We start from the raw sequence: 288,358 nt of genomic DNA, 5'->3' as shown, positions 1-288,358 counted from the left end.
TTTCATTTTTTGTAGATTACAGTGTGTCAATGTGTGTAGATGATTATGACAATGTTTCATGTTTTGTAGATTACAGTGTGTCGATGTGTGTAGATGATTATGACAATGTTTCATGTTTTGTAGATTACAGTGTGTCAATGTGTGTAGATGATTATGACAATGTTTCATGTTTTGTAGATTACAGTGTGTCGATGTGTGTAGATGATTATGACAATGTTTCATGTTTTGTAGATTACAGTGTGTCCATGTGTGTAGATGATTATGACAATGTTTCATGTTTTGTAGATTACAGTGTGTCCATGTGTGTAGATGATTATGACAATGTTTCATGTTTTTTAGATTACAGTGTGTTGATGTGTGTAGATGATTATGACAATGTTTCATGTTTTGTAGATTACAGTGTGTCCATGTGTGTAGATGATTATGACAATGTTTCATGTTTTGTAGATTACAGTGTGTCGATGTGTGTAGATGATTATGACAATGTTTCATGTTTTGTAGATTACAGAGTGTCGATGTGTGTAGATGATTATGACAATGTTTCATGTTTTTAGATTACAGTGTGTCGATGTGTGTAGATGTTATGACAGAAGTTTCATGTTTTTGTAGATTACAGTGTGTTGATGTGTGTTAGATGATTGAATGACAATGTTTCATGTTTTGTAGATTACAGTGTGTCGATGTGTGTAGGTGGCTTTTTGTTAGACCTACAACATCGAGACAATCACTCGATGCGTTGTTACCGACATGCTCAAAAATGCACAAACAAAGAACAGATATAGGTTATTCAAAGCTGTTTCATGTTTTGGTAGGTATTGCAGTGTGTTTGATGTGTGTAGAAATGATTATGACAATGTTTCATTGTTTGTAGAACTGACAAGGATATTACCTGTGTCGATGAATAGAAAACAAAGGTGATAGATAATTGTTATTACTAGTGACAATGTTTTGTTTTGTAGATTACAGTTTCTCTCATGTGTGTAGATATTACTATTATGTCAACCCAAGTGTTACTGTGAATCTGATATACCGTATTTACAGATGTTATTAAAGAATGATACCAATGATATATGACATTCTTGTTTGCCAAAAAGAAAAAAGAGAAAAAGAAAGACATTTCTTCATCATTGAATATTAAAACAGACAGTTTTACAATGATTTACCATTTTATTCCTGCGTCTATCACAGAAATTCCTGTAATAGATCGATGTAATGTAAGACAGATATTGAGGGTGTAATGATTAGATTGAATCATTTTAATTATTGCTATCATGAATAGAAGACCTGTGAAGTATCTCATATCTGTATACTGCTCATTTGGGCTATAACATTGCTACATGTACACAACAGTCAGATTTTAAAGGGACCTGAACCTAAATAAACATGTAAATTTGAGTAAAATACATATTTACAATGTGTCAGATGTGTCAAATAAAATAATTATAATGGAAATTCCATCTTTCTGTATTTTGAACCGGCCCTGTCGAATTTTGTAGCGATAGTATAGTAGTGTTGAACTTTTGTGACCTCCCTCAATGCACTCCACAAATGTAAAGCGTGATGTACATATATGTGCAATAAGTCCTCCCTTTGTGGTGCCCTGTCGAATGAAAAGTCTCGTTTGACTTTTGACTTATCATTCTTACGCTATAAATACAAATAATTTTATAACATATGGCTTATAAACTTCATTTTTCAACCATCGTAAATTAGAAAATAATCTAAAAATGTGGTGGAAAACTAATATTCCTTGTCATGTCAGCAAGTTTGTTGTTCAGTATAACCTCGCTTTCGGCCAGCTTTCGTTTTGTGTTCCAAATATAGAATATGACGGTCTATTTTTATCATTTTTGAGGTAGGTATTCCCCACGTTTTCCTGTCGTTTTAGATAACCGCAATCATTGTAATAAAATATTCAATAAACATCTGAAAGCCATATCTAAGCATTCAGAACAAATTATTTAAGGTTCATGTCCCTTTAACTTGACTGCTCATAGAATCGTAAACCTAACCAGCAGGCTTTCAAAACCAAGTGATTTATTTATGTACTTGCAGACATTACAAAAGTATCGCCAGTCAAGTCAACAGTGCTGAACCCTCACGCCTGTCCCATGTGGTGTCAATGTGACCTAAACTTTGGTTACTGTGGCACCGATCCATGTGGCTGTACAAAGATGAAATGTAGCTTTGGTTCAGTTCTACAACAGGATTGTGGTTGTCAACCTATCACACCCAGGTAAAAACAATTGGGTACAAGGTGCTCTGTGTAATTGGGTACAAGGTGCTCTGTGTATATCTATAGGGTACAAGGTTCTGTGTGTATATCTATAGGGTACAAGGTTCTGTGTGTATATCTATAGGGTACAAGGTTCTGTGTGTATATCTATTGGGTACAAGGTTCTCTGTGTATATCTATATTGTATTCTATGTACAAGTTCTTGTGTATTCTATTGGGTACAAGGTTCTCTGTGTATATCTATAGGGTACAAGGTTCTGTGTGTATATCTATAGGGTACAAGGTTCTGTGTGTATATCTATAGGGTACAAGGTTCTGTGTGTATATCTATAGGGTACAAGGTTCTCTGTGTATATCTATAGGGTACAAGGTTCTCTGTGTATATCTATAGGGTACAAGGTTCTGTGTGTATATCTATAGGGTACAAGGTTCTCTGTGTATATCTATAGGGTACAAGGTTCTCTGTGTATATCTATAGGGTACAAGGTTCTGTGTGTATATCTATAGGGTACAAGGTTCTATGTGTATATCTATTGGGTACAAGGTTCTGTGTGTATATCTATTGGGTAGAAGGTTCTATGTGTATATCTATTGGGTAGAAGGTTCTATGTGTATATCTATTGGGTACAAGGTTCTATGTGTATATCTATTGGGTACAAGGTTCTGTGTGTATATCTATTGGGTACAAGGTTCTATGTGTATATCTATTGGGTAGAAGGTTCTCTGTGTATATCTATGTTAAACAAACAATTGGGTACAAGGTTCTATGTGTATATCTATAGTGTACAAGGTTCTGTGTGTATATCTATTGGGTAGAAGGTTCTCTGTGTATATCTATGTTAAACAAACAATTGGGTACAAGGTTCTCTGTGTATATCTATGTTAAACAAACAATTGGGTACAAGGTTCTCTGTGTATATCTATGTTAAACAAACAATTGGGTACAAGGTTCTCTGTGTATATCTATAGGGTACAAGGTTCTGTGTGTATATCTATTGGGTACAAGGTTCTCTGTGTATATCTATGTTAAACAAACAATTGGGTACAAGGTTCTCTGTGTATATCTATAGGGTACAAGGTTCTGTGTGTATATCTATTGGGTACAAGGTTCTCTGTGTATATCTATAGGGTACAAGGTTCTGTGTGTATATCTATTGGGTACAAGGTTCTATGTGTATATCTATTGGGTACAAGGTTCTCTGTGTATATCTATAGGGTACAAGGTTCTGTGTGTATATCTATTGGGTACAAGGTTCTGTGTGTATATCTATTGGGTACAAGGTTCTATGTGTATATCTATAGGGTACAAGGTTCTGTGTGTATATCTATTGGGTACAAGGTTCTGTGTGTATATCTATAGGGTACAAGGTTCTATGTGTATGTCTATTGGGTACAAGGTTCTGTGTGTATATCTATTGGGTACAAGGTTCTGTGTGTATATCTATTGGGTACAAGGTTCTGTGTGTATATCTATTGGGTACAAGGTTCTCTGTGTATATCTATTGGGTACAAGGTTCTCTGTGTATATCTATTGGGTACAAGGTTCTATGTGTATATCTATTGGGTACAAGGTTCTGTGTGTATATCTATTGGGTACAAGGTTCTCTGTGTATATCTATTGGGTACAAGGTTCTGTGTGTATATCTATTGGGTAGAAGGTTCTCTGTGTATATCTATGTTAAACAAACAATTGGGTACAAGGTTCTATGTGTATATCTATTGGGTACAAGGTTCTCTGTGTATATCTATTGGGTACAAGGTTCTGTGTGTATATCTATTGGGTACAAGGTTCTCTGTGTATATCTATGTTAAACAAACAATTGGGTACAAGGTTCTCTGTGTATATCTATGTTAAACAAACAATTGGGTACAAGGTTCTCTGTGTATATCTATAGGGTACAAGGTTCTCTGTGTATATCTATTGGGTACAAGGTTCTCTGTGTATATCTATAGGGTACAAGGTTCTGTGTGTATATCTATTGGGTACAAGGTTCTCTGTGTATATCTATAGGGTACAAGGTTCTGTGTGTATATCTATTGGGTACAAGGTTCTCTGTGTATATCTATGTTAAACAAACAATTGGGTACAAGGTTCTCTGTGTATATCTATAGGGTACAAGGTTCTGTGTGTATATCTATTGGGTAGAAGGTTCTCTGTGTATATCTATGTTAAACAAACAATTGGGTACAAGGTTCTCTGTGTATATCTATAGGGTACAAGGTTCTGTGTGTATATCTATTGGGTAGAAGGTTCTCTGTGTATATCTATAGTTACAAGGTTCTCTGTGTATATCTATTGGGTACAAGGTTCTCTGTGTATATCTATAGGGTACAAGGTTCTGTGTGTATATCTATTGGGTACAAGGTTCTGTGTGTATATCTATTGGGTACAAGGTTCTGTGTGTATATCTATTGGGTACAAGGTTCTGTGTGTATATCTATTGGGTATAAGGTTCTCTGTGTATAAACAATAGGGTACAAGGTTCTCTGTGTATATCTATAGGGTACAAGGTTCTATGTGTATATCTATTGGGTACAAGGTTCTCTGTGTATATCTATAGGGTACAAGGTTCTCTGTGTATATCTATAGGGTACAAGGTTCTCTGTGTATATCTATAGGGTACAAGGTTCTGTGTGTATATCTATAGGGTACAAGGTTCTGTGTGTATATCTATTGGGTACAAGGTTCTCTGTGTATATCTATTGGGTACAAGGTTCTGTGTGTATATCTATTGGGTACAAGGTTCTCTGTGTATATCTATAGGGTACAAGGTTCTCTGTGTATATCTATAGGGTACAAGGTTCTCTGTGTATATCTATTGGGTACAAGGTTCTCTGTGTGTATATCTATTAGGTACAAGGTTCTATGTGTATATCTATTGGGTACAAGGTTCTCTGTGTATATCTATTGGGTACAAGGTTCTCTGTGTATATCTATAGTGTTAAAAAACAAGGTTCTTCTGTGTATATCTATTGGGTAGAAGGTTCTCTGTGTATATCTATGTTAAACAAAATTAGGTTCAAGGTTCTTGTGTATATCTATTGGGTACAAGGTTCTCTGTGTATATCTATTTAAACAAACAATAGGTGCAAGGTTCTATGTGTATATCTATTGGGTACAAGGTTCTATGTGTATATCTATTGGGTAAAGGTTCTAATATCTGGTACAAGGTTCTATGTGTATATCTATTGGGTACAAGGTTCTATGTGTATATCTATTGGGTAGAAGGTTCTATGTGTATATCTATTGGGTACAAGGTTCTCTGTGTATATCTATTGGGTACAAGGTTCTCTGTGTATATCTATTGGGTACAAGGTTCTCTGTGTATGTCTATTGGGTACAAGGTTCTCTGTGTATATCTATGTTAAACAAACAATTGGGTACAAGGTTCTCTGTGTATATCTATATGGTACAAGGTTCTCTGTGTATATCTATTGGGTACAAGGTTCTGTGTGTATATCTATTGGGTAGAAGGTTCTCTGTGTATATCTATGTTAAACAAACAATTGGGTACAAGGTTCTATGTGTATATCTATAGGGTACAAGGTTCTGTGTGTATATCTATTGGGTACAAGGTTCTCTGTGTATATCTATTGGGTACAAGGTTCTCTGTGTATATCTATTGGGTACAAGGTTCTCTGTGTATATCTATGTTAAACAAACAATTGGGTACAAGGTTCTCTGTGTATATCTATTGGGTACAAGGTTCTCTGTGTATATCTATTGGGTACAAGGTTCTCTGTGTATATCTATTGGGTACAAGGTTCTCTGTGTATATCTATGTTAAACAAACAATTGGGTACAAGGTTCTCTGTGTATATCTATGTTAAACAAACAATTGGGTACAAGGTTCTCTGTGTATATCTATAGGGTACAAGGTTCTCTGTGTATATCTATTGGGTACAAGGTTCTCTGTGTATATCTATGTTAAACAAACAATTGGGTACAAGGTTCTCTGTGTATATCTATGTTAAACAAACAATTGGGTACAAGGTTCTCTGTGTATATCTATGTTAAACAATGTGTATATCTATTGGGTACAAGGTTCTCTGTGTATATCTATTGGGTACAAGGTTCTCTGTGTATATCTATTGGGTACAAGGTTCATCTGTGTATATCTATGTTAAACAAACACAAGGTTCTCTGTGTATATCTATGTTAAACAAACAATTGGGTACAAGGTTCTCTGTGTATATCTATGTTAAACAAACAATGGGTACAAGGTTCTCTGTGTATATCTATGTTACAACAATGGAGTACGAGGTTCTCTGTGTATATCTATGTTAAACAAACAATGGAGTACAAGGTTCTCTGTGTATATCTATGTTAAACAAACAATGGGTACGAGGTTCTCTGTGTATATCTATAGGGTACAAGGTTCTCTGTGTATATCTGTGTATATCTAATGTTAAACAAACAATGGAGTACAAGGTTCTCTGTGTATATCTATGTTAAACAAACAATGGAGTACAAGGTTCTCTGTGTATATCTATGTTAAACAAACAATGGAGTACAAGGTTCTCTGTGTATATCTATATGGGTACAAGGTTCTCTGTGTATATCTATTGGGTACAAGGTTCTCTGTGTATATCTATGTGTACAAAACTGTGTGGTTATTGGGTACGAGGTTCTCTGTGTATATCTATGTTAAACAAACAATTGGGTACAAGGTTCTCTGTGTATATCTATGTTAAACAAACAATTGGGTACAAGGTTCTCTGTGTATATCTATTGGGTACAAAAATGTGTGTATATTATCTGGGTACAAGGTTAAACAAACAATGTGTACGAGGTTCTCTGTGTATATCTATAGGGTACAAGGTTCTCTGTGTATATCTATGTTAAACAAACAATTGGGTACAAGGTTCTCTGTGTATATCTATGTTAAACAAAACAATGGGTACAAGGTTCTCTGTGTATATCTATGTTAAACAAACAATGGGTACAAGGTTCTCTGTGTATATCTATTGGGTACAAGGTTCTCTGTGTATATCTATTGGGTACAAGGTTCTCTGTGTATATCTATTGGGTACAAGGTTCTGTGTGTATTTTGTTATCTATTGGGTACAAGGTTCTCTGTGTATATCTATGTTAAACAAACAATTGGGTACAAGGTTCTCTGTGTATATCTATGTTAAAAAACAATTGGGTACAAGGTTCTCTGTGTATATCTTATTGGGTACAAGGTTCTCTGTGTATATCTATAGGGTACAAGGTTCTCTGTGTATATCTATTGGGTACAAGGTTCTCTGTGTATATCTATAGGGTACAAGGTTCTGTGTGTATATCTATGTTAAACAAACAATGGGTACAAGGTTCTCTGTGTATATCTATGTTAAACAAACAATGGGTACAAGGTTCTCTGTGTATATCTATGTTAAACAAACAATTGGGTACAAGGTTCTCTGTGTATATCTATTGGGTACAAGGTTCTCTGTGTATATCTATAGGGTACAAGGTTCTCTGTGTATATCTATTGGGTACAAGGTTCTCTGTGTATATCTATTGGGTACAAGGTTCTGTGTGTATGTCTATTGGGTACAAGGTTCTCTGTGTATATCTATGTTAAACAAACAATTGGGTACAAGGTTCTCTGTGTATATTCTATAGGGTACAAGGTTTCTGTGTGTATATCTATTGGGTAATCTATTGGGTACAAGGTTCTCTGTGTATATCTATGTTAAACAAACAATTGGGTACAAGGTTCTCTGTGTATATCTATAGGGTTACAAGGTTCTATGTGTATATCTATAGGGTACAAGGTTCTCTGTGTATTGGTACTAGGTTCTGTGTGTATATCTATTGGGTACAAGGTTCTATGTGTATATCTATTGGGTACAAGGTTCTCTGTGTATATCTATAGGGTACAAGGTTCTGTGTGTATATCTATAGGGTACAAGGTTCTGTGTGTATATCTATAGGGTACAAGGTTCTGTGTGTATATCTATTGGGTATAAGGTTCTGTTTGTATGTCTATTGGGTACAAGGTTCTGTGTGTATATCTATTGGGTACAAGGTTCTATGTGTATATCTATTGGGTACAAGGTTCTGTGTGTATATCTATTGGGTACAAGGTTCTGTGTGTATATCTATAGGGTACAAGGTTCTGTGTGTATATCTATTGGGTACAAGGTTCTGTGTGTATGTCTATTGGGTACAAGGTGCTCTGTGTATATCTATTGGGTACAAGGTTCTCTGTGTATATCTATAGGGTACAAGGTTCTGTGTGTATATCTATTGGGTACAAGGTTCTGTGTGTATATCTATTGGGTACAAGGTTCTCTGTGTATATCTATTGGGTACAAGGTTCTCTGTGTATATCTATTGGGTACAAGGTTCTCTGTGTATATCTATTGGGTACAAGGTTCTGTGTGTATGTCTATAGGGTACAAGGTTCTGTGTGTATATCTATTGGGTACAAGGTTCTCTGTGTGTATATCTATTGGGTACAAGGTTCTGTGTGTATATCTATTGGGTATAAGGTTCTGTGTGTATATCTATTGGGTACAAGGTTCTATGTGTATATCTATAGGGTACAAGGTTCTCTGTGTATATCTATAGGGTACAAGGTTCTGTGTGTATATCTATAGGGTACAAGGTTCTGTGTGTATGTCTATTGGGTACAAGGTTCTATGTGTATGTCTATTGGGTACAAGGTTCTCTGTGTATATCTATAGGGTACAAGGTTCTCTGTGTATATCTATTGGGTACAAGGTTCTCTGTGTATATCTATTGGGTACAAGGTTCTCTGTGTATATCTATTGGGTACAAGGTTCTGTGTGTATATCTATTGGGTACAAGGTTCTGTGTGTATATCTATTGGGTACAAGGTTCTATGTGTGTATATCTATTGGGTAGAAGGTTCTCTGTGTATATCTATTGGGTACAAGGTTCTCTGTGTATATCTATTGGGTACAAGGTTCTGTGTGTATATCTATTGGGTACAAGGTTCTGTGTGTATATCTATTGGGTACAAGGTTCTGTGTGTATATCTATAGGGTACAAGGTTCTCTGTGTATATCTATTGGGTACAAGGTTCTGTGTGTATGTCTATAGGGTACAAGGTTCTCTGTGTATATCTATTGGGTACAAGGTTCTGTGTGTATATCTATTGGGTACAAGGTTCTGTGTGTATATCTATTGGGTACAAGGTTCTGTGTGTATATCTATTGGGTACAAGGTTCTCTGTGTATATCTATTGGGTACAAGGTTCTATGTGTATATCTATTGGGTACAAGGTTCTGTGTGTATATCTATTGGGTACAAGGTTCTATGTGTATATCTATTGGGTACAAGGTTCTATGTGTATATCTATTGGGTACAAGGTTCTATGTGTATATCTATTGGGTACAAGGTTCTCTGTGTATATCTATTGGGTACAAGGTTCTATGTGTATATCTATTGGGTACAAGGTTCTCTGTGTATATCTATTGGGTACAAGGTTCTGTGTGTATATCTATTGGGTACAAGGTTCTGTGTGTATGTCTATTGGGTACAAGGTTCTATGTGTATATCTATTGGGTACAAGGTTCTGTGTGTATATCTATTGGGTACAAGGTTCTCTGTGTATATCTATTGGGTACAAGGTTCTGTGTGTATATCAACAAGGTTCTGTGTGTATATCTATTGGGTACAAGGTTCTGTGTGTATGTCTATTGGGTACAAGGTTCTGTGTGTATGTCTATTGGGTACAAGGTTCTCTGTGTATATCTATTGGGTACAAGGTTCTCTGTGTATATCTATAGGGTACAAGGTTCTGTGTGTATATCTATTGGGTACAAGGTTCTGTGTGTATATCTATTGGGTACAAGGTTCTGTGTGTATGTCTATTGGGTACAAGGTTCTCTGTGTATATCTATTGGGTACTAGGTTCTCTGGTATATCTATAGGGTACAAGGTATATCTATAGGGTACAAGGTTCTGTGTGTATGTCTATTGGGTACAAGGTTCTGTGTGTATGTCTATTGGGTACAAGGTTCTGTGTGGGTATTATCTATAGGGTACAAGGTTCTGTGTGTATGTCTATTCGGGTACAAGGTTCTATGTGTATATCTATTGGTTACAATGGTTCTCTGTGTATATCTATTGGGTACAAGGTTCTATGTGTATAGTCTATTGGGTACAAGGTTCTGTGTGTATGTCTATTGGGTACACAGGTTCTATGTGTATATCTATTGGGTACAAGGTTCTGTGTGTATGTCTATTGGGTACAAGGTTCTATGTGTTATCTATTGGGTACAAGGTTCTCTGTGTATATCTATAGGGTACAAGGTTCTGTGTGTATGTCTATGGGTACAAGGTTCTATGTGTATATCTATTGGGTACAGGTTCTTCTGTGTATGTCTATTGGGTACAAGGTTCTATGTGTATATCTAAAACAAACAATTGGGTACAAGGTTCTATGTGTATATATCTTATAAACAAATTGGGTACAAGGTTCTGTGTGTATATCTATTGGTACAATGGTTCTGGTATGATATGTCTATTGGGTTACAAGGTTCTCTGTGTGTATATCTATTGGGTACAAGGTTCTATGTGTATATCTATTGGGTACAAGGTTCTGTGTGTATATCTATTGGGTACAAGGTTCTCTGTGTATATCTATTGGGTACAAGGTTCTGTGTGTATGTCTATTGGGTACAAGGTTCTCTGTGTATATCTATAGGGTACAAGGTTCTGTGTGTATATCTATTGGGTAGAAGGTTCTCTGTGTATATCTATTGGGTACAAGGTTCTCTGTGTATATCTATAGGGTACAAGGTTCTGTGTGTATATCTATTGGGTACAAGGTTCTATGTGTATATCTATTGGGTACAAGGTTCTGTGTGTATATCTATTGGGTACAAGGTTCTCTGTGTATATCTATAGGGTAGAAGGTTCTGTGTGTATATCTATTGGGTACAAGGTTCTCTGTGTAAATCTATAGGGTACAAGGTTCTCTGTGTATATCTATTGGGTACAAGGTTCTCTGTGTATATCTATAGGGTACAAGGTTCTCTGTGTATATCTATTGGGTACAAGGTTCTGTGTGTATATCTATAGGGTACAAGGTTCTATGTGTATATCTATAGGGTACAAGGTTCTCTGTGTATATCTATAGGGTACAAGGTTCTGTGTGTATGTCTATTGGGTACAAGGTTCTGTGTGTATATCTATTGGGTACAAGGTTCTGTGTGTATGTCTATTGGGTACAAGGTTCTCTGTGTATATCTATTGGGTACAAGGTTCTGTGTGTATATCTATTGGGTACAAGGTTCTGTGTGTATATCTATTGGGTACAAGGTGCTCTGTGTATATCTATAGGGTACAAGGTTCTGTGTGTATATCTATTGGGTACAAGGTTCTCTGTGTATATCTATAGGGTACAAGGTTCTGTGTGTATGTCTATTGGGTACAAGGTTCTCTGTGTATATCTATAGGGTACAAGGTTCTGTGTGTATATCTATTGGGTACAAGGTTCTATGTGTATATCTATAGGGTACAAGGTTCTGTGTGTATATCTATTGGGTACAAGGTTCTGTGTGTATATCTATTGGGTACAAGGTTCTGTGTGTATATCTATTGGGTACAAGGTTCTGTGTGTATATCTATTGGGTACAAGGTTCTGTGTGTATATCTATTGGGTACAAGGTTCTGTGTGTATATCTATTGGGTACAAGGTTCTGTGTGTATATCTATTGGGTACAAGGTTCTATGTGTATATCTATAGGGTACAAGGTTCTCTGTGTATATCTATTGGGTACAAGGTTCTCTGTGTATATCTATTGGGTACAAGGTTCTGTGTGTATATCTATTGGGTACAAGGTTCTGTGTGTATGTCTATTGGGTACAAGGTTCTGTGTGTATATCTATTGGGTACAAGGTTCTCTGTGTATATCTATAGGGTACAAGGTTCTGTGTGTATATCTATTGGGTACAAGGTTCTGTGTGTATATCTATAGGGTACAAGGTTCTGTGTGTATATCTATTGGGTACAAGGTTCTGTGTGTATATCTATTGGGTACAAGGTTCTATGTGTATATCTATCAAGGTTCTGTGTGTATGTCTATTGGGTAGGGTTCTCTGTGTATATCTATAGGGTACAAGGTTCTGTGTGTATATCTATTGGGTACAAGGTTCTCTGTGTATATCTATAGGGTACAAGGTTCTGTGTGTATGTCTATTGGGTACAAGGTTCTCTGTGTATATCTATTGGGTACAAGGTTCTGTGTGTATATCTATTGGGTACAAGGTTTCTGTGTGTATATCTATTGGGTACAAGGTTCTCTGTGTATATCTATTGGGTACAAGGTTCTCTGTGTATATCTATTGGGTACAAGGTTCTGTGTGTATATCTATTGGGTACAAGGTTCTCTGTGTATATCTATAGGGTACAAGGTTCTCTGTGTATATCTATAGGGTACAAGGTTCTGTGTGTATATCTATGGGTACAAGGGTGTGTATATCTATTGGGTAATGTTCTGTGTGTATTTATTCCTTAAAACTCCTCCTTAAACTTGGGGACACGATCTATATAAACTTGGGTACCATATGTAATTTTGGTTGCCATGGCAACCAGGTCACTATACACAAGTAGAGAAAAACTTTAGTCCGAAAAACTCCTCCTAAACTACTGGAACGATTTCAATTAAAATTGGCAGTATTGTTTGGGACCATGTGTAGCTGTGCATGCAGGAATTTGTTCATCGAAATTTTGGTTGCCATGGCAACCAGGTCACTATACACAAGTAGAAAACTTTAGTCCAAAACAACTCCTCCTAAACTACTGGAACGATTCCAATGTAACTTGGCAGTATTGTTGGGAACCATGTGTAGATGTGCATGCAGGATTTTGTTCATTGGAAATTTTGGTTGCCATGGCAACCAGGTCACTATACACAAGTAGAAAACTTTAGTCCGAAAAACTCCTCCTAAACTACTGGAACGATTTCAATGAAACTTGGCAGTATTGTTGGGGATCATGTGTAGATGTGCATGCAGGAAGTTGTTCTTTGAAATTTTGGTTACCATGGCAACCAGGTCACTATACACAATTAGAAAACTTTAGTCCGAACAACTCCTCCTAAACTACTGGAACGATTTCAATGAAACTTGGTAGTATTGTTGTGGACCATATGTAGATGTGCATGCAGGAATTTGTTCATCGAAATTTTGGTTGCCATGGCAACCAGGTCACTATACACAAGTAGAAAACTTTAGTCCGAAAAACTCCTCCTAAACTACTGGAACGATTTCAATTAAACTTGGCAGTATTGTTGGGGATCATGTGTAGATGTGCATGCAGGAAGTTGTTCTTTGAAATTTTGGTTACCATGGCAACCAGGTCACAATACACAAGTAGAAAACTTTAGTCCGAACAACTCCTCCTAAACTACTGGAACGATTTCAATGAAACTTGGTAGTATTGTTGGGGAACATGTGTAGATGTGCATGTAGGATTTTGTTCATCGAAATTTTGGTTGCCATGGCAACCAGGTCACTATACACAAGTAGAAAACTTTAGTCCGAAAAACTCCTCCTAAACTACTGGAACGATTTCAATGAAACTTGGCAGTATTGTTGGGGACCATGTGTAGATGTGCATGCAGGAATTTGTTCATCGAAATTTTTGGTTGCAAATACAATGTCACTTTACATAGTCTTATCTAGAACGATTTCAATGAACGTGGCATCTGTTGACAACTCCATGTAGGTACTTGTTCACAACTTGTTGTCCATAGCATCATATTCAATGAAACTTGTGTAGTATTGTTACTAAAATGGACCATGTGTAATGGAAATTGCATGCCATTGTCTTAGATATGTTTTTGCAGGTTCTAGTTTTTGTCGAAAGAGTTATGGTAACTAATGAAGCTTAACTCTGGGACAACTCATCTTACAGAATCACATTTTCACGGATAGCCTGCTATTGTTTTCTTCGTCCATAAAACCATTGTTTAGTGAAGAAAATGTTTTCAATATAGCTTAATTATCATGCAGTAATGAAATTGCTTCAATTTTTAGCTCAAATATAATTAATATATGAAAATTTTCCTTACATCAAGTGTTGATTAGATGGATCCTATGCTTATAGCACTTAATGTAAAACGACTTTCCATCATTAGAATTCTTCCTATGTTTTCAGTCCCCTAAAAACATACCACACTCACCAAAAGCTATAGTACAGTCCACAGAAACTAGTAAACACACATATCATATCTCCTTCCGGAAATACAAACAACAGAGGCTGTTCTAACAAACTCACCATACTAAAGCTCCTGATTCTCAATCCATCAATACAGTGTAACCCATCCACCCACCAAGAGTAACTACAGCTGACACAGGATTGTAAGTATTAACCACCAAGTCTACAGCTGACACAGGATTGTAAGTATTAATCACCAAGTCTACAGCTGACACAGGATTGTAAGTATTAATCACCAAGTCTACAGCTGACACAGGATTGTAAGTATTAATCACCAAGTCTACAGCTGACACAGGATTGTAAGTATGAACTACCAAGTCTACAGCTGACACAGATTGACCTGTACAGTATTAATCACGCAAGTACTACAGCTGACACGAGGATTGTAAGTATTAATCACCAAGTCTACAGCTGACACAGGATTGTAAAGTATTAATCACCAAGTCTCCCACGCTGTACACAGGCTTGTAAGTATTAACCACACATAGTCTCAACAGCTGACACACGGATTGTTAAGTATTAAATCCCCACCAAGTCTACAGCTGACACAGGATTGTAAGTATTAACCACAAAGTCTACAGCTGACACAGGATTGTAATAAGTATTAACCACCAAGCTCTACAAGCTGACACAGGATTGTACGTATTAACCCACCAAGTCTACAGCTGACACAGGATTGTAAAGTATGAACTAATCCCAAGTTATACAGCTGACACAGGATTGTAAGTATTAACCACCAAGTCTACAGCTGACACAGGATTGTAAGTATTAACCACCAAGTCTAACAGCTGACACAGGATTGTAAGTATTAACCACCAAGTCACCAAGGATCTACAGCTGACACAGGATTGTAAGTATTAACCACCAAGTCTACAGCTGACACAGGATTGTAAGTATTAACCACCAAGTCTACAGCTGACACAGGATTGTAGTATTAATCACCAAGTCTACAGCTGACACAGGATTGTAAGTATTAATCACCAAGTCTACAGCTGACACAGGATTGTAAGTATTAATCACCAAGTCTACAGCTGACACAGGATTGTAGGTATTAACCACCAAGTCTACAGCTGACACAGGATTGTAAGTATTAATCACCAAGTCTACAGCTGACACAGGATTGTAAGTATTAATCACCAAGTCTACAGCTGACACAGGATTGTAAGTATTAACCACCAAGTCTCCATCTGACACAGGATTGTAAGTATTAATCACCAAGTCTACAGCTGACACAGGATTGTAAGTATTAACCACCAAGTCTACAGCTGACACAGGATTGTAAGTATTAATCACCAAGTCTACAGCTGACACAGGATTGTAAGTATTAACCACCAAGTCTACAGCTGACACAGGATTGTAAGTATTAACCACCAAGTCTACAGCTGACACAGGATTGTAAGTATTAACCACCAAGTCTACAGCTGACACAGGATTGTAAGTATTAACCACCAAGTCTACAGCTGACACAGGATTGTAAGTATTAACCACCAAGTCTACAGCTGACACAGGATTGTAAGTATTAATCACCAAGTCTACAGCTGACACAGGATTGTAAGTATTAATCACCAAGTCTACAGCTGACACAGGATTGTAAGTATTAATCACCAAGTCTACAGCTGACACAGGATTGTAAGTATTAATCACCAAGTCTACAGCTGACACAGGATTGTAAGTATTAATCACCAAGTCTACAGCTGACACAGGATTGTAAGTATTAATCACCAAGTCTACAGCTGACACAGGATTGTAAGTAATAAGTCATTGTTCATTATAAAGAATTTGTCAGCATCCAAGAATATAAAACATGTAAAAACCAAAGGTGATTTATGCCTTTTAAAAGGCTTCTTTCTCATACAATTACATTGTAGTCAATTCTTAAGTTTTTTTAGCCCACCATCATCAGATGGTGGGCTATTCAAATCGCCTTTCGTCCGTGGTCCGTCGTCCGTCCGTCCTTCCGTCCGTCCGTCCTTCCGTCCGGCCTTCCGTCCGTCCTTCCGTCCGTCAGTCCGTTAACAATTCTTGTTACCGCTATTTCTCAGAAAGTACTGAAGGGATCTTTCTCAAATTTCATATGTAGGTTCCCCTAGGGCCCTAGTTGTGCATATTGCATTTTGGGACCGATCGGTCAACAAGATGGCCGACAGGCGGCCATCTTGGATTTTGATAGTTAAAGTTTGTTACCTCTATTTCTCAAAAAGTGCTGAAGGGATCTTTCTCAAATTTCATATGTAGTTCCCCTAGGACCCTAGTTGTGCATATTGCATTTCGGGACCAATCGGTCAACAAGATGGCCGACAGGCGGCCATCTTGGATTTTGTTAGTTAAAGGTTGTTACCGCTATTTCTCAAAAAGTGCTGAAGGGATCTTTCTCAAATTTCATATACAGGTTCCCCCAGGACCCTAGTTGTGCATATTGCATTTTGGGACCGATCAGTCAACAAGATGGCCGACAGGCGGCCATCTTGGATTTTGATAGTTAAAAGTTTGTTACCGCTATTTCTCAAAAAGAACTGAAGGGATCTTTCTCAAATTTCATATGTAGGTTCACCTAGGACCCTAGTTGTGCATATTGCATTTTGGGACCGATCAGTCAACAAGATGGCCGACAGGCGGCCATCTTGGATTTTGATAGTTAAAGTTTGTTACAGCTATTTCTCAAAAAGAACTGAAGGGATCTTTCTCAAATTTCATATGTAGGTTCACCTAGGACTCTAGTTGTGCATATTGCATTTTGGGACCGATCGGTGAACAAGATGGCCGACAGGCGGCCATCTTGGATTTTGATAGTTTAAGTTTGTTACTGCTATTTCTCAAAAAGTACTGAAGAGATCTTTCTCAAATTTCATATATAGGTTCCCTAGGGCCCTAGTTGTGTATGTTGCATTTTGGGACCGATCGGTGAACAAAATGGCCGACAGGCGGCCATCTTGGATTTTGATAGTTTAAGTTTGTTACCGCTATTTCTCAAAAAGTACTGAAGGGATCTTTCTCAAATTTCATATGTAGGTTCCCCTAGAACCCTAGTTGTGCATATTGCATTTAAGGACTGCTCCATAATGCTTTTTGGGACTGATCAGTAAAAAAGATGGCCAACCGGCCGCCATCTTAGATTTCATTGTTGAAGTTTGTTACCACTTTTTCTTAGAAAGTACTATAGCGATCTGTCTCAAATTTTATATGTAGTGTGTTTTGAAAAAGTTTGAAAAGCAGGGAAAAGATCCTCTTTCCATTGTCAGACATAAATCATTCTTTGGTGGGCGCCAAGATCCCTCTGGGATCTCTTGTTTTCTTTTTTTTTCCCCGTTATGATTGAAATTTAACAGTTTCTCGCATACTCGACAGTGCTATCCCATGTTTGCTGGAGAAAAGATTGATAGAATCTTTCATCCCTCGAGGGACAGAGAGGAGAATCTCAAAAACTCTTAAGCTGTCAAACAACCTTTCCAAAGGTTGAAATTTACCTTGTTTGGCTTTGAAAGGTTTAAAACCCTGTTTAAACTTGTGATTGTTTTGTATGCCCATATATATCACTTCTTGGGTGCACTTGAACATAACTAGTTACAAAAAAGTGTCTATACATCCGTCCTAACCTTAGATATTACTGTTGACTCGTAGATTAATATGTTGTTCGTTAATTTTGGCAAAATATGAAAAAAAAATATACATTTTTTGTCACCAAATAACCATGCCATTATGTTAACAAGTGATTTAATGTTTATTTGCATAGAAATGTTTTACAACTTCTGGTTTATCATGCGAATATGTTCTATGTGTGCAAATATAGACAGAGAAATCTTATCCTACCAGAAGTGCAGATGTCTGTCTGATGAGGTAGATTTTTCTTTTCTACTCTCAAGGTAGGGAAATATCCTACATGTCATTTAATAGGGTAAGAAAAAGACAGGGCACACGTGTTAGATAATGATGTGATGTCATCAATACATGATGTGATGTCATTAATATATGCGCGCTCATTGTCAACAATATCGTCAATTTTGTGGTAGAAAGACAAATATTTGTCTGATCTTGACCCTGGGTGATGAAGTGTACGCTCATCCTGTAGGAGTGTTATCTACATTGTACTATCATGGTACTATTATGTTGCAGGTCCGGCGAAGCTATTGCTGGTATTACTGTAGCTGCAGTTGTCTTCATTGTCATAATCATAGGAATAGCTGTTTGGCAGTGTAGAAAGAACAGAGAGAAGACTAAGAACGTAGGAAACAGAAAGGACACAGGTTGGTATAATCTTGTTTCAGATAGTTAGTCTGGTTTTAACATTTGCTCTGTGCAGAAGTATTATTTTTGTTACACTCTTTTATGTCATAAGGGACAATTCAGTGAGACTAGTAAAATAACCACCAAGCAAGATATAACTTTATTGTTCTACAATCATTAAGAAAACAAAAAGTATTTGATTGACTAAATTTACAGTATTTTCGACTACTGTATTTTTAGCCCACTATCATTAGATGGTGGGCTATTCCATTCACTTTTCGTCCATGGTCTGTGGTCCGTCCGTTCGTCCTTCCTTCCTTCCATCTTTCCATCCTTCTGTCCGTTGACAATTCTTGTTACCGCGATTTCTCAGAAAGTACTGAAGGGTTCTGTCTCAAATTTCACCTGCAGGTTCCCCTAGGGGTCTAGTTGTGCATATTGCATTTTGGGACTGATTGGTCAACAAGATGGCCGACTGGCCGCCATCTTGGATTTTGACAGTTGAAGTTTGTTACCGCTATTTCTTAGAAAGTACTGAAGGGATCTTTCTCAAACTTGATTTGTAGGTTCCCCTAGGGGTCTAGTTGTGCATGTTGCATTTTAGGAGCGATTGGTCAACAAGATAACCAAAACAGCCGCCATCTTGGATTTTGATAGTTGAAGTTTTGTACAGCTATTTCTCAGAAAGTCAAATTTCACATGCAGGTTCCCCTAGGTCCCTAGTTGTGCATATTGCATTTTCAGACCGATCAGTGAACAAAATCGCCGACAGGACGCCAACTTGGATTTTGACAATTGAAGTTTGTAACCACTACTTCTCAGAAAGTGCTAAAGGGATCTGTCTGAAATTTCTAATGCTGTTCCCCTAGGTCCCTAGTTGTGTATATTGAATTTTTGGACCGATCGGTGAACAAAATGGCCGACAGAACGCCATCTTGGATTTTGACAGTTGAAGTTTGTTACTGCTTTTTCCCAGAAAGTACTTAAGGGATATGTCTCAAATTTCATGTGCAGGTTCCCCTAGTACTATTGATGTGCATATTGCTTTTTGGGACTGATAGGTCAACAAGATGGCCGACCAGCCGCCATCTTGGATTTTCATAGTTAAAGTTTGTTACCGCTATTTCTCAGAAAGTACTGAATGGATCTGTCTCAAATTTCACATGTAGGTTCCCCTAGTACTATAGATATGCATATAGCATTTGGGACTGATCAGTTGATAAGATGGCTGACTGGTCGCCATCTTGGATTTTGATAGTTTAAAGTTTGTTACTGCTATTTCTCAGAAAGTACAGAAGGGATCTTTCTCAAATTCCGTCTGTAGGTTCCTCTAGGACCTTAGTTGTGCATATTGCATTTTTGGACTGATTGGTCAACAAGATTGTCGACCAGCCGTCATCTTGGATTTTGATAGTTAAAGTTTGAAAAGCAGAGAAAAGATCCTCTGTCATATGTCAGACATAGATCATTCTTTGAATGGCACCAAGTTCCTTCTGGTATCTCTTGTTAGTTAAATATTTTAATTAATATTTAAAGTATTATTGTATGTATCATTTCAGATAATACCCACAATGGACATGTGGTCAACAATATTCACTTACACATGAAAAGAGTAAATAATCTTCATGTTGGAGAAAGTTCAGACTTTCACTTAACAGATGACCCCACATTTCAGCCATTATTAGCCCCTACAAACAATACAACAGAGGCTGTAATTGAGGGATCTCTATCATCTAATTGCATTTCTTCTGAATCAGTGGCCATGGACTGTGCAAGTGATACTGAGGAAACTGCTAATACTTCAGACAGAAAGCCAGGAAGCTCAGGAGCAGAAATTAAAACTGATGGATCGGGAGATGAAACACATGTTAAAAGTGCTGTGACTGGCGATGAAACACAAGTGAAAAGTGTTGTGACTGGTGATGAAACACAAGTGAAAAGTGCTGTGACTGGCGATGAAACACAAGTGAAAAGTGCTGTGACTGGCGATGAAACACAAGTGAAAAGTGTTGTGACTGGTGATGAAACACAAGTGAAAAGTTCTAGGGAGAAGAAAATGAAAGGGTCAAAAGGTGAAAAACAAGCTAAAATTGCAAATGGTTGGCCAAGAAATGAAACCCATGAACAAGCAAAACAAAATGGATTAGTACAGCCTATCTTTAAAGGGTTCATCAAAGATTCGTCACAGGAAGATTGAAATATGTTTTGTGTTGTGCTTTGTCCGTTACCATGCACCTCTCTCTCTGGCTAGTGTCAGGACGCTGCTACACTTTATCATCTCCTGTTACACTGACATTTAGGCTATTTGAAATTACCTATAAAGTACTGAATGTCCTTGTTACATTTCTTCCAAATGTGTGCATTCCTAGAGAATCAGGTGACAAATGATAAACATTTCACTTAACTCTATATGTTAAGAGTGATATGTTGATGTGGTGACTTTCTTTTTAAACCATTATGGAAAGGTTTAAGGAGAATTTTTGGTAATATAATAATGTTTGCTGATCTAGAGTTGTCTAGTTATGTTTAAAATCATGTTTGTATTCTACGATATCTAAGTTTAATTTTATAACCTGAGGAGGCATTTCATGTTTGTGAAAGTTACGGTACATTTATTGATCAATGAATGTGATATGTTTTCTGAAAGGGTTGTTATGTATTACTCACACAATTAGTTGGCCCTTATACGATGAAGCCATCAAAATCATTTGACAATCAGGAGAATTTTACAGCTATATCTTAGTTAAGCTAGAATTAGCATTATTAATTAGAACTAATGTTTAGAAACAAAGAATGCTTCCAAATAAATAAAACTCATGCCAAACATAGGTATATTCAATAATGCCTGAATGTGGTATACACAATTAATGTACCATATAAGTAAAACCACAGGGCCATGTATAGTCTCTACATGAAAAAATAGGCAGAAATACATATAAGTGTTTATTTATATGTATTTCTGGCTATTTTTTCATATAGAGACTATACATGGTAAAACCTTTAACTCAAACTGCAAGGGTCCTCGTTTATAGTTTGAGGAATGTGAGCTATTCGATTCATCAGAGGTTGGTCATTATAAGGAATTATTAGTGTATGAAACATATGCTTCTGTCAGGCTTATGACACCCATACATCTAGCAGTTTAATCTACAGTGGAGATAAGATAAATCGAGGTCCAGCATAGAGGGTTAAAGGTATAAATAACAGTAAGAGTTGTTCCCCCTTGAACATAAAATTATCCATGGTCACACTTGGTACTACATGTAGTAATCCATGACTACATGTATGTAAACTGCCTGCCTGGCCAAATGAACAGCCACCTGCAGTTTACTTTGTGCTTTGATTTTGTTTAAGTTCTATTTTTTACACACCTCCTAAATTTCTCAATGTTCAAATAACCTTGGTGCTTATTAGATAAATTATGGTCAGATAGATTTATCTTGCATCGCTCTCGTACATTTGTATGGCGAACTCCGCCGTAGTCAGTCCCAAGCCTGTATTGAGAAAGGAGGAGGGAATGAAACCTAGGCCCGGTTGTTTAAAGGATTATTAGATTAATAACATGATTAGTGAAATGAAAATTGGTGATTAAATCTTCACTAAAATCAGCAAGTAAGTAAAGAATGAAGTTCTTTTGTCAAAGTTGTATTACCAGAAATTATTTTATCTTGAATTGACATTTGCCGTTAAACTGTGATAAGCTTAATCACATTTTGAACAACTGGGTCCTGGTAACTTACAAGTCTCACGTAGAGGTTACAACTTAAATTTTGTCTTTTAACAACCATATCCAACCAAACATATCTGTTTAGGCCCAGCTAGAGGTTTCTTATCATTGATTTGATAACCTTGATAATCATTGTAGAAATGTGAGTTTGTTGTTACGTATATCTAGCCCATAAGGGTCTTGAGATTTAGAATATGAGATTGATGCTATATATAACATTGTGTAAGGACTATATGGTTTTGCCCCCAAATCCATCAAGTTTTATTTAAAATTATAATTAAGAACTAAAATGGTTGCATTTGACATAGTTAGTACACCCCTTATTTAATTGTAATAATATATGATATAATTTTGTAGTTTTAAGTTGCCATGGTAACCATTCGGTATGCATAAATTCACTGAATTTGAAAATTTTGTCATTATTTGCATATTTTTTGATAGTTTTTGTCTGAGAAACAATAGAGCTCTGATCAATCTTGAACAAACTTAACATTTATTCTGAATATGTAGGTACCTAAGATACATCTTTAGGAGAAATATAAAGTTTGTTCAAGGATGCGCTTTATGCTTTCTAGACGAAAAATGGTCAGAATTGACTGAATTTCATTTTCATAATGTTTGCATATTTAGGATGGTTACCATAGCAACTACAATTGCAATGATGTTTAAGTTTCATACCTATTACATCAAAGATGTACTCAATATATGATATTCAACGATTTAATCACTAAATAACAGGGTTGAAAATTTGATGGATTTTGTGGCCAAAAAGCGGCAAAACCATACAAAGTCCTCTGTATATTCAGTATATTATTTATATAGAATGTTTAATGAAACCCACAGGGAGCTTAGAATGAATTGCCGCCCTATGGTCTGTATATAATAAGAACTCGCCGTGAATTAGAGCCCCTGTGATACAAAATGTGATAAAAGAGATCAATGTATGTGAACAGTTGACTTACTAACTAGTTGTACTTATAAATAACTCGCCATGGAGTAATTGTAGTGCTATACATGTATATGTACTTGCTTAATATAATAGTTGCTTTATTAAAATAACTATTTTTTATTCAGTTGTAACATATTTCACAAGGTTTACTTCTGTTTTATTCAGATTCTTATTTTTGTGTCGCCTGCAACACAATGGCAACACTTATAATAGGTATCACTATGTCGGTGTCGACATCTGTGGTGTGGGTGTCCGGGAAACGGTTTCTGTGCGATAACTTAAGTATTTATTGTACGATTTCAACCAAAGTTGGTATAATGCTTTATATCAATGAGATCTCGAATGAGTTTGATAATGGTCAAAATCCGTCAATATTTGCAAGAGTTTTGGGCTTTAAAATCTTCAAAACAGATAAATCCATTTTTTCCACTGAATAACTTTATTATTTATTGCCCGATTTCAACCAAATTTGGTATATTGCTGAGATCTTAGATGGGTTAACCGTTAATATATGCAAGAGTTACAGGACTTGATAACTTCACCTAATTAATAACAATATTTTCAACTGTAAATAACTATTTTTTGTGATGCTGTGCAGGCGACACATCGACTTCCGTGGAATTCTTGTTTAACTGATCATTACAGCCAAATGCACAGTTTATATTATAAGCTGAGAAATCTATTTTTTAGCTCGCCTTTTCGAAGAATAGGGGGAGCTAATGTTGTCACCCCGGCGTCGGTGTCTGCGTCAGCGTGTATCCCATTTCACGTTAAAGTTTTTGAGCAAGTTTCTGTTTCGTCAATTGTTTAAGCGTAAGTCATCATAAATGTTTATGATTTTATTTTCCTAATACAACCAATTTGGGGCCCATTAGGTTTTTTTTTGAGTCTGTTAATTTGTCATATTTCCATGCTAAAGTTTTTGAGCAAGTTTCTATTTTGTCTATTGTTTAAGCTTAAGTCATCATAAATGTTTATGATTTTATTTTCCTAATGTGTATGGATGCTGAACGTGATAATACAACCAATTTGGGGCCCTTTAGGGGGTTTTTGAGTCTGTTAATTTGTCATATTTTCATGTTTAAATAGTAAATACTTGAACATCAACTTCTTCTGAATAGGTGAGCTTTGCTGTTCTCCAACAGCTCTTGTTTCAATTAGATATTGATGTCACTATTCTTTTTAATTTCATATGGTATAAAAATTATTTTGTTTTTAAACTGTGAATCTGATTCTCACAAAAGTCTGCAATTTTCTTGTCGCAAAATTCTGATTTATGCTCGCCAAAAATTTTCTTTTCTGACAAGTTTTCAAAGACCTTAGGGTATCTGAAAAACTTTATGAAGCATGTCAAATTTAGTGACTGAATTGGAGTTCTTTCCTTTGTCAAAAACATACCATTGGCATTCAGCCTCGTTCTCAGATATTTGATTACGTGTCTTTGTAAGTTTGCGGCATGTGATGCACATCAGATCTCTACTGATTGTTTTCCATAATATCCAGTCTTCTATAGCTTTTGTTGACACTCTATGAAAATATCATATCAGCGAGTTTTGAAAGTGTATTTCGTTAAAAGTAACATCAGCCCACCACTTTTCTCGCATCAAACTGTTATCGCTTCATGTCATGTTGGTGTAGATGAATGTTTTATACCATGTCATTGTATAATTGTGCATCACGTTTTCTATTGGGCATAGTTTTCTGGTTCTATGTGAAATGGTGCATATCAGTCAGAATAGCCCTCAACTCAATATTGTTGTATTTGACTGTCTCACCGCCCTTTGTTGTTACCTGGGGATGAGTTGTCTGTGTGTAATTGAACTTATATTTGATAACACATCCATTTATAATATATTTCAATTTTAGGATTGTCCATTTGCAACGACAGTGTAACTGCACATGGTTGGATATTTTGCATTTTCATAGTCAGTGTAACTGACAATATGGTTTCTTTTTCATAGACAATTATTAACTGATAGTATATGTTTCATATCTTTTTTGTTATTGCTAATGAATGCAGCACCATACATGTACATCATCATACAGTGAGTGCCGTAGGAAGACGGGGGGGGGGGGGGGCAAATGTCATATATGTACATCATACATGTACATCATCAATACATACATATACATCATATGTATTTGGTTATATGGCAGTACAACTGCAGAAGCAGTACTCTGTGCACTAATTTGTGAAAGAGTTGACCATATTTGGTTCTATTGTTAAGCACCACTCGTTTGTTTCAATTTTTTATATTTTACACGTAGTAAGCTTAAGGTTCCTATTGGGTCAAAGATGTTATTCTGAACAATAACACTACATGTTAATTCAAATACATGTAGTAACTGGAGTATGTGATGAAACCATTTAGAGATATATTGATACATGTATACTAATATTTTATATTTTGAATTATCAGTCACTTAGTGAATAAGATTAAGTAGCTTGTTTGTTAAGCATTGATGTCACTATTTTCTAGCTTCATCGGGGTATGAAAGAAATTTTGTTTGCAAACTGTGAATCCGCTATGTGGATTCTCACCAAAGTTTGCAAACAAAACAGAAAATAAACTATATGATAAGTTACATATTCATTTAATGAAAAGTATGTACATATAATGTAAAAGTGTGGAAGTGTAAAAACGCGGTATGTATGCAAGTACCAGTGATGTTATACAAAGTATATAAACTAAATCATTGCAAGATGTATTGATACGAAAACTGAAATAAATCTAAAATTTCTTAAAGGTGAAATATTTCTTACTTTGTTTTATTAACAAAAGGCATCACTAGTGACTTATTCCACAGAGAGGCTCTTATACAACAGGTATTCAGATTCATCATTTGCTTAAGTTTTCAACTTATTGCAATACATGAACACATGCATATATTATATAACATCTGTTATATATACAATATACTTTGTTTTGTCGAAATACAAGCTCGACCGAGCTTATGTTACCATGTTTTTATATATTTGACACTAAATAAAGTTTCTTGTATCTTGTATCTTGTAACATAACCAGACATAAAGACAATGTTTACATTGCAGAAGTTTAACAACATACTTTAATTCACACCCATTATGCTTTCACACCCATTCACACAAGTTTCATGTATATATCTAATACAGTCATGTACTTATATTGTTGATATAACATGACTATTAAATTCGCCATTGTAACATTAAAAATGAGAGGGAGAGAGAATACAAGGTTTGGTATTGATCTGACAGCAATTGTCTTCTTTTTTAAGCTCAAGATATATATTTAGCTAACTTGTTTAATTTTTTTATATTTTGTATATCATATAATTGAACTTACTTATACATGCTAGGATATCTGACAAAATACGGTTTTATAAACTTTATAATCTTAGAAACATACCATATTGGACCCAATAAGTGCCCAGGGCATTTGAAAATTGAAAAAAAAAAATGAAAAAGTTCTTAATAAGACAAAATTATTAAAAACCTATACAGTTTTTGTCTTTATTTATTCCCGGGCAATTGAAACTGAGGCAACCAAAGTGAGAGGGGCACTTACAAGGACATTGGGTAGAATACGATAATCTCCGATTTGTAGGGGTATTCAAATCAAGGGCAGATAACTGAAATTTAAATATATATTTTTATGTACTTTTATGTCTAAAGCTTTACTTAAATATGGTTGACAAAAATAGGTAGTAATTTGTTGTTTATATAAATAACCTCTAGATGAGTTATTTATCAATCTAATACATTCCTGTCTGAAAAGGCCTTCTAATTCGAGTTTAAATAGCCCAGAATCTGATTTAAGAAACATTTCCAGATCATACATGCAGCCCAACTTACAATTATTTAATTCACGTTTCAACTGTACAATTCCCTTATGGTTATTTTCTTCCACTCCTTAAAGATACAATTGTTGGTATTTATTAGTGTCATCCAGTAATTAGATACTCCAATTTTCCTGATAGTAGATGAAGAATCTCTCTCAAGTTCAATATGAACTAATTCTCCTGATAGAAGATAAAGAAACTCTTTTAAGTTCAATATACTGTATACCATAGCATTAGTGGTGTTTTTCTTCACACCAAGTATTCTTTACAAGAAACTGATATGTAATATTTCAATGTCAGGAGCTTTATGAAATCCCCATACATATGTATCTCACAACCATAATTCAAATCACTACTCACGTAAGAACCAAAAATTGCCAAGCTAGTTTCAGTTTTAAAGACTTGTTCTTGCATATGTTCAAAACAGCGAACAGAGCTTTTTTTATCTTGTTCTGAGATATGCTTTTGAATCTTAAAGAATTTACCATTATAATTTAACATCAGCCCCAGATAATTGAATTCATTTACTCAATTGGTTCATTATTGTAATACCATTTTTCATTATTTCTAATAGTTCCACCATTTCTAAAAACAATTATTTTCGTTTTCTGTACATTAACATTTACATTTTTTAGTTTAATCCTGCAAGGAATTCAACATGACATGGAGATCTTCTGGCGACCAGGCTAGCAACACCATATCATCTGCATACATGAGTAAAATATATCAATGGTTAGAATCATTGATAAAAAGCAATTATCATTAATGAAATTAATTTCTAAGTCATTGACAAACAATGTAAATAGTATCAGGGACAATATTTCTCCTTGAAACGCTCTACTATTGACCTTATAGAAATCAGAATTACCATTGCATTTTATACATTGTCTTACATCATCATAAAAACTTCTTATAATTCTAAACATTTTGAGTCTCCATGAAAGCTGGGTCCACGTCCCGAGACTCAGGGTACACTGGTCTCTTGCGGATGCAAACCACTTTTTGGGGTGTGGTGTGCATGATATCAGTGTAGCTGAAGGCTTTCACAGTAACTCCAAGTTGAGCCAACCTGTTTGCCGTGGGTTTTGCACCTCGTATCCGAGGGAAGAAGGTCCTGGTGGTTGAATAGGTTTTGCTCTTTTTTCTTCCTTTTTTTTTACTGCTACACACTACTTTGGCTTCAGACTCCGGTTAGACGAGAGGTAATATGGGCCCTATATTATCAATCGGCTAGTCATTCCGAGCCCCTGATTCCTAGATTTCCAAGAAGGCGGTGGTTTAGGGTCAATCGCGAGTTCAATTTAGATTGTCTTGATTCTGATCGATCTTGCGGGTGTACTTACACCAGACTAATATTTATTATTAATCTCGCGAGCGTGCTGTCGCAAGCTTGATTTGAATTTTGTTAGTTCGAAATATTCTTCCGAGTATACTATCGTGTATATCCCTGGCACTTTGGGACTGGATATCCGTGTGATCATGAGTGTCTCCCTGTTGGACACCATGGTGGGTGGGGCACTGATAGTAAATAGAAATAATCTCTGAAAGATATCTTCCAAAAACAAAATTAATGAACCACAATCAAATCTTCCCAAAAGGAACCAAACACTACCACAAATCAACAAACAAAAAACGGAACAACAAACACATTCCCACAGTTTCTGGTCATGTCCTCTACACAGAACGGCAGGACCACTGCAGGTTTATCACCTCTATTATTACGGAAGGGCATCAAAGGCATTACTGGCGATGTCAAATCTGTCAAGCGTTTGGGATCAGGTGATCTCGGAGAGATTTTCCGCAGGCAACAAGCGGAGAACCTCCTTGGAACCACCAATTTTGTCGGCCTAGGAGTGTGCGTAAAACCACACTTATCATGGAATTGCAGCACGGGGGTAATCAGGTTCCCATCCTTGCACAATGACAATGAGACCATACTTCCAAGAGGAGAGCATTCCGGTCTCTAATGTAAAACGTGTAATGACCAGAAAAAGTGGGAACTTGGTCCAAACACACACCTTCATATTGACGTTCGCTACACCAACGTTACAACACATCGTAACTGTTGGTTACCAGCGTTATACTGTAAACTTCTACATCCCGAATTCATGTACATGTATGTCAGTACTGCGGCCGTGAAGGTCACGATGCTAGAGATGACATTGTCGACTTTCACCGTGTCAATTGCAACGGTGATCATGCTGCATCGGTTCGAGCCTGTCCTTCCTGGACACGGGATAGGGAGATATTGCGGGTCAAATACACCCGTGATGTCTCTTTCCCTGAGACTAGGAGGATAGTTGAGAGCTCAGACATTAATGTGTCTACATATGCGCAGATCACTCGTGCAAAGACACTGGTTGACAATGTCACTGTAAAGCATTGTCAATCCAGGCCGTAGTGGATAATCCTGCGTTGGGCAATATTGTCTCAGACATAGCTGGTACTTAGGCCTGCAAACTCACCATGGGGGACCCGAAAAGGTTCAAGTCGGGTCCATCTAAACCACAGTACAAACCAAAATCAAAAGCACCTGCTGGGCCACCTGGAGCTAAAACGCCAATCCCAACGGCGTCTCCAGGATTTGCACAACCTAACAATCACGCAACACCCATTACGCAAACAAAAGTTACCGCTGCCCGTCACAGACGAAATCTATCTCAACCGCCTATTGACGTTAAAAAGCATGCTGGTAATGCAAAGCGACCAGCAAATACACCATCGCAGGAGCAACAGCAGTTCAAAGCCACCAAGGTAAGGAGGCCGAGGCTCTCATCAATAAACAGTAATCCCAGTAAGGGATCAAACGACCCGGTCCGTAGTCGGAACCTCTAAGATGCTCTCTCGGACGACAGTGAGTTTGGCGACTACTTCAAGTAGTCCTGTCAGTCCGACAAATTAAGATAAGATAGAATAAGGCGGACTGGGTTCAATTTAAAACCTTATGCGCCGAGGAGCTCATTGAGGACATTTTTTTTAATCTCGATGACCCATTAAAATTTTACTGAAGAGCTCAATCTATCGCAACAAAAACTATACCGAAATCCGTGCCAAAACGTACAAAAGTCCTTCTCTCAAATGATTCATTTATCAATAGATCTGGTACAAATGCACCTCTGAGGCGGCAACCGTCTCATACTATAACAATTTTAAAATTTGGAGAGCATAAGCTCGAAGGTCCATCAAATCCGGATAAGAAAAGTACTGGAAAGAGTACGTCCCAAAATTTAATTTCAATACATCCTCAAAGAAAGTTTGGGAAATGATTGGTAAAATCAGCGGGAAAAAAGTGAAATGTTTTTTTTTGAGAAATCAAAGGACTCGGCAGCTGGACCAGACGAAATTCCATATATGTTTTTAAATCAATGACCAGAGTCTTCACTAAAATCATGTCTTGTAAATATATTTAACCAAGTCTATTCTTCTGGCAAAATTCCCGAGTCTTGGAAGGAATCTGCTATTATACCCCTTCCGAAGCCCGGGAAGGATGCTACTGACGCTAATTACTATTGTCCTATTTCCCTGACGAGCTGCATTTGTCAAGCTATAGTACGTATGATAAATACGATACGAGATTAGTTTGGTTACAGGAATCAAACAATATTTTAATTATATTTAAGTCCTCTGCAAAGCGGCTTTAGAAATCGCAGGGGAACGGTTAGACCACTTAGTTAGGCTAGAAACATTTATACGAGCAACCTATGCCAAGAAAGAACATCTTGTGGTGGTATTCTTTGACCTATGCAACTTATTCAAAAACACAATAACAGGAGATGGGTGTCCCTCAGGGTAGTATCCTGTCTGTCGCACATTTTGGCTTAAAATTATCAGCATAACCAAATGTCTAGGCCAATCTACAGAAGAGTCTTTATTTATGGATGATTTCGTGATCTGTTACGGATCAAAAACATGCACACTATAGAACGACAACTAAAACAATGTTTTGGCAAATTACAAAATTGGGCTGAGGAAAATGGCTTCAGATTTTCAAGATTAAAAACCGTCTGCATGCATTTCTGCCAAAATCAAGAAACGATCCAGACCACACACTCAATGGAATTAATATTCCAGTAGTTGAACAAACTAAATTTCTTGATTCGAAACTGTCCTTTGTTCCACATATCAAACATCTGAAGGATAAGTGCTCGAAGGCGCTGAACATTCTACGTGTTCTTTTCTATTCTGATTGGGGTGTAAATCTTGAAATGCTCCTGCGTATCTACTGGGCACTTATTAGATCAAAACTTGACTACGGCTCGATTGTCTATGGATCGGCTCACAGCTCCTATCTACAGATGCTTAACCCAATCCAGAATCAGGGACTGCTTCTCGCACTTGGAGCTTTTCGAACAAAACCTGTGCAGAGTTTCCATGTGGAAGCTAATAAGCCATCTCTAGACGATCGACGAAAGAAATTATCCTTACAGTATGCTGCTCAACTGAAATCCAATCCGAAAAAAAAACGAATTTAATCTTGTATTTAATCCACAACACCAAGATATATTTGCTCAAAACCAAAAGCTCATACCAACATTTGGCATCAGAATTTAATTTTTTTGCAGGAACTAAATATAAATTTAGACACCATTGACGAGTACACCGTATCGGATGTACCACCATGGCTCATTCAAACACCTGCCAATTTATCTCATCATGAGAGGGCAAGGTCAAGTACATTAACCGAAGTACATAAATCCTCCTTTCGGGAGTGGATTAGGGCTTCTTCTTATCGTGTTCAGATCTACACTGACGGCACAAAAGATGGTGATAGAGCTGCGGCAGCATGCTGTACTTCTAATCACTGTTCCTCTATCCGACTCCCGGATGTTGCCTCCATTTGGATTTTGGCTGTTGATGTTTGTTCGGCTATTTCTCAGAAAGCACTGAAGGCATCTGTCTCAAATTTCATATGTAGGTTTCCCTAGGGCCCTAGGAGTGTCATGCTGATTGTGGGATAGATAGGTAAACAAGATGGCCGCCAGGCAGACATCTTGGATTTTGATAGTTGAGGTTTGTTGCCGCTATTTCTCAGAAAGTGCTGAAGGGATCATACTTAAATTTCATATGTAGGTTCCCAGCGGGGCCCCAATTTCGCATATTGCATTTTGAAACTAATCGGTAAACAAGATGGCCGCCAGGCAGACATCTTGGATTTTGATAGTTAAGGATCGTTCTCAAATTTTCATGTAGGTTCTTCTAGGGTCTTAGTTCTGCCTATTGACCGATCGGTCAACAAGATGGTCGACCACCATCTTGGATTTTGATAGTTTTAAGTATATTAAGCAGAGAAAAGAAGTTTTAGTTTGAAAGGCAAAAAAAAAGAAGTTTAAGATTGAAAAGCAGAAAAAAGAGTTAAGTTTGAAATGCAGAAAAAAAAGTTTAAGTTTGAAAAGTAGAGAAAAGATCCCTCTTTTATTTTTCAGACAAATATCAAATCCCTCTTGGATCTCTTGCTTTAAACTAATACCGATAATTTCTTTTGCGTTTATAAATACAAAAAAGTCAGCAGTGGGAGTTTTTGTCTTTGCTCATAATTACATATTTAAAGATAAGTTACCAGTACAGTCAAGGAAAGATAAGAAAATTAAGAAAATAGAAACACAGATAGTGCACACATACATCGGTCGGGAGTGTCCGAAGCGGTGATCGTTGGAAAAAAAACGATCATCCTAATCCATGAATGTTTTGAACGTTGGGAAAAGACCAAGTGGTTATCTAGTAACTATTGTCGTCAACGCAGACACACGAACTTCATTCATGTATTGTGAGGGCTAGTAGGGAGTACATACCAACATGATAGGAGGTATCTTCATTGTCTCACTTCTAAGTTTGGCCGCTGTTCAGGTATGTTTTGTGCAGGGTATCTTACCAATGATAATTTATACACCTTTTGGAGACAGAGAACCAAGATTGACAAAGATACGAACTGTCTCGAAAATGTGGTATTGAAATATGAAAACAACGAAATGTAGACAATCTGACAAAATGACGTCTAGTTTGCTAAACTTGCCTATATCAAAAGGCCAAAAAACTGAGAGAAAAAAACTACATAGTAATATAGGCAGGTTTAACCGACTAATTGACGTCACGTTTACGTCATAGAACGCTGAGTTATGCTGCTAATATCTAAATGTAGTTTACATGTAAATTGTTGAATAAGACTAGATACAGAATTATTTATCCTTAACATGGTGTTTGACTTGATTATTTCCAGGCACAGCATCACGGTCACCATTTATCACACGAACACTCTGAACATGGCAGCGTGTCATTTGTATACGACCCAATATCTGTAAGTGAACATTTCTTTCACTTTTGGTTCAAGTTTAGCATATATTGGATAATTAAACGTTGTGATAACTTGCTTATGCAAAATTCTGCTTAATCTTTCCGGGTGGCACAAAGTTTAATGTAGGGAAATAAACCAGTTAGTATAAACCATCACAAAACTATCTTTTATAATACTCCAACAATGACTGAGTTCAGACGTGGATCGTTATCGTCATCGTCCGGAGAGCCACAGTTACAACTAGATACGCTGACGTCATCAACCCTGGGTCTACAACGAGGCCGTGTGATTATCAGAAGTCAGCTTCATTAAAAAAAAATCTAGGTAGGGTTTTGCTTATACGTTCCCTATAATTTCCAATTAATAGTATTAATACAGTGTTGATATCGGGTCTATCTTCTAATCAATATTCGAACTTTTATGGAGGCTATCTTTAAACTCTAGCATTTGTCTACAGTAATCCCAGTAAGGGATCAAACGTTTCTTTTAACAGCACTACCTTGTGGCTAAGACACACTCTTCCTGTTACTACATGGCTCTAGACAATCACCAGGTACATCAAATTCATCAAGTGAACGGCTTGGATCAACTAGAGGTAAGTTTATCGAGATAGGAATGTCAGCGGGTGAGGTAATGATATAACAACCATTTCTTCTTTGTTCCAATATCATGTTATTTAAGAAGGATCATTTCAAGTTTTACAATTAGAAGTGTTCGATTCGAGATCAAGAAGTCGTATAGGTTCAGTTTCAACGTCACTTAATCAAAGCTTAGGATGGTTATATAACCGAAACTACTTTTAATCTGTTAAATGTACACGTAAAACAATAATTTTGTAGAATCCCACAAGTAAATAGCTTACTTTTTATATTACAATATAGATCCTTGGACGTTAAAATTGCTATTAACAATCAAATCCTTTACCTGTCAAATGGCCTTCTTCGTGAATCAAGGCGAGCTTACGAATCACGCGAAATACAATTGAATTTTGTATGTTGAAAGCCGTATAGTCGGTTATTATCGGGAGGAACATATTGTCCCGATTTCGCAGGACATTGCTATGATTGCGAATATATTCAGAAATTCATGTAGTTGAATATACTATATCATGAGGTCACTCGAAAGTTTTAAAACAGCATGATTTGCTCTTCTCGTTCCCAGGTAAAACCGCCAAAATCTTGTTTTGTCTCGCGTAAATACCAACTAGACGGCATTGTTTCATTTTATCTTTTAGTTGCATATGATGGCATCTATCAATGGACAAGAAAATGAACTCAGTACAGACGTTCAAGCACAGCTATACCAGATTATGGAGCATATGTGTAAACACCACAGAAACCTTCTTGTTAGCACAGCCTCGACGTCAGCCCCATCTCGTTAGGCTGTCTAGAAATCAACAAAAAGCCTCTAAAACTCAATAAATACCTTTGTAAAGGGCTATGATATTTATTGTGTTTCATCATACATTGAACTGTCTAGTTCTAATAGTGCCAGAGTGATTTGTTAATTAACAACTTTAAATTACCAGTAAAACTTAAGAATATATCTCCAAGATATTTATTCAAATGCTCAAATCTAGGATAGCTGCCAATCAATCACTGTCGGACTTCACAAGCAGATTTCATTGTCAATGGCCATGTAGAAATGACAGGTTTTGTTAATCACCAATGATGAAATATGTGGATGTAATCGTCAGGTTGGAGTCAGTCTTTCCAGAAGTGCTCCCTTATTGGTCGAAACAGAGAATCTGGTCGTCAATCACAACACAGCCTTCCCCAACTGAAAACAAAATTAGAACAAAATCTTACAAAAATTAGAACAAAATCTTACAACTTATCCAAAAGGAACCACATAATTCTTTTTACCATATTCTAGACTTTTTTTTGTTAAAGATGCTACACCACCGAAGAATGATATTTTTCTCGATCAAAAATAGGGGCAGACGATTTAGTATTACCGCCATTATAAAAGTTTGAGCTTCTTATTTCACTTCGGGATAAAATTAAATAAAAAAATCAATTGTGTCCGAAAATAATCCATGACACTATGTCTATGTTCTATATGGAATGCAGTACTAAATGCGCATACACTAAAAGCAAAACAAATATTTAACATCCATTTTTCTGTTCATTAGACACAATCATGTACACTTTTTAACATCACGTATTGTTCAAATCATGAGTATTATTTATGTTCTGTCGGCGATGGAGCATCTTTAACATTATTGTAAAATGAATCCTACATTATGTGTCAGAAACAATTTGGCCAAAGGAAATTGGACCTAGGTAACATTTAATCCATTACACGATCAGTTTCGAACAAAATCGTTAAATTACTATCCTTGAACATAAATGTACATCTGATATCTATCTAAAAGTACTAGAACACTATTTATGAAAGCTGCTCACTTCTGCAGAGTTGCAACACATTTTATTTTTAGCATTCGAGATATTGCAGTTGACAATCTTATCTTTGTGTGACCTAACAAGTTAGTTGTAAGTCAAGGTGTAGAGATGATAAATATACTGGGTGATAGTTCATATTCACGGGCATTATTTTTATAGATTCGTGATCAGAATTACACCGCGGAAATTAAGTTACGGAGACATTGATAATACAGGAGAAAATAAAAAGCTGAAGTTATTGTTTGTTTTGTAATATTCCGCGTTCAATATGGTAATAGTTTTCAGTTTTTAGCATTTGTATTTGTTTGAATATTGAATAATGAATTATCTTGTAGAATGAAAAATTGTTTGCCGGATAACTTTAAGCGTAATGATATGAACTGAAAAGTTAAAATTAAAACACATGTACCGCTAAGATAAGTACACGTACATGTTTTATTTTTTGTTCTTTTTAAAACATTTTCAGGCGTTCCTTACCTTTTTTCGTATCACCTATTCATCTTTCGTTTATATATGCTCTAGACATAATATTTGGTATGTTTGTTCGATACTATCGTTGACAATATATAGTAACCCTTCAATGAGCTTGAATGATAAAAGACCAATGAAAGGTTTAGAAAATAAAATACTCTCGTAAATACAGAATTTATGCCTTATAAAATAAATGTGTATTTTTGTTTTTGTGGATACTTACTGCGGTCCTGTATGTAGAGGTAAATAAGGATCGGTATCTATGTATAGTGTACACCTTACCTGGCGTTGGAACAAGCCAAAGTCCATAGGAACCCTCTTCATCACTCAACAACTGTGATACGACAGGCTGTAGCATCATCAGAACCATCACACCTAAACATAAGAAATAGACTGTACAGTCCATAGTGGCGGCACATGAAGTGACAGGGACGATTTTTAAACGGACCGGTTTATATATCATCGTGTTGTAATTTACTCATGACTAAAACTATTTTTGTCTGCTGTCTATTTTCAACATATAGTTTGCGGTTGAAATTTCTTTTTATCCTATGGTTTTACTAGATCGATGTTAATAAGTTAGTCACCTTACACACTCAGGATGTCACGACAGGGTGACCGCGCATTAACTGGGGGTCATAACCTGACGATCAGTTCCGGTTAGGACTGTAACGGCACAAGGAAATAACACCGTGTTAATAATTATGTAACTTGTATTAATGTCATTGTGAAATGTATGCCTTAAGATGTCTTACATCAAAGAGATTGCCCTTCCGAACACTTCATGGCAAATTTCATTTTCGGTACTTCGACTTTTAGATTAAAACACAGAGTAGAGAAAAATATGTCCTTTGTCGTCTAAGATCAAAACAAAATGCGACGATTGTTTGAAATCCTCGTGTCCAGGGGTTACGGCCACTTGGATGAGTGCATAATGACGATGTTTGTTTGTATAACAATAACATTCGCTTTAGGTTTAAGACCCTGTTAAACTATTCATTATTCTATATGCCTATTTATATTGTTTCTATGTGTTCTTGTACATACAAATCAAATGTAACTTAAATATAATTAGTTGACAAAACGTGTCTGTCCATCTGCTTAATCTAAAGTGTTATTGTTGACTCGTTGATTATTGTGTTGTTTGTAAATTTTAGCAAACCCTGCAAAAGTTGTACCAAATAACCATGCCATATTGTTTACTAAAGTCTTTAGCATGTACAAGGAGCGCTTATTTGATCGGATTCGACTTTACAAAGGATAAACATGGAGCCCATTTTGACACTATACATGTACATACTTGATTATATGGTATCTTATACAACATTTTGTTAAAACGATAAATTATTGTGTATAGTATGTAAGGAGATTCATATATTAAAAGCTATTATTTGGTTGGAATGGTGTAGAGGAATGTCACGGAAAGTGATAAACTGTTCGATTCGTTGTGTTATATCATGCACTACAAAGGTCGTACATTAAATGAGATGTTTGTTTGATTATTTTAACGTCCTATTAACAACTATGGTCATGTAAGGACGGCCTCCCATGTATGCGGTGTGTTGCGTGTATGTTGTGCGAGGTGCGTGTTTTGGGAGACTGCGGTATATTCATGTTGTGTCTTCTTGTATAGTGGAACAATCTTAAACGTATGTAATACATTATATCATATACAATGTATATTACATGCTATGTTATATTAATACATCTTATGTTATATAAGATATCTCGTATATTTGACCTGAATTTTACCTAAAAATGACATGCTTTCCTAATCTGACCTCATTTTCATATCATTTTTGGGCTTTACACTGAATTTCTGGTAAAGTTCTTTCTTGCACGAAATTGCTTTGTGTTTGCACTTTCTCACTGAATCATACACCAATACGACACAATTTACGGGTGAACAGTTATCTACACTAACCCAGAGAAAGCAAAACGCTTAGTAAGAGCATGAACTACATGTATGTAACTGTATATACGATAAACAGGGACACGGAAGAGCTCTTGAAATCAAAGAACAACGTAATCGTGAAATAATCAGCTACACTCATACACAAGTTTATCGTGTTTTTAAGTGCAACATGAAACAAACTAGTAATTAGAGAGGTTAATAATCTTATATATAATGCTTCAGTTAAAGAGGATTTTACAAAGGAGAATTTTCCGGACCATTCGATACATTTTAAAGGTTTCCTTCTAGACATTTAACCATTTATAATTCATATATGGGAGACGTATTTTATCGATTAAATTAAAGCTTACTTTAAGATCAATATATATATATATGTACAGTGGCACGAAACCTATATGTCTTTATACCGCCGACATCACGACAAAGACCCAATCAAGACGTGATTGCAAAAAATAATTCTGAAGTAAAATAAAACTCCAAACATTTCAATTTTTGCATACTTTTGTCATTAAAGAAAGCTATTCATTCATCTGCTCCTATTTTGATTGATAAAAATTGCTATTTGTCGCCAATATATTCGTTTACAAATCAGAAGCTACTAGGCCATACATTTGACCAAGGTGATATTGAGATTGAGAAAATGACTTGTTTAACCTATCATCATAATCTGGCAAGAGTCTACATTAGATAACCACAATCACTTATTGTCCTTCACTTGATGTTATTGATGGCATGTCGAGCTGTACCATCATCTACATAACAGCACAGTGAATGTTAGTGTTAATCACAGCAAGAGGTGGGTATTTAATTTACAGGATCCGCACAAACGAAAAACAATGCCCATTGTGTTTATTATAATGTGCAAAGTATATAATGTGCAAAGTATAAAGGTATGTTTACGATTAGCATTAATACCGGTAACATTGTATGGCCTCCTGTCTTCTTCAAATATATTTTCATTATTAATTGGGAGCAAAACTTTTAGTGTACCTTCCAATATGTTTATCTTTAAATGCCAACTTTCTGGTTTGAGATTTTTCTCTACTTTGCATGATCTTCTTTTAAAAGAATATTCAAAATAATTGCAATATATGTTTGGTGTACAAGAGCCAAAAGTGAATGTATCTGTTCCTTAAAAGATATATTGCTGTAAGTAAGCCTCCAAATTGGCCGGGTTTTGGTTTGAAGACTCTAAAATCAAATCATAAATTCAAAGTTAAACATTTCCAGTTAAAATGCAGTAAAGTATTATTTTGAAAGTAATAGACCGTTTTACAACATAGAACATTAATTTGACTTAGTTTTTTCTTTCGTACCCCATATTGAATAATCAACTGCACAGGCCCTTGGAGCCTTTTTGGGTTCTTGCTAGAGTATCGTACAGAATCCGGGTTATACTGTACCATACAAAATCACCTTAGTTTTATAAAAAAATTGGTTCATGGGCAAAGTCGAATTGCCGTTACAGGTCCTTTATTGTATTTTAAATGAAATTGGGTCCATTAACCGATATCATGTATCAACAGATCATGTGTCAAGAACCTTTTTAACTTGCATTGCTTTCAATATTGGCGAAACTATCAATTATTCATAGAGAATAATATCAGCTTTTGGCTGGTGATAGCAAAAAGTCACGCAATAGTTGTGATGCTTAGATTGGAATTAACGCTATCGTTTTTATCACGTTAACGACAAGAGCAATATATATATATATAGTCAAAGATTTAACATGACAATGCGTTGTTTACTAGACTCGATAATCGATTACAGTCGTAGTTCTCTACATAGCAATATTTTTAAAGCTAGGTCTATTATCTTCCAAAACGTGCAACTGACTATGCTGTGTGATATCTGAAAGTAATTTGAATCTGCAACTCCTACAGCTTTCTTTATGATCTGATCAGATTTTTTCCTTACAAGATCAAACTTCAGGATCAGTCTTCCTTTTCGTCTATCTCTTTGTTCCATAAGTAATCTCTCAAGTCTGTTCATGGCTTTTATAAGTTTAACGTTCTATCAAAAGCCAGGGTCATGTAAGGACATGCCAGGTTTGTTGGTGGAGGAAAGACGGAGTACCCGGAGAAAAAACCACCAACTAACGGTCAGTACATGACAACTTCCCCACATATTCAATGAAAGTTATCGACTTGCATCTAAGCTTTTTAAAGCGATTTTTTTTATGTTTAAAGCAGGTTTTTAAGTTATATTTTGTATTTATGATTGTTTAATTAGTGAATCCCAAACAACAACCTACATTGAATGTAGGATGTTAGGATAGTAAAAGGCGACTAAATTTGGAACCTTTCTCATGCCACACAAGCATTATATAGATATGGAAATAGTTTCCTGTCACTGCGAACCAGTTGATTTCAAAGAAATACACATTCACACTGTACACAGAATTCTAATTGAATAATATTCGAAGCCACGAGATAAAGATCCCAGATTTAGTCGCCTTTTCTGATATCATGCAGTGGAACAGAAGACACAATTCTTACATCTTACTTGTTCTGTAAGTGCTTCCTAAGATTCTCTCATATAAAATAAACCTGAGTAAAACTCAAACAATATCAAGATAAACCTGCCTTAAGCATGTCAAACCAAGAAGATGCTTAATTAACGCTATTAAAATCAATTTTCAAAGCAGTGATGTAGCCTAGCTACGTTACCAACCTAAAGTAATTTTTATTTAAAGGGTTGATAAAATATTTATTCCTGTAAGCTGGTTGAAAAAAACAACTAAATGTTTTCTTTAAAACAAGTCAATATTTACTGTAGTAACGCCACAACTTGGTGGATATTCCAGTGCCCAAACGTCGAGTTCATCACGGTATCCTGTGCACATCGTCTTTAGCCTGCACAACAAAGAACCAGATTGATCTTAAAAACTCGAAATCGAATTCAAAATGAAGAACCTTTGACTCGGCCGATAGGGTGCAAAACTACATAACGAACCTGATGTAAATTCACCGGATGATAACACAACATTGACTTAAACAAATGACCATAATGTGATATATATAACCCACATTTGTGTGCGTTATGACTAGAAAATAAAGCTTGCTTAATTTTCAATATTAAAACTATTTTCTGTTGATATCACAAATATATATTTTTTTAAATCATATTACCACAAAAAGTGCTATAAAGTATGACGAACATTGTATTCATCTAAACAAATATCATTTATGCAACGCGGCAAACCACTAATTTTATGTCACTTTCGAACTTTAATGTACAAACAATCAAAGAAATTACTAGTATATATTTTATTTAATTATAAACACACATTGTATAATAATTTAATTTCAAACTTTTACCCTTATTTTAATCCGATAACACTGAAGATTGTTTAACATAGTCTGAAAGAATTTTGACGTCATTCACGAAGAACATTTTTGAGGGAATTTTAAAAATCGGTACAGTCGATCACCAAACTAAACTATAGACCCAGATGTTAATGCAGTGAATGTACCACAACTGAATGTGTTTACTATAAAAACAAACAAGTACACGTGCATTAATGCCTAATTAGTATAAAGACGTAAATGAAATGAATTTTATTTGTGTTAGCGTTTCTTTTTTCCCCCAAAGCCTTACTGCATTTAGCGGGTTTTTTTTTGACAGTATCGCTGTCAATCTGGTATGAATGGACTGCCAATGTGTAGAAAATGCATCATCCTTTCTGAAAATCAACGTCACAAACAATATTTCAAAGGCTTCAGCTTTCAAATACATGATTTATATTCATTATGCCGGTATTCCCTTTTGCATACAGTTTTTAACTGCATTCAAAACTTTTATTCCGTGGAAATGATAGTCAACAACAATAATTATATTACATTGTATTACCTCAAACAATATGTCAGAATCAGACGTAGTATTGATTTACTGTAAGGGTGTAGATAATGCAGTATCTTTTTTGAACATCAACATTACAAATTGTATTGCTTTAATTCTCAAATGAATGTCTATTTAAAGTCAATGTCCCTTATTTACCTTTAGGAAAACTGTTTGCATACAGAAATTAACAACTGCATTCAAAATGTTCATTTCGTGATATATATTAAGGTAGAAAAACTTGTGTGTATGTACAGATAGAAATAACAAGTGTAGAACAATTGTGTAGTATGTGATTTATCTAAAAACATTATTATTTTTTTATTCTTTTGATGATGAATAATTAGACATTATGAAATAATAAGTGAAAGTTGTGTGGAAAAGGTTTAGCGGATTGAATAAAGTTTATTTCAGTAATGCGTTGAGACATTGTTTATATTCATCAGTGGTGTGATGAGTGAGAGCCCTCCTGTGCGGGGCGAACGCTCAAAGGCTCTGTGTTATGTCCCCTGGCCGAGACACGTCAAAGTCTATAAAAGTGGTAGTTTCTGCTCCTGCTTAGCGCTCAGCATACAGGGAGTGGGACAACTGGTTCGCCCGTTGTCAATGTAATGTGACCGGGTGGGGTGTGTTGCTTGGTGTCTTCGGCGGCATGCTTCAGTGATATAGCACTATAAAAAGGGCAACAGTTTCACTATACAAGAAGACACAACACGTACATAACGCAGTCTCCCAAAACAAGCACTTCGCTCTTCACACACGCTACACACCGCATACATGGGAGGCCGTCCTTACATGACCCTGGTTGTTAATAGGACAATAAAATAATCAAACAAACAAACCTGTGCGGGGACATTGTTTGTATTCGTAAGAGGTGTGATTAGTAAGAGCCCCCTGTGTCGGCATTGCCAATATTGACATGTACATCATCATGGGTAATTAATGCGGGTTTTTTTTGTTTTTTTTTTGTTATTATTTTACAAAATACTTTTACTATTAATGTCAGTGCTTCTTATGTCATTTACCGTTATTTAGGGGTTTTCACAATATCGCTATCAACCCGGTACCGACGGCTGTCAAGTCATAGAGAATGCATTATACAAAACATCAACGTAACAAATATTGACCAAAGCGATAAGGTTTATTTTTGAAAGGCTTTAGATCTCATATAAATGACCATTACTGATATTCCCTATTTCCCTTGTGACAACTCTTTGCATACAGTAATCAGCTGCATTCAAAACTTTTATGTCGTGGAGATATGGATTGTTGCAAAATTCTCCCTTAGCAATATGTTGTATTTGAAAACCAAGCCCTGTAATATTTAACCACACTGCTGTCAATCAGTACATAAATGATTACAGATTATAATCTATATATATTGTTTCCACCCGATATAGTCTCTAAACAAGCCGCAAATACTCATCCATTAATGGATTGATTTATAAACTGGACCTTTACACGGGATCATCTCTCGAGAGTTACAGGATAGGTATAAAATAGTGAAGGCACCGTGAGTTAATTAATATTAATACGCTTCTCAGTTATAACTACCGTGCGCTGAAGTGTTGAGATAGTCATTAACTCAGAAGTCAATCGTCGTGATTGCCAATAACGTTTTACCGGGAGATGAAGTGTTCGGGCACTAAATTTAAGTCCGGAGAAATGACACAATTATGTTTGCTGATTACTTAATGCGATGTGTATAGAGTACATTTGGTAGTTATACCAGGACCATTTTACTTTAACGTTATAACTGGAAGACATTGTTTGAAGTGTTCTGGCTGAAGAGATATATCTATGATTGTGACAATAAGTGCTAAACTAGCATTGTCCATCATGTTAAAACTGTGTACACCTGTGGCAGACGACTTTGTATATGCTCCAGAAATGATATCATTGTCCGTCATGTAAACGTTGTATCAATGGCGCCTTCTTGTTAAGGTAGTTCCAAGCAAATCTGATAGAAATCGAGCATTGGATTGGATATTATACCAGTCTATTTACGGAGTTATATGAGTGAGGAAAAGGGGGAAATCTTGGATTGTATGATGTATGTAACATTCATGTAAAAATACCTGAACCAACTGACCATTTGCAATAAGTCGCCACACAAATAAAAGGAATAATCAAATATGGATTTTTAGTATTGTTTGGAAATATTCAATATATAACATTACTATTCAGGTGAATGCCTCATTACACATGATCTTGTCAATTTTCGATGACGATTTCTGAAGCAATTATGGATATACGGATTTGTGTATTGATTTTAATATTTGGTTATGTTTTTAAAACCAGTCATACAGTATCTACCGAGTGCTCTTCGAAAACGATCCATTTGTCCAGTTTTTCACAGGGAAACAATATACTGGATGGTTATACATATCGTACGATTAACCAAGTACCGAACATCCAGCTCTGTGCCGAGCAGTGTCTTCTTCATCGAATGTGCCGCTCATTTAACTACAACCGTGAAAATGACCAATGTGATTTGAACTCTGAAAACCATATCAGGAAACCGGAGGCGCTGTCATCATCTGTGACGTCAAAGTACTACATCATCGATGGATGGCCAGAAGTAGGTGTAATTCAATCGTTTCCCTTTATAGGCTACGATCAAGTTCATTTTTCCAAAGTTGTCCCACTTACTTAAAACAATCTCTTGGGCTTCCATTTCTCAAAACGCCATCCGATTTACGATACAATTTTGTGATTCAGTTAATTTGAACCAGCAAAGCATCCTGAATGTTCAATAATATTCAAGTGGGTACCGACACAATTCACAGTATATCATTCAATATGAGAAAGATTTTTTAATATGAATTATATTTGTTTGTATAATCCAGTGCTTTTGAAGAGTTCATGCCTCACATCTACAGTTATAAAAGCATCCTACATATATATCAGTAAGATAAAGCATAGTTTTGATATTCATTAATGTTCATGTTGTTAGATTTTGTGGAGATTATAATGTTTTCCCTTTCTTTGTTAGTGTCTTATGACTTACGATGTTAACTACATGTATTTTAACGCAATTTTCAATCAAATAATAATTTGTCTTCTGTCTTCCAACAACACTTAATTATGTTTTCTTGTCAAATAAATAGAAGTTTAACATGCAATAAGATGTTTATTTTTTTTTTTTTTTTTTGTAAAGCAGGATTTAATTATTTTATTTCAGCTACACTTTACTATTTTAATTTCAGTTTTTCCTGAGCGGCTGTGAATACCACACGTGCCCTGAAACACACGTTTGTGTAGTAAACTTCCAGGGACTAACCCCGTCATATACATGTGTGGAGTATAGCCAACCAACCTACACGATCGGTTGTACCAATTTATTCACGCAAGAATCAGGTATATCGTAAGGAGAATCCGTGGTATATGATTCTAAACCACCGGTTGTATTTTGGTACAAAAACGACATATATTTTAAACACCATTAATTATAATATTGTATTTTTATGCAGCTATGGTGGTATTTCATTACAAAAGTGTTTTTGTCATGAAAAAGCAACAAATGGGAATGTGTCTTTCAAAGAATGTAAAACGCAGAAATAAGTTTACCGACTAGGTGTAGTACCGAATACAGCTTAAAGGGTAGTAATATTCCGACAATACCAAGCAGATAGTAGAACAAGTAATTCTTATATATCTTGCCAACATGATTGGCGAAATAATTACAACTTTTTGACAACAAAATGGTCTATGATTGATCAATTATTGCACGAGAGCGCGATAAGCTATTTCAACAAAATATTAACATAATGTTTGTATCCATCTATAAGATTTATGATATATCTCAGGTAAACCAGTACCATCTTGACTGGCCTCAGACTGTTATTTGTTAAATCAAATACTTTAATCAATATTTCATGCTTCAGAGCTGTATAATGAATATATAAAAATCTTAAAATAGACATGCACGTGGGTAGTCATACAACCACCTTCGCTAGCCACGGGTATTCAGTACAATATTCTCCTTGAAATCCTTAGCGGATCTCACGTCAGAAGTGAAGTTCTGATTTCAAATTCTGATTGGATACGGCAGCTAGGTTCAGCCGACCAATGAAAATGCGTTTTCTATATGTCAACAACACAGTGGTGATGGCAGTGCACCATCAACAACAGCTTCCAGCGAAATCCTTTTTACTATTTCGTTAATTATGAGATGCTTTAGAATAGCTAAATGAAGTAATTGGATACGTTTCTATCCAAACGTTTCTGTTTCACAAAATTAAATACAGTATGCAATGATAGACTTCTTCGATCACGTGACAAAATTGCCTTTGAAGCATGAAATACAAAAATTGGTGTCTGAAAAAATAACACAAAAGTATGCCAATCTTTGTGATTTTGAATCAGTCACATACATATTTTTTTCAAATGGCGCTGCCATTTTCTCAAACCATAGAACCCTGGTACAAGCTTTTTCATTGGTTGCTTATTACGTAAATGGAAGGGTCCTAACAGCGGTAATCCAGCAGTGCTGGAACTTCAATGTTGACGCGAGATCTGCCAAAAGTTTCAGGGAGAGTATCGTACTGAATACCCTTGGCTAGCGAAGTTGCCATGTAACATACAATTACCAACTAAATTTATTTACAAATTGGTTTTAGTAAGACTTTTATCATGTAGTCAATTCAGCTTCGCCGGATACCCATGGCTAATTGCACTACGCTACGTCGCTGCACTTATATAACGTAGTGTACTAAACCATGGGTCTTCGACAATGGCCATTGGATTTATTGCATTTACAACATTTTGTCATCTGATAAATTTATAACAGTTTTTTCGATGAATGGTGCTTCAGGATAATGATCCTCGCCAAGAAACCAAGACCATGTATAAAATTAGTGATGCGCGTTTGCTTACAAGAATATACAAAATACATTTTATATTGCAGTGGTGACGATCAATTCCTCTACTGTGAGGTTTTCACCGGTGACATGTGTGGACTCAGTCGGAGATACATTTGGAACATTCATCCATAACTATAGAGATGGCACCTTCGATTGGTTTAATATGAGACCGATAATAGAAGGATGTGCAGGTCTAGCGCAAGCGCAGTCGTTACGATATTTTGGAATAGAGTTTTTTGGGGAGTGTTGGGTGGCTGGTACCTTTGTGGAATCATCCCATACTAAAATACCAGCAAATGATTGTAACACAAAGACGTATTTGGGAGTCGGAGGCGCCAATGTTGTGTGTGTGTATGAAATTATATAAATCTAAATGTTTCACGGGACATTTAGATAGACAAAAATACCTTTTATGTCGTAAAACGTGTAGAACTTTTAAGTGATCTGAATGCGTACATTCCATATAAACCTTGATGTATCTGAAAACAATTTATTTCTATTTGTTTTCATACTTAATCCAATTCTCCGATTTGCATATTCTTTTTCTTCATATATTATGAAGAAATATTTAGAGATTGCCGCGAAAATCCGACGCGACGTCGATGTTGCGTATTGATTGAGAAAAAAAATCCATTGGAAAATAAAAACAATCATACGTTTAAACGTACTTTATGTAATCAAATTGTCTGAAAAATTAATTATAAGCATTCATATAATTATCTTTTAACTCCATAGGGTTATGAAATAAATCTTATTTGCAAACTTTTGTACATAATTATCAAAACAATATCATTTTTTATACAAATATCACATATCTAACGAAGCAAACCACCAATTTATATCACTTTTAACTTTCAACTTCTACAAACAATCTTTTAATATCATACAAGAAATTACGAATGTCTTATTTTTCAGAATTTCAATCTTGGTAGCCTTCGAATACTTACATGATCTGCCGGTAATGCTTTTTGATTAAAACATGACATGTAATTGTTGTCATTGTTATTTTCTTACGTCATTTTGTGGAATCATTGTCAATATATCGCTGTTACTCCGGTATGGACTAAGTGTTAGAGAATACAACATTTGTAAACATCAATGTTATAAATATTTTCCATTTCGATAAGGTTTATTTCTGAAAGGATTCGGTTCTCAAAAAAATGTAATAAAAAAAAATAATTTAAAAAAATCAAACCATGATTCTTTTATCCCTTATCACAACTGTTGGCATACAGGAATGAACTGCATTAAAATCTTTTATTTCGTAAAAGCAAATAACAATGTCGGAATCAAATGTGATTATTGCAACAGTGTATTGTCAGTCGGAAATATCGAGCTTGTATTTGAAAACAAAGCACAGAAACATAACAACAAATAGCATTCCAATAGACAATGTTTATTTTTGTAATGCATCTCAAATAAATGTCCATTCAAAGTCATTATTTACTATTTCCTTTATGACGAATGTTTGCATACAGCAATTAACTGCATTCAAAACTTTTTATTTCGTGGAAATGATATCCAATAACAATTACACCAAACAATATGTCAGAATTAAAATCTGAAACGGTTATTGCAAAAATGTCCATAAAAGATTAACGAATTTATACATTTGTGTATTGGCAAACCAAGCACCGTGACATTCAAACACACATTGGCAATCTCTCATCAATACCTCAAAACAATAGGGTAATCCATTGGGACACCAGTACGAGATACCATAGATAAAACCCATTCCACCTACCCATCCATTGGTGAATTGATTTATAAACCTCTTGAGGATTACAGAATATTGTATAGACTAGTGTTGGCACCATGAGTTAATTAATATTAATACGTTTTCTTAAGGAATGATTTTTATTGTCTGGATGGAAAGTTATATATTAACTCTACTCACTGTTAAGTTCGTCCCCTTTCCATAGGCATACTAATTATCATCTCTACGCCCTTTTTTCAATTTCAATTTATTTATTTCCGTAAGCCTTGAGGCTTATAAGACACAAAGTACAATTTTAATACATATTGAACAATTTAAACATGTACAGGAGAGTGATTGTATACAATAAAACACAAACATTAGTACACAATTATCATACATCAGATACTATACAGTCACTGTGTATTAAGAGACTGAGAACGTTTCTGGAATGCAAGTTTTAAGAATTTTCCGAGATTATTTAAAACTTTAACATTATTTACACTGAGTAATTGAACAAGTTTGAACACACTTGGATGATAAAAATAATAAGGTTTCAGATATCTAACTCGTAGTTGGGTATAAAGAGGACATTACATTCATACATGCAGTATATTGAAGATTTTTCATACAGATACAATAGGGCCTAAATCGGATGCGCATTCACACTACTTGCGGAAGTCAGAGTTCAGGTGTTTGTATTTTTGCGCGACAACCACTGCGTTTACGCAAGTGTAAACGATTTCGCAGTTGGTAAGGTTATATAGCAAAGAGAAAACGGAAATGTAAATATTCAATAATAACTACCGTGCGCTGAAGTGTTGATAGTCATAAACTCAATAGTCGATCGTCGTGATTGACAATATTGTTTTATTAGGAGATAAGTGTTCGGGGAATAAGTCCTGTGAAATGACACGACTGTGTTTGCTGATCCATTATTTGTTGATTTGTGTATCAAGTCTTTCCGTCGAGTACATTGCGAGGACCATTCTCCTTTATAAGTTGATATTAAACTTGCCACCAAATAATACTATGGAATTCAAATGGATGCCCAATGTTTAAATAATATTTTTGAAGAAACTGGTTTTAATTATATATGGGACTACCAGAATGTATGTGCATATAGTAGAGAATATTTAAAATGTATCGTAAAACAAAGATTACAAGATCAATTTGTACAAAAATAGTTTATATATAGAGAGAATTCAACAAGAGGTCGTACTTATTCTATTTTTAAAAGAAATTTTGAATATGGAAAATATCTTGTGAAATTAAAGCCAATAGATAGGCAAATCATCATAAAATTCAGAACCTCGAACATGCACTTAACTACAGAAACTGGAAGATTGACTGGGACCCCTGAAGTAAATAGAACTTGTAATCCATGTTTTACTGATATTGGAAACGAATATCATTATTTGCTTCAATGCAGTAATGAAATGGTGAAACGTTTACGAGAAATGTATATACCAAGTTACAATTATAGAAATCATAGTGTTATCAAAATGAAAGGCCTATTTACTCAATGTAACATAACTGTTCTGACAAATATATGTAAGTTTTTGAAAAAAAATATGAAAAACCATTGATTGAGCATGTACATCACTAATACATATTGTAATGCACTGTCACGCTATGTGACCAATAAACCTGCATGTCTGTATTATGTATAGTGAGTCGTGACCTGTTACATACTTGTATGAATGATAGTGGAATAAAATCTGAAATCTGAAATCTTTAAAGTGGTCACTACGAGATGTTCCATCGTAAATTTGGTTAAAATGTTCTTTCTGGTGGATGTAAAAGTATATGTGAGCATTGAGCTGAAAAAAGGAAAAATATCTGTGGATAGCAAGTTTGATATGGACTACCTAACTAACTATTTGAAATAAGACGCCACTGAGACAAACAAATGAAAGAAATAAGTTGAATATGAATGTTGTGTATTGTTTGGAACTATTTGATATGAAATAACTGATTGGCTCATTCAGCACACATAGCTTAATTTGTCAATTTATGTTAAAATATTCTGACGCAATAATGGAGATGAGCAGTTTTAAATGACAACGATCCCTTTGTCCAGTTTTCCACAGGGAAACATTATACTGGATGGTTATACCTACCGTACGATCAACCAAGTACCGAACATCCAGCTCTGTGCCGAGCAGTGTCTTCTTCATCGAATGTACCGCTCATTTAACTACAACCGTGAAAATGACCAATGTGATTTGAACTCTGAAGACTTTACTCCATTGTATCTCTCCAATATTCTACATCCATATTTAAATGTAAACAATATATACAATTTTAGAAATAACAGGGTATTTAATATACCACTGTCACGTACTAATAGCTACATGAAAAGTTTTTTTTCCTTCAACTATGGCTATGTGGAACTCACTTGATATTTCTCTTAGAGGCTCTATTTCAATTTCTTCTTTTAAATGTAAACTGAAAACTACTAATGATACAACTATTTCTGAAAAGTTCATTAATTCTGCTCCCAGACAACTTAATATAATTCTATGCCAGCTTAGAAATTTTAAAAGTGACCTTATTTATGATAAATATTTTTCATCACCTTATTGAAAACCCATCTTGTGAATGTGGTCTCCAAGTGAAGATTTAATGCATTTTTTCTTCCAATGCCCCATGCATTCCAATTCTAGACACCATATTCTATATATATATAATTTGTTAGGTTATATAAATCTTCATTGCTTAGTGTGTGGCATCCTTAATGCTCCTGATCATTTAAATAATTCAATTCTATATCATGTAAACTTATATATTAAATCCTCTAAACGCTTTTCTATGTACAAATAAGACATTACATGTAATACTGTCTTTAGTAGTAATACTTTTAATTCAATCTACTTATTACCTACTATTATAGCAAGGCAAGTTTGTTATGTTAAATACACCTTAAAACATTCTAGTTTGAAAGTGCGAATGAATGTGTGTGAGTGTGTTATTACTGTTTATTATATATATAAATTACATATAACTTTTCATTTTAGACTTGGTGGAAATATGTTGTGTCTACACTTTATCAAATAATATTTTTGTTTTCTTTTTTTCAAAGTAATTTTGAATAGTAGTTATCTCTAAAATTATATCACCTATTCTATTTAATTTCATGATGAATATATAATACTCCTTAATCCATAATAAATTAGATGTACTTTACATATTATGATATACAATTTCTGTAGAAATAATCAATGGATACATAATATATTTCTACCAAGCCTAACCGGAAGTAATAGAAGAAGACTGATATAGGCATTGCGCCTGTTGTCTAATTCTTTTAACAATACCTTGTAATTTTCTTTATATCTGTATTGTTAATAAAATATTTCTGAAATGAAAAAAACTCTGAAAACTATATCAGGAAACTGGAGGCGCTGTCATCATCTGTGACGTCAAAGTACTATACCATCGATATGGCCAGAAGTACGTGTACTTATTTTTTATGCTGAAAATACGATCAGAAAGCTTGCATTAAAAAAAATAATAAAGTACCACATTTCAAATCCCATTAATGAGACATTTCCGTGTGGTAATCAAGGAAAGGGCAATCATTTCATTTCTCTCTCTACCTGAATTCCAACGTGTTGCCTTTACCTAAACCACAACAACAGGAGAATGTCATTCCTTGTACGAGACGTGAATGGGCGTGGTAAAAGTATGTGCGTTTTGGGAGACTGTTGTATGTTTTGTTTCCTTGCGCATTTTGATATGATGTCTTTTAGAAGCTAATGATAACACTATGGCTATGTGAACGTGTATTTACTTAAATACATTCCTATGTAATTGAACCATGCATCATATGTTGTATGAAATGACTAAACGTCATTTTGTTTATTAATCATTTCTTGATATTGTTGCCGCGTATGTACAAATTCCTAAAACAAAAGAAAACAAACAAAAAACAAAACAAAAATAACTCCTTTACATTTTTTTCACTCTTAACAACTCAATTAACTTAAATATCGTTTTTCCAGTGGTTATTCCTAGCATATATTATTATAGTTATAACATTGACGAATAGCATGCTTAATATGTAAATTCTTTAATTATTAACACATGCTGGATCAATACTTTAATATGTCCGCTTCTTGTAGAATGGGTTGAGATGTCTCGACATATTACCACCAGCCCTCCACCTCTGGGTCGCGAGTTCGAATCCCATGTGGGGCAGTTGCCAGGTACTCACCGCTGGTCAGTGGTTTTACTCCGGGTACTCCGGCTTTCCTCCACCAACAAACTTGGTACGTCCTTACATGACCCTGGCTGTTAATAGGGCGTTAAACTAATAAAACCACTTGTAAAATGTACCACACCACCTTTTCCTTATCAAAAGTCAGTTTCCATTTATAACAACACCTTTCTATGTTATCAAGTAGATCTTGTAGAACATGGACAGTCTCCGAAAATAACACTCTGTCGAAACTATAAAAAGTAAACTAAGTTGCGAATTACAATGAGAAATTAAAAATGATCCAAAATCATTAACATATAAAAAATCTATTGGACGAGAATCGTTTGAGCTATAGTTGCTGTTTTGATCGTGTTTATATGTGTCTTATTAACACACAAAAAAACATATAAAATAATTCATTTTGCTTTTGGTGCGTGCGCAATCAGTACTTCATTCCATGTATGGCATAGTGACATGGAATTTTTCGGGACGCAATCAATTATATTTTTATATTTTTGTCTTGAAATAAAATAAGAGCCTAAAACTTTTCAATAATGGAAATAAATACCATTCGTCAGCGGTGTGGTATCTTTAAATTAGACCGATCTTGCTACCCTTAAGACTCAAACATATTCATATCGGATTTGAACTCGAAACCCAGAGGTTTGGGCATGAGGTATGTGGTAATACTAGTATGTCATATTACATTTGATATGTGGTATATGATTCAGGTGGTTGTTTGAAGAATAATAGCTGTAGTGAATTGTTATATCAAACCAAGCGTTGTGTTTTTGTGCCACCGATGACACCATATCAAGCTAGTATAATTTTAGCCACAATGACGAGTCAGGTTAGTGAACCCAACTTTCAATAAGTCATATCGTATCTATTGATTATAATACAGTACTAAATATCAATAGTTAATGGAATGATACACCGAAATAGATTTAACGATCAATCGCCATCATAGCTTGGAAATATTAATAAATAAACACTAGATATGTCATCGTATATTTTTTGCAGGCTTTTCACAAACAAGAAAGTCATTCATATTAACAAACTTGGTAGCCCTATATCTTAGCATGTTACAGGTCCAATATCAGGTCTCTAGGCCATTCAGAACTTCAAGGTCAAGTTCATTCATATTAATTAACTTAGTAGCCTTTTATATCTGTATGCTCATGCCCAATAATAGGTATCTAGGCCTTCAATAAAATAATGATTTTTTTCGACAAATTGTAATTTTGCACTTTGACCCTTATCCCCATGTGGAAGTGAAATGTCCTAATAACTCTTATAACTGATAACATAAATTGCGTTAAAAATGTACATCAACAATATTAATAAATAAAATATGTAAACATGTATAAGTTTATGAAGGGAGCTCGGAAGGAAGGGAGAAAGCCGGTGTAACGTTGAAAATGGACCTCCGTCGAAAATTGACCTCGGGTCAGTTTTCAACGTTGAAAACGGACCCCGAATGCCGTTGAAAATTGAACATGCCGTTGAAGATTGACAGTGTCTAGGGTCAATTCTCAACGGCAGGTCTGTTGAAAAATGACTGTTGAAAAATGACCTTGGCAAACCAACAACGGATGTGAAATATGACCCTAGTACATTCACATATATAACTGTTGCACAAACATAATTCTCGAATTCTGTTATCGCCATTCCTAATATAAGCGACCCTTCTGTGCTGGTATTTAAATTACGTAATCACCTCGATTTGAATCGAAATTTGGTATTGTTATCTTCGTAACAAATACCTAATTTAGATATTTTAGGTGCTTGTATGTTTATAATGGAGAAAACGGCACTACAAAACTTTCATTTTTTCTATAGTCATTTTGTTCGTCCGTGTAGATAATGTTAATTTAATTGTTCTCAGACTGAGGAATTGCTATATAACACTGAGGTTACGTAGTAAATAAAAAGGAATTGTTGTTATCAACTGCATGCAAAGTTTGTACTATGTGGTGTTCACTTCCGAGTAACAGTGGATAGTGTTACAAAACTATAATTATGGGATATTATTAATTTGTTTCTTAATGATTTTTTATGATTAAATTTTCGGCGATTTTACGTTTGTCAGATATTCAGTAATTGTTAATATATATTTATTCCATGCAATACAAGAATGCATGTATTATATATTTGAGTATGAATAAGTTATGTTGTGTTCTGCGTATGGTTGTGTTGTGTTGTGATGTTGTGTTGTTATGTTGTGTGGTGTTGTGTGTTGTGTTGTGTTGTTATGTGTGGTTGTGTCATGTTATTGTGTTGTGTGTCATTGGTGTGTTGTGTGTTGTTGTGTGCTGTTTGGCTGTGTTTTGTGTTGTGTTGTGATGTTGTGTGTTGTGTTGTTGTTCCGTGTTTTTGTAATGTGTTGTTACGTGATGTTTTTGTGATGTGATGTTAGGTGTTGTTGTGTTGTGTTGTTTGTTGTGTTGTTGTGTTGTGTTTTGTTGTGTGATTTTGTGTTGTGTTATGTTGTGTGATATTGTGTTGTGTGATGTTGTCGTGTGTTGTGTTGTTGTGTGTTACTGTGTTGTTTTGGGGTGGTGTTATATTGTTGTTGCGTGGTTGTGTGTTGTGGTTATGTTGTGTTATGTGTTGTTTGATGTGTTGTCGCTATGTTGTTTTGTGTTGTGTTGTGAGGTGTGTTGTGTTTTTGTGGTGTTGTGTGTTGTTGTTGGGTGGTGTTGTGTTGTTGTTGCGTGTTTGTGTGATGTGTATTTGTGTTATGTTGTGTGACGTTGTGTTGTGTGATGTTGTGTTGTGTAGTGTTATTGAGTGTTGTTGTGTTGTTGTTGGATGTTGTTGTATTGTTGTTGCGTGGTTGTGTGTTGTGGTGTGGTTGTGATATGTGTTGTTGTGTTGTGTGATGTTTTGTTGTGATGTTGTGTCGTGTTGTTGTGTAATGTTGTCTTGTGTTGTGTGGTTGTGTGTATGTTGTGTTTTAGTGTGATGCGTTGTTGTGTTGTGTGATGTTATGTTGTGTGATGTTATGTTGTGTGATGTTGTGTTGTGTGATGTTGTGTTATTTTGTTGTGTTTTGTTGTGTGGTATGTTTTGTTGTATGGTGTTGTGTTGTGTAGTGTGGCTGGTATGTTGTTTGTGTGTCGCTGTGCTCTGTGATGCTGTGTGGTTTCGTGGTGTTGTGGTGTCGTGTTGTGTTGTTGTGTAAAAACGAGTTCTTATGGGATCACTTTTCAACGGGGTCTATTTTCAACGGGTCGGTCTAAAAAGTGCTGGGTCTCCGACGTACGTACTGGACGTAAAATAGTGTTTAAAGGCCCAGTACCTTTCCGGAGGTTTCTTAAAAACATTAATAACATCAGAATATATATATATCGTTGGCCTAGGATGAGGTACAACACCAAACATATGCAAGATTTCCTGATAACAGTCACAGTATATTAATAAATTTTGCGACTCTTCAAAACTATCGGTTTCATTTTTACATTCCCATTTTAAAGGCCCTCTACCTTTCCAAAACGGATTCTAATTTTTAATCATATCATACAATGTAGAACCTGTTGATAATTATACCATATGATGTAGAACCTGTGAATAAGTATACCATACAATGTAGAACATTTGAATAATTATAGCATACAATGTAGAACATTTGAATAATTATAGCATACAATGTAGAACATTTGAATAATTATACCATACAATGTAGAACCTTTGAATAATTATACCATACAATGTAGAACATTTGAATAATTATAGCATACAATGTAGAACATTTGAATAATTATACCATACAATGTAGAACATTTGAATAATTATACCATACAATGTAGAACATTTGAATAATTATAGTATAAAATGTAGAACCTGTGAATGAGTATACCATACAATACAGAAGATTTGAATAATTATACCATACAATGTAGAACATTTGAATAATTATACCATACAATGTAGAACATTTGAATAATTATACCATACAATGTAGAACATTGATATTCATACTAAATTATACATACAATGTAGAACATATTAATATATGATACCATACAATGTAGAACATTTGAATATTTATAAAATGTGAACGAATGAGATATACCATACAATATAGAAGATTTGAATAATTATACCATACAATGTAGAACATTTGAATAATTATACCATACAATGTAGAACATTTGAATAATTATACCATACAATGTAGAACACTTGAATAAGTATACGATACTATGTAGAATATTTGAATAATTATACCATACAATGTAGAACACTTGAATAATTATACGATACAATTTAGAACCTGTATATAATTATACCATACAATGTAGAACATTTGAATAACTATACCATACAATGTAGAACATTTTAATAATTATACCATAAAATGTAAAACCTGTGAATGATTATACCACACAATGTATTAAAAATATCATGTTTAAAAGAATACACTTAAATGTAGTTAGCCAAGGAAAATGCCTATACACCGGATAATGCCTAAAACCATGTTGGATATGGGTAACTGCAGTTACCCTAATCCGCCCCCTCCCACCTCCATGAAATATGTTGAAATTGGGGCACGTTCCCTTGGCCCACTTGTTTGATACTTGTTTCCACGAGATTTATCCATACTTTAACAACTTAGTTAATTCGTCTAGTGTACATTGTTTTGATAGTATGACTATTATGGTAAACTGAAAATCGGTAACCATTCATCCCGTCATGCTTAATAATTCATGTATAATATTTACACCTCTTGTTACACCAGTCAGAGCGTAAATAAAAATCTTAATCTTTGTGCTGCGTGTATATGTTTTGTGTCTTATCCTTGTGATAGTAGAACCTTTGTCTTTTTACAGTGACATATCTACACCAAGTACCAGGTCTAGCGGAGTTACGTGCCTTTATATAATCAAGTGACGAAAAATTACTATCATGCAAAGATATTAAAAAGTGGTTCTGAATTTTCAATACGTTTGTTTTCTGTGGTTTTAGTTTCTGGACATTCCTGGTTTAAAAGCGGGCGTATAAAACGCAGCAGAAACAAAAATAAAAAAAATAAAAACAATATCGCCACAGCCAGTAAATCGTCTGATGAGAGTCACCCTCGGATAAACTCCACTACGTATACCGTAGGCATTAACTTCTATATAGTTGGTTTCACTGGGCCAGACGGCAAAACTTCACTGTTTACATAGTTCACGCAGGGAATCTTCCATTTGTTCGGTGTTATAACATACACTTAGGCCATGGATACACAGTTTCGTATATTATTATTGCTTTTAAGAAACTTTTAATTTTTGTTTAGCAAATGCAGTGGGCCTTTCACAGACGAAATTGGATGTGTGAAATAGCCTACATACCCTAAACGTCTATAGTTATACAGGTGTAATTGGCTGCCGGTGACATCGCAAATGAGACAATATTCACCTGTAACGTTAGTGTAAAATGAACGGCAGTGATAGTAAACCCTGGAGTTCTTTATCACAAAAACTGATTGCTCACATAGGGAGCATAATGATTATCATTCTCATATTGGTAAAAGGGGTATAACTCTGCTTGCTCTGTAAATTATTCTATTAGTAAGGGTTATCTTTCTTGAAAAGCTTTGCGCATCTGGACTGAGTTTCACTAAAGGTATCTTTTCTGAATAGTTGATGACGCCACTAAATAAAAACATTTATGTTTCAAACGCGAAGATTAAAAAAAAAAAAAAAAAAAAAAAATGAGAGGTCAGAAAATGGTCTTTACCTCTTCTTTATTGCATTGTACATCCTCGATATTCCAGATGTTACTATCTGTTGATGTACGTTTCTGGTTGTATCCATCCCTGGAAAGGAGAAAAAACCTTACCTGTAACATGACTTTACAGAGATTTATTTCGAAGATCACAGAGAGTGACGCTCAACTTCAAACCCATACAATGAACAGTTATTACAATACTATAATATAATCTATTAAAGTGCTACGTGTCAATTAACATAAAACAACAGTGTAACTGTACAAAATGTTCAAATTTAAAATTGACGCCCAACCTACGTGTGAAGTAAACTTTTTTTGTCGTAATTACGACTAAGTATCTCGTAATTACGACTTAGTTGTCTCGTAATTATGACTTACGACATAAAATAAAGTTTATTTCACGTGGCACTAACAGGCTTCCGTATCTAATATACATTTTTGTATGTTACTCCTACATATAGAATTTGGGTAACGAAATTCGCCATTTTTTCGGTGTTGGAGCACGAGCATTTGCAGACTAAAAAAATGTATATCACTTCAGACAATACTACCAAGACATTTATAATAAAATCTTTATAAAAACAAAAATGCGTGCGCCTGTGGTTTAATCAGATATATATTTTGACGGAAAGAGTTATTAATCACTAATGGTCACGCTATGTACGTCGTAATATTTCGGGTCACTCCATCCATCAGATAAAACGACTACAAGACGTTGGTAGTTTCTGTCGTCGTCGTCGTGGCACAAGGGCAGGCTGCTTTTCCCTCTCCATAATCCAAGGAATAACAGTCTCCTAGAATGGAATTCGGTCCGTTCACAGAGTTTCCAATTTTTGACACAGGAGGGCCAACTCAATGAAAATGAATATTGTCATACATTTTTTTTGTATTTGGTGGATGGACTGATGGATATACTGTGATGGCAACATCCATTTTCATTGAGTTGGCCCCTGTGATTTTTTGACAATCACAGTTCAGTATACACACAGTGTTTTCAAAAAGTTGTGTTGTGGGGATTTTGTCTTTGTCAAATGTCAAATATTTTTATAATGCAAGGCGTCCGTATCTCAGTCGACTGCCAGTAATGGCTGCACATGCAGTGTAGTAAGAAGTCGCAGAGGATATATCTCTATAGAAACAGAAGCATTTATATAGATTGGAGACTTCTTCATTAATTGTCTTTACTGAAGGCAGAGGGGCTATCGGTTTATAAAATACGCATTTTCTTGGCAATTAATTATTTTAAAGATGCTCCACCGCTGACAAATGGTGTTTTTTCACTATCTAAAACAGGAGCAGACGATTTAGTATTTTTCTTCGGTTACAAAAAATACTTACTTTACACCATTATCTCCATTGAAAAGGTCGAGCTCCTAATTTTACTTCAAGTTAAACATTAGAAATCCGTGGCACTATATCCTATATGGAATGAAGTACTGATTGCGCATGCACCAAAGGCAAAATAAATTATTTCATATTATTTTCTGTGTTAATTAGACATATATATACACGATTAAACACCAATTATTGTTAAAATGATGAATATCATTTATGCTCTGTCGGCGGTGGAGCATCTTTAAAGTATATTAGTTGACAAGTTGACAATGGTGATAAAAATATTCAAAGTTGAACGTTATGATATTTGCAATATGAATATAAAAAATAGATGATAATATAGTACATGTGCCCTCTAAATATCATTATGATTGTGGTTTGTTATGGCCAGTACTTTCCTATAATTTTGTAATTTTGTAACCAGTCGGTCGACCAGGTCACTGACAGGCAGGTATATTTGATTTTGACAATTGAAGTTTGTTAGGGGTTTTTTTCCAGAACGTATGGAAGTGATTTTTTTTTCAAATTTGATATATAGTGTAATTCTCCCTAGAGCTTGTAATTAGGAAGTCCGTTAAACCTGCCTATATCATTAGGTTTTTTTTACCTTTTATAATTATACTAGACAATTAAAAAAAAAAAAAAAAAAAAAAAAAACCCACTAAAAATATAGGCAAGTTTAGCGGACTAATAGTTAGCTTATGCAAGTTGCATTTTGATTCGATCAGAAAACAATTTTAACATGGCGGATAGGTAGCTGTACCTGATGTTGATAATCAAAGTGATTTGTTGCTCTATAGGTATATGGGTATCAAATAATTCAAAGGATGAGGATAAAATGAAATTAAAAGAGAGGAAGAGAAAATTTCCCTTTTTTCCCCTTTGACTGACATAGATCAATTCTATGAATGGGCACCAAGATCTCTTTGGAATCTCTTGTATTTTATCTTTCAAAATTGTGCCCACACCATCTGAAAATTACTTCATTTTATGGAGTATATTGGGGATGGGGGCATCTAGGCACATGCAGGGGTATATCTGTCTGTCGTAAAAATAGCGGAGTTGCCAATGTCTTTGAAGAATATTTATGTTTCTGGTAGAAAAATATATATACAGTATATTTGCGGGTACTTACCAAAGGGAAACTTAGTTGCTATTTTTACCACGGACATCTTGGTCACATGCTCCGACAGCATGTCTTTTTAATAAAATCAATGTAGGTGCCAGCCTTGACTTCAGAGGATATTAGTAAAACATTTATTATAAAATCTTAATTAAAACAAAAATGCGTGCCCCTGTGATTTTTGCAACAGTGATAAACTGGGATTCGCATATATAGGGAAAAAGACAAATCTCGGGAAACCAGAAACTTGCAATTACCTAGGCCAAAGCTTCCATATGACATATATTACACATTAAAGACATGCTAATTGGGCAAAAAAAACATGTCTGTTTATGGTTACATTGGCAAAAAAATAGGGTCGGGTTTCTTTCACACTAAAATAATGGCCGGAACCGAAGTCTGAGATAGAAATCCCAACTTTTAAAAGAAAGGCAGATCTAGAAAAGTGGAAAAAAATTAGGGTCGGGGGTAAAAAATTAGGGTCGGTCGGGTAACCCTAAACATAAAAGAGTAGAGTGGCAATAAGGGAGATAACTCATTGTAAGCATCAAGTTACTTTCTCACCTGCAAATCTTACTCTTACAAACGCTTAACAATAGCTCAAGGGGTCGTTGTAGTTCAACTTACGAAATTGATTTTAAACGTGTAGCCCTTTTCGTAAAAATAGTGAAAATAGATAATTGAACGTCTCCATTGATCTTAAACGAAAGTGGAACAACCAATTCCCTATTTCACCCTGGTAAATACTTCCCAATATCGGGAAACACAATACCGGAAGTACTCATGACGTCATTGTTCCCAAACATTATCATAACACAAAATCGATTGCCAGCCATATTGGTGGTTTTAAGAGATTAGCAGGACAAACAAGAGACGTTTTTGTTGTAAATAACCCCTTTTCGCCACACATGAAGGGGCAGTAAGATGGAGAAGATACATTTAGTGTTATTTCTCGTGCTGTTCGTTGGACATGTGTATTCTATGTCAGGTAAGTTGGCCGTCGTTGTCGAGACAGGTGCGTCCATTATTTTTCCATATAATATGTGAGGGGATGGACCTATTTTCGGTGTCATACATTTGTCGTGTTCTATCTCAATGACGTAAACAAAATTACCATGTGTTTGACGTATATCAAACTTACTATATAAACAATTAACATGTGGTATTTTATGTATTTGATTACCTCTAAATTATATTAAAATTTCGTGATCAATAATATATATGTATAAGCAGAATCAGAAGAACTCTTTTGAGTTGGACATAGATTCCCACTTCTAGACGCAAAGATGAATCCCCTCAGATGATCCCATGTCTATTTAGATTAAATATCACAATTTCATTAACTTTATATAGCCCTTAAAAGAGGTTTTCAACATTTCAAGATAATTTTCTTATTATTCACCTAAAAGGATGTTCTTACAAACTCATGTAGTAAACAGAAATATACTGATATTATGTGGTGTTTTAATAAATAGGAATTGAGTTGTGTCTAGATATCTTTTAACATAATAAAGATATTTGCTGGGTTTTATATTTGATATTAAATACATACTGTATATTATTTATATGTGTGGTGTTTTAATAAACAAGAATTACTAATTTACCATTGACAATTTTTGTTAATTTGATTTAAAACTTGTGGAGTAAATGTATCCAAACAAAAGAGCTATAGCCTTTGTTGTGTTTCTGTCCTTATTTGTCATATATAACATGATACTAAGGCCAAAGGAATTCTAGAGAATCACTATAAAACAGTTCCTTATTTTGATTCTGAAGTTATTCAGCATATCAATAAACTATGATTATTCGTTCTAGAGTAAATTATGTTTCAGAGGAAAAGGTTACTATAATATCTAATTATAACAATTTATTTTCAATGTTTATTGGCTCAGCCTCTGTCTCTCTATCCGGTGTTTTTCCTGGGTATTTTGGGAAATTGCCACCTGGTGAAAATTGGGATTTTTTTTGCGATAAAAGTAGGAAATGAAAAATTAAAACGGTGTTTATGGAAATTTTGGAAAAGGTAGAAATAGAAAATTATGCTTCTCTAAGAATCAAGTGTAAGAATAGATAATAAAATACGACATTCAGACTTGGGATTTCCGTAATTTTTTAGTATCGTCGCACAAAATAGGCGTCAACTCACTGATTTGGGAAATTTAGACACAGATTTGGGAAAAAATAGCAAGAAATACAATTGGGAATGGGGCCTTATTTCGGCCCCAAATATATAGGCAGGAAAAACACTGCTATCTATATATATATATTCTTGTGTCTTGTATTAACACAATCTTAATGTATACACGTCGAATATTAAAATAAACAAATATTTTTCTTCAAAAATATATATCTGTCATCAACATTGTAGTTGTTTAAAATTAAAATTTGAATGAATCTTTAAATACCTAAATGATAAAATGGAACTGAAATGGTGTACGCATGGATGATGGTCTTGAATTACTCTTATAAATTAATAGCCAACCCAATATAATTGTATAGCAGTATATAAGTCTTTGTCAGAAATTGAGACACATTTGTAACACAAACAGTACCATGACCATTGTGATTTGACCTTTATTGTGAATCTCTACAGATGATAATTATCCTGTCAAATGTTACAAGAAAAAACCTATACAAAATGGATTTTGCCAGTACGCTTATTGTTGTTCTATGTGGCCTGGAATAGAGTTTCAAAGAAGACCAAAGGCTCAATCAATACTTCCAATTAGTTATGATGGGCTTCTGAAATTGGTTACAGTCATGCAATGGAATGAAAACACTCGGTTATCTAAAAGTAATATCCGGCAGTTCTATACATGTACTTGTATATATGATAACCGATAGCTGGTTATATCAATAATAGATGACCTTGTTTTATTTTGACTTACGTTTTCATTGATATTTAGTTTATTTACTAGTATATATTGATATTTAGTAGAATATATAAACATAAGATTGCTGCAGACTTTCTTGGCAGGTCTTTTTTTTTTTTTTTTTTTTCAAAGGTCATTATCAATGTAATCATTATTGAAGGTTAATCTATGAGGGATATATTATATTAACTTGGATTCACCTTGGGATTCAGTTTTGGTTTCCATGAAAACTAGGAAATAATATTTCTTTGGTTGATTTAATGCAAGGATTATTATATAAATGGTGCAAATCTTGATCTAATAGTATATTAATTAATTTATTTATATTTAATTCCTATAACAGCTTTACAAAGTTATAGTGTGCTTGTGGTGAAACACAGGACAATACAGATCCACACCTTAGTTATAAATGATGATGACACATCTTGCCCATCTGTATATATTTTACAATTGTCTTGACATTTACCTGTACAGGTGCAAATTACATATGCTTCAAATTTATACCTTCTATCCTGTTGTCGTCTAATGTTGTTGTCATTAGTTGAGAAGTTGAAGACAATATATGTATATATCTAAAAACAAGTTGTACGTGTTCTTCCTTTTTCCTTCATTGCAGTCAACAGGATTTAAAGCTCCTATTGATTAACCTCTCTAGATCTGGCTAGATCTGTTGTACTAGACTAAGTCTGCAGATAGCCATGCATTTTGACCTACTTTTATGTAACAAATAACATTAACATTTTGATCTTTAATTTGCTAGAAACAATTAATACCTGGTGGCTATCTAGTGAAGATTTCTAAATGATAACGAAAAAGACAAACAAAAAGTGAGCAACTTAAATTCACACAAACAAATTAAATATGAAAACCATATTCTAAAGTGGATCATTTTTTTTATTCAGATCTAGATTAATATTGTTTCCAAATTTTCACTGTCAATCTGCAAGGGCCCTTTCAAACCATTTTTCGAATTCTTAAGAATTTTCTTGGAATAAACTTTCTCTTTGCAACAACACCAGGCATTACATACCTTAATTGCTGTCAATTAAACACCAGCTGCTATAGACCATTTATTTTTGTTGATGTATATAGTGAGTTTTTTTTTTAGAAAGTTGCAGAATTAGTTGGTTAATTTATCACACCTGTATGTCAAGTGTAATTTTACACCTGATTTTTAGAACAGGTATAGGATCCCTGGGGTGGAGACAGCAGTCTTTGACACCTATATACTTGTATATTAGTTACATTTCCTGGTCATTACAGGTATAGTTACATTTCCTGGTCATTACAGGTATCACTGCATGCTGTAGGGCTTTTAGGGGTCTCCAACCCACGGTGCCAAACCCACCTACCCATAAATTCACACCCAGTTAGCTAGTACAGGTGTTTCTGTATAGTGACCCCCCTGGGGGTCAGACAAATCCAGGTACATGATAACTCACATCCAGTTATTTAGCTAATTCATGTTTCTTTATATATAAGCAACCCCTGGCCATGGGGTCAAAGCAATTCATTAATTTACACCATTAATATTTAGCTGCACACACAATTTACCTATACAGGTTTTGTCTGTGTATGTATTCTTGACAATCACATGGGGTCAGGAATTTCATACAGCAGCTTAATCCCACACCTGTATCTACAGTGATACACATCAGTGATAAATCCCCGGGGGTACAGACAAGCTAGGTTGTGTTAACCTGTAAGTAACATCTGCCGGAGCATTAAAATTTTACTGAGTACCTGTCTGGGCCATTGATCATGTGACATATATCTTTTGTTATTAACATATATCCCTAAGCTTATATTATAATGCCAAGTTTTAGGTTCACATGCATATCATACAGAGCAGTTGCATTGCTATAGATACGAAATGTAGATTGATGATTTTTTTTGCACACTAGTACTATGTATGTTCTTGGACAGGTCAAATTAAGGGTTTTATATCCAGTGGTAGAATATAAATTTAATGTTTAATATTTCAACATACAGTAACCAATTATAATTGGTTATTTGAGGTCTCTACATGTGTATGATGAACAAAGTATAAAATCTTATGGTATACATTCAGATGTTTATATGTCTAAGATCACTTGATCTAGCTATATAGTAGATGTTTAGGTATTTTACCAATTTGCTCTCAGCAGGGCCCTACTATAGATGGTACAGTTGCTGGCCTCCCTATTTCTGACACCAGCACATAACCAGCTGGGTTACCTGGGGTCAACCCAGCACAATCTGTACATGACTAGTAAGGTGTGAACTGGTATAACAATGCTTCCACAATTACTCCATCACTTAATGTAGTGTTGATTACCTGGGTGTTTACTACGGGAGCTCACACCTAATCGTAGTCAATACTGATAACATATGTTGTTAATTAACAGTCAGGTGATGACCAGTTTCACAGAGGTCAGAGAATGACCAATCCATGGGAATTAAGGTCATTTAAGGTCATTTAAGACTGCATGCACCACCATGATGACCCCAAGTTTTTTATAAAAAAATTAAGTTGAACTTAATTCTGGATGATCTCCTCTTGTAGTTGGAAACTTTAGCTAAAATCCCAAAATGTCATATAGAAGTTGGAAAAATTATCAAAAAATCAGAAAAAAAAGATGATTTTTAATTCTAATATTCTAGAAACTGGCGACCAATATCTAGGTCTATATAAGTCAGTCTAGGTTGTATTATATATATGTAGCCAATTAAGGGTTATGTAATTGTAAAGGTATATATATGTATAAGATATAATATATCTAAGATGAATGATAGTACGTATTCCACTAACCAGCCTCTCAAACTCCTGACATAAAAGATGATAAAGTACTCTGAATTAATCCAGTCCAGCCACCTCCCCCTCAAATTTAATTATGCAGCCTTATTGGTATAACCACATCCTCATCTGGGGTGTTTGTAGACCACACCTTAACTCATCTATACAGTTGTCTTTATTATTAGTGTTAGTTATAATACCAGATAGCCATGGTCAATATCTGATCTTGTCTAAGGTTTTCATGTCCACAGTACAGCTGTTGTACGTACGTATACTGTACTAATGATTTTTATATTATTTTTGCCCTTGAATGTTTTGCAAGTACATATTTTAGGCCGTGAAATTCTAAGTAATGTTCTTTTTAAAGAATCTTCTTGTTAAAGTTTTGAAGTATTAAAATATCAATTCTTCAAGCACAATTGATGAATGTAGAAATATAGTTAATTGACAAATTCTTGAAATAAATTATCAAGATTTGAAAATTATTTGAAGGCTTTAAAATTCCTGGCATTGATTGATAGTTAATGATATAAGTTAGATTGGCTACAGGTTTCTATAAACAAATTCTGCAATAAAATTGGTTTGTAGAATTTAGATAACTGTTTTAAACAAGGAGGAGATCATTTACCTATATATAGCTATAGTACATCAGTATTTTTCGACCTTATAATTATAAGCATTCAGGGCAATTAAAATTGTAAACGTGAAAGCGCATTTAATAGGACGAAATTTGAACTAAACTTTGACAAAATTATAGTAAAATTAATTTGCAAAGTGAAATTGAGTTCTCAAAAAGGAAGAAGGGCGTTTATAGGTATGTTAAAATTGCTTGTAAACGTGAAAGCGCATTTAATAGGACGAAATTTGAACTAAACTTTGACAAAATTATTGTAAAATTAATTTGCAAAGGGAAATTGAGTTCTCAAAAAGGAAGAAGGGCGTTTATAGGTATGGGTGGTGGCTTATTGGGTCGAAAATGGTACCAGTAACTCACAGCTGAGAATTCTTATAGAAGTAGCAGGGTGGTGTTGTGGCCAGTTTTGTGTGTTAGAGGTGAGGCTTCATCCTCAGTACCTGTAGTGCCCTCTAGGCTGCAGACACAGTCAGTATTACTAGATGGAAGATGTCATTTATACCAGAGAAATAATGTTGGTCTGTCAGGTTCAGCCCTAACTCCAGGCTAGCTATATACTAACCTCATTAATAGTTCTTGTCACTGGGATGAGGGGAGATAGGATTGGTACATGTAGGTGTACATTACTAACACACTACACTCACCAAGTGTCTTTCAGGCATTAAATATATCTTTCAGTATTAAAAACTTTGAATAAAATGCAGATTTGAGCTCTACACGAAATACTGAATTTTCCCATTGAATCGTACATTAAAAATCATACGCAGGCGCTGTTTGAATAATAAGTATTAGAACATGACACAAGAAAGGGGTGAGTCATCTTATATTAAGATTAATGTGAGGGGAATACCCACATGTACAAAACTAAAGAAATTAAAAATTTTATTAAAAAAATTTAGATCTCTATTTTTTTCATATTTAGAGTTACTGTATTCAACCTAATTATAAGCGCCCTCATCCCCAAGAGAGCTCCTCTCCCTTTTTGATGCCTCATTTTCACTTACCTCAAATTAAACCAATTGTTTCTTTGATTTCTTCTGCAAATTGATTTATGGCTAACTTTGTGCAATAATTTCATGAAAGATTTATCCTTCGTTTATTAAGAACCCTATTATTTTAATTTCCAATTTTAAATTTTTTGATGTGATGTATACATATATATCTATTATAAAAGAGACAGTACATTGCATTACATATTTCATACTGCTTCAAACTTATAATTATTTGGACAGTGATTCATTGATGAGCATGCATGGGGTAAGGTTAATTTTACAATAAAACAGAGAAAGTCTGTTAAGTTGGGTAACTGCTGGGGTACAATTTCTTATTCTGTGTGGTATTACTGTTTAATGCATGTAGGCCAGTAGTAAAAAATAATGAGATGAGTTTCCTCCTATAACAATGTGTCTATATGGACATTAGGTAAGGGGATACCATAAAACAGTTTTCTCTTTACCTGCTTTGTGTTAGTGTTTACACTTGTGATGTCTTTTTTGAAATCTTGAACGGCAAGTATGGTATTGGTGACTCTTGTTCATATATGGAGCTATAGATGACTAATTTCTTGTGTATGTACAGTACAGTATATTGCCATTGGTGGTATATCTGAAGTGACCGAGTGGTTAAGGTGCTCTGTAGCATTCTGTCACAACTAAAATAAGGGAATAAGTAGCCTTTTTGATCCATATCTTGACCATATGTAAAATTTTCTGTCAAAATTTCCACATTTTCATAATTTATGAATATTTTGGATGGTTACCATGGCAACTTTTTGAACTACAGCTGAAAAATTAGAAAACAGTCATTGTAGTAGAGTCAAGAATGTTCTAAATATTTAAAAGACAACAAATTAATCTCTAAATAACAGTTTTTAATAATTCATTGATTTAGGGGCCAAAAAGGGCCCAAACCATATACTATAGTACTTTGAGCTGTTCTCACCAGTACCATTTCTATAAACATTTAATTGGCAATCAATTGTAAGTCCAAAGTTCTACAAGGTAAATTTCAGGAACTTTATGGCATGACAATGACTTTGTTGTAATTACAATGACTTTGTTGTAATTACAATGACTTTGTTGTAATTACAAAGACATATTTTGTCGCACCCCATTGAATATATTCTTAGAGGAATTGCTCCATACAAGCATGGTTATCATAAAAGCGCAATCCAATCCCTATATATATATTTACACTCATACGACTTTTTTTATTTATATTTCATGCAATAAAATCATCATTTGAATGTGACGTAATTATTCAATAAAGGCGGTCAAAAGTGGGAGGAGCTTACTCAATTGAACAGCGAATGATGACTCTTTACGTAAGTTAGAATTATTCATCCGCGACGACAAAAAAGTTCAATATTTTATTGTAAAATAAACATGACAAACAAAGTAAATTCCAGAGAATTTTTTTTTTCATCAGATCAGAACTTTAAATATATATTCAATTTTGCTAAAAGTTAATATAAAGCATATTAACATAAAGAATTTGTACTCGGTCACATGTGTGAACTTGATGACCGTTTTTGTGCAGCGAGGCGAAGCTGATGCACGCTTACATTCGGAGTTTGCCGAAGTTGTCAAAACACTGGTGTTCAAGTAGGCCTATATATATATATATATAGCTAGCTCAACGTGTTTGAGATTGTCGTCTGACTTAATATTATATCCTTGGGAGCCATGTGATTATATAATCTACGCTTAGATCCGTTGCCATCTACAGATGGAACAAAGTCACTTGTGTTCGATTGGTACAATGTATTTGTGGTGATGTGTAACTGTCAACATGTGGATTACTAGCAGTGCATGTTTTATAATACACATGATTAAATTCTCAAAGACAAGAGGGTATGTTTATAACTGACCTCTGTCAGAGGGTCTCACGCCCGTCCACCCCAAAGACTTGATCGTAGGACGAACACAGACACAGAGGTAATGTTTATATTTGACGGCACTGCACATCGCCCCGGTCGGGATTTTTTTCCTGTTTCTTTATACAATTGTTAATCAAAAAATGTTGGTATCATATATGAATATAAAACATATATGTATTGTTTATATGTTTCCGAAATGCTATGGAAAACAACAATATACACGTAATGTTGCGTCAAAATGTAAACAAAGCCATGTGTTTCTTTATAAAAAAAGTAGTCCCTTTAAGTTGTATAGAACATTTTCATACGCAAGTTCAAAGTTCAATGTTACCATGCAGTTATGGTAAACAAAATCGGCTAGTATTTGCGTATAGTGAACAAGCCTAGCAAGTGTAAATACATATATAACAGGCATTTTAGGGGGACTGTTTGGTTTCCTTGGATACTAAAATTGTTGTTGGACTACCACTGTCATGATGGCCATATACTGTCACCTTCAGACCATATCATGCATCCTCTTCGACTGTTTATTGACCCTTTGTGTAGTTTTCACCACGCAAGTAAAAACCCTCTTTTGTGAGTATAAGGTAACTATAAAAATATAGCTGAGTGATTAATACTAGGGTACGTATATAGATACCGGAAAGACAATATTGCCCCCCTCTTCCTGCCTCCCTGGAAACTTTGTTTTATCCATAGAGGCAGAGTTTCAGGAGTAAACTGTTGTCTGAACAACTCTATCTGGTATAATGAATTATCATCCTGAGACATATTTCAAGAACTGTTCAAGGTCATTTGATGTGTGACAAATCATTCTGAAAAGAGACAGAAATACCAATGAATATCTCATAGGAGATGGCAGCATTCTTAAAGGTGTAGAAACTAAAATTGAAGTATATCACAGAAGGGAAAGTCTAAGTGAAAATCACACCCTCTCACCAAGTGCCAAGGCGATTATATATAATTACTGAACTGTTCTTTTTATGTTCAGTCCTGATCATGATCTGGGAATTACAACGGTGTTTCTTGGCCTTGTTAAATGACAACGTTTCACTGCAGATGACTGTTTTATATACACAGTCACAAGTAATCAATAGTAAAATGAGATGTAGGTTATCATTGAAGAACTAGAAGGTCGATAGTCACATAAATTATTAACTATACCAGGGATGTGATGTAAGATCAATGATGAACATTGTAGATGTGTAATCTATTACATGAGTCTGACTCAGGAAACCTTAAATTTATTACTGTTATTATTCTATACAGTTTGTAATTCACAGAGGTTTTAATTTCAAAATTCATGCAAATTCGTGAAAGTAATTGTACATGCACTATGTGAAATATTTCAAAAATCATATTACAACCTGTCACATGAAATGATGTTTTCAATGTTACTATGATGATTCGTGAAAATAAACCACAACAAATGAGCTCCAAACAGCCAATAAATTTAACATCTAAACAGTTTATATGTTAATTTGCTCTAAACTTTTTGCCTTTGTATATTAGTATAACCGTAGGGTTTAGAGTCGGTAGGGGTACCCCGGTGACCTCCCCATCCTTCATCCCCTTTTGATTGAAATAATAACTTTAAAAGGCAAGCAAATTTGTTTGCAATCATATTTGCGAAGCAAGTTTGATTGAAGATTAAACGTTCATTTCTGGCTAAGCATTTTTTTTATGCTTATTGTTAATGGTTGTTAAAACACTTTATTTCTATTACATTGAAACATCTGAATCAATCAAATATGTGAAAGTCTTGTATTGTTATCAACAGAAGTCTATATAAAAAAATTGGTACATATTCCAAATCAAGGCAAATCTAATAAAACTCCAAAAAATGTATTTCAAGGCATCCAATATTTAAAATATCAAATAGTATAAATATCCCTTCCGAAAATATTATACTTGAAATATTTGAAGTTCAGAGCTCGAGGATTTCTTTGAAACTTTAATTATCAATAGATTCAATATCTAAAGCCCAATTGTCTCTCTTAATACTCCAAGCATTTGTATACCATTATAGGGGCTTTCTTGAAGTCTGTTACCATTAAATTAGGTTTTCTTTTGGAAATATATATATACATTGAAAAGAAAAATCTTATATTCCTGGAAGTGTTTCATGCCAGTTTATATGCAGGGACAAAGCTTAAGGGTATAGGTGTATAAAAGTATGTAAATTTTCAGTGTCGGCCGAGACAGAAATCTCTGCTGCCATTCAAATTTGAGATAAAAGTGAAATTTAAATTCTTGGAATATGTCGGATGGGTTTCTTGGTGCCGTACAGAGTTTGCCCATCTGACTTTTTATGAGTTGTGACGCACAAAACCTATATACATATATTTTCACATCATCATCAAATAATGTGATTATCAACCAGCCGACACGTTACAAATTGTGATATGCATAAAATTTACACATGTCTTAGAGTGTGATATTCAGAGCTTATATAATGACCAGATCTTATATACATTATACAAAATAAGGATGATCAAGGGATCGTCTTTTGGTTCAATTTGGTAGTTTACTTACTGCTAAAAATTAATTGATGTGTTTTGATTTTTGCAGATTTTTTGTATTATAAGCGTGCATGCTGCTGTGACAATATGGCTCAAAAGATTTCACTCTTTTAACTTTAATCATTATGAAATCATGTTTTGTTCAGATACTATCCACCGCATGTGGGCAATGAACTCGTGTCTTTAAACATGGTTAGGAATTGTAAAGCACAAACCACACACCTAAATATATCTTTATTTGTCATCATCAAAGTTTTCACTTTTTCTTTTTAATTTTTTTTTAAATTTTAAATTTTTTTATTTTCAACAACTCATTAATTACTATGGCATTTTAGAAATTCACAATTGCTTTTGAGAGCATTAATTATTGTTTTGCTGAGTTCAGAAGTGCGTATACTCACAGCTTCAATATGAGGTTGAGGACTTGGGTCACCACCAGTCATCAATATCACCACCCAATGATATATTTTGTGATTCTTTCTGCTATTGATAAATACATATTTATATTTTATATTTTTTTTTTTGAAATTCACATTTGCTTTGATTTTTAGAGGTGACTTTATAGCTAGATCTTCCAGGTTACATAGTACATACATCTATTTATGGTTTTGTGGGAGTGGTGTAGCGCTTTACTTTCTGGATAATTTATTTGTTGCTGTCTATATAATTGTCTAGATGTACATATGTGGCTTATAATTATTATCCTTCCTGTTTCCGTGGTGAACATATACTATTACTGTGATGTGTCCGAACTGTCTAGACTGATAAAGTACACTGCATTTCATGTAAAGTGTATACCGGGTATTATATTGACTTCTTATTTTCATTTCAAAATATTTTAATGTCCGATGTATTAAAGATTTTGCAAAGGGATTTGGGCAACAGGTAATATGAATACCCTTTCCCAGGTAGTGAGTATATTGGCATTGAGGAGACTAACAAAATTGTTATTCTAGATTGTTATGTATACACTTGTTTACCATGTTTTTGTCTTGAATATACTATGGAGCAAAATCAAACTCCTGTTTATTGCACCTACGTCCTTATATAATTTGTCATCACATAAATATGGTGGCTGTACTGTTTGAAATGTATAATTGCTATATTCTAAAGATAAGGAAGATGGAACATTCCATAAAAACATAAAGTTGTCTATTGCAATTAAAGTCATATTTTTAATCTTTTCAATTAAAACAAGTGATAAACATTTATATTTCCAATAAATTATGAAATTCATTAATTCTAGGAGAATGTCATAACATAACAAAGAATTTAAAAGGGATCCAACATAGCTCCTTCCTTTTCAAAAACATAATTTTTCAAGAGAAGCTTTAGCAGATTAAATTTAATCTAATCAAAGTTTGATGGCTGCACTAGTGCATTTCTACTCTCCCATAACAGACTCCCATAACAGACTTTATTGGTTTTAATTAGCCATGATACCAAATTCCATCACATCAATGTTATTCTTAAACTCCTACGCAAGTTTTAATATGAACCCTTGAGAATTTTCATTGATTACCCTGTATCCTAAAATAAACTTGTTCATGGTCCTATAGCTATATATATAGCTTTAGATGGAATTTAGTGCAAAAATAAAAAAAAAAAAAGGAAAAAAAATAAATATTAGGGAAATAAAATGTTGGTTTTTTTCTGTAACTGAAATACTAATGTATTAATTGTTGAAAGATATTTGGACATTTGACCTAGTCAAGGTGGATTTTCAAATACTGCATTGCATATATCAAATTTTTGAATAAAGACTAATAATGTTTTAAATATAAGAATGGACATAGAAAGCATAGAAAGCATTTTTGACAAATATTTTCCAAAGTTTCTATGAAAGCTGAAAAAGAAATAAATGTTTAAGAAAATGTTCGTACTCAAACCAATACTGCTTATTTTTTTTTACTTTATTAAGATTAAGACAATGGCACCAAACCATTGTTGTTTTCCCTGAATGATTGCACATCAGATACTGTCCAGAACAAATGTACGGTACCACTGGGGAAGATGGTATCGATTCCACTGTAAAAACATGATAATATATTCCTTTAGAAACTGAATCTGTTGTTGATGTGCTTTACAAAAAGATTCCATTTCCCAACTGTGATTCAAGGCCTGCAGCTGGTATTTGAAAGGAAAAACACATTTTAAAGTCCACAGATAAATTTAACAAGAAATCTTAGGTATTGATGTACGAAGACTGATGTTTTTAAAGAGGTAGTGTAATGTGGAAGCAAACCTTAAATAAAATCATTGATTAACCATAAAAAATACTATAACACGAAGCAAAAAATTTTCCGGTGCGTCATTTCACATATAAAAGGCGTAAAAGTAATCTCCGTTCAAAAACATACCTTTAGAATTTTCAACTTTAGGGAATTCCCCTTTTTACCGGAAGTGACGTACTGTGAGCAACAGATTACGTCTGTGTTGTGACAACACGATGGCTTCGTGCTCGATGCGTATCCATTTGAAAACATTGTATTATAACTCATCGCCTTTTTATATTTGAATTTATCTTTTTACGTACGTATACAGTTTTTTGTATTCCTAAGCTGAAGTTTTTTTCATGTAAATGTGATAAAAATGGCAAGTTTTCGGCACAAAGGATGACGGTGCATTGTTGCAGCAGGCTGCAGCGGTATCAGGACATCTCGCACTTGGAGACCTCGGTACTTGGGTTTTTTTCACCTCGACATTTTCCCGATATCTCGGAACTTGTCGGTATCTTTGTCGGTATAATGATATAAAGATACATCATTGGCCTAATATTTAATGCCTCAACTATAAATCCTTGTTATATGAAATACTGCAGTAGATTCTACCCCTTTTATAATTTACAGAATACGAACATAAATTGTAAAAATTAAGATTGATTATAATTTTCGACACTTGTTTATACATGTACAAGAATAGTTCTCTTTTCTTTTAAAACTCTAACCAACGACGAAGATCTAAATCTTATGTCATAAACACACGTGTTTCATGGTACAATAATAATGTACATTGTAGTTCAGATTCCGAATGTGTCAATTTACGATATATTTATACATATAAATATTCATTAACAACCTTAATGCATGTTATCATTTTTCTTTCAAGTCGGTTAATTATAAGCTCTGCAGTTATCTTTCATATCATACAATAATTAGTTTACGGCAAATTAAATCCTTAAAAGTATCTGTCAGTGATTAATGGTAAAAGATACATGGAATGTAAATTATGCTGTCGACAGACTTTTGAAGCGTGTAGTAACTTACAAAATATCGACTTAATCCCGATCTTAAGTACTAGTTAATCGGTAAGAGAATGAAATATGCTTCAATTTCTTGATTTCAGCATTTTTGAAGATGACCTCTGACAAGTGGTATTTTTTTCTCTATCAAAAACAAGAGAAGACGACTTTACACTTAGTATTACAAAAGTTACTTGCTTTACATCATTACCACCATTGAAAAGTTTGAGCTTCTAATTATACTTCAAGATAAAGATATAAAAAAAAATAATTGCATCCCGAAAAAATCTGTGGCACTATGTCCTATATGCAATGAAGTACTGAATAAGTATGCACCAAATCAAATTAATTTATCATTTGTGTTAATTAGATACATGTATATACATACGCGATTAAACACCAATTATAGTTCAAATGGTGAGTATCGTTTATACTCTGTCGGCGGTGGAGCATCTTGAATAAATTGGCTGTAATTTATTTTTCTGATATTCACAACTGGAATATTTGCAATATATTGATCATCGTATCGCTATAAGTCTATACAATGTAACAACCTGTCATTTGACACGAACACATGCATTTTTATGTAATAAATCTTGTACCGAAGTACATGTATATGTTGGGTATTTTTTTTTTTTTTGCGGGAGGTCGCCGTAGATCTAGAGGTCCCGCCCCCGCCATAGCATTGGCTACAAGCCTCGATGTTCACGTGTCAGTCAATTATAATTACCAACTGATTGACGAGGTGTGTTCCATTGGTTACTGAATCATTTATTTCTGCAACCAAACCGAAGCATATGATATGAAATGTGTCGCTATACAGAAATCTTCAAGTATATGTTGCAAAAAACTTTAATTTACGTTCCGGGACTTGTATTTTGCATAACCAGAATAAAATACCTATCACTGTAAAATCTACTAAATTTGATGTATACGCCGTAAACTCCCTATGAACGGAGTAAATAGTGAACAGCTAACTTTAATTTGATTGCTGTAAAATCTTGCGATATTGGAAATTAAAGCTCAGATATGTCAATGTCTGAGGCACGTTCATGTCTTCTCAGTAACAACTTACAAATGTACCTAGCTTCAGTTAACATTTTATGCAGAGAGAACGTGGTAAACTTTCTTGTACATATATGTTTGTGGTTAAAAAAAACTGAAAAGTTACGTGTATTTGGCCTATGACATTGTCGAAATCAATTCTTTACGTTTGCAAATTGCAATTAATTGTAAAATCAGATTTCCTGGTATTGTATAATTTTTTTTAATATATTTCATGCCTTTTGACATATTTTTAGTTGATTGTCACAGTTTCGTTATTTAACCAAATTTAATTAAATTCCGTATGATCGTAGATAAAAATTTGCAGATTCCATAATAATGGTATGATTTTCCGTGGTCTATTTAATTTATATTTTAATGTTACATGCATTTTTATCGCCAGCGGAACATGATATTGACGTCAATTTTTTGTTAAGCACTAACACAGAATTTATGGAAAATTCGTTGAAAAACGAACGTGAAATTCGACTGAAAATTAGTCAAAATGCATTAAATATCATATATAAGAAAAGTATCAATAATATACTAAAACGAACATTCTTAAAAGTGTGCAATATAGCGATTCCCCCTAATAAAAAGCTATTCCTTCGTTCGCGGTACCGCCAGGTGGTCGCTCTCACTGCCTTGAATGTTGCTCATATGACGTCACAATGCTTCGAAGCCAAACCGGAAGTTGCGTTGATTGTTTTTCAAACAGGTGCAAATGGGCAAATTTCGATCTTAAATATCTCGGAGATTTCTGGATCGTTTTTCATAATTATTTTTTTGTTTTTGTTGGATTAAAATTTTCTTTCTGAATAAAGGAAGGAACATTTCCATTACACTACCTCTTTAAGATTACTATCAGTTGATAGATACATTACCAGGTGCTACCATATGTTTGGGAGAAGTCTGTTAATGTCACATTGTGTTTGTGGGCCTAACAAAAATAGAAATTTTCATACGACTTTTTCTAAGATTTTAGAAATTGATAGGTAGTTAGGAAATCTTTTAAGATTTCAAATAGGTTTAGTAATGTAGCTAGACTGAAAACTTTGCCTTAATTTTGTCAGTATAGTGTTGAGTGGGGTGTGCTATTTGCTATCTGCTTCAGTGAGATAGCACTATAGAATGTAGGGAATTGACAGGAACCATATCTTGTAAAACACAAAGACTCCCTGGAAGTAACATACAAAAGAGGCCATACATTAAGTACCATTCTTACTTGCATGTTGATATCAAGTTTGGATTCTAATCCTAATTAAGAGCCAGGGTCATTTAAGGATGTACCAGTAGGTGGACCACCGACCATGCCAGCAGTCAGTACCTGGCAAAACCTCTACATGGGACTCATATTCCGTCTTTGCATATTATAGAGTAAGCTCCCTTGCTGGTAGGTATCAATATTGTTACGTCATTATTTTGTGAGCGCAATTCATGTTGTTTTCTCCCAAATGTATGACGTTACGCTCGCAAACACATGACGTCACAACCAATACCTACCCACAACGACAGATAACTCTGTAATAAGCAAATGCAGAATATAGGGGAATTGGAAGATTGAGGGTTATGTTAGGACAACTAAAACAACACAGAACCTGATAGGAAATTTATTGATGATAATGAGTATCTATTGTACAAATAATTACTATAACTTTATAATCTAGTGTTTATAAACTGATTTGTCTAATGATTTGTGAAAATAGGATCTGTTTGTTTTGAGATTGTTAACCACATAGACAGCTCCTGACAAGTGTATGAATGATTGAAAGCGTAATTAATAATGATTTGGTAGGCGTTTTATAAACATTTTACCTATAAACTTGTCGTGTATTGGCCCTTCTTACTGTTTCTAGTTTACAGAAATAGACATTGTATCAACATTTTATTGTCACTTTATAGACATTTATTTGATTTCCTCCGTCAACATGTGGGAGCTGATTATTATTACCAGTTATTCTAATTAGAAGGATTTCATGAATTGATGTTTTTTGGTTATCAACTTCTGAGATATGAACTTTCGTAATAGATTGCTCCTACATACCTCTAGTGGCTCTAAATTTGTCTTTCATAATCAACTAGCATTGTAACCATGTATTAAAAGCTAAGGTATGAGGGCGGGTCTTGTAAGGTTCGTGTAGTGTATTTATCTAGCTCATCAGACAATTTATGTTGCTCCTGTATGAGGTTCAGCAGTCATTTTGGTATGAAAGGAATTTAATATTGTTAAGGTTTTTTTAGAAAATTTTTACCTGGCAGATAACATGTAGCCAACTTTATACATCTGTGTCTGAACTAAGCAATTTAAACTGTCTTACAAGAAAATCTGTTGTTATCCAGAGAGAGATATTTAAACCGTCCTACCAGAGAACCTGTTGTATAACATCTATATTGCCATTCAGGTGCATTGATCCAAGTCTAAATTTGTCTGTTTACATGGGCTAGGGTCATTACACACAAATCAAAAGTTTCCACAGAACATTGGATCATATTTCTGTTTGACAGTTACAAGGACATATACCCATGTATTTATTCTTTATATAATGTTGACAGAATGACATGACTGTGTATCATTAGAGCCCAGGGATCCCCATTTATATAGCTTTATAGTAGACTTAATATAATGAAGACCAGCCTATTCTTAGTTATATACATACTGAATGATACTTTACTTTTCAGTGTCATTATAGTAATTATATAGAATTCAATCAGTTAATGAGCTTAAATCTAAACAATAGGTTAATTCTTTTAGTAAAAAGATTCCTAAAGTACTGTATACTGCAATAAAATGTCATAAATTTTAATTGAATTTATATTCAATCAAGTGATGTTTTTCAATTTTAAATATTGCACGAGATTGTTTTCAAGTTTAGATGCATGTTCTTTGTTGTCTCATCCAATTTTACCATTACTTGGCTGACAATAAAACCATGGTATTCTATTTGATGTAAAGTTATATTTCATAGAAATGAACACATTTCAGACCAATTTTGTAAGTCATAACAAAAACCAAAACATGCACTAAACAGACTCGAGTCAAGTTTGGATTAAGGTAGACAGTTTAGTCTGTTATTTTCAATTTCACATTGACATCACATTATTTTCATATTAGAAATAACACCGTGAATATATATTTTCTAAGCAGAATTTATTACACGGGCAAGTCAATGAATATCCTAGCATTTACAATTAAAAAAATATTTGATCAAAGTATATTTATTGTGAAAGATTATTGTCACAAATGGTCTTTCTTGTTTATATTGAAGGGTGTTTCTTTTCAGTTTCTGAATTTACCAAAATTTATCTGTGTCATGAAAGTAAGCAGTCATAGTAAAAGGTAATAGTTTGCTCATACGATAAATAACCAAAAGTCCATAACTAACATGTACTTGTTGTATATATGTTACAGAGCCCAACATGTATGACCCGGTGATTGTTTCCCAGCGGACAAACAGACGAGGTGTACCAGTATTTAAGGGGACGATCGGGGAGGACCAAACGACCGTGAAACTTGATTCCGTACTCAGGGCTTACGACAACGACTCCACAGGCGGTGCCAGTAAGTTCTTTATTAATTCTAAAACCTGTAATTCTGTATTTCTTATGATTTATTTTTCATAGAATTTTACGTCTTATTCAAAGGCATGCTTGGAAAGAGAAACTGAAATAGAAAAATGGTCACAGATCTTAATATTTTATCTTGTTATCATTGGTCAATCAGAGATCCAATGACAAGCTACTTATCATACCAAAAATCTACAAATTGAACACCAACCCCATGATGGCCATAGAGTGCCAGTGAAGGTGTCTGACATTCTACCAATTGAACGCCACCCCCATGGTGGCCAAAGAGTGCCATTGAAGGTGTCTGACATTCTACCAATTGAACACCACCCCTATGGTGGCCAAAGAGTGCAGGTGAAGGTGTCTGCCATTCTACCAATTGATCACCACTCCCATAGTGGCCAAAGAGTGCCAGTGAAGGTGTCTGACATTCTACAAATGGAACACCACCCCATGGTGGCCAAAGAGTGCAGGTGAAGGTGTCTGGTATTCTACCAATTGAACACCACCCCATGGTGGCCAAAAAGTACAGGTAAACGTGTCTGACATTCTACCAATTGAACACCACCCCTATGGTGGCCAAAGAGTGTAGGTGAAGATGTCTGGCGTTCTACCAATTGAACACCCTCCCTATGGTGGCCAAAGAGTGCAGGTGAAGGTGTCTGACATTCTACAAATGGAACACCACCTCGGGCTACATGGTGGCCAAATAGTGCAGGTGAAGGTGTCTGACATTCTACCAATTTGAAACACCCTATCATGGCTAAAGAGTTCAGACATAGGTGAAGTTGTCTGACATTCTACCAATTGCAGAACACCACCCCCCATGGTGGCCAAATTAAAGAGTGCAGGTGAAGCTGTCTGGCATTCTACCAATTAAACACCACCCCCATGGTGACCAAAGAGTGCAGGTGAAGATGTCTGACATTCTACCAATTTGAACACACCCTATCATGGCTAAAGAGTTCAGACATAGGTGAAGTTGTCTGACATTCTACCAATTGCAGAACACCACCCCCCATGGTGGCCAAATTAAAGAGTGCAAGTGAAGCTGTCTGGCATTCTACCAATTAAACACCACCCCCATGGTGGCCAAAGAGTGCAGGTGAAGATGTCTGACATTCTACCAATTGAACACCTCCCCCATGGTGGCCAAAGAGTGCAGGTGAAAATGTCTGACATTCTACCAATTAAACACCAACCCCATGGTGTCCAAAAATTGCAGGTTAAGGTGTCTGACATTCTACCAATTGAACACCACCCCATTGTGGCCAAAGAATGCTTGTGAATTAAGTAGGCATTATTACCGTAACTCACCTGGCTCACTTTAATTAGACATTATTATGGGGTATATTTTGAACAACCTAAACCTTTAAAGTAAACCTTAAGTTCATGACTTGATGCTGTGGTCCTGGAATGGATAAAAACATGCCTGACATGGTCAGTGATTTTGATAAGCAATATATGACAAGTGCAGAATGTGTTAGTAGCAGTAGAAAAGCTAGTCGGGCGCCGTTCTGCTGTAATGTTAAGACGGCCTGTCTAATGCTGTGAGAGACTGCCATTGATGTAAGTAGAAAGGTTGTAGGATAATAATCAGGTTCGTGTGGGGACAGAATGTCCTGTATAATTATGTATTACTTAAGGGAATAGATTGGGGAAGTAGCTGGTAATGAAGAGAGAGTGTTTTCTTATATAACCTATATTACAGGATGTAGATGTACTTTACTGAACACACGCTACATGCATGTGAATTATGTTCTATTTTAGAGCTTGAATAAATCACTAACTTTGAATTATTACATTTTACGTCATGCAGTATTATAAAGAAGATGCTGCAATTTCATGTTTACTAGACTACGTATGGAATGTACTGAGAGTCTTGTAAAAAAAACAATACTCAGATAGCTAGGTTCTACTAGCTCCATCTTCAAATGCAATAATTTGTTAACTGTGAAAAAAGCTGGTATAAAGTGGAAATGTTGTTCAATAATAAAGAATTCCCTAATCAATTAAGGATTGCAGTTGTGAATTCCCTTAGTTACGTAAACCTGACCAAAAAAAATAGATCCAAGAAAGCTTAAGCAATTCAATCGGAAATTAATTTGAGGTTAAAAGACAGGCAAGTGATTAGAGTTGGAGCATCGGTACTTCTGTCCTAAAGGACAATTTGGTATAAAAGTGAAATTCAGATAGATTTTTTTTGCTGCTTCATTACAGTTTAGTCATTTTGGAATATCCTCATGTATTACTTCTTTTTATGTTCAGTCCCTCTCTGGTATGTTTGTATGTTCAGTTCTTTTCTTGTATTTTCTATCATTCTCTTGTATTTTCTATCATTCTCTTGTATTTTCTATTATTCTCTTGTATTTTCTGTCATTCTCTTGTATTTTCAGTTCATCTCTTATATGTTCTATCATTCTCTTGTATTTTCAGTTCATCTCTTATATGTTCTATCATTCTCTTGTATTTTCAGTTTATCTCTTGTATTTTCTATCATTCTCTTGTATTTTCTATCATTCTCTTGTATTTTCTATTATTCTCTTGTATTTTCTGTCATTCTCTTGTATTTTCAGTTCATCACTTATATGTTCTATCATTCTCTTGTATTTTCAGTTCATCTCTTATATGTTCTATCATTCTCTTGTATTTTCAGTTCATCTCTTATATGTTCTATCATTCTCTTGTATTTTCAGTTTATCTCTTGTATTTTCTATCATTCTCTGGAATGTTTGCATGCATGTTCACTTCTTTTGTATGTTTGTATGCTGTTCAGCTCTCTCCTGGTATGTTTGTATATATCCTTATAGTGATAACATGGTCTACTGTTGACCACAAGGTTCACAGGTCTTCAGTCTCTCATTAAATCAACAAAAGATACAGAAATGTGAACCAGTGTTTTTGACACTTGCCTAACAATCTAACAAATTCATATCATGATTAGGCCTATCTGCACTATTGACAGGTGACTTTGATTTGACATCATAAAACTAACCTGTCTTTGATGGCTTGGACATAGTTGTGGTGTTGTACCCACATCTAATTACCACGGAAACAGATGGAGACACTAGACTGGTATGTAGACCGTGGTAATGAGATGGTTTGTGTTAGACTCTCCCGAGAATTGCTGTAGGGGTCTATAAACTTCTAATCAATGTCCTCCACATCGTGACAGACCTCACTAATTTGATATCGGGCTCTGGATCATTGATCAGTGGTCAGTGGATAAAGCATTGAATAAAACATCTTGTTATGAACTGCTCACGTAAGCTACTGTAGCCAACCCTCCGAGACAGCTTCAAAAACATTGGAGCTCTATATATCAAGTCTCTGGTCACCCAACGACTGGACAGTTGTGTGACATTGGAGCTCTTTGTCATATATGAATTCTCTGGTCACACAACTACCGGTCAGTTCTGACTGGTCATCTATGAACATTCCAGTCACTGTACTGTCTGAGTCAAGCTAAGCTTGCTAATGCTCTCCTAAATGAATGTCTTAAATAACTGTTTATAGATGCGTACATTTTATGATTGTATAACATGATCTCTACCACCGGTGAATGGTTGTAAAGCTATTTTGATTTGTTGGAATTTTAACATGATTGCACAGGATTTCAAAACATACATTACTTACAATTGGATATGTCTGGGTGGTGGGTTTGTAATTGTACATCCTATTAACAGAATGCTTATCTTTCCAAGGTCGTTTACTGATAATCTGGCTCATTTTCAGAATCATTTGATCAAAGTGCACATTTTGAAATTGCACTTATTTACAAAAATGATATATTAGAACACAAACCTGACATCCCTGTGTTTTTCATGAAGACCTCAGGTCAGTCATCTCTGTTTGTAAATTTAGGAAACAGTCTACGTCTTCTTTAAAAAAGCTTATTGTCTGGATGGTGTGTTTGTCACACAATTACGGTAATAATAACTCTTAAACAATACCAAAGACGGTGATAGAATGCTCTCATGAATATTCATGGAGCACATCTGCGTGAGGAAGCTACCGATCATACCCTGATGCATACAGGATAATCATTATCATCATACATCACACTGGCCTAGATTGTCCATAACTACCAAGTAAATCTTAAGCTGAAGGTTTGCTTTTCAGCTGATATTTTACCATGATGTTTATGCTGTATGTGCTTTATGGTTTAGCTGATGTCTGATAGGTGCATGCATGACCATAAACTATTTCAAGGTGAATGATGATATTCACTTTTTCTGTGTATCACTATATCGCCTGGTCAAATTCAAATCATACCAAATTTAACTGCAATAGCAATGTTCTCATGAACTGTGAAAAAAATAGAAATGGAAAAATAAAAAAAAGGAACAATTAATTTTGAAATAGGCCTACGTATTGCTAACTTTTTCAATTTCTGTGGGTTTTCAATTTTGTAGTTCAGTTAGGTGTTATTGATTTATTATAACTGAATTTAAAAAATGAGTAAAATGGCATAAATAGAGGATCTTACATACTAGGTGGTTACCCTGGTATGTTATATGAAATATGTCACATATCCATCTACATAGACAGGCGTATATGTTATATTTTGATTATGATGTTATTATTACCTGTCATATCACATCAGTGTTATTATATTTATTACACATACATGATATTTATGACATGGCCCTAGGACATGACTGAACGATCCAACGATGTGATAAATGTGAATGTATTGCTCTGTTACATAAGATCTCTCTTCTTGAAATGTTTTCGTTTGTTACTTTTACTAATATTTCCATTTCTGACAATTCTTCCTGGATTCCAAGAAATCAATTTGGCATCCATCCCGTTCCATCCTAATTGATTAGAAGCTGAAATCTTACTTCCGACACACAGATAACTCAAACTCTCCAGTACATTAATTGATATAGATGAATGTTTCAGGGGGAGATAATCCAATAAAGAATACAATCTAGTTCTACAAGGGAATGATTTCATCTTCAGTGATGGGCTTAGCAATGTAATGATGGTCTTGAATTGTTTTTATTCTGAAGAATTGTGTAGTGAGGTATTACTAATACATCCAGAAAATTATCCAAGCAAATCAATGATCAGTCGTCTGGAGAGGTTTTGGAAGTAAAGCTTTCTTTGAGCCATGGTTTTTTATTGGAAGAGTTTTGATAATAGAACTTAATAATAGCATGAGCTACTTTTTCAGAATCTTTGTCGTAGAATTAGTAACTTGCATAACTTGGTTATTTATTAAGCATGTAATTCAAACTTTTATGTGTTTGTATATTATAACTTATGGAAGATTACAAATACAGCATGTGTAACTTGTCTAAATCGGATGTGATCACCAGGACCAGCATATTTGGCCGTATAACTATAAGTTTCCAGATTATACAGGCTTTAATTACTATGAATTAAAAAAAAATGTCATACAATTAAGCTGGAATACAAATTGATCTGCATTAGACAAGGACTCGCTCAGACAAGGTATACTGTACAAATATACTTCTTACATCAAGTATGGTTACTTAATTTTTACATGAAACATATAAGTAGATCCGTTACAGGATAAATATGGTGTTCACTGTGTCTTAACAACTTCTGCTGTAGACAGCTTTAATTCTCTTAGGAAGGATGGGCCTGGGTTTGTCGAAATGGCCCCAGAACATGTCTGATTTACATTTCACATCGTGTAAATGTTTATAGCGGCTGTATTAACGTAATCTTCTTTGCATGTGAAATAGAGTTTATAAAATTTTGATTCCTAGATGTTGAAGCTCAGTGCTGGGTGGAGAGTTCTCCTCCTGCATTAATGGAATCTGTACTTGTTAAGCAGACTTGATTCTCCCCAGGGAAATTTATGTTCTTTCCGCTCTATTTTAATTTCTCTAAGCTTGGCAGATTTGAAACAGAAATTTTGATTAACGATGATGTTACAGGAAGTAACAGCTCCACCATTAGATCAGCTGCTCTGTTGATCTCTCCTCTTAGTTATGTACATGGTATGAGACGTTACATGTCTCAGAGAATTGCATGTACATTTGCATCTTTAGCACATTTCCTATTCGATGTAATATATAATCCAGTTATTTGATGACCAAATATTCAGTAAGGGTGGTATATGTTTGAGATTATTCCACAAATCTTGATGCATTATGATAGGATTTTGATACTAACAGTTTTTGAAAATGTTTTAAAATTCAGTAGGTTTAGTAATATTATTTGCACATCCTGAGCTCTAGATCTATATTATGATCTTTTTTGGCTTACTTTGTTATTGTGTCTGTGATCACTAATAAGGACAACGTTTTGAAATCTAGTCTAGACACGCTGGATGTTAAAATGAAATATTTTAGACTTGCCTATAAAGGAGACACAATCGATGTGTTTGTACAAAACTGTTTATTACTAGATCCATATCAGGTCTATGTGATTATGTTTGATGTTGACAACAGATGTTCAAATTTATTGGCCTAGACACAATTGTGGTGCGATATGTAGTTTCAGAAATATATATATAGAGAAAGGATGATGATCATGATGATACTGATGAGTATGAATGAAGATCTGTCTGTCTATGTCTGCCTATATACTGTCTCATATCTTACTATCAATATCTATGTAATATCAAGGACTTTGTGCACCATATTTACAGAGTTATAGCCCTTTATCTAACAAAAGTGTTATCTATTATTTCATTCACTAAATCTTATAAAATATTTCCATAAAGCTAGCCTCATTGGTCCATTCGTCCTTAAATCTGAGGGGGATGCATGCGCAGATTCCACAAAATATGTGTTTAATATGACTAAACATTAACAACAATTTATCTCTGTTATCGTACTACACATTATAACAAGTAACTGATGGTGTGGCTGATCTGTGTTATTGTTATCATACTACACATTATAACAAGTAACTGATGGTGTGGCTGATCTGTGTTATTGTTATCATACTACACATTATAACAAGTAACTGATCTGTGTTATTGTTATCATACTACACATTATAACAAGTAACTGATGGTGTGGCTGATCTGTGTTATTGTTATCATACTACACATTATAACAAGTAACTGATGGTGTGGCTGATCTGTGTTATTGTTATCATACTACACATTATAACAAGTAACTGATGGTGTGGCTGATCTGTGTTATTGTTATCATACTACACACATTATAACAAGTAACTGATGGTGTGGCTGATCTGTGTTATTGTTATCATACTACACATTATAACAAGTAACTGATGGTGTGGCTGATCTGTGTTATTGTTATCATACTACACATTATAACAAGTAACTGATGGTGTGGCTGATCTGTGTTATTGTTATCATACTACACATTATAACAAGTAACTGATGGTGTGGCTGATCTGTGTTATTGTTATCATACTACACATTATAACAAGTAACTGATGGTGTGGCTGATCTGTGTTATTGTTATCATACTACACACATTATAACAAGTAACTGATGGTGTGGCTGATCTGTGTTATTGTTATCATATATACTACACATTATAACAAGTAACTGATGGTGTGGCTGATCTGTGTTATTGTTATCATACTACACATTATAACAAGTAACTGATGGTGTGGCTGATCTGTGTTATTGTTATCATACTACACATTATAACAAGTAACTGATGGTGTGGCTGATCTGTGTTATTGTTATCATACTACACATTATAACAAGTAACTGATGGTGTGGCTGATCTGTGTTATTGTTATCATACTACACATTATAACAAGTAACTGATGGTGTGGCTGATCTGTGTTATTGTTATCATACTACACATTATAACAAGTAACTGATGGTGTGGCTGATCTGTGTTATTGTTATCATACTACACATTATAACAGTAACTGATGGTGTGGCTGATCTGTGTTATTGTTATCATACTACACATTATAACAAGTAACTGATGGTGTGGCTGATCTGTGTTATTGTTATCATACTACACATTATAACAAGTAACTGATGGTGTGGCTGATCTGTGTTATTGTTATCATACTACACATTATAACAAGTAACTGATGGTGTGGCTGATCTGTGTTATTGTTATCATACTACACATTATAACATGTAACTGATGGTGTGGCTGATCTGTGTTATTGTTATCATACTAGGGTACACATTATAACAAGTAACTGATGGTGTGGCTGATCTGTGTTATTGTTATCATACTACACATTATAACAAGTAACTGATGGTGTGGCTGATCTGTGTTATTGTTATCATACTACACATTATAACAAGTAACTGATGGTGTGGCTGATCTGTGTTATTGTTATCATACTACACATTATAACTAGTAACTGATGGTGTGGCTGATCTGTGTTATTGTTATCATACTACACATTATAACAAGTAACTGATGGTGTGGCTGATCTGTGTTATTGTTATCATACTACACATTATAACAAGTAACTGATGGTGTGGCTGATCTGTGTTATTGTTATCATACTACACATTATAACAAGTAACTGATGGTGTGGCTGATCTGTGTTATTGTTATCATACTACACATTATAACAAGTAACTGATGGTGTGGCTGATCTGTGTTATTGTTATCATACTACACATTATAACAAGTAACTGATGGTGTGGCTGATCTGTGTTATTGTTATCATACTACACATTATAACAAGTAACTGATGGTGTGGCTGGTCTGTGTTATTGTTATCATACTACACATTATAACAAGTAACTGATGGTGTGGCTGATCTCTGTAACACATGACTGATTAACAGGCCGTTTGGATTCTGGCTGTGTTCCATGGTCTCATACAGGTTTGGTCGTGAAAGGAAAATACTGTTAATGTGAGTCACCAAATAGGGTAACTCGCATTCTGATGGCAACTTGTAATCTATTTATTGCAACATTTAACAATCTGCGGCTGTAACAATTATGAAAAAAATCAGTGTTTTCAAAGACGGGAATGTTTTCTTGGATTTTCTTTTTCAATGAATTCTGACATGGTCAGACCAAACTGTCTAGCTTCTCAGGGATGCCATGAGTCATGATATTAGATTTGATATTTGTCATGGATTGTGGAGTTGTTAAAGTTTGATAACACTATAATTAATGAAATATTAATGTATAATTTCAGGTCTTGAAGATTGTACAATAACCTATTAACTTGAGTGTCTCACTGGCTATGTGCTAATTAATTGGCCATCTGAGCATCATGTTTGTAGCAAATACTACAGCTGAACTGGTATGATCTGATGTGATCATGCAACAGCTCATTATCAGACATTGACAGTCTTAGCACTATAGACATACTGATAGCTCGATCCGTCCATTTCTATGTGTGTTTATAACCAGACATGGCTTATTACCAGACAAATTTGGGGGCTTATTGCTTATCTCCAGACAATAAATACCAGATATAGATGATGGCTTATTACCTAACAACGTAAATCTTTATACCAGAAGTGGGATGACTGATTTGCACTTCGTCAGTATAATGTGACCAGGTGGGGTACATGTGCTGTCGGTCGTCTCTGACAGTAGGTTTCAGTGAGATAGCACTATAAAATGGGCAGGAGTTTCCACTGTTGCAAAGAGATACAACAAGAACACACTGCAGCCTCCCAAAACAAATGGACATTCACACATGTAATGTATATATTGCTTACATTGAGGGACCTGCCATAGAGGCAGTCCTTATATAAAGACCCTGACATTAAGCCCAACCAACCAGCTTTAACAATCCACACTTAACGTGGGAATGCTTATTACCAGACAATATATAGGTGGACATATTACAAAACCATTGGTGGACTTGTTGCCAAAGAAGGATAAGCTCAAACTCCAGACATTGGCGCATTGTTTGATTTATAGATGGTAGCTAAAATGCTGTTGTTTAGCAGAGCATCTGTGTTTCAACAGTGGCTGGCAATTTATGGTATCGAGGGATTTGTGTGGATTCTGATGATGCTCCTAAATGAAGCCAAAACATGAAAACCATAATAAATTTCACCAGAGGTTTTTATGTGTGTCTAGAGTTGTTGTTGGCTATCATGACTGATTAATTCAATAATTCTGACTGGATGATACGAGACATTCTACCACTGACCCAAGTTAGGAACAGATGCTGAGCATGTAGATACAATACTTGATTCATGATGCATGTAACTATTGTCAGGACCTCAGTAACACTTTTCTCAGTATAGTCTTTTGTAGAAATGTTCCTCAGATATTGCTAATTTGGTCCAAATTACTGATAAAGGTATTCAGAAATTCTGCCATTAAGCCTTTACTATTTTTTCAACATTATTGAAGGAGAAAAGGCTAAAGAACTTATATCTGTGCTATGTGTTATTGCTCCTTAGACAATGATGATGATAGGTCTTGAATTGATCCTTCTCAGTGAATTCAAAGATGATTTCCAAAACAAAACTAAACATGTATATTCACATATAACTGGATGATTTCCAAAACAAGACTAAACATGTATATTCACATATAACTGGATGATTTCCAAAACAAAACTAAACATGTATACAGAGGATTCCGCTTATATGCATAGGTCATTTTCCAGAAGAAAATATGCAAATAACCGGAGTATTCGAATAGGCGGAGATGACATTTTGCACCTCCGTTTGACCCCACACACATGTATGTGTATATGCAAATAGATATCGTTTCGTTTACGTTGATAAATACACGTATACGTAAATAATTTACAACTTAAAAACGAAACAACAAGTAATTATTTTCGGGGGGGGGGGTGGGGGGAGGGGGGGGGGGGGGGAGGGGGGGTGGGGGGGGGGGGGTTTGAGAATAATTTGGGTGGGGGGTGAAAAAATTGGTATTGGATTAACAAAAATATATTCCAATTTTAGATTCTTGTTTAGTTAGATCGACACGTGAATATTTGAGAAACCAGCTAAACGATTGATATCAAATGCAATTATATTCTTTTTCTAAACAGAATTGGATTATTGTCTACAATCTGAACCCTATATAATAAACAAAATTTACGTATTGCCTGCAAAATGACTTCCGATCGTGATTAAAACTTCAAAGTGCCGTATCAACTAGTATGTTGTTTTTAACATGTATATGAATTCGAAAATGGTGGCAGGTGATGAAGCCATGCGTTCACTCGACCTAAATGATTTTTTGTAATGTTGATTTATTACGGTGAATAGCTTGATAACATATCAGAAATTAATGCATATTTCAAGTAGCAATGAAACAACAAGTAATTTTTGTATCCTAAGCTTACATACTGTACGAAACTTGCTGTGTCCCAATTGCCACGCCGACTTGCATGCTTTTATGTCTCGTTCAAGCGAGACGCTTGATAGGCATGATGTCTGTCGTAGTGTTCGATACTACTCGCGAGGAATGGCGATTATTGTAAGTAAGCACATATAACTGGATGATTTCCAAAACAAAACTAAACAGGTATATTCACATATAACTGGATCAACCAAATAATCAAGCCCCAGTAGTAAACTGAGTTTCTTCATAAAAACTTTTAATTCATTGCATGTTTCGATAACAGTAAACACAAAATCTGCCAACAGATTGAAATCTTGCTCATATTGCACTTCCATCTATATGACCTAATTACGATAGGACTAATGGAAATGAAGATGGCTGCAGTCATGATAATTATATCTCATTGAAGCTTGATGTTGTATCTAGATAAAGGGTTCTCCAGCATTGATCATAACGTTACTTGTCACTGACGCGTGTTTGAAGAAAGATCAAAACATGAATAGTGAGCCTTTGAGTGTGATGATGGGCCAATGATAGCTGTACATCCGGTCTTAGTTCTAGACCAGCAAACGTTATGTTCTAGTTCACCATGGTCAATAATCATCAGCCTATGGTGATGAGATTCCGAGGGGGGCAAGGGTGCAGATTAATATTTCAATCATTTGTACTACGCTGAGGATCTATGGCAGAAAAGATGGCAAATACCAGTAAATGTGGATGGTCCCTTCTTATATTGATTTCCATCCTCTGAGACTGAAATGATTATACCACAACAGTACAAACACATCCTAGATAGGCCGCAAATTCTGGAATATGATTGATCGAACACTTTTAGGATGATAGCTCTCTGAAACAGTTTTGTTTTAACAATTTGAAGAATTGCTAAGAGCTGCAACTAGATTTTATTTTGATGCTCCAGCTTTGTATTGATGGCGTTAGTGATGGGGATTAGGGAGATGTTGGTCTGACAACATGCTTCAGCAATGACGCTTTTCCTAAATTATTCCAAAAATTATATACATCCAAAAATTGTGATACTGTTTGATATTTATTCTATGACAACTAGAATATCAAATAAACCAATAAACTGGATTCAAACTAGATCATTTGTTTTCACTATATTAGATTTGCTACTGAAATCTGAAATTATTGGTTTATCAATTGTACAGGATTATTTTTAGTTTGATTTCCTTTTGATTTATTTTATTTTGGCAACTTTTATCAATTTTTTTGAATCCCAGAATTGAAACATTATGTAGAGAAATTGCAAATAAATTGATTTCCAAGGTTAGACCAGGCTTCATGTGCCAGTTCTTTGATTAAATCTGAAAATATTGCTATCGAGTGATCAGTGGGGATTGTCAGATTTTGTTGTTATGTAATTTAATAACAATATTTTACTGGGCTCAATAATCACATCATTCACTGTTTAGTTTAATACGATGGAGCTGCTTCTCTGTTCAAATTGAGCAGATTTTTACTCACCAGTTAGGTGGTATATATGTTACATGTCTTTATATGGTCAAAGGAACTAATTCACATACCATGTGATGCCCGATAACGTTTGTGCGGGACTATTTTGTTTCTATTGGTGACGGAATGATGTCAAAAGATGATATCCCGCACAAATGTTATTGGGGTATGACGTGGTACGTGAATTAGTCCCATTAAAGATTAAATATCATTGATTTGATATTCCATACCTGAATATTGTTTCACAATAAAAAGTGCTTTATATTCTTCGTGTAGGTAATATCTTACTACAGAGAAAATTAATGGCCAGATCATTAGTGCTCAATTTTCCATTAAGGTAAAGGGGAGCTACTTATAAATCCTACTTATTTCTCAATCGATGTTAATGTTGTCCACTCAGCTATAAAATAACCCTATTCTTAATACATCCAAGTGATTTTGTAACCATGGAGATGTGATTTTTACAAACATCATTTAACCTATAATGTAAACCAACTGGCTTTCGCGGCTTTCTTTCCTGATTTCTGTTATAAGACATTTTCACGGAGATTAAGTTTCTTTGATTTAAAATTACAGATACCATTGAATATAATTGTGCAATAATAGTGGAATTTATTAAATCACAAATTTACCTTGATTGTGAACTTCAAAAATAAATTTCACAAGGAAGAAAGTTAGTTTACAGTAACAAATATAAGCTTAAAAACTAATGTTCCCTAATTCAAAACTCTCCAATCTGTCAGCAGCTAGGCCTTAATGACTACACTAATCAAGCCTGAAGTAGAAGATCAGCTTAAATATAGAAGTCCACCACACTATTGTTATTCAATCACATGTGCTAATGTGTTTTTAAGCTACCGTCTAGCAATTAGTAATCAATGTTTTGAAACCTTCAAATACAGCCTTGAAGAGACGTTTTTATCATATTATAGTCACACTTGATGGACTAAGGATTGTTTGCTAGAACTGAGAAGTATACCCAGGTTTACAATTGTGAGGGTTATTTTTGGACACTATTGACAACAGTTACTGACTGCAATAATGGACTGGTATTTCATTAATAAAGATTGGCCATCCATTGTGAAAGTGAAAGGAAGAGTCGGTCTGTGGCTTAATTACAGCTCAATCATCAGTACCTTGACTAGGATAGATATTGTCATGTTAGCCAAAGTGGTTTTTTTTAAAACTTTTTTCTAGGCAGTCAAAATACTACAGGAATTAACAACGAGATTTTAAGTGTATTGGTGCTATGTTTTATGTGTTATGCCAATTCTCCGGCATGTTATTTGTTAAGTCAGTAATTAATCAAAAATAAGAAAGATTTGTTTACATTTCCAATTGCATTTTAGATCTAAAACCGATTCCTATAGATTTTGTAGTGTGAAATATATCTAGGTCCTGACTTTGTAGGGGTTGGCCCACGGCCAGCTACTGAATCGTAGAATATTGCTGCCACTCGTGCAACAATTTATTTTGCCCAGTGGCTTCCTCTGTGCTCATTGCTGCCCCTGAATTCAGAATGGATGGCCGAGATAAATTGGAATAGATTTAAACTTCATTGATTTTAACATTTGTTAGATTGTGGGGAGATTGTATTCCACTATTTCCAGCTTCTGTTGGAAGCGTACATCATTAGGCGGCTGCTGATCTGTCAGGTTAATATGTCACGATCGGTTGTAACCATTTGTGATTTCTACAAAGAATTCTCTGAACGCTGCATGCAGTAGTGGGTGATTTCTGACTTTTGTACCGGCTATATATAATTGACGGTTAGCTTTCTGTAGAAACAGTAACACTTGTACATAATACTGCATCAATATTTAACAACTCCTATACTATATTGGTTTGTCTGAAACTTTATCTACACAAAATACAAGTATACCTTGTATACTCAAACATTTACATGCCATCATTGATATAACTGTACAGAATTTTGTGATGTTTTCTGATATTGTGTTGAATATTTCTGGTGATATCTTTGCTATACTACCCCAGCAGCCATATATATGTGTGTGTTTGTATAGACTTTATTATAAACCTAAGGTGTGATGGTATCGATCTTAAATTGGTCATATACTGTGGCTTTTAAATGTCACCTCACAGGCTCCCAGCTTGGTTTTCTGTAAATCTCTAGACCCAGCAAGGTTTCCATTACAAATATAACTCCATTTCTCACAAAATAAAACTGCTATCAAATTGTCCTTCCATTCCATTGTTTATAGGACAGGAGTTTTAAATTAAGATATTGAAACGGTTTTAAATGTTTTCAGTGATTTATATGTGTACAGAAATAGCTATACTGACAGATCGTTCAGGATCCGTGATCTTTATCAGGTAATTAATGCATTTGATGAAGCCTGGATTATGGTTTAAAGAAGCTAATTAAATGGCTTCATAAAATATAATGTGTTTGTCAAGGTTAAAACCAAACTTATTATAGTTATCACTCTCAGAGCTGTTGAAGAAAAAAAAAAGAAACTGTATCTTACATAAAATGACAACATTGACAGTCATAATTAAAATACATATAATATATGGTCAAACCTGTCTGTGAGGACTATGTCAAATCTTTTATTGCCAAGTGGTCTTTATACTGAGGTCAAATTGAGATGAAATTGGCAATTTTTGAACAGAAGAAAGTGGTCTCATTATATAATCATTCAGGTGATCTTTACATAGAAGTGGGTGTTAAGGCAGGTTTTACTGTAGATGTATGGTATAGAAAGGGGGAGATAACTCAACTGAGTCATATATCAGGATAAATGTTCTGGTCGATATATCCTACATCCAATGTATTCAATATATCAGTGCGCTCATACTATCAACACCACCAGAGGGAATTAAATAAAAGAAATTACACCAAATATCCTTCCTGTTTCATCCTTGATATCAAAATATTCTATATCTCTAAATATTCTAAATCATTTCTGTATGGAAACACAGAGGTAGGCAGATTTTGCAGCAGAAACTAAAATGTTTGGTGAAATTTGAGCTATAAGCCTGGCATTGAGGTGAAATGTTGGTTGGATCAATAATAATACCCAATAGCTTGTCAAACTGTAGGTACAACACTGTCGGCCTGTCTAAAATTTACACTCCATGAGGAAATGTGACTCGATGTCTGTATGGCATCTGGTACCTCGACGCCCAGACTTCGGCTCGTTTTAACAGGGTTCAATTTACTTTATGTTAGTTTTTCCAGCGGAGAAAAAGAGAAACAGCAAGCTAACTGTACATAATTCTCTAGTCTGTATTGATTCTATTGAGTAACACCATAATTCCATTCCTGCAGGATTTCACTTTACACGAAACATCCCGTGAGCTTAATGTCGACTGGTGTCCAACGCTATTAGTCGAGATTTGCTGGAATCTCTCTATTAAGGAGCATTTATGTCAATTATTCATTCAGCTCAATGGTGTCAATAGATCGCAAGTGTTTCAGAATTCTCCAGCATTTATTGTTATCGATTATTATTTGATCGTTTAATTGTTGTGATCGTGTGCTAATAATCCCAGTGTTGTCGATGGTCGTAAATATGTTGATAACACTGCTATCAGTGAAGGTAATGGCAATTTGATGACAGGATTACAGTAATTATTGCAAGAATAACACTTTATTACACTTGTCTTCATAACTACAGTACAAGGAAATATAATAAAACTATTGAGTTTTCAGATTTCATTTTCAAGATTTTTAACAGTTTTTAATGAACGTTTTACCTCATTCTATGTGAAAAATATTGAAAAGCAATTTTTGAAGATAAATCTGCAAAAATGTTATTAAAATCTTCACTGATTAATTTATAAGGTTAGGAATTAGACTTTTATCATCAGCCCAAGGAAATGTCCTGTCAAATAGAATTGGTTTCAAGGAATTCTATTCATTTTAGTAGTAGAGCTGGCCCATGCATTTAGTTTTGATAATGATGAGGTTTGCAGTATTTTGAGTTATTTTTAGGATGGAATAAATCAAACCGTCAGAGTCCTGCCGTATTGTTGAATTGCCAAGGAAATAATAATGATGAGCTAGATACACATGTCATTGCACAACTTCAGAATATGTATCCCCTGAAATTTTATAATGGACTGTTCCAGTCTTAGATCTAGAAGGAGTTCAAATATGTGTTGGGGGATGATAGTCGAGGTTGTCTTGAGTTTTTATCTATACACAAGAAAAGTATTTCAAATTGAAGTCACATTTCACAGAATAACAGTCCAGACAATCTGCATATTCATAAAGGAAAATTTGCATATTCAGGAAGCAAATGCAGATACTGATAAAAATCTTTTTTGTATATTAAGGAGATGCAATAGTTTTAGCTTTTTAGCTGTCTGTATGGAATTCCCATTTGTCTCTTAGATTTCATTAAGGTGTCGTCATCTCTACATGTTTTGTTGTATACATGGTCTATAGGTTGAATGTTAGACATGTAAAACACTCCTATGACCAAGAGTTGGAGATCTAGGTAGAACGTTTAAATCTTTTTGTCACATTTACCCAAACTTTGAGATCTAGGTACAGACACCTCTACCTCTCGGCCACTTTGACTCTGGTAACCCAAGAAACATGACAAAAATGATTAATGGAATCAAGATAAAAACGATATCAATAATTCATAAAGGCATTTCTCACTAATTCTGATCAGAATCAGGAGATGTGCCAATGTCAACACATGACATGAAGGCCGTGATGAGTCAGACCAGAAGTCGACCATCATGTCTGGCCCAATTCCAGTTACCATCCTGGTACTGGCCAATGATTAGGGATATTGACATCCAATCTACATCATGGAATGAACAACCATGTAGAATGTACACAACATGGAATGTACAACAACATGAGTGTACAACAACATGGAATGTACACAACATGGAATGTACACAGCATGGAATGTACAACAACATGAGTGTACAACAACATGGAATGTAAACAACATGGAATGTACAACAACATGAGTGTACAACAACATGAGTGTACAACAACATGGAATGTACACAACATGAGTGTACAACAACATGGAATGTACACAACATGGAATGTACACAACATGGAATGTACAACAACATGAATTTACAACAACATGGAATGTACACAACATGGAATGTACAACAACAGGAATGTACAACAACATGGAATGTACACAACATGGAATGTACACAACATGGAATGTACAACAACATGAGTGTACAACAACATGGAATGTACACAACATGGAATGTACACAACAACATGAATTTACAACGACATGGAATGTACACAAGATTGCATGTACAACAACATGAATGTACAACAACATGGAATGTACACAACATGGAATGTACACAACATGGAATGTACAACAACATTGCATGTTCACAACATGGAATGTACAGCAATATTGAATGTACACAACATGGAATGTACACAACATGGAATGTACACAACATGGAATGTACAACAACATTGCATGTTCACAACATGGAATGTACAACAACATGAGTGTACAACAACATGGAATGTACACAACATGGAATGTACACAACATGGAATGTACACAACATGGAATGAACAACCATATAGAATGTACACAACATGGAATGTAACAACAACATGAGTGTACAACAATATGGAATGTACACAACATGGAATGTACACAACATGGAATGTACAACAACATGAATTTACAACAACATGGAATGTACACAACATGGAATGTACACAACATGGAATGAACAACCATATAGAATGTACACAACATGGAATGTACAACAACATGGGTGTACAACAACATGGAATGTACACAACATTGAATGTACAACAACAGGAATGTACAACAACATGGAATGTACACAACATGGAATGTACACAACATGGAATGTACAACAACATGAGTGTACAACAACATGGAATATACACAACATGGAATGTACACAACAACATGAATTTACAACGACATGGAATGTACACAACATTGAATGTACAACAACATGAATGTACAACAACATGGAATGTACACAACATGGAATGTACAACAACATTGCATGTTCACAACATGGAATGTACAACAATATTGAATGTACACAACATGGAATGTACAACAACATGGAATGTACATAACTTGGAATGTACATAGCATGGAATGTACACAATATGGAATGTACACAACATAGAATGTACAACAACATGGAATGTACACAACATGGAATGTACATAACATGAAATGAACACAATATGGAATGTACATAACAGAATGTACACAATATGGAATCATGGAATGTACACAACATGGAATGTACAACAACATGCAATGTACACAACATGGAATGTACAACAACATGGAATGTACATAACATAGAATGTACAACAACATGGAATGTACATGACATGGAATATACACAACATGGAATGTACATAACATGGAATGTACACAATATGGAATGTACACAACATAGAATGTACAACAACATGGAATGTAACCAACATGGAATGTACACAACATAGAATGTACACAACATGGAATGCACACAATTTGGAATATACAGCAACATGGAATGTACAGCAACATGGAATGTACAACAACATGGAATGTACACAATATGGAATGTACACAACATGGAATGTACAACAACATGAATTTACAACCACATGGAATGTACACACAACATGGAATGTACACAACATGGAATGTACACAACATGGAATGTACAACAACATTGCATGTTCACAACATGGAATGTACATAACAGAATGTACACAACATGGAATGTACAACAACATAGAATGTACAACAACATGGAATGTACATAACATGGAATGTACATAGCATGGAATGTACACAATATGGAATGTACACAACATAGAATGTACAACAACATGGAATGTACACAACATGGAATGTACACAACATGGAATGTACACAACATGGAATGTACACAACATGGAATGTACAACAACATGCAATGTACACAACATGGAATGTACAACAACATGGAAAATTACATAACATAGAATGTACAACAACATGGAATGTACACAACATGGAATGTAGATAACATGGAATATACACAACATGGAATGTACATAACATGGAATGTACACAATATGGAATGTACACAACATAGAATGTACAACAACATGGAATGTAACCAACATGGAATGTACTCAACGTAGAATGTACACAACATGGAATGCACACAATTTGGAATATACAGCAACATGGAATGTATACAACAACATGGAATGTACAACAACATGGAATGTACACAATATGGAATGTACAACAACATGAATTTACAACCACATGGAATGTACACAACATGGAATGCACACAATTTGGAATATACAGCAACATGGAATGTACACACAACATGGAATGTACAACAACATGGAATGTACATAACATGGAATGTACACAACATTGAATGTACAACAACATTGAATGTACATAAAATGGAATGTACAACAACATGGAATGTACATAACATTTAATGGTCATGTAAATTATCCTTCATCTGTTGCTTTCAAATTCATTCAGAGTTGGTAAAATCTGTTTTGGTTTTCTTGTGAAAGAAGTATGGTACTCATAATTACAAAATTAAAATTGATAAAATCATATTTGTTTTCCAGTAACCAATAATAAGGCAACAACAAATTTACACAGCTTATATTATAATTCACTTCAATTCAGATATTGATTTAAGTAAAAGCAATATCACATATGTACGAAACAGATTAACTTTAAGAGTGTTACCTTTTAGATGTCTATAATGTTAAAGACACATCTTCTAAGCAAAAGAGTTTGACAAGTTGTTCATGAAAAACCTTATATTTTTCACTATTCTTAATCCTAAACCATTTTGTTGTGAATGAATGCCTTATTTTGATATATTCTGTCCCCGCATATTACAGAGTTATCTCCTAGTGGTGCGCGGTATTATCGGTATACCGATATATCCAGGTTCATTTTGAAAACGATACGTATCGCGGTACGATTTAGTCGTATCGGTTCACTAGGAATCATTCGGGGATTTTCCGTATATTTCCGTGAAATTTCATTTTTGACGGGAAATATTTTTAAAATGAGAATTTGAATAAAAATTAAAACTGAAATATATATTTTAACAACATTTCAGACAAATGTATAGGTTAAGATGGATTTTTGGGATGTTATTATATGTAGATTATGATTGATCTTGTGCTTAGTAATGTTTCAAAATGGCGGCCTTCATAGGCTCGAATGATAACCTCATAAAAAATCCCAAGCAAAAGCGGTTGTATGGCAGCTTTTTGGCCTTATAGTACGTAAAGGGGAAAGAAATAGCGAGGAAAACATTGCTTGATGTCGATTGTATACGGCAATCGTTAAATGTAGTGGCGGAACAACGACCCTGACGACTCACTTGCGTCGCCATCAGCCAGCTACTGAGTCCCGTCCAGTAGTAAGTGTTTGCAAAACATCGAGCAGACATTATCTCGCATAGATAAAAACAAGAATAAAAGTGATATATTGACAAAACATTTATTTCATACTATTTTTAGGTGATTGACAGAAAAAAACATGCAATTCTTATTGTACAAAAATAATACCAAAATATCATGATACGTATCATAATACACTTATGATGTATCGTGATATATCGCGATACAAAATTTTTCGCGATACCCATCCCTATTATCTCCCTTGTTGTTTGGTATTCATTAATGTGATGTCACTGTTTTGTGAGCGAAGTTTACATCGTCTTCTTTTAAAGTATGAAGTTTATACTCACAAACACATGACACCACAATCAATACCTACCCACAGAAAACTCTGTAATATGTAGATACATACCTACCCACAGAAAACTCTGTAATATGTAGATACATACCTACCCACAGAAAACTCTGTAATATGTAGATACATACCTACCCACAGAAAACTCTGTAATATGTAGATACAGACCTACCCACAGAAAACTCTGTAATATGTAGATACATACCTACCCACAGAAAACTCTGTAATATGGAAATACAGATTATATCATAGAGGGCTGACAATAACTTACTGAAATATCATCACAGTAGTGAAGAGACTTACGCGTTGTGATGTGAGTTTTGATTACAGGCTGTCAACGGATGCAATTAATTATAACTAAAATGCCTAAATTTTTTTGTATTTTACAGAATATATCTGTGGATATGACGTGATTTCATTGAGACAAGATGTGCCATTTGTCGTAGACATCAAGAGCAGGGCCACAGGAGAGGCAGTCTTAAACCTAGTAGAGGGAGCCCATCTAAACTTCGAGAAACGAGCTCGCTACAGGTTCAGTGTCATCGCCTTTGACTGTGGAACTCCAAGGAGAGAGTCTAATAAGTGAGTGAAATTTCAGCCTCTCTCTGCTAAAATACTTTCATTTATGTTTGGATTGGCTTAGCAATTATTCTTAAAGGATGGCAACATTTGAGCAACATTCTATAGTTTTGATATTGTGAGACAGAGTAATAATTGTTGAATTTAGTTCATTTCCTAAGAACAGTACAATTCAAGTTCAAAACACATCTAAATAAACCATGAACATGATGCCATTACATTGCTACATTGTGTGGTTTTGTATTATGACAGGGCCATTTTCTTCATCCGTGTCAAGGATGTGGACGAATTCCCACCCAAGTTTATCCAGGATTACTTCGTGGAGATGGACGAAGGTCGATTCTACGACTCATTGGTGCGTGTCCGTGCCACTGACAGTGACCGTTCACCGGAGTATCGTGGTATCTGTGGTTACGAGATCCTCACCAACAATGTTCCCTTTACCATTGACAGGAGAGGTAGGTAGATTCAAACTGTCATTAATGGTAATGATTTCAGTGTCAGCATAAGCTTCACTATCATAAATATTTCAATCAGGCAATGTCATCATGTTCTTTGAAATGACATAATGGATTTATAAAAAAGATTCTCGAACAAATACTTGTAAAATACATGTGGTATACTTGTTGCATTAGAAGCATTTTGATTATTATTTGACATAAGGTTAGTGTTAATTTGTATACAGTTTGTTTTTAATTTCAATCATTCACCGCTAAAAAAAACACTTGAACTCTTCCCATTGAAAGGATGGAACAGTTCATTATGAATTTTCAGGGGTGAAATATGTTTAAGAAAAGCATTAACAATAAATAATTTTGTCATAAATGGTAATATTAGAATAAAGAGCTAAAATTCTTTGTAAGGCATAACGCACTAAAGATTTCACAGTGATTTCTGTCATTAGGGCCCCGCATCGAGATGCGGGTGCCCTATAGTAATCAGGTTGTCTGTCCGTCTGTCCGTCCGTCCGTCTGTCCGTCCGTCCGTCCGTCTGTCCGTTTTTTTTTCTTTTGCACATTAATGATGGATCCCCATCCATCCTAGATCTGCTTGGTAATTTTTCAGGCTGAAATTAAATTAAAAAATTGGCCATCTTGGATTTTAACATTTAAATAAACCATGAACATGATGCCATTACATTGCTACATTGTGTGGTTTTGTATTATGACAGGGCCATTTTCTTCATCCGTGTCAAGGATGTGGACGAATTCCCACCCAAGTTTATCCAGGATAACTACTTCGTGGAGATGGACGAAGGTCGATTCTACGACTCATTGGTGCGTGTCCGTGCCACTGACAGTGACCGTTCACCGGAGTATCGTGGTATCTGTGGTTACGAGATCCTCACCAACAATGTTCCCTTTACCATTGACAGGAGAGGTAGGTAGATTCAAACTGTCATTAATGGTAATGATTTCAGTGTCAGCATAAGCTTCACTATCATAAATATTTCAATCAGGCAATGTCATCATGTTTTTTGAAATGACATAATGGATTTATAAAAAAAATTCTCAAAAAAATACTTGTAAAATACATGTGGTGTACTTTTTTCATTAGAAGCATTTTGATTATTATTTGACATAAGGCTAGCGTTAGTGTTAATTTTGTATACAGTTTGTTTTTAATTTCAATCATTCACCGCTAAAAAAACACTTGAACTCTTCCCATTGAAAGGATGGAACAGTTCATTATGAATTTTCAGGGGTGAAATATGTTTAAGAAAAGAATTAACAATAAATAATTTTGTCATAAATGGTAATATTAGAATAAAGAGCTAAAATTCTTTGTAAGGCATAACGCACTAAAGATTTCACAGTGATTTCTGTCATTAAATCACATAAATGTTGACCTTTGACAGGTAACCTTAGAAACACGGAGGTGATCCACTATAAACAGCACCACAACTTTATCCTGGAACTGGTGGCTGTGGACTGTGGTGGGAAACGCTCCAAGAAGGCAGTCATCAACATCAAGATGAGGGAGGTGTGCAAGAGTGGATGGCAGGGTAAGGGTTCACATCTACTGGTACCCTATTGGGCTTTACTCTTACAAATTTTCTCACTATTCATGGTCATACTATCAAAATCAGAGGGGGAGTGGTCATATTATATGTATGTATGTTGTGTCATCCAGTTGCATTTCTATTGCGTTAAGTTGCACCTTTCCACTTTTATATACATTGAGGTAGGATCATTTGTCTTACAGATATTTCTAGTCTTCATAAGCTCATGAAAGCAACAAAATTGACAATAAATCTCAACTGGAGTAAATGAATTTTGAAGGGAGTGGTAACCAACACCTATTATGATGGTACAAGTCTTTGTTAATCTCTATCTTTTGCTCTGATATTAAGTATTTCTGTTTTGTCTACAGATATCCCTGACCATGTAAACTACGATGCTGGTAGTGGACAGGTTAAGCTGGTTCCCGGGGCAACCCTTAAATGGTGCGACAACACCTGTGTGCCACAGAAGGTCAAGGTCAAAATGCACCTAGCAACCAAACATATCGGCAAGGGGTGTGACCGTGACACCTACTCCATTGTATCACAGAGGAAACTGTGTGGTAAGTATTGGATATCAGTGTGTGAATGGAAAATACCAAGTATTCTTAACGTTCACTAGTTTAACCATGGAATTACATACTTGTTTGGTTTTTTTTTTGTGTGCAAGTTATTTCTCTTAATGCCTTTTCATTGGCATTTATATTATTGAAACTCCATGAATCTGTGACCAATAATTTAAGTTCTTATGTAAATGACTGCAAGGTTACATTTCTTTACCTTAATTTTATGATATTATGAACTTAATTTTAGTAGGTGCCATAAATAATTTATAATGTCCTTGACCTTGTGACCACTAGTAGGTACTAGTACTATATCTGTGATTCCCATGACCTTGTTACCTCTAGTAGGTACAAGTACTATATTTGTAATACCCTTGACCTTGTGACCTCTAGTAGGTACCAGTACTATATCTGTGATTCCTATGACCTTGTTACCTGTAGTAGGTACCTGTACTATATTTGTGATACCCTTGACCTTTTGACCTCTAGGTGCCAATGATAACAGCGTGGACTTGCTGCCATCACCAAGTCTAACTACCACCTACACGAGTACACTCAATGTTGATGACGGACACGAGAGTGACCAGATCTTCTACTTTGATGGACAGACAAACGCTGTAGAAGTTCCTATTTCCCACTTCAACCACTCTCTGTTTCATCACTTCACAATTTCCACCTGGATGAAACATGAGTTTGAGGACTTGACTGTAAGTCCTGATGGACGCCCAGAGAAGGAGCACATAATGTGTATGTCGGATGGCGAAGGTAACATTGTTATATTTGATCTTGTAATCAATATTAAAAATGGTTAACTGAATTTGTCACTTACTGTTTTTATCTGCCACATTTACACATTGACAAGTAATTTGTGACTTCACAAGACTTGATACTGTTAAGATGCCATGATTTCACCATGTGTTATTGAATTATTATCTTAAATAAAAGTTCCGTCTGAGCCTCACATTGCCACATATGTAAAGAGGAATTATAGTTCAAAGAGAGAGAGAATATTTCTTTTCAATAGCTTGGCATATCTAATGGAGCAACACTGAACAGGTTTGAGAAGAGATGAAATTTGAATTTTCGAAACAAAAAAGAAAAACGAAAGATATTGTGTACTTCAAAAATGTCTAACTATGGAAATTAGTTATGGGATCATTATCTACAGTGATAAACTTGAATAAGGCTATCATTCCCAAAGAAATACCAGATTTATGTTTGTGATATTATATTGTCAGATAAGTCATACCATATTGGTTTGTATAAAATCTTTTCTCATTTTAGGTAAAGACTAACACCATTATGCTTTATTTCAGGTATGAACCGCCACCATTATGCTTTGTTCGTTCATGGTGAGAAGCTGGTGTTTTTGTTACGTCGTGAGGGCGAAAGTCCTGAGGATATGGAAGTGTTTAAGCCTGCGGAGTGGCGCTGGCGACTGCCACAGATTAACGATGGTGAATGGCATTACTACGCCATCAGCATGGACTATCCTCACGTATGTATCTTTACATGGCTTGACAAAGTTAAGTGTTGTTCATTCCTGACCATGCAAGCTTTTGTAAAGTCACTATCAGGGATCAATCTAGATTTTAGGGGAAACTACTCTTATTCAAATTAGGGGAAAAGTTTAGTGCCATTTAGGGGAATTCCACTGTTCGTATTTTGTTTTCAAAATATTTTCATTTTGAAGCTGAAAAAAAAATGTCTTAAAATAACCTTTTACATTGTTAGATTTAATGAAAGAAAGATTTTAAACTCAGTATTAACAAATGTTTGCTAATCATAAAATATGCAGTAGTTTTATGATAAAAATTAGGTAATTTACAACCAAAACTTTTAAAATTTGATGAAAAATGTGTCAGAGGGGAAAATTTTGTTTAAAAAAAAACCAACCGGTCATATATGAACTTTAAAGGGGGGATTTTTTTCCTTCTAGAGGGGAAGTTTAGGACAGAGGGAAATTTATTTCTTGAGAGGAAACTATCCATAAACAGTAGTAAATGAGGTCTAGATTGATCCCTGACTATTCATCTGAAACTTTTATTAATAAATTTTGCTTCTTATTGTGAGACTAGGATCAAGCATTGTTCTTACAGTGCAGTTTCCTTGTACAGTTACCTACATTGACATTTGACTGTTTAAGTTACTGTTGTATTTGGTTGTTTTTAGGTGCGACTGTACATCGACGGCAAGTTGCTGATCCCCGACCAATCTAACATGGAGGTAGTAGATGACTGGCCACTACAACACACCGTCAAAGTCCATTCTACCAAACTTGTTGTTGGTGCATGCTGGCAGGGTGGGTATATCCACTATTTCATAACTTTTTGTGTAATATTGACCTACCAAGGGTGTATGAATCTGAAGCTAGTAAACTACAAGCAGAAGTTTTTCTCCCAATATGAATTCTTTCATTGTAAAATTGTAAACAGCGATTTCTATGCTTACAATAGATATTACTATCTGTGTAATATTATAAACCATAGTAATGAACTATACTCTACTTTTACAGGTGCCAAAAATAAGTTTGAGCACTACCTACGAGGATTTTTGGCGGGTCTGTCCGTCCTTAAGGGACAAACTGAGAGTGACCGTGTCATCCATTGTCTGAATAGCTGTAAGGAAAACCTAGACTTCAAAGGAACCAAAGCTCTGCTGACGGGTTCAGTAAGTATGCTCTATTATATCTTTATTTCTGTTATTATGGTAACAAATCAGAACATTTAGAGGCTGCTGTTAGCATTAATTTCAGAAATCTTCATATCTTTAGAAAAAGTTTATTGATTTATCAAGAAATGTACCAAAAATAATAATTTGTTTGTGGTTACTTCCCCTTCATAGTTGATATTTATTTAACATTTCTGCAGTCTGATGATATTTATTTAACATTTCTGCAGTCTGATTTCTGAATTCACAATTTTTCTTTTTGTATAATCCAATCCTTTTACGTGTAACAATAGAAAGTTTTGATCTGTTAAACCCATCAACAGTTATAATTTTCTAACCCATTAAATAGTTTGGATTTGCCCATTGAACTGTTTTAATTGCCCATTAAACAGTTTTAATTTGCCCATTAAACAGTTTTAATTTGCCCATTGTACCTCTACTTTCAGGCTTTGAGCTACAACAGCGAGATGACAGAGTTTACCATCGAGGGTAAAAATATTACCAAGGTTCAGAATCTTGTACGAGATATTGTCTACCTCAATGCACGCCAGTTCCCTACCCCAGGGCGGAGAAACATTGACATTTCAACCAACGTCCAGTATGTATTTCTAAACACTGCTCTGTGGTTTAATTCATGTGCTCATAATGAAATATCCATCTTATAATTGAATATTTTATCAGTGCCTTTGGTCCATTTGGTTGGATAGCAAATATATAACTACATTTCTCGTGTATTGTCTGCTGATAACATGATTTATGGAGGGCTTTTCTGTATGTGCATATTACAGAGTTATCTGCCCTTGTGAGTATGATTGTAATGTCATGTGTTTGATAATGTAACACCATACTTTATGGTGAAAACAATGCAGATTTTCCTCACAAAATAATGTCACAACAGCGGGCAATCCAAAAGAAATTATGGTACATAGAATTGTTTTCAAAGCTTACATCTTAACTATAATAATCTTTTTACCTATGTTTTGAACAATAAAATTCTAATATAACAGATATCTGATAGTATTGACACTTTACCTATATTTTCAGCTGTGATGATAAGGAAGTGATCTTGCCCATCGCTGAGACGTTTGTAATGGTGAATCCTGCCCCTATCCCCTCCATTTCCCTGTCGGGCCCCCACATTGTCCAGTCCACAGCCTCCCAGCTTCTCTCTGGCCAGAGGATCTTCACAGGCATTCATATTGGTGTCGACTTCCTGCTTCATAACGGCCTCGCTCCCGATGAGGATGAGGATGAAGATGAGGAAGAAGATGGGACAATGCCATCAAAAATACAGAAATTACAAGACAAGTTATCACGCACCAGGAACCAACGTAAGTCTATCACCATACTTAATATATCACGTCAAACACACAGTCCTGTTCCCTTATCGTGTAATGCTTCAAGCTTAGATGCAATGTGCGTCATTTCCAATGTAAAATTATAATGGTAAAACTCCAAGTAACAAAGTAATTCTGGTAATGTGAGTTTGAATGTTCATGTTGAACTTTAACCAAAGTTTTCAAGTTTTAAAAATACATATGTTCAAGATAACAAGGTGAAATTGTTTCTGATTTATTGCTGCAGATAATCTTAGTTTGTTAGGAATTTTGAAAAAAGATTTAAAAAAATTACATGAGTTTTATATATTGAATAGCTATTGCACATACAAAAAAAAATGGGGAAAAAATCATAGATTCAATTTAAAATACAAATCTCCATTTGACAGAGGAGACCATTGAGAAGGAAGTCCCACAACAAGACATTTTATTAGACACTTGTACGATCAGGGCTGATCCCCCTCTGGATTTCCGTGTTGAACACCTCAATCTTCCTGAGAGCACAATCTCCCGTTTCAACATGCACTTAGAGGGAAGTGAAACGAACAGCGGACTTGTCATAACAAGTAAGAAACCTTATACATTTATATCACATATTGCTGTTTATAAAGTACATATATGTAGAAATATTTTGTCATGTTTACTCTGGACTTTTGTTGAAAATAATTTTGATTGAACAACTATTTCTGAAAACTTTCGAAATGAAATTCCTCTAATATAAACATATTGTCTGATTTAAAATTAATTGTTTGGCTTTGAAACAAAATTCCTATTATCAAATTTCATTTCAAACAAATTATAGTGTTTGATCCGCTTACAGATGCCAAATGTATATTATGTTAAGATATAAAATACCATTAAATGTATGTGTAGTAAGCACTATAGATATACACCATGTATGTATACAATTATAGACCTGTGTAATTACCATCGCCAGATGCTGATACCAAAGACAACTATGAGCGAGTGATGCAGGAGCTCTATTATTTCCATAACAATGGCAATGCACTCAACAGCCGCAAGTTCATTCTCAGCTGTTCTTCGCAAAGTGGACGCTTCATTAGCAACCAGCTGGAGGTCAAGGTAAGTTCACATCAAACTCAAGGTTAAAGGTCATAACCAGATTAAGGTGAAAGTAAGTTCAGGTTCTGCTCAAGTTTAAAGTACGGCCACATCCAGTTCAAGGTAGTCTTACTTTGTAATCAAACATGGATAAAAACCAATGAGAACAGGCAGCAAGTGATACACTTTAACAACAGGCAGCAAATGATTAGTGATACACTTTAACATTTGGTAAAGAAAATGCCTCTTTAGCCCAAGGTTCATTTCACCAACTATGATACTGAAACCATATTTCTGAGAGATATAAATAGAGAAAACACTGCATTTGAGAGATAGAAAGAAAGAGCACATTGGTACTGTTTGTTCCAGATTGTATCGGTCCACAGTGAGCCTAGGAAGGTGGTCCATGCTCATGCTCAGGAGAGCCACATCCAGCAGTTTAAACTGGACAACAGCATCAGTGGCAACGTACCAGTTGGTGTGGCAGCACACGCTTCCCCAAGTAAGTTATCACATTCATCATAATATTATATCAGTATTCTGTACCAGTCAGAGTGGCAGTACATGCTTTCCCTTGTACGTTATCGTAATCATCATAATATTATATCAATATTCTGTACCAGTCTGAGTGGCAGCACATGCTTTCCCTAGTTCGTTATCACAATCATCCTAATATTATCATATTGATATTCTGCTATCTTCACTTCAGTGATATTTTCTTAACATTTCTTTCTCACTGTAAGGCATCTTTCAAGGTAAATGTTATCATATGTGCATATCTTTGTCCACCATACTAATGGCTATGTAGGGCAGTTGCCAGGTACTGAACACTGGTCGATGGGTTATCTCCGGGTACTCCAGTTTTCCTCCTCCATTAAACCTGGCACATCCTTACATGACCCGGTTAGAATTAACCTTTGATCCCTTTTGTTACTTTTAGACGTCGGAATGGTAGCTATCATTATATGAGCATTTCTGTTACTTTTAGACGTCGGAATGGTAGCTATCATTATACGAGCAGTTCTGTTACTTTTAGACATCGGAATGGTAGCTATCATTATACCAGCATTTCTGTTACTTTTAGACATCGGAATGGTAGCTATCATTATATGAGCATTTCTGTTACTTTTAGACGTTTGAATGGTAGCTATCATTATACGAGCAGTTCTGTTACTTTTAGACATCGGAATGGTAGCTATCATTATACCAGCATTTCTGTTACTTTTAGACATCGGAATGGTAGCTATCATTATACCAGCATTTCTGTTACTTTTAGACGTCGGAATGGTAGCTATCATTATACCAGCATTTCTGTTACTTTTAGACATCGGAATGGTAGCTACCATTATACCAGCATTTCTGTTACTTTTAGACATCGGAATGGTAGCTATCATTATACCAGCATTTCTGTTACTTTTAGACATCGGAATGGTAGCTATCATTATACCAGCATTTCTGTTACTTTTAGACGTCGGAATGGTAGCTATCATTATACCAGCATTTCTGTTACTTTTAGACGTCGGAATGGTAGCTATCATTATACCAGCATTTCTGTTACTTTAAGACGTCGGAATGGTAGCTATCATTATATGAGCATTTTTGTTACTTTTAGACGTCGGAATGGTAGCTATCATTATACGAGCATTTCTGTTACTTTTAGACATCGGAATGATAGCTATCATTATACCAGCATTTCTGTTACTTTTAGACGGCCGAATGGTAGCTATCATTATACCAGCATTTCTGTTACTTTTAGACGTCAGAATGGTAGCTATCATTATACCAGCATTTCTGTACTTTTAGACGTCGGAATGGTAGCTATCATTATACCAGCATTTCTGTTACTTTTAGACGTCGGAATGGTAGCTATCATTATACCAGCATTTCTGTTACTTTTAGACGTCAGAATGGTAGCTATCATTATACCAGCATTTCTTTTACTTTTAGACGTTTGAATGGTAGCTATCATTATATGAGCATTTCTGTTACTTTTAGACGTCGGAATGGTAGCTATCATTATATGAGCATTTCTGTTACTTTTAGACGTTTGAATGGTAGCTATCATTATACCAGCATTTCTGTTACTTTTAGACGTCGGAATGGTAGCTATCATTATACCAGCATTTCTGTTACTTTTAGACGTCAGAATGGTAGCTATCATTATACCAGCATTTCTGTTACTTTTAGACGTCGGAAATGGTAGCTATCATTATACCAGCATTTCTGTTACTTTTAAACGTCAAAATGGTAGCTATCATTATATGAGCATTTCTGTTACTTTTAGATGTCAGAATGGTAGCTTTCATTATACCAGCATTTCTGTTACTTTTAGACGTCGGAATGGTAGCTATCATTATACCAGCATTTCTGTTACTTTTAGACGTCAGAATGGTAGCTATCATTATATGAGCATTTCTGTTACTTTTAGACGTCAGAATGGTAGCTATCGTTATACCAGCATTTCTGTTACTTTTAGACATCGGAATGGTAGCTAATATTGTAGATATGATCCCTTAGGTTATTTTTAGAGGTCGGAATGGTAGCTAATATTTTACGAGCTCTTTTTTTACTTTCAGGCGTCGGAATGGTTACTATCATTGTAAATATGATCCCTTTTGTTCCTTTTAGACGTCGGAATGGTATCTATTATTATACAAGCTCTTTTGTTACTTTCAGATGTTGGAATGGTAGCTATCATCGTTGTATGTGTGGGATTCCTTTTGTTCATGATCATTCTGGGAGTGATTCGTATCCGAGCGGCACACCGACGCACCGTGGTACAGGTGGACGATAAGATGATGGAGATGGAATGGGATAATTCGGCCCTAAATATCACTGTCAACCCAATGGAACAAAGGGAGGTAAGGGAAAAGGTAATACTTTATACTTGTTTTCTTACAATGACTATCACAAGACAAATTGTTGACCATTAGATTATAGTATTTAGGAAATTACTTTTTCATTCATCATCTCGCCTATCCAATGGCATTTAAATGTTATACCTGTGAAAAATGCCATTTTAGGCACCAGCCATGAAATGGGGAGACAGAGGGGACATAATGTTGCCAATGGCCTTTGTTGTGTTTTGTTATGTACCCCTGTACGCTTATAATCTTTGCTGCAAAAAGAACTTAATATAGGTACACGTCAGAAGGGCTATTGAAATCAGACTTCTCCATTGTAATTTGCTAAATTGGTGTCTTTTTCTTTGAAGGTGTTTGAATATGAAGATGTTCCCATGAAACTGCGAGATGATTCAGATAGTGATGATGATATTGATAGTTACCATGACGACTGTGATAGTTCAGACGAGGAGGAAGAGGAAGTGGTGGTTAAGAAGCTTAAAGATCTTGAGTGGGACGATTCAACATTATCTTTCTGAGGCAATAGCCGGAGTATGATCTGAAAGTATTCTGAAAAATCTGAACAGCAGATAAAAAGAATTATTGATTTGTAATTTTGTCAGGACATAACTGAGAAAGTTTGTCATCATTAAGCATAAATTATTGGATGCATAATTTAAACAGTTAAATGGTGTAATAAATTGTCGTAAAGCATAAATCTCATAATTTATGCATAATATTTCCAGGGATATGTACACACACCTTTAAAACAAATTTGTAACAAGACTATATATTTAGGTACCAAAACATATATCAGGTAAATGGTTACCTTACTAATATACATATATACAGACATCAAATGTTTGTGTACACATGTTCTAAGTTGCAAAATGTTTTTGCAGATAAGTTGGTGTGAAACAGAGAAAATTGCTGTCAGTATTGAAGTATAGAACATTCTTAAAAAATGTCAAGGTTTGATCTTGACAGAAAAGTATGAATATGACAGAGAACAAAAAACAAAATGGCAATTTAGACTTGTTTGCTAGAATTGGGTTTATGTCTCTGAGTTGAATAGCTTTATGGCCAGTTAATTGGGGTAGGTAACACTTGAGTTATATCAGTTACAACGAGGCGTGTAGTCCTAAGGTTTTTTGTGTTATTCAGGGACAAGGAAGGAATTCATATTATTTGGTCTAATATTTGCTTTGAAATTTTGATTTAAGCTTATTAATCTAGTTGTTTTGCTTTGTTTATAAAAAGCAATGTATGATTTTTGATGTGTAAGATTGCAATAATTCAACACATCACTTATACTCCACCTTGTTGATTTTCCTATCTCTATTGTATAGTTACTCATGTTCGTGAGGGTTTTAATTTTTTTTAAAAATTTGTGGATAATCCAAATTTGCAAACTTTATCAAAATCATGATAATGCCAATGTGATAGCCTACCGTGTGAATGACGATTTTTAAAGGCTTTGAATATGATTCACGAAAGTAATCCCCACGCAAAAAATAATCCAAACAGCAAATTGCGAAATTTTACACCCGTGAAATTTAACTATTGCACAGTAGTAAAATAAATATATACATTACAGATTATACAAATTCTAATCATCAACACACAAGCTTTAATATTCTTTTATAAAATTAAAACTATATTTAACAGTATTCATTCCATGCAAAAACACTTAAAGCAAAAACTAGAGTTCACGTGGAGTTGTTTGTTCTTATTTAGCTCCTTTAGAAAGAGTAGTGCCATTATTTAGTATTTGCTGTGCTTCGAGTTGTGCTCCTCCTTATTGAAGTGTTGAAGTGCTATGATAACACAGGCACCAGCTTTACATTCTGCAGTATCAGCGAGCTTGATATCACTGCTTCTGTTTATGATGAGTTTGGCGTTGTGAGGATTTTTTCATCTTGGTTTTCTCCACAGTTTGAGAAAACTTCCATCTCAAATGAGACTTGATATGAGTTGTTATGTTTCCCAGTGTGTACACTTTTGTGTTTTTTGTCTGTTGACATTGTTTTATCCAATATACAACTTTTAATTATTTATTGACATCCTTCAAACTTTTAAAACTGGTTGTGTTTTTACTTAAACTAATATCAATCTTCACCGATATCAGATTTTTGATGAAGTTGTGATAACTTTTTTTATTTATTAAAGAAACATACTAACATTTATATCTATACTAAAATCTTCAAGCCACCTAATTTTATTTCAAGTTATGAAGGAATGTATATAATGTTTTTTTGTAAATATACTAGGAAAATTATATAAGAAATAGTTAAAAACCCAGTACATTCCAGGCATTTATAACAACATGGTGTATAAAGATAGGTATATAAGTATATATTGTAACACGAGTCGGTACAAACTTTTACTTTTATAACGTATTAATATATTTGAACAATATGAATGTATTTGAGGAGACGTAATAGAATTGTTTAGTACGACATTAAGAAACGATAGTCGACGGGGATCGTCGGACATTGAAGCACATATCGCCAATAGTTGTATATGAACAATGATGATTGTTTTACATGTTATGATGGGGACCTTGTGTCTTAGACTCGGTTTTTGTACACAATGTGTTGCTGCTAAGTCAAATTTATCTCGGTTACATTCATTACAAACAAATATCATCAGTGTTTAGCAATTTATTGTAATACATGTACCTTGTATTTTCTTTTTTTGTTTGTTTTTTATTTAGGTTTTTGACAAAAAAAATATTTTGTGATAAAACTGTTAAACATTCTTCATTGTGAGCTTGTGTTTATATTGTTGTATTACGCATAAAGTAGGTCACTATGACCCAATATCCTGTACACATGACCTTGTTCTGATGGTGTGTACATCCATTTTGTTGTGATTCATCTTAATTGTTAGAGATTTTCATCTGTTATCTTGCTATCATTTGTATACATGTAATGGCTTTGTTAAGGCTCCATTCTCCGTAGAAATTACTTCAATTATTTAGTTGCTTCACATTAATTTTTAACTTGTGTGCAACGTGTTTCTTTGATATTGAAAAAAATATGAAATTTTTCAAATTACTAAAAAAATTCTTTTAAGGTAAAAATTTTAAACACAAAGTGTTATGTATTTTACTATTTTCCAAATTATTTAAATGCCAAGCTTAAACACTGGAATCAAAGCACAAAGTCTGCAGGTCAGTTCACGCTCCATTTTGGTATTTTCTTTGACCTTTGTTTGACCTTTGTGGTTTGTTGACCTTGACCTTTGTGATATGATGTAAATTAGGGTACATACACATGACTGGATGTTGTAAGCATTGTATATATACCATCCTACACTATTGTAAGCATCATCATTTTATATATATATTATATATCGCAGGTTTTCTTCCTTTTCCTCGTGCTCCTGAGTAAATCATGCCACATGTATACCTGTAAGATCTTACTTTGTGAGTGAGAAATCATCTACTTTTTAATCTTACATCTCTAATATACTTACAAAAATAGCAGAGTACTGGCCCAAAGCTTTGATGAAGGAAACAGATTCAACAATTCATTGCTTTAAATTATATACTGCTTTTGTAATGGGCTTCGATACATGTTTTACAAGAAAAGGGCTTCGATACATGTTTTACAAGAAAAGTTTTATTGATCACACTGTTTAGCGAGATCAAATTTAAATGAAGGAAGATGATAAGGCACTTATTGATTAAAATGAGATATGTAAAGTAGTATTAACCATTCTCTGAAGACTTCAATTGAAGAATATTTTGAAGCATTTTTGATGTTTCGTTTTAAGACAACCCTGAACAAAGGGAAATAACTCCCAATGTGCTCCTGTAAAATAGATCATGTACTAGATTTAAATTTTAGAAAATATTCATTAGTTGGAACAGTGAAGAAAAGAACACAGGTCAGAGGTTTCCTTACTCTAAACAAAGAGCTCATTGATTATGATAGATTAGGGCTAAAAATATTTGAATACACTCAGTTTAACATTGCATCACATTATGGTACTAGATCTTATCAACTTTGCATCAAATTTTGTGAATAGGTTAATTTTGCGTATTACCCCAAAATCATGTACAGTAATTTTTATAACCAATGCAACACTTTCAAAATCAGTGTGTTGCAGTATAAATCAATAAAGAAATCAAAAGTCATGTGTTGAAAAAGGACTAAACGCCCACCGAGACCTTTTGTACTTATAAAGAAACGGATGTGGCAGGGGACATAACTCCACATATAAAGCTGACTTTCTCTCATTTATTATTTTAGAACATCCATTATCAGCTGTTTCTTGTAAGTCTTCCTGTAATTAAAATTTAAAAAAAACTTACAAATTCAGTGGTTTTAGTTGTGTTTTATGTAATCCGTTGAATGTTTTTACAATCACTTGGGCCTGTCTACATGGAAATCCTTTACAAATGCAATACATTTCGTTTTTAGTGTAAATCATTTAGTATTTATTAAGTTCACATGTATGTAGGGGTCAAATGGAGGTGCAAAATGCCATCTATTATTCGAATACTCTGGTTACTCGCATTACTCTGCGAATTCCAACATTCACCATTAAATCCTGTTCTCTGATTGAAGATACACTTTCATGAATATGGGCCCAAGTATTGTTTTTGTCTGAGGAGTGATGGTAAATCACACATGGATAAGCACACTGGATTCAGTTTGTCCGTCTGTAGAGACAATGATTTACCGACTACTCTACAGGAAAGATTTCAATAAAACTCTGGCAATTATACTTATACAGTGGATACATATGTGACACCGTAAATTGGAATATTTCAGCGTCAGAAAATTTTGGCATTTCCCTATGCCTTGTAAATTTTTGGTGAATAACTTGATTTGAATGAAAGATAAAGATTCTGAAGATTTACTGTTTCTATACACAGATCCTGTAACAATGACAAGAGATCCCAGAGGGATCTTGGCGCCCACCAAAGAATGATCTATGTCTGACAAACGAAAGAGGGATCTTTTCTCTGCTTTTAAAACTTTTACTACATATTACTACATATGAAATTTGAGAAAGATCCTTTGAGAACTATCTGAGATATAAAACGGTAACAAATATCAATTATCAAATTCCAAGATGGTGGCCTGTCGGCCATCTTGTTGACCGATTGGTCCTAAAATTCAACATGCACAACTAGACCAGTAGGGGAACTTGCCAAAAAAATTGGAGACAGATCCCTTTAGTACTTTTTGAGAAATAGTGGTAACAAGCTTCAACTAACAAAATCCAAGATGGAGGCCTGTCAGCCATCTTGTTCATCAATCAGTCTCAAAATGCAATATGCACAACTAGACCCCTAGGGGAACATGGACATGCAATTTGAGACAGATCCCATTAGTACTTTCTGAGAAATAATGGTAACAAGCTTCAACTATCAAAATCCAAGATGGCGGCCTGCGGCCATCTTGTTCACTGATCGGTCCAAAAATGTGATATGCACAGCTAGACCCCAAGGGGAACCTGCACATGCAATTTGACACGGATCCCAAGTACTTTCCGAGATAAAGCGGTAACAAACATCAATTGTCAAAATCCAAGATGGCGTCCTGTCGGCCATCTTGTTCATCGATCGGTCCAAAAATGCATAATGCACAACTATGGCCCTAGGGGAACCTACATGTGAAATTTGAGAACAATCGCTTCGATACTTTCTGAGAAATAGCGGTAACAAATTTTATCAATCAAAATCCAAGATGGTGGCCTGTCGGCCATCTTGTTGACCGATTGGTCCCAAAATGCAATATGCACAACTACACCCCTAGGGAAACCTACATGTGAAATTTGAGAGAGATCCCTTCATTACTTTCTGAGAAATAGCGGTAACAACTTTATCATAAATCCAGAGGCAGCTGTCGCCATCTTTGGTTATCCAAATGATAGCACAACTACACCCTAGGGAAACCTACATGTGAAATTTGAGAGAGATCCCTTCATTACTTTCTGAGAAATAGCGGTAACAAACTTTATCAATCAAAATCAAAGATGGCGGCCTGTCGGCCATCTTGTTGACCGATTGGTCCCAAAATGCAATATGAACAACTAGACCCCTAGGGGAACCTACATGTGAAATTTGAGAGAGATCCCTTCAGTACTTTCTGCGAAATAGCGGTAACAAACTTGAACTATCAAAGTCCAAGATGGCCGCCTGGCGGCCGTTTTATTGACTGATTGGTCCCAAAATACAATATGCACAACTAGGGCCCTAGGGGAACCTACATATGAAATTTGAGAAAGATCCCTTCAGCACTTTCTGAGAAATAGCGGTAACAAGAATTGATAACGGACGGAAGGACGGAAAAACGGACGGACGGACGAACGGAAGAACGGACGGACGGACGGAAGGACGGACCATGGACCATGGACGAAAAGCGATTTGAATAGCCCACCATCTGATGATGGTGGGCTAAAAAACTAACGTTGTTAGTTTTGAAGCCATATCAATACAAAGACATTCTTTTGAATTATTGGTCTGAAGTAAAAGTAATAAATAGTTACATATCTATCTTTACAGTAAGTTGAATAAATAATCACAGATCACAATACATATTTGTACATATAAAAACTCAACAAAAAAGATCACAGCAGTGATAGAAGGGAAATAACTCTTATACAACATTGAAAAATCTGGAAAATCACAGTACAAGTAGGCCTACTTGTTTGGGGGTTTTCGGTCGATAGCAGATATGTCCATTAGACAGATGAGTTTTCCTGTGATCGTTGAGTATAATGAACTTGTAGTGTCAATATGGTGGCAGAATTAAATCATTATAAGTGGCATCGTAAATAAAGGTATGGACTACCTTGTTCATCATATACCTCTTGAAATGTTTCTCTGTTCTTATTTTAGGTACACACTTAAATATTTTGATGATATGTTGTGCAGTGTAATGTTGAAACATGAGAAAATAAACCGTTATAGGAGATTGACCAAAATAACACTAACTTGGCAATTTCAATGTCAAGTATAATAAAATTGAACACTGCTTCAAAACTTATTTAATATTGTGGAATGTCATTTTCATGACTTATTTTTCATGTAAAATGTGAATGCAATGGAAAAAAAGCAGTTTTTCGAATCTTTGATCCGATTTGGGTACTGTGACCTTACATGTACATATTTGCACAAAAGAAAGACTCGCACAGGTATTGCTGTTTTGTTCCAGTTGACAGAATATATCTTAAATATTTTACCAGAGAGTGTGTGTTTATATAACAAATAGTGTGTAGATAATTTCATATTTGTATGCAAACAAATAAATATGTAGCTAAATTTTTGTGTGTTAAATTTTGGCGTTTTCATGCCAAATAAGCTAAAATATTCCAATTTACGATATATCAGAACAATCAACTTTATAGTTATGACTCTTTGTTACTAAACTACTACTCGTCCTAAACTACTGAACAGATTTCAATAAAACATGGTGGCAATAATCCTTATACAGCGCAGATGTTTATTATTTATATCAGAACAAGATGTCTGCACCATTCTCAGAGTTATGCCCCTTTGTTACAAAACAGGGGCCGATCGTACAATGTAATTTCATTACGAACTAGATATCATTACAAACAACACATTGCAACGTTGAAATATTCAATAAAATTTAATAGACAGATTCGATGTAACCCATGAAATATTATGCATGATCTAGTATGTTAAAACATGCCATGCTATAGCTAAATCTAAATATCAAATGAATTACTTGTTGTAAAAATTGAATCCATGTTGTAAATACCGCCCTCATTCTCCATTTCAATAATAATATCAGTCATCACACCTTTAGTTCTGACTAGATTCAAAACCAAAGTAAAAAAAAGATCCACAAAAAATTGATGCAACACTGAAAATTGTCTGGATCAAAAGAATGTTAAATGTTTTGGGGATTTTTTTTTCTGGTTGTCATCCAATTGCTCTAATTTAGTTCCCAACGTTAGACACTTTAAAAAAAACCTGCTTAACTATTGCAGCCCCTTCACTGTTTGGACAAACCCCTGTAGAGTCGTCTCACACATTGCTACTAGTTAAGATAAACCTACTGCCAAGTTTTGAAACTTCTCACTTTGTTTTCCTCTGTTTTATGTCTTTTAGCCACTTACTCATCACCATCTGAATCCATGGTACTTTCCCTTTCTTGGTGGTAGTATCCCTAGATATCACCATTTGAATCCATGGTAATTTTACCCTAGTCATCACCATCTGAATCCATGGTAATTTCCCATTCTTGGTGGTAGTATCCCTAGATATCACCATCTGAATCCATGGTACTTTCCCTTTCTTGGTGGAAGTAACTTTAGATATCACCTTCTAAATCCATGGTACCTTCCCTTTCTTGGTGGTAGTATCCCTAGATATCACAATCTAAATCCATGGTACTTTCCCTTTCTTGGTGGAAGTATCCCTAGATATCACAATCTAAATCCATGGTACTTTCCCTTTCTTGGTGGTAGTATCCCTAGATATCACCATTTGAATCCATGGCAATTTTACTTTCTTGGTGGTAGTATCCCTAGACATCACCATCTGAATCCATGGTACTTTCCCTTTCTTGGTGGAAGTAACTTTAGATATCACCATCTGAATCCATGGTAATTTTCCTTCCTTGGTGGTTGTATCTCTAGCCATCACCATCTGAATCCATGATACTTTCCCTTACTTGGTGGTAGTATCCCTAGATATCACAATCTAAATCCATTGTACTTTCCCTTTCATGGTGGAAGTATCCCTAGATATCACAATCTAAATCCATGGTACTTTCCCTTTCTTGGTGGTAGTATCCCTAGATATCACCATTTGAATCCATGGTACTTTCCCTTTCTTGGTGAAAGTAACTTTAGATATCACCATCTAAATCCATGGTACTTTCCCTTTCTTGGTGAAAGTAACTTTAGATATCACCATCTAAATCCATGGTACTTTCCCTTTCTTGGTGAAAGTAACTTTAGATATCACCATCTAAATCCATGGTACTTTCCCTTTCTTGGTGAAAGTAACTTTAGATATCACATCTAAATCCATGGTACTTTCCTTTCTTGGGTAATCCTAGTAACATTGATCCTTCCTTTCTTGGTGAAAGTAACTTTAGATATCACCATCTAAATCCATGGTACTTTCCCTTTCTTGGTGAAAGTAACTTTAGATATCACCATCTAAATCCATGGTACTTTCCCTTTCTTGGTGAAAGTAACTTTAGATATCACCATCTAAATCCATGTACTTTCTTTTTGTGGTTGTATCCCTAGATATCACCATTTGAATCCATGGTACTTTTCTTTTCTTTGTGTTTGAATGTTCTCACCTTTATAATTTACCAGTATTTCTGTTGTTAACAGTTCAGTAATGGCAGACATAATGGCACCCTCTCTGCTACTTTTGGACCAGTCTGTTGGTCCCGGATGTTTGATCTTTTCCTCCAATATTTTGTCTAACTGTTGTCGAAGATCCTACAAAAAAACAGAATGTGTTATTGATGTTACAATGCACATGGTTAGTTTGGTTTTTGTCTTGTATTCAAACAACTAGTGACTTAACGTTACATGTGCTGTAATTTTATGCTCATGGATTAAGAAGCGCAACAAAAATAAACAAAATTTTTTTGCAATACAAAATGTATAGGTTGTTATTTTGTAAAGTCAAATAAGCGCTCAAAATGGATTTTAGCAGTACTGTCAAAAATCATTATATTTACATCTACAGTGCAGTAAAGTGAGTAGATAAATTCATTATATTTACATCTACAGTGCAGTAAAGTGAGTAGATACGGTCAGATCATTAAGCAAAACATACATAAAGCATTAAAAGCAAGGACTATTGTGATGCAAAAGTTCTGTGTTGTAACTAATGAATATAGAATATCATACATGTTAGTCCATGCCTTTGGATAATTTTCACAACTTAATTTAGCAAAACGTATGGTTTTCAATAGATTACCCGGTACTAATTTTTAAAGTAAAATAAACATGTCAAAATTTCCGTCGAGATATGACACGTATAAGCTGTTCAAGGTTAGGTAAGAGGAAACCTCTAAGCCAGATTTAATATCCAGAGATAAACCACTTGGTCACATTGACACAGATATAAGGGCAAACGAAATCAAAGAAATTTTGAAACATGTAAATATCAACATCTAAATAAGAACTGCTTACAAACAGAAGGACAGACAAACAGGAAACGAGCCATGGATGAAAAGCTGTTTGAATACCATTTAATGATGGTGGGCTACTAAAGCTAAGTGAGAGGATTAAAGTTACAATACTCATCATTCGAAGCCTACCTTGACCATCTGAGCTGTTGATAAACTGGTCCAAAATAAGATCCATTCATCCACTGTAACTTTTGGCCTCAGTTCGTCATCCTGTTTATAAGATTAGATATTGATTTCATCATATTTACTCCATGTTTGTACAAGTATAATTCTTTAACTCTTACTTGACCCTCTCTCGATTGACCTGTAAGATCGAATATTGTGTCCATAGAAATCTATTTTTATCAAATTATCAGTCTTGTTAAGTACCATTCTGAAGTTCAATCTAGCAAAAGCATCATTCTAAACTCAACTGTTTTATGTGGATGTCACAAAATTCTGGACCTTTTAAAAGTGAGATGTTAAGATTGACGGGCAATGCTGATGACAATGTGATTTGTGATGCCTTTCTTTTTAATTGTTTGCTTGATAGACATGTACATACCACCATTTCTTCTGATGCTTCAATCTCGCCTCCAAACATGAGAAGTGAGTAGGGGGACACTACACTGGTATCGTATAGATACACCTGAAATAATCACAAGTTGATCAGCATCTAAGGAACACAACTCACGGGAGACATCAGTGTTTCTCCCACCCATAAACCATAATCAGAATCTGTGAAAACCGTGAAAAGTTCTATATTCCTAATGGACAATAAACCTATATATCTAACTAAATCTTTATAACATTTTATATTGCCAAGGCTCTGGGTTCTGTCCCCTGGCCGAGACACATCTGTAAAAGTGGTAGTTTCTGCTCCTGCTTTCCCTTAGCTTGGTGGTAGTATCCCCGTATAGATATCACCATTTGAATCCATGGTACTTTTCTTTGTGCTTGAATGTTCTCACCTTTATAATTTACCAGTATTTCTGTTGTTAACAGTTCAGTAATGGCAGACAATAATGGCACCCTCCCTGCTACTTTTGGACCAGTCTGTTGGTCCCGGATGTTTGATCTTTTCCTCCAATATTTTGTCTAACTGTTGTCGAAGATCCTACAAAAAACAGATGTATTATTGATGTTATAATGCACATGGTTAGTTTGGTTTTTGTCTTGTATTCAAACAACTAGTGACTTAACGTTACATGTGCTGTAATTTTATGCTCATGGATTAAGAAGCGCAACAAAAATAAACAAATTTTTTTTTGCAATACACAATTTATAGGTTGTTATTTTATAAAGTCAAAGAAGCGCTCAAAATGGATTTTAGCAGTACTAAAAAAAATTATATTTACATCTACAGTGCAGTAAAGTGAGTAGATACATTCAGATCATTAAGCAAAACATACATAAAGCATTAAAAGCAAGGACTATTGTGGTGCAAAAGTTCTGTGTTGTAACTAATGTCTATAAAATATCATACATGTTAGTCCATGCCTTTGGATAATTTTCACAACTTAATTTAGCAAAACGTATGGTTTTCAATAGATTACCCGGTACTAATTTTTAAAGTAAAATAAACATGTCAAAATTTCCGCTGAGATATGACACGTATAAGCTGTTCCAGGTTAGGTAAGAGGAAACCTCTAAGCCAGATTTAATATCCAGAGATAAACCACTTGGTCACATTGACACAGATATAAGGGCAAACGAAATCAAAGAAATTTTGAAACATGTAAATATCAACATCTAAATAAGAACTGCTTACAAACAGAAGGACAGACAAACAGGAAACGAGCCATGGATGAAAAGCTGTTTGAATACCATTTAATGATGGTGGGCTACTAAAGCTAAGTGAGAGGATTAAAGTTACAATACTCATCATTCGAAGCCTACCTTGACCATCTGAGCTGTTGATAAACTGGTCCAAAATAAGATCCATTCATCCACTGTAACTTTTGGCCTCAGTTCGTCATCCTGTTTATAAGATTAGATATTGATTTCATCATATTTACTCCATGTTTGTACAAGTATAATTCTTTAACTCTTACTTGACCCTCTCTTGATTGACCTGGTAGATCGAATTGTGTGTCCATAGAAATCTATTTTCATCAAATTATCAGTCTTGTTAAGTACCATTCTGAAGTTCAATCTAGCAAAAGCATCATTCTGAACTCAACTGTTTTATGTGGATGTCACAAAATTATGGACCTTTTAAAAGTGAGATGTTAAGATTGACGGGCAATGCTGATGACAATGTGATTTGTGATGCCTTTCTTTTTAATTGTTTTCTTGATAGACATGTACATACCACCATTTCTTCTGATGCTTCAATCTCGCCTCCAAACATGAGAAGTGAGTAGGGGGACACTACACTGGTATCGTATAGATACACCTGAAATAATCACAAGTTAATCAGCATCTAAGGAACACAACTCACGGGAGACATCAGTGTTTCTCCCACCCATAAACCATAATCAGAATCTGTGAAAACCGTGAAAAGTTCTATATTCCTAATGGACAATAAACCTATATATCTAACTAAATCTTTATAACATTTTGTATTGCCAAGGCTCTGGGTTCTGTCCCCTGGCCGAGACACCAAAGTCTATAAAAGTGGTAGTTTCTGCTCCTGCTTAACGCTCAGCATACAGGAAGTGGAACTACTGGTTCGCCCGTTGTCAGTATAATGTGACTGGGTGGGGTGTGTTGCTTGGTGTCTTCGGCGGCATGCTTCAGTGATATAGCACAATAAAAAGGGCAACAGTTCCACTATACAAGAAGACACAACATGAATATACCGCAGTCTCCCAAATCACGCACCTCGCACAACATACACGCAACATACCGCATACATGGGAGGCCGTCCTTACATGACCATAGCTGTTAATAGGATGTTAATAAATCAAACAAACAAAATTATGTTGACATTGACAACAGGCTACTTATTTTGATGTTATCATCACTATTCCCCCAATTACATACAAAACTGATACTGGGTGTGATATCACGTACAGCATTGAAAGGGTTGAAATATAGCAAACACTAAAATGTACCCTCCCATTTAACGGTGAAGACATACAACTTGCCAGATGGTAGTTGTGTGAAAATCCGGAGCTTACTATACAGATTGAAAATGTGGTTCTCTATAAAAACTACTAGGCTACTGTCCTACATAAGTCACGAACAAATCAGAGACCTGTGACAGTCTCCAGTCCAAAAATTGATTTTTTTTCTCCAGCTTTTCTCACTTATCTTTACTAACAAACCTTCTAACTTTATAAATGAACCTTTACAATGCAAACTAACATTTTCTTTACAGAATATATTCATCTTTTTGTAGAGCCTAAGTCAATAAATATTAAAAGAAAATATTGGACTTACCTGCTCAGTTTTCATTTTCTTGTGATAGATGAACCATGCTGAGTTTAAATCGTTGTTTCTTTTGTTTACAGAAGAAGGATGAAGATAAACAAACTCTCGACCTTTTAGGTGTAGCTTCATAGGCTTGTAATGTCTGGAAAAAAATCATTTTGTTTATATGTAGATAGAGCAGGTACCCAGTACTGTTAACTAACTTATCTTAGTGCAGTCAAATAGGGCAAACGTGAAAAACAGTAAATTATGATTTATACGCACTGATGTAGATTAGTACAATTCAACGGTTTAATACCAGAAATATGGAAATATTCTTAATTTAGCGCTGTATATGAATAAACCCTTCAAAGATGACACAGAAAGTGTTAAAAATAAGTAAAGGAGTAGATACGATAGGACCAGTATTTGGCCTTAATTTTTCAGGCCGAAAAATATTAACTCTGATCCACATCAATTTCACATCAATAAATACTCCCATACTTGCCATTCATCAAAACATAACTTTTTATAACCATGTACACGATGTGCTCCACCTATGACGTCATCAAATTGATGATTTTCCTCTTCTCGCCAAATTTTGCTGGAAATTCATCATCTTTAGGTTAAAAAAGGCTTGAAATGGATTTGGCCGCCACCTTGGAGCAACTTTATATTTTGCATGGATGGATATGCGTAAATACACGATACACAACATGTGAAAATCTCTTTCTGCTCCATGAAGGCGGCCACATTCATTTTTAGAGAAAACCACTCAAAAAGTATGATTTTTCAAGGATTTTTGTGAAAAATGGCGGGAAACTGCATGTTGATGACGTCATAGTGAACATAATTGGCACACGCGGGATATTTTAGGGATGTAATGTGTTAGCAAATGTATTCAACTGTTATATGGCAAAATATGTTGTTCTTTACTGGAGAATTAATTTTGGGGCCATATTCGAGTCTTAACGTACCTTCTCCTTAACAGTATGTCAGGCCTGGATCTGTGGCAAATTATATTGTTTTGGGAATGTGACAGGTTTTAAAACAGAAAATTTATTATCTTGATTACAGTTATTCACGATACCACAAAAAAATTTGGCGGCATGATAAAAAGCTGTGTTCTGAAGGAAGTGGAACTCACTTTGGTTTGCGACCAGAGGATTTTAACTTGGCTACATTGGGGTATAATCCAGCACATATGATGGCTTTCACTAGGTTTTCATTATCTGAAAATATATCATCAAAAATAGCATTCCAATTCATCACACAACACCATCATACATGTATGAAATGTCAACAATAAAGAGCACAGGTAAGTGATGATACTGTAAGCCACTTAATTTTTGCAAGATACAAATTTTCATATTTTGCAAGAAATTCAAATGTTTTGAAAATCATTTCCTTACAATGAAACTAAAAATTGTTATTATATATATGCTTAAAGGCCCACTAACTTCCCGAAATGACTTGATTTTTAAAATGAAAATGCAAAACAATATTAACAATCTTGTAGAATCCCAAAAGTTATTAGCTTACCAATAATACTACACTTATCATCACCTCCTGAACAATTTAATCGAAATAAATTAAATATTAATTTTTATAATGTGGGTCACACTATGTTTCCAGTTGTTGTCCTAATTAGTTGACTATCACTACGCCAGATTGAAAAACAGAAAAATTAATCTTCACTGTTAACACAGATTAGCAGGAAATCTTTTGGTTTGTGTATATTAACCTAAAATTTAGGCCATAAAGGGAGTGAAAGGTTTTACTACTGTTCTTACAACCTGAGCTAAACAGGCTATATATATCAAGTTATATTAATCATGGTTGTCAGCCTGAATGGACAGTTAAATGCTTTGATGAGGGAAGAAACTGATGTACCCAAGGAAAAACCATTTTAGATGGTGACCCCATACCTATTTGAGTTACCTCACCGAGTCAATCCTTGTACATTTTAGAGCTATGAAGCAGTTAAGTTATATCTAGAAACCTAACTTTAGTATGTTTGATTTGAAGGGTGTACAGTACTTACTGGAATTGATGTTAACAGAAGGGTCGGAGGCATTCCAGGTATCAATGAATTTACGATCATGTAATAATTTTGCAAATTGTCCTTTCATCTCAGCGAGTTGCTTGAAAGAAAATGAAAAACATTTGAGTTATATACAAATTAGGGTAGAAAACTGGTACAGGTACTAATTTGAGTACAATAGAAATTTAACAAAATGTGAAAATCAGGAAGTTTCTTTGACTGCCATTTTAACCACATACAGTAACTTCAGTTAACATAGTCTTCAAAGTGTAAAATGTCTGGCATGCAAAGTGGCTCGTGATAAATGTGATTTTAAAACATGTGTAGTTATTGTAGTAACACTGTCCAAAAACAGAATGAACATATTGGACAAATGAATTATTGTCAAGTGGGGGCTTATTGTCGAGTGGGGACTTGTCATGTGGAGGCTTATTGTTGATTGGGGACTCATTGTTGAGTGGGGACTTATTGCTGGGTAGGGACTTGTTGCTGGGTAGGGACTTATTGTTGGCAAGTGGGAACTTATTACCGAGTGGGGACTTTAAGATTATTGTCGGTAGAATATGGTAGTTGAACTAAAGTAATCTTGATTGAAGACTTACTTGGAGTATACTTGGAGACAGGAAGTGTTGGTAACAGTACTGTGATGCTGTTCCTCTTCGTTTGGCTCGCTCCCAGCCCTATAGTTATAGAAATATGCAAATGCTACATATATTTTATCTGTTGATATGTTGTGCCTTAAAATTGACACTTCAATAAAAATATTTGAATTTGAATTTGAATACTATCTGCAGACTCACCTTGAATGCGTTGACGAGCATAATGTGATCACTGTTACTATCTTCAGCCAGACGTGATCTCACCACGTCTACTTGAGCTTCCTTCCCCTGCAAAACAAGACGGCTAATATAAACCTCAGACAAACTCACAATCAATGCTAACATAAACCTAAGTCAAACTCACTATCAATGCTAACATAAACTTCAGACAAACTCACAATCAATGCTAACATAAACTTCAGACAAACTCACAATCAATGCTAACATAAACCTCAGACAAGCTCACTATCAAGGCTTACAAAAACCTCAGACAAACTCACAATCAATGCTAACATAACCTCAGACAAACTCACAATCAATGCTAATATAAACCTCAGACAAACTCACAATCAATGCTAATATAAACCTCAGACAAACTCACAATCAATGCTAAAATAAACCTCAACAAACTCACAATCAATGCTAATATAAACCTCAGACAAACTCACAATCAATGCTAAAAAACCTAGACAAACCACAATCAATGCTAATAAAACCTCAGACAAACTCACAATCAATGCTAATATAAACCTCAGACAAACTCAAAATCAATGCTAATATAAACCTCAGACAAACTCACTATCAAGGCTTACATAAACCTCAGACAAACTCACTATAAAGGCTTAAAAAAAACTCAGACAAACTCACAATCAAGGTTTACATAAACCTCAGACAAACTCACTATCAAGGCTTACAAAAACCTCAGACAAACTCACTATCAATGCTAACATAAACCTCAGACAAACTCACTATCAATGCTAACATAAACCTCAGACAAACTCACTATCAATGCTAACATAAACCTCAGACAAACTCACTATCAAGATTTACATAAACCTCAGACAAACTCGCTATCAATGCTAATATAAACCTCAGACAAACTCACTATCAATGCTAGTATAAACCTCAGACAAACTCACTATCAAAGTTTACATAAATCACAAACAAACACACTATCATGGCTTACATAAACCTCAGACAAACTCACTATCAATGCTAACATAAACCTCAGACAAACTCACTATCAAGATTTACATTAACCTCAGACAAACTCACTATCAATGCTAACATTAACCTCAGACAAACTCACTATCAATGCTAACATAAACCTCAGACAAACTCACTATCAAGATTTACATTAACCTCAGACAAACTCACTATCAATGCTAACAATAACCTCAGACAAACGCACTATCAATGCTAACATAAACCTCAGACAAACTCACTATCATGGCTTACATAAACCTCAGACAAACTCACAATCAATGCTAACATAAACCTCAGAAAAACTCACAATCAATGCTAACATAAACCTAAGTCAAACTCACTATCAATGCTAACATAAACTTCAGACAAACTCACAATCAATGCTAACATAAACTTCAGACAAACTCACAATCAATGCTAACATAAACCTCAGACAAGCTCACTATCAAGGCTTACAAAAACCTCAGACAAACTCACAATCAATGCTAACATAACCTCAGACAAACTCACAATCAATGCTAATATAAACCTCAGACAAACTCACAATCAATGCTAATATAAACCTCAGACAAACTCACAATCAATGCTAAAATAAACCTCAGACAAACTCACAATCAATGCTAATATAAACCTCAGACAAACTCAAAATCAATGCTAATATAAACCTCAGACAAACTCACTATCAAGGCTTACATAAACCTCAGACAAACTCACTATAAAGGCTTAAAAAAAACTCAGACAAACTCACAATCAAGGTTTACATAAACCTCAGACAAACTCACTATCAAGGCTTACAAAAACCTCAGACAAACTCACAATATCAATGCTAACATAAACCTCAGACAAACTCACTATCAATGCTAACATAAACCTCAGACAAACTCACTATCAATGCTAACATAAACCTCAGACAAACTCACTATCAATGCTAACATAAACCTCAGACAAACTCACTATCAATGCTAACATAAACCTCAGACAAACTCACTATCAATGCTAACATAAACCTCAGACAAACTCACTATCAATGCTAACATAAACCTCAGACAAACTCACTATCAATGCTAACATAAACCTCAGACAAACTCACTATCAATGCTAACATAAACCTCAGACAAACTCACTATCAATGCTAACATAAACCTCAGACAAACTCACTATCAATGCTAACATAAACCTCAGACAAACTCACAATCAATGCTAACATAAACCTCAGACAAACTCACAATCAATGCTAACATAAACTCAGACAAACTCACAATCAATGCTAACATAAACCTCAGACAAACTCACTATCAATGCTTTACATAAACCTCAGACAAACTCACTATCAATGCTAACATAAACCTCAGACAAACTCACTATCAATGCTAACATAAACCTCAGACAAACATAACAACAAACTCACTATCAATGCTAACATAAACCTCAGACAAACTCACTATCAATGCTAACATAAACCTCAGACAAACTCACTATCAATGCTAACATAAACCTCAGACAAACTCACTATCAATGCTTACATAAACCTCAGACAAACTCACTATCAATGCTAACATAAACCTCAGACAAACTCACTATCAATGCTAACATAAACCTCAGACAAACTCACTATCAAGATTTACATTAACCTCAGACAAACTCACAATCAATGCTAACATAAACCTCAGACAAACTCACTATCAATGCTAACATAAACCTCAGACAAACTCACTATCAATGCTAACATAAAACCTCAGACAAACTCACTATCATTATAAATGCTAACATAAAACCTCAGACAAACTCACTATCAAGGTTACATAAACCTCAAACAAACTCACTATCATGGCTTACATAAACCTCAGACAAACTCACTATCAATGCTAACATAAACCTCAGACAAACTCACTATCAAGATTTACATTAACCTCAGACAAACTCACTATCAATGCTAACATAAACCTCAGACAAACTCACTATCAATGCTAACATAAACCTCAGACAAAACTCACTATCAATGCTAACATAAACCTCAGACAAACTCACTATCAAGGCTACATATAAACCTCAGACAAACTCACTATCATGCTAACATAAACCTCAGACAAACTCACAATCAATGCTAACATAAACCTCAGACAAACTCACTATCAATGCTAACATAAACCTCAGACAAACTCACAATCAATGCTAACATAAACCTCAGACAAACTCACTATCAATGCTAACATAAACCTCAGACAAACTCACAATCAATGCTAACATAAACCTCAGACAAACTCACAATCAATGCTAACATAAACCTCAGACAAACTCACTATCAATGCTAACATAAACCTCAGACAAACTCACAATCAATGCTAACATAAACCTCAGACAAACTCACTATCAATGCTTACATAAACCTCAGACAAACTCACAATCATGGCTAACATAAACCTCAGACAAACTCACTATCAAGACTTACATAAACCTCAGACAAACTCACTATCATGACTTACATAAACCTCAGACAAACTCACTATCAAGGTTTACATAAATCACAAACAAACTCACTATCATGACTTACATAAACCTCCGACAAACTCAATATCAAGACTTACATAAACCTCCGACAATCTTAATATCAATATCACAGCTTAGAGTTACCAGAAGTAAAATTAGGTACTTGAAGTTTTTTTTCCAAGAAATTGGGGCCAGGTCTGTTATAAATATAAACCTTTCAATTATTTCTACATTGTGGTTGAGACATAAAAAAAACTCAAAATAAGAAAACAAACAAGAAACCTGTGAAGTTTATGTGTACTGACCAAGGGCACCACAAATGCATTTTTAAAGCTGAGACTAGCAGCAATGGTACAGATGGGATCAAGACAGCCAAACATGGCACCAAATAGGATCATCTTGCCAGATTTAGGGTCGACAGGTAACCGGGCGAGGTGGTGGCCGAGGGGGAGCAGGTTTTCGTCTTCATCTATGGCTTTCTGTGGACAATAACAAGGTGAGGAGATAAACTATGGAACAAATAAAGTACACTTTTAGATTATTATCTGAGATTTCTAAAAAGATTATTGTTTTTCTGCTATTATCGATCCTTGATCTATCACAAAACATTCTCCATTTTTTCCCCTTTTATTCAGGTGTTTGATAGGCGTGTACTACAAATGTTATTGTTTAGCTTTCTCAAGTGGTATAGGAAAAAATAACACAATTTCTTCGCCCAAATAAATGAGAAATGTTTGACACATGGATATAAATTTTGGTCAATTAGCTTCATGGCCAGTGAATCTTAACGTAATGATCTCTATTTGCTATGCTTTTCTAGCAGTAGTAGGAGCTTAATTAAGTACATACATACCAAGTCTCGTAGTGTGGTCAGTGCAGAATGCACAGCCTGGGATGAAGGCTGTTGCATTGCCTTGTTAATAAATGGCTCTACCATTCCAAGTTTTAAAAGCTGCAATTAAAACAAAAATATTCTTTGTATTAGAGTATATAATATTCATGGTATTACTGTATCACTAAGTTCCAATCTGGCTTTAACATTCACACCATTGACAAGTTTTAAAAGCTAAAGAAACAAAAAAAGCATGCATTTCATCAACATCAGTTTTAAAAAATTTAACTAATTAATATACAAATCTCAAGGATGTATGACTGAAAAATTTTCACTGAATCAATACCCTTTAACTTTTTCAGTAAAATAGGTTTGTAATAGTTACTAACATTTCAATGACAATATGCGTGAAAATGAGTTGTCATGAATGATAAATGATAACAAGAATAATGCATAGTTATAAGTATCACCCGTACCGCATTGTTGAATTATTACATAACTATAATGGAATATTTAAAAACATCTGAAAGTAAAACAGAATGAAGGAAAAGTGAATAGCAGCATAATTATGTCATACAGCATACGAATCCCACAGCCTGAAATGAATCCTGCAACTATTAGGTGTGTTGAGGTGATAATGATGGCCTTCAGCTATATTCCATGACTATTTCGAATTAGACTTGAAACACTTTTTGAGAAAAAGAGCCAGAAAAGTAACACCATAGTATAGCCTTCACAACTTATGTCGCAGACGATACAATAAAAACTTAAATCAGATATAATATGGTAAATTATCATCATCATGTAATTGGTTGTGATTTCTGATGGGTTGGATACTAAAACTGATTAATTGGTAAAATTGGTTCTCTACAACTGCTACTATAAACCGCTTTATTTTCACACAAAAAAAACCCAGATTTTCACATCAATTTGCAAGTGAGTTCGGACGTGAATTCTAGTGACATCACTTGTAATTCCGAGTCATGTAATGTAATCTCAACACTAAAATATTTTACCTTTATTTGAAGACATAGTTCCTCCAGTGGAGTACGTAAAATCTCAGGTAGCTGGTAGTCGACTAAAGATTCTTGTTGTTGGCTGGTGTACAAATGGAAACACACTCCCTCCTGGACACTGTACGATCAATATCACAATCAAAAACATGTAACATAAGCACATTGATGATTTCTTGATGAAAACTTTAGCAAAGAATAGCCAAAATTGACAAAATTTCCACATTTTCATAATTTATGCATGTTTAGGATGGTAACCATAGCAGCTACAGCTACAATGATACAGAACCATCATACCTATTGTATCAAGGATGTACTCAATATTTGGAATTTAATCACTAAATAACTGGTTAAAAAGTTTGACATATTTTAGGGTCACAAAGAGCAGAAACCATACTTAGTCCTTTGAGTGTACATTTCTTCTCAATCAAATTAATCATGGTTTTCACACAAGTATTTAGTCTTGGTAATAAGATCGTTCTACTGACCGTCCAGCTCGGCCTCGTCTCTGTCGGGTGTTGGCCTTAGACACCCACTGGGATGTTAGTGTGGCTAGGTTAGACTCCGGCTCAAAATCCTTTATCTTGATCTTCCCAGCATCCACCACATAAACAACGTCGTCAATAGTGATACTGAAAAGAAGATCAGGACACAGTCGTTAATTACACAAATCTGAACAGATACAAGTCAGTGCTGTAAACATGGATCATGTACTATATAATTTATGGTTTCTAAAGTCATTATTATGCGTAACTAAAGAAACATTTTGTAATACTGGAGAAATATACCAATATAAAAATGTTAACAGCAGAAGAATACTTATAGCCAAAAATTAAAACATGTAAAACTTCACATCTTAATGTTTAATTCAAAATTCTTGCCTAACTTTAAAGTTGAAAGGTTTGAAATTATTAGTAAATTCCTAGTTGTAAAACTGTTCCATTAACTTTGAAAACATAAGGTTTGACTGTACAGTCACACCTGTCTAAAGACCACCCAAGGGACAAGGTGAAAATGGTCTCTGTAGCTAAGTGGTCTTTATACACTGGTAAAATTGTCTTATAAATACCATTTGGGACCAGATGAAAGTAGTTTTAATAAGCATGCAGACTTTATACAGAGGTGGGCCTTAAGGCAGGTTTGACTGTATATAACAGTGCAGATTTGTTAGAAATGACTATGTCCCCTCCTCAAATCCCAATATGGAGAGATGGAAGAGCAAACGATTTGGATTTTTTATCACATGTCTACTAGATGCTTTTTTTTGAGTTAGTGCACAAGTCGTCAGAAATATTAATACTCAAAACTTCTAAACCTTCGAGTATAACAGACACTAGACAGTGGTACTAGATACCTGGTCTCTGCTATGTTGGTAGCGATGATAATTTTCCTTACTCCCGGTGGCGGTCTATCAAAGACCTCTCTCTGATTAACTGTCGGCATAAGGGAGTGGAGCGGGATAATCCGGAAATTACCTGAAGAAAGGAGTAATGGTGACAGGATTTCTTACCATGACACATGATTTTATGAAAAGTACATTAGTACTTATTTTTTGCAGTCAATTCTACGTGTAAAATAAATATTTTACCAGGTTAGTCTAATCACCATAACGGCTATGTAAACAGAAAATACACTGTTGTGCAATTATATTTCAGTACATCAATTCTCTTTGGAAAGACACTTATAAGATAACATCTACAATAACTATGCTCACATTATTATAATTTAGTAAAACATCAACTTGTGCTACTTACGATTGTTGAAGGTTGTTGTACTGACTAAACTTTTGTTCAGATCTTTTATTTCTGTCATTCCAGGGACAAATACTAAAATGGCCCCATCCTGTAATATAAACACAATAATTTTTTTGTATATTGTCTTTTTATGCCCTTCCTAAAGTCATGTTATTGTTAAAGTTTTATAAGGAATGTCAAATCCAATATAGTGACCTTGCTATAATGAAGGCAGCTAAAACCATTCTTATGGGTTACATGCTAGATAATTATAGAATTCTGTCAAAAAGGGGCGTAATCCTGAAATTCAGTGAGGTATCTTGTTCCGATAGAGATTACATACATTTTTACTGTATAGGGAATATCACCAACAAGGTTTGAAGTATTGTTGAAATCCCACCAGTAATTTAGGAGGAGTAGTTTGTCAATCTTTGTGTCTATTGATGGACAAAATGATGTGAGTAAAGTACGATTTACCATCGTTTACTCCCACCTTACGGCAAATTGTGATTTCAACTTTTAACGTGAATGTTGTGACGTCACAATCTCCGGAAGGTGAAACTAATCAACGATAATTGTACTTTACCCACATCATTTTGGGATCTCAAAAACCCCCATATCCAGTATACACTTCGCCCGCTCCCAAAATAACTTTGTATGGAAGGGCATTATAAAGTTTATCTCTATACTTACACCATCCATTTCAAAACAGATGTGATGAATAATGTTGTGGATGAGATCAATATCAACTTCTTTTGTGTCCATATTTAGTAACGTCCTCTTTGTTGAAGATGAGTACCTGTAATATTTAATTTACATTACTTGTCATGAGCTACAAAAACTATTTCTTAATTTACATTACTTTTCATGCACTACAAAAACTATTTCTCAATTTACAACACCTGTCATGAGCTACAAAAACCATTTCTCAATTTACATCACTTGTCATCTTACTAATACTATTTCTCAATTTACATTACTTTTCATGCACTACAAAAACTATATCTCAATTCACATTACTTAATTTTTTAATTATTTAATTATCATGCTACTAATACTATTTCTACATCTATTGTATTGTAAAGCTAAGCTTTAAGCTAAGTTTCAAAAATTTTAAGAAATAAAAACATAAATGAGATTATTGACCTACAAAAGCAAAACAAGAAAACTGATTTTAAAACTTTAGCCTTACTTTGTCGTGTCCAGCGTTTTCACCCAGTTCGCCCTTTCATCTAATTCATACTGAGACTGCTGGGCCTGTTTCCTGTTGTAAAATCTAGGTTTCTTTCTCTGAGCTGATTCATCAAGCACATAACTGGAAAAGAATCTCACTCTTAGAGTACTACTAAATTAACATAAATAAACATGCAATCGCCACTTCTAATCTAATAAATTCCATCTGTCAAATGGAAAAAGCCAGAATTTGAAAAAAATATCATATACATGTATTATCATATGTAAAAGATCTTTAAATTAAATTTGAATTGGTTTATTGAATGTGAATTCATTATCAAATCCAGGTAAGAAAGAAAATGTCTCTTTTATAACTTGGTATAAAGGATTGGAGTATTCTGTCATCCTGATCACAAAATCTTAATATCTAGCAAATATCAGGTAACAAGAGTGCGTAATAAATGAAATCTATAGCCAAACCCGTCTGTAATGACCACCAGAGAGGAAAATAAAAATGTTCTATAAAGCCATGTAGTCTTTATACAAAAGTCAAAGAGAGTTGAAACAGACAATTAACTCAAGGTAATGGGTCTCAATAAGATATATCTAGCCATTCCAAGCAGTAACGCTTTTACCAGTCGAGGGTTAAAATTACATTTTGTGTAGAACATATCTGTCCTTCATACCAACCTACAAAAGAGCTCCATAACACTGACATGTATTCTGTTTCACTGTGAACTAAACATACCCTGTCATCTGTATGGCATCCTCTAACCAGAACTCCTTGACGGGGTATATGTAAAACCCTGGGGAACTGTGTACTAAACTTACCCGTCATTTGTATGGCGTCCCCTAACCAGAACTCCTTGACAGGGTATGTAAACCCAGGGAACTGAGAACTAAACATACCCTGTCATTTGTATGGCGTCCTCTAACCAGAACTCCTTGACAGGGTATGTAAACCCAGGGAACTGAGAACTAAACGTACCCTGTTATCTGTATGGCGTCCTCTAACCAGAACTCCTTGACGGGGTATGTAAACCCAGGGAAATGTGAACTAAATATACCCTGTCATTTGTATGGCGTCCTCTAACCAGAACTCCTTGACGGGGTATGTAAACCCAGGGAACTGAGAACTAAACATACCCTGTCATTTGTATGGCGTCCTCTAACCAGAACTCCTTGACTGGGTATGTAAACCCAGGGAACTGTGAACTAAATATACCCTGTCATTTGTATGGCGTCCTCTAACCAGAACTCCTTGATGGGGTATGTAAACCCAGGGAACTGAGAACTAAACATACCCTGTCATTTGTATGGCGTCCTCTAACCAGAAACTCCTTGACTGGGTATGTAAACCCAGGGAACTGTGAACTAAATATACCCTGTCATTTGTATGGCGTCCTCTAACCAGAACTCCTTGACGGGGTATGTAAACCCAAGGAACTGTGAACTAAACTTACCCTTTTATCTGTATGGCGTCCTCTAACCAGAACTCCTTGACTGAGTATGTAAACCCAGGGAACTGTGAACTAAACTTACCCTGTCATCTGTATGGCGTCCTCTAACCAGAACTCCTGAACTAAACCCAGGGAACTGAGAACTAAAATACCCTGTTATCTGTATGGCGTATGTAAAGAACCCTTGGGGGTAAAACCAGGGAACTGTGTAACTAAACTTACCCTGTCATTTGTATGGCGTCCCCTAACCAGAACTCCTTGACGGGGTATGTAAACCCAGGGAACTGAGAACTAAACATACCCTGTCATTTGTATGGCGTCCTCTAACCAGAACTCCTTGACTGGGTATGTAAACCCAGGGAACTGAGAACTAAACGTACCCTGTCATTTGTATGGCGTCCTCTAACCAGAACTCCTTGACGGGGTATGTAAAACCCAGGGAACTGAGAACTAAACATACCCTGTCATTTGTATGGCGTCCTCTAACCAGAACTCCTTGACTGGGTATGTAAACCCAAGGAACTGTGAAACTAAACATACCCTGTCATTTGTATGGCGTCCTCTAACCAGAACTCCTTGACGGGTATGTAAACCCAGGGAACTGTGAACTAAACATACCCTGTCATTTGTATGGCGTCCTCTAACCAGAACTCCTTGACGGGGTATGTAAACCCAGGGAACTGTGAACTAAACTTACCCTGTCATTTGTATGGCGTCCTCTAACCAGAACTCCTTGACGGGGTATGTAAACCCAGGGAACTGTGAACTAAACTTACCCTGTCATCTGTATGGCGTCCTCTAACCAGAACTCCTTGACGGGGTATGTAAACCCAGGGAACTGTGAACTAAACTTACCCTGTCATCTGTATGGCGTCCTCTAACCAGAACTCCTTGACGGGGTATGTAAACCCAGGGATGTGAAGCATAGGGCAGTCGTCTGGTAAAAGACAGTTAAACACCAGTCAAGGATGCATATCTTAAGAGATTTTTGTAAGTACTTATTAGCCAACTCAACAAACTGACTCCATTTTTTTTTTTTTTTTAAATTGATGACTAAAACTTTTGCATGGAACAGGGGCTTGGGCTTAATCAAGCTTTTCATCATCAGTAATGTGTATACAAGAACATTTGCTAGATTTTAATTTTTTTTTTAATTTTTCAAATTCAAGGATCTAGGAAATAAACATAATGAACTTACTGAAGTAACTTGAGAACTGTTCAGCATTCAAGGTCGCACTCATCAGAATGACCTTGAGATTTGGCCGTTTTGGAAGAAGGTCTTTGAGAATGATGAGTAGAAAGTCAGACAAAAGGTCTCTCTCGTGTATCTCGTCTACAACAATGTGACTGACTCGGTTCAGGCACCTGTTCAAATATAATTTATAAAATCGATGACACCTCATACGACAGAACTCTGCATTCTAAACAGGCTTATGGGTTTTAATTTCCAAATTAGACAGAGGCATTTCCGCAAGATTATTAATCAATCATTTAAATCAAATTCAAATTTAAAATCAATTCATAATACATGTCAGTGTTCAAGCTAGGATTTGAAAAGGGCAGGGCGTTGTGCAAAAAAAGGGCACTTTTATTAGGACTTAAAATTTTTAAGGCATCTTTTTTAACAAAATAATATTAGAATCAATTGTTTTTAAGGTATCTGCACATGATTTACGTTTTTGTTAGAATAACGATATATAACATGACTCAAAACTGCCTCTGCAGTGTAATTTACACACCCCCAATTTCAAAAGCAAATATTACACAAGTTTTGACAGTATATGATGTCAAAATGAGTCAGCACATCAATGATAACTTTAAGCAAATTAAGACTTTTGCTCTTCATAATTTTGAGATCAATATGATTTTTATAATTTCTGTGTCAGCCCTGTCTCGAGACTTTGGCATTAAGGTCACGATTCTGTGTGGACTTGAACAAATGACAAATTTAAAGGTGATCATATTTCTTGTAGATTATAACACATAGCTGTTTAATTGTTACAATGAAAAGAAAGAAAGATTATATCTTATATATGGAGTGTGTGAAGTGTCATTTTGATCATTTAAGAAATGAAGCCTATAGAAGAAAAAAATTGTCAGTATCTATTAATAGTAATTGTGACCTAGTTTCTGAAAAGACATAAACAAAGAAATTCTCACAATCTAGTAATGAGTATATCAAGCAAAGTACTATATAGTATTGACAGCTTATAGTGTAGGAATGGTGACATATGAACAGCTTTTGGAAATATAAAAACCAATGCTATGAAAGGATATATAAATAAATACAACTGTAACTTACGGATCTGACTCTAGGTATTTTAACAGTATGCCCGTGGTACAGAACAGTACCGATCCCTGATTCCTTGGTAACTTTCTGTAAATAAGGAAAATTACATGTATTTACTTAACAAACACAGTCAAAACCTGTGAAATCAATTTTAAAGGTAAGCAGTATTTCAATACATCCGAGTTCAAATCAAACGTGTTTTCCATTGCTTTATTGATTTATGGAAAAAGATAAACTCATAGCATCTTTCATTAATAGAAGAATGGCTGAAACAATTTGTTGTTTTTCTATTCATTTTGTTCAGATAATTGTTGATTTTCAATATTTAACAAGGACATAGTCATTCAGATCCCCGGCCAATGGAGATATCAAAGCTGAAGTAAGTTTGATTGTGGACACTTATGTGTATGAGAAAAAAAACAGGAAAAAGGAAGTTGAGCTAAAGAAAGATGGAGTATAATTCAAGTAGAGCAGGGCTGCAATTGTTGAATCAGGTATACAGCCTTGACATTTATATTAGACTATATACACAAAGATGGGTGGAGTTTTGCAAAGTAACATTTACCATTTACCATGATATTTTCAGCAATGTTTCCATGGTAACAGAAAAAGTGCAAAAAAAGAAAACCTAAAAATAGCAAAAGGTACTACTAGACCATAAAAAGAATGTGTCTATGAAGTTTCGTGGAAATATCTCTGCTGGTTTTAGAGTTATGCTCCGGAAATGAACCTGCTACAAAAATATGATATTTTCAGCAATGTTTCTATGGTTACAGAAAAAAGCACAAAAAGTGAAAACCTAAAAATAGCAAAAGGCACTACTAGACCATAAGAACAATGTGTCTATGAAGTTTCATGGAAATATCTCTGCTGGTTTTAGAGTTGTGCTCCTGAAACGATTCTTACACAAAAAATCTGCCATTTTCAGCAATGTTTCCATGGTTACAGAAAAAAGTACAAAAAGTGAAAACCTTAAAATAGCAAAAGGCACTACTAGACCATAAGACTAATGTGCCTATGGAGTTCTCTGTGCAAATATCTCTTCTGGTTTTAGAGTTATGCTCCGGAAACGAACCTGGTACAAAAATATAATATTTTCAGCAATATTTCCATGGTTACGGAAAAAATGCAAAAAATGAAAACCTAAAAATAGCAAAAGGCACTACTAGACCATAAGACCAATGTTTGTATGAAGTTTCGTGGAAATATCTCTACTGGTTTTAGAGTTATGCTCTGGAAACCATTCGTACGGACGGACGGACGGAACCCATTTGTATATCCCCCGCCAACTTCGTTGGGCGGGGGATAACAACGTGCACGTGTGCACAACAAGAATGATAACTATTTAAATGTATAACTTTATTATTTTGTAATTCATTTTATTACTTAATTCTCATATTTAATAAATTGAATCAATGAATTTAAAGCCCACCTTTTAGTCTATTAAAACAGTGAATCAATGAATTTTTAAAAGTTTAATCCCAACTTTCTAGGTCTATTAAACATTGAATCATTGAATTAATACTTTCTATTCGGATTATGAATCAATGAATTAAGTTTAAGCCAACCTTTCTAGTCAGATAGTGAATCAATGAATAAAGTTTAATTCCACCTTTCTATCCTGATAGTGAATCAATGAATTAAGTTTATAGCCCACCTTTCTATCATGAGAGTGAATAAATGAATTAAGTATATAGCCCACCTTTCTAGTCTGATAGAGTAGCCAATGTCTCCTCCATCTAAGCCCTGGCCTCGTTCATCAGCCACTCGTTCTGCTACCTGTTTTCAAACAGTAAACATCTTGAGAAAGTCTGACTCAATTTTGTTTTATTCTGTCTATTTTTGTAATTTGTTTATGTTCAAAATCATTATAAACAAATTGCATTTAATTTTTGTTTGTGTTATCTAAGATTAAGGAGATTCCATGGCCATCCTGTATTTGTATATTACTGAGTTATCTTCCCTTGCAGGTAGGTATCTATTGTGACACCATTATGTTTACAAGCATAATTTCATATACAGAGTAGATAACTCTAAGATGCAATAATGGAATTGAGAAATATACTTGGAAACATACAAAGTGATACTGATTGTCACTATAAGTACAATACACTTATTACACAATACAATACACTTACTGATATTGCACTGATCCTTCTTGGCTGTGTACAGATCACTTTACACTGGGACCCCTTCCCTCGGGATACACAGTCATCCAAAATAAACTGAGGCACCTAAAATTGAGGTCAGTAAGGCTGAGGAATAATAGCTCAAAAATTAAAAAAAAAAAAAAAGGGTCATATGGTATTTATAATAATTACTGTGACTCTGACTATTATTACGGAGATACGACATGGTATATTATGGAGACATTCTTTACCTGTGTACCTGAGATGATTATGAAGATACCTGGTATTTTTATCACTGTATTATGAACTACCTGGTATTATAATGGAGACATCTTATTACCTGTGTATCATGAGATTATTATGGAGATACCTGGTATATAATGGAGACATCTTATTACCTGTGTACCTGAGATTATTATAGAGATACCTGGTATTATAATGGAGACATCTTATTACCTGTGTACCTGTGATTACTATGAGATTGGTATATAATGGAGACTTTATTACGGTGTACCTGAGATTATTATGGAGATACCTGGTATTATAATGGAGACATCTTATTACCTGTGTACATGTGATATTATGGAGATACCTGGTATTATAATGGAGACATCTTATTACCTGTGTACATGTGATTATTATGGAGATACCTGGTATTATAATGGAGACATCTTATTACCTGTGTACCTGTGATTATTATGGAGATACCTGGTATTATAATGGAGACATCTTATTACCTGTGTACATGTGATTATTATGGAGATACCTGGTATATAATGGAGACATCTTATTACCTGTGTACATGTGATTATTATGGAGATACCTGGTATTATAATGGAGACATCTTATTACCTGTGTACCTGTGATTATTATAGAGATACCTGGTATTATAATGGAGACATCTTATTACCTGTATACATGTGATTATTATGGAGATACCTGGTATATAATGGAGACATCTTATTACCGGTGTACCTGAGATTATTATGGAGATACCTGGTATTATAATGGAGACATCTTATTACCTGTGTACCTGAGATTATTATGGAGATACCTGGTATTATAATGGAGACATCTTATTACCTGTGTACCTGAGATTATTATGGAGATACCTGGTATTTTAATGGAGACATCTTATTACCTGTGTACCTGAGATTATTATGGAGATACCTGGTATTATAATGGAGACATCTTATTACCTGTGTACCTGAGATTATTATGGAGATACCTGGTATCATAATGGAGACATCTTATTACCTGTGTACCTGAGATTATTATGGAGATACCTGGTATTATAATGGAGACATCTTATTACCTGTGTACCTGAGATTATTATGGAGATACCTGGATTATAATGGAGACATCTTATTACCTGTGTACCTGAGATTATTATGGAGATACCTGGTATTATAATGGAGACATCTTATTACCTGTGTACCTGAGATTATTATGGAGATACCTGGTATTATAATGGAGACATCTTATTACCTGTGTACCTGAGATTATTATGGAGATACCTGGTATTATAATGGAGACATCTTATTACCTGTGTACCTGAGATTATTATGGAGATACCTGGTATTATAATGGAGACATCTTATTACCTGTGTACCTGAGATTATTATGGAGATACCTGGTATTATAATGGAGACATCTTATTACCTGTGTACCTGAGATTATTATGGAGATACCTGGTATTATAATGGAGACATCTTATTACCTGTGTACCTGAGATTATTATGGAGATACCTGGTATTATAATGGAGACATCTTATTACCTGTGTACCTGAGATTATTATGGAGATACCTGGTATTATAATGGAGACATCTTATTACCTGTGTACCTGAGATTATTATGGAGATACCTGGTATTATAATGGAGACATCTTATTACCTGTGTAGTTTTACCACATCCAGTCTCCCCACTTATAACCAAACACTGGTGTGTTTCCAAGGCTTCAAGGATTGCCTGGATAGAGAAAAGAGTAACACAGTTACAACAAATTCATTCAATTTAGAAAAAGGACTTATATCTTAAACCCTTAATTTGCTTATAACCTACTGATTTTTCCTAATATGTAATAGATATTTGCTACTGTTAATGTCTGCATTAAGACGGACAAAATAGTTTGATTCATACCAGACTTACCTATATTTTGCTACATATATTCTGAATTTTAATTTGCTTTTACTCAAATAGTTTGAAGACTTCAAATTGAAGTGTAGATTTATGATAAAATTTATTGTTTTTCATTTGTATAAGATTTTGCTACTTTTGAAAGTAATGAGACACTACTAAATCATTATTTCCTTTGTTGGTTTTATTCTGATATGCCAGAAAAACCCACTGTAGTGAAATGTATGTGAAATGTTCAAACTCGCCTACTGTCCACCATTACACATATTGGTCGGATGTGTTGTATGCCGAACCCTGACCCTTGCCAGTGTAGTAAAAAAAATTTTGTCTAGAACTACTCAAATCGCTCTTATAGTAGTGTGTTTACCTTATTAGATGCATGTTCTTTTCTAAAAAATAATGTCATCAACTCACCATTGTATATGTATTTTATTTGTTATACGTGCATGACATTGAACCTGGTATGGGTACAGCGTCCATGTTGTACCTACTTACTCGTATTGATTAACGATTTTGAATTTCAACGGTATCAATCACAACACTTAACAATGTCGTGAAATTTGTCAACATTTCTTGTGTATATGTTTCATAAGGAATGTAGAGCAACATATTTATGTCATATTTTGCTTCGTGGTTATTTAACAGAATTAGCCTCACTGAATTATCCCTTTAAGTAGAAATATGTAACAGGATGTAACAATGGATGAATTGATATCTTAGAACTAGAAATCTTACCTCTCTTTTGTTATAGGAAGGAAGTTTTTTCCTAAAATCCATCATCTTGATAAAATGTCTGTTAGTTTTTCGTTCGTCTGCCTCTTTCATAAGAAATTTATCTAATACTGGATCACTGCCTAATCCAGTCAATCCTAAAGAATATATTCAATAAGAAAACAATAAAAAAGGTATATGCTATCTACATTATCAATTAAGAAAACAATAAAAAAGGTATATTGTGAAAAATGTAAGAAGTAAAAATAAAAAAATTTTGAGGGATTTTTTACTTGTTGCAAGCAAAACACACTCAATAATTATGCATTCTCAACTGTTATACTTTAATTAGCACAGACTTAAAATTGTAAACTCTTTAATTCTCCTCCTCTCTAGACTTCTTTATTTTCAGCATAACAATGAGGACAGGTATAAGAAAGGAACACCTGTATATATATTTTTCCTCTCTCAAACTAGACTGATTCATATTTACCCTGGTCCATTTCATCCTCAAAGATATAACTCCTAGCCTCCTTTTGGTTTTGCATGACCTCCACGTCCATAGGCAACTCGTCAAATTCATTATAATCCTCCTCCATTTCCTCACATAAATCCTCCTCATTTATCTCCCTTGATGAGTTACCTCCCATGGCTCCAGTCTCCATTTTGTCTGAATCTGTATCACTCCATGGATCATAAGAGGACACAGTCCGCTGTCCATCATTATCTAATTTCACTTTAGAATTTGAATATTTCTCTGAACTATGACTTCTGGCCCCTGATGACCTCTGGCTACCAGAGAATCCTGCTGCAGTGTTTGGGCGCTGAAAAGTCTGACGGTTTCTGCCCACATCATGAGATGTTGATGGCCGTCCAATTGGTTCACTTAATCAAAGTAGTAAAATTATACAAAGTAGGTCATAACTGCACACAATATTCCCTAAATATGTTTAAAGATGCTCCACCACCGAGAGAGCATAAACAATACTCATCATTTGAACGATTATTGGTGTTTAACCGTGTATATATATGTCTAACTTACACGAAATAAATATAAAATAATTTATTTTGCCTTTGGAGCAAGCTCAATCAGTACTTTCATACAGGACGTAGTGTCACAAAATTTTCCCATGCGAAATTAATTATTTTAATGTTTTGATCTTGAAGTAAAATAAGATGCTCAATCTTTTTCTATGGTGGTAATGGTGTAAAGTAAATAACTTTTGTAACTGAAGAAAAATAATAATTCGACTGCTCCTGTTTTTGATACCTTTTGTGAGCAGTGGAGCATCTTTAATGTAAAAAATCTGAAACTTGAATGGTTGATTTTAATTACACCATTGTACTGTAAAATTGAAATCCTAGCGATGTCCTGAATTTAAAGTGCTTGTAGCAGTCTCAGCACTTTGCTTATCAAACAATAGTATCCAAATCATATTCACTGATAATTTTCGAACATTTAAAAAATACCCGACAAGTTTAAATTTAAGAAATAGGTTTTGTTCATTTAGTCCTACAATTTAATTCTTAGATTCACTACAATTTTTTTTTCAAATGAAAATGTTTTTGGTAAGAAAATTAACCAGCTATACAATACTCATTCTTATTTTTCTTTCTAAATGTATTTTTATTCAGTAATCAGCAAATACAGATACATAATTAATAAATAATTCTTATTTCATTCTCTCATAATTTATGAATTACTATTTTGTATCAATACATCAATTTGTAAATATTTGTATAAATATTACAGTTTGGAATCTCACCCTTTCACTCATATAGTAGTTCTGAGTTCTGTCATTCAACAATACATTATTCTTTCATTCCATAGATTGTTTCTGTCAATTTCACCACACACTTCCATATTTTACATACAGCCTTCTTGAATTTCACAGAAAATCACACATTTTGGAATCTCACCCTTTCACTCATTAATAGCATTGAGTTCTGTCATTCAACAATCCATTATTCTTTCATTCCCTAGATTTTTTTTCTGTCAATTTCACCACACACTTCATTATTTTACATACAACCTTCTTATATTTAACAGAAAAAAAAGGAAAATAAAATAATTGACCAAATTTAAAGTGAACAGTCGGGTAAGGATTGCTAAAGTCGGTAAAAATGGTGTGAATGTATCCAGTATAATTTCTTATGAAATGGAAAAATAAAATCTCTCGTCAAAATCTGTCTGCGTACGAAGAAATTAATTTAAAGTATGGGAATTCTAAAACGTCCTCCCGGCTCACTATGTCCGTGTCACATTTCCACGCAGCCTCGCTTTCAATGCTTTCAACATTTCTTTACTTTAATGGTCAGAACTGGGAAACTAAGCAGAACTTGACTGTCGTATTAATATGTGAGAACTTTTGGAAGGCCAATGAACGCATTTAGACTGGTTTTCTTTGCCCGACTATTCACTTTAACTAGCTATTTAGATGTAATTTTAAGGCCTTTATTAAAACAATGATTACAGGGTTTTTAAAAATATTTGTACATGTTAGTAAATTATCTGCTTTAAGTTTCAGTTGTTTTTTTATCTCATTCACTACAGAATCTGCATTTTGTTCCTCATTTTCAAATTTCTTAAGATTCCTTGCTTTCCAAATTTGCCATTTGGTGTTGAATATTACAAGATTACACCATTTATTTATATGATCCGCATAATTGGAGATTCCGAAAATTCTTTCTTTTTCATATAGATTGATATAGTTTTGTTCATTAATATTGCTTGTTGCAATTGAATCGTTAATTAATTTTTCCATTTTGTTCCAAATTGATTTATTGAAAAAACAATTGCTAAAGAGGTGATATTGTGTTTCTTCTTTGTTCTTACATAGACCATTTGGTTTTTGCATTAATTTAAGTTTATACTCAGTCGTTAAAATTCTATGATAACTTCTCCATTGAAAATCCTTGATTTTTCTATCGATTATTTTATCATTTAAAGAGAGCCAGGTTGCATTCCAATTTTGAATAAATTTTTCATTCCATTTTTTGATGGATTTTATTTCATTACCTTTGTTAAAAATTATCAATTTAATACAATTATTAAAATGCTTGTTTAAAATCAGAAGACTGTTTTTATATTTAACTACTAGGTCATCTGAGATTTGGAGAAATTTATTATCATTTTCATTATTGTTTCGCAGTAAAGTTTTCCATTCTAAAGGAATTGCCCTTCTGACTTTTGCAAATTCTGATATCCAGTTATTTTTAGTTTTTAACTTTTCTAATAATTGTTCCTATGAAATGAAGTCGTTTTGCTCAAATCAGTCATATTTAATCAACCTTGATTCTTTTGTAGATAAACAGTTTCTTTTGCAACCTTATTTGTTTTACATCCCCACAGGAATTCAAATATTAACTGGTTCATTTTTTTCTGAAATTCTTCAGGTATGGTATTTTGTGCCAGTTCATATGTTAGTTGAGAACAAATAAGTGATTTGATGATTAGAGTTTTCCCTTCCAATGACAAATTTCTCATTTTCCATGTGTTAATTATGTTCTCCATTTTTTTTATCTTATTATCCCATATTTTTCGAGTGTCGATACCAAACCCATATAATATTCCTAAAACTTTTATGCTGTCACTTATCCATGATATATCGGTAAAGTTTGGAGGTCTTTGCTTCCAGCTTCCTATGTACATACCCTTTGTCTTTTTTTTTTGTTTATCCGTGCACCTTTCTCATATTTTTCTAATACCTTAAACAGAACTGGCACCGAGGTTTCGTTACCTAAAAACAACTGTGAATCATCTGCAAACATGCTGATTTTTGTCTGGATTTTTACATTATCTACTTCTGGAAGATTAATCCCTACAATGTTTTTGTCTTTTTTATGGAGCAAGCTAGAGCCTCTGCTTGGATTATGTATAAAATCGGAGCCAATGGGCAGCCTTGTTTAACAGAGCGTGATATGTTAAAGAAATTTGATAAGTGCCCATTTGTTAGAATACAGCTTTTTGAAAATTTGTATGTCATGTTAATGTATTCAATGAAAATTTTACCAAAGTTGAATTTCTTCAAACTACTCTATAGTCATTGCCATTCTACTCTGTTGAAGGCTTTTTGTTGATCTAAGAAAATTATGATTCCTCCTTTATGTTCTATATTTGAATATTCAATGATGTCTGACAGTAATCTAATGGACTCTTGTATATTTCTACCTTTAATGAAGCCTCTTTGGTCACCAAGAATAATATTTGGCAAAATAGGTTTAATTCTTTCTGCAATTACCTTGGCTATGATTTTATAGTCTGTGTTCAATAACGTAATCGGTCTCCAATTCCCGATATCTTCCCTTTCCCCTTGCTTGTACAACAATCTAATAATTCCTCGATACTGCGAAGAAGATAGTTCTTTTTTACTGAAAATGTCTTTGATGAGTAGAGTAAACTCATTTTTTATAATATGCCAATATAATTGATAAAATTCTGGGATAAAACCGTCACTACCCGGGGATTTATTAGTTTTTAACATTTTAATAACTTTATAGATCTCATTTTCTGTTGGAATTTTATCACAATTATCCTTTTCTGAATCTCCTCTAAAGTGATCCTCAATGAGACAGTCAACTTAACAGGTAAAATAACTGTATTTGCCACCCTTCCCAGTACCTACCTCAGATCCTGGTCCAGAGACGCCCCAGATCGTGACGGTTGAGACTTGACATTGTCGGCTGTATTGATATCATCCAGAAGATTTTGTATCTTATGTTTCATGTTGCCTTGAAGGTTTACCACTGGTGTCTAAAATAATCAGTCACAATATGGATTTAAAACAGGATTGTAAATCGCTGACTGATACAAAATGTCTATTGTGGCATTATGTCAGGTCTTAGGAAACATTTACATATATTTACACTTGCTAGGCTAACGTGCCCCATAGAATATATTCTTAGAGGAATTGCTCCATACAAGCATGGTTAACATAAAAACGGAATCCAATCCCTATGTGAAAAAAATTTGCATAGACAATGAAATTAAGATTTTTGAGAAATCTATCAAGGGTTATAAATTTGGCAAAGACACCCATAAGGTGTAAAGTCAGAACATCTCCTAAGGTGTTTTATTTTTGTGATATATACCAGTACACTATTTCTACATGTATTTCATTTATTTTTGCTATTTATTTATAAATATGGTTTCACGCATAAACATTCACAAGTCATTTTATTTCCCACTACAATAGTGATCTTACTTTCTGTTTCTAATATACTGTTAATAATGAAGATGAAAATTTTTATATACATGTATCTATTATATACCATTTCTTTTTCCCTTTTAGCAGCATTAGCTAAAGATTTCTGTCTATAAAACATGCCGATTTCTCTGCCAGATAAGCCAGGTGGGGGTCGACCTCTACCTCCCCTGCCTCTTCGTTCTTGTCCCCTGTGGCCTCCATCTCTGTCTTCTCCTTCCCACCTTCTTCCTCTATGTCCTCCTCGGTGATATCCTCCACCTCCTCTATGCCATCCTCCTCCTTCTCTTCCGTCATCATCACCTTCCTGACCTAAAGAATGGCAGAACAGACTGAAATTGTCACAGTGATATGGAGCAATTTTTTTACAAATACCTTCATATAAATGCTTTCTTGTACCACATGATATCCAATAACTTTTGCGCTAGACTAGTATCTCCATTGGTGATTGAACATAATTCTTTGTAAGCTTTCCACTGAAATGATGTTAGTGCGGGATATCATCGTTTAACATATTTCCATCACCAATAAAACAATAGTCCCGCACAAAGGTTAGTGTAAAGTGGTACGTGAATTAGTTCTAGTGTTATCAGAAGATGGTTTGTGGTGGGAACTGAGAAAACTAAACACAATTTCACACAGACTGGATAATTCTGGATGTGACATTTATACATAGATTTAAAAGGATTAGGTTTTCTGATAGCCAAACTGCAATTATTTCTCAGTTTTTGTCATAGCTTAAATGTATCATCAAATATCCAAAACTTGATAAATTGTGTCATGTCATAACAAAGTATATAAAATATTATATTTGTTGTGAGATCATTTGCTATACTAAATTAGTAATACTATATATGAACTATTTATAAATGTAGAAGGGTGCAGGGTTTAAAATAAATTTAAATAAATCTAATCGCTGCCTCTGCTCGGGATTAAACTCAGGACCTCTAGATTACTAGTCTGATGCTCAACTGATCGAGCTAAAGAGTTGTTCTCTTAAGCTTGATCGGTAAATGATTCACCAGATCGTACTATGTTGCTCTGCTATATACAAATTAATTCTATGTAAGCATATGGTGATTCCATCAGTCACATGCCAGTAAACTAAACTTTTATGCTGATATTTCTATTATAATTCTTTATAATTTCAGATATTTTTCTATTCATTATTATATATAGATATACATGTAATTAGAAATAAACTGTAATAAAGATGGAATGAAAGTTGTGTTATACTGTTATTGTTTATGTGATAAATGTTTAAGGTATTAGATGAATGTGATGAGGCATGTGTTCATGTAAGTGGTGTGGTGAGGGAGAGCCCCCCTGTGTGTGGTGAGGGAGAGAGACCCTGTGTGTGGTGAGGGAAAGCCCCCCCCCCCCCCCCCCCCGTGTGTGGTGAGGGAGAGCCCCCCCTGTGTGTGGCATACCTGTCAATCCTCCTGGACCCTCTGGGAATCTCCCGGTTTTGAATCGCTTTTTAATTAAATCCCCCCGCACACGAAAAATCCCCCATGATCTCCCAGGACAATTGTTTATATTTTTTATGTAAAACCTACATGGGACATTAAATGTAAAAAAAGAATGTGTCATGTTGATCAGTTGATATTTACTTACCCTCCCTACTATTATGTCCATATCTTCTTCCACGTCCCCGACCTCCATGGCCTTCTCTCCTCCATGGCTGTCGACCTTCACCTCCGTAACTCATTGTGGCTGTTACTGTAATATCAAATTTACAAAAAAAGTTCAATATATAACATGAACACTTAATGCTCTCTTTTTAAAATTTTGATTCATATCATGTATCATTCAAATAACAAGGCTGGTGTGCCCATGCATCCTGCCACCGTCACTTACATTTGTCTCAGCAAATTTCTACACAAAGCTTTCCCTTAGTCCTTGTATGTATTTGCGCATATTGCATTTTTGGAACTATCTGATAATTAATTATCCAGGAGACTGTAAAGTTTCTAACGCCATAGTAGGTGATCAAGTTTTATCAAAAATGTGGAAAATGGAATTCCACCCCCAGAAATGTAATGTTCTTTCGATTTCCAATACTAAACCTTCAATCAAATATAATTATTATCTTTATGGTCACTGTTTAAGGCAAAATATCTGGGCATAACAATCCAATATGACTTAAAATGGGACTCCCACATTGAAAGCAACATCACCTGCATAGCCAATAAGACCCTTGGCTTTATTAGACGAAATCTAAAAATAACTCAAAAAGATCAAAGAACAAGCATACAAATCTTTAGTACGTCCCACACTTGAATATACCTGTACAGTGTGGGACCCATACCAGAAGGGAGACTGTCTCAGACATATCAATAAGCTAGAAATGGTCCAATGCAGAGCTGCTCGATATGTCACTAACAGATTATTCCATAACACCCCAAGCGTTAGTGACATGCTTGAACACCTAGAGTGGCTTAGCTTAGCGTTTAGAAGAAAAAACACACAGCTAACTATGCTTTTCAAAATCACTAACGGCATGGTAGCTATTAAAAAAGACCAATACTTAACCTCACAGTTACGCCCTACCAGACACTCTCATACACTTGCATACCAAATTCCTTACTATAAAACTGATTCTTGCAAACACTCCTTCTTTCCCCACACTATCCAAGACTGGACCTCGCTTCCGCCAGCTCTTGTAATCTCAAAGTCGCTAGCTATATATATAGACTGCTTCAAAATTCATCTTTCATCTCTAATTTATTTATTTTATTATTTTCTTTTCATCTCTAATTTATTTATTTCATTATTTTCTTCTCTTCCTCTGTACATAGCCACAGCTTCAACTATATCGACATGATCTTCAATATGATGAAGTAGGTCGATCATTAGGTAGATGTAGATGAAAAGCCTTTCATGAGGGACTTCGTAAAGCGCTTTGACAGGTTACAATATGTTGTACATAAAATAAAAATTCAGTTTATATGTAATTTGAATTGATTGCTTTCATGGGATTACAATAGGAGTTTAACCAGTGTATTAAATGACAGAATATAAATGATTCAAACGTTATATGATTATGATTAACCGATAACAGCTGGTCATGATCAGATCTGCAGATCACAGGGCCATGTATAGTTTCTATATGGAAAAAATAGCCAAAAATACATATAAAATATTTTATATGTACTTCTGGCTATTTTTTCATATAGAAACTATGCATGGCCCTGTGTGCAGATACAGCTGATGACAGGTTGATGATGATGACCAAGATGTGAGAGGGGAACATAGCTACATATGTTATACTAATATAATAGTTTACTATATAATCAAGTACACTAAACAAAGCTGAAAAAGGCATCTTACCTGGCAATGATATTAGATTGAGGCGTCGACAGAGAGGTTGGAATACGTGCATGTTACAGGCATGGTACCGGTGTTTACTGCGAAGCGCCTCCCTGACCGAGATTGTAATTATAATTTACGATCCGGAGCCGCGAATACGTCCGGATCCTCGTGAAGAGAAAAATCATCATTTTTCTTTCATTATTTATCTTTTATACTATACGTTTATTTTAAAGATAAACACACTATGATCCAACAGTGAACTATACAACATTGTATTTTAGAATCACTGAAGGAACTCTAGCTTGGAACACTTCCTTCGCGCCATTTTTACGCTTAGGTTGGTTGAATGCAATCATGATAAAGGGATCTGAAAATAGTTACTTGTAACAATTTATATCAATATGGACCCACTAGAGTGCCCAAAGACCATTTTAGACGGATTGGGGGTCTTAATAAATCGGTAAAAAACAAATTCTACATGTAAAATAGGCCTAAGACCCTGCCATTAGTCCATTACCACAGGGATCTGAGACTTATTTACATATATAAATTTTATATCTATGGACCCTCCAGAGAACCCAAAGACCATTTTTAGGCGTTTTAGGGGTCCAGATAAAAATCGATTTACCGATTTCTGATCTAATAAGGTTAATATGGTTGGGTACTGTATCATTACCAATTGACATATATGTATGTATTAAAAAAAAAAAAAATTATGTTTATAAATATTTTTTTAGATTCCAACAACAGATGTTTTCCTCGGCTTCATGACAGACTGTGAGACACTTGATACAGCAGGTCCTGTCAGCTTCCATTTTAGGTATAAAACATGTTTTGCTTAATTTATTAACCTCACCATATTCTGTATTTGCATATTACAGAATTGATTGTGACGTCATGTCTTTGCAGTCGTAACCAATGTCATACTTTTCAAAGAAAACAATGTGAATTATACCCACAAAATAATGATGTCTCAAGGGGTACCTACCAGCATGGAAGCTAACTCTGTAATATGCAAAGACAGAATATGCAATGGGCAGTGTATTATTTGGTATCTATTACAATGGTTGTGCTGCCAGTCAGGAAATTAAAGATGTCCGTTGAAATTATTCTCTTATCTTTCATGTTTATTCATTATCTGTCTTCATATCATTTCAATGCTTCTTTAAGAAATAGGGCCACGGTGGCCAAGTGATTTACATATAGATGTCTCGACATATTACCACAAGCCCTCTACCTCTGGGTCGCGAGTTCGAATCCCATGTGGGGCAGTTGCCATGTACTGACTGCTGGCCAGACGTTTTTCTCCGGGTACTCCGGCTGTCCTCCACCAACAAACCTGGCATGTCCGTACATGACCCTGGCTGTTAAACATTAAACTAATAAAACCCATTCTTTAAGAAGTCATAGAGTTAAACACAGAAACAGTTTTGTGGAAAGGGTAACACAATCAGTTACTCTCACTGGCATGCCCGTATCTTTCACCATAACTAATGTAAATCATGTAATATCCAGGTGAGCAATACAGCTGCAGCTTTACATACACCAAAATTTATTTTTATTTTTATTTTACAGGAAACAAACTGGCTCAGGCAAACATCTGGAAAAGTTGAAAGACCTACAAAAGTTGAAGCTGTTTTAGCAAGTTATTGTATGAGAACTAGTGACAAGCTTGATACAAGTGCTTCAAACGCCATCAAAGGAAAAGACGAGACTTTTAGCATTCAACCTTTGACATATTAAAGACAATCATTATTGTTCCAGTTTTGCAACTTTAATATGTTTAATTTATGTATTCGAAAGAGATTCAAAGTAAATTGTTAATCAGTGATTTTCAAAACTTTAATACTCATCATTTCAATACCGACATAACTTCTTCACGTGAATTTCACGTGAAATTTTCCACATGAAATTCACGTGAAAAATTTTGCATGAAATTCACGTGAATTTCACGTGAAATTAACATGAAAATTTTCCACGTGTTTAATTCATGTGAAATTCATGTGAAGATTTTCACGTGAAATTCACTTTTTGCCCCGGTTCACGTGAAATTCACGTGAAATTCACGTGAAGAAATATTGCCTGTGTACACTTTAAGTTTTTCCTTAATTCCTAAATAACCACATCAACCCAATAGTTGGATAAGCCTGCTCGCTGAAGGCCACTCTAGAACATAGATAAAAAGTGTTGGGAATAAAAGTTGTAATTCTCAAATATTCCTGGCTATTAAATCTCGTCTTGTCGTTTCCCATAGTCGTCAAAAATTGCCTTCTAACGCACTCTAGAGTGATTGGTCGAGACACGGAGGGAGGGAGCTAGCAAGATGATATCATGTACTGCACGGACTTAATTAAATTAAAACAATGCCGTGGAGTTCAACAGAGGTGGAGAGTTGATAAGGTAGGGTGTTAGAAAGGTACGAGTTGTCCCTATTCCATGAATTAAAATGGCGACTTAATTTAGGACCTTATCTTTATTTCTTATTCCTACCTAGAACTTTCTTCTTCCGAACGTCTCCCTTGACATCACCTCACTTTTGGCCTTAAGCACTCGCCTTTGTGAGGTAGGTTCTTGGTTCTGTCACCTTGCCGAGACAAACCAGTGGTTTCCTTTCCTGCTTGGCGCTCAGGATAACGGGAATGGGAGGACTGGTTCGTCTATTATTAGTATAATGTGACTGAGTATGGTACGGCGTTAGAATTGTACCTGCTTCCCCTATTACATGATCGTAAAAGGCGTCTAAATTTAGGATATTTTCTATTTCTAATGCCTCCCTTGGCACCGCCTCACTTTTGGCCTTGACTTGAGCGTTCGCCCCTGTGAGGAAGGCTCTGGGTTCTGTCTCCTGGCCGAGACACACCAAAGTCTATAATAGTGGTAGTTTCTGCTCCTGGTCAGCGCTCAGCAAACAGGGAGTGGGACGACTGGTTTGCCCGGGCGTTGTCAGTATAATGTGACCGGGTGGTGTGTGTTGTTGGTGTCTTCGGCGGCATGCTTCAGTGATATAGCACTATAAAAAGGGCAACAATTCCACTATACAAGAAGACACAACACGAACATACCGCAGTCTCCCAAAACCTAGGTCGATTATGCTATCATTTTCAACAATTGGTAGCTTGAAATTTATGCATTACTGCATGTGAATCTTGATATGATATGCTTAAAATGTTTACATTCTAGGATGTCATAGGTTGGGTGGCAGGATAGATTAGGTTACATTCAGTCATGGTATCGTCTGTTTACTAAACATATTTTCATCTTCTGAGTTTGTTTGAGCATGTTTATTTTAAGTTATTAAGTTTGTTTATAAGATAATCTCAAGCAACACCTATACTGCAAGCAATTAGGATTTTTGAATTGCGCTTGGTGCCCTATTGCATGACCGCAAAAGGCGTCTAAATCCGGGATCTTCATCTCAAAGATTCATAAATACTGGCCATGTATTCCACATTGAGTGTACAGTGCGAGAGTGCTGATTTACAGGATCTTGAATTCTTCTTAAGAACGAAACTTTGTATAATGTATGATGTTTGTTTGGTAAGAGACAGAAAACCACAAAAAAAAAAAAAAAAAAAAAAAAAAAAAAATCTGTTGATTTCCTATTGATTTGAGTCCAGAGCAAAACTCCATAGTTTAACGCAAGTCTAAAAATTCTTCAGCAAAAATAAAGAAAATCTGGCAATGTCTATTATGTTTCACCCTAACTTTTGGCTGGCTTATTTTGTACTAGTGAATACCTTGCTTCATTACAAACAATTTATGACAGAACTATAAATAATTCATATTTGCATTTCAGTTGATTTAATCAAGTTTTTTTTATTCACATGCATAATTGTTTGTTGTGCATTGCTTCATTGCATCTTTTATGCAGGCACTCTCGACCAATCAGCGTTCCCCGACTTTACATCACGGAGAGTTATTTTTGTTATGACTTTTGGTAACCTACCGCCGAGGATACTTCTACAACGTGGGAAAGTCGATGAATCTCAGAGCCCGCTTATTGGTTGAGAGACTAATTGGGTGATCGGGTGGTGTAGTTTCCGTAAGTATACAACTTATTGGAATATTAACATAAAATATACATATATACAATCAACAAGGGTAAACATTAAATTATCATAGACAAATTGAAATGCACATATGTGATTAAGTGATTCTGCTGTTGTTTGCCTCAATTATGTACTTGCTAATAAATTAAGATCTTTTATGTTATGTGTATTTAGCAATTCAATAACTTTGTAAACAGATGGCTTTACCCAAAAATAGTTTTTAATGTATTTTTCTCCGAATATCTGAAAATTTTGGACAAATAAATAAAAAATGATATTCATCTTCTATTTCGAAGAGTTCACAGTTTCTACATAATCTATTATTCCTTTCAACATTTCTATATCTACCTGTCTCGATTGCAAGATTATGAGCTGAAAGACGGAGTTTGGATACAGAAATTCTACGTTGTTTTGAAAGAGACTTCGTTAAATAAAATTGTAATGTTACGTCATTACTAGATATCTAAAGAGATCACATTTACTGGAAGTGCTTATTGTTGCCAACAACAGTTGTTTTGTCTGATCATCAATTTGTTGTTTAATTAACGGAAGTAAAATGATATCAGCAGGAGACTGCCTTAACCATATATAACCTAACCCAAGTTCAGATAGTTTCTGTTTAATAAACACTAAAAAATTATGTTTTGGATGTACTTTTTCAGTTTCCTTAAAAAAGAACTGATATATTTCCTTCAAAATACAGTTATTACTATTCAATAGTTTAAACCAATACTTGAAGGCTTTGAAGATTTGTTGATTTACCAAGGGAAAACGACCAAGTTCATAATAAACCATTGCATTACAAGTTGATTTTTTTACACATAAAATATTTTTACAAAATTCTATATGAACCTTTTCAACTTCATCAGCTTTAAATCCCGCCCATGTTTCACAAGCATAATGAAGGATGCTAACAATATATGTATCAAATAAATGTAATAAAATTTTAATATTGAAATTTACTTAATTGCACTTTGCCCGCAAGGCAAAAACGGCCTTGCGAGCTTGACTAGCCACGTGTTTAATAGTGCTTTTGAACTTGTTATTAAATCGTAGTAAAACGCCTAAATAACAAAATTCATCAACAACTGAAATACCTTTTCCTTCATATGTCCATGATTCCGATTCCTTAATATTCCCACCATTTCGAAAAACTACAATTTTGGTCTTTTCAGTGTAACAGTTAGCTTCCATTTTTTAGTGTAATGACATAAACAATTAAGCAAACTTTGTAAACCTTCGACAGATTCAGAGAAAAGAACCAAATCATCGGCATATAAAAGTAAAAATAGACTGAGATCACCGAATTCGTATGTACTTGCACCATTTTCAATAAAACTATTTTCAAAATCATTTATAAACATGGAAAAGAGTAGAGGGGATAAGATTTCCCCTTGCATCAATCCAATATGACTAGTAAAAAAATCAGAACATTTCCCATTCACAAAAACACATGATTTTACAAATGAATACAGACCCTTAATAACTTTCAAGAATTTCCCTCTGATGCCCAGTTTGATTAACTTATACCATAAACTTACTCTATCAACAAAGTCGAATGCTTACCGAAAATCAACAAAACAGCAATATAATCTTTTTTTGGTTGATAAAGATTTGGAAATTATAGATTGTAGACCTAGCCGGCCGGAGTTCGATCCCCGGCACGAACGTGAAAAGGTCAGGGGTCACCTGCCCGATCACGTGGGTTTTCTCCGGGCATTCCGGTTTCCTCCCACACTAAGACCCCTCGCGCGCTTACATCCGGGCCATCGAGAGTGATTTACATAAGTTGTATGACTTGTTTCTCAATCGATGTAAAATAAATAAAGTTTATATTTTATATTTTAGTTGAGAGACAATATCCGCGCTCTAACGTAAACACATTTAAATATTAATATACTAGAGTACTTCCGGTTAAATATTAATATACTAGAGTACTTCCGGTTATCTACATGTACTTCCTTGTGACTTTATGAGTAGCTGCACACGTCATATTTTATAATTAACTTTGAAGTGTAAGTGGGCGACAGTAATACACAGCACTTTGTTCATAGCTTAGTATTTTCATACCAACATGTACATCGATTAACCCACACATTATACAGTAAAGATGGACAATTCTACACATATACAGTAAAGATGGACAATTCTACACATTATTCAGTTAAGATGGACAATTCTACGAATGTCACATATTCGTTAGAAGACGAGGATTGGAACGAATTCCGCAGAAACGGAATTCCCATCAGTGTGTATTTGATTTCTTTGTGTGTCGTTGGAACTGTCGGGAATGTTCACGTGATGTTGATTTATTCGCTTAGATACAAACCAAGCGTATTCCAAACGTTAACGCTGTGTTTAGCCACCATGGATTTCATAGGATGTTCAATTGGTATTCCGATGGGTCTAATCATCCTGATGCACCCCTACACAATACAGTCGCCAGCATTCTGTAAGTCGGTAGGAGCTCTTAACTACTTTGTCGGAGCATACTCCCTGACACTTCTAGACTGTATAGTAGTGGAACGTTATCGAAAGGTCTGTCAACCAACTCGAACTCAGTTCACAATAATAATGGCACGAGCGACATGTATTTTTCTTGCCTTTTCCATAGCAACCATTTCCATTATTCCTATGGCCATCATCTACGGCATTACAGTGAAGATAACTCGGCCTCACTTCCTTATCGGTTATGAATGTCAAGTGCTAGACCACTATAACTATGCACTAGGAACAAATATTTACAGGGGCTTTTTATTCTTCGTATTCCTAGTGCTCCTGGTTACTTCTGTTGTGTTGTATACTCTTGTGTTAAGAAGACTTTATATCCAGAAAAATAAATTCAGTAAAAAAGAAACATCAAAACCTGGGCTTCGTGGTATGAAACCAAAGCAAGGGATGTATACATCGAGTTCGTCAGATAGTGGCTACAGGGCCCACAAAATCGACATATCTGATACCACGGATTCTGTGTCGGAATCTCAGATCGGATCCAACATTTATCTATCGGAAAAGGATCGCATTATTGTGTCATCTACCAATGACAGTTATATTCCGAGCAGCTCTGATCCAAATGATGGACAACCACGGGTATCTGGCAAAGGTTTTCTAAATAGAATGAAGAAAAAGAAGAGAAAGGCTATTGACAAAAGTATAAACCTGACCCTGACGTTCCTCGTTGTGTCGATGGTGTCCTTCGGTAGTTATGCCCCACACTTTGTCACTATCTTACTGACGCAGGTTGACAGGAGTTTTGCGGATACATATGCAGCCCTGGACGATTTTCTAGTTTGGATGGTGTTCCTTAACAACGCTGCCAACCCTCTGGTATATGGATTTATGGATAAAAAATTTCGAAACGAACTTTCAAAATTTTACGCTAAAATTCTCAAATGCTTTTCAGAATGTTAATTACATGTATTATGATTGTATTGAACAGTTTGTATCAGAATGCGCTAATACTAACGCCTATTTATTCCTATAGTGCCAGAACATTTTTTGATTCAACAGCTTTATGGAGTTTTTGATTCCACATCAAATATTAGTAATATGTAATTTGTATTCAAGAATTACTTTAATGCATTTTCCATATTAAACATATGTGAATTAAATAAAATTGTGATTCATTTATATTGTATCCGCATTCATATTCAATTTGTTTCACTCAAAAATGGGAAAGTAGCAAAAGTAAAAGCACACGTGCCATATCACCTAGGCTGTTAGTTACCCTATAGTACGTCAAAAGGTACGGATCACCTAGCCGACCACGTGTGTTTCCTTCACGGATTATAACTTTTTTATTTAAAGTAAGATTCGTCGCCAACACCCATCCAGGCCAGCACCGCCGATAAAACAACTTTTTTTTATAATTATGGTTGTGTAAATAGTATTGCAAACAAATCTTTATTTCAGTTACCAACATACATTAGCTACAACAGTAATTATTTCAATATATATACAATAAAATAAACTGAATGTAGGTTTTATTATGCAGCTATGTATATTTATTTTGTAAACATATTGGATGAAAATGTCTATAACATTATCGAGAATATTTACAGTTTGTACTGATATAGACCCAATAATTTTTACCGTGAAGGATACCATTATCGTTGTAGAATGTTACCGCAACATGTGGGGCGATTCCTTTGCTGTAAAACAAATATTTGAAAATTGAAATTTTGTTTAAGTCAGGAGAAAATGATTAATAAGTTTATAAATTTCGGCCGTTCGTTGTCATCCGCAACAAAACTGTCTAAAATAACAAAATTCCGAGTATAAATTACGGATGTATTAATAAATTACTGCCAATTTATAAAAAGAATTGTCCAGCCATGCGGACATGGAACAAACAGCTACGAATATATAACGCATATATTAAGGAAACAGATCGGAAGTATTGCGAATGTTACGGGAATGTAAGGAATCTATTAATAATGCATTGCGCAAGTGAAACGGAAAGAACGGTTGTGTTGCGTATGTTGGGCATCTGAATTACGGTGGTAAAACAAGCGCACTCAGGCCTTTCGGTATCGCTTTTCACAACAACACGACTGCAACAAAGATGAGCAATCTGCATCTCTCATCCTATCTCCTCCAAGGTCTAGCCTGTTTCATACTAAAAACAAAGCAGGCAACTATTTTGTCTCTGTCTTTGAAACAATTTCATGACTTGAACATGATGATTGGTATGTTTTTGGATGCCTTTGTTATGCTGCATTGGTATCATTGTCGAGGACCCATTATTACATCTGTACTTCTCGACAGACAGGAAATAATAGACAAGTATATCGATTTCTGCCATATTTATATAGTAGTTTTGTTTTACGCAACACGTTTGTTATACATTCGCAAATTGTTCTCAAATCAAATGCAAAACATATATGTAATACAAACGCTTAACTCAATATACACTCAACTGATAGGTACGCAACATATTCTTTTGACACATTGTTCCTGTTCGCTATGGATATTAACGAATAATAGCGGATATACAGTGGATATAATAAACGGGTATTGAGTATATATATTGCGTATGAATAGCGTAGGCTATGTAAAGCTATTACCCCTTGCATGAAACAAACTTCTCCCAAACTTATGAATACATGATAAATACTTCCCGCTATTTTTCGAAACGCGCATAAATGATTAAAATCTACCGCTCTAAGCTTATCTTCCAGCATCAGAATAGACTTTGATGTGGAGTAGGTAACATTCTTGAAAATAAAATTTGAGGCTTTAATTAGGATAACTTTTACGATCTATAGCCATACTTGTAATGAACGTTTCCGCTGATTTAACAATACATCTTTTCACACTTTCACCTCACCACGAAAACCCTTTTATTGGCTGATACAACAGTGAACAATTCCTTCCAACTCTGCTAAGAGGGTTTGTACGCTGTAGCTTTACATGTTCGAAGGTCCAAAGGCATGTCAGATCAGCCATCTTAAGATTGAATCGTTTTATCGAAATGTTTGATGTCCATCTGTCAACCAAAGTATTCTGTACGCAAACGACAAGAATATAAAGAGCAGTAGCGCCAAAGACATCAGTATAGCAAGAGAGGTTCTTGGACAACAGATGGACGTGAACAAAGAACTGGAAATGATGTGGTCCAATCACACAGGTATGTTATGTCTTTTGTATATACCTGTAAGAGAGCTTGTGGTTTTATTTTGACGTTTAGTCCATTACTTGCTTTCAATTCAGCCTACAATAGTATAAAAGGTTTATTGAAGTTATATTTAAAATTCAATATTGAAAAGATTAAAGATTAAATGAAACTTTTCGATAAAATGAACCCCCAGTTTCTGCTTTGTACGTAGTATTCCATTTTAATATGCTTTGTTTCCTACCGACAATTGAGAAGATCTAATCCGTCTTATATTATATCTTAAACATCCAAGCCTTCTTATTTTGTTGATATTTACCACATGACGCTCGTGTACTGAAATTCTTCCTGTAACTAAATTCCGGTGATTAATTATATGTATAGATATATGCTTAATACATCATATTAGAGATGCAGATGGGCGGCGACTGTTTACATCACATAGATGTATAGTTTTTATTTGTTTGCATATTCAAACATATTCAACCTGGCAAGCAAAAATGAATATTTCTACGAATAAAACGTATTCCTTGGCAGACGAAGATTGGAATGAATTCAAGAAGAATGGGATTCCCATCACTGTTTATTTGATATTCCTGTGTGTCCTTGGAACTATTGGAAATGTTCACGTGTTTATGATATATTTGCTAAGATATAATGAAAGCGTCTTTAAAACGTTTATAATGTGTCTAGCTGCCGTGGATTTCCTTGGATGTTCTTTCGTCGTCCCAGCGTCTCTTTACATCGTCAGGTACCCAAACTCGATACAGTCATCGTCGTTCTGTAAAGCGTCACTTTCTCTAAGCTACTTTGTCGGATCATACTCCTTGCTGCTGCTTGATTGTGTGGCGGTGGAGCGCTATCGAAAGGTCTGTCAGGCAACTCGTACACAAATGACGTTAAAAATGACCCGTATTATATGTGGTTTATTCAGTGTTTTGGTGGTAGGGATAGTTCTGATTCCTATCGCCATAATCTATGGCATCAACCAGAAGATAACCAAACCTCACTCACTAAGTGGGTACGAGTGCAATGTTTTAGATATTTATAAAAGCTGCACTTTAACATTGGCGTACAGGGGATTTGTATTCTTTCTATTTGTACTTCTCATGGCCGTGGCCGTTGTGCTGTATACTCTGGTCGGAAGAAGAATCTATGCTCAGAAAAAGAAATACAGAAATGCATCAAAAACCGAATATCCCGTGATAGAGTTAACGCAAGCAGGGATAACATCAATATCGTTAGAAAATGATGACCGCAATATTCCCAAAGAAAGCACGTCCGGTGACGACATCAATTCGATGTCGGTGCCGTCTGCTACTTCCTGCTCCATATTATCCGCGGAGAGTCAAACAGTGACGTTAGGTGCGAAATACCAAGGCAATTCGGAGAAACCTGGTCCATATAATCAACCCGAAACAGGAAAAAACTTTCTAAATGCCCTAAGAGAAAAGAAAAGTAGATCTCTTGACAAAAGTATAAACATGACCATGGTATTCCTTGTTGTGTCCATCATTTCGTTTGGATGTTACTTTCCATACCTCGTTATTATTCTGATTACAAGTTTTAACGAACCTCTACACCAGAACTTCGTAGAAAATTACGGAGCTCTGGACGCCTTCATACGTTTGACAGTATTCCTGAACAATGCTGTTAATCCATACGTTTATGGGTTCATGGATAAGAAAATCCGAAAGGAACTTTCTAGATTTTACGTAAGGACTTTGCATTGCTCATTTGGTAGAAAATGAGATATTCCAAATGACACCCGTTTTGTGTTTTTTAATTTATGTGTGAATCTATAAACCCATGACCATTGTATTGTTTACACATTAATGTGGAACACATTCGCATATCAATGGTGTCGCACGTCGTTTATTGATAGATACTGAAGTTAAAACAAAGGCATGGATTATAGTTCGGTAAACTTGTTGCAAAGATTAAAGAACCTAAAGAAAAAGAGTATAGATTATAATATTCCACAAAAAGGTTTTATTTCTGATTCTGATGTTTTATTTTAATGCAGACGAAATACAAACTTCGCTAGCCAAGGGTTCCCTTTCTACTACGTAGTATGAAGGGAATCGGACTAAATAGCATTGCCTAGCGAATAAACGAAATATATGTTATATGTTCCTTGTCTGATTAAGTTAAATTTTCAGCCATTTACCACGTAACAAATACCTAATCTAATTATTAAAATCCTCTGGTTTTAGCGTATGTCAAAACGTTCATTGTTAACTTTCCGATAGGTTATACATGTAAATAGCCTGTTGGCAAACCCAGAATTATAAATAACGAGGTCGTGACCCCAGTTGGTTCGACAAATCCTCCGGATGTCACTCCGGAAATACATTTCGCTAACGTGTAGTACATGTACTTACCAATGATGTCCCCAATATAGTGCTATTTGAACAGAAATCCCATGAATCGCCAATTTCAAGATATTGACTTCCTTTCAATACCACCTTTTAATTTGATATTTCCTATTCGTGAAGTTTGTTTTTAAACAGTTCATATTTGATGTTAAACTCTATTATTTACAAATCAGGGAACAAAAACACACCAGTTCCTCGTTTGTTGGCATATAAGGTCAGTTGACATTTACCGTCTTCAGTTGGCGTTGGTGAAGTTTTAAAACAGAGGGACGAAGAAGAAGTGATAGTCCATCATCCCTTTTAAAACAACTCTACTAAGTGTATAATGTCTAAACAGTACAAATATCTCATCTTTTACTAATGTTCGGCCTCTTGGGCTTCTCCGAGTACACGGAAACAAAAATTGGTGGTAATTTAAACAAGAGGCCCATGGGCCTTAACGGTCATCTGACTCATACAATACAAGAAGCTCCTTTGTTGAATACATAAGTTTCTGAAATAGGTAATGGTCTTTTGTTGTACAAAATTGGTAACCCTTCTTCCAAATATGGTTTTAACCCATTCAAGGATTAAGGAGGGGTCAGATCTTAAAGCCAAATTTCAGCAAAGCTCCCATTTTGGGCCCCCGCCGTTCTACCCCCATGGGTCTATAAAAACTCGGTCCTTTGTAAAATATGATTGTCCTCACCTAAAGTTCCCCCTTCTGAGCCCTGCCCTTCTGTCCCAAAGGATCGTACCTGACTCATTGTTATTAAATATGATTGTCCTTCCCCAGTGATGTTTCACACAAAATATGGATGCATTAATTTCGCTCAAGGGTTAAGGAGGAGTAGGCTTTTAAAGCCAAATTTCATCAGAATTTTCCCTTCTGAGCCACGCCCTCTATCCCCAGGGGTCGGACCTAACTCATTTATATAAAATATGACACTCCTTCCCCTCTGATGTTTTTCACAAAATATGGATAAAATCCACTCAAGGGTTCAGAAGGGGTAGGATTTTAAAGCTAAAACAAGCACTTACTGTAATAGATACCAATACAACAGATAGAGGGTCGTTTGGGAGATTATTAATCCCCCAAATGACTCTCCCCCTCCCTATCCCCACCTGCAACATATCAAGAATGCAGTTGCACAGTGTATGGACATCTTGAAAGAAATGGTGAAGTACTTTTATATTCAATAAATTTCAGACGAAAATTTGAAAAACAGGAGGTTGGCCCAGCGACAATCAGCACCCCATACTACCCTTTATACTAATTTTAATTGAAATCAGAGACCTAAATATAAAAACAGGAAGTTGGCCCAGCGGCCATCTTGGAATAAACAAATCTTTATGAAAAATGTTTGCATGTTGTTTGCCATATCTTAAAACCTCTAAAAACCAATTTTCATTTAAATCAGAGAACGACACCAGGAAACAGGAAGTAGGCCAGTGGCCATCTTGGAATACCAAAATCTTCATATATAAGATATGACTGTACTTCTCTAATGATGTTTTACACCAAATATGGAATAAAGCCACTCAAGGGTTAAGGAGGAGTAGGATTTTAAAGCCAAATTTCATCAAAGTTCCCCCTTCTAAGCCAAACCCTCTGTCCCTATATACAATATGATTACCCTTTCCAAACATGTTTCAAACCAATATTGGTTGTCATCCATCCAAGGATGGAGGAGTAGTAGGATTTTTTAAGGTAACATTAAGAAAATTTCCCCTATTTTGGTCCCGCCCCACTGTTTCTAGTGGTCGCATCTAACTCATTTATATAAAATAAGATTGCCCTTACCCATTGATGTTTCAAACCAAATATAGATGAAATTCATACAAGGATGAAGGAGGAGTAGGATTTTAAATCTAAAATTAAGAAAATTTCCTCTTTTGGGGCCCACCCCTCAGCCCCTATGGGTCGTACCAGGCTCATTTATATAAAAAAAAAATAATTGTCTTTCCCAAATGATGTTTCAAATCAAATATGGATGAAATTCATTCAAGGATGAAGGAGTAGGATTTTAAAGCTTAAATTAAGAAAATTTCCCCTTTTAAGGCCCTGTCCATCTGCCCCTAGGGGTCGAGCCAGGCTCATTTGTATAAAATATGACTGGCCTTTTCCAACAATGTTCCGAAACAAATTTGGGCGCCATCCATCCAAGGATGAAGGAGGAGTAGGGTTTTAAAGTTTAATTAAGAAAATTTCCCCTTTTGGGGCCCCGCCCCTCTGCCCCTAGGGGTCGGAAATCTCTCATTTATATAAAATATGATTTTCTTTCCCCAAGGATGTTTCACACCAAATATGGATGTAATTCACTTAAAGGTTTAGGAGGAGTAGGCTTTTGTATAAATAGTTTTACGCACGACGCACGACGCACGGCGCACGGCGGACGGCGCACGACGACAGACAAAACACGATGACAATAGGACATCCTGACCTTCGGTCAGATGACCTAAAAACTTAACAAAGTATCGTCAACACTTAATGTTAGCATTTTTTGGTTAAAAATTAAAGTTTAAGTTGCTAGAAACCCAAGGCTTACTTTCAAGTGCAGCATATTTTCAAGATATATTTGAAAAATAAAAATCTAAGGCTTACTTACAGGATAGGCCTACTTTCAATTCAGGCTTATTATCATTAGTCTAGGGTATGTGATTGGAAAACGACTATCTAAAAATTGTCATTAATTAGTTTGCGTCCAGAATAGTCTAGTAGTTCTTAATGTCAGTCTAACATGAACGAAATTGGTCATTGAAAAGTTTAGTTTTATATCGTGGTTGTCAGAATTGTCCAGAACAACTCCAGCCATAACGTGAAGCTTTACTACTTCAAACAAGGAAACCGGGATGTTATATAAGTTTGTCTTCCGTCTAAAGCGGACACGCTGATAATTTGTCTTATGACGTTTACAGGACAGGGGTAAAGTGTATTTTATGATATTGTTTTATCAATAAACACATATTTTATGACATTATATAGTTGAGTGACTTGAAATATACTCTACAAAAGCTCTGATGAAAATTTCCAAATACTAGTCCTCGAGAGGGAGAATATATATATATAATTCAAACCGTATAAGTGTCTCTTACACACAAATATTTTTAACATGGACTCAATAAGCATGCTTTTTTTTCTCATATAGATTTTTGGAAATAGGAGTTCATACCATAAAAGAAAATGGAAGAAATAACATATGTCCGTGTGCTCGTTTTTGAGCTATTGTCACTCAAAGATACCTAATTGACAAAATCTTGGATTTCATGGGAATTTTGCCGTTTTGACCACATACACGAGAGATTAAAGCCATAATTTCCTAATGAGGTGTTTGATATGTATGGATCTTTGTAAAATTTATTTTCCAGTAGTCTTCCTTAAAAATATACCAGTTTTGATTAATGAGACTAATATTTTTTCTCAGAATAATATATGTTACCCCTACCCCTTCATTTTGAGCTACAAAATGCACCATTTTCAGCCATTTTTGCCAAATTTAACCCTTTATAGAAAAAGTTCTGGTATTAAACTTTTGTTAATATTTTGCATATCAATAGGGAATGGGTTGTTCTTTCTAAATCAGGCAGAAAAATGGGGGGATCCGTGTGCTTACTTTTTTGCAGTATTTTTCAGTATTTTAGAGTAAAAAATAAAAGTGCTCAAATTACCATTAAATGTTAAAATAAAGTGACAAAAGTGTATCATTTCACATATTAATGCTCAATATTTTGATTACCACGAATCCAGTAAAGATTTACAGCAAAAATTAGCTCGATACAGCAAAAATACTGGCGCAGTGATGATTTAAATAAAAACAATTTCAGAAAAAAATGGTAAAATTGTGGCTCTACTCAAAGCGAAAAAAGACACAATTTCAAAATGGCCGCCAAATGGGCCATTTCTTAAAATCCCTGTATAAAAAAATCTTTTAAAAATAGAAATGTAATTTTTTGACAAAATTTGCAACTGGCAACTTGCTACAGATATTGATAAATTTTATTTGAAAATCTCATAACTTCTTTGATCTATGTCGAAACGAGACTTCAACGGGACTGAAACCTCAGAAGAATACAACCTTAAGGTACGCGGATGAGGTAATCATATGCGGAAATGTAACATTTTTTTCAATTTTTTCTAAACACAACAGAAGTTATGCAACTTTATGTTTATCGATATTTTGTTTTATTGTTATCGTTTTAATAAGTACATTATTTCGTGTTTCATATTTATAGACAAATAAGTATTCTTAAATGTCCAGAATCATCTAATTAATGTCAATAACATTTGAAGAGAAAATCCATATCTCCCTTTTCCAGGTTAAAAAATGCAAAATTCATTTAGAAAAACAATAAAATCATGTAAAAATGCTTTTTAATTGTTCCTTGCTTTCGAATGTCATTGTACATACTCCATATATGTGATCATTTACTTCGTCAATCACAGCTGAGAAAAATAAAGATGACAGATTATTCTTTATAATACAGATATAAAACAGATTTTATAATATCAATTTATAACCGTAACTTTGTTCATCTTCAATGATTTTAGATTTTACTTATGTTTCCTTATTTTTCAGCCATATACCAACTTCCAGTAAAACCCATTATTTACTCTATTCCTCATATATAGTGAGTGTTTTTGAAAACACGATGAGAGAAAGATGGTGCCTTGAACAGAACATTTGTCGAAGAGACTTATGAGAAGTTATACAATATTTATTAAGAAAATCTTAAAATCAATCTGTGTAAGCAGAATCATTCTAGAGATTGTGTCTGTTTATCCTTGCTCTGGAGTATAAGGATATGTATTGACGGTGACCACAGAAGGACACGTTATCATTGTCTTGGAGTATGAGGATACGTATTGACGGTGACATCAGAAGGGCACGTTGTCATTGTCCTGGAGTATGGGGATACGTATTGACGGTGACCTCAGAAGGACACGTTATCATTGTCCTGGAGTATGAGGATACGTATGGACGGTGACATCAGAAGGACACGTTATCCTTGTCCTGGAGTATGAGGATATGTATTGACGGTGACATCAGAAGGGCACGTTATCCTTGTCCTGGAGTATGAGGATACGTATTGACGGTGACATCAGAAGGACACGTTATCCTTGTCCTGGAGTATGAGGATACGTATTGACGGTGACATCAGAAGGACACGTTATCATTGTCCTGGAGTATGAGGATACGTATTGACGGTGACATCAGAAGGACACGTTATCATTGTCCTGGAGTATGAGGATACGTATTGACGGTGACATCAGAAGGGCACGTTATCCTTGTCCTGGAGTATGAGGATACGTATTGACGGTGACATCAGAAGGGCACGTTATCCTTGTCCTGGAGTATGAGGATACGTATTGACGGTGACATCAGAAGGACACGTTATCATTGTCCTGGAGTATGAGGATATGTATTGACGGTGACCTCAGAAGGACACGTTATCATTGTCCTGGAGTATGAGGATACGTATTGACGGTGACATCAGAAGGACACGTTATCATTGTCCTGGAGTATGAGGATACGTATTGACGGTGACATCAGAAGGACACGTTATCCTTGTCCTGGAGTATGAGGATACGTATTGACGGTGACATCAGAAGGACACGTTATCCTTGTCCTGGAGTATGAGGATACGTATGGACGGTGACATCAGAAGGACACGTTATCCTTGTCCTGGAGTATGAGGATACGTATTGACGGTGACATCAGAAGGACACGTTATCATTGTCCTGGAGTATGAGGATACGTATTGACGGTGACATCAGAAGGACACGTTATCATTGTCCTGGAGTATGAGGATACGTATTGACGGTGACATCAGAAGGGCACGTTATCATTGTCCTGGAGTATGAGGATACGTATTGACGGTGACATCAGAAGGACACGTTATCATTGTCCTGGAGTATGAGGATACGTATTGACGGTGACATCAGAAGGACACGTTATCATTGTCCTGGAGTATGAGGATATGTATTGACGGTGACCTCAGAAGGACACGTTATCCCTGTCCTGGAGTATGAGGATACGTATTGACGGTGACATCAGAAGGACACGTTATCATTGTCCTGGAGTATGAGGATACGTATTGACGATGACATCAGAAGGACACGTTATCATTGTCCTGGAGTATGAGGATATGTATTGACGGTGACATCAGAAGGACACGTTATCATTGTCCTGGAGTATGAGGATACGTATTGACGGTGACATCAGAAGGACACGTTATCATTGTCCTGGAGTATGAGGATACGTATTGACGGTGACCTCAGAAGGACACGTTATCATTGTCCTGGAGTATGAGGATACGTATTGACGGTGACATCAGAAGGACACGTTATCATTGTCCTGGAGTATGAGGAGGACACTGAGTGATCACGGACAAGGAATACAGTAACACGGTGTGGGACAGATCGTTTAGAGCAGCAAATTATCTTTTATGTGTCAATCTGTAATACACTACAGGACAAGCGAAGTGACATTCTTTCCCAAATCTATTTTACAAGTTTTGCATTATATCAGTGTAATGTTACATCACTTTTTTATAAGATTGATGTTTAATGATCTTGTTAGTGATGTGTGAAAGATATTGAATACATTTCCTTCTATTAAAAAACATGTAAATAAATTGTGTTACTTTTGCCCACGTCATAGTAGCTGTTTTTATACAATTAAGTCGATTTAAACTAAAAAAAAAGATTGTGTAGTGTTTTATCACTTATTAATGAGTCATTGACAATGTCATTTCCCCCCCCCCCCCCTGAAAATATCCCCATCTACCAACACAAAGTCACAGGTGTAAACTATGAAAAATAGAAAACAATATCCGAACGATGTGGCCATCATTAGGCCTAAAAACCTCTTATCAATGGAGACACTTTCTTGCTATACATTATTTCTGTTTTCGCATATATTTTCGGAAATTATATACGTGCATGTTACCAAGCAAATTCATGTACTTCATCGACATATAATAACAAAAGTACTTGTATAATCCATCAGTTGATCTACTGGGCATTGTCATGTTCACTGCTGTTGGGGATAGGAGTTAACAGACATTTTGTCGGTAATCAATATATATATATGAATCCATAACATATTGAATACATTAAAATACCTTATTTGCACATTCTAAGCGATGTTAATCATGTTATTCAAGTATAGATACAATCGGACTACAATCATTGTTATCATAAATGTTTAAATATGGACCACAATCACATTTTTTTCTGTGGTTAAAAGTAAATAAAAAAAATATTTTAGAAAGTAATAATTATAACAACAAAACAATGGGTGTGAGGTATGAGAGGAGTACTAATTAATACTTTTACCATTGTAACACATTATCATATTCCCTTCTCATCATTTTCTACAAACTGACCAACCATGTAGCATATTACTGTAAAACTTTGAAATGTCCTTTCGGAATTTTTTGTCCATCAATCCGTAAACAATTGGATTAACAGCATTGTTTAAAAATACCATCCAGCGGATGAAAAAGTCCAGGGCTCCGTGATTGTCGGCAAAGTTCTGGTACAGGGATTTGTTCACACTTTTGATCAGAATAATGACGAGGAAGGGGAGATAACCCCCAAATGATATCACTGACACGGAAAGAAATATCATCGTCAGGTTTACACTTTTCTGCAATGATTTTCTTTTCTTTTTTTCCAAAATGCAAAGAAATCTATTTCCTGTTGCTGTAGAAAGTCGATTATATGCAACAGAGTTGTTCGTAACGTCATGACCATTCGTGCATGACGTCATTATTTGACTGTTTTCAGGAAACATAGAGTAGGAAGTTACATGGGGCTCCGAGATAGAATTAGTATTACCGCCAGTCAAGATGTCTTGGCTACTTTCGTTTCCGCCATTTTCAGAAAATATGGACGTATCTCCTTGTTTGAATTCCGATGGCTGAAATTCAGTTCCTGATAATGTATTTGCTTCTCTGAGTTTGTTTTTATGAGAATACACTGTTCTCCCGACCAAAGTATACAACACCACAGAGATGAACATGAGCAGTACGAATAGGAAAAACACAAATCCCCTGTATACTATTGTTGGTGTTGATCCTTTGTACTCATCTAAAACGTCACATTTAAACCCAATCAATAAATGAGTTTCGGTTGTCGTTTGAATGCTACCGTAAAGGATGGCGACTGGAATAACAATAACCATTATTACCAAACAACAGAGAAAGGCACATATAAATCCCGTCAGTTTAACAGTTAATTGCTTACGGTTTGTCTGACAGACCTTTCGATAGCGCTCCACCGCCACACAATCCAGCAGCAGCAAGGAGTATGATCCGGTAAAGTAGCTGAGAGAAAGTGACGCTTTACAGAACGACGATGACTGTATGGAGTTGGAATATCTGATGAGGTAAAGAGACGCTGGGATGACGAAAGAACATCCAAGGAAATCCACGGCAGCTAGACACATTACAAACGTTTTGAATATGTTTAGTTTATATCTCAGCAAAAATACTAGAAATACATGAGCATTTCCAATAGTTCCAATAACAGACAGGACAATCAAAAACACAGTTATCGGAATTCCGTTTTTCTTGAAGTCCTCCCAATCCTCATCGTCCACAGAAAACGTTTCATTGGAAGATGAATTAATCGTTACTTTTAGTGAATAACAGAGAACAAATGTAAAACTATTTGAATCATATACCGAATGATGTAGACATCGTTATAATAGTATGATCTGTATCCAATTATAACTACGTGGATATACACAGACGGATGTGATTGCCAAGCGAAAATTTCAATTTCCAAGTGTTACTGATTTGATATTCACTATATATATATCAGGACATAAATCACAGGGGAAAATTTCATCGAGCAAAGTCGTTTTGCTGAGTTCATCGTAATACGAAACGATATTAGATATGTTCACAAAAGACATCAGAAACAACATAGCCACTCCATCAATTGAAATTGTCATTCTAAAACGAGGGCAGCGCATAGTAGGTTTGGGATATCAAAAGTGCTTCTTCTGTTGTTACAAATATTTAGCATTTTTATAGAATTATTGTTGTTGGGATACCTTTACTAACGACGCTTGATACTGCTACACGCGTGCTCTAAAATAATCCGTTAATACACAGCTTTTCATATTTTCTATATTAAACCTACAGCCAGGTGTACATTGTCACATTCATAACATTTATAAACACATGAATATATAAAATATAGTCTGAATAGAGTAAAGCTTATAATTAACAATAAACAAAGGTAGATTAGTCAAGGGTATTTTTATTGTCTGATAAAACAAGAAAAGGATACATAAGGAATGTCCCAAATAAAGGTATTTGTACTTTTATGGACAATTATTTACCTTCAATTAATTCACTATATAATAGTATACCAATTACATATTTGTCTGTAAACGCAACCACTGTGAAATCAATTTTTTTGTTCTGCTCATTTTTCGTGGAAGATGACACTTGGCAATTTCGTTTTAATTCGTGTGCTTTAACTTTAATCTAAACATTTTGTTTTAATCAAAAATAGATGATGATGATTGTTTTGACAATATGGCTGTGTTTGCTTTAACTGACAAAATGTAATACTGTGTCCTTTAAGCTGTTCTTAATTAATTAAGCAGATAATTTTGACGTATTTTGTTGATTCTGGTAAAAAAACCGAAAAACGTGAAAAATGAACTCAGTTCACTGTATATGGTTTCTCCCGTAACAGATCTAGAGAGAAGGTTTACTGGAGCGGTGTGGGGAAGTTCTCTTGTACTGACTGCTGGTCAGTGATTTTTTCGAGTAATCAACCAACAACCATGGCTGTTAATAGGACGTTAAACTATTAAAACCCAGCACAAACGGTGTTGAACTGATAAAATGGTGAATTCTAATGAGGTGTTATGAATAATATAGTTCAAAATGTGCATTGGGGTACTTATTTGTCAAGTGTTGTGTCTTACCAGGTATTTTTTAGTTTCCTTTTTTTTCGCATTTGAGAAACACATACTATTACAATGTACAAATTATATTGTATTTGGGTTAGGTAACCTTATAATTGTATGTTATCCTTCGCGTTGCACGCTTTAGTCCACGGATTGGATCAATGATGGCTGAACTCCAAAGTAATATTACAGATTATTCGCAGAAACTAGATATTTCCAAATGTTTTCGTGAAGAAGGGACCCTTGCAAAAAGATAAGAAAAAGCTGTAACGCTTTCTATCATTGCACATTTTTTCACATCTTTTTGTGCCATGATATGGTAAAAAAACATGTGAAGGTGCGTTGCAGAAAGATTATAAACATATCGGAAAAATTCAGATTACATTCATATGTTTATGTACCAAAAGCCGAAATGAACCGCCGGCTAATTCCTTTTCACATGTTTTGCACCACTGATGGTAAAAAAAAGATGTGAAAGCATGGCACATGTACGATGGCCGAGAGCGGCCTGCCATTATTTTTTATAAAATAAAAATGTCATGACACTTTGACTAAAAAGTGTGGGGCAAATATTTTTTCAATAAAAAAAAAATCTATCATGACACTTTTCAGTCAAAAAGTGACATGACATTTTTTACTCAATGAAGGTATATGGAATTTACAGGAGTATAAGAGTGTCCTATTTCAGTTGTGCTTTCTCACTGTCATCAGGTTTTGTGGGATACCTTAGAGCTGTTAAACAGATGTAATTAATTTGGCTGGGTTCAGGTACGCATAGCAGCACATTGTTTTATAGCAAAATTCAGTGTTTCGAAGACTATCCAGCATGTACATGTAAATATCAACATCGTTGTTTTTAAATAGCACCAAAATAAGCAATAAAGTTATTATGACATTAAAAAGTTATTCATTTTTTAAACTGGGCAATGACATGATGAAAGCCCCAATGTCAAATATATTTCAAAAATCCTAAGGTAAGCACTCCCCAATGAATGTTACGCTATAAAGTTTGTCAAACAGGACGCTTTTTACAATGCATTTTTGCATTTCATATGTAATTAATCAGCCTTACACTTATAATTACTTACCGTAGAGCTCAGAGTACCTGACAATAAAAACTAACGAATCATTCATGTGTAATCAATCGTTACAGGAGACTCTGGTGGTAAGGATACTAATTTTCTTTTTTTCTGAATATGATATGTTTAATTATAGGGAACTATGCTACAAATATATCATTTCAATAATGTTACTAGCATCACTCATTTAATAATTAAAGATATTTTGGATACTGAGTAGCATTTCTCCAGATATACATTCAGAAGTAAAACGATAACATAGCATGAAATATTACACCTACACGCTATGAAATTTCAAATTCTACTTTTCATTTTGTTAATCAGCGTTGTATAAATATTCTCTTATCTCATTGTCAATCCGTTAGGTACAGCACGATTTATGACGGGAAATATCTTTTTTTTTTTATCTATTTCATATTGTGATAAATACTGTTGTTTGCCGCCTTTCATCAACTCAATCCTGCCGATTAAACCTTAGAACAGAACACCTTCGGTGTTTTATCACATTGACATTCCTCTCATTTCTCTACCTCACTGTAAAAAATGTGTCCTGACACTTTTTGTGTCATGACAGTTTTTTATTAAAAAAAATATTTGCTCGACACTTTTCGACTAAAAAACTAAAAAGTGTCATCAGGACATTTTTATTTTATAAAAAATAATGATAGGCCGCTCTCGGCCATCGCACACATGGCTTTCACATCTTTTTGTCCATTCAGTGATACAAAAACACGTAAAATCATGGTACACAAAGATGTGAAAGAAGCATTGGAATGTTGTTATCAAACACCATGACCATCGCTGACCCCGAATAGTAGAGGTTTGATTAGGGCGTCACAACAAGCGTAAAACGTCGTTAAGTACTCATGAGGACAAACATGTAACTTTGGGCGTACAATTGTTAAATACAACTGGTATGACGTGGTCATTATTATTATATAGATAATTAAATGAAACATGGTTCCCAACATTATCCTTTTTGTCTAATCATTTTGTGGTGTTTTCCCATGAAGATACAATCAAACTGTTGACAACTTTATCAGGAAATCATTTTTAAAACCCTTTTACATATTTTTGTACCATTGCTGTTTTCGGCTGTTGTTTTGGTTCAGAAAGATAAAAAAGTGACTGCTCACATAAATACTGCATTCACATCTTTGTGTACCATACTTTCACATGTTTTGTACCATGATATAACGCGTGAGAGTTTGTATATATATCGTTTTGCCAGGTTGTTGTCGGCCATCGTAGATATAATATAACGATTCTTTTTACGCGATTTAATTGAAGGTAGTCTATCCCATAACTTTTTCTTCCGGGTTGATATTGAAAGTGGTGTAAATCAATTATTTAAAACATCCTGAAGTAAATACGTACGGACAAATAAGGAAGTTACAAGAGAGAGAAAGTGTGTCATTAATTAGGGGCGATAAGATAAAGAATAAATTCGCGTTTTATTTGGGTATCTCATTTTACTAGTGACAAGACACTCATTCTCAGTGTGCCACGACTGGATATATAACCTGCTCTCGTTATGTCTATAGCTTGTTTAAAGCTTATCGAGAACGAGCGAAAGGAGGCCGATCCTACTACAATGGGAGATACTTTATGACAAGTGGTTTAAGTGACTTGTCTTACTCCAGTGGTAATTGACCTTCTCTCAAATAACAACGTGGACCACTGTACACAAGTTGTGACATTTGTTTAAATCATTCCCAGTGATTCTCCCCATCCAGTCAACATGAACGTCTCCAACAATGTAACATACTCGCTGGAGGAAGAGGATTGGGATGAGTTTACGAACAACGGGATTCCCATCACTGTTCTTCTTATAGGCCTTTGTGTCGTTGGAACTGTCGGAAATGTTCATGTATTTCTGGTGTATCTGTTAAGATATCAAGCGAACATATACAAAACCTTTATTTTGTGTTTAGCTGCGGCAGATTTTCTTGGATGTACATTTTGCGTTCCTGCTTCTCTGTATATCATCAGGCATCCGAACACTATACAGTCTCCAACGTTCTGCAAGATAAACCGCGCCCTTACCTACTTCGTTGGAGCATACTCCTTGATGCTTCTAGACTGTATAGCAGTGGAACGATATCGGAAGGTATGCCAAGCCACACGCGCTCAATTTACATTAAAAATGACGCGCGTGATATGTGTTGTTGTCTGCCTTTTTGTGATTGGGACGGTTGTTATTCCAGTGATCATAATTTATGGCATAAACCAGAAGGTAACCAAGGTACACTCACTGGTTGGATATGAATGTACTGTTTTAGATCATTACAAAAGTTCAACACTGACAAAGATATACAGAGGATTTGTTTTCTTCATTTTTGTTCTCTTCCTTATCACTTCCGTCGTGCTGTATAGTTTGGTTGGAAGGAAGATATATGATCACAAAAACAAACAAAAGAAAGCTGACAAATCCAGGGACCCCAAGCGTAGCATGTTTAATTTCAGAAAAAGCCAGAGTAAATCAACATCCTCAGAGGATGGTGGCAACAAACTTACCCTTTATAAGGAGGACAAAGAAACTGATGATACCAAATCTACGTCACTTCAGGATTCTAGTTTACAAGGAGGAAGCAATGTTGAAAATTCATGTCCACGTGATTCAGGCGCCAGCTCTGGTAAAAGAAGCCAGACTCAGAATCAAATCGGAACAGGAAGTAACTATCTAAACGCACTGAATGACCGGAAGAGGAAAAAGCTTGACAGAAGCAGAAACATTACTTTGATTTTCCTTGTAGTGTCTATAATGTCCTTCGGGGGTTATCTCCCCTACCTTCTTACCACTTTGTTACGGAATATCAGCAGATCTACTTTTGAACACATTGAGGAAAATTATGGAGCTGTAGTCACCTTCATTCGATGGATGGTGTTCATCAACAATGCTATTAATCCGATTGTGTACGGATTCATGGATAAAAAATTTCGAGACGAACTTTCAAAATGCTACATTAAACTTTGGCGTTCTTGTTTGTGTAGAAATGGTTAGTGTCGAAGGCATCAGTCATTATTGACACATCTATACTTTGTAAATACTTTGTGTTATTCGATGTTTGTGGTTATGTCTAGTTATGAAAATATGTATTTGTAATTATTTCGAAAACAATTGAATATATGCTAATGATAAATCATACTGTATATCTGTTAAATTTCGAGGATGTGAAGTTTAACAATTTATTGTTTGGAAATTATTCGCGAGTTTTTTTTTTTTTAGCAAATCACGAGGTAGCATTTGCATGTATCGTTTATGTGAAAGCTTGTGCAATGTAAATACAGAACTTTCAGAAAATTTCGTCAAAGACTAAATTTCGTAAAGGTGGTGGCATCTGCAAATTTAGCGAACTTAAAACCTCGCGGATATAAACGACTATTCAGTAAGGTGAAGTGAAAAGTTTTACGTGCCGTCACGCTATATATAACGTTTCGGGGCACGCGAAAAGATAGGAAATGGAGTAGGAAGAGCAAAGTATATAGAGAAAGCATAGAGTGAGGAGTCGTCTGCTATACCTATATATCTATTAATTTGGAAGACGACTCCTAGATCCTAAAAGGTCCTATCATGGCATCGTCTAGCAGTAACCAGCCCTACCCATCAAGAGCAGGGGGAAAGGAAGGAACCTAGCCTATCAATTTGGTATATAGATTCTATAATTTTGAAGCCCTTCTAATTTATCTATGTAAAAATATCTAAACTATATCCTGTACCTATACCTATCCTCTGGGCCGGCGTTATCACACCTACTCTTCATCGAAAGACCGCAGAGGGGTTTTTAACGTGCAAGGTTCGGCATCCTCACACGGGATTCAGTAAGGTAATGCCAAATGGGTATTTGTGGGAGAGACTGAATAGATAATTTCAAATTTTATTCTCGTGGTGTACAGTACTACAAGGTATATTAAGGATGTAGTTTCTTTCATAATAAGCATGGACAACTGCCTACGTGTTTATGAAGTACAATGCGCATTTCCTTTCGTGAAGTGGTGTAACTCGATGAAAAGTTGACATAGTGTCCCCATTTCTGTGTAAGTGCGACTCATCATATCCTGGTTTCCCCGAACTCCTCACAGTTGTTTTGCGGAGTGAACTTGTATTTGTTTATTTGTTTAGTAAACTGACCCATTTGTTGTAAACTGAAGATCATTTTCACCACTTACACGTTGTTAATAGCCTCTAGACACCATGTTTTTGTTTTCATTATCTAATACTATCTCAGATATTATTTTGATCTTGACAACTTGGTCCTTCATTTTAATTACAAGTTTGATCGTAAATAAATTTGTTGACGATTGGTTGTGAAACTCAAACAAACAAACAAACTCTAAACAAGCATGTCCTAGATCCAGTTTATGGAAAGAGTAATTGCCCTATACCGTGTTATCGACGATTCTTTATCATTTCTGATTTTATCATTCATAGTTTTTTTAATTGGTGGCGCCGGTACCACAACAACTTAATGTCAGTGGACGAACTTAGAGATGGTACTGGATAGGCGGACAGCTTTTGTAAAGTCCAGTGCACATATAGAACTCATTCAAAAGCAGAAGATGTGTTATAACGAAACCTAAATCTAAGGTTAAACGTATTGTGAAGAAAACAATTTATCTATTGCACATGAAATACACCAAATGCATACACCGGTGTCTCCATCAATTCACCACCAACCATACTGATAAACTTTTTTTAAATCATACACTTAGATATTGTGACCCAACCTTTAATAAATCTGATCTATTTCCAAATAAGTCCATGCCAAAAACAAAACTTCGTGGAATTTATTTTAACATCAACTTTTTAACGCAAACAAACTCTGAAACATTTCTTACCCATTTTTACATAAGGGGGCTTAGAAGAGAACAAATAGGTCTATAAAGCAGTTTTAAATATAGACATATTTCAAGTAGAAAGGTATTAATACATAACATCAAATACAACCATGCAGAAACCGACGATTTCTATATGATGGTATTTGATTGTATATGTCTATATTTTCAGTAAATCCATTGGTAAGTTCATAAATTTAATGGATTATTATATTTGACGTGTATCGATACGTCGGCCATAGTTAAATTGAATACATAGGTTGCACAATAAAAAAAATGTAGACATATTAGGCAAAGCTGTTTGCCATAAAAGGAAATTACTCTAGTACTAGAAGTTTCAGTCGGATCTAAGTTAAGTAGATGTAAACAATATAATTCAGTTTAAATCATTCCCAGTGATTATCCCAGTCAACATGAATGTCTCCAACAATGTAACATACTCGCTGGAGGAAGAGGATTGGGATGAGTTTAGGAACATTGGGATTTCCATCACTGTTCTTCTTATTGGACTTTGTGTCGTTGGAACTGTCGGAAATTTTCATGTATTTCTGGTGTTTTTGTTTAGATATCAAGAAAACATATACAAAACCTTTATATTGTGTTAAGCCGCCGTGGATTTCATTGGATGTACATTTGGCATCCCTGCATCCCTGTACATCATCAGGCATCCGAACACTATACAGTCTACAACGTTCTGCAAGGTAAACCGCGCTCTTATGTACTTCGTTGGAGCATACTCCTTGATGCTTTTGGACTGTATAGCAGTGGAACGCTATCGGAAGGTATGCCAAGCCACACGCGCCCAATTTACGTTAAAAATGACACGCATGATGTGTGCCGTAGTCTGTCTTTTAGTGATTGGGACGGTTGTTATTCCAGCGATCATAATTTATGGCATGAACCAAAAGACAACCAAGGTACATTCACTGGTTGGATATGAATGTACTGTTTTAGACCGTTACAAAAGTTCAACACTGACAAAGATATACAAGGGATTTGTTTTCGTCGTTTTTGTTCTCTCCTTGATCACTTCCAACGTGTTGCTATACTTTGATTGGAAGAAGATATATGATCCAAAACATAAAAGAAAGCAAATCCGAAAATCCAAGCGTAACGCGTTTAATTTAAGTAAACGCAGAGTAAATGTACATCATCAGAGGATGGTGACAACAAACTTGACCAATTATAAGGAAGACAAATAAACTGATAATACCAAGTTTACGTCAATTCCGGTATTCTAGATCTACAAGGAGGAAAACAATGTTGAATGGCGTCATGTTCACGTGATTCAGGTATTAGCTCTGGTAATAGATAGGGACAGAATGCAAACCGAAACAGGAAGTAACATTCTAAACGTACTGAATGAACAGAAGAGAAAACAACTTGGCAGAAGCAAAAACATTACTTTAATTTTCCTTGTTGTTTCCATAATGTCCTTCGGGGGTTATCTCCCCTACCTTCTTACCACTTTGTTACGGAACATCAGCAGATCTACTTTTGAACATATTGAGGAAAATCATGGAGTTGTAGTAAAATTCATTCGATGGATGGTGTTCGTCAACAATGCTATTAATCCGATTGTGTACGGATTCGTGGATAGGGAATTTCGAGGCGAACTTTCAAAATGCTACAGTAAACTTCGGCGTTCTTGTTTGTGTAGAAATAGTTAATGTTCTTTCCATTTACACTACAATAACATTTAACATTTTGGAAATTTGTATACTGTAAATCCTTTGGTATTTGTGGAAATAACTAGTGTTGCTAAAATCGTAGTTAGAAATACTAATTACTACTATTAATAACCATCTGATAACTATTGAATGACATTTTTTAATAAATGCTAACGTAACCGATTCTAACATATTTTACAAGTTTGTGACTAAAGGATATATATAGAATAAACCACAATAAAATGAACCGTTGAATTATCATTGTTTTTTTTATTGTTTTCAATAAAAAAATCATGCATAGTTTGTTTTTTATATTTGAGTATCCCACGGCGAATAGCGTAAGATAGTGAATTTTCCAACTAACCATATGTTGAGAACAGTGGACGACATCACAGGATTTTTTTGATAGTGGGAAAATTAAATAGAAGGCCAAAGTGTCAATTGCTGATCTCGTTGATTGAGAAAAAGGATCGATTGTCTACAATTATTAACAGGTTAATATAATCAACCAATCAACCTCATTCGTATACGTGTGGTGGCATTTTCTGCCTTCATAATATTTTTTTTCTCATAAACACGTATCTTTATTCAATCATATGTAATATTACAACATGTGATATATTATTACATTTCCGAATCAATACAGTTATAAAGTGGTTTATTAAACATACTACTGTAAGTCTTCAGGCAAAGAAAATGTGCCTTATTTTCTTATCAATTATATCAGCAACAAAGTTGAATTTGTTTCTAATTTTTTTCTCTTTTTAACAGTGTAAGAGTAAAGCCCAGCTTCGATTACCCATAGCAAACGATTGGAATTTCTCCCTTTGCTTACAATAGTAGATAAAAAACCTAATCAAAAGAAAATTATTTCATACTCCCATCTGTCAACATTTACCCCAAAGAGAGTTTTTTGTGGATAGGAAGGTACTACAAGGCCATGTTTTATTTGTATCAAATTTAAAAATGAGGACAAAAAGGACTTAACATAGCGACAGTTCCAAAATACATGCAACATTGTCTCCCTTTCATTTTCACAAATGTTACATCTTTCGTGTCAAGCCTTCATCAACGAGTATATACAGAAAGGTATGCAATAACTTAAACTTGATATTCTGAAACTTTTATTTAGTATATATATAATAACTTTGCCATCGTATTTTTATGTCGCGTTAGTGTAACACGACTTTGGCAAGGTAATCATATTATCCAGTCGAGTCAAAATGACTTCTTGAGATATTTGATATGTCGGCAAATCGAATTGTAACACGATTTTTTAAATAATAATGTCCGAAAGTCGACTTTATGTCTTTATATCAAGATAGTTTATTACGACCAGATCCATGATTGACAGTCGTGATGTATGGAAGCGTATATTGGTCACCTGAAATCATTTAGAAATCATCTTTCCCAGATGATTATGTCGACAATTCGTGTTATACCTCAAATTGCCGACATAACTCACTTAGTCATGTTATAATTCAACTGGCTATGTTACAGTAACGCAACCTGAAATTACACGACGGCTGAAATATGCCACCACATATACGAGATTGGTACCGGTCACCAGAGGAGCCTGGCCAAGGTTCCGAGGTATGGAATTACTACGGCTGTTGACACCCTTTCACTGTAATGAGTATGCTGTGATTGCACGTATGTAATAAGACTACAATATGCCCATATATCTTTTCCATTAATTCTATTTTTAAATCACTAAAAACTGAAAAACTGTTGTCAACTATACAGGAGAGCATACCTCACCTGTTCACATTTTGCTAGTATCAGGTAAAGACGTCAGCTTATACCCGTAACTTTGCTTGTAGAGGCGAATGTTAAGGTGAAAGTGAAGTCAACCAAAATTACCAGCTGTATATCAATCCTTTTTACTCTTTGGTGTTGCAAGTAATATACACTGTATATTGGTGTCAATAAACATCTGCACGTTTCATGAATATGTTCTCAAGGTCAAGGACATTGCCATTCATTGATTTAATTGTTCTCGTGATGTAAAAAGTTCTATATAGTTTATTGTAATAATCTGTGACCAAATTCAACCATAAGCTTCAAATCATGAACCACAACATATGTATTTCAAATTACGATATTTTAATTCCAATATGGCAACTTAATGATACAGCGATAAGCAAAAATGGTGCATGAAGATACCATAGGTAAGTTGTATATTCTTTGGGATCATGGTAATTTCAGAGGTCAAACGTCAACAGGAAAAAAATGTTGTTTTCATTGTTTAAGACCTGATACATTAGATAATAGGAGTAGAAATGGTGCTTTTGCAGTTTTTGCCTGAACATCATGGATTTGTGAGTTTCAGTTCAGAAAACATGAAACATTAAATTAGTTACCAATATTGAAGTAAGTTACCTAGCTAAGCATTTGTTAAGAATTAGAAGAGAACAAATAAGTCTATAAAGAAGTTTCATAGGCAAACAACGATTTCTATATGATTGTTATTGATGATATATATTAAAGGCTTTTTCACTATAAATATGTTTATATTTTCAGTAAATTCTTTGTATAATAAGTTCATATTTAATGAAGTTCAAAATGAACAACATTTGAAGTGAACAGTTTTATGTCGGCCACTGTTGGAATTAGATGTACATAGGTTGACCAATAGCAGAAATGTAGCCATATTAGGGTATAGCTGGATTCTATTAAACAAAGATAAAATTCACGTTCGTTTAAAAATAGTCCAGCGGTTTTGTTACTGCATCATATACTTCAGTAAACGTTTTAATCGGCTCTTACTTAAGAAGGTCCGGACAATGTAGATCACAAAATACAGTCTGTGGCAGTTGTTTTAATCATTCCCAGTGATTATCCCAGTCAGTCAACATGAATGTCTCCAACAATGTAACATATTCGCTGGAGGAAGAGGATTGGAACGAATTTAGGAAAAATGGTATTCCAATTACTGTTCTTCTTATAGGCCTTTGTGTCGTTGGAACTGTCGGAAATGTTCATGTATTTCTGGTGTATTTGTTAAAATATCAAGAAAACATATACCAAACCTTCATACTGTGTTTAGCTGCCACGGATTTCCTTGGGTGTTCGTTTTGCATTCCGGCTTCTCTGTATATCATCAGGCATCCGAACACTATACAGTCTCCAACGTTCTGCAAGGTACACAGTGCTCTTACCTACTTCGTTGGGGCATACTCCTTGTTGCTTCTGACCTGTATAGCGGTGGAACGCTATCGGAAGGTATGCCAAGCCACACGCGCTCAATTTACGTTAAAAATGACGCGCGTGATGTGTGCCGTAGTCTGCATTTATGTGTTTGGGGCGAATTTTATTCCAGTGATCATAATTTATGGCATAAACCAGAAGGTAACCAAGGCACATTCACTGGTTGGATATGAATGTACTGTTTTAGATCATTACAAAAGTTCAACATTTACAAAGATATACAGAGGATTTGTTTTCTTCATCTTCGTTCTCCTCATTATCACGTCCATCGTGGTGTATAGTTTGATTGGAAGGAAGTTATATGCTCACGAAAACAAACATAAGAAAGCTGATCAATTGAAAGAAGACAAGCGAAACGCGTTTTATTTAAAAGAAAGTGAGGGTAAAACAATATCCTCAGAGAATTGCGGCAATAAAATTACCCATTATAAGGAGGACAAAGAAAGTACTTTAACGCCACTTTCTGATTGGCAAGGGGAAAACAATGTTGAGACGTCATGCCCAAGTGATTCGTGTGTTAATACTGTCAATAAAAGCCAGAATCTAACGGGCACACGATGTAAGTATCTAAACACACTGAATGACCAGAAGAGGAAAAAGCTTGACAGAAGCAGAAACATTACTTTGATTTTCCTTGTAGTGTCCATAATGTCATTCGGGGGTTATCTCCCCTACCTTCTTACCACTTTGTTACGGAATATCAGCAGATCTACTTTTGAACACATTGAGGAAAATTATGGAGCTGTAGTCACTTTCATTCGATGGATGGTGTTCATCAACAATGCTATTAATCCAATTGTGTACGGATTCATGGATAAAAAATTTCGAGGCAAACTTTCAAAATGCTACAGTAAACTTTGGCGTTCTGTTTGTGTACGAAATAGTAACTAATGTTTATCATCATCATGGACTCTGTAAAACTTTGTGTCATTGGGTGTTTGTGGAAATGATTAGTGATGAAAATTTTTATTTGTAGTTATTTACTACCATTTCTAAACATATGGGTACGGCTGTCCAAACATATGGTTAAGTTAACGACATTGTTGAATGTCCACTACCTTTTCAAAACGGTTCTAATTTTTTAAAATGGAAGGTAAAACGAGATCGATAATTTGTAGAGTCGCAAAAGTTATTAGCTTACTGTTAATACTACACTTATAATCATCTTCAGAACAATTTAATTAAGATCAAATAAATTTAATTTTTATAATGCGGGTCTCTTATGTTTCCCGTCGTCGTCCTAAATACCGCATCCTCGATACTCCAGGGCTGCCGATCACTTACGATCTCTACACCCCTGGACTATCTCATAGTAAAACTGGAGGCAACAGAATAGAACAGGTAATTGAGTCATTTGATGTACATCAAAAGAGCCGTATAAACGGTACACTGTGGTTGACTGTGTGGCTTTGATGTTAGGCGTCGCTCTCTCTGTAGTCTTCAAAGGAAGTCTTTGCTAGCCTGTGATTGGTCAAATGTTTTCCGCTGAGCCGCCTTCAATTTCACTATGAGATAGTCCAGGGGTGTAGAGATCGTAAGTGATCGGAACCCCTGGAGTATCGAGGATGTAAATACCGCGGCAAAACAGTGCATAGAATCGTCACTTTTAAAATAGATTTCACAGATTATCTTGCCTTTTTTATGTTGTAACCTCAATCTTAGGCCATCGATATATATTTTCTTATGTTATTATTGTTTTTAAGAAACTTTAAATTTCTGTTTCGGAAAGGTAGTGGGCCTTCAAATCTTAACAACTCGCTAACAATGCTTTAACGATTTTTTTTGACCTGGTGAACAATTTCACTTTTTTGAATCTATGATTCAGCATACTGCATATTGTTAAATTCTGAGGGTTAAACATTTCACACTGATTGGAACTTCAAACATAATACTGACGTTAGTCGGTGAGACATGTAACTCGGCGACAAACCAACTTAACTAATTAAAATTAATAACGTATTTGATGACTTAACATATATTTTATTCTCGTTGCTTGAAAAGGATCATTGAGTATTGCAAATGTACTACAAAGCGTATTTAGGACGTAAATCCTATCAGAATAGCTATTGACGACACCCTACATACATTGTATTCATCAGTGTGTACTTCCTTTCGAGAAGTGGTTTGTTTGTGTAACTCTATTAAAATTGGACACAGTGTCCCCATCTAATGCGGAAGAGCGAATCATCATATCCTGGTTTCCCCGAAATCTTCATCGTATTCGAAATCCATTCTTCTGCAAATGATGTTTAAATTTCGGTAGAAGAACGTCTTCTAATGAATAAAAAAGAGCACCTTCGCTAGCCAATGGTATTCTGTCCTTTTTCATGTAGAGTATCGGGCAGAGTCATTTACTATATATGCCTACCAAAGAAGTAATTAAATTCTAAAAATAAATGACCTATATAGAGTTTATTATCGATCGCTTATTGGAAGAGTAATTGATGACATTTCTGAATTATTTTTATCATTAATATGATTTTTTTCTACGGGAGTCGCCAGTACCACACAAAGCAGAAACTGTGATATCTCGCTACAGTGAATATTCATGTATGACGTTTCGATGTCTAGTATGATGTGTGCACTGTCACCTAATCAGCTCACCTCAACGTTGTCTGGCTCACCTCAAGATTGTGTAAAATCAAGAAATGGCATGAAGGAGTATGAGCCAGTTCCCAAGCTGCCGCATGACGCATCCGATACCGGACTAGGAGCCGTTCTGTTACATGAAGAAGACGGACAGGAGATGCCTATGCCAGTCGGAAACTTCTTCAAAGGAAACGAAATTATGCGGTGATTGAGAAGAAGTGTCTGGGCATTGTGTGGGAAACAGAGAAGTTTAAGACATATGTATACGGAAGATAACTTCTCCTCGAAACTGATCACCTACCGCTGCTCTACATGAACGTCAAAAGACCGCAAATGCAAAACTAATGAGATAGAAGTTGTTATCAATTCAAACTTCGCGCCATTAACGGTTGGGAGCGGACTGTCTGAGTACGATACACTGCCATTCTGTTACAACTCTCTAGATTCTGCATAGATAATCGTAACTGAATAGAAGGAGGTAGAACATTGATTAGAAATACACATGACCCGCATTGATCGTATACAGGCACATGGACGATATACCATATACATTAGTAATAGATTTACAAGATTTTATCTATTAAGCAAGTATTTCGATTTCATTACAATACATGTACATGGAGTCAGTGTGGTGGGTGGTCGGGTGGTGTAGTGGTTCGATCCCCGGCATGGACGTGAAAAACTTAGGGGTCACCTGCCAGATCACGTGGGTTTTCTCCGGGCACTCCGGTTTCCTCTCAAACTAAGACCCCTCGCGCGCTTACATCATAGGCAACGAGTATGGAGAAAAGAGTAAAAGGATTTGGATAATAAAATATTCACACGAAACTAAAAGAATATTGGCATTAAACTTTTGGAGGACATCATATAGCGACATTATGCTTTTTAATGTTTTGAAAAGTGTAAGAAGTTTACCCTTTTTCGGAAGTCTAAGTTGTTGTCAGGTGTTTGTTTGGGAATTATCACGTATGAGTCGCACACCACAGCTTCAGCAACATGACCAATTAGTGACTCAGGTTAGCCTCAGGAAGTTGGTCAAACCAATTAACCTTATCTACTTATTATTGGACGGATCTGCCTTTAAATGAACTGAACTGAATGGCTGCTATCCTACTTGTGATAGAGATCTAGAAGAGAATACGGCAATGCAGAATAATAAAATTCCCTTACAGTGAAGTTTCATCTGTGACGTTTACGATGTCTAGTATGATGTATAGACTGTTACCTTAATCAAACCAAATCTCCCTTGAAATCGTCTCACTTTTGCCTTAGGGAGGCTCTTGAATCTGTCCTTGCATCGTGACACACCTCAGTCTATTTACTTTAGTGGTAGGTTCTGTTACTGCTTTGCGCTAAGCGTTGGTCAATGGGCTACCCTGGTAACTGATCCTGCTTTTAAACGATTCCGGTTACATGATTATCACATATCGAAATTAAATAATTGTAGAACTTTGCAAATGGAAAGGAAGAGCTTACACGACCTGGTAATATTATGCTGATATCTGGCAAATAGGTCGTCTTACGTAGTTCTAAGCAGGAGCGCAGAAACCAGAGCCTTTATCATAGGGTCCAACATTCACTAGGCGAGATGATGTCAAGGGAGACGTCAGGAAATCTCACCAAAACGTTGACTCATTTCAAGTTGTATTTCTTGACAGTTTGTAGTGGAGAGTTTTGGTACAGTTGGAGATGATCCGTATCGGTGTCAATTAAGTTATACAAAGGACATGTATGGTTTTGGCCCTTTTTGGCCCCCATTCTATCAAATTTTCAATACTGTTATTTAGTGATTCATTTGTAAAAATATTTAATACGTCCCTGATTCAACTGTAATGACTGTTTTCTAATTTTGTAGCTGTAGTTGCCATGGTAACCATCCAAAATATACAGAAATGGAAGAAACGAAACTGGAAATTTTGACAATTTCGGTCATTTTTTACTAAGTTCTTGCCTATGTAACTATAAAGCGCATCCTTGAACAAATTGATATTTACTGAGAATATGTATGTACTTCCGATACATCTTTAGGAGAAATATAAAGTTTGTTCAAGAATGCGCTCTATGGTTTCAAAAACAGCCAAAAATGTCAAAATTTCCACAATTTCATAATTCATGGACAGTTACCATGGCAACTGAAGCTGTAAAATTAGAAAACTGTCATTACAATTAAATTAGGGGTGTACTCAATATGTCAAATCCAGCTATTTAAGTAGTGAATAACAGTGTTGAAAATTTGACGATTTGGGGCCAAAAAGGGCTCAAATCATACATACTCCTTTCATATAAAAGCCCTCTGGATCATGGATTTTGCCATCGATTGATCAAATAGCTCTCGCAAAGGAATGCAAACAATATTTTTTTTTATATATACCGTATTGTAATATTATGTAACTCAAATCAGTTATATAAGCTTGAAACTTATAAATCACAACAACTGTATTTCAAACTAAGATTTTTTAATTCAAATTTCAATGAAATCATAAATTACTGGTGTATGCAATGCATCAAATGACATATATGACAATACTATACATGGATATATATATGTTTAAAATGCTGTCAATCCTTTTACACAAAACACCTACACAAAGTGTATACATAACATTTCTTCTTAAGGCTGCTGGCCTGTCAATCAAAGCTTAATTATAACAACAAAATTCTTCAAATTTCTGTATGCTACTTCACTTTCTATGTCAAAAATGTCAAAAGTTGCTAAAAGATCGAACTGAAGACATCACTGTTAATAAGAATTACTCCCCTTGAATCACTGTGCTAATTTTACATTTTACAAAATTTAACCCATCTGATCAAAGTCTTAATAATATTTCAAAATATAATTTACTTCTGATAATGAAGCCAATATATTTTCCAACTTGCTGCTAAATATCTTTAAATAAGTCAAACTTTGTACCATTGCAGTTAGCAGGACTGCAGTAAAACTTCAAAGGATAAAAAAAATCAGTATTAAAATTACATCTATCTATGGCAAAAACTGAGGTCCAGAACCACCAAAACACTTTGAAATAATCAGGGTCTTTAAGTTAAAGTAACATGAGCTCAAGCTATCAAGGTTCAACTGTAAAATGTCCATTTTCTACTTCTAAAACTTTGCTTGCCGGGTTGAAATGTAAATTCTGGCACACAAAATGATTTTTTTCTTATGATTGATCTAATACACATTTCATAGTACATCATCTTATTTTGATGTTTTCATCGCCACAGCAAAAACGTCCACACCTTAAAGAAAACGGTTTAGCAATGAGAAAAAAAAATTATCAAATAAATATTCCAAACCAGCAAATCAATTGTTTCAACTGCACATCACATGCATAAACCGATACCTCCATAAATTCACCAGTAACCATACTGCACCACTTATTTAAAAGGACACACTGAATGTGCTAACAAATCGACCCAACTGTTCATATACTTAACCTATATATCCAAATAAGTCCATGCCAAATCAAACTTTACTTTATGGAATTTATTTCAACACAAACTAAAACTGGTTAACACGAAAAAAACTTTTACCATTTTACATAGGAACTAGTATGCTCATAAAGCAGTTTCATAGGAAACCTACAATTTCTATAGGATTGTGATTGATGGCATATATTAAGATCTGAAAACACATTTAAGTCTTCCAAAAGAGTTGATCATGGAAATACAGGACTTTTAAAATAAATTAAGTTTCAAGCTTTTTGTAATCACAATCAAAAGGATTTCCGATGAAGGGGTAATGATTTGCATTTGCAAATAACTAATTCCATTCTTTATATCACGTGCATACACTGCTTTCAGACCTATAGAGATAGTTCTAATTTTCTAACAGTAATACATGAACTATCATGGAATGGGCATATCAAAAATGTTTGTGTTGATGACCTGAATACTGATTGTCTGAAGCATTTCAGTCATTCTTACTCTGTACATATAGAGTGAACAATGAAGGTAAGTAAAGCTAAATGTGTAGTGTAAACAAACAACCTTTAATTCCACACATAAAGGGAACTTTCAAGAAGATCCATTTCCTGAATTCAGAACTACATATTCTTTCCCTTGTTTGCATGCATACTAATTCTGAAGTCTAATTTTTAAAGTTTCCGAAATGTTACTACTGTGCTGGATTTTACATTTTATTACATATCCTTAATGTAATTCTATATGGAAAGTATTCTACAGGCATATCTCTCCAATCAAATATTGTGCAGTCCTATGAAGAAAAACCTTCTCTCTATAGAACATCAATATCTTATTTTTCATAGCTGAATTAAATTAAATTTTAAACATCACAAAAACAAGAAACACTGATATGTTTTTAAATTAAATTAATTTCACAGTTACGACATAGTGCAGTATAAATAAGCATTTGCAAATTCTTAATATTTTCAAAGTTTAATGGAGGCATTAGTAGTATTGTACCAAAGTGAGGAAATTCAACCATCTATTGCAGATTCTGGGTCTAAAAAGATAAGGAAGAATATGATAAACAAGAAAATTAAATGATACATGCTGATGAATGATAACAATAAAATTCACTTGGGGCACCAGCAGTTAAACCGTTGCATATGAAATTGGGCGTTTTGACTTAGGCTCAGTAGTGAACACAACAAATATGTATATGTAATAAGCTTATCCAATATGGCACAGCTTCATATGATGAGGGCAACACATAATGATAAAAATTGTGTAACCTAGCGTCAGGAGTAGCCTCAGTATTGGAGATCGTTAGCCTCATGGCATTAGGATGGGTAATATCTGGAAAAGTTAATTAATTCTGTGGAGGGATTGTTTATCTCCTTTCACAGGGTTCCATTTTTCTTCTTTTTGAGATACATGTACCTGGCTTCGCAATCATGAAACAATCTTAAGACTTCAGCTTTTGCATAGTCAACCAACAATGGCGTAACTTTTTGTAACGTCACCTGTATTTGGCTAAGCTAAAACTTCAGAACATTTCATGATCTCGAGACCAGCAGTATAGCCCTGTGTAGTTAAAGTCAGGCTAAAGTTACATAGACTCAAGGTTTTTACAATCAGCAACTTTTTGATATGTAATACCTCATTTTTAAAACCCCTTAATTTCCAGTATCTATATATTCATATTTTCAAAATACCTTGTAATTGAGTGTGAACATCAAAGTGAGAAGCTTAAAAGTCACCATCATAATTAGCACTCTTCCACATTCAGTTCTCTTCCTCTTTTTGTATAAGTGTTTTACGAAATTTTTGAAAATACCTTTCCAAGACTGTTCACGGTTCTTATTGACTTTCTAAAAACTATATTTTTGTCTCGGACTTTTTCATTATCCTAAAAGGTGCAAAGTTCTTTGAAACCAATTTTATGAGCTCTGGATAAATACAGTAACAAGTTAATGACATGTGATCTATATAGAAATATCTGAGGTTAATTCTTAGAGATAGTATACTGAGGCTTATGGAAAGTCCTGAACAATATAGCACTTAAAAATGGTAGCATAAGAAACTCAAGCTGATTACATGATATATGAGGTCAAATATACATGTCTTCTTCTGTCTACATTTCTTTTGTAAAATGGCAGCAACCAGTTTTGACCACCTCACAAGTAAGACTGCCATTTCAGTCACCTTAAAACCCACCAGTACTACAAATACTGAGCTCATGGAAAGTAGAAAACAAAGGGAATCTTTACATAACAATGTATCACCTAATAGCCTTCATACATTGTGGAATTTTATAGATTATCCTGGACACATGACAAACTATAACATGAATTGTCTTTACTTGCATGTCTGAAACTACAAGAAATAAGCATGGGGTGGCTTGTAAAAATAAGCAATGTATGAAGGTAAATAGATAACATACTGTATATTTTCTGCTTTTGTCTGTGTTCCATGAGCATGGGCTTTTTGAAAACTGCTAGCGAAAAAAGGTATGAATATGGTAACCATATATCTACAAATTCCAGGAAAATGGCATCCATTTGAATTCTTATAACTGGTTGATCTTCAAACATGGTGTCGAACATTCGATCTCAAATTTGGCGAAAGTGTGGTAAGATGATAATGTAAGTATTAAGGTTAAATGTTAACCATTTACATTGAATATGTATTATTACCTGTGATATTCATGATCTCAAACTTAGAAAACATCAACAGCATACAAACTTGATACATTTCCTGATGCCTTATGTGGAATGGACTTAGTAATAAAAGTGTACATAGAAAGTAAATACAGGCATATTCATATCAATCTATTGCCAATTCGCAATAATGAAAAGCTGGATTGGAAAAAGTATTGTTTTTTTTTCAATTATATGTAGATAATTTGTATGGTGTTCCTAAAATAATGATTGACAACTTACTTCTTGAGATCATTTAGGATAGAATTACTTCTTAGAAATTGTGCTTTCTTACTTTTGGGTGACAGTAACATATCTAAAGATGGCTACTACTTATAGTGTAAGTGGCATATGGCATGTATGATGATAAAGAAAGTGGATCCCTTTAAACTCTGGAATGGTGGATTTCAGTATCCTTTTGGTTTTGGAACCATGTAACAGCATAAGGTTACCATTAGTAACCAAGAACCATGTATACTGCATAAGGTTACTGATAGTAACCATGTATACAGCATAAGGTTACCAATAGTAACCATGTAACAACATAAGGTTACCGATAGTAACCATGTAACAGCATAAGGTTACCATTAGTAACCATGACCATGTATACAGCATAGGTTATGATAGTAACCATGTATACAGCATAAGGTTACAATAGTAACCATGTAACAACATAAGGTTACCGATAGTAACCATGTAACGCATAAGGTTACCATATAACCAAGAACCATGTATACTGCATAAGGTTACTGATAGTAACCATGTATACAGCATAAGGTTACCAATAGTAACCATGTAACAACATAAGGTTACCGATAGTAACCATGTAACAGCATAAGGTTACCATTAGTAACCATGACCCATGTATACAGCATAAGGTTATCGATAGTAACCATGTATACAACATAAGGTTACCGATAGTAACCATGTATACAACATAAGGTTACCGATAGTAACCATGTAACAGCATAAGGTTACCATTAGTAACCAAGAACCATGTATACAGCATAAGGTTACCAATAGTAACCAAGAACCATGTATACAACATAAGGTTACCAATAGTACCAAAGAACCATGCATTCACACCAGGTTTCTAATGGTAACCAAGAACAGCGTGGAAATTATCAGGTTACCAATGGTAACCAAGAACAGTGTGTAAATTATCAGGTTACCAATAGTAACCAAGAACGGTGTGTAAAATATCGGGTTACCAATAGTTACCAAGAACAGTGTGTAAATTATCAGGTTACCAATGGTAACAAAGAACAGTGTGTAAATTATCAGGTTACCAATAGTAACCGAGAACAGTGTGTAAATTATCAGGTTACCAATAGTAACCAAGAACAGTGTGTAAATTATCAGGTTACCAATAGTAACCAAGAACAGTGTGTAAATTATCAGGTTACCAATAGTAACCAAGACCCATGTATTCAGCTGGTCACCAATTGTTATCAAGTACAATGTAAAGCATCAGGTTATCTTTGATATATCATACTGTTTTCAATTATAATAGAACCATGTTTACAGCATCAGGTTTCCAATGGCAACGAAAAAGCATGCATTTCCAATGGCTACCAAAAAGCATGTAAATTGCATCATGTTACCAATGAAAACCAAAATCATGTATGAAGCATCCTAGTTTCCAATGGTTACCAGAAGAATGTATACACAATCAGGTAACCAATGGTAACCAAGCATCATTTACACAGTGTCAGCAATGGTAACCAAGCATCATTTACACAGTGTCAGCAATGGTAACCAAGGACCATTTACACAGTGTCAGCAATGATAACCAAGCATCTTTTACACAGTGTCAGCAATGGTAACCAAGCATCATTTACACAGTGTCAGCAATGGTAACCAAGCATCATTTACACAGTGTCAGCAATGGTAACCAAGCATCATTTACACAGTGTCAGCAATGGTAACCAAGCATCATTTACACGTGTCAGCAATGGTAACCAAGCATCATTTACACAGTGTCAGCAATGGTAACCAAGCATCATTTACACAGTGTCAGCAATGGTAACCAAGCATCATTTACACAGTGTCAGCAATGGTAACCAAGCATCATTTACACAGTGTCAGCAATGGTAACCAAGCATCAGTTACACGTGTCAGCAATGGTAACCAAGCATCATTTACACAGTGTCAGCAATGGTAACCAAGCATCATTTCACAGTGTCAGCAATGGAACCACATCATTTACACAGTGTCAGCAATGTAACCAAGCACATGGTCGAACCCAAGCATCATTTACACAGTGTCAGCAATGGTAACCAAGCATCATTTACACAGTGTCAGCAATGGTAACCAGCACATTTACACAGTGTCAGCAATGGTAACCAAGCATGTGTCAGCAATGGTAACCAAGCATCAGTTACACGTTCAGCAATGGTAACCAAGCATCATCGTGTCAGCAATGGTAACCAAGCATCATTTACACAGTGTCAGCAATGGTAACCAAGCATCATTTACACAGTGTCAGCAATGGTAACCAAGCATCATTTACACAGTGTCAGCAATGGTAACCAAGCATCATTTACACAGTGTCAGCAATGGTAACCAAGCATCATTTACACAGTGTCAGCAATGGTAACCAAGCATCATTTACACAGTGTCAAGTTTCCAGTTGTTACCAAAGTTTGTACAGCATCAAGTACATCATAGTCTCCTGGTTACTATGGGTCATTTAGAGGAGAAAGCCACGTGGAATAGATCTGAAGGAACCACAGCTACATGTCTGTTGTTAGTGAAACAGTTTGGTCTATTGCCCCTTCCACCTTGGATCCTGGAGTCAGTATCACACTACAGTCTTCCTGTGAGATAATCAGACAGACCAGTCCATTCTAGTTTGGGACAGACCATTAGAGTGGGATGTCTACAACATGACTAGGATCACTGATATTGCTACCTGGAAAAAAAAAATAAAGAAATTGCATTGAAGATCATACAATGCACTGTTGTTCTATTTAATTTTTTAACTTCATGTTCACAAGATCTGACACTATATAATCACAATGAGTTGCCCTTGCTAGCAATATTTTCAAAGAAGAAATGGATTACAAAACTCTTTTTTTATGCTTGTATGTAAATTTAGAATATGGGTCAAAGAAGTAATATCAACAGGATTTTCCAATGCTTTTCTGTACATGTTGGACCCCTGCTTACCTGCATCATTTGTATCTGTATTTCTTCAAACAGTCGTTGCCGAGGTCAACAACATAAACATGATGATCTGAGGTCGTTGCTAGGCCGCTTGGACGTCGTAGCTTGTCATGGAAACTATCAATACAGAACTGCAACTTCCCGCTGGAGTTCAGTACCTGGACAAAACTTTTCCCCTTTTCTGTTTTTGTGGCTAGGATGAAGCCTCCTGCGTCCACACTGAGCCCACCAAACTGACCCTTGCTTTGATCAGGAATGATCCTGGAGAACTTTCCATCTTTACTGAATACTTGGACTCTATGATCAGCGACTAGAATTTCATCACACTTGCCAACGGCAACAGCATACATGAGTTTGAATTGTCCTTCTTTGTCTCCCTTGCCTCCAAATGTAGTGTTGAGTTTACCATTGCCGTCAAATATAAAGACTTTGTTTGCACCATTATCGGCCACAATGAATTCCCCTTTGCTGTTCACAGCTATATCAATTGGCTCTACAAAGTCTGGGTTTGTAAATTTTTTGACTAGTTCTCCATCTTTGGTTACCACGGTGATGTACTTTGTCCGCCAGTTAACTAGGGCAAGGTTACCATCAGGGGTTAGAGAAAGACCTGTTCCACTCTGATTCTCCAGCCCAAGGGGACCTATATGGCCGACAAAGTCACCCTTGGGACCGATCACCTTGATCCGACTGTTACCCGTGTCAAGAACATAAATATTGCCAGCCTTTTCCGTGACTACTCTAACAGGCTGTACAAACTTCTCATCAGCCGATCCTCGTGACCCGAACTTCCACACAGGATCTTTATGATCAGAGACATCTATCACAAAAGGGCTTCCTCTGATTGGACGATTGAAGATACTGACGAATACCTTAATTTTTCCAGCTTTGGGTGGCACATATTGCACTTCGTAGGTTCCATTCTCATGATCTCGGATCTTCGACTCCACAAGTTCACCACGATCTGTTCGCACTTCAGCCGATACTGGATCTGCACCGCTGGTCCGTGGGTTGCCATGGTAATCCACAGTCGTGACCTTGACTGAGGACTTCAGGTGTGTGATAGCTTCACCAACTTTTCCTGTACACAGGGATGGAAATGTAGTACTAACTTTGATTCTACCAAATTCTGTCAGAGCCTTTGAAATGTCTTTGTGTGCGCTATTGTGTTTGCACTCATATTTGATGAAAGAATTTTCTCTTGGTTCTGACAGGGAGGTTGTTGTGTCCAACTTTTCATTCAGGTCACCAATTTTTTTAGTAATGTTCCTGACCTCCACCTGATATTGCAGACCATCACATTCAGCTTGAACTTTTTCTTTTTCCGTTTGGATCAAATCGAGCTGTTCTCGAAGTATCTTTCGCTTATCCTCTCGAACTTTGCGAACTTTTTGTAAGCACTCATGTCGTCGTTTGTCGACAGAAGCAATGAGATCTTGGAAGGAACGGTTTATAAGTTCTATAGTTTTTTCCACTGAAGACTCGAGATTTTGAACCTCTGATGAGACATTGTCATATGCGTGGTTCAAGTTTTTGATACATAAATGAGCCTTATACAGCAAAATCTCTGACATTCTTTTGATTGCTATTGAGAACGGTATCACAGTATGCTCGCTTGCTCCTCGCCCATTGTGCTCCCCACCGGCACATTGCGTGCAAAACACAGAATCGCAGGTTTCACAAAAAAGTAGTTCCTGCTGGGGATGGGAGGAACATTTTGGTATAACGTCGCGCCTCTGTTGGGACATGAGGTCCAAAAGTTGGTTGACTATGAAACTAGGCGGAAATGATGCCACTCCTCCTCTGGGAATTCCAATGTGCTCACGACAGATTGGACATCGGAAATAGCCTGTGTCAGTGAGTTGTGCCTCAACGATTCGCTGTAGACAGCTCTTACACACAGTGTGTGAACAGGGCAGGAGTTTTGGTGTACAGTCGAGGTGGTCATAGACACACAGACATGTCCCACACGTCAGGAAACTGTCGTTGAAATCTTCATAATTGATGGACACAGTCTCAACTAAGGTAGATGACATCATATCTGGAAAGACAGAAAGCAATAACAAACATTAGTTTCAGAAGATATGCCAAGAATGTTAATGATAATTTTCAGTTTGGTTTGTTCAAGGTTGATAGTCTGTCAATAGGTATTGCAATTTAAGGACATGTCAAGTTTTGGTGATGGATGAAAGTCCAAAATCCCCAGAGTAAAACCTTTCATCTATGACCAGTATCTAGTAATTGTCCTAGCTAGGGCTGGTACAGATCCCGATGTAAAAGTCAGTCTTATTGTAGGTTAAGGAAACATTGAAGATTTTATATTGCTATCTCTCTGAAATGTTCTACAGAAGACGTCTAGCTTGAGGAAGATACACCTCAAATCTACTCTTTTCTTACAGATTCAAACAATACCATTTTGAATTTTAAACAGATCTCCACAGGTCTACACAGTTTGGCTTCCTAACTACACATCAAACCCTCAACAGCACGATCAAAATTTACAATTTAATTACATAATTGACATAAATAAAGATATGGGTTGCCATAGCATCAACAAATCAATTAAATAAGCACTTCGCAATTTTAAAATAGAACTAGAGATAAGAAACAGAAAACATTTGTAAATATCCGGTACAGTTAATATAGATCTGTATAAACCTATTGGAATCCTTTGTATTGATTGGCAAACTTTATTTTATGTAGGAGGCCTGAGCCAAGTCGCTGTCAAAGCGGGATGTTTAGGTGAGTCATGAAGAGGTTTTTGGCTGAAGGCTACTAACACACCATCTTTGTATACATACAATCAATAGTGTACACTAGAAATAATGTAAACCTCTCCAGCATACTGTTTCTTACCTATGGAAACAATTGTCTTAGTTTTGTTCAGGAAATTGTGGTTTTCTCTTGAGAATTACAGTACAAAGATATAAACTGAAAGGAGGAAGATTAAAACAAATTTCTTTTCCCTTTCCAACAATTTTATCCCTCTGCAGTTAAATAAACCAGAACAAGTAAATGCCAGAACCATGTTGTGGGACACAGTTAGTGACTAAAAGGTCTGCAGTTTGAATCCAAGATCGCCATTTTATTGTTGTCACCCTGAAAATGATATAGACTTACCAATAACCACTGGCTGAGACTGTCCTACCACTACACCACTGGTTCAGACTGTCCTACCACTACACCACTTGTTCAGACTGTCCTACCACTATACCACTGGTTAAGATTGTCCTACCACTAAACCACTGGTTCAGACTGTCCTACCACTAAACCACTTGTTCAGACTGTCCTACCACTAAACCACTGGTTCAGACTGTCCTATCACTAAACCACTTGTTCAGACTGTCCTACCACTAAACCACTTGTTAAGACTGTCCTACCACTAAACCACTTGTTCAGACTGTCCTACCACTAAACCACTGGTTCAGACTGTCCTACCACAAAACCACTGGTTCAGACTGTCCTACCACTACACCACTGGTTCAGACTGTCCTACCACTACACCACTGGTTCAGACTCTCCTACCACTATACCACTGGTTCAGATTGTCCTACCACTAAACCACTGGTTCAGATTGTCCTACCACTAAACCACTGGTTCAGATTGTCCTACCACTATACCACTGGTTCAGATTGTCCTACCACTATACCACTTGTTCAGACTGTCTTACCACTATACGGCTTGTTGAGATTTTCCTTCCACTAAACCACAGGTTTAAATTGTCCTTTCTACTAACAACTTTAAGAGTGTCCCAATATTCTTGCTAACAACCCTTTTGACTTACTTACCCTGTATCTACATAACCTTCGCCATAGTACAACAGTGCATCATCATTTTGTTGATGTGTCTGACCTTGGAGCAATGCATTATTTAAGCAGTTTGACATGAGGCCACCTATTTGTAGTAATTAACTAATGTTCCCTTCACTATCAAGTCAATACCTACATGATGATAACCATCATACACTATGTAAAACCTGGTAGTATATGACCTGACAGCATGCTACTGTCAGCCAAGTAATTAATTAGTGTGTGGGGGGCACACAGGCCTAAGACACACAATATATTACACAATACAACTGGGCATATCGACAAATGAAATTGTATACAACAAATGTTTCTTCCAGAAGTTTTCTCTTAAATTTTATGTCCATTAACAGCTAATGTCACTTTTGTGATTTAGCAACATTTGTATTGGAGCTCAAGTTTCAGGAGAGAAAAATCATAGGTGTATATCTATGACCCAATATTATTTGTTTGTTTGTTTGTTTAATAAATTAACGTCCTATTAACAGCTATGGTCATGTAAGGACTGCCTCCCATGCATGCGGTGTGCTACGTGTATGTTGTGCGAGGTGCGTGTTTTGGGAGACTGCGGTATATTCGTGTTGTGTCTTCTTGTATAGTGGAACTGTTGCCCTTTTTACAGTGCTATATCACTGAAGCATGCCGCTGAATATTATGGAGAACTATAAAGTTAGAGTGTTGTTGGGACACATCAAATATTGTTAGATAGGAATGGCAAAAGCAAAATGATAATAAAAGAAAAAACCGGTTTTGAACAAGACAAATCAACCCATTCATCCCACATTTAGACTCTTCTAATCAAAGAATAGACCAGTCCATTATGAAATTTTAGGGGAGATGAGTAAGAATCAGCAAGCCTAACTTGTATTAACTGTATGTCTTCGATTGTTTAAAACAAAGCTGGAACCTTGAACTCTTATTTCCTAGAAAAGAATATGGGTCACCAATTCAATTACTGTAACATATTGAATGGGCCAGCCCCAAGACTATCTTCTAAATGAGATACCAGGGGATGCTGGTTTTTGATGCTGCTTATGGCTGAAATAATTATAGATGGCATTTTGTTCCTCATCAACCAGCCTTCACAAGGCTCCATTCATTCCACAGACAAAATAAATGATTTATGGTGAACTGCACGAATGAGAAATCAATGAAAATTGTTTCATATTGTTACTGCTAATTCCCTATCTTTTTCTCATATTTTAACTGCTAATTCCCTATTTTTTTTCATATTATCACTGCTAATTCTCTATCTTTTTTTTCATATTGTCACTGCTAATTCCCTATCTTTTTATAACTGTAGTAGTATGAAATTGACATTTACAGAATTGGTACATAGACGACAAATATTTCCATTATTCGAATCCGTCTTATTTTGCATATTTTGGATGGTTACTATGGCAGCTACAGCTGCAAAATTAGAAAACAAGAGGCCCATGGGCCTAAACGGTCACCTGAGTTAAATTATATAATAAAACAAATAATGAAACAAATTAAAGACATATAAACACTATATGCTGGGCTTTGAAGTCGGTCAGTGATTTATAAATTTGACTTTTTAGACTATGAAGAGTAATTGCTTCCATCAAACCTATGAACTCAGAGGTATTTTTTGAAATTTTAATCATTTTTACCCTGTTTGGTCCGGCCCCTCTGGTCCCCCAGGGGGTCTTCGAGGACGGATATGGATGTTAAAATGCTATATCTTAGGCTAATAATTCTAATCAAGTTTGACTAATTTCCTACAAAAATTGGGCAAATAATGTTCACAAAAATGTTTTTCCTATATAAACTAAAGTAAACTTGACCCCTCCCCAGGGGGTAACGTGAGACCCCAAGGTCATATAATTCACAATTTTTATAACACACCTTAAGACCTTTCAATCTATAATTATTTGATTCTACTATATCCAGAATTTTAGAAGAGTTTTGAAGTTTTAGCATATTTGACCCTTTTTTTGCCCCGCCCCTCTGCCCCCAGGGAGGCGGCCAGGACCAATGTGGATATGGTATTAAAATACTATCTCAGGCCAATAATTCTAACCAATTTTGACTCATTTCCTATGAAAATTGAGCAAAAAATGCTCATTAATGTGTTTTTCTTATATAAACTATTGTAAACTTGACCCGCTCCCCAAGGGGAAACGTGAGACCCCAGGGTCATATAATTTACAATTTTTATAAACAAATTTTAAGACCTTTTCATCTATAAAGTGTATTTGAATATACCATTTCCAGAATTTTAAAAGAATATTTTTGAAGTTTTAGCCTATTTGACCTTTTTTGGTCCCGCCCCTCTGCCCCCAGTGGGTTGGACTGGACCAATATGGATATGATATTAAAATGCTATCTCAGGCTAATAATTCTAACCAAGTTTGACTCGTTTCCAATGAAAATTGAGCACAAAATGCTCATAAATGTGTTTTCCCTATATAAACTATAGTAAACTTGACCCCCTCCCCAGGGGGAAACGTGAGACCCCAGGGTCATATAATTCACAATTTTTGTAAAGGACCTTAAGACCTTTCTATAAATGAAAAGTATTTGATTCTAACATTTCCAGAATTTTAGAAGAATATTTTTGAAGTTTTAGCCTATTTGACCTTTTTTAGCCCCACCCTTGTAACCCCAGGGGGTCGGCCAGGACCAATGTGGATATGATATTAAAATGCTATCTCAGGCTAATAATTCTAACCAAGTTTGACTCGTTTCCAATGAAAATTGAGCAAAACATGCTCATAAATGTGTTTTCCCTATATAAACAATAGTAAACTTGACCCCCTCCCCAGGGGGAAACGTGAGACCCAGGGGTCATATAATTCACAATTTTTGTAAAGGACCTTAAGACCTTTTTATTTATGAAAAATATTTGATTCTACCATTTCCAGAATTTCAGAAGAAGATTTTTGAAGTTTTAGCCTATTTGACCCCTTCTGACCCCGCCCCTATGGCCCCTGGGGGTCAGTCATAAAAATAGATAATAGGATTTAATGGCCATCTCATACTAATTATTCTGACAACATTTGACTCATTTCCTATTACAAATGACCAAATAATGCGCAAAAATGTGTTTCCCCAATATAAACTATAGTAAACTTAACCCCCTCCCCAGGGGCAAACTAGAGACCCCAGGGTCATATAATTCACAATTTTTGTAAAGGACCTTAAGACCTTTCTATCTATGAAGAGTATTTGATTCTACCACATCTGTGAGTAGAGAAGAAGATTTTTGAAATTTTACTCAATTTTACCCCTTTTGGCCCCTCCCACAGCCCTCTGGGGGGTGGGGACCATATAATTCACAATTTTGATTAGCCTTATGCCTTAGAAGGTTTGTGCAAAATTTCATTGAAATTGCTTCAGCAGTTTTGGAGAAGAAGACGAAAATGTAAATTGTTTACGGACATACGACGCACGATGCACGACGACGGACAAAAGGCAATTAGAATAGGTAACTTGAGACTTCGTCTCAGGTGACCTAAAAAAAAGTGATTAATAGTTGAATCAGGGATGCACTAAATATTTAAAATACAACAAAGTAATCACTAAATAACAGTTTGAAGATTCCATGGATTTGGGGGGGGGCCAAAAAGGACCAAAACCATATACCTTTGTATAGTCCTTTAGCATCCATGATTTTAGAATTTCTTAAACATTCAAAGACATTTCATATCATAAACCTAAAACACTCATCTAATACACCAAATATTTAAAACTACAGGTCAACAAATCTAAGTTTATACTAAATATGTTTCTAGCACTACTGTATTACTAACCCCACAGTTAAATATGCACTACAAAACACAAAAACTCAAACACTATAATATGTACTACAAACCTATTGTGAAAATTCTGATTAAATTGCAACACTCATTGAAAAGTGGTTTTACTTCAAATGTGATACAATATAGGGGTTACAAGATCCCTAAACGATGTGGAGAAACTACAATTTACAGTCGATTAGTCCAACCTTTCAGTGATTTGACATTAAAAAAATATCATCTCCAAAGATGACATCATAGTCACCGGAAGATGGGACGAAACTACAGTAAATCGTACTTTAACCACATTGTATTGGGATCTCAAAACTTGTGTATTACAGAGTTATCTTTTTTGGAGGTAGGTATTGATTGTGACATCATAAGTTTGTGTTATATTACTATGTCATTTTGTCTGATAAAGATGACAACACTCACACATACATATGACGTCACCATAACTACCACCAAACCACAAGGGAAGACAACTCTGTTGTTTACAGTGTTGAGCTGTGCTGACTATTAATTGTGAACACATGCACACCAGACATTTAAACATCACTTTGTAATCAATCTGAATATTAAAAAGAGTTATTTCCCTTGTCTTCCTAATATTGTACTTTGCTCATCATTTTTACCAAGTTGTTGTTTTGCATTGAAGATGGGTCTATAGATCTATAAGTGTCAAATGAAAAATAATGTCATTATACTTTACTAAAATTGGAGACTGTGCAGATGTAAGAAAAAAGAAAGACGATTAATCTTTACAGAAAACCATTTTTGTCCAGATGCATTGAATAATGAAACATTTTTACCCATTACGATAAGTGAAACAGTGGAAATAAAACGGAATAATGACAATTGTTTATCAGCAATGTCGGTACAGCAGTGAGATCTCTGAATTTCCATACTACATTGTTCTAGCCAAACACACACATTACTTACACAGTTAGAGTACAGGGTAAAGACAAAGGGGCTCCAGTTAAACGAGTTTCTGTAAACAGAACAAATACGACTAATGATTGGGTTCCATTGATCAGGGCCTGTCTGTTATGTACGTATCCGGCTGTGATTATTTGTCTCTGCAAAATCAACTCCATTCAAACTCAAATAAAACAGCAACATATGTCTATCAAAACAATGTGGTAGGAGCATTAATCTGCGTGGTGAATATTAGGTAACATACTGGGATAGATGTTGTAACATGCTTAATGTCTGGTTTTATTGTAATAATTATAGTCAGTGCACAGGCACACAATGATGACATGAGCATTTCTAAACAACAATATGATACACTGCTGTAAAAAAAACAAACTCTGAAAAATAGATATTTCTTTTCCTTATTTTCAATGGCTTCAGTCTGTATTTGCAATTTTATGACATCTTATACATTGATCAAATAAGGAAGTAACTATAATCATGAATTTATTGGCATTCTGCACGAAACTTAATCATCAGATCATATTAATAAGTATAACTATACATCCACAGTTATTGACATCAGGAAATCATATTCAGCAGAGATGTACAGACATCTTGGTTTATGTCAATACCAAGCTATTGTACTGTCAGCTAAAATTATATCTCCTGGATGAGATATCCCTAGATCATTGTAAGGTTTGGAGTATCTACCTAACTCTCCTGGATGAGATATCCCTAGATCATTGTAAGGTTTGGAGTATCTACCTAACTCTCCTGGATGAGATATCCCTAGATCATTGTAAGGTTTGGAGTATCTACCTAACTCTCCTGGATGAGATATCCCTAGATCATTGTAAGGTTTGGAGTATCTACCTAACTCTCCTGGATGAGATATCCCTAGATCATTGTAAGGTTTGGAGTACCTACCTAATTCTCCTGGATGAGATATCCCTAGATCATTGTAAGGTTTGGAGTATCTACCTAACTCTCCTGGATGAGATATCCCTAGATCATTGTAAGCTTTGGAGTATCTACCTAACTCTCCTGGATGAGATATCCCTAGATCATTGTAAGGTTTGGAGTATCTACCTAACTCTCCTGGATGAGATATCCCTAGATCATTGTAAGGTTTGGAGTATCTACCTAATTCTCCTGGATGAGATATCCCTAGATCATTGTAAGGTTTGGAGTATCTACCTAACTCTCCTGGATGAGATATCCCTAGATCATTGTAAGGTTTGGAGTATCTACCTAACTCTCCTGGATGAGATAACCTTAGATCATTGTAGCTTTGGAGTATCTACCTAATTCTCCTGGATGAGAAATCCCTAGATCATTGTAGGTTTGGAGTACCTACCTAATTCTCCTGGATGAGATATCCCTAGATCATTGTAAGGTTTGGAGTATCTACCTAATTCTCCTGGATGAGATATCCCTAGATCATTGTAGGTTTGGAGTACCTACCAAACTCTCCTGGATGAGATATCCCTAGATCATTGTAAGGTTTGGAGTATCTACCTAATTCTCCTGGATGAGATATCCCTAGATCATTGTAAGGTTTGGAGTATCTACCTAACTCTCCTGGATGAGATATCCCTAGATCATTGAAAGTTTGGAGTATCTACTTAACTCTCCTGGATGAGGTATCCCTAGATCATTGTAAGGTTCGGAGTATCTACATAATTCTCCTGGATGAGATATCCCTAGATCATTGTAGGTTTGGAGTATCTACTTAACTCTCCTGGATGAGATATCCCTAGATCATTGTAGGTTTGGAGTACTCTACCTAACTCTCCTGGATGAGATATCCCTAGATCATTGTAAGGTTTGGAGTATCTACCTAATTCTCCTGGATGAGATATCCCTAGATCATTGTAAGGTTTGGAGTATCTACCTAATTCTCCTGGATGAGATATCCCTAGATCATTGTAAGGTTTGGAGTATCTACCTAACTCTCCTGGATGAGATATCCCTAGATCATTGTAAGGTTTGGAGTATCTACCTAATTCTCCTGGATGAGATATCCCTAGATCATTGTAAGGTTTGGAGTATCTACCTAACTCTCCTGGATGAGATATCCCTAGATCATTGTAAGGTTTGGAGTATCTACCTAACTCTCCTGGATGAGATATCCCTAGATCATTGTAAGGTTTGGAGTATCTACCTAACTCTCCTGGATGAGATATCCCTAGATCATTGTAAGGTTTGGAGTATCTACCTAACTCTCCTGGATGAGATATCCCTAGATCATTGTAAGGTTTGGAGTACCTACCTAACTCTCCTGGATGAGATATCCCTAGATCATTGTAAGGTTTGGAGTATCTACCTAACTCTCCTGGATGAGATATCCCTAGATCATTGTAAGGTTTGGAGTATCTACCTAACTCTCCTGGATGAGATATCCCTAGATCATTGTAAGGTTTGGAGTATCTACCTAACTCTCCTGGATGAGATATCCCTAGATCATTGTAGGTTTGGAGTATACTACCTGATGAGTATCCTAATCATTGTAAGTTGATACCTGGATGAGATATCCCTATCATTGTAAGGTTTGGAGTATCTACGTAACTTTCCTGGATGAGATATCCCTTGATCATTGTAAGGTTTCGGAGTACCTACCTAACTCTCCTGGATGAGATATCCCTAGATCATTGTAAGGTTTGGAGTATCTACCTAATTCTCCTGGATGAGATATCCCTAGATCATTGTAAGGTTTGGAGTACCTACCTAACTCTCCTGGATGAGATATCCCTAGATCATTGTTAGCTTTGGAGTATCTACCTAATTCTCCTGGATGAGGTATCCCTAGATCAGATCATTGTAAGGTTCAGAGTATCTACCTAACTTTCCTGGATGAGATAACCTTAGATCATTGAAAGGTTTGGAGTATCTACCTAACTCTCCTGGATGAGATATCCCTAGATCATTGTAGGTTTGGAGTACCTACCTAATTCTCCTGGATGAGATATCCCTAGATCATTGTAAGGTTTGGAGTATCTACCTAACTCTCCTGGATGAGATATCCCTAGATCATTGTAGGTTTGGAGTATCTACCTAACTCTCCTGGATGAGATATCCCTAGATCATTGTAAGGTTTGGAGTATCTACCTAACTCTCCTGGATGAGATATCCCTAGATTGTTGTAAGGTTTGGAGTATCTACCTAACTCTCCTGGATGAGATATCCCTAGATCATTGTAAGGTTTGGAGTATCAACCTAACTCTCCTGGATGAGATATCCCTAGATCATTGTAAGGTTTGGAGTATCTACCTAACTCTCCTGGATGAGATATCCCTAGATCATTGTAAGGTTTGGAGTATCTACCTAATTCTCCTGGATGAGATATCCCTAGATCATTGTAGGTTTGGAGTACCTACCTAATTCTCCTGGATGAGATATCCCTAGATCATTGTAAGGTTTGGAGTACCTACCTAATTCTCCTGGATGAGGTATCCCTAGATCATTGTAAGGTTTAGGGTATCTACCTAACTCTCCTGGATGAGATATCCCTAGATCATTGTAAGGTTTGGAGTATCTACCTAACTCTCCTGGATGAGATATCCCTAGATCATTGTAAGGTTTGGAGTACCTACCTAATTCTCCTGGATGAGATATCCCTAGATCATTGTAAGGTTTGGAGTATCTACCTAATTCTCCTGGATGAGATATCCCTAGATCATTGTAAGGTTTGGAGTATCTACCTAATTCTCCTGGATGAGATATCCCTAGATCATTGTAAGGTTTGGAGTATCTACCTAATTCTCCTGGATGAGATATCCCTAGATCATTGTAAGCTTTGGAGTATCTACCATATTTGACCCTATCAGCCCTCTCCCCTACATTACACTGTGCATCCACAAAATATGGAAACACATAATGACATAACCAATATTCCATAACTACAACTTTAAGTAACAAAACAGATTTCAAAATTTTGTATCTCTTGCATGCGTTGTTAATTGGATTATTTTTATCAGATTGTCAAGTAGTAGATGGTGTAAAGTGTAATACAGCATAATGAACTCGGGGAGATTGCAGAAATTTCAAGCATGACAACTATCGTATGAATTCTAGAGTATAATAAAATTCAAACTGAAACTGGTTAGCGTTCAAACTTCATATGAATCCTGGTTATTAGTATTCATAGATGTATGAACTTCAGTTTATATTCAGAGATGTTTAAGACCTTGTTCATTAGTGTTCATACATCTATTGAATACATTGAATAAGTAACCAGTGTGAACCGATATTACAATAACTCCATTCAAACGCTACATCCTTGATATTTAATTCTGACAAACTCTATGAGAAGGATTGAGTTGCTGAGATAAAACTTACCTTATCTTGTCACTAATACCTATGGTTTAGTACTATATCTGCCTAGTTAGGGTCCATCATACCCCTGTAAAACTTACCTTTTCTTGTCACTAATTACTATTTCTCCTGTTTCAACATTACTTTATCATTAAACTCATAATTAGTTACCATGACAACAACAAGATAATCATCATAAAGGACTCCCAAACCAGCAGACGGCTGTAGAACACATGTTGTGTAACATTTCTCTTAATGTCACACCAGTCATAATTTTTTCTGGAGTGAAGAAATCAACAAAATTACAAGAACAAAATTGTACTAGTATCATTACAAGTCGCACAAACAAAATCAATATCATATTAAAGCTCATCAGCCTAATGTCTGTGGTAACTGGTATTTTCTATAGAGTCAGCCTTGCTGTATAACAGTTGTAAAGACATATTTATAGGGTGCAGTGGACAAGTGCATAAGGCATTACTATACTTAACCTATAACCATTCCTCCGGCTCTAGGTGTTTAACGAGTCAGACACACCTATAACCCTCTCTCGAAGAGACATCAGGGTTGACTGGTTCTGTCCATCCAATGCATTTGTTACTTTTTCTCACATTGTGCACCAGTTCCATTACGATCAAGGAAACAATTTTCGATAACAAACAACTTATGACATTATTATATTTAGAATAATAATGATGTAGAGTTAGATAGATTCATATTTTCCCTAGCAACCACAGAATATGACCTTGTAAAACGTGTGAAATTGGTAGATTTTCTGTGTTGTAATTAAAAGCTATAACACATCTGTTCTATCTATGATCAGGGAACTAACCATGAAGATAAAATAATATGATGACATCAAGTTCTCTAGTAAAACATCACATAAACACTACATCATCATACCCATAATACAGACATAACAAACGATCACCTTCAACATACATTGTGGAGTCTGTACATCTTCTGCCGTTGTCGACATCTTGTCAAGAAAATGCTGATATCTTCTCAAATACAGTAGCCAATGAAAACGCTGCACTGTTGCATTCACGTAGCCACAATGGAATTACGTAACATAAAACAAGCTTGATGAAATAAAACCAATATCCTTTCCACATGAGAATCGGGCCACAAGTGGACGGTCGATCGGTTCATTATATAAAGGGTTCCTCAGAGTTCTCACACAGCCACACCAACTGAGTGCGTTGGAGTATTGAATATTTTCATTCATGACGTCTGTCTTACACGACAGTTGGTAAAGAATGGATTTCCATCCTTTTCCAATATTTGATCAATTTTCTACTTTAAAAATCTGTGTACTTTTACCAGTCAATACTAAGCAAGTACAAAATGAAAAATCTATTTTGTTGTTTGATAACTGGAACTTACACTTTAGCCTGATAAGTCTAACTACCTTAGGCTTGGACACCCTAACTGTTGACCAATTTAACGGATTATATTTCATCTAACATAAAATATGACAGATTATCATTGATCATTCATGTCGTTCATTCCAAAATCTGTTAATGTATCATTCACATATGCCACATTCCTTTAGTTCCATAAATGTAAATCCAACATGAAATTCTCAGAATTAAGTTTCCGGCATTAGACTATTTTCTATTGATCAAATCAAAAGTTGATATGTCATTCCAAACCTGTGTTATGCTTTCTTTTCCTACATGCTCCAACTGCAGTCATCAAACCTTGTGTACGGAACGACACCAGAAATATTTATGTGTCGCTAAGGATGGCCTAACGTCGTAATTACGTTTTAGCGTCAGTGTGTCACTGTTACGAAGTAGTTCTTTGAATAACGCCTACACTGGCAGTGGACATGATGCAGTTCTCCGGCATCTTGCTGTTAATAGTTACAGAAAAATCAATACACACATGTACATCAGACCGAAACCAAAAAAAAATCAGCATGTCATGTATTGGCAGCTTTGACTGACGTAATCGATCTTGTAAATAAAGAATGAAAATAGGTTAGATAATAAACGGCTTTTTTCTTTTTTTTGAACTAGTAAATTAAGAACAGAAATAGGTTATATGATAAATGTTTCATAATCCATTACATGTGAAAAGACACATTTCATGAGGTTTGAAGATAAACAAACAAAACATGTTACTATATCCATGGTAATGCAGATTAACAAATCAAACAGTACATTAATGGTATCAAATATAAATGATGTTTGAAGAACATTAATTCTATCCAATATTCTATTTACATGAGGCTTGTATATTTATTGACTAAACGTCTAGATATCCATTTACGATCGTCCATGCTAATCAGAAATAATGACGCCGTAAATGCTGTATTTTCCCATTAAATAATCATGGTGTTTGTTTTGTGTATGAATATAAACTACCCATTCCATCATCAATTTCAGAAACAATAGATAATTTGATGTAAAAATGATTTACTGATATTAATTACTACTGACAACGCAATGTCTCCAAGCGATGAACCGGAGAAATGTAGGTCAGGATCTATTTAGAACTAAGTAGGGACGGCTAGTCCAGATGAGACTGGCACTGCCCCTCCAGGGTCTGATACAGGTAACATATACAGGGACAAGGATGGCAATACCAAACCTGTCATAGAGAATGGTAGAAAATATTTGTCATTGTCAAATACATCCAATTAAATGGAAATCATTATCATCTGGTGAAATTCCCAAGGCACTTCAGCTGCATTTCAAATGCCTCTATTAAACTCATTCCATTTTTAGCATATATGTATAAAATTCAGCAGTTCGGAATAAGTGATTATGGCATGGACAATACATTAACGAAAATAATAACTATTTTTTTTATAGTGTATAGTTAAGAGTAGTTGAGACGTAAAAGTGTTCACTTTTAAGTCCTTGATCTAAATCTTGAACACTAGCCTAAATAATAACCAAGTTCCTTTACTATCCAGCCATCACTTTTCAATACTATATGATGAAAAAATTCAAACTATAAAATGTGTCTCTATTCCAGCTGCTTCACTATCCAGCCACTTTTTCAGAGAAAATGATGATGTCTGGATTACTGAGGTCCTATGCACTGTTTTTATTCTTCACATTTACAAGATTAAGAAGATATGAGAGAAGAAGAGATCTGTGACTTATTTCAATGGTGTTTTTCTCTTTCTTTCTTCTTTTTTTTTTTTTTTTTATCTTTATAACTTTTCTTTATAATACTTCAAATTTCTTTATAAAGAAGTAATCCACTTAAATTTCAGCAATTCATTCTAATTCACAAAATAATATGTCATATGGAGCCATCAGTTCAGCCATATCAAATACTTTTTTGTTCAAAACCAGTAAATATTCCTGAGGTCAGTTGGTCTGGAACAGGAACAGAGTTCCACATGTGGGAGAAAATATAACTACCAGATTAATATTGGCGTTAACCCCTTGTCCCCAATAAACTGAGGGAGCTAATTCATCCCCCAACACTATGGATCATTACCCTGGTAATCAACACATTATGCCCCTATGTTAATAAATATACACACTGTACAGCAGGGCTGGATTTATGGCCTAGTTTTTACGTTCTCACACCACCACTCTGGCCTTGGTGATTAAATGAATGACACTGATTAGCAGTTATGCAAATGACTAATTGTATAGTTCTGGAAAATATCATACAGCTTTAATGTTTCTAGGGTAATCTGCTGTCCTTAGAGGAAAACAATACATATACATGAGCGTATATATTGAGCCTGCAATCAAAACTGTCTATAAAGACCATTCAAGGGAAAAGGGAAAGTGGACTCTATAGCCAAGTGGTCTATATACACAGGTAAAATTGTGTTATAAATTAACATTTGTAACCTTGATAAAGTGGTCTTAATAAGCAGGTGGTCTTGATACAGAGGTGGTCACTAAGGCAGATTTCAATGCGTAAAGTAACAAAATGATAATATTATTATTGCCTTTCAAAGGTTTTTCCCACATTTTAATGGAATTGAAGAATAAAATATTAAATGATATAGCCTATCCCCCTTGGATCTAATAATATATGAATTATAATGCTACCATTTTATAAAAGTCAAAATTTAAAAGAAGTTAGCTTATTATGAGAGTTGCTCCCCTTTAACTGTAAATATTTAGTTACATCATTTTTTTTTTTACCACGCAAAAAAGTTTAATCTTGGCAAAATATATGGTAAATTAGCTAGAAACCTACAATGTGATTGCTCTTTACATTAATAAACCAAATTTGAGAAGAATTTTCTAAGTTATGCAAAAACAACACAAAGGGAAATAACTCTTATATATGAAATTAAATAAATCTACTCTTCAGAAAACACAGCTTCAGGCCAGGATGATTAATTAAAAGGAATATGTTCTGTTGAAATTGTTGGCATTAGTCTCTGCACAAACAATATTTCATGACAGAGGCAGAAACAGTTATATCAATTCTCTGTAATTTTTTGAAATGGCATATGAATTATGTAAACCAATAATTTACTACCCAGAAGTATATGGCAGCTTGTAGAATGTCAGATACCTAACCCAGCCTCTTTATTATCAATCATATTCAAATTAATTCAAAAATAGAAAATTTTCAATGTTTGTTGATTTTTTTTTCTTTTTCATACCGTTTATGCTCTCTGAAAACAAATATTAGTAAAATATTGCAACAAAACATATTGATGTAAATGCAAGGCATGCAAAATGAGCGACACTTTCTCAATTAATTGTGAAATATCACCAGCAATAGACAGTGACAAAAGCTAAAACAGCAACAATAAATAACAATCATAAATAAAATATTACACAGTTTACTGTGAATTCAGAATATGATCCGATGAGCCAGGCGGAGTATTCATACAATATGCGACGCATTCATAGCGATCAAGTGACGTTAGCAGCTTCATCATTCAAGCCTGATACTGATGATCTGGACTTTTTTCCCCACAAATTCTGATATTATCAATATCTCAACTATAAAAATTTTTCTCTTGCATATGCATGAATAGCTGCTGCCTAAAAGGGCGTATTCAGTTAAATGTCAATTTTCTTAGTGAAAGATAACATTGATAATAATTGTCAGCAAACACACAAGTTGTTGCTTGGGTTTCTAGAAATTCCACAATCTTTATTAATGATCCAGGTAATTAATGAAGTAATAATTTCCAACCGATTTTCCATGCTCATATTTAGAATGTAATATCAATTGTGAGATTGACCATTACAATAGCCTGGTAACCAAGACAACACTGATAATATAGATTTACAACAGTACACTATTTACACTCTTGCCATTATAAGCCAATTTAGGAAGAGATGTTCTGAAGTCCATAGTATAGAGAGGTTATCAACAACTCAGTCGACTGGTCCTAGTATGAAAATGCACTGGTGAGCTGCTAATTATGTGCATGATGAACTTGGAATCTCTGCAAAGCTGACTAGCCAAACATTTTTTTCCTGAGGAAAGAATTCAATGAAATTCTATCGAAATGAGACTCTGTCAATTCTGATAAAAAAAATGTTTTTAATGATGTCCCTTTGGCATTAAGCATTTGTCAATTTTGCACACTTACAACTACATGTAAATGAAAAGTCTCCATATTGATTATAGCTTACGATTCACATAATTACAATTTTGACTTCATTTCTTTTCCGTTTTACAAATTTGTACATTAATTTTGAGTTTGCCAGTGTACCTGTACCTAAAATCAATACATTTCATAATCTCATCACTTTCCAGGAAATGATTTTGCAATCAACCTAACCAGACGTTACAGAGTTATTGCCCATGCCTAATTAAAACACCACCAGGGGGCATGACCGATGGTTAACCTCCGATTTATATCCCTATTTCCACCAGAGATGATAACAGAAAGTTAATCATTTGATTAATTATCCTGTAAATACTTTTTCAGAGATAATTGTTAGGTGTCACAGTGGTAGCAGGTGTTTTGTGTTTAAAGCTGACACTGCTTCCATGTTGAACTAAATTCACATGTTCTAATTATGAAAACTAATAATCCATCATCAATCAATTTCTTAAGATGTTAATTAGTCGATGTTGTAAACAGAGAAAATGGCTTTAAATATTAAGAAGTCTTTCAATGGATTTTTCTTATAAAAATCTTCATATATTTTACTTTTTACATGCCTTATGAACTCCAATAGCTCTTAACCATGAAGAAGGTCATTTTCAACTTGGCATGCCAAGCATTAATTTGGCAATAGAACAATTTTACCTCCAATTTCTTGAGTACCTTTTGGTTGCGACCATCAGTAGCTGAAAGACACCGCAGCTATTACCTTGTGTAAGTAGTGTGACCTTGACATCCTTATGAATACTGTGACCTCTACATTTATATATAGTTACCGGCCTTTAAGAATAATAACTTCACTGATATCTTAAAATTTTTATAATTCTGTTACATTGGCTTCATTGAAAACAGACTGAAATTGACTTTCATTAGAATGGTAAGACCCAGACCTGCGAAAATTGAAGTAGTATGGAAATAAATTAAACTGGAATCTTTATGCTTATATATAATAACTCTACTCCTGACATCCTTCAACACGATCTCATTCAGACACAACTCAAATTTGGTGGTCTAGATATTATATATGACATCAAAATTAGGCTAATTATGACACCTAATTAACATTGATAGTTGGTAATGCTACAAGTCATATTGTCTTTATAAAACATTAAATATACAAAAAGACTTACCAGACATACAGACATCATCTATCCTAACTGCATGCTTATACCAGTCAGTGTACTGACCGTGCCTACACTGACCAGGGCAGACATTGACCAGGTACTGACCATCAGAGACTCAGGAAGACCTGATCCCACCCAGGTAAACTCCATTGGTCAAATGAGAAATCAATATATTATTGGTAATCATCTTATTTTACTAATCTGTGTCCATACAAATCCTACAGTAAACCTGTTTCCTGTCGGTACAATCAATGTACAGTAACAGTGTGAGACAACATGATGAGACAGTCACCATGTGTCATTTACCGTAATAGTGCCTCACAAAGTAAAATAATTTAAAATGATGAGAAAATCAGGTCATATTATACAATTGGTTTCATTTGTAACTGTTACATCCTAGAGAATCATACTTTAACAATCTGTAACTTAACTCAGTTAAACTGAATCTTATGACATTTCTGCACATGTACATTTTCAAATACATATATACAAAGCACACACTATGCGCCTGTATAATGGCTTTTAAAAGAGCCACTTTCCTTGCAAAGGTATCTTCCCTGTTATTTTGATATCATGCATTTTTAGCACCAGGAAATATTAGAGAAAATAACAGAGCGAAAGTGTTGTAATAAAATATTTTTACATGTTATGAAGTCTCAGAAGATGAAGGTAAAAATCTCTTTTGCATTTATATCTTGCATGAATAGATATACATATAGATTTCAGAACTTGATTAAAAACAATATAAAGCTTGATAAATAGCAAAGTGAAATCATTAGTTTCTGAAGTGACTCTATTGGATTTTAAATCCGGTAAATAAAGAATTATTGAATTTGACAAAAGACTATAGGTTACTGTGATGTAGCTTGATTTACATCCTATCATGTAGCAAATATCATAGAAAAGAACAAGAAAGAAATCCACAACTAATATTTCTAGGGCTGTAAGGAGTACCCCGATAACCAGTTACAGGTCGGGTTTTAGTCATACCTGGGTCCGAAAATGTGTACCTGAACCTGGAAGCAGTTTTGTACTTTTAGCAACTACTACCAAATGACAAGTAAAATAAAATATTTAAATATTTTACAAAAGTACCTTCATCTAGACACATATTTTTATAGTTAAACAGTGATTCAGTGATCTGTAGTTGCCATATGTTTCACATGCTATTAACTTCTGATCATCAATCGCGAGAATCCACAACGTAAAGCTTGGCTCACGGCAATGTATGGTAAATGCTTACTAGAGAAACATTGAATAGACAACAGATTATAAATACAAAATTGAAATGTATTGTAAGCAATTAATTGTGTGTATACAAAAATTTAACACTTTTGTGTAAACCATAAAGCATTTCTTAAAACCTTTTCATCGTTTTCCTCTACCCTGAAGTAGGCAGTACTTCTGGTTATGCTCACAAGCATTGCAATCAACATGGCTATGATCAGAATGGATGAAAGGCCCATATCAGTATCGTTAAAATCTTCTGGATATTACCATGACAGTTCAAATTATTTTATCATTAGTAATGAAAAAGTTCTTTTAGGCTGTTTTTTCGTATAAGAAGAAGAATATGTTATTCGTTGATCTGGTAACCGGGTACGGGTCGAGTTTCAACATTGCAGTACCTGGGGCAAAAATTTTGACACGTTACAGCCCTAAATATTTCATGTTTTTAAAATGCATTTTATCATCAATACAATCATATGATGGGAGCAAAAGTAAAACATTTTGTCTTTAATAAGATCCTATCAGTATATATTTTTCCTTGTGTGATTTTTTTTTTATTTGTACTCACCAGGTAAAAAAAATCACCTATTTTCCATTGCTAATTAGACACAGATGACCAGACTGTCTGAGGTGTATTCCAGGTAATTACCAATTAGTCAACTGAGGACAGGATGATTTCTAACTGATGAAACACTTGAAGAGTCTGACAGTCCAGATATGAAATCTCCAGTCCACCAGAAAACACTGGCAATCTTCAACCTGCCCAATCACCTGACAATTCCGGAGTGAATGATCTCTGACCAAGCAAAAATTATTATGGGAAGCCGACACTTCCGTACCAGATAATCTCCAAACAACCTAACGCCAGGAAGCTGATAGTTCTAGATGGACAACCCTGTCCGACCAAACACCAAAGAACTGACAGTTTTAGGCTGGACAATCTCCGATGGACTTGAGTGGTCAAATGACCGATGATCCGGACTGGACAATTCTTCAATTGACCAGATATCCGCACAGAGAATCACTGAACATCGGACAATCTCCAATCGACCAGAAACACCTGTGGACTGATATATCCGGACCGGACAATCTCCGGAGAGCCCAGCATCAGCAGGCTAACCGACCCATACAGAGTATATATATATATACTCAATGTTTCATACAATACACAATACAAAGTAAATATATCCTACAAGAGCTGGAGTCCATTTCCCAATAATCAACCTAATTTATCCCCAGGTCTCCTGTGAGGTATCAATACATAGATCATAGCATTAATGAGAAGGTCAAAACTATTCGCCAGAGCAAATACAAGCTTGTGTATACATAATACTTATGTACAGAATAGTGTATATTGTACAAATACTAGGTAGGGAGGTCATTCATCAGGAAAATATAGTTTTAGGACATCATTCAAAGTATTCATTAAGACACTGTACGTCTCCAATGATGAGAATTTAATTTAACCGATCAAACTTTCATTTAAAATGGTCCAGTTCATGGAAACCTCCAATGAGCAGACAAACTTTAATGTACATTTTGACATATGTCATTTTAAGGAATACAATTTGTTTACAATATTTGTGTCAATTTTCCAAAGGAACCCATCTACAATATCTTAATAAACTATAATGAAAACAGCTGGGATGTAAGGTGGAAATAAAGAGAAATTCAATCAAATTGCAAACAAGAGTTACCTCCCTTATTCGATTATCACATCAAAGTATTTATAGACTGATATTAAAGTGACATAATAAATATTGATGGAGCACAGAATTCCGGCACCACTCCATGATAATTCAATATTAGAAATTGGTTGGACACGCTAAAGTAAATCAAATCATAAATATATTTCCATATTCCATTTTAGTGTTTGTTATTTGTTCCTGGGTAATTAATATGATTAGAATGCTACTCAATGGAAATTGAGAAATCTGTCCATTCAATCTGGAATATTTTGTTTTTATTGCATGTCAATAACGTGACATAATATAAATTTGGACATAGCAGAAACAATTTTTTTCAAAAGGATGTACCGTAGAATCAAAGTAACAGAAATGTAGTTGCCATGTAAATCATGTGTCTGATTTGATTAAGAATTATAATTTCCATTCAATTTTATCAGATATACCAGTAAAATTGGTTAAACAAAATTAAGCTACAATTATTAGCCTGCATGCATTTGCCTTAGACTGGCCACCAGACCCTAAGTTGCTGATAAGACTTTCTCAGCAAAGTTCTTTACTAGATTATTTCCCCCTAGTTTAAAATTTAGGAAACTTCTAAAACTCTAGAATCAGGCATGTAGTAGCAACAAAAATAATCAAGCCAAATTTTAGTAATTTGTTTAATATTCTAGAGACTGGTGGCCAGTCTAGTATTTGCCTATGAGATGGCCATAATGAAAACCTACCACCAAAATTTACCATTGGCTTTGGAATACTATTAAATTCAGGAATACTATTAAATTCTTACACATAATCATTTTTAGTAACTTACTTATTTATGGACTCCAATCACTTTCCATGGTTTTTTCATTTTCTTAATGTTTGTTTATTTTCTGAGCTTTATACATGTATATACATTTTTTGTATATATATATATATGTGCTATGAACTGCATTTAGCACCATTACAATCACTGACCTTGAAATCAAGGTCAAAGGAACCTGACTGGAACTAAATAAGGCACTGCACTATGGCTCAAGGTGAGTTAAGTATACCTTTTAATATCGTATTGTCCGTAACTCATTCACTTCAAAAGACACAATTGAACTCTTTTAAAACTGAAGCTGGAAAGTTCATTTTAGAATTTTATGTGTGAATGAGTTAAGATAGTATGGAAATTATGCCCAAACAAAAGAATGAAACTTAATTAATAAAGAGACAAAAGATTTGATAAGAAAAATGACAAAAGAGCAAGTCTCTGTTCTGCTGAATGGACAAAATATACCAGGTATTACATGGCACCAGTATGAGTTTAATACTGAACCAGAATGGTCAGAATGATCAGAATGATCAGGCCACTATACTTCACTGCACTAACTCAGACTGTTTAGTAGGGTAACCAAAGCTAAACATAACTCAATAGCTTGAGATCAATAATCAACATCAGGAACTTTCTCTTCCAGATCAAAACCTTTATGGTGGTACTGTAAATAAGATACCTGCCAGGAATTGGTGGAGATGGTCTCAGTGAGGCTGGGGTAAACAATAGAACATATAAATTAAGGTTAGAACCTGAGAAATGCCACAGGTAAGCCCTATTAAAGTAGTCAGGCTAATGGTGAAATATTTAACTTTGAAGAATATAGAAAATGTCTAGAAATATGATTAAGATTTTGACCCTTGTGACTCCATATTGCTAATGAGTCGCTCAAATGTTTAAGTGCTAGCTTTCTGTGACATCAAACATTCTGAGCCCTAGCTTTCTGTAACATCAAACATTCTATACCCCAGCTTTCTGAGACATCAAACATTCTAAACCCCAGCTTTCTGAGACATCAAACATTCTAAACCCCAACTCTCTGTGACATCAAACGTTCTAAACCCCAGCTTTCTGTGACATCAAATATTCTAAACCCCAGCTTTCTGTGACATCAAACATTCTAAACCCCAGCTTTCTGAGACATCAAACATTCTAAACCCCAACTCTCTGTGACATCAAACGTTCTAAACCCCAGCTTTCTGTGACATCAAATATTCTAAACCCCAGCTTTCTGTGACATCAAATGTTCTAAACCCCAGCTTTCTGAGATAAGAAACGTTCTAAACTCCAGCTTTCTGTGATACAAACGTTCTAAACCCCAGCTTTCTGTGACATCAAATATTCTAAACACCTGCTTTCTGTGACATTGAATGTTCTAAACCCCAGCTTTCTGTGAGATCAAACATTCTAAACCCCAGATTTCTGTGGGATCAAACATTCTAAACCCCAGCTTTCTGTGACATCAAACGTTCTAAACCCAAGCTTTCTGTTGCATGTGCACATATTATATTGATTGACTGATTAAGATTTAAAATATTTATCACAGTTTACATTGTAAAATGACAGTGTCTGCATTACTGCATGCTCATAAACTTAATGTGACACTAGCATAATGAACAGAATGTCAGGTAGTAACTACTGTTTAAGTGGTACATCCGTAAACCAAAACAATCCTATCTCATACAATAGTGATACAACTAATTTCGCTGAATATTTTCTGTTGGTTTGTATCACACTCATGATATTTTCCTCCGCACAACAGACTCGTGTGATCCGACTCGTCAGATCAACACATATGGGTGGTATTGCTTATATAGACAACCAAGATCAGCCTAGGACATGTCAGGATTGGTGATAGAGGATGCCTGGACTCCTTGGATAAAAACCACCTCCCTCCAACCAGTACCTGGATACTGCCTGAAGACCTCAGATTAGCAACCCAGAGGTTGGGGCTATATACTTACAAAAAGTCAGTGAGATATTCTGTTTTTGTTTTATCCTAGACTTCATCCTACTGACAACTAGGATCATTATAGGACATACCAGGTCTGGTAACTGAGACAGCTGTACTGACCTCTTATTGATATCTTGTAACTGACCAATGGAAGACTCAGATTTGCAAACCCAGAGGTTCATAGGGCTAAATGAAGAATGTTGGGGTCCTTGGCCTTAATTATACCAAACAATAAGTGCACGGTAGCCACAAATTTTATTTGATAATATCGAAAGAATATTTGAGATAATTAGAATTCTTATTACCTTACTTTTCAAAAAGATTTTCTACCAAAAATAAATCTAGTATGCTGTATTTATATTTCCACAAATGATACATTAGAGTAGTTATGTAACATCATCAGGTGATCAATAGCTCAGGTAAAAATGGTGATGAAGGTATGTGTATGTTGGTATATGACATCATGCTATCAAATGGCAGATGGAAATCAATATTGATGGTTTCACTATTGACAGCTGGACCAACCAGCAGGGGACACTTTCAAGTGGAAAAATTTGCAAGATTTGTAGCAAGATTTGAATGTCAGATCTTAATGATAAATGATGCTATTATGCAAGAACAAAGTCAGAAAGGCAAATTCAGGATGTAATGATGTACATATCGGTCATTTCGCTGTATGTATGTATAAATACAGGTATTCCCTCAGGTATAATATACACCTGGTATTATAACCACACCTGGTCCTGCAGAATCTGTACCTGATACAAATTGCATTAACAGGTGTGCAATGCCTTACCTGTAAGTAACTAGATAGGCCTCGGCTCGAAATCTATAGATGTCACTTGACCTTTCTGACCTGGCCTTCAGATTGGCAGCTTCAAATTCAGTCGCCCTCGGAGTTACAATCCAAGATGCAGAATCGGATGAGACTTGTGATGTCATAAGCTTGGGTGCTAAAGACATAGAGATAAGCGTCTATGATAGAAATCCCTCATTATTTCAAAAGCTGAGTGGTGCAAGCATGCTTTTTATGCTTGATTACTTCCTTCTTACAAATACATTCACCACACAAATAGCCATGCGAACACACTGCATTGGCTATATGGTGACTTAATCCAATTTGCTTCAGAATTCCAGCATCAAATTATCAGCGACAATTTCACAATCCAATACTTTTCCTTTCACAAGAAATCCCCAGTTGTTGATTGATTATACAATTATTGGGTCATGTACACAGTCTTTGTCATCCTGGGTTTATAAAATATGAATTCCACTTCTTCGTATTTCTTTCCCTTCAGAATATATCAGTCACTAATCTAGACACAGCAGGCTGTCAAGGTGAAAAAAACTGCCAACTGTTACATCATTTAAATTCCAAATCATAGATCTATTAAAAATTCATAAATTTCAATTGTTATTAACGTCTGTTGTAATTTTTTATTCTTACAACAAATCTGAAGTAAATAATTTGGTATCATTTAAAAAAATTCTCCTCGAATCTGTGTTCAGTTTTGAGGTCTTGTAGAAATCAGAGTCGCATCATTACAGTGGAGGTCCGTTTGCTAGTAAGGCGGCGTCTGACGAGGTCCGTCTGCTCGGGAGGTGACGTCTGCTGTGTGATAGTGGGGAGAGTGGTCTCAACAGCTCCTTATACAATCAATATCCCTTCCCTCTCAGTCAACCTGCCAGACAATAGGACTATCATTAATGGCTGTGATATTAAAAACATTGTCCTACTACCCAGCGGAGTACTTATATCAATAATTCTCATTGTGCTGGTATTTATCTACTGGCAGCAACATAATATTATCATAATAAACAAAAAGCATCATGTATGGTTATTCTAACAAGAAATCTAATATTATGATATTTTCCAAAGAAAATTATTTATCTTGCAGAAATAAAGGCTTCTCAACACATTCTAAACTTTCTTTTATATGCATGGTCTATAAGATCATGTTTTGACCACTGTGTTTGATCATCAACAGTACATTTCTAGGATCCTAAGAAGCCTTTATCTCAATGGTATCATATATTCATCATTACTGAGTAAAAGTTGGTGTCTTTCTCCTATGTAAGTAAATGTTTTGAACAAAGCGCTGCTCATATGGACACTTGATTGAAGCACAAACAAAGATTAGATTGCTGTCATTCGGGGGACATAAATGAAATGACTTTTTTCTTTAATGATGATTACTGTACAGCAGCCACAGTATTACCACAGAACCAAAAATAAGTCATTAACGTATGAATGCAATACATCTAAGGCTAAAATCACTTTTTATTAACATTATCTATATAGTTTAAAAATGTAATGGTAATAATAAACTTTATTTAAATTTGATTACATATTAATGAGCTTAACAGTTGTCTTTCACATGATCACGATAAATATTCTTATACAATAAATACAATAAGGATGAAGATTACTATATAATCTGATACTATAATAAGGATATGAAAATATATATCAAAGGTATTACCCTAAATCTAAGGCTGATGTCACTTACTAATTATGCTGCCAATTTTTTACAATGTGCAATCAAAAGTTTCAAACAAAGAGGAGACAATCCTTCGACAATACAGACAGAATACAAAGACTATTCGGGTCACTGGTGTTAGTGCAAGGTTATTCCTAAGGGGAGATAACTAGTGAAAGCTTCAATCAAGGTAACTTTGATGTAAAACCAAACAATAACCTAGGGAATGGTGGCCTGTCTGCTTCCATCTAAAGGGGGATAACTTTAACTTTATTGTAATTAAATTTAGCTGCTTAAATCAACAAAATTTTAAGCTACGGGATTGGTACCAGTCTAACTTCAATTGAAGGGCAGTTAACCTAATTGCCATGTATTTTAGTATGTGGGTATTACATTTGAAGTTAATTAAACAAAATGAATAAAAGTAATATACCATGGTAAACCCCGTTTGGGCTGGAGGCAGTGGCATTTACCTAGAATATAAATGTTCGCTTTGTAACTCCATATGTGTAAGATCAATGCTAGCGTCCTGGACCAATTTATCAGTTCTGTACCTCATACATTCAATATGTTTCACAGTAAGATCAAATTAAAATCTAAAAACAAAACATGAAAATCTTGTCGAAATTCAAGCCTGTGTTTTGTTTTCTTGAAAATTCAATTACAAATACGGGGAACTGGTTCTCCTGGGAAATAATAGAAGAGATCCTGCCCCTCTTCTTCAATACCCAGTTATTGCTATGGAGAGTAAAGTCAATATGGTTCACACACTGAATTCCTTTTCAATTTCTATCAAAGATGATAAGATTTCACGCCCCTGGTATAAGGGCACATCTTTATCTTTCTTGTCTGGCAAAGCCACTAAAATTGGTTTTAGACAGATATTACTTTTATACTGCATTATTTCTTACAGTCTTATACTTCTCTAAAAACTTTACGGAATGTATAGTTGTCAAGTTGTATTTGCAGTAGGGGAAATCCAATAATAATAAAAACACCATTGTTGCCATTTGAAGAAAATTAGTATTCCTTAATTGGATTTCTTTTAGAATTTTCAGCCAAAGGTTTTGTTATGTTTTAATCATTAAGGAAGAAATAATCAGAAGTACAGAGGATTCCGCTTATTTGAATAAGTCATTTTCCAGAAGAAAATATGCAAATAACCGGAGTATTCGAATAGGCGGAGATGGCATTTTGCACCTCCGTTTGACCCCACACATATGTACATTATATGTGAACAGGCAAATAGATATCGTTTCGTTTACTTGATCAATACGTAAATTATTTACACTTAAAATGAACAACAAGTAATTATTTTCGAAGTTGAAAACCGATTTTAATTGTTTGTTTTAATTATTTTCGAAGTTGAAAACCGATTTTAATTGTTTAATAACAAAAAAATATTCCAATATTAGATTCTTGTTTACGTTAGACCGACACTTGAATATTTGAGACACTGCAGCTGAATGATAGATATCAAATGCAATAACTAAACAGGATTGAATTTGTGTCTGCAATTCGAACCTAAATAATAAACAAATTTACGTACATTTGCGTGACAAAATGAACTTACAATCGTGATTAAACTTCAAAGTGCCGATCAACTCGGCCTAGTAGTGTTGTTTTGACCATTGTGTATGAATTCGAAAATGGCGGCAGGTGATGAAGCCATGCGTTCACTGGACCTAAATGTGTTTTGAGAATTCTTCCTGTATTGTTGATCGATACAGCGAATAGCTTGATAGCATTTCAGAAATTAATTCAAATCCAAGTAGCAATGAAACAACGTAGCAAGTATTTTTTGTATCCTACATACGAAACTTGCGGTAGTCATTGCACGCCGACTTTGCATGCTTTTATGTCTCACTCAATGAGATCCTTGATACGCACATGTCTGTCATAGTTAACAAGACTCTGGTTGAACGAGACTACTCATAAATGGCGATTGTTGTAAGGAAGCATGGTATCTCCAACCGATCACGGACTAAGGTAAGTTACGTTAATAAATAAACATATTTGAAAGTGCAAATGCTTTAATTAGATGTTTGAGTCAGTGATTATACTAAAGTAATGATCTACCGCTGCTGATGTAAATCGTAACAGCGTCGAATACCTTTGCAGATTCATGCATAAAATAACAAGCCATACCATAACACGATAAAGTTAATCTGTCACCATGATGATTTCTAGTAAAATCGAAGTATATTGAAACATATATCGGCGAATTTCGCTAAATATTGCAAAATTGAAAAATATTCAATTTTGTTTTTAGAATGTCACAAATATTTTATTCAAATAACCGGAGGTCACGTAAAAGTCTATTCAAATACACGGAGTTGAAAAACAAAGAGATAAAAAAGGAAAAAATCGGGACATCAGAATTTTATGCAAATAACCAAAATATTCAAAATACAAAGTTGGTGAAATAATAGATTATTATCCGTTATTTGATTATGTGGAGTCCTCTGTATCATGTTACAGCCAGTTAATTATTCCTCTTGTGTGTGTCTTTAAAAGGTTAACAACCGAAACACTCAGCACGGTTGCTGTAAACTTTTTAGTTTTGCGTTACTTCTTTTTACTTTTTTTTTTTTTTTTACACACTCACCAGCTTGATTCAAAGACAGGGATCTGTATATCTGCAGTAAATACATTGTTTTAACTAGAGTGGTATTTCTGCATTGTTTTGTCTCAAAATGCTAATTGCTAAGCATTATTTACTTATATGCTGAATTAACTCGTACATGACTAATGAGTGAGTCTGAATAAAAAATTGATGATACATGCTCAGTTAATTTTTGTTATTGCCCTCAATGTCCCTAGTAAACTGTTGTTATTTGCGCCTTGTCTGATCAAATTCCCCATGGAAATTAGATTTCAAGAGGGGACATAGTCGCATGTTAACATCTAGTCCGCTTCCCTATCCTATGAAGTGAACTGTCGTTTAATTATGTTTATTCACAACAAACTATTGCAAAAACATACCCAATTGGATATACATAAAAAAAACATTATTTTTATTTTATTCTTTAGTTAATCATGTCCATCTGGAACGTATGGCATTTTTATACTTGTCTGTTTACATACCATAAATTCAGTTCAATTGCAACAGTCCGCTAATTATGTTGCTTCAATCAATAGATGCTTTGCAAACATATACGGTCAATTCGACAGAATTGTATACCTTCGATCTGACGACAAAGTTGTCTAGAGCTGTATATATATCTGCCATTGCAAGTTAAATATCAGCCCGCGTATCATATTCACTGCTTCTAGATAATCTCAATTCACATCACACATATTAGCGTCTGCTGTGGACTGATAAGCAAATATTGGGTCTCCTGTTATTTCTAGCAATTTAACAAAAAAGGCTATAATTTCACTAAAAAAGTTTATAGGAGTACTCTAAAATAAAACCTTATAAGACATTTAAAAATGATTCAAGTCCGTTGTGGAGTCTTGCTTTACAACTGTAACTTTGAGTTATATCTATTAGCATCAATTTTAATCTGTTATATTCTTCTAATTTTTCACAATATATTTAATGTCTACTATATACCAGTTTTTAAATCCCGAGATAATTAATTGTACTTAATCAAATATCTAGCACTTATTAGTAAGTTACACTTGGTATCCTTATACTTCATAATCTACCACATGTCTATTATGTCACATGTATTGTTTATGCATGGATTGTGTAACAGGAGCGCAGAGAAAAGTAGCGGCCGTGACTGGGATTCGAACCCCGGGACCCTAAGAACATAGCTGACCGTGCACTACCGACATGAGCTACCTGGTCTCCGAATGATCGACCCAGTCCAATCCCGCTACATACTCCTCCCTACATCTCGAAGTCTTCTCCCACGAAGACATACGAGACTTTCAAAATACCACCAACGTGGGTTATTGTTGGGCGCACAATTTTAGTAACGGGCGAGGAGAAAATGTAGCCGGCCCCGACCAGGGATTTCAAATCCAGGAACTCAGCCCCTTAGCGAAGTAGCTCATAACTACAAATGCTACCCTGGTCACACGGAGTCGACCAAGTCCAACAATTGTAATCTCTTCATTGATTCGCTACAGATGTAGCGGAAAGATATAACTCTTTTGCACTGCGAAGTCACGTTCAGAGAGGTGATATTTTTTCTTCTACAAAAGTAGTATATTATTCAAGTGACTTACTCATGTATGCTATCTCATTCGTCATGTATGTTACAACACTAATACAAAAACTACAACTACCGTTCTGTTATGTGATGTGACACTCCCTTTAAATAAAAATAACACACGATATCTCATAGGGAACAATTAGGCAACATTAAATCTGTTACACCTACTGATCTAAATGCAATTGATTGTAACTGGAATTGAGATAAAAATGCAAGTCAATTTAAATCTTAACCTTTTACCTCTAAGGATAATTAAAGTTTAATGCATTTTGTTTTACAAACTGTGTTACTGCCCTAAAAACACATTTAAGCACATCTTTGCGTGTGTGGATCTAACCAATGAATCCCCTAAAATGCACAATGCAATCAGAGAAAGGAATTTTTTTCCCTTCTATCTCTATTGGGAATGGAGAAAATGTGCCAGAAGTATATAAAACCATTCAATGAAAAATTGATGAACTTACTGAGAACTATCTAGGGAATAGTAAACCCTGCCAACACATTTTGTAATTTATCACATCAACCATGAACAACGCTGTAGTGTCGTAAGTCAGATTATAACCCCAGTAAATACATACTTGCTTTTACCCGACAAATGATTTATGGAAAAATATAAATTTCTCTTTTCTCAAAAAGTATGGACTATTATCCTTTGCATGACCGGAGGTGCTAAGTAATCTTGGAGAGGATGACACAAGAGAAACATGATTATTCCTCAGTGTTATATTGACTCATGTGGTACCAGTGGTTATGACATTGGTTAAAGTACCTAGCATCGTATCACAAGGTCCCAATCTCATGGACTTCAGTTTTGTTAAGTCTGTTAACGATTGCTTTGAAGCTCTAACAATTTTCATTGAAAAATGTTTACAACGTCTTTGAAAGTACAAAACAACCAACAATGGCCTTCCCCTCCCGTGTATTTGGAGTACAACTATAGCAAGGGCATGATAACAAGACTTTTATAGCTTACACAGACAGAAACAGCTGAGAGGCAGAAACAGCTGAGGGCAGTGTTACAGTAACACAATATCATCACGGTTACAGAGGACGGTCAAAGTTCATTGGTTGGTCAAAGGACTTCCTCATGATTTTGTCTGCAGTATTGATGAAGTTTCTCTAGTATTGCACAACCTTTCTTGCAAGACCTTTATTACATAGCAATTCATTCTGCTCATATTTTCCTACAGACAATTGCACTCTACAGAATCAAATATATGAGCCATCGAAAGACCCCTGCCAATTCATTCAACAGTTTATAAGTTACAGTCTGTGTATACAAGGATAAGAATGTGTAGTATTATTCAAAAGAGGAAACAAATGTTATATAATTGTCCTAAGGGCTTGTTCAATGTTGTCCTGATGTATGAACATTAGTATAACTTCACTTCACTGCTATAGTGATACATGATAGGCACAATTCCAATTATGAAATACAAGATCACCTTCAAAACAGAGACATAAGGCGGAGTTTAGGCCCCCAAAGACGGACACTAAAAGCAAGAATGGGATGAACATTAGACACAGCAACATTTATTTTATTGAGATGGATATGTTTTCAACGTTTAAATATGCCCCAGACAAAGCCAAGGAAAAAAAACCCAAAAAGATAAAAAATTGATATGAAATATTATGAAGGATTCAACATAGTGTAACTGTTTCTAATGCCAGGTTTTAAACCAGGCTTATCTTCATCCCTTTTTAGTTGTATTCTCATCCATAGAGGTCATAAAGTGAGGTGGTCGGACTTGTGCACAGTTATAAATACAGACTCCGATATAATAATGCATCCTGGCATTTTTATGACAGACAGATACAAAGGCTTAACACAACTGCACAAATATCATTTAAACATGTCACATGTGATAAATGTGAAATTACATGTGCTATTGATTTTTTTTTTTTTTTCCAGAAAAAAATTGATAACAGGATATTGATCTCACCTTGGCAGCATGCAGGCAGATCGCAATCTGGTGAACACAAAAATGATCCAAATTCATTATTAAATACCAAATGTTTTAAAAGGGAATGATTTTTTTAGACACTAACATTTCATGTGCGAAGGGAAATTGAATTTGGTAAAAGTGCATTCACAATATACCATCTGTTGGGAAATTTTTATCAATTCTATGAATACATTTATATCCAAACAATTTCATACAGAATGAATGAGGAAGCGTTAAAACTAGAAATGTCTGAATTATATAAATGCCCTCAACTCAATATGAACTGTGAATGGCTCGGAATGGGACATAAATGCAGTATATATTGCCCCCATTTCATGGCGGGGCATTAAAACAAAACAAATCAAACGTAGTTTAACCTGGAACCATTGATGTACTTTCTTTTAAAATATATTGAAATGGATTCCCCACAAACATGTTGAAATCAATATCACCAAGTAGATATTCGAATTTGTAAAAATGTTTCACAGCGGATTAATGATAGGAGAGGTATGGGCTTGAATTTTCATTGAAAGTATAATATGTTGAGATTAAGATTCTTCTTGAATAACCAAACATGTGTCTGGGATGATGTATTATACGCGATGAATTGGGAATTCAAGAGAAGATCAATACTAAACATGCTGACAAAATTCTAAGTGCATTCCAGCAGTTATGTGCCATGAAAAACCTCCCGGCAGATGGCGACACAATAGGCTTTGGATGTGCAGTAAACGATATTGCAGCATACTCATCCAACCCTCATAGGAATCGAAGAATCAATTAACACACAAGTATTAGAGTAGGATTTTACATTTAAAGATTTAATACAATGCTGATTATTCAAACTCAACAAGAGGAATAGAAATGAAGTAGCCATAAATCTATGGTGGGTTGTTCTGGACTACTGTATCAAGTTAAAATCATCATGGCCCATATCATCAAGAAGCAGAGCAGCTAGGACAAATATTGGTTATAAAGATTTATTTAGCAGGGGGTGGTGGACTTGAGGAACTCCTCACCAGATTCTGTAGTTGAATCCTCAATCTTAACACTTGTAAAAGTCGCCTAAATATCCACTGGCAAAAGGTCCCCTTTAAGTATTATCCCAGTTTGTATATTGCACAACCAGACAACAACCAGTTACGAGAACATTAGATGCACCTCAATTAGCTGAAGTGAGCTAACTAATGGTGTGTAAGAAGAGGTAACAGGTATCATAATTTTATGGAACTAGAAATGTTTGATGAACTCTATATAATGATAACACATAGTGACTGTGATGGACTTCAAACTATAAGGAAATAACCATTACAAACATTATGACAATCTAACAATTCACTGTGAATCTTTTGGTTTATCTCTTGACATTCCAGTATTCTAAGGATCCACTTCATCCACATACACTATATTTCATTATTCACATACATAATATTTCATTATCCACATACATTATATTTCATTATTCACATACATCATATTTCATTATTCATATGCATTATATTTCATGATCCACATACATTATATTTCATGATCCACATACATTATATTTCATTATTCACGTACATAATATTTCATTATTCACATACATAATATTTCATTATTCACATACATTATATTTCATTATTCACGTACATTATATTTCATTATTCATATACATTATATTTCATGATCCACATACATTATATTTCATTATCCACATACATTATATTTCATTATTCACATACATTATATTTCATTATTCACATACATTATATTTCATTATTCACATACATTATATTTCATTATTCACATACATTATATTTCATTATCCACATACATTATATTTCATTATCCACATACATTATATTTCATTATCCACATACATTATATTTCATTATCCACATACATTATATTTCATTATCCACATACATTATATTTCATTATCCACATACATTATATTTCATTATTCACATACATTATATTTCATTATTCACATACATTATATTTCATTATTCACATACATTATATTTCATTATTCACATACATTATATTTCATTATTCACATACATTATATTTCATTATTCACATACATTATATTTCATTATTCACATACATTATATTTCATTATTCACATACATTTATTTCATTATAACATAATTTCATTATTCACATACATTATATTTCATTATTCACATACATTATATTTCATTATTCACGTACATTATATTTCATTATTCATTACATTATATTTCATGATCCACATTATAATATTTTATTTCATGATCCACATACATTATATTTCATGATCCACATACATTATATTTCATTATTCACATACATTATATTTCATTATTCACATACATTATATTTCATTATTCACATACATTATATTTCATTATTCACATACATTATATTTCATTATTCACATACATTATATTTCATTATTCACATACATTATATTTCATTATCCACATACATTATATTTCATTATCCACATACATTATATTTCATTATCCACATACATTTTATTTCATTATCCACATACATTATATTTCATTATCCACATACAGTATATTTCATTATCCACATACAGTATATTTCATTATCCACATACAGTATATTTCATTATCCACATACAGTATATTTCATATATTTTCATTATCCACATACAGTATATTTTTATCACATTCCCCATGCACACAGTTAACATCTACCTTCTAGAATCATATCCCCACATTAACACATAGAAAACATGTCATCTGCCTCCGAAAAAAATACTCCTACAGTACTTACTTTGGTCATCTCTATCATAATGAGATCTATATCTTGGGATTTTCTGCTTCACATCTGTATCTCATATTAATTCTAGTTCCTTAATTACACAAAGGCATACTCTTCATCCTCTTTAGCTGTCTACACGAGTGAGCTCTACACATCTGTTTTATAGAGAATTAAAATTCTTGGTAGATGAACTAAAATCTTTTATAACACATCTTGATTGAGGACAAAGAAAAAGCTACCTTGGATAGCAGTTTCCAGGTTAACATTGACGTCAATATTAATATCCTCTACTGTGGAAAGCTCCTCAAAGCAAAACCTTATGGAAATATAACGAAAATAGAGAGGATAAAAAGTGAAAAGACCAGTAAATAACAAGATTTTTTGAGATTAAGTTGACCAGGCTTTTGTAGCATGTATGTATATTACATAGATTTTTTTGTGCTAAATCTGTCGGTAAAAGTCAGGTCACCTTACAGGAAAGTGACCTTTAAGGTTGTCGATCTACCCTTATAGCCCTGAGATAACAAAGACAGGTGACATTGAGATGGTATCCACACAAATACCAACACCATAAACTGAGCACAAAAAACCACCAACCACACATTATACAACATGATTAAAATTTAATGAAATGTAAATTTCATTTAAAGTTTTAGATTACCTATTTCAAACATTTGCTTAAGTTTTGAAGCATAAATCTTGCCAAAATAGTTTTTATAATGATGTCAATCTTCTTACATTTCATTTTTAAAGATGTCTATAATGATAAGCATAATGTCTTAAAAACATTAATGTTTTTTAATGTTCTTTAAGTTTTTCAAGGTCAGACCCATCAATCAGATTGGGACACCCAAAGAGAGATTACTTACAAAGTTTTATATTATCACAAAAATATATCATTTAAACTGTGAGAAGCAGATAATCCTTTAACAGTTGATTGCATTATTTTTTAAATATTATCTTTTTAAGGGTCTTTAGTTTACAGGTGAAGATGGAAGCTAAAATGGTTTATTTTACATTTGAAAATGAATATTTTGAGCAATATATATACGTATGATAAAAGACGCCATTTAATCCAGTATTTTCTTGTTTGTATCCTATTAAAAGCCTGATAAATGCTCCACACAGGATTCAAACTTGTAAATCTAGGGTAGAGAGCTTGCGGTAAAGCAGTATCTTAACCACTTGGCCAGCCCACGTTCACACTACACCACTTCACACACACGTTCACACTACACCACGTCACACACGTTCACACCACACCACGTTCACACTACACCACGTTCACACCACACCACGTTCACACCACACCACGTTCACACCACACCATGGGCAGTTGTAACATCCTATAACATATTACATTCAACTAAAGAATTGTACTGATATACTTGCCCACAATTTCTTAATCTACATCCAGCCATTACCAATATTTGCTAGTGTTGATGAAAGTTTCGGACGCTTTAACCACTCAGCAACCATTAATATCTCTCCTGTATCATTCAAATGCAACAGTATTAACATTCTGTGTGTATAACAAAATCTATGGGACACCTTACACTTTACCAACAATGAAACTTCCTGTTCAACCTGCTTTGTTCCTCAGACAAGATTTTGATATATTTGGAAACACTCAGCCGGACAGGGAAATCTCACAAACCTGCCACTAACTATGCTGCTCCACTGTCAAATATCTGTATTTACTGTACTAACACTAGAATAACTTATTCTACATGTAAGCAAAACAGGACAGAGATCTACCAGCAACACATAATGTGACTCAGATGGAGCTATATGTAGCTAATGGTCAGGCTATCAACCTTAGTCATCCTACCAGAGTGATGAAGACTGTGGGGATGTTTTATGGTCAACATCAGTAAATACTGTATACTCACTCTTTACGAAGATCTCAACCTGATATTGGATATGTGACTTTGACGGTGATTTGTATATATTATGAAGGTGTCATTGATGAATCAGAGAATGCTAACTCTATGGGAACACCTGGGTTGTTTCTCTTTGTACTGTATATCAAGAGTCTTCAAACATCTGCACTAAGCTTTGTTTATTAATTGTTTTAAATACTGAGTAAGGTTTTGTAAAGACCTTACTACAAGCTTTTATTTTAAGATGAACTTTTGTAATTACTGTATTAACAATTAAACTTTGGGATTTTTTAAAATTTTTAACCGAAATATGAATCCTACAGTCAATAACCTGTAAACTTTTCCATGTAAGACAACAAATGACAAAGGAACAGTAATCAATCCACCACTGTGGTCTATAGGTGTGAAATTATAGAGGACATGTAGTAGATTTTCAGACAACCTGACCATTCCACCACTGTGACACAGAAATAGAAAGGCTATGCTGATAGACGTTGACAGGCAAAGTAACTAAAAGGTCAGGCACATTCAAACCCCACAAAACTTTAACCACTGTGATCCACATGACCAAGAGACAGAGTGCTTATTGTAAAATATTAGACACCTTAACCAGTTTGCCACTATGACACACATGACCCAGAAACAGAGTGCTTATTGTAAAATATCGGACACCTTAACCACTTTGCCATTATATGACCCACATGACCCAGAAACAGAGTGCTATTGTGAAATATCAGACTCCTTAACCACTTTGCCACTATGACACACATGACCCAGAAACAGAGTGCTATTGTAAAATAGCAGACACCTTAACCACTTTGCCACTATATGACCCACATGACCCAGAAACAGAGTGCAGTGCTATTGTGAAATATCAGACACCTTAACCATTTTGCTACTATGGCCAAGAATAGAGAGAAGCTGACACTTGTGGTTGGTGAAGATGAGAGAGTAGAGAGGTCAGTAAGTCCTTGATGTAAACCTGTAGGACAGATATTGTGTAATTAAGGGCTATATGTGGGAGTTAATATTGTGGGTGATTGAGTGCTACAGCACCAGCTGGTAACATTAACAGTAGGTAACAGGCTGTATAGACTGAAGGTGTACTGTTTGTCAATAAAGTATGTACTGTTTGTCAATAAAGTACTGTCTCAGACCTTATACAGTGGGTGTCTATAGAACTAATACATTGGATATCTAAGGAGATCCCACCAAAATGATAGCTTCGTAATAACTAGCAGTGTTTGGTTTAGTTTTTCTCTTGTTTGCTGTCCTGTAAAACAACTACAGTCCTTGAATGGTATGCCAGGTTTAAGAAGTGGTAGAAAGTCATAAAATTCAATGAATGAAAGACTTTCCCAACATTTATGACCAAGAGATGGATTAAGCTAAAGGTAGAATGTCTGACATTTTTAAATAATGTTGCCTAGAGGCAAATTATAAAATGAATTAACAGATGTACATAAATCCCAAACTTCTTAGTAATTGAAATCAGTTCAAAGTTCCGTGAGTTTCAAAATCAAACCTACATGCTGATAGACAAACTCTGCCTATAGGATAACAATCCCGTCTTCTGCATTAGGCATTAGATGTATTTTTTCTTATTCAGATGCTTAGCATTTCAAAGCTTATAAGATAATAATGACAAAAGAAAAATGTTGTAGGAAAACTTTTATGTTGCATATTCCAGCACTCACAAATTTGTAATTTTGCTGAAACTTATATAGAAGTTGAATTTATGGTATTTTATGAATGTAGAACAAAAGTTAATGAGTATAACCATGTGTGGTTAATCTACTGCTTGGCCAATTGGCACCTCCCACCACTCAACTCAGAGACCTCTGCACTAGCCTTATACAGGTTAGTGAAGAACAAACACAACTTTTTACTTACAATTTTATCAGATAAACTATATCACCCCTATGGCTTCTCAGACAAAATCATTTCTGAAGCTCTTGAAAAGAAGAAATGGATTTTTAAACAGCTGGGCCACAGAGAGAAAATTACATGTAAGATCTCTTAATCTGTTCTTACACAGTTAGATACTAGCAATGATAAAGTGGGGGGGGGGACCTTGTAGGCTGTAATTAAGCTTAGAATGGTTTATAGATCTCTGTAATGTCACAGGTTATCACAGTGTAAGCATTATATAATGTACAAGTAAATTTGTATCTGTCTTACAACAACTGCACAACAAGTTTATGGCAACTTTTTCATATCTATCTTGTTGGCATAGATGGAAATGCAGCAGATGTCATCTTCACTTAGAAACAACATAGGACTGAACCTGTCAGGGAACTTCACTTAGTAGGACTGGCCCCGATTTCTCGAAACAAAAGTGCAGACTTAAGTCAAAACTTAAGTTTTTTTCCTTATGAAACTAATTTGAACATTTATGACTTAAGTTTGTTTCGAGAAATCGGGGCCTGAAGGGCTGCTGTACCCGAGTGGTTAAGATATCCACGCTTTCTTACCACAACCCCTCCACCTCTGGGAAGCAAGTTCAAATCCGGTGTGGGACAGTTGACAGATACTTATGACCACTAATAGATGGTTTTTCTTCAGGTTCTCTGGTTTTCCTTCGCCATCAAACCTGGCACGCCCTTCATATTACCTTGGATGTTGATAAGACATAAAACTGATAGACTGATTATTAGTCTCTAGAATATTAGTTATATCAATAAAAGAATTTGTCTACACAGTGAACACTGAAAATCTGGACAGCCGAATTTCCTTTTGGTTAATAAACAGATACATTCCGTGACATGACTGTCTGGGTTGTCTTTTCCTGACTATCTGCATCCAGATGACCATAGATCCACTGTATAATTTTAGTACCTGTGAGATCCTAAGGGTCTACATTCAGTTAAGAAAGAAAACACACTCATCTCTCTCTGCAAAATAATATTTAATGGCGGCCCTTCAAGGTGTTCAAAACAAGTGTGTTTATTTACTTAAGATATTTAGCTTGTGATCAAACAAACAAGAAATACCCTATATGAAGCTGTCACCAGTCTTATTCTCAATCTATAAATAAATATGTATGTTTATGTTAGGTTACATTGTAGTAAGAATGGTGCGAAGCTGAATAACATTCCAGTAAATCCCAGTAGGATAAAAAGGTTTATCATTCAGCGTGACACCAAATTAAATAACAGATATTTCAGTTCCTAATATACAAGTCCCCAAATAGCTATTTCAACTCGGACATGCAAAACAGATGGAGGCAGGTGCCTCTTCACTAAATATTTCCTTGAAGTGTTTCAATAAATTGCACCAAAGAGAAGGAGGTGAACCTGTCCTCCATCAAATCCCACTGCTTCACCCTGCCGTGCACAAACAATAGGATGTACATGTCAGGGTGTTCCGTCTATCCATCCTGACAAACACAAGCTGCCAAGTTCTATTTTCAAATGTCAGTATAAATATACCGACCGTATCATAAAACATATCTTCCTTACCAAACTATTTAATGACATAATAATGACATCAGTAGAGTTTTATTTTTGTTTCATAAGACCAACATACAACGATCACCATGGAACATGTTTTCCTAATGATTCTGTTAATTGATAATGTCATCATGCCAGTCTGCTCTTTCTGATGCTCAATAGGACAAAAACATAAACCCACGAAACGTCTTTCTGATGCCTCTGTTTTTTTATAACTGTCACTTACATTACGTCCTGGCATAAAAAAACTACCCAGATTAGTGGTTAAATGTGAAAACTAAAATCTAGAAATGGTACACGACATAAATGTGCTCCATACAACAAAGCAAGAGCACCAGAGGAAGCAGCAGTCAGGTCGGGAGACCAAGAGAACAGGATGAACATGGGTAACACTAAATGCCCTCTCCCCTACTCATCCTCCTCATTTCAAAAACAAGGTTATTTATTTCTTTTTCTCATGTCTGGATTATATAGATGTTTAGTCTCAGTCAGCATTGCACAGTCTAATATCATAACCCAAAATATGTATGTTAATTAAACATAATAAACAAACATCACATTAAACACAACACTGGTGCAATTAAAACATTATATTCCAATTATTCAATTTTTCGCTTGTTACGAGCATTTTCATTGCCTTAAAAATTTACTTTATCAGCCCATAAAGGCAAAAATGGCGTCGCTGTTTTGTGATGTTGCTTCTGATTGGATGAGATGATGGCACAATTATTTCATAGACAAAAGAGTCCCAAAATAAATTTTTGAGTATTGAAGAGATTATCTTTAGTAAATTGATTTATAAGGATTAATTTGAATAATTTTTTTATGTTATGGAGATATAACACAAAAATCTGAGATTACTCTCATCATAAACTGCTTCGCGGTTTATTTAGAGTACAATCAGATTTTTGTGTTATATCTCCATAACATAAAAAATCTAGTCAATTAATCCTTAATTATTTTGTGAAAACAAAAGTTCTCATCAAGGAATACTATATTGTTATCGTAATAAGTTCCCTTATGTACCAAATATTCAGATTCCTTATCAATCACAATGAATATGCAATTAACCTGATAAGTCACTGAACTGTTCTTTTGGCATATCCACATTATACAGGAAGTAGAGCAATCCCTGTTTCCCATGTTAAACTTCCGAAAAATGTCTTGCGCTTTAAGAAATCAATCAAGAATCCGATAAAGAATCTTATGTACACAAACACATTTAGAAACAGCCATATGTTCCTTGTACAGATAATGCAATGTGGTCTAACTTAAGTGATGGATTCCTTCCACGTGACAGAAGAATGGAATGAGGAAGATTTCTATTTTTATTTTTTTGCACCAACTCAATAAAATTCAGACAAATTCCTTGACTTTTACATAAAGAAAGGCTACAGTGCCTGAGAAAAAATCATCAACCATCTCGCAATAATTGTAAGAGTATTTTTTTGTATTTCATACAGAGAAAAACCAAAAAGTGTCTGAAAAATATCAAGTACCCCCAATACTTAGCGGTGTTAATTTGTTAACGGTTTATTGCCTACATGACTTCACCTCTTAAAAGACTTTGTCTCACCAACTCTAATTGATAAGCAAGGCAGCTTTCTAAACCACTCAACCATTGTCCCGTTAACTAAGTTACAGATCATCCACCTACATGACTATTGTTAGGTTTCATCTACAGATACATCTATTGTCACAAAATATGCAAGATATTTCTGACCAAACAGCGTAACATTTCACAAAAAGAAAATAACAAGGGAGATAAATTCTAAGAAAAAGTCTAAGTAAAAAATGTGAGAGGGGTAAATTTATAATGGTATATAAATAAGAAATGTAAAAGGAGATGAACTGGTAATTTAGTTTGTCTCAGTTATGTTATAGAAAAATAGTTCTCTGGAATGGGAATTAAAAGGATTTACGTTAAAATTTTACTTATGGGAGGCTAAGGGTAAAACTTATTGAATGACAGTAGTATAATTGTGTTGTTGGAATCTTTTATCATTTCCGATTATCTTTGTTCATTTCCCCTGGTGATTGTTTCCGTGTGTACTCAATCAGGTGATAAACTGGACTGTACATATAGCATACATAAGAATGCTCAATTAACAGGATGTAGAATCAACTATTCCAGATCTGTTAGTGTTAAAAAAGTAGACCGTTTGTAAGTTAAGTAGTCTACCCTTAAAATCATATAATCAATTGTTCCTGCCAAGGATTCAAGGAATTTCAATATATCCACATTGGTAATTAAGCAAATTAAAAACAGACATGCAGGTAGTTGTCAGATCATCAAAACTTGTGTTTCTGCTGAGTAAGCATTTATCTAATTCATGGAGGCAATTTGAAAAGGAAATTATCATTTCAACACCTGCAGAATTTTGCCTTACCCAAATTTTATCAAAGTTAAATTAATCACATCGTAGTGATCACATATACCTCAAACCACCTGGGGTCATAACTAATTCCATCTAATGCTTTGACAGACGTGTATCAACTTGTATTTCCTGCATTATGATGCGATACAGATTTCCTACAATGTAGCTTTATTTGAATAATTCAATTATGTGGATTGATCTAATTCAAAAGTCATGTGATCTTGAAAGCAATCATATTACACAGGAGAATCCAATATCTTCCTCCAGGGGCAAGGCTATGTAAAAAGACTAAACCAGAGTATTATTAACTTGTAGGTCATAGGTGGTGAAACGGATCAAAGTCACCTGGCTTGGCAGGCCTTGATTACCATCCTAGAATCTGATTCTAAATTCATACCTTTATATATACAGAAATGAACACCAACAATTTGTGTGGCTTTTTCTACCAACCACATTTACACTTGTCTCCCTGTGAAGTGTGACCATACAATATGAAACTGAAGCATGAATGAGTAAGTAAGCATTACTGATCTGATATAAGGTTTGGCCACCAGCTACTCCATTTTCTTCCACATTGACATTATAGTTTTTAACAGTATAATAACTAAGACATATACCAAAACAATATTGTCAAAACATTTATTGCTACTTAACCATGACAATTGTAGGAAACACCTAGGATTAAAGGCTAGCATATTGGTCCTGTATGTGGAAGGAAGGCCTATACAAGGGTCAGGCAACTTCAGCAGAAAACAGTAGGATCAGGTACGAAACTAGGATCGGGTAAATCAGTGATCACAACTTAGACAGACAACTTAGATAGACAAAGCTAGCCTGACTATTATATATCCCAGTGTAATAGATAGTATACACGATTACATCTCTGTGTTACTACAGCGCTGACTCAGGTGAAGTGACAGCTGCTGTAGTCAATGATGGGCAGCAGGTGCACTTGACTACCTAACAGCTAATTGTTCCTCTCTTCACATTGTCTGTGTATCATATAAGATCCCAGCACACTCCATCATCTTTAACTCTCTATTGTCCTAAACTTCCTGCCTTGTTATAAACACAAACACCAGATAATTATACAACAGATTGTGATTAAACAGGACTGATTTTCTTCTCCTAGAACAGCTCTGGAATCTTTGAAAGCAGGCATCAATGATTCTTTGAATGTATTTCCTATACAGACTTTGTAAGTGTTGATTTAAAACCTTTGTATGACAGTTGAGTTAATGCTACATGGTATCTCAATAGCTCCCAATGCCAAAACTACCAATCCAAACTTAGGGAAATATTACATAATGTCAACAGTATCTCAATAGCTCCCAATGCCAAAACTACCAATCCAAACTTAGGGAAATATTACATAATGTCAACAGTATCTCAATAGCTCCTAATGTCAACAGTATCTCAATAGCTCCCAATGCCAAAACTACCAATCCAAACTTAGGTAAATATAATATACTATCAACAGTATCTCAATAGCTCCTAATGCCAAAACTACCAATCCAAACTTAGGGAAATATTACATACTGTCAACAGTATCTCAATAGCTCCTAATGCCAAAACTACCAATCCAAACTTAGGGAAATATTACATACTGTCAACAGTATCTCAATAGCTCCTAATGCCAAAACTACCAATCCAAACTTAGGGAAATATTACATACTGTCAACAGTATCTCAATAGCTCTCAATGCCAAAACTACCAATCCAAACTCAGGGAAATATTACATACTGTCAACAGTATCTCAATAGCTCCCAATGCCAAAACTACCAATCCAAACTCAGGGAAATATTACATACTGTCAACAGTATCTCAATAGCTCCCAATGCCAAAACTACCAATCCAAACTTAGGGAAAATATTACATACTGTCAACAGTATCTCAATAGCTCTCAATGCCAAAACTACCAATCCAAACTTAGGGAAATATTACATACTGTCAACAGTATCTCAATAGCTCCTAATGCCAAAAATACCAATCCAAACTTAGGGAAATATTACATACTGTCAACAGTATCTCAATAGCTCCCAATGCCAAAACTACCAATCCAAACTCAGGGAAATATTACATACTGTCAACAGTATCTCAATAGCTCCCAATGCCAAAACTACCAATCCAAACTCAGGGAAATATTACATACTGTCAACAGTATCTCAATAGCTCCCAATGCCAAAACTACCAATCCAAACTTAGGGAAAATTACATTACATACTGTCAACAGTATCTCAATAGCTCCAATGCCAAAACTACCAATCCAAACTAGGGAAATATTACATACTGTCAACAGTATCTCAATAGCTCTCAATGCCAAAACTACCAATCCAAACTTAGGGAAATATTACATACTGTCAACAGTATCTCAATAGCTCCAATGCCAAAACTACCAATCCAAACTAGGGAAATATTACATACTGTCAACAGTATCTCATAGCTCCCAATGCCAAAACTACCAATCCAAACTTAGGGAAATATTACATACTGTCAACAGTATCTCAATAGCTCCCAATGCCAAAACTACCAATCCAAACTTAGGGAAATATTACATACTGTCAACAGTATCTCAATAGCTCTCAATGCCAAAACTACCAATCCAAACTTAGGGAAATATTAAATACTGTCAACAGTATCTCAATAGCTCCCAATGCCAAAACTACCAATCCAAACTTAGGGAAATATTACATACTGTCAACAGTATCTCAATAGCTCTCAATGCCAAAACCACCAATCCAAACTTAGGGAAATATGACATAATGTCAACAGTATCACAATAGCTCCCAATGCCAAAACTACCAATCCAAACTCAGGGAAATATTACATACTGTCAACAGTATCTCACTAGCTCCCAATGTCAAAACTACCAATCCAAACTTAGGGAAATATTACATACTGTCAACAGTATCTCAATAGCTCTCAATGCCAAAACTACCAATCCAAACTTAGGGAAATATTACATACTGTCAACAGTATCTCAATAGCTCTCAATGCCAAAACTACCAATCCAAACTTAGGGAAATATTACATACTGTCAACAGTATCTCACTAGCTCCCAATGCCAAAACTACCAATCCAAACTTAGGGAAATATTACATACTGTCAACAGTATCTCAATAGCTCCCAATGCCAAAACTACCAATCCAAACTTAGGGAAATATTACATACTGTCAACAGTATCTCAATAGCTCTCAATGCCAAAACTACCAATCCAAACTTAGGGAAATATTACATACTGTCAACAGTATCTCAATAGCTCCCAATGCCAAAACTACCAATCCAAACTTAGGGAAATATTACATACTGTCAACAGTATCTCAATAGCTCTCAATGCCAAAACTACCAATCCAAACTTAGGGAAATATTACATACTGTCAACAGTATCTCAATAGCTCCCAATGCCAAAACTACCAATCCAAACTCAGGGAAATATTACATACTGTCAACAGTATCTCAATAGCTCTCAATGTCAAACTTACCAATCCAAACTTAGGGAAATATTACATACTGTCAACAGTATCTCAATAGCTCTCAATGCCAAAACTACCAATCCAAACTTAAGGAAATATTACATACTGTAAAGCAACTGATCATCGTGTGTGATTGTATTTCATGTATATCAAGTGCAATCAAAATTTGTGAAAATAAATTGCCACAAAAAAGTTTCAAAGTTTCAGGTAAAATAGAACCAAGGAGGTCTCAACAGCAAAATTATATCGCCATGAAAAAGTTGTTAAAGCTGAAGACTAAAAATGAAGTTGCACAGAAAATACTTTATTTACAGTAGCAGAAAAGAAATAATGAAATAAGAAAAGAAATTTCAAACTTAATTTTGACCTTTTTATTGAACAGAATTGCCTTTAAATCTGTGAAAAGTGTAGAATTCGTCTGTGTTTCAGAATTGTTCAAACCAAATTATACCATGCAAACCTCATTACTTATATAATCATCAATTAGTTTAAACTAATGTAATTCTAGATATTGTACAAAAACTTTCAAGAACCTATAAGCAAAATGGAGTAAAAAAGATTAGACATTATTGAAATTTCTATGGGAAGATAACTATTTCTTCCAGCGTAGCAATAATTGATTTTCAATTTTGATCAAATTTCTTTGATTTTCCATTGAGATGGTTTCTCCCTTTCCTTATAATGCAACATTTTTCCTGGTTCTGCAGACAGAAACATCTTCTAGCCTACACCTTGACAGGATGACATTTAGATTCCCAGATTAACATTATAGCTATCAAAATCAGACCTAGGTTCTATGGTCTTGTTTGAGACGTTATTTCTGTCTAAATATCACGCTCTTATTATGCAGTCATATAAACAAGATTGGGTAAATGTCTTCATTGCGACCCTAGTTACGTTCGCAGACATCAGAGAATGCCAGAGATGGAGGGTGGTACGGTGATAACCAACTTATACTTGTAGGTTACAAACACCAAGTCTATACTTCATTCCAAGGCCTGATAAACATTGCCTAATATCCCACGTGAATCTTATTTCCAACATTTCCCAAATTTTCACATGAAATGATAAGACACCGAACAGTGATCATTCAAGTTTCTATAGATAAGAATAATAAGTTTCAAGGAGGCTTTTTTACTCATAGGGAAAATTTGAAATTATTGAGCTAGTAATCCATCAAAAATAGTGGGTCATTGGGCCTGAATTACTCAACTTTTTCAAAATTCATCAGAAAATATTTTATTGCTAGATTGATCAAGAATGGCTGATTTTATTAAAGACTATTTTGAAAGCTCTTTATACATCTGATTATTAGTACTTTATTCATAGATATATTAATCAAGAGAACCATTATTTCTCTAACCAACCAAACCAATTGCATGAATCTATAACTAACTTCCCCTTTGTTTCATTCCAGGTGTTCTTTCATTCATTCTTGTTCCTAAATTGCTTCAAATCTCAAGATGACTCCTAGGCTCCGTTTACCAAAGGATTGCTCTGACTATCATGGAATAACAGTGTCTGACTGCATTTAAATTTTTTCACTTGTACTTACCTTTTATCAGAAATGTTCTGCTACCTCTAGTACTAAGGGTATCCAGTGTTAGGGGTAACATTCAACAGCATCAGGAACCCATCTTCCATACATCCTGTAATATATAAAGCCAATCATGTATGTAATATAGTGTTAAAGTACTTACATGTGCAGGAGATACTTGATACAAAGTCTACAATAATGGAATCACAACTCATATTTACCATGATTTCTATATAAACTGAATGCCAAAGAGATTGTTAAGACATGATTTGTTTGAGAATTAAAAGGTTTTATACTAATTGCACAAAATTCCCCATTTAACAACGGTGATGATGGTAAAATCTCCACATGTGTACAAGTGATGGTTTCAATAATACTGCAATAAGCATAACCTGATCTACAGAATCAATTACAGTACACTCTATCATCAAACAAGTAGTCCTTTTGTTCTTTTTGTGCAATTTCATTTCCATTTTGTGTGGGCTAGGTGAATGGAAATTTTTAAACTGCTCATTATGCACAGAGTTTTGACAGTACAGTTCATTGAGATCGCACTATAATGGAGATATAAAAGCACACCTACACTGACATCTCAATCATGTAGATGTTGTGTACAGAGGTTATCCTAAATGATCTTAACTACTGATAAATCAAACTTAGCCAAATCTTATCCTACAAGTAAAAGGAAAATGAGAGCTCACTTATGAATGGCTATGGTAAAAAGGCCCAGCAACATTACACACTTAAACAGTGTGTGAAAGCCTAATCATAATTTCTCCTCTTATTACAGACAACCAATTTATCCTGTGTAGATATGTTTTCATGAGCTGCTTTACATTGGTTTGATTAGCAAGTATTTGTGGTATACACCCTATACTTAAGTGGAAGCATTTCATTCATTCATGAATCGACAGACAAAATCGTACATTGTAACCTTCAGCACTTAGGATAGCTACATGTGCGTCATAGAGGGAATTGTATCTAAATTGTTTGAAACCTTCCTTCATTCCTTATAGTAATTTGTAGACTATCAGAAGAAATACACAATACATAAGATGCTTCCAATACAAACCGCAGCAGTCATAGTGTTACTGAGAGCCTACCATCATATCTCAAGGAACTTCTCCAGTCAAGTGATGTAATAGGCTCCCATGGAGTAAAGCATTCACTCATTAAAATATATCAAATTCATATACATGTATTTAATTATCAGTTGAAAAAAACCTCCTTAATGGATTATGAAATCATATTGTGTACCTTAAACTCCCTGTTGAATTTTAAGCATTTCATTGGTAACAGCCAACCAATATCTTAACATTAAGTATTTACCTTCTTTTCACTTGAATATTTAGATAGTTCTATAGCTTTGACCTTACTTTTTGATTGACTGATTTCAACGTTTACAACAACATGAATAACAAATAGAAATCAAAAGGTCTAAACTTATATAAATTCATTCCAATTTTCAAAAGTTGAATAAGTTGACAATTACAATTTGCAACTTAAATACAAAATGGGTTAATTAGCAGATCTAATATGACATTATTTCACCCTGATTATCATCAGAACTGGTATATCAGTAATACCTATTGCCATCCTACCTCCTCCTGGCTGAGATGTATCTCCCAAGAGTATATACATCCCTTGCAGTAAGTTCAATAGATAGTCAGCTAGCCATAATACATCCCCACCGTAATTGATCAGTCCTGTATCTGTAACAACTGCTGCATGCTCTGATGGACAGATTCCAGATCCTCCTGGATTACATGTACAGCTCCAGTATCAGATCAATGGAAGCAAAAGACCTTAACATAACAGGCACCTGCATGATGCTGCTGACCTACGACCTCTGACCTTCATGTATCTACGGAAAACTAAGTGTCTATATCAATCAAAATCAAATTCCTGCAAATGCATCAAGATAATATAATTCTGTGATTTACCTTCAGAGATAACACTACGGGGGTATATACTTTACTGCTGGCACACGATTTCACCTGCACTTTTAACATTTTGACCTTTTGACCTTTACTGATATTGATCACCTCCTGCATTTTTAACCTGTGACTTTTAAAGATATATCACTTCCAATTTTACATCTTTCTTGGGTCGACAATTTGCAACTTTAATTTTTCAAAACTTTTTCAAGATAAATTAATTATAGCAAGATTACATGTTCATATTGGAAATTCCTGTTAAAAACTACCTGCATGCCAGATAGAGACAGTAACTTTCTGACAAACATCTCTTTACAGAGGTGGATGAACTTAGATCAATATTGGGGCTGACTGCACTTCTACCCAAATACAACAAAAGATTGATTAACTTGTGCCCTCTACATCACTCTTCTACTACTACGGATCAAAAGGTCAATTAAGCCCTCTTTGGTGTGCCTTCCCTACTACCAAAATATCCTGATCTAGGTCAATTAAGTCCTTCTGCTGTGTATTCTGTCAGGTAGACCTACATAATTGAACACATCAATCCTTACCTCCTGTGATGACTGAACACTTGAGCGATTGAAGTCCTAATGACCGTTCATTGATCTTTATATATCAATCAATGACCATTCAACATCACCTCAGTGTTAAAGGCTAGCCTCCCCTCTACCTCGACTAAACATCACCTCAGTGTTAAAGGCTATAGCCTCCCTACCCACCTGAGTCTCCCTAATTGCCTCGATCCCCCGCCACCTGGAACCTATATCACTTTACCTCCTTAGACTTACAACTAATTACAGGTAACACCACACCAGCACAACAGTAAATAACATCAGAATTGGTACAAGCAGTAATCAGCCATATTGATACAGTATTTGAAAGGTTGATATTGAACTCTCGTATTAAAATGAATATGAAAATGAGTCACAAGTTTTTAATTATTACCTTTCTTTTTGCATGCAAACTGAAAATGAATTTTTTAAAATAGCAAGGAGAAACAATAAACCAATTTACATTACAAACAAAGACTTTGGTTAGCTGTGCACACCTGTGATATTATTGCCACTTATTAATTACACACCTGTACATGGTCAGTGAAGGCCTACAATTACAGGATACCTGCCTGTAATGTATGGTAGGTGTGGTCTTTCCATGTGTAATTATATAGTCTCTGTATCATCAGGTTCAGGTTTATTATCCTAATTAAACTGTTACAACCACTTCAGGTACCTCTCACAAACCTTTAATATCTACAAGCTTCTTATTGCACCTTGCTAAACCCTTATTCAATTCTTCAAACTTTACATGACAAAAACATTTTTTGCGAAAATACATTCACCTTCAGCTTGATCATATACCTGCATTATTTTCATTATGCTAAGTTTTCTGCTGTCACCACCATGTATCAATAAACTGTATGAGTAGGTTCGTAGTGTCCGCAATGAAGGATTGATGAAGTGTCTAGATAAATCACCACTACCAACACTGGGTTATGAGTTCGAAACCCTGGTAGGACAGCTGCTAAGAACTGACCACAGTTTAGTGGTCTTTGCCTTTCGCAAACCCCATATGAATATATCTGTCATGTTTGAATGACCATGGTGGTAAGTAAACCAAAACCAAAAACCAAAACTCAGCTCTACTAGATTCTATTAAGTTCAATTTATGGGTTGTCCATATAAGGAATGTTATATATAGCTGGATGAAAATATAATAACCAAACAGCAATTGTTTTGCTTTTAAATTTTCATATTTACATATAACTATACAGCCAATGATTTGTAATTGTGCAATCAGTACGTATATTAAAACCAGCTACAATCTACCAGAAATAAAACCATGATGTCCACAAACTGAGACAAAGTACAATATATCAATGAATTCATCACTTAAAACTGTTCAGTATATACTATACAGTATATTAGAATTTAGAATAATTAGATTATCAGTTTTATCTAAACCATTTAAATGACCCCCATGTGTATGATTATGACAGTCTATGCAGGGTCAGACAATTCTGTGCGACTTCATATCCTTATCTAATATCTAAATGTCTTTGAAGTCAAAGAAATACATATGGCAGCTAATCATAAAGGTCAATCTATTTCTTTATATTGTCATGTTTGTAATATAAAAACAATTCCAGTTTTTGTATTACTTTGATAACTTTTTGGCTTGCTTTGATAACTTTTTGGCAAAAGAGCAATCAAAACTTGGCTAAAAAATAGATATGATTCTATTTTCTAAATTAATCAGGGAAAAAATCATAAACATAGCCATGCCAATAACACTTCAAAGAGGACTTCAATTCCATTTCAAAAACCTTTAAGCATGCTGACTTTTCTGTATGTTTAGTTCAGTTTAGTGTATATTTTATGCCCTATATACTTCACCAAATAGTGTACTTGGGGTGTTAGAAGTGGAGGAAGGTCAGAGAGATTTCAGAAAAATCACCAACCTAACTGCAAACTGACCATGGCCTACATGAGCCTGAAATTCACGAGCTTGAGGTGAAGGGCAAGTGGTAGAATATCACCATATCTATAAAAGATCAATCTGCAAATTTATATTACTGTTATATAACATATTTGGCTTGTTTTTATATTATCAAATATCATCAGATATTTACTACATGATAAGGTCAATCAGCTCAGCTAATACCCACTTTTGTGTAACATTTTATAACTCTAACAGTTTTTAAATCGATGAACAAGTTTTATACCATACATTTCACAATAAATCTTAACTCATTCCTTCTACCATTTATGATTGATTAAGGAAGAATTCAGAATTAGATCAAAGTGTCATTAGTCAGAATAATAATTCATAACATTAAAATAATGAAAATATGATATAATACACAAAAGATACCAAAATTTAATTCCGGATTATAAATGGCCATTTAATTTGATTTGAGAACAGCAAGCACCTGTCTATATATATATATACATTTACCTTTAATTGGTAATTAAATGTAGGCATGCACTTTAGGTGGTCTTGTTACATTTATCTTCATGATTATCTGTATTGTCTGTTGACATGAACAAAGTACAACATGTAGTTCTATTAAACAGTTCACATGTTATCAGAACAGGCTTATAACCCCCTCTCATAATAATTTATTTCACCTTATTTGAAATGTAACTTTTGGTGTAATGATCCTAAGCAGTGTAGCACACATATCATATTTTCATTGTTGGTCAGGGAAATACATTTCTTTTAAACCTTGTGTTACAACAATTCATGTCTTAAAGTTGTAGAAGATAACAACAATTCATATGTTTACACATTCCTGTAGAGTGTCCCGACAAGTTACCTTCAAGAAGCTTGCAAGGCCCTGACAGGCAGCATTGTCACTGTAGTAGCTGATGGCTACCTAACTTTACAGTAGCCACAAGATCAGTTACATTACTTATCAAAGCCATTAGAATAAACCAATTACAAAGTACAGACCAGACCCTTTCTCAACTTTATAACAAAAGTTTGAAAACTTAACACCACATACCATGCAGCTTGGGGATTATATTATGGTGCCTTGAGAAGTTCAAAGATAGAAAGATAGTTTGCTCTAAATAATAACACCCTGGGACCATTGTGATACCTATATAGTCTGTACATTATACACATTAAGTAGTGTAACATTGTGTATTCTTTGATATCATTCCATCAAACACACTTACATTGTACACTGCAATATGTGTCCATTATGAAAAACCTGTCATAATATCTCTACCATCATGATCATGAGCATGTAACATAATTAGGTGCTAAATCTGACAGGAGGAAATATTAGACTGAGGGAAAATTACCTGTAATTGCCTGTCGTATATATTACCTGGAATGTGTACAAAGAAAACGCAAGTTTATGCGTTTTTATCTGCAGTTTCATATGAATTTGTAAAGGAAATTCAAAGCTTTTAAAAACAGACATCATTTTTTTTATAATTCCTAAGATACTTGGAATTTATTATCACTTTCAGGTGAATTTTACAGGTCTATAAATAGCATCTATCCCCGACTTATTACCATATCTAATATCAAATAGAATACTGACAGTTGGGTTTTCACTAATGCAGGTAGTCAAGTGTTTAACCATATTTTAGCCTAGCAAAAACATTCTCTGTCAACATTTTGTAGGACTGCATGCTGATACCCACCTTGTATATAGTTGCTTGACCAGTCCAGTAGCTAGAACAGTTCATGACCCACACTACCATCAGGTGGCATCAAAGGGATGACAAATGTATCAGGAGAGAAAGAATGTAGTACTATATAGGCATGCATTAGACTTCACTCATTAAATATAATTAGACCTTGTCACCTTAATTGAAATAGGACAGTCAAAATTAGACCAAAACACTTTCATCTACAATCTACTGTATACACATAATAGGTCAGACCCCTAAAGGAAGTCTGCTGTAAACTATTCTGGATGCTGATGTTCAGAATGACAATAGGGGGTACTAAACAATGTGATAGCTGTGGGTCTATAACTTCACACCCGTCCTAACAGAGCATACACACATCCCAACAGGACCCTAGGGAGCCATGTGATGGAGGTGTATACGTTGGACCATAAAGAGCCAGAGGGACACTGACCTTAATGAGACCAATTTGGCCAGTAATGATGTACTGTGATGGTCTCCACTACAGACAAAAGCCATTCTACAGCTACACTCATAATTAAGATACATAACTTCAGGCCAAAACATGACAGATGGTCATTTTTCTTCACAGTTTCTGTGACAGAGTTGCCTCCCATGTGAGTGATCAAAAAGGTGGAAAGTTGTTAAAGCCCAAGTTCTATGACTTGATAGCTTCAGAGAACCCAGACTTATAGTCAACACATTGCCAATGCATTTACAAAATTACAATAATACACAATACACTAACACCGTGCCTGAACCAGTTTCTAACAAGATGTTCGAGATGTTCAACATGAAACATTGTTGTAACAACATGGACAGAAAATGAGTATGTTCTTCCATAGAAACTCCATCTGTCATGTGGCCTTCTGTTAATGGTGAACCTAGGAGGGTAGGTTAACATGGCAGTAAGAGAAGGGTTAGAACCCATTACTTCTGAAAAGTCCTATTCTGATTGCATTTTACCTGACCAAGTCAAATTCCACTACAATGGTATCACACTTGTTTTTTATCAAAGTGGTTTGGGTAATTCCCAAATTGTATAAGGGGGAAGAAAATATGTCATATAGCACTTGCATTAATGTGATATGTCCTTCATGCCAAAATAATTTCCTCTTTAACTCATTATGAGATAGATTTCTCAAGCAGAAGGTAGCTTGTAAAGCAGTCTGCATTTTTCTTTAAATGCATAAATTTAAGAAAACCTAAATCTCAACAAAATGAATGAAAAGTTTACGGTCCATTCGACCCCATCATTGTGAAGTGTATGACCATACCAGCAGTAACCATATCAAAAAGAAAAAGATCTATATTAAAGGGAATTTAAACTCTGGAAACACCTACCCCACAACCATTGAAGGCCAACAAACAGTCTTCATTTGAAGGGATTAAAATCCATCGCTACACCAAACCTACTTTAACTCTCTATTACATCGGAGATAGATTCATCGTCTGAATAAAGAAGTCTGAGGTTATGTTAATATGTAAACTCTCTGAGCCCTCTGCTTTTCATTATGCCAGGGTCAGTGAGTACAGATGTGGATATAAAAACCTGTAGCATGCTGGTTTGTACAGGGTAGTGGTGGAGTATGAAATTAATTCACTCCTTCTCCTTGCTGAGGTACACAATATATCCTGATGTCTGTAAGCATATTACTTATTTACAGGTGAAGTAAAGTTTAGTCCAACACATCAGACAAAGATAAAAAATAGCCTATATCTAATATCATGACTACATCCATTGATCAGACACCTATGAAAACCATGGATATCAGGTTATACCAGGTATATTGTCCTTAATTACCAGAATGACAATAATATTGTAAGAATTTTGGAAGTTATGTTAAATGGGCATAATTCTGTGTTAAAACATCAGGAAAGTAATATTACATGAAATGAGTAACAGATACACAGATATTATAAAAGAGTGCAGGAAAAAGATGAAACTTTAACTAAAATTGTTGGTTCCTGCATTTTTTATGATATTTTAATAGTGGTATGGGTCAATTCAAAACTCCTGTAGATTTGAAACTTCAAGAATATTGGTTTAACCTGAGTATATCAATGTAGTATTTATTCAAACATTATGTATGTATATTTCCCATGTAGTTTTATTTTGGCACCTCAAAACCATTTCAAATGCAGTCATACTTCTTTAAAATTCTCTAAACACATTTCTATGCACAGTACTAACAACCAAAGGTCTTCTCCACAGCCATGCATCAAACAAGACTGAAACACCGGTGTAAAATAAAACTGGAATTCTAAACCAACTATGAATAAAACATGAACTTTAATCCACAAGTCACAGTCAGACTGTGAACACAAAACAGATTTTGTCAAGGTCAAATACTTCATTATCTGTCAAAAATATCTTGATATTTCAATAAAACATAAAGCACAATGCTTTCACATTTTACAGATATGCTTTCAAATTGAAATATATTTCTATTTCTCTGCAAACACTAGTACTGTTGCTAATAGCTAAGGCTTCTTTGCAAATAAGTCTAGCTATAAAATAAGCCAATTCTCATACACAAGTACCTCCCTCCCCTCTTCTTCTCTTATCCTTTTTGTATTGTTTTTACTTTATAACTTACAACATATTGTAATTGACCACTTTAGAAAATGGGATATTGTACGCTATCAGAAGTTACATGTTTAAAGCACCATTAAAACAGCTGTATGTGCCTTTTCCATGATATTGTCCGACTCAGCAGGCTTTTGACCAAGTCAATGATGGCCTGTCTATACTCTCATCAATAATAGATAGACTTTTCATCCCACCTTAGCCCCATCGAATACAAATCCTAAACCAAAATATACAGTATAGATCACGCCATTTCCGTCTTGTTCTTCATCCTGATCTAGATGTATTCAGATTTTATAGCCCCGGATCAGATGGCAGCTTTTTACAATAGCTGCTTTGGATATCGGTTTTGTGGACTGAACAATGAGAAGGTCAGAGCTGCCAGGAATGATATGACAGTGTAGCATTATAAATATCCGTGGTTGAGGTTTATCAAAACCAATTGATTTTGTCTATACCTAAAGACGATTGATTTTTACATTATATATACATAATGTATATAGGCATTTTTTTGTTTCAACTAAATAGCATTTTTCTACATCTTGAAGTAACTATATGATAATTTGGCCTCAGAGTTTTTTATCTGGTGAATTCACAGCTATACCTTTACATGATTTAGCAATTTCATGAAAAGCAAATACTTTATATATATATATGTACCTTGCACCATATCTATTTCAGACATTATAAACATCCAGATATATAATTAATAGAACATTCCATCATGTTGTAATGAAGTCATGAAATGGTTATCATTGTAAAATGACTAAGTTTACATTTTTTCTAAACTGCGAGTTCTTACATATACTTCACAGTTCTAGAGTGTCCAGCCTTAACTTCCCAATTTTCCCAGGCTATAAAGACTAGCTATTGGATTACAGTAATCACCTCCTATCAGACTCCAGCTAATTCCATCAACCCTGCCTTTTCCATCTATTTTGGAACAGTCACCCATTAAATCAAATCCTCCATGCAATTTCCCTATAAGATATGGTGATTGCGTTGTACAGGGGTCACCACTGCCTGACCCTCACTCCAGCCTCTTGTGAACTCCTCAAGTCAAGGTCACGATGGTCAACACAGTGATATAGAACAATCAGTATCAATTTGTGTTGAAGCACCAATCAGAAGGGAGCTCATATATTGACCAATCAGAATATGTCAAAACAAGAAATTGATGACACTGCTGTGAGTTGGCAGTTCTTCTATTGCTAGTCACACAGGTTCATTGACAAGTTCATGAAAAGTTGAACAACTTAAATTAATGTCAGCTGATAATCAACTTTGACATTCTGTATTGGATTGTCATCCAACATTAATATTGATATATCATTAGGGTATTACCCTGAAACCTATTTGGTATGGTTAGCTAGGCTTCAGCTGTATGTGACAATTTATCACACAAACGTGTGTACTACATTCAATTTGTTTATAATGATATAAACATTTTGCTACGATATACAGCGAATCCCGTCTATAAAGAACACCCAAGGGACAGAGAGATAATGATCTATACTCAGGCAGTCTTTATACACAGGTTAAATTGTGTTGAAATTGGTTGTTTGGAACCCTTAACAAGAGGTCTTATTAACCAAGTGGTCTTTATACAGAGGTGGTCACTAAGACAGGTAAGTTGACTGTAGCAGTTTAGTGAAGTCTTAGTTATAAATGCCGGTTTAGATATCTTGCACTTTGTTACATTGTCCCTATGAGAGGACCAAGCAGGAGCAAAATGGTGTATATAAATAGACTGTGTGTCTTAGCCTGGGGACCATGCTTTCCTCAAGACAAATTCAGTTTGGTTGAACAAAGAATATGAATAAGACATCAAATCACAGCAGTTTTATGTTTCTAGTACTGCCTATTAATATGGTTTGCTGTAAAAATATCATTTCAAACATCTTATTTTTTCTATTGAAAATATGATGTTCCATAAAGTTGTCTAGTTTAAAGTAGAAAAATCAATTAATCTAGGCATATTACAAAGAAACACAGTTTGCACCATTCTGAAAATACCCTGACTGGATATTTTTAGACTACAGACTAGTAGAACCCAATCAGAGGAAAAGTAGCTGTGATATATATAGGAGAACCCAATCAGAGGAAGAGTAGCTGTGATATATATAGGAGAACCCCATCGGAGGAAGAGTACCTGTGATATACATAGGAGAACCCAATCAGAGGAAGAGTAGCTGTGATATATATAGGAGAACCCCATCGGAGGAAGAGTAGCTGTGATATATATAGGAGAACCCCATCAGAGGAAGAGTAGCTGTGATATATATAGGAGAACCCCATCGGAGGAAGAGTAGCTGTGATATATATAGGAGAACCCCATCAGAGGAAGAGTAGCTGTGATATATATAGGAGAACCCAATCAGAGGAAGAGTAGCTGTGATATATATAGGAGAACCCCATCGGAGGAAGAGTAGCTGTGATATATATAGGAGAACCCCATCAGAGGAAGAGTAGCTGTGATATATATATAGGAGAACCCCATCGGAGGAAGAGTAGCTGTGATATATATAGGAGAACCCAATCAGAGGAAGAGTAGCTGTGATATATATAGGAGAACCCAATCAGAGGAAGAGTAGCTGTGATATATATAGGAGAACCCCATCAGAGGAAGAGTAGCTGTGATATATATAGGAGAACCCAATCAGAGGAAGAGTAGCTGTGATATATATAGGAGAACCCCATCAGAGGAAGAGTAGCTGTGATATATATAGGAGAACCCAATCAGAGGAAGAGTAGCTGTGATATATATAGGAGAACCCAATCAGAGGAAGAGTAGCTGTGATATATATAGGAGAACCCCAATCAGAGGAAGAGTAGCTGTGATATACATAGGAGAACCCAATCAGAGGAAGAGTAGCTGTGATATATATAGGAGAACCCAATCAGAGGAAGAGTAGCTGTGATATATATAGGAGAACCCCAATCAGAGGAAGAGTAGCTGTGATATACATAGGAGAACCCAATCAGAGGAAGAGTAGCTGTGATATATATAGGAGAACCCCATCAGAGGAAGAGTAGCTGTGATATACATAGGAGAACCCAATCAGAGGAAGAGTAGCTGTGATATATATAGGAGAACCCAATCAGAGGAAGAGTAGCTGTGATATATATAGGAGAACCCCATCAGAGGAAGAGTAGCTGTGATATATATAGGAGAACCCCATCAGAGGAAGAGTAGCTGTGATATATATAGGAGAACCCAATCAGAGGAAGAGTAGCTGTGATATATATAGGAGAACCCAATCAGAGGAAGAGTAGCTGTGATATATATATGGAGAACCCCATCAGAGGAAGAGTAGCTGTGATATACATAGGAGAACCCAATCAGAGGAAGAGTAGCTGTGATATATATATAGGAGAACCCCATCAGAGGAAGAGTAGCTGTGATATACATAGGAGAACCCAATCAGAGGAAGAGTAGCTGTGATATATATAGGAGAACCCCATCAGAGGAAGAGTAGCTGTGATATATATAGGAGAACCCAATCAGAGGAAGAGTACCTGTGATATATATAGGAGAACCCAATCAGAGGAAGAGTAGCTGTGATATATATAGGAGAACCCAATCAGAGGAAGAGTAGCTGTGATATATATAGGAGAACCCAATCAGAGGAAGAGTACCTGTGATATATATAGGAGAACCCAATCAGAGGAAGAGTACCTGTGATATATATAGGAGAACCCAATCAGAGGAAGAGTAGCTGTGATATATATAGGAGAACCCAATCAGAGGAAGAGTAGCTGTGATATATATAGGAGAACCCAATCAGAGGAAGAGTACCTGTGATATATATAGGAGAACCCCATCAGAGGAAGAGTACCTGTGATATATATAGGAGAACCCAATCAGAGGAAGAGTAGCTGTGATATATATAGGAGAACCCCATCAGAGGAAGAGTAGCTGTGATATATATAGGAGAACCCCATCAGAGGAAGAGTACCTGTGATATACATAGGAGAACCCAATCAGAGGAAGAGTAGCTGTGATATATATAGGAGAACCCAATCAGAGGAAGAAAAAGAGAACCCATCGGAAGATCTGTGATATATATAGGAGAACCCCATCGAGGAAGAGTAGCTGTGATATATATAGGAGAACCCATCAGAGGAAGAGTAGCTGTGATATATATAGGAGAACCCAATCAGAGGAAGAGTAGCTGTGATATATATAGGAGAACCCAATCAGAGGAAGAGTAGCTGTGATATATATAGGAGAACCCCATCAGAGGAAGAGTAGCTGTGATATATATAGGAGAACCCCATCAGAGGAAGAGTACTGTGATATATATAGGAGAACCCATCAGAGGAAGAGTAGCTGTGATATATATAGGAGAACCCCATCGAGGAAGAGTAGCTGTGATATATATAGGAGAACCCATCAGAGGAAGAGTAGCTGTGATATAATAGGAGAACCCCATCAGAGGAAGAGTAGCTGTGATATATATAGGAGAACCCAATCAGAGGAAGAGTACCTGTGATATATATAGGAGAACCCCATCAGAGGAAGAGTAGCTGTGATATATATAGGAGAACCCCATCAGAGGAAGAGTACCTGTGATATATATAGGAGAACCCAATCAGAGGAAGAGTAGCTGTGATATATATAGGAGAACCCAATCAGAGGAAGAGTAGCTGTGATATATATAGGAGAACCCAATCAGAGGAAGAGTACCTGTGATATATATAGGAGAACCCAATCAGAGGAAGAGTACCTGTGATATATATATAGGAGAACCCCATCAGAGGAAGAGTACCTGTGATATACATAGGAGAACCCAATCAGAGGAAGAGTAGCTGTGATATATATAGGAGAACCCCATCAGAGGAAGAGTACCTGTGATATATATAGGAGAACCCCATCGGAGGAAGAGTACCTGTGATATACATAGGAGAACCCAATCAGAGGAAGAGTACTGTGATATATATAGGAGAACCCAATCAGAGGAAGAGTAGCTGTGATATATATAGGAGAACCCAATCAGAGGAAGAGTACTGTGATATATATAGAGACCCATCAGGAAGAACCATATTATAGACCAATCAGAGGAAGAGTAGCTGTGATATACATAGGAGAACCCCATCGGAGGAAGAGTACCTGTGATATACATAGGAGAACCCCATCGGAGGAAGAGTACCTGTGATATATATAGGAGAACCCCATCGGAGGAAGAGTACCTGTGATATATATATAGGAGAACCCCATCGGAGGAAGAGTACCTGTGATATATATAGGAGAACCCAATCAGAGGAAGAGTACCTGTGATATATATAGGAGAACCCCATCAGAGGAAGAGTACCTGTGATATATATAGGAGAACCCCATCGGAGGAAGAGTACCTGTGATATACATAGGAGAACCCCATCGGAGGAAGAGTACCTGTGATATATATAGGAGAACCCCATCGGAGGAAGAGTACCTGTGATATATATAGGAGAACCCCATCGGAGGAAGAGTAGCTGTGATATATATAGGAGAACCCCATCAGAGGAAGAGTACCTGTGATATATATAGGAGAACCCCATCGGAGGAAGAGTACCTGTGATATATATAGGAGAACCCCATCGGAGGAAGAGTACCTGTGATATACATAGGAGAACCCCATCGGAGGAAGAGTACCTGTGATATATATAGGAGAACCCCATCGGAGGAAGAGTACCTGTGATATATATAGGAGAACCCCATCGGAGGAAGAGTAGCTGTGATATATATATGAGGCGGCAACAGTCTATCAATCAGTGTAAATCTGATGGCCAGACAGAGGTATTTTAGGGTACTCTATCAATCTGATTAAAGCCCTTCAATGTGATCTCTGGTGGAGTCTCAGGGGCGGTCTCTTCATCACTCAAATCTCCAAAATCAACAGGAATGATAATAACTCATTCAATCAACACACATACCTGGCCCTAGTTGTATGTAAACAAAGAAAAGAATCAGTATTACATTTGTGTTAATGTTTAAATGAAGTATTTTTGTTTGTTATTTCTAACTGTTCTATACTTAAGTCTGGGCTGATGATACTGATGATAGAATCCAATGGTTAATGGAAATTAAGCCAATGGTTCAGAGAGAAAACGACATACAAACAATACCTGGCCATTGTCCCCTTCCCACTCTCCCTTTCACACTTCCAACTGAGCTATAAAGATTGAAGTTGGTGCTTTCCACCTGAAATTTCAAATATGATGAAAATCATAAATAAAACCCATAAATACCTGTTTTGGACCCAAATGACACTAAGTTGACTGAGATAATAGATTCAAAAACAGCAAGTTTGTCCAATGATGAAGTAATCCCTGAATAACCATAATTATTCAGGTTCTGATGTTCTAAAGACAGGTGAGGTAGTGTCCAGTCCACATACTTATGTACTACCCTTCAAATGTCCATGTACTGATATGCCTATTTTGCTAAATCCAATGTCCACATGTTATTAGCAGCCTATAAGGATCTACCTCTGTGATAACAGTTGAACTTGCGTCCTTTTGGCTATAGAATTCTGGTGATAGCGCCACCAGACTTTGTTGAACTTTTGTCTAATACTTCCTTTTTGCTATATAAAATCCTCCTGAAAGTTTGAACTGTCTTTGTTGAACTAGCGTCTAATTCTTCCTTCCTCTATGTAAAATCCTCGTGATATTGCGACCTGTCTTTGTGCAGTGCAGATGAACGTTGCAGTGAACCCTATCCCAGTGTGTTGTGCCTGTTAATTTGTACTTCCGTACTTGTCTGAGTGTTTCTCCAGCTTTCCCAACACTATAACAGACAGCTCTCTTAGTTCCATTCATTAACCACAAACAGTCCTCCCACAACACTTCACCGTGTACAAAATATGGGTATCGGAACTACTATTACACATGTTGGTTTTCTTTATTATCTACACCATAAAACAGTCTGTCCCATTCATAATGTGGTGTCCCACAAAAACAGTTGATAATTGTACTAAAAAGCAAACCATGGTGTGTCTAATTCAAGATTTCACTAACCTTAAAAATATAAGCCATTCGTTAAGTCCATTCAGTACCCATCAACTGTGCACACTTGCTTCGATGAATAGCATTGCATTTAGAATGCACGGTTTTCATCCATTCAGTGAATACATACCATGTGTTAAAAGTTTTAACTTAAAACTTAAGCTTGATCTTAAACTTAAAGTTCAAACCAAAGTTAATAACTGTACTTAATGACCCTTCCAAGTTAAAAACTTTTGTATCAATTTACACTTTAGGTTTATATGAGCATAAGGACCATTCACCAAATATACTTTATAACAACTAAATGATGTTCATGGAAAAAGATCCTGCCATTGTAATGTGAATGTCATAAGTATTGTCCTGCCATTGTAATGTGAATGTCATAAGTATTGTCCATATCCTCGTATTACCTTGGGAAGTGTGGGCAATAACATTGTGAGACAATTAATGAAAGGACATTTTCTGGTTTAAAAAATGTGTATGTGCTTAAAGCAGTACTAAGTTGTGTCTAGTAAGACACTTATCATGTGTGATTTTAAATATCCCAATACTACTGCTATTACCCCCTCCATCTACTCATCCTCCCCCCTCCATCCCTTATTACTTCAATTAACTTTCTCATGAAGAGGTTAACTTATAGAACTTTAAAAAAAATATTGAAGAATTCCAAGTAGCATCAAAGAAATATTGCTTGGCATGTTTTTCGTGCAGGGGCACTAATGGTAGTTATGTTTTAATTTCCTGTATGTAATAGAACCATTTCAAAGCTACATATATATACCTACCTACCTGTCCATAAATCATACATGTGGCTGACAAACGTGCATAAACAACTAATTACTAAGTGGAAACAATTTAAACTAGATAACCTGTTAAATAGGTGTCATTGTGTGAGATATAAAACACACGCTTTAGCCTTAACAATACCACAGTATACATAGCTATACAGCCCACTGGAGTGTGCATCACCCCAAAACTGGATTCAAAAGCTCTCAAGAAGAATTACTAGATCAAGTTTCATGGTGGAAACAAATTTACGACATTTTAAATACTAGAGACACCCTGTTATACTGGTTTGAACTCTAAGAAGGTATATCTCAGTACTTTAAGGATCGTAAAATATTGTAGATACAGAGGAAGGCTTGAAAACAGTGAAGATAAGACATAATTCACTTCATTATCTGCATAAAATAGTAAAATTGATTGCTTTATTGGCCATGTAGTGACTTCAGTGTCTGCTCATGCAGTTAACATATTCTGTATTTGCATATTACAGAGTTAGCTGCCCTTGCAGGTAGGAATTGATTGTGATGTCATGTATTTGCAGGCATAACATCATACTTTTCTGAGAAAACAAAGTGATCCCAAAATAATGACGTCTTAATGGATACCTATCTGTAAGGGAGCTAACTCTGGAGTATACCCATCATATTCACTGTCACACATGCAAGATTATTATATAGGAATTGTCTTCTAACTAATATTGACCCTATATTCTGTATTTCATAGTCTCCTGTTTGTACTGTATACAATGGCAGCACTGATGAACCATATGGTTCAGAGTAATAAAAGCCTAAACAGAACAGAAATTATAGTTCCTAGTTGGGTTTATCATCTTAATAAGGAGGCGAATATGCTTGTAGTAGCTGATGGCTACCTAATTTATCTACCACTTTTAGCAATAGTAACCTCGACCTTTGACACCATGTCTGAAAATCCATCCCAAGTAACCTTGACCTTTGACATATTGCCCTGAAAATCCATCCCAAGTAAGCACTTTTGGTTTAAAGGAAGGTATGTACACCGTTTCCAAGTTTTATTGGCTTTGAGTTTCCATACCAAAACCTATCCACAGACAACACAACTGTCCATACTGATATAATAAGTGGTACATATACAGCAGAGGACATCAAACTAGATTTAATAACATGTGCCTTGCTAAAACAATACCCTTTTACAGCATAGATAAGAGATCAGGTAACTTTCAGCTGGTGCCAGGAAGGAACAAATTGGAAAAGACAAATTTAACTGAATTAGCTTTTGATATTTGATCTTGTTTAAAAAAAACCAGGACCAAACAGGATCTGGCAGGTTAAACCCAGGATTTAACTGTATATATATATATATGTGTGTGTATTATAGTGGCAGTATGGCTGATAAAGGAAGATTCTCTCCTTTGAGCTCCATGGGTTGAGAATGCAAGTCAAGACCTACAATTTTCGATCTCTAGTGGAGCAAGCGTGATACGTTTTTATATCAATCATTTGCTTTGTTACACAGGGATTGGCTTTTAATTATATTATCTTTAGATTATGCAAGACCAGAATGAAATACTGAGTAATCAGACAAGAAAATGTAGCCAATCTGAGAAATTTACGATGTTGACACCCGGACCTGACAGATCTGTACACACTAGGAAGGTCTTTATCAGTAAATCAATAGTGAAAGTCCATTGATATAATGTTGATGTTGTCCAGAGATTTAAATCATAATCAAACACCAAGGACAAAGGGCCAATATAACCCAGTTATACAGACAATGGTCAGTCATATCCTGTGTGAAACACACTTAACACCAATAGACTAACAGAACTGACCATCACTGGTCAAACATCGTAAAACTCATACAGACAGTCAAGTATCTGGTAATGACATGAACATTAGCTTCAATATCCATCAACATCTCATAGTATATGACTATAAATCTATTTTCAATGTCAAATAACATCTTTTTTTACTTTTCTCTCTTTATGAATCACATTTAAATCTACCTTTACATTATGGTTTTCATTTTAGAGCTGATATAGGAGTGATAATCTATACGTAGGAAATGAAGCATAAATCGGAAGGATAAAACTATTAAACATAAAAGATGTTAGCCGACATCAACCTTGGACAACTACTGTGAGTCACAAACATAATGTCATCTACATGGACAGTACGATCAATGGTTCCTTCGCCAACCAATTTGATTTTATTTAATTCTAAAATGTTTTTTTCTTGAAGGATTTGTGATTTTTATGACCAATATCAGGATGATTCATTTAAGACATCAAACAAGATTAGACAGGAAAAGAACATCTATCATTCATTGCAGTGGAAATCACACTATAGTCTTTCAACAATGTTTAAAATCTAGCCAAAATCTTGACCACCTGGGTTTTCTCCAAGTACTCCAGCTTCCTAAAGATGAATCACAAAATCTCTTACACCCTTAAATTCTGCCCAAAAATTATTTTTTTCATGGGTAATGGATCATAAAATCAAAAGAATCAATGTTGTCAGATTTCAAAAATACTATATCAATGGTTGTTCACAAAGCAGTGACATTAGTAGAAAATGTTCAATGAAATAGTGCAAAAATATCAACTCTTATGGCAATTATAGACTCCAAAATTTCAAATTGATTGTTAAAATTAAATTCTTTTAACTTATTCAGTTGAAAATTATGAGTTTTTCTTTCTTCACAAACAATCAAGCATGCTGTAGTTTACTGAAGATTGTTCCAGCAAAATATCAAAGACAAACCTGTTTTCCTTTGGAGGTTGATTGTTGACCCATCAGGCTAGACATGTTGTATCTATTAGTATCACTGAACCTGCTTCTCTTGCAATTGGACACTACATCTCATCCTGTTACAGGTCTGGTCAAGCTTTACACTGACCATTCTATCATAAACTGACCAGTGTAATTCCCACACTGACCAGTCTATCATCACTGACCAGACAGTGTCTATCAGGCAGGGTTCATTTACAGCTTACAAGTATCAATTAAGTATAGTAGACCCCCTCCCACTCACTCAGTAGACCAGATGGGTGGTACTGTTTATGAACACCTTGTGTGGACACCTGATATTTACCTACATTAACTGTTGTGTGGTCAGCTGATCCAGAGCAAAGGATGAAATATACAGGGACTTTCAAGAAAACCTCCTTCTTAGAATCTAGTACATTTTTGTACACAAAAGTTCCTACTTATAATCCAGTACACACATCTTTGAATCTGATGCTCAAAACCATAAAAAACTCATTCTAGCTTGTACAGTAAGCCACAAGTGTCATTTTCAGACAGGACCTATTTGTCGTAGGTGATGCCTACCATATTGAACAACACAAATTGTGTACTATGCAATGTACAGAACCATTTGGATTAATTGCTTTGTCCAAAAATTTAGAATAAGGATAAATGATGACATTGCTAAATTAGATTTGGATGCAAAATATAAGAGAAACAATAATTATGTATCTATAGTACGGAGGAATACCTATAGTGTGCCAGACACCTTGTGGTTAAACAGTATCTCTCATTGATAAGTGATAGTAACAAGTGTTACACACCAAAGAAGACAATGGAACTTTGCTGTATCTAAACCACTTGATGACAGAAAAAATTTAGACCCACAGTCAATTTCAGAATGGCAGCTAATGGGCTTCAAATCAGGGAATGTCAAAAGCTATCTGATAGTCTCCAACTCTCTCACCAAGTTGTCAGGGAGAAAATTTCCTGAATTACAATTAGGGTTCTGTTAGCTCAGAGCATGTAAGCCAGCTATCTGTAAAGGCTGTTAGTATTATATCTGACACTATCTAGGGAAACCCAAATTTCACTGGGAATTCCCCTCCCTTATCACTAAAATTAGATAGGTTTCAGCTTTATTGCAGCAATAAGATACCATATCATGCCGGCCATTATAATTAGCCATCAATCAATGGATAGATTTTGAGAAAAAAATATCCGAGTAAGCTATATTTTTATTTGGAAAATCTCCGTATATAAGCATACAGACTTTGGAGGACTTCTATATCAGCTCTTATTGAAATGGAAAGGGGGTGTAATGATGATAAAATATACAAAAAAAATCTTTGCCTTAGAAATCAACAATAAAAATTACACATTTAAATAAGAACAATGAGAATTCGCTCAATTTTATATTATAGCAGTTTTTAAAGTGAGCCTTACTTTTTACTTCTATAAGTGTCATAAGTATGTACGTCCTGGATACAAAACATATCTTTGTTTCTTGTAATATCATCAACATAGACACTTTATCAATAACCAGCACAAGTGCAAATCAGTTGTTTGCAAAGTATGCACTGATTTGCTAAGAATGCAAATTATATGAAATCTGCAAGAACTATAAGGCACCACCATTCTCTCAGAGAAAACACTTTTTTACAGATGTGATGAAGCCAATTTTCTCTTCTTGCATGATGCCAAAGATCACTCTCTTACCGAACACCCGATTCTTATCAGTCCACAAAAACGGTGCAGTGAGTATTGTTCTGTGACAGAGATCTCCTAGAGGCTGTTACACTGGGACAAAATTTACATTTTAACTCCAAAAGAATTATAACAACTACTGGTACCAGCGTCAGATTTACAAGACTCTGTGTCTCCAGATAACCAGAAAACCATTCAATTATGCTATTGTTTTCTCCTCGGCAGCCATGAAGGTCACATTTATTAGATTAGCAGAATTTACCAAGTCTGAGATTCAGAGAATTCCTGGCCTATTTCAGATCCGAGGTAAAAGGTTAAGCCCAATGCATTACACAATTTAACACAATTGGCATATACATCTCTAGAAAAAAATTGATTTTGGAGTAAAGACTCCATACTGACTGAAAACATTTTGGACCCGGTTTTATTTCTAATGCCTTACAAACACAACCATGTGCCATATTACAATAAAAGATGTGAATTCCTATGTCAAGGATGTTCATGTAATGAATTCTTGGAAAAAATATTAAATATAGGTCAATCAGATAGTGAAACATTGACCTTCATGTTACATATATATGACATATATATATGACTCACTGACCTATGAACAAATATGAAGTTCAAAAGCATAAATGATAGAGCTTCAGGTAAAACCAAGCTTTAAAGTTTCCTTTAAAGTAGGTCAAAGGTCAGAGGTATGTATGTATGACCTATTTTCATCATATCAACATACTGCTTCATGTACTTGAATTTAAGAGACAAATATCTTGCAGACAGAGCTAACAGTGATGTGTAAAAGGTTGGAAGCAAAGCAGATTAGAACTGAAAATCAAGCCCTGGTACCTTCCTTGTGTCTCTCTGAAACGTTACCAATATATCAGACTTTGGCTAATCCTTCTAAACTAAACATCTTTAACATGAACTGGGGGATAGAAACTTAGAGTTCTAAACCAGACATGTCTTTGTGATCAAATTCAAAATCTAATAACTCCATTCATCCAAGTTAAAATATTACATCTTTAGAAACACATTCTACATTCATTCCCTCAATATCACTACCACATAATATAAATATTGATAGCTATATAAGGAGCCGGAGTCTGCCGGATTTCCTGTGTTTACACAAAAAGGCAGAACCTGTCTGTATAATCAGGTGGAGATTTTCTATAATCACTAAGATCCAGGTATTTACTTATCATGTAACTAATACAAACTAAATACACTGTACACACAAAAGCATCTGTACTGTCTGCAGTAATACAAACACAGCGAACACTTTACCTGTATCACTGGCAGTTAGAAACATATTCACATGATATACACATGCAGACGTGTGTACACCTGTCTGCCATGCTAATAAACTGTGAATTCATTACATCACTGACATTCCGGTTTGAAATCAACTTAAACCTGGGCATAACCCGATGTTATAAATTGTGAAAATATCACCGGATCCTGTGGGGCGCTTTCCAATATAACAAGGGTGGAGTCGTGTCATAATTTCCTTTTACGATAAAACACTGATAACGTTTGTATACAGGTGACGAATGTATCCAAAACAAGGATTCATATTAGACAGAGGATCCCATGTACTTCACATCAGATTATTTTTAGAAACCAAATTTCATAGCGAAATGTGTACTGAAGAATAAACATTATTTAGTCATCCTTTTAAGTTTTGCATTAAAAATATTGTACTTTCTCTTTCAAATTAATGAACTTGTGTCCAGTAATAAAATAGAAGCTATGGTTATCATTCATGAAGGGAAATATAAGCTTTAATTGGGTTAAGTCACATATATATTCTTACAATTATCTAAGCAATTAATTAATGACAACCATACAATGCTTAAATATTTGATATTACCATTAGTTTACTCTGTCAAAAACTCATCAGATATTCTGGAATGATCATAAACCTCTATAAACTATACAGAAAAGTAAACGTACCTGTGTTGTAGAACATATTATATACATTTTCCAGAGGTATGTTGACATCACATACAACAGTCATTACAAGCGGAAATCTATAAATACAAAGTAATTTTTCACTTTTCCGGCCCGCGTGACATACACTGTAATGACAAGTTACCTATGTTCTGTGTAACATATGTACCTATATATAAACATTACCTGTTAAATAGCTACAATGTGGACAGGTAATTTCCACAGGTGTATATATATGGTGTCACAGGTAAACTAAGGGGTGACAACTGCTGCGGGGATCTTACAAGGTAAAACTACGACTGTGTCATCAAGAGTCAAATTCCACACATAATTAAATGTTGTGAAATTCTTCTGATTTTCACAAGTAAAATATTTTCATTGAAGAAATGTGTGTTTTCGTGGTAACATGCATATCCAGCAAAGATCACAAATCACCTCATATGGACTACAGCATGGCAACAGAACTGACACTGATGTTACCATAATATGAGAGCATAATACAATTCTATAAATCAGAGTGTCATTTTTCAGGACCATATTTAAAATTACTTTTCAAAGTGCAAGATATTTAGAATAAGAAGCTTAGCCCCATCTAAAATAAGAAGCTTAGATCTAAAAAATAATCCTTTGGTTTCCATTGGCTTCTTAATGAGTGAAATGAATGTAAAATTCAATTCTTATGATAATGACATGATTTTGGGCAGTGTTTAAATTACCTGTATATCTTTCATACAGAAGAAATTGGGTAATCTGAAGAAAAAACCAATCCAACAGTGATTTTTAAAAGCGATTTCCCCACAAAAGCACCTAAACATTTGTTCATTTTAACAAAAAATATGTTGTATATACCAGGTACTCAATTTTTGAAATTTATAAGGTATGTGTTTTGCCTGAAGTTCATACACAAGTATTGTATATAAAGTTTAAGGTAAATCAATAAATCAATTAACCTCATTATCTCCAAAATTACAGTACCATTGTATAACTACAAAGTCATACTCATGATTTTAATACTTGAATGTAAAATGCCTGAATTTGAAATCATGATCTAGATTCGACTGTATATTGGAAGTATTCTACCAATGTCTAAAGTGTATTATGGGTATTTAACCTCGCGTTAAGGTGCATTTTAAGTATTTTATCTGATGTTAAAGTATATTATGAAGTATTTTACCAGGAGTAACAAAGTCAATGATATAATATCTACCTTGGGTACAATGAACTCAGTATAGTGCTAACACACCGGACTAAAGATCAATACCTGTATATAAACATAATACACACATGCTATACAGGAAGAAATTCGGTCACAACAGGCCACCATGTTTACATTTCAAACAATCTTAATATTTTCTGTTGATATATAATTCTATATAAATGCAAATATAGCATTAAGAAAACACAAATGCAATAGAAATAATGAAAAACATTTCATTATCATCATTTTCAATTACAAATAATATTAGTTCATTTAATCAAAGCCACTAATTTGGTCTTAGTAGTATGATGAAAATCAGTTTCCTTTTTTTTTTTAGAAATTATACATTTTAAGTGGGTTTTTATAGTCTATGTATTGAATTTTAAGATGAGATCATTCACATTTATCATTTTAATGATTTAGTTTCTAGATTATATGACTGTCAATAAATTATACAGCAAATTAATTAAAACCCTTCCTTTTATCAACTTCAAAACTGACATGTTTACAAAGATAACAGAAGCCTGCTTTATCTGGGTTCGAGTAAGTGATCGTAATACTATTCAATATAAGTATGACCTTTAATCTACATATCCACGGAATGGTCACCTCGACATATTGGTCACTCAGATTTCCTCACGCTGACCATTCTCTATCAGGATTAAGCTATCTAAATTCTGGAGTATTTAAACTGGCCCAAAGGAAGGAACAGAGTTCCAGCTAAACTGATTGTGTCCCTACGTGTTAACCCTATCAACGGTACCCTATTATCTAGATACCCCTATCTAAGCTGAAAGATCAAAGTCAAGCGCAATGTTTATATATTTAACACACCTTTCACACCACCGAATTATACACCAAAAGATAAACCAGGCGAAAGTTTGCCCAAGATTCTGGGACTTTTACTGGTGTACCTGGTAGAATAAAAATGATTTGATGAAGAAAAGGCTAGAGGGTATCTATTTTAATGATTTATGTTTTGAGTACACACCTTTTTTCGGAAGTTCAATGCAAATAATGCTTCAAATTGATAAAATCTATTCATAAATATATTTCTGTATTTGACTATGCTTTAAACTTTCTACTAATTGTCCTGAGCCCAGCATTTTGTTCTTATAATATAGTGTGCTAACACATGTATTTGTTTGTTCATTATAGTGACAAAAACTTGCTTAAACATGTTTATATTATAAATTAATCTTATGCAATTTAAGATTCATGTTTCATCACGTTTGTCCTATATTCCCACACATCCAATCAAATAACATAAGCTGAAGGATTTAATTCTTTATCACTTGCAATCAGAAATAAGTTTGCTAATTGTAGCATTTTGTTCACAGTTCTACCTAAAGTTTGATTACATAAATGCACATTTCAATTATCCCATTAAATGCACATGGATCACAATAAGTCTACAGCTTAAAAAAATTCTGGATTATAAACTTCTGACATTTAATATGTCAAATCTTATTTGTGTGTGTCTTACATCTGTCATCCAAAAGATAGTTGAGAAATGTCAAACACTTTCACCATTATGCCACATTGACCTATACTTGTGCGATATGTCCATCCATACAGTCTGTATTCAAGAGATATCTATTATTCTCATGTGATAATTAATGTCCCTAGCAACCATAGGATCATCTTAATGACAAACACAAATTCTGTCATGGAGGTTAATGATTAGATTATAGCAAAGGGAGGTAATTCTTTGTTGATATTGCCAGTACTGCTTAGACAAGTCAGTCGAAGATATGCACCAACAATAAAACCACCTCCTTCTATAGTCATTACAAAGACACAAATCACCCTTCGACAATAAAACAAGGACTGCGAACCGATCAAAAATATCTTTACTTACCATATATGTCTTGCTTCAGATAAATAGCTCCATTACTCCATGTTTATTTTTAAAATCCTGCAACAAAAAAATAAATAAATAAACTACAAGTACACTACGAAATATAAAATTAATATTTATGATTTTGTGAGTTATATTTTTGATATATCAATCAGTAATTAAAGTTAATGCTACCATCATGATTAGACAACAGAGGTAACAACCCAAGTTTCATGGACCAGTAAGTATTGTTACTAATGTAGTAATTCAGTATGACAGCACTATAATCCACCTAAATCTGGTGAAGCGTTTCCATGTCATCTTCTCAGCATGTATTCTCGTCTCCATTACAGAAAGAAGAAATCAAAAACCACATTCCAACAGGTCGAGACTATAGGATTGATTTTTCTCCAGCATTTCCCTGGAGGTCATTGTGTATTTCAGGTTATGACAAGAAATCCATTGCACGGTACCATTATCAATGATGTGTAAATTGTGTAAGTAATCGATGGTGATCTATCTATTATGTGTTATTATTGGATAAACCACACAGTGTAAAGTTATTACATCATCATGGTATTATAATGGGGACACAACACGTAAACTTATGACATAATCATATTCTATAGTTGCAATTGATACTGTACTACACACCACGTAAACTGATGACATAATCATATATAGCTTCAATTGGTTCTGTACTGCACACCACGTAAACTGATGACATCATCATATTCTATAGCTTCAATTGGTGCTGTACTGCACACCACGTAAACTGATGACATCATCATATTCTATAGCTTCAATTGGTACTGTACTACACACCACGTAAACTGATGACATAGTGCTGTACTGCACACCACGTAAACTGATGACATAATCATATTCTATAGCTTCCATTGGTACTGTACTACACACCACATAAACTGATGACATAATCATATATAGCTTCAATTGGCACTGTACTGCACACCACGTAAACTGATGACATCATCATATTATTCTAGCTTCAATTGGTACTGTACTACACACCACGTAAAATGATGACATAGTGCTGTACTGCACACCACGTAAACTGATGACATAATCATATTCTATAGCTTCAATTGGTACTGTACTACACACCACGTAAACTGATGACATCATCATATTCTATAGCTTCAATTGGTGCTGTACTGCACACCACGTAAACTGATGACATAATCATATTCTATAGCTTCAATTGGTGCTGTACTGCACACCACGTAAACTTATGACATCATTATCTTTGTGTGATAGTTTATACACAGTACACAATGATAAATGATGACATTGTCCTAATTTGATAGTTTATAGGCAGCATACCTCTTAAACTGTAGACATCTTAATATTGTGCCAGATTACCATCATGTCACAGCTAGAATTTAAGCCCATCATCATAATATTGCGACAGAATTTGGAAACACAACATAAACTAGTGACATCATTGTACTGTGATGGATTCTTTTAAATTTTGCAATTGGCATTTCAAGAGAACAATATACTTTTGAAATATCTTCCATCAGAATACCAATAAGTGCAATCAATTGCTTCAAGCTGTTAAAAAACTTGGCAAAATTAAAATGTACTAAAAGTTGTTCTGAACATCTGACTGTCAAATGTTCACTACCATCACAAGTGTGGATTTTATGTACATGCTCCAAATCTCCAAACAAAAACAGGGACACACGGCCACCAGAGGCAATAAACTAATTAGGAAATCTAAAACAGACTCCGAAAAAAACCTGCAAAGCTTCATGTTTTATTTATCAAGGACATATAGAATTTCTGTAGTTGGATAAAAGCACATTCTGTGTACATGGTTCTTACCACTTCTGGAAGGAATACACAGGAATTTATAATTCAAAGCCACAGTTGAGACTCACATGTCTTTGACAGTACTGTTTCATTAGAACGGCTATATTAGCTAAGTGTACGAATGTCTATAGTACATTATGTGCATGTATTCCATTTTTTGATCAGGTGGTTGTGAAGCACGTTTTGGTTGAAAATTTAAAACTGCAGGTCATCAACCTAACTCTAAAACCTGACATGTTCTTAAATGACCAAACTTAACAATAGAGTGTTCCACAAAAATAAACAAAATTGTTGTGATTTTTTTTTTTTTTTGTAACGTGATGTATTTTCTTCATCATAAACAAATTTAAGAAAATAATTATCCCTCCAGCTTCAATTTAACTCTGTTTAAATATTGTCATTTTTATTTGTTAATCACAATGCAAATATGGAACTTTTATACCAAAATGTGATGGAGCATTTTTTTTCAATATAGTTACTGTACAGGTAGACTGAACTTCCACACTGAGCAACATTTTTACTGTGATTTATCATATATATTACCTTGTGTACCCCACCCTCCTATAATTAGACCAGACAGGTGTCCCACTGTGACCTGGATACACCCTAACATGTGGGCTCCATCTACATGTCATCAGACTTATTTTTTCCTGTAAAAATATGAAAATGATATTGACCCAATTTATCACATTTTATCTACGTTTCAATAAAACCTTAAGCAAGTCCTGCTGATAAGTTACCCAATTCGCAAGTTTTCAGTGATAACCATTTAATATGTAGCTAGGTTTCCCAAAGATATGACTTCAACTGTTGGAGAGGTACCCATAGGGAAACAGGGCATTTTCAACCAACCAATCACTGTATGTCTGTATTCGTTCAAACTCAATACTCCTTATCATACACAAACACTAACATCCTTGTTGCTGCAGAAATCACCAAAGTTTTCTTTCCCACCTGAACGACAAAATCAATTTTTCTATTATTTCATAAATGTGTTGGGGTTTTTTTGATAAAAGACTTCTCACACATTTGGTCAATAAATTCCAGGGATTTGTCCCAAACCTTATAATATTGTCTTACCCGTCTGACACATTTGCAATTATAAAGGTACCTCCGATGGGAAATATAGTCATGGTGAATATGGCATCACCATAATTATCATATTTTTTAATCAACCAATAAAGACTATTTAGCTATTACATACAGTCAAACCTGCTTTAACGACTGCCTGTCTATAACGACAGGTTTTTAGACTCCCCGTTCGTTTTTACTATATAATGGCACTGTGCATAACGACCACCTGTCTAATGTGGCAGTGTGCAGTGTAGTAGTCCCTTTGACCTTCTTACTGTAGTGTCAGCATGTTATTGGAAACCCCACACTGTGCAGTAAACATGGTAACATATGATCAGCACAAAGAGGAAGTACCAGCTATATATAGATACATAGAAACAATTGTTGAAATATTTAGATTTTGATCATTTCAAACATTTGTTAATGTGGTTGCATAAAATTTCCTTATAAATGTACAATGGATGTTGTTTTTTTACTGTAAGCAAGTGATTGGCGATATGCTGATTGTCGCAGATTGTGAGAAGTTCTTGCACGGAAAAGTAAAAAATGATGAACTTTTATAGGGGCACCATCTGTTTTACTTGTTGATCAATGTGGTGATACCAAGTTATCACAAATGTCATCACAAAAACAAAGTAACAAAGAAATGTAAACAATATGGCTCAGTCTCCATCTAGATTGTCTATATGGTTTTGGTTTGATTAGTTCACCATCCTTTTATTACAAGCCACAGTTATTTCATGATATGATAGTTTTGGAGGTGGAGGAAAGTACATGGAGAAAAAGCACAGACCAACAGTCAGTACCAGGTAGAAACTGCCGACATTGGACTCAAATTCGTGACCCAGGTGGAGGACATATGATAATGTGTCAATACATTGTGAATTGCATCTTAATTCTTACTTATGTATGATTATAGGAATGATTATAGCAGAAATTATACATTAATTCTTTATCCTAAGAACAAATATCACTGTTACCAATTTAATTTTCAAGCGTACATACTTAGTATTGATGCTTACTCTTAAGAACGCAAACCGACTAAAATAAAATAAGAATTGCTTAATCCATTTTAGATAGTGTATATGTTCAAATTTTGTAATATATTAGACATAGATTGATAATGTATATCTGGTTATACCAATTAGCCTAACTAAATCCCTTTAGATACAGTGTAAAATGACACAGGCATTCAATGATATCATATCTCTGGAACTGTTGTGTGAAACAACTAAATGAAGCGATACATTACTTGTCAAACTGTAAAAACAAAGGTACATCACTGTTGAACCAGGCATACTGTTCACTGGAGGATGCATATTGGACACCTGTGTCCATTCAAGATATTGATAGTTCCAAAATGTATTGTTTCACATCCCAATCAAATCATTTAATGGTATACCAAGTGTTGAGTTGTAGAGTGTAGAGTGGGAGAGAATATTCATAATGTTTTAATAACATTTACATGAAATAAACTACAGCCATCACACAGCAGCTATAGACACACCATCAGTCAACCTACAGCAGTAATGAGATGGGTCTATTTCAGGTTTCACTTATATGCAACTCATTTCACAATCCGATTATCATCTGTGATTTGTATACATTACTATAGAGAAAAGATGAATGACTACATCAGAAGATATTTACCATAATGTTTCTAATACATCGCCCTTCCCTTTATACAAATTGTAAGTAGTCTTGTGAAATAGGAGTACAAGGAGAATTAACCCCACAAGGTCACACAATGACAACTTAATTACTTTAAAGTAAAGCTGTCACATTACAATATCTACCACTCCACTTCTTGTGTAAGATAATGCAGATCTAAACTTTTTATAATCAAAATATATATATTTTGTGTTTCTACCTTACGTAAAAAAGGTAGTCTATGGGAACTATACATAAAACAAGGTAATGGGATTTTGTTTTTCATTTCCTGTACATTATGCAATATTGTGAATCAAAAAGGTCCATATTCATGCATCTAAAGTTACTACATCACAAACTCCGCTATTGTATTCAAATTCTAATCAGATTTCTGTTTATAGGAAAAGGACAATGCTTTGGAGAAGTATGGTTATAACTTAATATCCTGGTGGCGAGGAAGTAATTCTATTGTTACCTTTGTAGTTATATTCATAACACAATTCCAAAGGTCTTTAGGATTTCCTCTGATCTGCTCTGATAAAAAAGAGCCCCTACACCTAATATAAAACCTTGTTATCTAAAACTTACAGATAAAACAATTTACAACATTTATTTTGGGTTCTGTCTGAAATTGAATTACATAGTAGGGCCAGATTATGTGGAGGGGTATATTCATCAGATTTGTTAGCTGTTTTTATAGTTCCGCAGTAAGAATGGTTGAAGATATACAGACACTTATATGGGGTAAGTGTATACTCAAGGTACAATATGTGATAAAAAAATTCAGGTTTTTAACAACAACAAAAAGTTGCTTTTACAAATAAAGCTGATAAGCATGTTAATTATTTGTGACTAGGCAGTATCAATTGTTTTCTTCATGAAAAACAGTGCTTGCTGCTCCTGAATACATGTATATCATTTACATGAACTAGATTGCTAATATTTATCTGGAGGTCTGTCTTCTGCAGGGTAATTAAAGTTCCTCGATAAAATAGAATAATTTAGTTTTATGTAAAATTTGATAAGAGAGCAAGCAATATAACATCAATATCTTAGCGGCTTCCTGGATATTCTGACCTCATTTTCACAATGTTTGGACCTAAGTCTGGAAGCCCTTCAAGAGCGATAATGTATCTTGGGTCATATTTATTTACTTACACCAGAATAGTGTGATGTATATGATGTAGGTATACACATGTTACCAACGATTGTTCCATGAATGGGCTATATATTACATACTAATGCTTGGTCCAGCAGCTACAGATACAATCTACAGCACCAACTAGCTCCAACTTGTTATAATCTACCAAAATATTGACTGAAAAGACTCTCACATAAACACTTACGCATGAATTGGACAGTTTGGGAATCCCCTCCAGATATTTCTTTATAACAGTCACCTAGAGAATCCTATATACACACACTCCAATGTGTATCTGGATAGCTCTCCACCCAAGTAGGCTATTCACCACCATGTGGTGTCTTATGTTTACTTTTGAAAGCTTGTCTCTGATTGGTTAATGAAGAATTAGGTGACCCAGTCAAACATCAGCTGATCTACTGTGTTATGTATACATGCTACTAGGTATATATATATATGTACTGGTAAGCTTGTTACTTCTAGTAAATTTCATAAAAACTCCCCCTCCATCAGCGTTTAACTCCCTTCTCCAACACCCCTCCTCCCTGCCCATCACCAAAACATGTTTCAATGTAATGTATAGAGTTATGTGAACAAGAAATTACCCAGTTATAGATTATAAAGCTGAATATTTCCAAAGACTGTTGAGTGTGGGTTTTATTTACAGTACTACAAAATGATATTATGGTAAATTGGTAACAATAATTCAGCATAATTTATTAGGTTTAATATGGTTTCATCCTAGGTGTATAAGTATGTTAGCTTGTTATATAATCACAAGGCAATCTGATTGCTGAATAAGCCATTATTTGAGATGACAATATGCAAGAAATGATTGTAAAGCAGGACAGACTCCTCCAGTACCCTCATCCTACCCCATTTCATGATCACTAAACATTTACCTGCAAGTTTTATTTTTTTCTTAGTAATGTTATGAAATATGCTATATATAATTAACTGTATGTTTGTTTTTTTGTTTTATTTAGTAACAATTAAGCTGACTAGAATGATCACTGAAATAGTTACTGAACATTCATATAATTATAAATTAATTTGCACTAGGAAATGTACCATAACTCTATAAATAACTTTATTTTGATTTCAACTCTATTATACATCGAGATGTTGTTCTGAGCAAAAGATCAAGAAAGGTGTCTACCACTCTTTAACCCAGTAATTATCTAGTGATCTGTTCCAGCTTTTTGAATAAGAAGAATGGCATTAAGTTGTCCAGGAGGCCAAGTTATCTCCCCTGCCACTTAATTATACATGCTCAGTAATTGTTGAGCCACAGTCGGGTCACTAGTTTGGCAGGTTTTATGGAACAATTAATTCCTTTGGTATTAAATTTCTGACAAATTAGACATGCTGGCTGCAATTAAAAGATCTTGCTTAACCAGAACTTTAAACAAATTCATGATAAAAAACATGCACCATATTTTCTAAAAAGAAAACAGAAAAAATCAAGATTATAATATATAACATTTCCAGAACAATAAGTCTTAATGATTTAGATCATATATTGACATTAAATATCTGATAGTATCATCTGAATGGTTTGTTGTGTATAATTATGACAGATATATGACTGCACTGAAGAATGGTAAGAGTTTACAGAGAAACATTTCTAACAACTACCAACGTAGATTGTGTTACAAGCATCAAATGCAGGGGTCAAGAAGAGGAATGTTACACACATCAATTACATAGCCATTGCAGCATCTGCTAATAACAGCATTGACATCCGAGAAGCTGAATATCACACTTTTATACTGACCAGGACAACCAAGTAACTGATATATGATTCACCAAGACATGCTTGTACTGGCTGAATTTCATTTTACCTTTCATTTGTTTAGTTCTAATCAGCAGAACATTGAACTGATCATGTTGACAGATTCCAGGTATACACCAATAGCCTATGGCACTAAAGAGCAAACCTGTCCTGGTACTGCAGTGATGTAACTGTTTATTCTTCTCATAGATTTTTCTAAATATTTTTACTATTGAGTAGTTTAAAAAAATATGATACAATGACATAGATTGTTAGGTTTGGTTAAATAACTCGCTGGCATATTTGACTTCATGATGACAAGTAAATTAGCATCAAAACCAAATAAGATGTCATCAATATATATATACCTAAAGGCTAGCAGAGCTTTCATTTTCTTTCCATCAAAATGATATATCTTCTATTCATAGCATTGGTCAGATAATTATAAGGAATGTATAAGTTTTGGCGATAAAGTAAATCAAGACAGAGTTCCCAGAGTACAAATATCAACCTCCCACTACTATTAGATAGCTGTCCTAATATATTATATGCATTAGCATAATTTTGAAAAGAGTACAGTAGAACACATTTATAGCAAAGCCCTGCCTGCATGGGGATCTTATATATCTTATAGGAACTTGGACAGGAATTACTACATAGTATTATTTGCTGTAAGTGTGTTTGTTATAATGCGAGTCCCTGTAGTGTAGAAAGTCATAATGTTCAACACATAACTGTACAGTGTACTAACAATTACCTGTAATCATATAGGTCCAAACAAACACATTGAAGGACGTTTTCCTGGTACTACTGTTATGTAAGTTTTAATTATGTCAATGAAACAGTTAGGTGTCAATGTTCACAAATACACAACATAATTCTGAACTTTAAAGTTCTTTCCATTTCCATCCAATGTGTGAAGTTTTACACATTAATTACACAATACTGTAATGAAAGCATATATAATCACCATTTCTAATGCAAATGACTTTAGAAAAATTACATAAAGGCACATGAAAGATGGTTCTCTTACATGACACATTAGGAAACTTACAAGTTGCCATTTTGAGTAAACTTGGTCATTGTCAACAAGTCAACACAGGCTAAAGTATCTGAACTAGACAGGGTGCTTTTCGATTAATTTGGTAACCGTTGTGATTAAGAGATAAAGATCGGAGTATAACAGGTCCTACATGGTTGGGTGTGATCTCCAGCGACCCTACACCCAGTGGACTAATTGTACCGATACAGATTGTATCACCCCTTAAATGTCATTCCTTACCAGTTATCAGGACACATAAGGTGTCCCTTAACCCTTTAAACTCTACCAGTGTAAATAAAGCACCACCCCCAAATTAAAGGGTTCGCCTTTTAGGGCTGTCTTATATCACACTGTTACATAGAATCCAACCCGTGAGTGACCCCTGATCTATATGTCTCTGAACGTCTATAAATCTGAACGCGCTATCTCAAATCAGTAAAACTTGAAATATTCTTTGAACTCTTTGGAATTTTTATCATTCTAGACTGCAAGAATGAGATAATTTTTTGCAAGAAAATCAAGAATTTAGGACATTATTGTAGATAAATTAACATGGTTTATAATTTTTGTTTAATGTTAATATAACAGCCAAGGTCATTTAAGAATGTATGAAAATTTTTGATGGGCCTTTACCAGCAGTAGAATATATCAGAACTACTTGGATACAAAAATTAATGGATATAAGCAATTAACTCATTTACCCTTGATATTTCATAATGGACTGGTATAGCCTTTGATTTAGAAGAGCCTAAATGTGTCTTCAGGGGGTGAATGACTTAATAATCCTCAACATAGTTAATAATAAAATAGAAGAAAACATGAAACCTTCATGCCTAACAGGAAAATTCCAAGAAGTTTCAACATTCTGTTGATCAAATACATTTGAAATATGTATGTTACCAGCTTATATGAGTCGATTTGAGATCTGTTTTCAGGGATTTTAAAGGAATCTGAGTTGATCAATTTGAGTCTGAACAGAAAAGCTCTTAAAACTTGGTCAATTTGAGTCTGAACAGAAAAGCTCAATACAGCAGTTAGGTCACTCAGCATGCCAACAACACACTACAGTTGTCTAAATTAAACCAATACAGTACTAGTATACAATACTAGTATACAATATGGGGTAAAGCCTTTAGCTTATCTGTACTACACAGGTGGTACCAACACAGATGTAAGTAGATCACTTTAAAAATGTGTCATTATAATCCCTGAGGAAATGAAAGGTCTTGACCACCAGTGTCCTGGGGAGGTCTCAGGATTGTCTGAAGTGACCTAAAGAGGTCAGCAGGCCTCTGGACATTACAGATCTACATTGTACACCTCAAGTGGACATCCTGAATTAAACAATAGATTTAACAGACCAAACCACTGTTTGGGGCTTATATTACATAATTAATATATAAAATGATTTGCTTGAAACATGTTCAAACAAGAAAAATGGAACTCATTTGGGAACTTATAAAAAGCATAAAAGAATCTGTGGGAAAATAAGGTCAGAAAAAATAAGTTAGGATCATGTTTGACACAATATGGCAATTGCAAAGTCACAACTTAATTTTATCCTTATTGATAGGTCCTGGTTGCTGAGCTGTTAAGGTGTCTATAAAGTATTTACTACTAGCCTTTGCCTCTGATGTTCACATGCAGCCTTATCGTCATGGTGACCCATCAGCTACAGTGTCTGATATTCTAACAAAAAAACCCACTCCACCTCTTAAAGTGTCACCATCTTATTGCCAAAGTGACCAAATGGTTAAGATATCTATCTGTGTACAATTTTAGCCCTCCAATCTCAAGAGACTTCTCTCTGTTAGAAACTCCTGACTTGTCCTTAAATGACCTTATAGCTGTTACTGTTCGTAATAAAAAACAAAAACAAACTTCTTTTCTTTGACATACACAAAGGAAGACAAATGAACCTGGTAAACCATCTGATATCTGACCTATTTCAATTTATAACTCAGTTAAAAAAATTGTGTTCATTACTATTTAAGTAATAGTTTTAATCATCCAGAAAATGAAATCTTTTGTACTAAAGTGACTAATTCTTTTCTCATAGAAATTTATAATGACGCATCACTTTTTACATACATCAATCAACTTTGTGGTCAAAGCATAAAATCAAAAACTTTAAACCTTTTACAAATAGAAAGTCAAGTTACCTTTCTCTGAATTCTCTCTATTGTAAATCATCAAAGAAAGAGCTCTTCTTTGTCCATAAAAGACATGTACTTTTGGAGAAGATTATCACAAAGCAAATAAAACAGGGTTAACCAAGTTCAAAGTCCACAAGCTATTTCTGCCGCCAAAAAATTACATTAACAAAATTTTGTAATTACGAATGGTTGAATTATTGTGCTATTGCATGAAGTTTCTGAGGTGGAGAGAATTACATTACAAAAAGAGTATGTCACTTTATATGTTAGTCACTAAAATACAATAGCTATCTACCATATTTAGTATTCACCCTTAGAATAAGTAGTTCTATACATAGGGAAGTCGGCAATTGTTGCCACGAGAGGTCGCCATTGACATGTCAAGTAGCTCATTATTCCTGTTTACTTGACTGTAAAATATAAGATGATGCCGACAACACTGTAATCTATTGTGTACAGGTTTTTAAATACTTGGTAACTTTTCACAGACTTACTTAACGAAAAGACTTAAAAATTAAATTACCTATTCTCGAGGTACTTACAAATATTTAGATGTGCTTGTTTATAGACTTAAGCTGATACATAAACATTTAATCCAGCTGGGCTAGACTAGGACATCTGGATAATTCATATACAATAATGCATTAACAACAATTATAACTTGATACAAAATATTTTTTTACTTTTTCTATGTGACTCAATTTAATTCTACCTTTTTGAATATTATGTGCAAGCAAGATTGCAAATTATGAAACGATAGGTGTATAGAAATTAATTAAGAATAAAATAGGCAACGAGACTAACCTATGTTAACTAAAAACTTCAACTTAAATGTTAGATTTGTGGACTTTTAACCCATATTTATATTTTGCAAACTACATTTATTTGCCAGCAATGGAATTAAAAGCTATTCAATAATAATTATAATTAAAAATTAATAATAACTTATAATTCAAATAAGTCACTTTGTTTAAATATAATATTGCAAAGTTAATATCTTTAAAGTCACAAATGTTTCTTGATTTAGAGCATTTTGAAGAAAAAAATCCATATCGTAAATCATACAGTAACATCTTTTTTTTTAACCATTTAAAGATGCTCCACTGCTGACAAATGGCATTTTTTTCAGTATCAAAAACAGGAGCAGACGATTTAGTATTTTTCTTCAGTTACAAAAGTTACTTACTTTACACCATTACCACCATTGTAAAGTTTGAGCTTCTAATTTTACTTCAAATTAAAAATATGAAAAATAATTAATTGCATCCCGAAAAAAATCTGTGGCACTATATCCTAAATGGAATGTAGTAATGAATCTGATTGTGCATGCACCAAAGGCGAAATAATTCTTTTATGTTATTTTTTGTGCTAATTAGGTGTATATGTATACATGATTAAACATCGATTATTGTTCAAATGATAAATATCATTTATGCTTTATCGGCCGTGGAGCATATAGAAATGACTGAATCCAGTATGTATATCATTATTATTTTTTTATAAAGATAAAAATAATGATTTAGGCATTTGTAATATGATTATATCAAAGGCAACTTTTCTTAAACCACTCCTTTTAATAGGAAGTCTTTTGAGACATGAAAGGTAAGTATCCAACTATCCATTGAACAGCTGAAGCAAAAGCACAGGGCCATGTGCTTTTCTATATGAAAAAATAGCCAGAAATACATATAAAATTTTATTTGTATTTCTGGCTATTTTTTCATACAGAAACTATACATGGCCCTGTAGTAAAAGTATTTGTTTAAATTTTAGTTTATTCACCTGGTCACTGAAAAACTAACCTCATAATACTCTAAACACGTTTGTCTGAAGTGCAGTGTCATATCAATTAAACGTATCCAACGTGACCTTGTAGGATTGACAAGCTTGATTTAAATTTCACCCGCCGGCAGTGCTTATAGCCTAGATCTAGTAATGAAAAAAAAACCATGCAAGATCGATGAAACAAGGTGCCCAAATGTAAATAAGTTGAGGCACAGGAAAGATTTGAGATAAATATGTTCATTACATACAAAAAGCCAAACACAGAATCTAAAGGAGACATCATTGTAGATTCCAAAAATATCTCTGGAGTCAGACCGCTAGCGATTCGTCGAAGAACATCATCCGACGGTGGTTCTGGTGACGAAATCAATGCAAAGCCACACATGTCAGAAAATGGTCCATGATTGAAACGGATACAATATCATGTTATTCAACTGGCTTACTTATAAAGCTACAAAGTGGTTTTAATATTAAATCAGAAATAAATGTCAAATCACTCACCAGTTTACGAAGACTGTGTGTGTTTTATGTCTGTCGAACCAAAACAAAGTGACATGAGTGATAAATATAACAGGAGGTTAACGGGAGATAACTCTAATCAACACTGGGTACTTTTGTGGTCACACGCTATCAAATAAACAGTCTGTTGACATTCAGATATATATTCCCGCGCTTTATTAGAGAAAATGTCCAACACTTGAACATAGTCTTTGTACTCATCTGTAAAATTATGTAGACCTGCTGTAAACAAATCGTTACTTCAAATTTAATACTATTCACCAAGGAAAAGATAGAGTCCTACTAAAGACCTGAATGGACCTGAACGGGACCTGAAGGAGGACCTGAACGGGGTTTTAGAGTATTAAATGCATATTTATATACAATATCTCTTTATTTTATGCTAGAATATATATTAATACACATCTTGATGTCTTTTTTTGTGAAAAAAATTTTTTTGAAGACTTAATTATAAAGCTCGACAAAAAGGTCGCTTACCGTACCGATAATATGGCGGACCTGAACGGGACCTGAAGGAGGACCTGAACGGGGTTTTAGAGTATTAATTCGTGTATGGAAGCAATATATCTTTGTTTTATCCTTTGTGTTACTTTGTTGTTGAACTTCTGGGATTTTAACTGATAAGTTTTGACCTGGTTTACCATATATGGATGACAATTGGATTTGAAGTGAATCTGAAAGTGGGACAGAGTTTTGTAAACTGTCAAGAACAAAAATTGAATTTTCTGATGTTTGAACTGATGTTACCCAATGATCTTTACCGTTATGATGTATCTGACCAGAAGGAAAAGAAGTTGACTTAAACAAAGAAGTATTTTT

The 288,358-nt window shown here is 35.0% G+C and overlaps 12 protein-coding genes, 1 long non-coding RNA gene and 2 pseudogenes across 23 annotated transcripts; 9 read left to right on the top strand and 6 right to left on the bottom strand.

Moving 5' to 3' along the window:
- Positions 1–16,146: 16,146 nt before the first annotated feature.
- LOC138321695 (testis-expressed basic protein 1-like) lies at positions 16,147–26,072 on the top strand. The gene is made up of 3 exons (XM_069265591.1): positions 16,147–16,167; positions 18,532–18,662; positions 20,202–26,072. Exon 3 carries the CDS (start codon positions 20,246–20,248, stop codon positions 20,837–20,839), a length of 594 nt encoding a protein of 197 aa, XP_069121692.1. The 5' UTR covers positions 16,147–16,167; positions 18,532–18,662; positions 20,202–20,245; the 3' UTR covers positions 20,840–26,072.
- Positions 26,073–32,840: 6,768 nt separating this feature from the next.
- On the top strand, positions 32,841–34,864 carry LOC138310126 (uncharacterized). The gene is made up of 4 exons (XM_069251258.1): positions 32,841–32,981; positions 33,352–33,429; positions 33,920–34,021; positions 34,661–34,864. The coding sequence occupies exons 1-4, from the start codon at positions 32,931–32,933 to the stop codon at positions 34,805–34,807; spliced, it is 378 nt and encodes a 125-aa protein (XP_069107359.1). The 5' UTR covers positions 32,841–32,930; the 3' UTR covers positions 34,808–34,864.
- Positions 34,865–34,967: 103 nt separating this feature from the next.
- LOC138310133 (uncharacterized) lies at positions 34,968–36,878 on the bottom strand. Its single transcript, XR_011206359.1, has 2 exons — positions 36,585–36,878; positions 34,968–35,205 (listed from the first exon to the last, which is right to left on the bottom strand). It is a non-coding gene; the product is annotated as an uncharacterized lncRNA (long non-coding RNA).
- A 7,107-nt stretch (positions 36,879–43,985) lies between these two features.
- LOC138310118 (uncharacterized) lies at positions 43,986–48,010 on the top strand. Its single transcript, XM_069251254.1, has 3 exons — positions 43,986–44,638; positions 45,267–45,417; positions 46,967–48,010. Exons 1-3 carry the CDS (start codon positions 44,282–44,284, stop codon positions 47,287–47,289), a joined length of 831 nt encoding a protein of 276 aa, XP_069107355.1. The 5' UTR covers positions 43,986–44,281; the 3' UTR covers positions 47,290–48,010.
- Positions 48,011–61,788: 13,778 nt separating this feature from the next.
- LOC138321685 (calsyntenin-1-like) lies at positions 61,789–114,545 on the top strand. 2 transcript variants are annotated; one of them, XM_069265579.1, is made up of 17 exons: positions 61,789–61,986; positions 80,376–80,525; positions 102,361–102,553; positions 103,722–103,930; positions 104,409–104,555; positions 104,924–105,115; positions 105,605–105,880; positions 106,432–106,613; positions 107,288–107,417; positions 107,631–107,785; positions 108,232–108,383; positions 108,830–109,116; positions 109,512–109,688; positions 110,060–110,205; positions 110,554–110,686; positions 112,861–113,045; positions 113,399–114,545. In XM_069265579.1, exons 1-17 carry the CDS (start codon positions 61,923–61,925, stop codon positions 113,564–113,566), a joined length of 2,946 nt encoding a protein of 981 aa, XP_069121680.1. In that variant the 5' UTR covers positions 61,789–61,922; the 3' UTR covers positions 113,567–114,545. The 2 variants fall into 2 exon arrangements, with proteins under 2 accessions (XP_069121680.1, XP_069121670.1); XM_069265569.1 differs by having other exon boundaries at positions 61,791–61,986; positions 112,861–113,057.
- A 7,718-nt stretch (positions 114,546–122,263) lies between these two features.
- On the bottom strand, positions 122,264–123,827 carry LOC138321682 (ATP-dependent DNA/RNA helicase DHX36-like). The gene is made up of 3 exons (XM_069265555.1): positions 123,723–123,827; positions 123,308–123,388; positions 122,264–122,477 (listed from the first exon to the last, which is right to left on the bottom strand). Exons 1-3 carry the CDS (start codon positions 123,759–123,761, stop codon positions 122,280–122,282), a joined length of 318 nt encoding a protein of 105 aa, XP_069121656.1. The 5' UTR covers positions 123,762–123,827; the 3' UTR covers positions 122,264–122,279.
- A 297-nt stretch (positions 123,828–124,124) lies between these two features.
- LOC138321680 (ATP-dependent DNA/RNA helicase DHX36-like) lies at positions 124,125–154,979 on the bottom strand. The gene is made up of 28 exons (XM_069265539.1): positions 154,866–154,979; positions 153,150–153,254; positions 151,600–151,844; positions 150,954–151,081; positions 146,822–147,213; positions 146,353–146,486; positions 145,375–145,449; positions 143,490–143,585; positions 143,054–143,130; positions 141,364–141,438; positions 140,260–140,426; positions 139,917–139,998; positions 137,621–137,743; positions 137,122–137,227; positions 136,450–136,537; positions 136,050–136,170; positions 135,184–135,327; positions 134,699–134,816; positions 133,704–133,802; positions 133,156–133,329; positions 129,359–129,445; positions 129,161–129,238; positions 128,559–128,658; positions 127,662–127,746; positions 126,545–126,677; positions 125,472–125,555; positions 125,057–125,137; positions 124,125–124,274 (listed from the first exon to the last, which is right to left on the bottom strand). The coding sequence occupies exons 1-28, from the start codon at positions 154,915–154,917 to the stop codon at positions 124,164–124,166; spliced, it is 3,360 nt and encodes a 1,119-aa protein (XP_069121640.1). The 5' UTR covers positions 154,918–154,979; the 3' UTR covers positions 124,125–124,163.
- Positions 154,980–159,116: 4,137 nt separating this feature from the next.
- Positions 159,117–160,730, bottom strand: LOC138319294 (uncharacterized; annotated as a pseudogene).
- A 335-nt stretch (positions 160,731–161,065) lies between these two features.
- LOC138319227 (cholecystokinin receptor-like) lies at positions 161,066–162,307 on the top strand. Its single transcript, XM_069262258.1, has one exon. It carries the CDS (start codon positions 161,066–161,068, stop codon positions 162,305–162,307), a length of 1,242 nt encoding a protein of 413 aa, XP_069118359.1.
- Positions 162,308–164,923: 2,616 nt separating this feature from the next.
- Positions 164,924–166,634, top strand: LOC138321675 (gastrin/cholecystokinin type B receptor-like). The gene has a single exon (XM_069265524.1). It carries the CDS (start codon positions 165,011–165,013, stop codon positions 166,259–166,261), a length of 1,251 nt encoding a protein of 416 aa, XP_069121625.1. The 5' UTR covers positions 164,924–165,010; the 3' UTR covers positions 166,262–166,634.
- A 7,019-nt stretch (positions 166,635–173,653) lies between these two features.
- On the bottom strand, positions 173,654–175,554 carry LOC138319153 (probable G-protein coupled receptor No18; the record flags this gene model as incomplete). Its single annotated transcript, XM_069262138.1, has 1 exon — positions 173,654–175,554. A coding segment is annotated over one exon (1,317 nt), but the record flags the coding sequence as incomplete, so codon positions are not given.
- Positions 175,555–179,275: 3,721 nt separating this feature from the next.
- On the top strand, positions 179,276–181,087 carry LOC138321662 (cholecystokinin receptor-like). Its single transcript, XM_069265498.1, has one exon. The coding sequence runs from the start codon at positions 179,623–179,625 to the stop codon at positions 180,883–180,885; it is 1,263 nt and encodes a 420-aa protein (XP_069121599.1). The 5' UTR covers positions 179,276–179,622; the 3' UTR covers positions 180,886–181,087.
- A 1,118-nt stretch (positions 181,088–182,205) lies between these two features.
- On the top strand, positions 182,206–184,643 carry LOC138321671 (5-hydroxytryptamine receptor 1F-like; annotated as a pseudogene).
- A 2,510-nt stretch (positions 184,644–187,153) lies between these two features.
- On the top strand, positions 187,154–188,820 carry LOC138310108 (5-hydroxytryptamine receptor 1F-like). Its single transcript, XM_069251244.1, has one exon. The coding sequence runs from the start codon at positions 187,244–187,246 to the stop codon at positions 188,486–188,488; it is 1,245 nt and encodes a 414-aa protein (XP_069107345.1). The 5' UTR covers positions 187,154–187,243; the 3' UTR covers positions 188,489–188,820.
- Positions 188,821–198,725: 9,905 nt separating this feature from the next.
- Positions 198,726–287,674, bottom strand: LOC138321618 (tripartite motif-containing protein 2-like). Of its 10 annotated transcripts, XM_069265477.1 has the most exons (6): positions 271,528–271,667; positions 248,709–248,802; positions 225,409–226,294; positions 207,965–208,013; positions 199,459–201,496; positions 198,728–199,201 (listed from the first exon to the last, which is right to left on the bottom strand). In XM_069265477.1, the coding sequence occupies exon 5, from the start codon at positions 201,492–201,494 to the stop codon at positions 199,464–199,466; it is 2,031 nt and encodes a 676-aa protein (XP_069121578.1). In that variant the 5' UTR covers positions 201,495–201,496; positions 207,965–208,013; positions 225,409–226,294; positions 248,709–248,802; positions 271,528–271,667; the 3' UTR covers positions 198,728–199,201; positions 199,459–199,463. The 10 variants fall into 10 exon arrangements, with proteins under 10 accessions (XP_069121506.1, XP_069121525.1, XP_069121534.1 ...); XM_069265405.1 differs by lacking the exons at positions 207,965–208,013; positions 225,409–226,294; positions 271,528–271,667 and adding exons at positions 274,587–274,640; positions 287,522–287,674 and having other exon boundaries at positions 198,726–199,201; positions 248,709–248,803; XM_069265424.1 differs by lacking the exons at positions 207,965–208,013; positions 225,409–226,294; positions 271,528–271,667 and adding exons at positions 274,587–274,640; positions 280,469–280,610 and having other exon boundaries at positions 198,726–199,201; positions 248,709–248,803.
- Between the last annotated feature and the right edge of the window lie 684 nt (positions 287,675–288,358).

The sequence above is a fragment of the Argopecten irradians genome, chromosome 1 (assembly GCF_041381155.1).
Source record: "Argopecten irradians isolate NY chromosome 1, Ai_NY, whole genome shotgun sequence".
NCBI classification, from domain to species: domain Eukaryota; kingdom Metazoa; phylum Mollusca; class Bivalvia; order Pectinida; family Pectinidae; genus Argopecten; species Argopecten irradians.
This window is presented reverse-complemented; position numbering and strand designations above follow the sequence as displayed.

Excerpts from the sequence above, each read along its gene's own strand:
- LOC138321680 (XM_069265539.1), bottom strand. The coding sequence starts at position 154,917 with ATGCACGTATTCCAACCTCTCTGTCGACGCCTCAATCTAATATCATTG. Across the intron at positions 145,450-146,352 it reads CTTCCTATAACAAAAGAGAG|GCAATCCTTGAAGCCTTGGA; the intron begins GTAAGATTTCTA and ends TTCTCTATCCAG. Across the intron at positions 134,817-135,183 it reads AGACGAGGCCGAGCTGGACG|TGTCCAGGAGGGAGTGTGTT; the intron begins GTCAGTAGAACG and ends TTGATCGTACAG.
- LOC138321695 (XM_069265591.1), top strand. The coding sequence starts at position 20,246 with ATGAAAAGAGTAAATAATCTTCATGTTGGAGAAAGTTCAGACTTTCAC.
- LOC138321618 (XM_069265405.1), bottom strand. The coding sequence starts at position 248,769 with ATGTTACCCCTAACACTGGATACCCTTAGTACTAGAGGTAGCAGAACA. Across the intron at positions 201,497-248,708 it reads CAGAACATTTCTGATAAAAG|ATATGATGTCATCTACCTTA; the intron begins GTAAGTACAAGT and ends CTGTCTTTCCAG.
- LOC138310118 (XM_069251254.1), top strand. The coding sequence starts at position 44,282 with ATGACGATTTCTGAAGCAATTATGGATATACGGATTTGTGTATTGATT. Across the intron at positions 44,639-45,266 it reads TCATCGATGGATGGCCAGAA|TTTTTCCTGAGCGGCTGTGA; the intron begins GTAGGTGTAATT and ends TTTTAATTTCAG. Across the intron at positions 45,418-46,966 it reads TTTATTCACGCAAGAATCAG|TGGTGACGATCAATTCCTCT; the intron begins GTATATCGTAAG and ends TTTATATTGCAG.
- LOC138321685 (XM_069265569.1), top strand. The coding sequence starts at position 61,923 with ATGGAGAAGATACATTTAGTGTTATTTCTCGTGCTGTTCGTTGGACAT. Across the intron at positions 105,881-106,431 it reads GTGTATGTCGGATGGCGAAG|GTATGAACCGCCACCATTAT; the intron begins GTAACATTGTTA and ends GCTTTATTTCAG. Across the intron at positions 110,206-110,553 it reads GCAACCAGCTGGAGGTCAAG|ATTGTATCGGTCCACAGTGA; the intron begins GTAAGTTCACAT and ends TGTTTGTTCCAG.
- LOC138319227 (XM_069262258.1), top strand. The coding sequence starts at position 161,066 with ATGGACAATTCTACGAATGTCACATATTCGTTAGAAGACGAGGATTGG.
- LOC138321675 (XM_069265524.1), top strand. The coding sequence starts at position 165,011 with ATGAATATTTCTACGAATAAAACGTATTCCTTGGCAGACGAAGATTGG.
- LOC138310108 (XM_069251244.1), top strand. The coding sequence starts at position 187,244 with ATGAATGTCTCCAACAATGTAACATATTCGCTGGAGGAAGAGGATTGG.
- LOC138310126 (XM_069251258.1), top strand. The coding sequence starts at position 32,931 with ATGATAGGAGGTATCTTCATTGTCTCACTTCTAAGTTTGGCCGCTGTT. Across the intron at positions 32,982-33,351 it reads TAAGTTTGGCCGCTGTTCAG|GCACAGCATCACGGTCACCA; the intron begins GTATGTTTTGTG and ends GATTATTTCCAG. Across the intron at positions 34,022-34,660 it reads ACGGCTTGGATCAACTAGAG|TTGCATATGATGGCATCTAT; the intron begins GTAAGTTTATCG and ends TTTATCTTTTAG.
- LOC138321682 (XM_069265555.1), bottom strand. The coding sequence starts at position 123,761 with ATGTTTGGAGGCGAGATTGAAGCATCAGAAGAAATGGTG. Across the intron at positions 123,389-123,722 it reads AAGCATCAGAAGAAATGGTG|GATGACGAACTGAGGCCAAA; the intron begins GTATGTACATGT and ends TCTTATAAACAG. Across the intron at positions 122,478-123,307 it reads CAACAGCTCAGATGGTCAAG|GATCTTCGACAACAGTTAGA; the intron begins GTAGGCTTCGAA and ends GTTTTTTTGTAG.
- LOC138321662 (XM_069265498.1), top strand. The coding sequence starts at position 179,623 with ATGAACGTCTCCAACAATGTAACATACTCGCTGGAGGAAGAGGATTGG.